Consider the following 288,358-nt stretch of genomic DNA (forward strand, 5'->3'; position numbering starts at 1 on the left):
AATGTCTCCTGAAAAAATGCAATTAGCAGTGGAAAGACATGACCTTCAGATGGCAGATACGGATATTTCACAGTATTCTTCCAAATAAAAATACTGAGTGTTGAATGGGAAACTGCGATGCTCAGATCCCTACCAAAAACTAGTGTGACCATTTCTAGACTTACTTTCAGTCCACTGCCAAACAACTGTCATATCTGTTGTACTGTATACTGTTAAATTTATATTGAAGACAGTAAACAGTAATTTTACATTTGGAATACCTTGGGTATTAGCTGACCCTTAGATTAAATGGCAGCAGCAGCAATATTTAAGGTAACATTGGAGACACAGTGCAAGCTTATTGGAGTGGCGCACCGGGAGTCTTTCCCTAGGATGCCCCCATCAGCCTGGTGCAATCATGTCTCGGAGGTCAGTCAATAAAAGCCTTAAGTCTTAATTAAAGGGATACAGGTTTTGTTTCCTTCAATTTTATAAATGTAGACTTTGATGAACTCTCTTGGAGGAATGAACACACTTCTGAGAACACTTTGCCTTCACTGTGTAAGGGAGGACATTCTGAGACACTGCATTTTGGCCTTCTTAATGGCAGGTGAGAAAGATGCAATAACTGCACTGGTGCGAGCTACATGGCATAATAATTACCCATCCGAAAAAGAGCAGCACATTCTCAGTAGCTGAGAAGACATCCACCTAATGTGCCCTACTCTAATTTTTATTGGCAAACTCTGGGAAAAAAATGTGGATATTACTTAAGTGTAGGTGGTAACTGTCTTAAGGTTTATTTTGAATCTTCCCTCAAGAGGCTTATAGGCGAAAATGAGTGTCTGGAATCACACAGGGAATACACTGCAGCACAGAAGTAAGTTAGATACCAAGTTTGGTACTACTTGAAGCTCCCAAGCTATATTTTGGAGTGTAACGTAAAACTGATAAAGCTTGACTACTGATGTTCTGTGATAGGCAACCTGTCCTTCAGTCTGCCAGATAGGCAAATAAATCCTGCAAACCCCCTTTTTTATTAGTATCTAAGATGAAAACAGGCAGAGGAAGGGAGTTCTGTCCCTCTTACACAGCTGCCTCTGTGTAGCCATTCCTCTGTTTAGCAATTAACACTGCATTTCTTTTCTCTCCCACTTTTCCTGTTACTGATCAATTCTTGTGAAGCGTTGGGGGTTGAAAATTAGGCTCTGGCAGTGGAACAGCTCCTCAACTAATTCAGATTTTCCTACTTATTCTCAGCAACTCTGAGGGATGGCTGATGGTGAATAGCGCTGACTAATCTGAACCTATACAGGCTCAATCTTAGACCATCACCAACGGTCACGTCTGTATTACAGTATTTGCTCTGCACAAGGGACGATTAGAGACTAGAATTCCTCAGCCCTGTTAAGAGACACTTGAGAGGACACATGATAAAGGTCTACAAGCCACGTGTAGTGTGATGAACATGACTAGGGAACAGTTGGTTTTTGTCCATCATAATATATGAGCTAAGTAGCCTCAAATGAAAATACCAGGCATCAGGCTCAAAACAGTCTTTTTCAGAGAAGATATAAGCTGTGGATCATTTTGTGAATTCCAGACATTGACTGAATTTAAACCAAGACATATTAACAGCGGAACAATCTATCAAGGACTATTAAATTCAACGATATCATTTCTACTTCAGAATCAGTAGATGCTAGGAGACTATATCAGTGAAGTATCACTGCATGACTGCTCTGTTTTTACTGTCTTCCCCGGACACCAAATTTGGCCGCATTCCAAGTTTTTAGTACTGTCCTGGTTTCGGCAGGGATAGAGTTAATTTCCTTCCTAGTAACTGGTACAGCGCTGTGTTTTGGATTTAGGATGAGAACAAAGTTGATAACGCACCGATGTTTTAGTTGTTGCTACGTAATGCTTACACTAGCCAAGGACTTTTCAGCTTCCCATGCTCTACTGCCTGAGAAGGCTGGAGGTGCACAAGAAGCTGGGAGGGGGCACAGCCAGGACAGCTGACCCCAACTGGCCAAAGGGACATTCCATACCATGTGACGTCATGCTCAGTACATAAACTGGGGAAAGCTGGCCAGGGGGTCCGCTGCTCGGGGACTGGCTGGGCATCGGTCAGCGGGTGGTGAGCAATTGCATTGTGCATCACTTGCTTTGTGTATTATTATTATTATCATATTATTATTATTATAATTTTATTTCAATTATTAAACTGTTTTTATCTCAACCCAAAATTTTTTCTCACTTGCGCACTTCCAATTCTCTCCCCCATCCCACAGAGGGAGGGGAGTGAGCGAGCAGCTGCGTGGTGCTCAGTTGCCGACTGAAGTTAAACCATGACAATTACTTTCATCTGTTTTCATTTCTATATGGAAATGTTTCTAAGAATAAGTTTTAAGGAAGTCATTATCAATGCCTTTAACTTTATTACAATTATTAATGAGAATTAAAATTGCAGAGCACCCTTCAAGTAAGTTCCTTAGTCACCTTTTCTTTCATTATTGGATTTATACGAGGAGCTTGTGAAATAATGCCTCTTTTAGATTGAGAAAATTATCAATTATCATGTCAATGGCAATGTTTGGTTTTTAGCAAACAATGTTATTTTTCAGTAATCTATGGAATTGTAACACGATGTTCCAGGAATATCAAAATTATTAGCTCCAAATGAAAATTCTTATTATTCCTTTGAATAAAAAAATCAGTATTTGTTTATTGTAATTGTGCAGTTATTTCTTTTTGAAGGATAATGTCCTGGCTTCTTTGAAGGATGTAACAATAAACAAAGTAGCTTTTTCCTGTAACTGTTCTCATCATTTACCTTGCAACAAAAAATCACCTTTTCAATTCTGATCTGTTATTCACGGTTTACAATCAGGCAGCAGAAGTCAGAAATTACCTTCTATTTTATTATTTTGGTCATATCACTAAACACGATGCAAAAGTCAAAAGCCAGCTTTTTTTGATTGAATGATTCAAGAATGCAAATGTTATAAGCAGAGGTTACCTTTTGCTCAAGACAAAAGGTAAAGGCCTTTTTTTAACATGTTAAGATAATGTAGACCGAATTAATGTCCTTCTGAAAGGTGGGAGTTTTATTCTCAAGTTATCCTTATATGCTACTTTGAATTGAACTGTACATTTATTTACCTTTAGGAGAATCCTACTCTGTAAGCATTTCCAGTAATGCCTGGAATTGCTTGCTCCAAAAGCACCAACTAAAATGGATAAAGGTAAAAGGCCTGGACCTTTAATAGAAAGATTTGAATTCTCTAAAGACAGCTCAATTTCAGTCTTTCTATGTTTAATAATGTTTTAGTGGCACTAGGTTGTCTAACTGGGTTAGACTTTATACAGAAGTCATCATTAATAAAGTAAAAAATGTGAGCTATTTTTCATTAATAGTATTTCCTCAAATACTATTTCTGCAGCACAGCAATATGATATGGCATTTTGTTTGCTGAATGCCAATGAATTATGCTAACATCTTTCTGCAGATGTTACACAGTTCTGTAGACCACCTCTCACACTAATGTTCAGAAAACCCATCTGGTGGTCAGAAACTTGGGGGTTGTCCATGCACCCTCTCCTCTCTTCCATCACTCTAAATGCCCTATCTGAGCTCTACCACAATCTCCAGTTGCATCTCCACCTGCAGGTAGACATCGCTTCATGTAGAAATCACTTCCATCAGCTTCTATCCACAAATAATGCCTCCTGCAGCTGCTGCATCCCGCTGTCTTCAGTGTCTCTGGTTTTGGTCTCCTTTCCTGTTCCTTCAGGCACCACTGCTGCCCAATTGTTCTTGTTCCTAGAAACCCTTTTCTTCAAAATTCTCCACAAATGGCTGTTTTACTGATCTCTGTTGCCTCCACTGTCAAGGGGTGATTTTTTTTCTCACTACCTGGATATTGGATCTGTTTGTCTTGGGCATGGTTGGATGGAGGGTTATGTACTGCCTGCTCACCAAGTCCTGTCTGAATATTCATTACATCCCTTAAATCCGATGGATTAAATCTGATGGTTTTCCTACACTGGCTGCTCTTTTTTAGTGATGCCAGCAAACACTTGATCTATAGCTGACATTATGCTCAGAATGAGCATTTCATTTGCGTTAAGCAGAGCAGAAACTGACATTCTTTTTCCCTTAGCTGCACTAAAACAGGAATGAAAATAGCTTTCTTACATCTCTATCAGGGCATAACTGTGAAAAGACAAAATGTAGGCATTAATGATATCATTATGTAGAACAGAAACATGGAAACCACATTAGCCAATTTTCAGCAACAAAGTCTACCTTCTGAGAGGAATGCTTTTTAATGCTGGATAAGCAAAGCTGTAGTTAGCAGACTAGGGAATCTTGTGGTCAACTATAAAAATATTCTTCCTATTATTTTCCCAATACAAAAAGCTAATGGAAGAGGTTAGTCTATGTAGCCTTTCTAGTTTATCTTCACTATGGACTCTTTGTCATTCAATTATGCATGAATTTTATGGCTTCAGCACCAACTGGCAGAGTAATTTCAAAAGTGTCATTGCTGTTATACTTTAGAGACACTGTTCTTTCCAAAGAGCTGATCATATTTGCATAGATGATTAATGGTGACCAATATATCCTCTACGCTATGTAACACCTAGACAGCTCTGCCGTGATACCCCCTACCCTCCGCATGAGGTGATGAGCTAGCACTTGGTTTCTCAGAGCCAAATCAAAATCACCAAAACCCAGTGTGCTTGAAGAACTCAAAGCAAGGACCTTCCAGTGTGGCTCACCACTTACAAGCTGGCCAATGACTAAAAGTCAGTCTTTTTCTTGTAAGTTTTAAGGACACAGGCCTACTTCCTAATAAAATATTTGTTGCCTTCCTACTACTTCTTGTGAAGAAAAAAAGGCCAGAAGGAATGGTTGTGGTAAATATCAGAGCATAAAAGCAAAATGTTGTTGCTCCAGGCACTGGGCAATGTTCACATTGCTCTCTGTATGGTTCGGAGGGAAGGACGCGTGAGAAAGGCTGCAAGCCGTATTTATATCTTCCGTGATTGATGGATATTGGTGGCACACTGGTCTCTGGAATAATTTAGAGCTCTTTGAGAAAAGAGTTTCAAAAAGATAAGCCTTACCTGCTGTATTCAGTTGTTTCTTTCTGTGTGATGGTACATGAAGCTTGACTGATTATTCCATACCTCAGGTGAAACAGCACACCTTTAGTAAGCAAATTAAATTTAGATATAAATTACCTTTAGTAATTTACTAACTTTTAGCAAGTAAATTAAATTTAGATATAAAGGACTGGCTTCTGCTCTCACATTTATGTAAAACATATAATTCTCACAAAGTCAGAGAAGTAACCCTGGGAAAAAAAACCCACTAAACAAATCCAGATACTAAAGAAGGAAAGGATTTGTCAAAATACTACTGAAACAGTTGCCAGAAGGCAATTATCATGTATGTTATTGAAGTGAGTAGATAGGTTTGACCCACAGTAACAATACTTCTGAATGTGATACCTAACTCATCTGAAAAAAATGAGAGGTTCCAAGTTTCACATTTTGGTATAACCTTATTTTTTGCTCTTGAAGATTCATGAGTTGTGTCTGAATTCCATCTAACTTCCTTGAATGCATGACTTACCCTAAGAATAAGTTTTAAATTAAATGATTAAAAGAAGAAAAGAGAGCAAGGGCATATTTTAGCTATCAAATATTCACTTACTTTTATTTAAAGCTCCTATTTTTATGGCTATTTTTTTCCATAAGGTGTGAGACTCTCCAGCATAAATCCAACTTTTGGTTACTCATGAACTTAACAAAAACCCCTTGACTTCAAAGATGTTGGTAATTGTTGGTTTTCTAAAGAAAAAAACACCTACAGTTTCTGTCAGTATAAGAGCAGCATGCTGTTTGCTATTTTATATAGAGAAACTGAGGCATGTCTTTTTAAGTTGTACTGTTCAGATACCTTCTTAAGTATTGTGATCTCTTTTCCAGTGTTCATTATAATATGTTGCCTGCTGACTTGAATTGTGTGAAAGTGAAAAAAAATTCTTTGAAAGGTTTCATTTTATACATCTAGTGAAACATGCATTGAGCATAATTTTGCCTTAATTGTAAGTAGGTTTTGCTCAAAAAAGCAAGTTATGTATATCACAACAAGAGGCCTCTGAAGAAATAATATTCATTGACATGCCATATACAGAAATCTGATAAATTCTCATAATCCAGAAAAGAAGAAGAGTGTTTATATAATAGTATCTGTAATTAGCATGGTGCCTATCTTAAATTTGTGACCAAGTTACAAAGGTGTTTGCTTTTCAATGTCATGAGCCAAAGTGTTCTCCAAAAACATTAAGCTTCACAGTACAGGTAGTAAAAAATTTGTCATCGGCATAACGATAGTAATAGTAAAAGTTCCATTCCTGCTGCCTTTGTTAATTATCCTTACATGACCCATGTATGACTTTCCCTGAATGGCCATTAAAACTGAATATTACATGTGGGAGCTGTTTAGTGATGTCATGCATGTCACATACGATGAGATGCCAGCAGGAGACATTTTAATAGGGCATGTGCTTCCAAATCCCACAGTTTTCCCCCTTCATTCTACACACACACAAAGAACCTTGTTCATTGTTGCTGCTTCCAATGCAAGTGAATGTTCTATTAATAAAGTGGGGTACACATGGGGTCAAGTCAGTTAGCCAGAAATCAGTGATAAGAAACTTTTACAATAAAATCTAATCTGTGTTAAATTTAATTCAACACCATTTTTGGAAATTGTATGTGACCAAAAGGAAATGCGTAACTTCACACAAATCTTCCTAACACGCCACAGAACACTAAAGATAGAAGGGGATGATTCACTCCCCGTCACAGAGCAGCCCCCTCAATGGATGAAAATCTCCTGAAGTGTCAAGTAAGGCTCTTCCTGAACCTTATTTTGATCTTCATCTTCCATCACAATCTCTCACCTCTTCAGAGCTCAGAAGCCTCAAGTCCTGCCTGATACTTTTAACAGTTGAACAGTTTTGTTATATATAATAACTAATTCCTGTTTGAACTTTACCAAGGAGACAAAGGAAAAAAAACCAGATGTATTTAGCAACTCTATAGCATACAGATAAGACTAATTACATATTCTAGTTACGTTTATTTATTTTGAGTTAAAGAGCAACAGTATTTCCCTTAATATATATGCAATCATATGCAGCACAAATGTTTAAGAGATTTACCTATCCACTCATTTGTAGTGTCTTCACAAACTATGCATCCCAGCTAATTCTAAGATGTTCCTGGATAGTTTTACAAAGTCCTGCACAAGGCATATGTGGGGTAATGGAAATGGCTGCCTAAAGACACATATGGACCTTCTGCATTGTCTGGGGGTGAAGGGAAGCGTCTGGGCAACCTCTTCCTGTAGGGTGACAAAAGCACATACCACATGTAGTGGCATTAATATGTGGGAGGGTAAAGTTGCTGTAGCTTCCCTTCCCAGCATGGGTTTCTCTCTGACATTTTTGCAAGGACAGTTTGTTCCTGGATCATGGCTGGCTGAGCTGCTCTGGCCCTGCTGCACCAATAATGGGAACATTACATACCCCTGCAGAGAGACTTCCCCAGCACGGCAGAGGGCACAGCACTGTCTCCCAGCCTCGAAACTTTAAAAGCTGCCAGGTTTTAAAACTGGCATTTCCATTTCTGTAACAGGTAGCGAACTAACAGATTGGAAAATAACTGTGTTTCCTTTAGGGGCCTGATAATATTATAGCCATAGGTTTGCATTTTAAAATTGCCTTCCAAAGCCTGGTGTCTACATCTCTTTTTGGTGCCTAAGAGGCACTTTTGCAGAGGTATTGAGCACAAAGAAGTCCCAGTGAATGACTGAGTACAGGGATAGGAACCTTGTCAGTATGGATGTGCCAGCACTATTCTTTTATCTGCATTAATAGGCAGAACAAAGCAGCCTAATCTTATTTTCTAGACTTAAAGACAAATGTCTCTTTTTAAACAAACCTCTTAACAATTTGGGAGAGACTGACTATAATGATACTAAATATTTCAGAAACTACCTTAAAATATGTAGTAAAAAAAAAATACACTGAGGTTGTACTTTGTGTGAGGCAGCAAAATTTAACATTTTAAAAGTAAACTGTGAATGTCTTAAGCCATTCTTTCTTCCCTGGGCATGAAAGAGTAACACAAGCTTGGTGTAGAGGTTAGTGCTCTGAGTTTTGACCTGCCTTTGGTAAACAAATATCAGATTAGATTTAAAAGCACAAATGGCATTAAATTCTCCAGTGTGCAGACATGTGTTGCACATATCTGTCTACAGTAAATTCTTTTTAAAATTAACTTTCATTTTAAAATATGACAAGATATTTCACGGTTTTAGCACATGTTCTGCTCAGTACAACTAAATATTGCACATGGGAACCATTTTCCAAAGGAAATTCTGAACTGTAAAGGTTCAAAATGTCAAATCAAATTACTCATAATAATTGGTGTTGTCATTTCTCAGTTTACACACCTGTTAATCTGTTGCATATTCTCCCTAAGTTTCTTGGGGAGTAGCTAGCCAGACTTTTCTTTGTGATGGATTTGATACATTACTAATTTTTCAGGATAATAGTAATTTGATTCTTTATGGATTAGTGAAGGCTACCTTGATATTATGAAGTGGCAAATGTGCAAATAAAATTGCAAATTAGCGTACAAATTATTCTCTGATACCAAAGCCTGCAGAACAGCCTGTAGACGAATTGACTGCAAATAGTTGACTGCAGACTAGCCATACTAATATTTACAATTTTTCTGAAGCAAATCACTGCTTTTAGCAAGGTGCATTAAGATGTAATTTGTTAAATATTTTGTATTCTGAAATCACTGTACATTAACTGCTACAGTCATCCATTCAGTTAGTCATTCAGAATTTGCTAATAAGCATGTACTAGTCTGTTGATTCAATTCAATAGTACTCTATTGATCTAATTCAGGTGTCCTGGGAGCTGTTCCCTGCTTTACAAATGTCAAGAAATATTTCCTAATTTGATCTTTAATCTGATACTTGCTGAATTTCTCCATAATGTAACTCTTTCATTGTTTCTATCTAGAAAAATGAAAGGGAGTGATAATGAGAAGGGACAGTCAATTATAATGATGACGTGAAATGGTCTTTTGCCTTCTGTCTTTCCTCTGCAATGGAATGGAAGAACAGTAGTTTGGTGTGCAGAAAAGCAGCAGGATTTCACTTATGAACTCCAGGTAAATTAGAAGAAGCTTGTTAAATACCTGGCTCAGGTATCATAACTTAGTGTGTTTTTCACAAGAATCTAGCTTTACAGTCATATTTTCTTTTTTATACCATGCCAATTTTTTTTTCTTTTTCACTTTAAATTTGGACCTTAAACCTACTTAAAAAAATGTCATGAGCATGCACAGACTGTAACTACCACAGACCACTATTAAGCTCCATCATTTTGCTGAATAGGTGTTTAGAGCACTCATACACTTATAGCAGAGTTTGTGAGGTATGCTGGGATAAGTGTGACTCTTCTCTAGACTGATTTGGCATGCTAATTACCGTGTAGGTCTGCATTACCACATCTTCATCATTATGCCAGTGGTGGACGATAACTGGGATATATTGTTGTAAATATTCTGTTGTAAATATGTTAATGTCTATTATTGTAAATTTCTTTTTATTGCTCTCACTTCACAACTTCTTTGTAGGTATCCTCAATATCACATGCTTCAGTGACATCATTTTATCCTCTCTATACATGACTGTGTATGTACTGTCATGTGTGTGTAATTTTTTTCTTGATGCCCTGATGTTTAAATAACTATATCCAGCATCAAAAGAATTGTTGCAAGGGAAGTCCAAGATCTTGCATTTAGTGACTTTGGATTTAAATAACTTGATGGTGTTTGTTTTCTAATAACCACAAAAGTTGTGTGTGAAGAAAACAAAAAAGTTATGAGGGAAAATAAACTGTATATTTAAAGAATATTTTGGTATGAGGAACTGGAAGAAAACGGCAGGAAGCAGCCAACCCAACAAAACCACTTTTCCAATGGTGCTGCCAAGGTCATTGAGAACGCTGGGTCTTTGCCTATAGGCTGGCCTCTTAATGCGCTTAATTTAAAAAAAAATTCCATCTTGTTTGTCTACACCATTCTCTCAGTTTTTCTGCTGTATCTTTATGTACAAAGGTCCACTAGGAGGCATTAACCAAACACTTGATGATTTAGAAAGTGTTTTCTGCTACTAGCATCTTCTGAACTTCATATATGCTTCACAATTTGTCTGCATAACTTTTATCCAAGACTCCACAGCTAAAGAAAAGTTCATCATAAATCACTTGGATATATGAAGAAAAGATAAGTTCTTTAAAGCAATCATTAATAAAAGGCTTTGCTGGACAGAACAGGTTGAGAAATTAATGAGTTTGTAATCACTGAGTCACTCCCCCGTTTTCACGTTAACTGCCAGAACTGGAAAATTTGGATTTCTTTTGGCTGGGTTTCATGCTTCCTTCCCATAAGGCAAGTGGCAGGAGGGCACTGTGTCCCTCTGCCTGCTCCCTCCACCCCATCCTTCTCAGCGATATCCCATAGCTCCAGAGCATGGAGCCATGAAGCCCACACCAAATAGCCAGTGGGATTTCTGATGATGGCAGGGTCTAAACTTGTCACCAAATCTTAATAATATTTTGAAAGGAATATTTTGCCCATGAAATGAATGATTTCATGATTGTTTTTCACCTTTCTTCCTAATATATCTGTGCAATTTTAGTGTGTTCCAGTGCACTGAATAGACTAAAAAAAAGGAGAGATGAATGATCCCTGTCCTCAACAACCTGTGTGGGGATGGACCTTGAGCACAGACCTGCACAGTGAGACCTCAGCTCCTTACTTACTCTGGAGTTCCCCTCACCCCCCATCACCTCCCACATTGGTGAGTGGAGCGAGCTGGGACACTGACTTTTGGCAGTTCTCCCAGGAGGTCTCAAAATTCTGGTGGAGCCTTTCTCTTCATGCTTATCCTCTTGAGCATCTAGCACTGAGCACAGCTGTCAGATGAGCTCCTCACCAGCCCAGTCTGCACTCACCGGGGATGCAGCTGCAGGGTTGCAGAGTGCAGGGTTTCCTTATAATGCTCCTCCCTCAATTTCTTTATCTCTGTTTTCTCATTGCTTCAAGGGTGTCAGACTCCAAGGCATAGTTTTCCCAGCACATTGTCTAATAAATGCTACGAAGTGTTTGAAATGTTTGAAGCCCATATGTATGAAAGACAACATGGGACTTTCTGAAAAGGGGAGAATTACATCACCTTATTCAGAATTGTAACAAGATTTTACAATAGTATAATCACTTGATCTTTGCTTTGTGCTCTTTATAGACCCTTTCTGTTTACTATATTCAGTGCATTGTAAAATGTAAAAGCTATTTACACATAAATTATGCAATGACAATATTCATACCAAACACAATACCATTATTGTTACCAAGAGACTGAATAAATCTTTGATCATTTCAGATAGCTCTGCTGGAATTTAATATTATAAAGCTACTTCATAATGGCATTAAAAGAAAGATAACTATTTGGGCAAATGCATGAAAAATTCTATTTCAGATCTGAACTGGAAATGCTATAGTAGATTTAAAGTATGTCTGGATGCTGCTCAGAGTATTCCTGGCTAATGAAAAAAATTACAAGTGCTAAAACAGGTGATGTTTTAAATATTGATAGCTAATCTCATCCCTAGGGAAAGAAAATTAGATCTATTTTTATTTCACGTCAGAAGAAATTTATGAGAAGTCTCTGAAGAAATTTATAAAGTTAATTTAATAGCAACAAAGTGAAAGGAAGCAAAATAAACTGGAATTACAAAATTGTTTTTAGTTCTCACTGACGTTTAGAACACCAGCTAACAGCTCTATTACATTTGACAGCAGTTTGGCGTTCACTTGATTCCTATCTCAAGGACTGATACTTTCAGAGGGAAATGGCTGTGTGCATCTTTGTGGTAGGGTGTGTGCAGGGCTATCCTATCACCAATGGGAAGGCTTGGCTTGCTCAAGCTTTTCGGTGGAGCTCTGCGGTGACTGCATAGGGAGACCTTTCCTGTTTTGATTAGACAACCCTACTCACACCTCACCTGAAAGATGCACAGAGATGTTCTACACTTACAATAAAAACCTCGGGGACAAAAATCAAGTCTCAAACAAGTAAGAATAAATTTGTGAATTTTGATAGCATGTATACAAAATTGAGGGGACACAGAAAGGTTTTGTCTCTCAACTCATTTTTTAGAGGGATTGACTGACCCAAAGCATAGACATGGCCAGTAGCAACCAACAGGTACTGTCTTTCAACTACAAGGAGCCAGTCTTTTTACATAGTCTAGATAAGGTTGGGCATGCCCAACTCTCTTCTATTTCCTACTCTGTTCAATTCAGTTCCTATTCTATTTTCTGTTCCCAGTCTTGCCCCCAGCAAGACCACACAATTATGAAAAATGAAGCAGTGTTGTAGAAATCCTGACTCACTTAGGTGTTAAGCTTTAGGATCAGGTCAGGGAATACTTAAGCAAATTGGACATCCGTAGGTCCATGAGCCCTGATGGGAGGCACCCACGAGTGCTGAGGGAGCTGGCAGATGTCATTGCAAAGCCACTCTTGAAAATCTTTGATCGATTGTGGTGACTGGGAGAAGTGCCTGAAGACTAGAGGAAAGCAAATGTCACTCCTATCTTCAAAAAGGGCAAGAAAGAGGACCCAAGGAACTACAGGCTGGTCAGCCTCACCTTGATCCCTGGGAAGGTGATGGAGCAGCTAATCCTGGAAACCATTTCCAGGCATATGAACAACAAGAAAATCATCAGGAGTAGTCAGCATGGCTTCATCAAGGGGAGGTCATGTTTGACCATCCTGATAACCTCCTATGATGAAATGACTGGCCTGGTAGATGAGGGGAGAGCAGTGGATATTGTTTACCCGGTCTTCAGTAAGGCCTTTGGCACTGTCTCCTGTAAGATCCTCTTAGAGAAGTTGTTGAAGTATGGGCTGGATGAGCAGATCATGAGGTAGATTGAAAACTGGCTGAATGGCTGAGCCCAGAGGGTGGTGATCAGTGACACAAAGTCTAGTTGGATGCCAATAACTAGTGGTGTACCCCAGGGGTCAATACTACGTCCAATCCTGTTCAACTACTTTATCAATGATCTTGATGAGGGGCAGAGTGTGCCCCTTAGCAAGTCTGTGGATGACACAAATCTGGGAGGAGTGGCTGATACGCCAGAGGTCATGCTGCCATCCAGAGGGACCTTGACAGCCTGGAGAAATGGGTGGCAGGAACCTCATGAAGTTCAGCAGTGGGAAATGCAGTCCTGCTCCTGGGGAGAAACAACGCCATGCGCCAGTATATGCTAGGGGCTGCCTGTCTGGAAAGTGGCTTTGCAGAAGAGGACCTAGGGGTCTTGGTGAATACAAAGCTGAACATGAGCCACCAATGTGCCCTTGTAGCAAGGATGGCTAATGGTATCCTGGGCTGCATTAGGAGGAGTGTTGCCAAGCAGGTTGAGGGAGGTGATCCTTCCTCTTTACTCAGCACTGGTGAGGCCACACCTGGAGTACTCGTTCCTGTTCTGGGCTCCCCAGTACAAGAGAGACATGGACATACTGGAGAGAGTCCAACAAAGGTCCACAAAGATGATTATGGGACTGGAGCATCTCTCCTATGAGGAAAGGCTGAGGGAGCTGGGACTGTTTAGCCTAGAGAAAAGAAGGCTCAGGGGGGATCTTATTAATGTATATAAATACCTGAAGGGAGCGTGCAAAGAAGACAGAGCCAGGCTCTTTTCAGTGGTGCCCAGTGACAGGACAAGAGGTAATGGGCACAAACTGAAACACAGGAGGTTCCCTCTGAACATCAGGAAACACTTTTACTGTGAGGGTGATGGAGCACTGGCACAGGTTGCCCAGAGAGGTTTTGGAGTCTCCATCCTTGGAGATACTCAAAAAACATCTGGACATGGTCCTGCGCAACTGGCTCTAGGTGGCCCTTCTTGAGCAGGGGGGTTGGACCAGATGACCTCCACAAGTCCCTTCCAACCTCAACCATTCTGTGGTTCTGTGATTCTGTGGTCTTTCCATTTAAATTACTGGATAATGACAGGGGTTTTTTCCTCCTCAGGAGTTCACTATCAGTACCCTAACAGGCTGCTACAGCAACTTCAGAAGCTTCCTTTGCTTCGAGGATGTTCATCTCCCAGCTCCTGTGCTGAGGTTGGAATCACTATGAAGCACTGGCATAAAACAAAGTAGCTACATCACCATGTATGAAAACACACTGCACCAAGATCGGTGCTTAATATTTGCTCCTTTTAATCGTGGAAAACATGCTGCTTATAATCTGGCTTTAGGCATATGTTCTGTGATTTCAGGTGAAGTAGGAATAAAGGTAGACTTCTGTTCTAAGTCACTGTATACCTCCTGGTACTGCTGTGAAATGTAGCTGATTAAGCTGGGAATAAAAATAATTGCAGAAAACGTGAGAAAATAACATTACTATGATTTGTGTTATCCCTATTTCAATTTCTCTGTTGGTAATGGCTGTCACTCTGCTATGTGAAAGAAAGCTTCAGGCCATTTCTTCCAAATGAGCTGAAGCTCCATTCCAGGCACTGGAATGCATTTTAAACTAATTCTTTTGACTGAATGAAGCTGTTTTAGAATGGATAGGTAATAAAGCGCCCTTTGGCAGTAACTGAAATAAATATCTTTATCTAGTCTCCGTAGAGTATTTTTACTCTAGGTTTCTCTTCTTTTGCCACCTACTCGTTAAGGTTTTAGCTATCTGCCTTCCATCTATTAGAGAAATTTTACCAATAATTGACACTGTTTAATTCTGCAGTCTCTCAGCACTTAGGAACAGGTTTTTTTCTGTCAGGGACTCCATTCTTCATGAGATAGCCATTTGGTCTAGCCAGAACAGAGATAAATGCCTCTACTGCCTACCTACTAAAGACAGTCCACTTACCCCATGAATCTCTTGATTTATGACTGAAAGGATTTATTACTGATTTCACTGCTAACTGGCTTTAAGGTTTGTACTGCAAGCTTTACTGAAATACGGTAATTAAGAGTTAGAAAGTTATTTACCTCCAGTACTCGCTTGTGCTCTGGAGGTCTCATGGTCACCAGGCCTTCTGGATCACAAAGGAACAGAAATCTTTCCTTGTGTTGCTATTCCAAGGTTAAACATAAATCAGAAATACAGCAATATGTCATAGTACTGCTTTCTCTCATCAATCATAGTATAGGAAATTTACAGAATTGTGCCAAAATACTAGAAGGTAAGACCATGACAATCAGATTCTGCCAGTAAAAGCAAAAAGCTACAAGGTCTTTGTATGTCCTAGCTCATTGAAATGGACCTTTTTCTCTGCCCATCTTCAACAGACTTTGGCTCTCATTTGTCTGCTATGGTCACAAAAAGTCTCTGGCAAAGCCAGGTCTCCAAAGAACCCATCTAGTGCTTCAGGTGCAAAACCTCTCTTTAAGGTAGTTTAGATCAGAACAACGCTGTGTGCAGTGATGTTAAGCGCTTTAAGGACAACAACAATAGAACAATGAAAGCTGCTTCCTTTTCTAAAAGATAAAGCTTTGTTTTTCTTGTGCTCTGATGAAACAGTCAGTTCAAACTGCATTTGCCTACAGGGAGAGGTAATTACTCAAACCAGTAACAAATTGTTTTATACAGTAGGATTATGATTTATCAAGGATTTGTATTTCTTTGCCTCCTAGAGCAGAGGCCAGACAACCATATCACTGAAATGAGCCAGATGGTTTCTGCTTGATTAGTGATTATATCTCCATGGCAAAATACCAAGAGGCAAATACATCAGTTTTTCTTCAAGCAAGCTCTCATTAATGCCAATGGCAGGTTTACCACATGAAGTATCATCTTTTGGCTATGCGTGCACACACACACACACACAAACTTCTATACATAATCTGACTGAAAGCCCACTCAGATGAGAAAAATTTTTACTGGTGTCACTGGCCTTTGTTCCCAGCTCTCCAAGAACATTCTTTTCTTATATTTTGTATTTAATCACTATGAACTAAAAGACTTCAGTTAAGCATTTGATTTCATCCATCGCCAAGCAAAAATAGTCAATAAACTTATTGTTGCTTGTAAACACTGTACTTGATATTTTCTATGAAATTCTATAGGAAATTTAATGCACATAATGAGACTTTGTAAGTAATTGATATCACTTATGAGGCCAAAACTCTAGGAATAGAGTAGTTTTCAATTCATTTCAATCTCTGCTGCACTTTTCAATTTGATATCATTAATTTAGTTTGGAATTGGTGAAACGAGATGCTTCAACAGCTTCTGAAAGTCAATCATGACCAAACAGTCCTTAGTCTCTCTGTTCAAACAGGCAATATGTCAGGTAGCAAAAAGTTTGTTTTTAAAGTTAAATAAAGCCACCAACTCATCTTATGGATGGCTATTGCCTTCTAATTGTGTTAGCCTTAACCTCCATTTAAGCTGTGACCTAAAGGATAGTCTCTTTAGCACCATGTATATTCCTGAACTGCTGCTGTTATGTGCTTTAAACAGGCTGAACATTTAGTCAATGCTACTGCATAATGACCTTCACTCTTCTGCAGTCAAAATAGCAAAATCTTCTGCAAATCTCCAGCTGCTAGAGAACAGAATCCCACATCAAACTTTTCTGGCAGTTGCTGATAATAACAGTGCTCTGGATATGCTATATTTCAGAGAGATGGCACTTTGCAGGCTCTTGTCAGTAGTACCACTTCTAAGATTTCAATTGTTTGTGCATCCTGGTGACTCAGCTTTCGTAGTCACAGTGCTAACCAAACTGCTTACACTGAATATATTTGTACACCATGATCCCAATGCCCTTTTCACAGCCACTTCTCTCTGCAAGTGTAATCTACGTTATTTCATTGTAGTGGCATGACATTGTATATAAAATGTGGATGATAGCAAAAGTAGGTCTTTATGTGCTAAGCTCAGGCTATGTTCTGTGTCTGTGCAGTGCAAGTCTCTCAGCACTCAGAGAGTGCGATGAGCTTCTCATCAACCAACACCCCCAAGTCCTTCTCCTCAGGGCTGCTCTCAATCCATTCTCCGCCCAGTCTATATTTGTGCTTGGGATTGCCCCGACCCAGGTGCAGGACCTTGCACTTGGCCTTGTTGACCTTCATGAGGTTCACACAGGCCCACCTCTCAAGCCTGTCAAGGTCCCTCTGGATGGCATCCATTCCCTCCAGCATGTCGACCGCACCACACAGCTTGGTGTCGTCGGCAAACCTGCTCAGGGTGCACTCAATCCCACTGTCCATGCCGCCGACAAAGATGTTAAACAGCACTGGTCCCAATACCGACCCTTGAGGAACGCCACTCGTGACTGGTCTCCATTTGGACATCGAGCTGTTGACCGCAACTCTTTGAGTGCAACCATCCAGCCAATTCCTTATCAACCGAGTGGTCCATCCATCAAATCCACGTGTCTCCAATTTAGAGACAAGGATGTTGTGTGGGACAGTGTCAAATGCTTTGTACAAGTCCAGAACTTACAGAAACATTTTTCAGTGAATAATTATATATTGGAGTTTTCCTTGAAAAGCAGGAGATTTGAAGTCAATGATTGTTACTGCACTCCTCAATAGAGTCATTTTATCATGGCAAGATTCTAATGTTATGATCTTAAAAGATTAGCTATCTCTAACAGGACCAAGACAATAATTGCTTTTTCAGTTCACAGCAGCTGAAATCAAAACAATTTTGGCTTAGCCTGAACTAAGTTTGAATATTTTGGTCTCTCACCCTAATAAAATTTGCCAAAAATGATCTCTGTGTTGTGAAATAAATCTTTCCTTTCAACCCAGAACAAAATATTACATTTTGAAGGACAGGAATGAAATGCAACTGGATTTGAAGTCTAGGCTCACAAAATCTGAATACATGGGATGATAAGACGCAGTTATTTCTCACCCTTTTTAGAACAATTCTGTGGGGAAGATATTCACCCAGAGTGTAACATGTGAGAAAGAGGTCACAAGTTACACAAAATACAGCACTCCTAAGGCACTGTAGCCATATTTCTAAATGGAAATACTTGGGTTTTTTGCCAAAATGAAGACATATTTTATTTTTTAATTATTTATTTGTTGAAACAATTGTTAGGACTGAAGAGCACAAGTACTATTCCCAAGATTATACTAATTTCAAGGTGCCCTCCTGTCCCTTCTCTAGAGGCAACAAAGCCAGAGCCTGTTTCAGTCTTGCCTGCAGTTTGAGGACAGGGATAATGTCATGCCCACCACCACACTGCTTTCAGCTCTGATGACAGAGCAACCTTCAAGTATGCCTTCATCTTCCCATGACGTAAGGCCATTGTCTGCCCACGTATTTCCATAACAGCTGATTAATCTTTTTTCTACTTGGGGACTGCTATGTCTTACATAGACAGGTTGTTTGCATTTCAGTGTGTCCACATCTCCTAGATATTTCACACATATTTAAGCAGGATTTCCCATAGATAATAAATGTTAAAGTAGGCTCTTTTAGTCTTTTGCAGTTTTTTTATCATCCAACTGCAAGAGCTTGGTGTCCCATTCATTATATCAGTGGGAAAAATTGTGTTGCTTTATTCCTCAGCCTACTGCCTACTGCTTTGTCCCAGTGTTGCAATATTAGTGCAGGATGTGCATTTGTTCTTGAATACATGCTCATGGAAGCAAGAACATCAGAGGCAGCAATGCCTGTAGAGCTTCTGTGTCCTTTTAGCAATTATTGCTGGCTGTTAATATTTGAAATTAAAATTGTGTATAAAAATTCTTTTTTATTACAATTAGTGATGCACCTGCTGAGGAGGCATTTATAAACTGTGAGTAACTGGATTGGCTTTTACCCTGTGCTTCCTCTCCACAGATGTCCAAAGCTGTAGCAACCAAGATGGAACAAGTTAGATTCGAAAAGTCTGATTTTCCCCCACTGATAGTTTTGACTTCTGTTATAATCTAAGAGATTGTAATATCTACCCAGATCATTTCTCATTAATAGGTGAATGAAGTTAAAGCCCAAGGCAAACTACCAATTAGCCTTGTCCATATCCATCATTTTTATTGAAATTAGTCCTCCAAAGATATTTTTATGCCACATTTTCTGTTATACACCTCTTGTCAAGGGAACAGCACAGAAATTATTTCCATGTCCAAACAATTTATTCTGGAGGTGACCTAATCACTAACAACTTGTCATTAGTCTACATGTTATCATCTGCTTTTAATGCAATACATTTCAGAAGCCAAATTTTTATTTCCGTAGGGCCAAATGCCAGTTTGTACTGTGCATAGCCATAGATGGGAAGCATGTATCCACTAGATGAGAAGCATGTATCCACTCTTAAGCTTTTCAAGGCAAATCAGCTTTAAGAGTCAATTGACAGAAAGTTGGTTAAACTGTCCAGGATAAATAAACCTGAGGACTTTATTAATTTGATATAATGTAATGGTTTTGCTATATTTAAAGGTCTTTTTATTTTTACATAGTTCCTTTCATTAGCCTGATGAATTGGGATCTTTTGGGATCTATACATCGTCATGGAGTAAGAGCGCTCTAAGTAAGCCAAAGCCTCACTGGAGAACAATCAAATCTCTCTTCACAAAAATCTACTTACTTTTGATAGAGGAGTCTTTTGTTTGAAAAAAACTGCCATGAGATGACCTTTCAGCACCTTTTCCTCTCTTTCCTCCTTTATTTTGTTTTTGATTCATTGTTAGCATTTCCTTTGTGGTTTCTGGACAGGAAGGGTAGAAAAAGGAATAAAGGAAACTCAATTTCATAGAATCATAGAATCACAGAATAGTTTGGGTTGGAAGGGACCTCTAAAGGTCATCTAGTCCAACCCCCCTGCCGTGAGCAGGGACATCTTCAACTAGATCAGGTTGCTCAGAGCCCCGTCCAGTCTGACCTTGAATGTTTCCAGGGGTGGGGCATCCACCACCTCTCTGGGCAACCTGTGCCAGTGTTTCACCACCCTCAGCGTAAAACATTTCTTCCTTCTATCTAGTCTAAATCTGCCCCCCTTTAATTTAAAACCATTCTCCCTTGTCCTGTCGCAACAGGCCCTGCTAAAAAGTTTGCCGCCATCTTTCTTATAAGCCCCCTTTAAGTATTGAAAGGCTGCAATAAGGTCTCCCCAAAGCCTTCTCTTCTCTAGGCTGAACAACTCTCTCAGCCTTTCTTCACAGGAGAGGTGTTCCATTCCCCTGATCATTTCTGTGGCCCTCCTCTGGACCTGCTCCAACAGGTCCGTGTCTTTCCTGGGCTGAGGGCTCCAGAGCTGGACGCAGTACTCCAGGTGGGGTCTCAGCAGAGCAGAGTAGAGGGGCAGAATCACCTCCCTTGACCTGCTGGCCACGCTTCTTTGGATGCAGCCCAGGATACAACTGGCCTTCTGGGCTGCGAGCGCACATTGCTGGCTCATGTCCAGCTTTTCATCCACCAGTACCCCCAAGTCCTTCTCGGCAGGGCTGCTCTCAATCCCTTCATCCCCCAGACTGTATTGATACTGGGGGTTGCCTCGACCCAGGTGCAGGACCTTGCACTTGGCCTTGTTGAACCTCATGAGGTTCACATAGGCCCACTTCTTGAGCTTGTCCAGGTCCCTCTGGATGGCATCCTGTCCCTCTGGTGTGTCGACCGCACCACTCAGCTTGGTGTCATCTGCAAACTTGCTGAGGGTGCACTCGATCCCACTGTCTATGTCATTGATGAAGATATTAAACAGTACTGGTCCCAATACGGACCCCTGCGGGACACCACTCGTCACCAGTCTCCATCTGGACATTGAGCCGTTGACCACTGCCCTCTGGATGTGACCACCTAACCAATTCCACACCCACTGGACAGTCCACCCATCAAATCCATACCTCTCCAGTTTAGAGAGAAGGATGTTGTGGGGGACCGTGTCAAAGGCCTTACAGAGGTCCAGATGGATGACATCTGTAGCCCTTCCCATGTCCACTGATGTAGTCACTCCATCACAGAAGGCCACTAGGTTAGTCAGGCAGGACTTGCCCTTGGTGAAGCCATGCTGGCTGTCTCGAATCACCTCCCTGTCCTCCATGTGCCTTAGCAGAGCTTCCAGGAGGACCTGTTCCATGATCTTCCCAGGCACAGAGGTGAGACTGACTGGCCTGTAGTTCCCCGGGTCTTCCTTTTTTCCCTTTTGAAAAATGGGGGTTATGTTTCCCCTTTTCCAGTCAGTGGGAACTTCACCAGACTGCCACGACTTCTCAAATACGATGGATAGTGGCTTAGCAACCTCATCCGCCAGTTCCTTCAGGACCTGCGATGGATCTCATCCGGTCCCATGGACTTGTGCACCTTCAGGTGCCTTCGATGGTCTCGAACCTGATCGTCTCCCACAGTGGGAGGCTCTTCATTCTCCCAGTCCCTGCCTTTGCCTTCTGCAGCTTGGGCGGTAAGGCTCGAGCACTTGCCGGTGGAGACCGAGGCAAAAAAGTCATTGGGTACCTCTGCCTTCTCCGTACCCCGGGTAACCAGGTCTCCTGTTTTGTTCCCGAGAGGGCCCACATTTTCCCTCATCTTCCTTTTATCCCCGAGGTACCTATAGAAGCTTTTCTTGTTGCCCTTGACGTCCCTGGCCAGATTTAATTCTATCAGGGCTTTAGTGTTCCTAACCTGATCCCTGGCTGCTCGGACAATTTCTCTGTATTCCTCCCAGGCTACCTGTCCTTGCTTCCACCCTCTGCAGGCTCCTTTTGTGTTTGAGTTTGTCCAGGAGCTCCTTGTTCATCCATGCAGGCCTCATGGCGTTTTTGCCTGACTTCCTCTTTGTTGGGATGCATCACTCCTGAGCTTGAAGGAGGTGATCCTTGAATATTACCCAGCTTTCTTGGGTCCCTCTTCCCTCCAGGGCTTTGTCCCATGGTACTCTACCAAGCAGATCCCTGAAGAGGCCAAAGTCTGCTCTCCTGAAGTCCAGGGTAGTGAGCTTGCTGTGTGCCCTCATCGATGCCCTAAGGATGCTGAACTCCACCATTTCATGGTCGCTGCAGCCAAGGCTGCCCTTGAGCTTCACATTCCCCACCAGCCCCTCGTCGGTGAGAACACGGTCCAGCATAGCACCTCTCCTCATTGGTTCCTCTGCCACTTGGAGAAGGAAGTTATCATCGACGCATTCCAGGAACCTCCCGGATTGCTTATGCCCTGCCGTGTTGTCCCTCCAACAGATATCAGGGTGGTTGAAGTCCCCCATGAGGACCAGGGCTTGTGAGCATGAGGCTGCTCCTATCTGTCTATAGAGAGCCTCGTCCGCTCAGTCTTCCTGGTCAGGTGGCCTGTAGCAGACCCCCACTGTAATGTCACCTGTCCCTGCCTTCCCTTTAATTCTGACCCACAACCTCTCGGTCAGCTCCTCATCCATCCCCAGGCAGAACTCCATGCACTCCAGCTGGTCATTGACATAGAGGGTGACACCCCCTCCTTGTCTCCCCTGCCTGTCTTTCCTAAAGAGCCTGTATCCTTCCATCCCAACACTCCAATCATAGGAGCCATCCCACCACGTCTCCGTGATGCCAATAAGGTTGTAGCCCTGCAGGCGTGCGCACGTCTCTAACTCCTCTTGTTTATTCCCCATGCTACGTGTGTTTGCATAGAGGCATTTAAGTTGGGCCCCCGATGAAGCTGTCTTACTGGCTGGAGTTCCTTTGTGCTGCTCTTCAGGTGATCTCCTGCTGACCTGCGTTCCTTCTTCAGGCTCTGGGCATCTATTGCTGGCCGTGACATCAAACTGGTAGGAGTGGGATGGATTGAGATTCCCCTCCCCCAGCATCTCTAGTTTAAAGCCCTCTTCACCAGCTTGGCAAGCCTATGACTGAAGATGCTCTTCCCCTTTTCTGACAGATGGACCCCGTCAGCCCCCATTAGACCAGGTTTCTCAAAGCGAGTCTCATGGTCTAAGTAGCCGAACCCCTGGCTGTGGCACCAGTCCTGTAACCATTTGTCGACTCGCCAGATTCGACTGGCCCTTTCAAAGCCCTTCCCTTTGACCGGCAGGATTGATGAAAAAACTACCTGTGCTCCTGAGTCCCTTACCGCCACTCCCAGGGCTCCGTAGTCCTTCTTGATAGTCCTCAGACTGCTCCTGGCTGTCACTGGTGCCCACAATTTACATAATTTACAATTTACATAATTTACAATGTACATAAATTTACAATTTATGTAAACCTATGGGGAATGCTTGGCAAAGTGGGCAAGGACACCTGGTCCTTGGGAAGTGTGTACAGGGCAGAGCAGAAGAGATATGCACACCATTCTATGACTTGTATTTATTTGAGGTTAAATATTTGAGGTTTCATTTTGTAACATTCTCACCTTGCATTCCCTCATTCCTTCCCTCACACGAGCACCATGGCTTTCCAGCATGCTCAGCCTCCATCTCTTCTTTGTGCCCTACCATTACTCCACTACTCTTTTGCCTCCAGGATTTTAGCAATAGTTTCCAACAAGGTCAAATGACGTGGTGACATAGAGTTTGGGATGTCTACATGGGTAGCACCTTTGCAATCTCAGAGAGATTTGGTGTGGAGACCTGTGTAGTGTGCCTGCAGTGGTCCCCACACACCTAGAATTATCTCATTTCCCAGATAGCTGCTTGCCTGGTCTGTAGGAGCAATAGTGGTGGTTGGTTTAGCTCAACTTTCCCTGCAGGTCATGCAGCCTGGAAGTGGTTCCAAGAGGGTCACAGCAAGCATTAAACAAGCAAATCAGGTATCCTACCCAAACCACATATTTTAAATAAAAATAACAAATTTCAAGGTTAAAAATATGTAAGTACTAGATGATACTTTTAAAATCATTCAATATTCTTGCTTTACACATTTTTTGTAAAGCTTATCTCTGGCCTATTGGGGTAAGGAGGAAAGTTACTTATAGTCGTGACTTTCTGAGGTTGGAAACACTTCAATAGTACAGGAAAAAAGTTAGAAAAACAGTGAGGGAGATAGACAAGGTAATGGTGGAAAGTCTGAATGTAAGAATGAAACAAGGGTAAAAGATCACTGTTCTGAAGTAGTTGCAGTTTGTAAATGGAAGTGTTGCCTCTCAAACTGGCATCCACAACAGAGAGAACTAAGAATGAACATCCTGTCACAGACCCACCAGAAGACTCTCAGGTCCATATCTTAAAAGATAATTAGGTCAGGAGCTTCCATTGATTTCCTATTTATACCCCTAAAAACCTCTGTGCCTAATTTGCTACAAGGAAAGCTCAGCATGCTGAGGAGTCTGCAGGAAATGACTCTAATTAGAGTTCTGAAGAAATGGTAGAGCAATGCTAAGATGCTGCTTTTGTGCAGCAAGCACAACAGCATATTAAAAAAAACATATTTGCTTTGGCAAATATTTCTAAGCAATTAAAAATACCAATGCTAATACCTTCTTTAAATATATCAGTTGAATCTAAATGTAAACATTGCAGTAACAGGTAAATACTCAATATGAGCAATCATATAACAAATATAATGGATAAATTTTTTTTGAAGTTTGTTTGCAGATTTTTTACCTAATTTTTATGATGTAGGAGTAGTTTGTATGTGATTTCTAGTATAAATTATCTTTCTCATAGAGATTCACAAGGGTAGATTTGGAAATGCTTTTCTGTATTTGGATTATGAAGAAAGCATAATGGATCTGCAACATTCATAGCTCTGCTGAATCAGTTGTATGGCATCAAAAAGGATACAGTCTTCATGGTAGAAACCGTTTCTATTATAAAGTGTTCAGTACTATTGTCTAACAAGTTACTATCCAAGTCTAAGATTTTAAATTTAAAAAATCCTTCCAATGTCTTATACTTTTGGTTTAAACAAATATTGATATCATTCTTTCATAATTTTCTAATTAAAAAAATAAATAATTTAAAAAATCTAATAAATTTTTCCAGGATCCCTAATGTTGCCATAAGAAAAGAAGGATTGTTTTATGAAAAATACACTTATTTACACTACTGCTTATCAATTTGTAATGGCACTCTCTAGACTTTATACACTTTAGCTACCTGCTGTGGTTTAGCTCGGCAGGCAGCTAAACACCACACAGCCATTCGCTCACTCCCCCTGCAGTGGGATGGGGGAGACAATCGGGAAAAAAAAGTAAAATTCATGGGTTGAGATAAAGACAGTTTAATAGGACAGAAAAGGAAGGGAAAATATTATTATTATTATTATTATTATTATTATTATTATTATTATTAATAATAATAATAATAATAATAATAATGATAAAAGAATACACAAAATAAGTGATGCACAATGCAATTGCTCACCACCTGCTGACCGATGCCCGACCAGTTCCCAAGCAGTGGTCGCCACCCCCTAGCCAACTCCCCCCAGTTTCTATACTGAGCATGACGTCACTTGGTATGGAATATCCCTTTGGCCAGTTTGGGTCAGCTGTCCTGGCTGTGCCCCCTCCCAGCTTCTCGCTGGCAGGGCATAAGAGGCTGAAAAAGCCCTTGACTAGTGTAAGCACTACTTAGCAACAGCTAAAACATGGGTGTGTTATCAACATTATTCTCATACTAAATCCAAACCACAGCACTGTACCAGCTACTAGGAAGAAAATTAACTCTATCCCAGCCGAAACCAGGACACTTCCACAAACCAATGAATTTTCTGACAGTTATTTTCATGTCTTAATGACAAAACTATGAAAAAGAGCCCCCAAAATATCAAATACCTTTACTGGAATTAATACCTTTAGAATATTTATGCCTTAGAACAGTAAAGACTTGCAAAGCTGCTGAATTAATATGTCCATGTATATCTACACATCTGTGTCTGCATCTGGAATTCCTTTTTTAAATGAAAACTTCTTAATTTGGATCCTTGGTCTTACTGACTGGAACTGTGTTAAACTAGCAGGAAATAGAGTCCCGAATATTGTTCCTTCCACATTATCCTGTCTAAATGATCTTTTCAGCCATCTGTTTGGCCATACGAACAATTCAAACCATCTGGAAAGCACCAGTTTGCAGGCCTTGAGATGGCTTCTAGATCATATTAACTTGACATGATTCATGAAAGCATCTTTTCAGTCCCTCATACCCTGGCATAAAATTAACTTCATCTCTGACGGTGAGACTGAGCTCATGGGTAGCAAAGTGCATTCACAGCCCCTGTGAGCAGCAAAGATTAGGGAAGGGGGCTGTAGTGTGACACAAACAAAGCACACGGGTGTGATGGATACCCAAGTTCCCAGAGTCAAGCCTCAAGGGACATGGATCCCTCCCCTTCTGGCCTGCAAGTTCTTTTTCTCCCTGAGGAGAGAAGCTACAGACAGCAGATGCCTCATCAACTCTTGGATGTTTTACTGAACTCTGAATTTGTTCTCAACTTTTCTGTCTAAACAATCCCACTCAGATCTTCTGTTCCACATCCAAACCCCTTATCTGAAGGAATTTTCCCTTTTGGCATTTTTCATGCAGTGAGGGAAAGCATCTTTGTCAGCTATAGCTCTCCTCCACCAGTACACAGATCTCTGTGGTCTCAGCCTCCTGTGTCCATATGGTGGGTGCCTCCAAGTGTTCCTTCCCTGGGACACTCCTCGATCAGCCTCCACCAGCTGAACTCTCAGCTGACAGTTTTTAATGTGGCATCTCAGCATACCCCAAGGCAAAAGTGTTCCCAGGAAGTTGCCCTCTGGCTCTAATCAAGATGAAGGCTTTGGAAGATAAATTCTCTGATACAATTCCAAAGTAGAAAGGTCACAGTACTTGCCTCATTTCCCAGAAGGCTAGATATTTGGAGATGCTGAAACAGAGAATAAATCTAATCTTTAGTTTTAATAGTAAAAACTGCCAAGTGGCTGATGTTGTTCCTTCCCCTCCCCCCCCCCCCCTCCCCCCGCCCCCCCTGCCCCAGATAGCTACAGTGGTTTTATTTTGAACTTTCCACAGCCGGAGGTACAACACCAAATTAAGACTTTCAGATCTTTCCCATATGTTCAGATTGGGTGCATGGAATATCTGGGACTGATACACCACAGCCTCTGCAGTACCTAAAACACTGCAAATTTTACAACTTTATTAAGCTTATATATTTATAAACTTTAAAAATTTATAAACTTTCTTATGTTCAGGGTTTTTTTCACTTTTATTTAAATACAGATTTCCCAGATTGACACTTGCACCCTTGACCATGAACAGATCACAGTGAATGCCTTTGAGAAAGACTTTGGTTTCACTCAAGACTTTGTAAGGAAGAGCTGCACAGTAAAACTGCCTGCAAACCCTATATGAATGTAGAGTATAAGAGTAAGAAGTGTTCAACAAACCATCTAAAGGGAAGTAACCTTTCTAGAATTTGTCAAGCTAACTCTCATCAAAAGAGGAAGAAATAACAACAACAGAGAGATCAGTCCAGTTTTGATCAATCTCTCATTGCATCCAAAGAATATGTGATTGGGAAAACCATTGCACTGAATAGAAAACTACTCAACTTTTTTTATTTTTAGAGCATGCTAAGTAATGTGATTCTGTAAAACCATCTATAAAATTCCTCTAAGAAATATGCCTGAAGGAAATGCTCTTCAGTTTTAAATGCACCTAAAATCTGTCCTACAAAGAAAAAAAATTAAATCCATGGAGTGAAGAGCAACATGGAAAGATTGCAACATGGGAAATGTGGGAGGAAAGATCAGAAGTCAGGCTATGCACATTGTTGTAAAGGTAGCTTCAGCAGCAGAAATTCTGTCTTTTATAAATGGTCAGGTTACCTCAAAATATGTGTGATCATCTTATGTTCCTTCCAACCCAGGAAGAGTTTTGTTCTCTATTTCATATTAGAATGTTGACAATCCTTAGATTTTCACCTGCAGTTCCTGGTTCATAAATGCTGAGAAGCAGAAATTTAAAAAGAGCTTTCTGTTCCTGTCCATGGCTTAATTGCTTTGTGGAGGGCAAAGAAGGAGCACAAGAGGAGCTTATTACGTGGAGCACAAGAGGCACTTGTCTACAGGCAGGATTATGCTGAAGATGTGGGTCTTGGCAGAGACCCATGTGGCAGAAGCAGCTAGTTGGCCTCACTTGCTATTTTTACCCAAAGGAGCTCTTTGGAATGGGACGTGTCCCTGCTGTAGCCCCTCACCATCCGCACAGCTCCAGCCAGACATGTAAAGATGCTTTGATGGGAAGTCATTTTAAAAGTCTTCATTTTGAAATTTAGCTTCAAGGAGGAAGCTTTAGGTTAGATAGCTCTAAGGTTAGATAATGATTAAGTCTTGAGAGCTAAGCTACTTCATTTTCTTCCAATTTAGGATGCAGTTGATGTTGATAAAGTTGAAATTTATAATGAAATAGGTGGTGATATTTTTAGAATATATCAGCTGATTGTTCTAATGATTACTGAATGATTCAACTACAGTTGATACTTAAATTGCAGGACCAAGACTAATTGTTTGATCTGATGGTCTCAAATGGATATTAAATCAGTCATCTAAAATCTTCAGCAACTCCTTCTAATATTGTTACCTGGATCTGCAGACCTTTACACATATTACTTATAGGAAGTAAGATAAATTCTCTGTGGAATAGCCAAACGTTCTCAACCCACGAAGTGGGCAATGGCATACAGATATAGTTGTTATTTACAGGGCACTGAACAAAAAATTCTGGAAATAAAGATTTTCTGTTGTTTTTACTGCCAGTTCTGCTATTGATTCCTCCTGTGTCTATCTCATTAATACCGTTACCACTTTTCTGCCAGAAGGCTTAGAGAGGCTCATTTAAACTAGGAATGAGAGTTGCAATTAGCCTGCTGTTTATATTGAGCAGAGACCTGACCAAACCAGGAGTAGCTCTACCTTAAGCTCTTCCCTTTGCTGATCGCCTCCCTGCTCTCCTACAGCCAAAAACTTCCAGCAGTATTTCCATGGTTGTCCTGCCAGTGGATTCTTTCTGCCCTTATAAATACCTGTTGAAACAATGTTTTTTCCCTTTTTAGTTTTGTTTTAAATTACTGCACCATATGGCCTGCTTGGCTTTGCTTGAAGTCTTATTTCTTTCTTTTGGTATGTTCTGTTTTTGCTGTTTAACTGGGAGATTGGGTTTCTGTGCCTCGTTTTTCCTGTAATCTTTACCCAATATACACACAACAGCTTTCGTTCATGACCACAGCAACATTCTTAACAAAAGCACTAGCATCTTCACTGAGGTATCCATGGATCTTTATAATGGAAAACCCTCCCTGTACACTGAAATTTTAAAATTCATTCTTTTCTGTAGAAACTTTCATCTCTTTTAAGGTGTTTTGCCTGGATTACTTTGTTATCTTACATTATTTGCTGGCTACCCAGTTATCCCACCACAAAAACAGACTAAATTTATTTTTCACTGCAATGGTTTAAAGACACTTTTGATAGAACAGCATTATCAAATCATGTCTGAAAGCAAGCCTAACATCGCATAAACATTTCAAAATAAATTAATTTTTGCTAAATGACTTTCTTGTGAGGAGATAAGTATTCTCCCAGTGTTAAGGACAGAAAATTGAAAAACATTATCTAAGACCACACATTGTACCTGTGGTAGAGACTCAAAATGTTTTCCCCTCGTGTTCATATAGCCATAGGACATCACAACTCCTACTGCTGATTAATTATATCTTAAAAGCAGTGGTTTATACTTAAACAGCCTGCAGAAACAAGAACAAGAATATTTAACTGAGCTAAGTCCCAAAGTATTTCTGAGAGCAAGAAGTGGCTAGTTTACATGTATGGCAATGAATGCATGTCTACACTTAACTTTTTACTTGGAAAAGGAGCAGAATTTTCCAAATGTTGCAACACAAGCACAGCTAATGGACTGCTTCCTTTTGCTTGTTGAAGCAGTTTACTCATGGGAGTGCAGTCTTTATAATAATTAATTAACCACTGTAACATTCCCTGGATATTATCAGTGACCTGCCTTCCAAGGGCAAAATGGCCCTTGTGAACTACCAGTTATACAAGCTTGTAAAGCTTACAAAACCACTGATTTCAGCTTTAAAAATCTTTAGACAAAATTCAAAACTATCCTGAAAGCGCAGCTAAAAATCTAAGCTTTTCTGTTCTCTGCTTTGTGCTCTAACTAGAGTTAAGGTCCTTTTTCTGGCCTCATGAACCTGTTCTTTACCAGCCATAAAACAAATCTCCAGTAAAGGTCTCATCTTCAGGTTCTGTTAACTTCAAAAGCTGACCTGCACTGCAGAAGCTAGCTGTGGGAGGCCACCAGAAATCACATAACTGAAGAAAAATCTAGCAGCAGATCTTTATTGGAGGCATGCTGTCAGGAAACAGGAGATGGCAGGGTACCTCAGAACCAAAGCAAGGAACCAGTCTTTCTTTCACTAGCTTTTTTGTTTATCAGGCTCCTTAGATGCCTTGACAGGATTGTAGGGTATGAAGAAAACAGACTGTTGTTTCCTCTGTGTGTATGTGGGCATAAATCCTGTCCCTTGCAATGATAACACCAACAGAAGTTTTGTAGGATTCTGGAAAAAAATCAGGATGAAGCTTGTACAGGAAACATGAATAATTGCATGGCCCTCGTGTGAGCTTTCTTTCAGGCAGTGACTGGGCCCTGGCTATTAATCTGTACTAATGCAGAAACAAGTTTCATCGGATATCTACACACTTCTAACCCATGCGTACAATGTTTTAAAGCTGCTGAAAGTATAAATGTCAGTCTTTCATCAAGCACACAGAGTCCCACTTCATTTGTGTACAACTGCTTACACTCTCCCCAAGGCACAACAGAAATCCATAAGACAAGTAATTTAGTTCTTTTTTTATTGTATTCAATGAAAATTCACACAAATCAATGCCATGTTTTGTACTGTCCCCTACTGTAGGGACCATGGTATTTTGCAAATGCTTAACCAAATGTTTCTGTGAGGAAGCTCTTGAGTTAATCATATGCAGGCTTTACTGTCACTACACTTTTATAATTTCAGTGTGACCTAGGGTGGGACACCTATAAAAGTAGTGCCTGAGCTGTATTTTTATCAGTTTTAATTCATAGTTTTGTAATGTATTTCCAAGGTCTATGGGGTTTTTCTCTACAGGTGACAGCCACAGGCCTGGTTGGCTCTGCCCCGCTGAGGGCCCTGTCCTTGGGGCACAGGGTTCTCCTTGCCCTGCCCTGCCCAGCCATTGGTCCCACACAGCTCGCAGGGCCCTTGCTGCCCTGGAGACATTTCGGCCCTGTCTCAAATTTGTTACAAAATTGTTCCATGGAGTCCAAAGTGAGCTTGTTCTATGGAATTTTTTGGTAATGTGCTGTCAGGGCCCTGAGCGCATCCCCCATTGGGGCTGGCTGCAGGGCAGGGCCTGCTCAGCACTGACACAGCCCAGGGTGGCCCTGTTCTTCTGTGATGTGAGTAGAGGCTCCTGGACGTGTGGTGGGGAGGATTCGACCAGGGCCAACCCCTGGCCCATGGGGGCTGCTCTCGGCTGAGGCCCCACTGGCGGCATCCCTGAGCTCCCGCCCCACCACGTTGCAGTCAGGCCTGGGTCCGCCATGGGCCCTGTTGAGCCAGACCCAGGCGCACCCATGGGCTGATGTCCTGGCCTGGTCTCGGCCCATCCCCAGGGAGGTGCCCGATGCCCAGGGCTGTGGCAGTCCTGGCTGCCTTCCTGCCTCCTTGCTCCTCAGCTGGGGCAGTGGGACAGGCCCTGCCGTGCCCTCCCAGGGAAGCCCCATGGAGCCATCAGCCCACGAAGCCATCAGCCCATGCGAAGCCCTGACGTGTTCATTCAAAGGAATAAGTACAAATGCATGTGGAGAGAAAAACTGTTGGTGTGTGAGACTTCCTGGCCTTAGAAAAATAAGCTGTAAGCATGCCCCCATGGATCCTGTCATTGACTTTTCCTCCAGGGTTCCATAGAAGAGATGGGGATTTCTCTGTTAGGTTCATAAATTCTGCTCATCTACAGCAAATCTGGGCAATTTTAACAGCTTCTCTCTGCTTCAGCTGCATTTTCTAAGACCTTAATCACAAGCTGGGATCAAAATGCTAGAAGTCAGGAAACCTGCATGCTGTTCCAGGGCCTGCTACTTCAGCATCTCATTTCTGCCATATAAAAATGGGATACTTCTACAAACCTCATTTGTAAAGCATATTAGGCTGTGCAAAAGCAAAGAGCTATATAAGAGTTTAGTATTAGCATTAAAACCCTATGCTGCTCTGTTCTAAATCTCAGGGGAGAGAGGATGCTCAGTCCCCTGTGCTTAGTTCTTTGGATCCTAGTAAATGCTGGATCCAGCTTATGGGCTAATGAAAGCCACATGCATCTCAAATGTGCAGGTCCAGAGCACATTTCCCCCTAGCCAAGCCCTACACAGTTCTTTTCTCTCCTGCTCAGGTATTTCCAGACTCCTGGAGTCTTGGAAGCTATTGAGAAATTCCCTTTGCGCTCTGTAAAATAGAGTGAGAAAAGTACCCTTCTACCTTTTACACAAAAAAGAAGGAAACAAAGGTGTCATTAACCAATTTTATTTATAAACTAAATGGTGATATGCCAACATTGCCTACAGTCCTTCTTGGTAATGTCTTTCTTCTCTCCTAGAACCCACAGGACTATAGCAGGACCCCTGCTATAAACTAAGACAAATGTGCTTAGAAAGAGAAAGTGTGTTCTCTTTCATGAGGCTCGAAAAGGAAAAGAATAATGACTTAGGATGAATTGAGATAAATTCTCAATTGTGTTTCTCCAAGTCAATCATGGAGAAAATTAAGAAGAAAAAAATACTCAAAGCAATAGAAGGGACTGTGTAGACAAATATTCTTGAATATGATGGCTCTTGTATCCAAAGGATGAATGCTGATAGCAGACTATCTCCTATGATCAGTAAATGTTCAGGAATGAACTAACTTACAGGTTTTGTTGACAGAAACCTTCCCTTCAGAGCTGTTTGTGTGGGAAGAAGTAAAATGAGATTTTTATACTCAGTTTCCTTCTTTTTTCAGTTTGAAGCTCAGTTTGTGAACAGGTGAAAGCCAAGCACAGCTAAGGCAAGAAGGACTCTTGTATCCCTTTTTCCTTTCCCCCCGTGGTATCTATGATTAATAAACTTTAAAGTGTACAAAACTCTCCCTAGAGAAAAGGTTTACATAGAAGTAGGTTTGAAATTTTCCTGATGAGAAGTTAGGGAAAGTTCATATAATGACACTTAGCTTAATTTTTAAAAAAAGATAAAATATGTAAATCTTTTTTTTTTTTTTAAATTCATGGCAAGGAAAGGAAATAGTCTATTTCAGAAGTTGCTTATTTCCAATTCTAATATGTTTACTAGGAAAACATTAGAATATGGAAGTATTCAGTTGGTAAAACAGCACTTTTTGTATTTATAACTTTAGTTTTCTAACATTCTCACTAATCTAGCGGAAAATAAATAGGTGAAGAAAATTGAACTGGATGAATGGACAGAAACTCATCTACTTTACAGATTATATGCCTTAGAAGCATACACAGAGTGCTTTAACATGTGCCTGATAAACTGTAGAGGGATAATTAGTGTTCCATATTTTCAGTAGTTCTTTGGCCATTATTAGCTCAAATGTGCTTCAGAATTAAGGCTTCCCAATTTTAATCAAAGATGAACTGATTCAAGTCTTTTCTTTGTCAGTGTGCAAGCAGAATGTCTGAAACAACTCTAAGAGTTCCTGTTTCCCTTAGGAGTCTGTTAACTCTGGAAACTAGTGGTATGCCACAGGAACATTAGCCTTGGGATCATTTTTTGTTTTTAAAGATAGAAGTGGAGAGTGATCTCATAATGATGACTACAGTCACGTAACATCCCTAAAAACATATCAAGAGGAGTGAACAGAGGACTTATGCCACTTCCCAGTGACAAAAATCTCTAGTGTGCCAAATCTTGAAATGTCTCCTTTTTCTGTCAGGATGCTAAAATCCTGAGTGTGAACACAGTTAGAAATCTCCCTTAATGACACTTCTAATAGGAAACCTACTTGTTTTTAATAGGAACAATATCTGTGGTGCATGGAAAATTTAGGAGGAGTATAATATGCAGGACAATTGAAATTTAGCTATATTTGTTTAATTGATTTTTTGTGCCACACACTTCTCAAAAAAATAACCAGTTACCTTTTAAGAAATTATTTAATGGTGCTGGATATTAATTTTGGTACCACCATCAAAATACAAGAGAAATCAGGAGACTTTTCTTAGAGTGAAGTTTAGTTTGTATTGAATACGTTATATCAGCTTTCTTTCTTTCTGCTGTGCTCTAACACTGACTGAGTCAGATACCAAAACAAATTAAAACATCAGAGAAAATATTGGTCTTTGTGAAGAATATAGGAACAGTATCTGTCATGGAAGGAAGTAAAAAAACCTCTCCAAATAACAGTGCTGCAGAATGGAATTAGAGTGAAGATGGAGGAGAAATGTTCGAATCACCTTATTATTACAGACAGCTAGTGATTCTGTCCTCATCCCCCCATAGATATCCAAAAAGCTGTTACTTTGAAGATAATGTCTGTATTTCAATAACATACTGACCTCTAAGAATCTGGCTTATCACAAGCTCGAGATAAAAGTCTGCTGACTTCTAAACCAGTTTAAGAGATTTGACATGAATTAACAAATAACAGTACTTTCTTCATGTGCTATAACCCTTCAGTGTAAAATTGTGTAAAATTCTCCATTGGCTGTAATTTATGTGGCCTCAGGTGTGATCATTCTTTCTGTGGAACAGCAATATAAAGAGACCAGTTCTGAGTATTTTTTCAGGAGATGTTTAAATAACAGGAAGCAGAAAAAGATACTGAAGAGTGATCAATTTGTGAGGGCATTTCTGTATGTAGAAAATTAGTCGAAAATTGGACTTTTCCTGCCCCCACTACTACTGTTTATAGAAATGAACAGGCTGTACCTGTATCACATGCAGAAATAATGTCAATGATATTTTTAATAAGGAGGCTAACCAGAATGTCAACATTCAGCTTAATTAATGTCAGTTAATTACAGTTATATAGTTCTTCATTCAGTAGTATTTGAGCACTCAGGTGACCCCATCAAAACTCATGTCATTCAATGACAGCTTAATATTTCCTTCAATTTGGAGCCTGAGTAGAGGTTCTGAGAAGACGTAAGGAAAGGGAAAATAATTATGGGTACAATACAGCGGTGTGATATTCAACTTCTACTGAACATGATGGCTCTATTTGGTCACCTGAATGTAGGTGACTACTTCTTACTTTGAGACATGCCAGGGAATCTGAGACATGAGCACAGGGCTGGCAGATATGACAGAGGACTTACAGGATGCCTTCAGGGGCAGTAGCTGATAGGTGGGAGCATTTCAAACATGTCTAGACCCCTCCTTTTGTATAAACAATTGATTCTTACCCTGTCTCTCTCCTTTCCATTATCTCAATTCTGCCTGCTGATGCCCAAGTATCATGGGAGACCGTGCTCGAACCTGGAACTGAACTAAACCCAGAACTGCCTCTCCATGAGTTCTTTGGCATTTGGAAAAAATAAAAAAAAATTGAAGAGCATAAATTTTGAAAAAAAAATCAATTTGAAAGTTATGAAACCTCGAAAGGTATTTTCAAAATTGTTCTTGTGTGTACTCTGCATTCTTTTCTTCTGATTTTTGGTTTACTATTTTTAATCTGGTTTCATAAGGAAGTGAGGCTTCTATGATCATATGGACTTCCCATCTGTCTGACTCCCCAGTTGTCAAATAAGTAAAATTTCCATGACATCTGAAAAGTTTCACTAGAATCAGTGGCTTTGCAAAGAATTAATTGGTGCCCTCTCTGAGGGACCAGGAAGAGGTATGCACTGTTATCCCTTCTGCCGGGCATTAACCCACAGTCAGTTACTGCGTACAAACAGTACAAAGGTACTTCCAGACTCTCCGCAGACCGTACTGGCTCTTGGCCAGCCAGCAGGCTAGAAAAGGCAGCTACAGAACACAAAAGGAGCCAGAGCATCAAGAGGTGCTATAGACCAAAGAACTGAGGGAACTGGGGAAGAAGCAGAGGTACAGAAGAGACAGATATGGGAAACACTGGGACTGGCACAAAGGGCCATCATGTGGGAAGAACCACAGTTATTCCAACAAAGTGGTGGGGACATAAGGGCTTTATCAGTTTTGTTGTTCATAGTATCTGTCAGTAGTAACAGTACAACCTAACATGAAATCTCTATGCTATTCTGTTCTAACTAACTATGGCGTGCTATTATTCACAAACTAAAAGACTAAGATGTTGTGAACTAATGTTACACACATCAAGGCAAATGACACTAATCACCAGATACCCACTTGAGTAGATCAAGGGTAATTACGCGTTTTGGCACAAATATACTTACGGACACTCTGCTCATGAATTAATGCTGTAAGAGATCTGCGGATATTCGCACATGCGGAGGCATTCACAAGAAGAGCTCAGTGGGCTGACTCCACCTGATTAGGAAGAATATTTTTCTGAACTCAAGGCTGACACAACTGACCTAATGAGTTTTAAACTAGGACAAGAGGAATATGAAAGACAGATGATCTCTGAGCCCATTTTTACAATACAGAAAAAAATCCCCAGTGAAAGGAGATGAAGGAAAAATAGATAAAGGAACTCTACAAGATGAAAGGATGAGAAAGACACTAATAGCAGAAGAAACAGTCAGATAAACTATACTTACAGAGATGGGACTGTACCACAATCTGGCTGGGAAGCTGAATGAGATCAGTAAGAATCAGCTGAGAAATTCATACATAAATTTGAAGAACATAGATAAGAGCTGAAGGATTGAAGAACATGAAAATGGATATTGTAAAGGATAAAAGAGACATGGAAGAAGAATAATAATGAAAGGAATAGTTATTACAGAGAGCAAACTTCAGAAAATAAAGGTAAAGGTGGATTAGCATTGTATATTACTGCTATGATAGACCATATTTAGCAAAAGGTATTACACAGATAAAACAATGTTTTTGTGTGCAAAAATCAATTTAGGGAAGGGTTATTAAGAAAGAATCTCCTGGGGACATATGAGGTATCTGGTTCTGAATATAGATAGATCCAGCTATAATGCTAATAGAAAGATAACTGCCACTGAAAAATATTTAATTATAGGAAGCTCTAAATTTTCAGACACAAATTGGAGAAAAAAGTAGTACTAACAACATAAAGTTCTGGATATATCCTGAACATTATAGCCAACAGATTTCATTTTCAGTTACTGAGTCAATGTTCAGTGGTATTATTTTAAACTATGTTTTATTAAGTAAGGAAGATAATAAACAGTCATAGAAGTATATGGATACAGGGAAAGCTGCCAAACATCAAGCTATACTAGATTTGTGAATGGAATTAGAACAAGTAGCAAGAGGTTATTTAGCAATCTAGATTAAAAAGGAGTGAAAGAAAAGAGGAATTCTCTGCATTTAGGATGCTTTAGGATAAACAGTAGCCTAAATATGAACCCAGAATAAGTGAATGCTTTGCCTCAGTCTCAGTGAGCAGAAGGGCAAAGGATGGGATGCAAGCTAGGAGTAAGAAAGGGAACGAGCACTTACAGGATGGAAGAACAAGTCCTGGAATCCACTGTGCCTATGCCGGTGTGACTGGATGAACTCCAGCCTAGAATTTGGAAGACTACAGTAAAAACATAGCTTTGACAGCAAAGATTTTAAAGAAATCTACCAAGTCAGAGCTGTAGCACATATCTGGTGAAGAACATATGCAGTAGCTGTTTTTAAGAGGAGGATAAAGTGATTTAGGCACCTTTATCTAGTCCCAATATCATACATTGCTTTAAAACACAGTTTGGAAGCAAGGTTAATTGAAGACATGGAATTAAAGTGAAAAAGCATTAAAATCCGAGATAATGATGTCACTGCTATAGTAACTTACCTTATAGATACATATTGGCATCTTATCTGTCTGAGGGAAGTTTTTGCTAAGGTGTTCAGATGGAACACCGTGGGTAAACGCGAGAAGATAGGTGTTAGTACAAGAAATGGGAGATGGGAAGGAATTGGCTTTCTAGGGGCTTTTAGATGGCAAACTGATTGCATCAGAATGACATTTTTCCCATGGAAAATTCTCTCCATTAAGGATTTTCATCCAGCTCTGTACTTAATGGCAGATTTGTTGCCAACTTAATGGGAGTAGAACTGAATGCTCCAGGCATAATTTTATCCAGGATGATGAACTGAAAAAGTCAAAGCTCAGAGAGCAGTGGCAGCAATAAACAACAACAAGCCATTTCCTCACTGTATTTTTCATGTATTTCTTTTAAGTATATACATGCTTCATACTTTGTTCAGCTCAGCCAGACCAATTGCAGCAGATTACTACAGCCGCATTAGCAAATTAACCTCTGTTATAAAAATGATTGTATTACAGATACAGGAGGTCAGGACTATCTGCTGCAGATGGTCATGTCCTGGCTCTGCCTGCATGCCCAGATGCTTAAGAATCAGCCAGACGCAGGTCTCAAAGCTAGCCAGACATGTTTGCACATGGTTGTAGTCATCTACTAAGTTGTGTCTTTCAGATGGACTTGATCACACAGACACAGTCTGACATGTGTGTGGCCACGTGGTTTCCAGACCAAGACTTCCTCATGCCCCATGGCTGTCCATGCCTGAGCATGTGAATAGGCCCAAGACTGGTGACTGATCGCAGGGATATTCCTTTGGCTTCTGGAGTGGCCATGCTGAAAGTTGCAGGTGAGGAATGCCAGCTTTAAACCTGCTGTGGGTATTCAGCATTTCTCCTTCTAATTAATAGAGAAAGGAGCAAGAAAATTGTCATAAGTGGGAGCTTAATGCTTTAACTTAGCTGTTATCTTTGTTTATGATTACAGATAAACTTCATTTTTCTGAAGCTGATGAATGATGTATAGGAGAAGTTTCAGCTTCCCAAGCAAGCTCCCACCACCATTTTGGCTGTTTGTAGTCAGTAAGTTTGTGACTCATTACCAGAGGCACATGATTTTATTTTGTCTCAGGCTGAATAATTTTTCCTACTCCCCCAACCTCCCAAGAACTTTCAAGATAGAGGCATATACACACATGAATATTCATGACCCCTTTGGGAAACATTTATGCAAATAGATATCCACTGGTATGAATGCTTTTGAAAATGAGAACAAAGAGTTCTAAGTGCGAAAGAAAATTTGCATTTTGGTTTCAATAAATAGGTGTGGATTCTTTTTCTGAGTATTCAATCAATTTGACAAACTGAGACTGAGTAGAGACCTATTGCCTAAATACTGTGTAGGTAGAGATTTGCATATTCTGGTTCATGGTTTGCTGGTAGACCATAATGAAGGTAAATGGTAATCGTGAAATCATCATTGCGTTTAGTAACTTCAGTCAAAAGGGCTGAAAAGGGTTTATAGAGGTTAGTGAGGAAATTTGGAAGGTTAACAGCCATCCACTGATGCAAAATGGCTAGAATCCCCCGGTGTGATAGAAACTGGGAAAAGGAGAAACCTGGAGTATTTGAAAGGAAAAAACCCTCTAGTATCCACCTTGCGATTCCTGAGACCCAAAGACAATAACTGAGGTTAGACAATGCAGATTTCCTGCCTGCCCCTCACAGGTCAACTCTGCTTTTTGTATAGCAGCCTTTTTGAAAAGTCATTAGACTTTCTCCTTTGAGGCTCTTCATATCCAAGCTTCAGTGACAGTGACACATTGTCCTGGTTTCAGCTGGGATAGAGTTAATTTTCTTCCTAGTAGCTGTTATAGTGCTGTGCTTTGGATTTAGTATGAGAATAATGTTGATAACACACCCATGTTTTAGTTGTTGCTAAGTAGTGCTTACACTAATCAAGGCCTTTCCAGCCTCTCATGCCCTGCCAGCGAGAAGCTGGGAGGGGGCACAGCCAGGACAGCTGACCCAAACTGGCCAAAGGGATATTCCATACCAAGTGACGTCATGCTCAGTATAGAAACTGGGGGGAGTTGGCTGGGGGGCGGTGACCACTGCTCAGGAGCTGTCTGGCCATCGGTCGGCGGGTGGTGAGCAATTGCATTGTGCATCACTTATTTTGTGTATTCTTTTATCATTATTATTATTATTATTATTATTATTATTATTATTATTATTATTATTATTTTCCCTTCCTTTTCTGTCCTATTAAACTGTCTTTATCTCAACCCATGAATTTTACTTTTTTTTCCCGATTGTCTCCCCCATCCCACTGTGGGGGGAGTGAGCGAACAGCTGTGTGGTATTTAGCTGCCTGCCGGATTAAACCATAACACACACATAACCCTGGTGTCTGTTGCCCCTTATCCTCCTGCTGGGCACTTGCCAGGGAAATCTGGCTTCAGCTTCTCTATCATCTCCAGTAGGTAGTTAAGGACATCAATAAGATCCTCTTGTAGACTCCTCCTTTTAAGGCTGAAGGAAACTAGTTCTCTCAGCCTCTTCTCGTATGTCACATCCTCCAGCTAATAATCTTGGTGGCCCTCCCTTGGACTTACTAAAATATGTCCATGTCTCTCTTGTATTGGGGAGCCCAAAACTGGACACAACACTCCAGATGTGGTCTCATCTGTGCTGAAGAGATGTGAAAATCAACTCCTTCAACTTGCTTGTTACAGCCTTGCCTATGCAGTCATGCAGTATGCAGTTATTCTTCAGTGCCTACTCTAATCTACACTTTAAATCATCATTGGTATCACTGTGTATAAAAGGTAAACTTTCAAAATTACCAGGTATCCCACAAAGCAGAGATATGCCTGCTAAATATCTCTGAAGTAACTCATTAACACAAAACTCATGAAGTATTTGCACAGCAATGGACCTATAATGTCTTTTATTTACAAAGAAAAATCCATGGATTTGAAAGAAAAATTATTTCATCTAATCAAATCTTTTCATAACTGTTTCTTGACTGAAACTATTCCCCTCTCCCAAGGAAAAAAAAAAAAAGAAAAAACAAAAAACTTTTTATTGAAATGCATTTCCATGAAAAAAATCATTTTTAGGAAAAAATAGGTAAAAAATCTTTCTATCTATCTCCATGGTTTTTTTTTTTTGACATTCTGCTTTTTCACACTTTGGACCACTGAAAAAAGAAGAAGAATGGTATTTAAAAACTCTGAACAGACCAAAATACATTCATTCATTTTCTAACTGAAAAAGAATTGGGAAAGCATTTCAATTAAAGGGATTTTTAACAACTGCTTTACAGTTCACATAATTGATTTTGTTTGCTACTGTGCCATGAGAACACTGATTAAAATTTTACTTTTCCTTTTTATTGTGTTTTAATTAAAGCTCATCTGCTATTTGCATACTTCTTCATTAGTTCTTCCAGCATAAACATATTCAGGCATAGTCAGTCTTCAGAAGCATAACCTCAAAGGTACCTCTGGAAATAGCATTGCTAACTAGTTGGTGGTTTTGCCCACAGTGATAAAAAAACCCAAGTCAAATCTTTGGTAAGCTGCGAGCGCATATACTGTTCTGAGCTTCCTTCTTCTGAGCCTAGGCAGCTGTAGAATGCAGGAAAGATTTATGCCAGTTGACCATGCTTCTATTATCTGGAAAAAAAAAAGGCAATAGTTAAATTGTGGCCTTCAATCAGTAAAATGTCTTCTATCCATACACCTTAATGAATTCAATTATTAAAAATTGTTTAAAAAGCACTTATATTAAGTATTCATGACTAGTAGTTAATGCGTAACTTTTGACTATTCTGCTGTAAATACCACTCTAGAGCCTAGGCTGTCCTGGAAATCTCATTAATTTGACAGAGGGGGATAAAATTACTGTGAAGATGTCAGATCTTCTAAAACGTGACAGAACTTAAGCAATACTCGGCACTTAATATCTAATAAAAGTCAGCAGAAATACAAGCTATTGTGGGAGGGGGTTAACACCATACTAGTGTGAGAATTATCTCTTTTCTTTATGGTGATGAAGGGGACCATATTAGTTTCCTCTGATTGACTGACTTACATGAAAATGTTTGCTTCAGTCTTATAGAATTGATCTCATATGCTTTGCGAAGCTGACAGTTCTCTTTACATTATAGCTAGGAGGTTTTTTATCTCACGGTTGTGCCATCCTTCATTTTACTCCTTTGCATTTTAGCAATTTAATCTATTTTGTTAGAAAACTAGGATAACGAATATACATCTCTGCATTGGATATAAATGAAAAAAAACCTTACTGATTTGTTCAGGGGTTTTGTTTTTTGGAATACACAAGTGTGAATTCACTGAGGTTAGGGAAGCTGCAGTTCCCTATTAACATCGTCTCATATAGCAAAAGTAGGATTCAGTATGATTCAGTCAGTATATTGTGACTTCACACCCTCCATTTAAACTGGATCAAATCTTTGATTTAATTTAAATCAAATCTTTGTTTTAAATAGAGACTAAGCCACACGGATGCAGCAGGGATGCTAAGATGTTCTATTTTGGAAGAAATATGTCTTTACATGTGAATTTTCAAACAGAAGTGGATGAGGCAAGAGCTCTTATCTTGACATAAGATGCCAGGATGTGAAGACATGTCTATGCTGCAGAACAGGCCACAGGTATATGATCTAATTTTGAACGTGTTCATGGCAGAACCAGAAAGCTCTTTCAGGAAGAAATAACTCAGACATGATTCCATAAAAACAAGGCTAAACTGCTTTGAATACTGAAGCCAGTTTTTCTAGCTTCACTAAGCCATAAGAATATGAGACACTGGATCACGCTAATTCAGCAAATGCTGGTACTCTCCATCACAGACCTCAAGAGTTTGGCCAGAAGAGCTTCTACTTTGGAATATGTGGTCTTCAAAAAAGAACACTATTAGATATGCTCTGAATAATTCTATATTTAATGATACCAATTTTATAACATAGTTAATCTTGATCTACATCAGTGAAAGACAAAAGATAATTAATGATGGCGCATTACAAATCAAAATACTATATTCATATATTTTACATTGGAATAGGAACAGATTTGCTTCTTTGGTAAGAGCTGTACATGTGTTTGAGGCACTTGACCAAATGGACAAATCCATTCCCACGCAGTTCATATCTGTTGTGTCCTGCAGAGCTTTAGCTCATCTGATCTTTGCCATGATGATATTTTCTGCTAGGTTACCATAAAAAATTTAAGGGGACAGATCAAAGATTGTTATTAGCAATAAGTACAGAAAGCCACAGCTGACTTATCTAGTTTTCAGCAGTCTCTCTTCAAGTTGGAGGTTGGATTATAGACCTCCAGAGGTCATTTCTATGATTCACACTGCTTTTTCACTTTGAATAAAAAATGCAATGATTCTTCTTGGATTTTTGCATTATTAAAGCCTTTACTATCTAATCATTAATTATTGACTCATTAAAATGGACTTATATGCATAGGAAAGATTGGTGCATAGGAAGTTTGTCAAACATTATTTTCAGGACCCTGTGTTTTCAAGAATATAACAACTACAGCCAGTTTCCTTTCTGATATTATTTCCTCAGATTCAGGACATTTTGAAAAGAATCTTGTCAGCCCTTGTCAGCCCTTTTTCCATTTCAGTACCACTTGGGAAGAACTGGGCTGTTCTGATACTGTTAATCCTTCCCAAGATCTTTCTTGCTAACTGCAACAGTTTCAAAAACCTACATTTTTATAATCAAGAGTGACAGATAAAGTCACAAAGCATGTGTTTTAAAATAGATTTAAGCAAGATATTGTTTACTAATATATTGCAGTTTTAAGATCAGTAAATGCTAACTGATGTATTTTGATTGGATGGAATAAATTTAGTAATAATCCAGTTTGCCACTAAGACATAAAAAGAAAGAGGTGGTCAGGCTGCATTACATTAATCTCTTTTGGTGATCAGTTATAAACAGGCAAGTAGAGTCGTGTTCTCTGATACCTATTTGCAGCAATATGTTCAGCCTTATTTACCATACTATTACTTTGGTTTCAGGAAAATCAAATACCACCAAAATGAGGCCTTAAACAGTCACCATAAGTAGTGTAAATATTTGTGCTAAAGCAGTGTATTCAAACACAGGTGTTGATACACATAGGTAAAGAAATAGAATAATTTCCTGTTGGTATTATTGATCTGCTCCATAGTTTTTGCAGCATTCCTCAAAACCAGAGTGGTGTGATGATCACTTGTACTTTAAACATAGTGCCTGTTATTTTGTACACAACCTGTCACATTGCCAGTAAGTTCAGAAGGACAATATTGCTTTCTACGTTTACACACTCAACAGTAGCCCTTTATTTCTCATTAATATGGCTCCTGAACTTGCTCTTATTTATAGTTCTTCCATGGCAGCTGACAGTTTCTTCAGCTTCTTCATTTGAAACGCTGCTGTAATGAATGTGGATGATACCTGTCAGTAAAAGCTGCCAATGTTTTAAATAAACCTGATCAATTGCATCACCTCATAGAGGGCTTGTGCAAATATTTCCTTTGGATTTATTTCAGAAGGGTTAGGTCCTTCCCCTGACTCCTGCCATCAAAAGTGTTGGAACGTCCATAAGCCCTAAATCAAAATGCTGTCTGAGTGGAACTTCAAAAAAATCACTCTGAGGCACCAGCATCTTCTGCAACTACAGGAAACTGCTTGTACACCTTTTGTAGAAGCTGTCCTCAGCTTAGCTCCAGGGCTTATGTAGACGTAAGAAGTTGCAATATTTATTGCTGTACTTGATCCTCGCTCGGAAACCACTGCTGCCTTTATCCTGGGATAGAGATAATAAAGACTTGTCTGAATAAAAGATTATAATTGAGACCTGTCAGGTTGTTTAGTACCTGTCTAGCTGTCTATCCGTGTGGAAAGCTTCTTACAGATAATTTCTTGTTTCTTTTTCTATGTAAAAAGCTTTTAGAGATCCTTCAGAACTGTAGTCCTATCCAAAAGATCTTTTTCCATATTCAAAACATAAGGCCAGCACTTCTTTTTTGCCCAAACAGCTATATTTTGAATTTTGCAGTCCCACAGTCTTCTTTTTGGCTTTGGCATAAAACAACTCTTTCTCATATGAAAACTTTCAGACTGTTGCTGCAAAAATCAAACTGATTGCTTGAATTACATGGCTACTTCTTTGACTTCCTGCAGCGGTCTCCTGTTTTCCATTCCTCTCTTGGAGACTTAGTCCCATCTGGCCTGTCATCTCTTAGAAACTGAGTAAGTAATGTCCCCTCCAAACCACTTCCACCTTCATTTTGCCAAAGATTCTGAACTTAATTGTCTTGTATTCAAGTTTTACCACAAAAAAAATTAGAGCTTTTTTCTGTGTTGTCTTTTATGTACAGGAAGGCTCTTCCACAAAATTTCGTGAGCGCTCTTCATTTTTTTACCTTTAAATCTCTCCTTCAATTCTAACAAAATGCCTGGGGGGAAAAAAAAAAAAGAAAGAAGACATTTTGACCCCAATTCGTCCTGACTACCTTTGGATAATTATCATTTAAATTAGGAGACTAGTCACACTGGGCTGTCTTTATCTGTCAGTGAAGAGAAATAGTCACCACCATAGAAGGGTATTTGCTTTAATATTGCCATAGACAATAATAACATGAGCCTAGGGCAATAAAAGTGGGTATTTCACTTCAGTTCCTTGATAATTCCAGACCTTGGTAGGCAGCTGGCACATGGTGGCTACTTCATATTCGTTACCATGACCATTCCACTCCAGCTTGTCCTAACTCCATCTGTCTGAATCACATTTGGTGATTGTCCTTATTAAATTGGGTCTTGTTTGGGCTTGTCTTTGGGACTCTTCTGCAGAAGGGGATGGGATCTGCTCTTGAAGTAGTCCGAGTGCCGGAGATCTTCAGCAGAGTTTTGGCCCAGGATGTACATCTTAAATGGCTTTTATTTTCTTGTTTCCAAACTTAATGCCTTTAAACATGTTGAAACACTCATGAAGTTTAAGTCCTCCCCATGTTATATGAAAACATTGCAAAAAGCTAACAAATGCATGTTTTGTAGTCTTGCATAACTCAGAAATGACTGACCCTATGAAAGACGTGATGTTGAAGGAATTATTTTTCATCTCATGTGGAAATATCAAATTTTTGCTCAATTGCAGAAAGAAAAAGGATATGAAGATGGATTCAAGTCTTCACTGTGCTTTCAAGTTTCTATTAGTTCCAGATCCTTTATGCCCTGGACATTTGTATGAGATTTTTGCCTGGAATTTATACTGACTAGACAGAAGAACAAGACTAAATTATTATTCCTTTCTGTTTGATGCATTATATGGAAATGTAGTTAAATCTTTCATATTATTCTGCTGAGATATAGAAGAAAAAATGTGGTTGGTGCTTCAGACAAAGACATTAAATATGTGTCTCTGTGAGAATTTTATCATGCCTGGAATTTGGGAAGGAGCAGATAGGAATGGGACAAATACCATGGAAACACCTGGGTTACTTACATGTTACAAACTACTTACATGTGTAACTACACCATCACTCTACTGGAAAAAGCCTTTCTGATTGGTTTATTAAATCCTCATGCTCTACATTTATCCACTGTCCTTATTTTTCAATTTGTTACTAACAGATTAATTCAAGGCACAATTACAATCTACAGAAAAGTTGGGGCTGGGTTTTGGCTGTAGACCTCGCTAGCTAGGTTTCTCATTATTACTTCTCTGTGTTTTCTACCCTTTTCAGTCTTTTTGGATGAAATTTGCTTGATGACTAAATATCACAATAACTTGAAGATCAAACCTCAAAATTCAGAAATCATTGCACGCTGGGAGGTTTAATACAGATAGATGGTGTTCTGGAGAAGACCAGGCTTGGATTTTCCACTAAGTCAAGGATTTTTTTTTTTTTTTGTGGCCATGTGAATCAGGATTTCTCATCAAGTTCATAGTAAAATATCACAGCAGATAAGGGTTTCCCCCATTAGCCAGACATTAAAGTATTTAGCCAAACTCTGAAGCTGCAGTGGCATAAGAATAATACCTGCTGTCAGTAAGTTTTTGAGATGTGCTGCACACACTGCATTCGAAATGCCTATGCTTGTGCATAATTTTATGTTCCTGATGAGGCACTTGGCAACCCAACAAATGGAAGGGTTGTGGTGTTGGTCGGTTCTTTCACTAGACGGCACTATGTGCCAGGGGCCTTTAGTCAGTATTTGTTGTGCTTTCCACAGTACAGAAGTCACTTGCTTTCCGATATATCCACTTGCTGCAGCTTTACAACAACTTTTGCTTTTTTGGGCATTTTTCAGGTCTCTGTTCCTATCTCCCTAAAATTGTCTGAGCTCAGTCAGCCAAAGGGAAAGTCCAAAACTGGGAAAACGACCTATTAGTTTTAAATCTACTTGTTTTTTCTAGATGGCCAACAAGTTACATGCAGATAGGGGTAATGCAGACATCAATTGCTCTTATACCTAAGACTGGCAGTATTTTAATTTTTGGCAGTAACCTTTAAAGCTAGGCGAGTTACACAAACAGCTTCAAATTCTACCAGTGTCTTTTTCCTATTGTTTTTGCTTTGTGATCTGGTGTCTGAGTGAGGTGTCTTTCAGTGAGGCTTTTGCCTGTTTCTTCTGTGTGTTGTTTATGAGGTTGTTGCTGGTGAGATGCATTACTCCAGGGGTTTGCTCTGTTTTGATGACCACAGCCTCCTGTTCTGAGGGTGAGAACAAGACAAACAGTGTCTGAACGTGCATAAAAATCATGACATCCCTGTAAGCATAACAGCCACTATACCTCACAAGATGGATGCCAACTCCTCCTGGTCAGTGACAGGAAAGCTAGGAAACTGGCTTATCTGATGTAATTTAAACTATGTAATGCAAGTGGCTTTCATGATAGAGCTAAAGTTCTGCAAGCCATGACCATGTGTTGCTGTGGTAAGGTACCATTTTATGTATGTGTACTCTAAGCAAATGGCTATGTGGAGAATAAACTTTAAACATGCAAATCAACAACCTGTTCACCAATCTGAAATTAGAAAGAAAGGAGGATGTGAAAGAGACTTATGAAGTTGGACTAAAAAAGCCTGACAACTCACAGTCCAAAAATAATTGATTTATCAGACTGCATTCTTTCCTCTATGCTGAGGGAAAATCTCCAGGAAATATAGTTCTTGAGAGATCTTCCCTGTTTCTGTCTGTGTCAGAAAAACAACAGAAATAACCTTTCTGGTGGCTTCCTCCCAGTCTCAAACTGTGCAGACAAAATTATTTAATGATGTCTACACTCATTGTCCCCTTTGTACTTAAAGAAATTCTACTGTTGTTTTTTCACTCTTTTTAAACTTCGTAGAGTGCAGTGTCCAGAACCATTTACTATATGTGAAGATGTGCACAGATTTTTTTTTAGCTAATCTGTTTCCTGTCTTTCTGAACATATAATGAACTTTTTATACCTTCTGGGTGAAGACGAAAATATTGCAGAAACATTTGAGCCTTGATATTGCATCCTGCCTTTACCCAAAGGAAACACAAATGGTAGGATTCCAAGAAAGATAATTTTAATTATTTTTCCTTCGTGGAGCCTGATTCATAAGTATGTGACACTGGTGATCTTATTGCTATTATTTTAGACCTCTTGCTTTCCCATTAAAAATGTCTCTTTGCAATTTGTTTCAGTACATTTATTTCATGGTGCTGGTAATGATGTTCATCAGACCCCAGAAGGGAGTGGGAGAATAGCTGGTCCTACATCAAATGGTTACAGGCAAGAATACAGCTTCCGTCTACTAAGAAATCAGTCCCATTTCCAGGACAAAGGTAGCTTCATCTTATCCTTCTATTCTTCTCTTCTTAGCCAACTGTAATTACAGTGAACATTTCCATAGCTTCCAGAACATGGAAGAGGCAATTACAAATACTAAAGTTTGAGCTCAATAAGCTTTGAATAACCAAAGTTCATGAAGTAAACTGGCATAAATCTCAAAGGATTCAGCACTCACTTTGAGTGTTTCCAAAATTAAATCCATTAATTAATTTAACTTGAATTAGGAAGTTGTGCTGCAGCAATACAATTTCCAAAACGAACACAATTTAGTGGGATTACTTGATTTAATTAGATGCCACTCTGTGGCATTATAGTAATGATGTTAGGTAGCTTGGTTGAAACAACCGTTTGTTTATATGAAGGACAAGACATTTATTCCTTTCAGAATGATCATTTTCCAGAAAAGTTCCTAAAATAAATTGCCCTTGCCCCTTTTAATGTATGAAATGACACAGCCCCACTAGACTTCTCTCTCCTTGAGTTTAGGTCCTCTAATGCACCAAAAAAGGTTGCAATAACCTTTTATTGCATCTTATTGATATAGCATGTAATTTTTAAAATGGTAATTACAGATGAATGAAAAAGCATGAACAATTTTAAACGGTGATTAGCAGCATTTATATGCCAGTGAAAAAACACAATATGCCAAAGAAAATGAAGCTTATCTGGCCTTTCCACTTGTCTTACAAATCATCTACAAATTAATAACCACTGACAATTTTATGAAATAGTGTCAATCTTCATGATGACTGGCTGCTGTTCAAAGAAAAATTAGGAATGAGGGGATAAAAAGGTTTTATAGGAATTATCTATTAAAAAACAAGCACAGAAGGAGGGGGAGGTGAGACAAAACAATGGCAAACACTTACACCAGCTTTTAGTTAATCAACAGAACTATTATTTAGCTTATAGCACCAAAGGAATTTGGCTATGCCAAAATCAAAATCAACATAATAGGTAGCAATTTACCATACAAAATGGGAACTGGTTAATATAAAATATGGTGGGTTTCCTTAACAGGATCACTGAATCCCAGAGGTCATAAAAAACTACTGTGGTTTAAAAGTTTCTGTGAAATCAAATTAAATATTTCCTTCCCATGACTTTCTGTCCAGTGAACATTGAAGCTTTGGGAGCTATCATATTCTCTAAGTCTTAAGGTTTACTAATACTAAAGGCTTTTTAAAGTTTCAGTGTTTATAAATCAAGGTGATGACTCAAGATTTTTTGGCTAGAATAAACATTAGAAAGACTGTTCACTTTTCATCAATGCATCAACAGGTTATCAATTACAATGGGGAGGCAACTTCTAGCATTTGATACAGATTTTAGGAGAGGGCTACTTATGTGGACAACACAATAATTATCTGAGTGCAGAAATGTTGTCCCTTCCACCATGTTGACTTCTATATCTTTATCTTTCTATTCCCAGCTACTTATTCCTTTCACTCAATTTCATTCTAATAGGTCATGAGTACACTTAACCAAATGTCTGAGACTATTGGGAACCATTTCCAGTACAGTCACCATTATCTTAATGGAGACCTAGAAAAAAGCACTCACTGTTGAAAAGGGAATGCTTGACAACAAACAGGTCCTTCATGTATAATGATTTGTTATGCTAAACTTAATCACTGCCTCAGAGCATTACTATTTCAAATAGCTCTGTGACAGAACTGTAGCAAGTATTAAAATTTTGAAATTGCACTATAGTTATATATTGCATGTTACTGTGATAAAGACTAGAGTTTCCTAGCAATTCCAGTCAGCACAGCACATACGAAAACGTTGATTTAGATATCACCTACCAAAATGATGCAGTGCCCTTCTTGATAGTGTCTTTATAGTGATGTGTCTGTGTTGGCTTGTAAGTTTATGTGTAGGAACCATATTTAATGATTCTAAATCATTTTCATTAAAAACTCGCTCCATTTATGACTAAATATCCTACTGGTTAACCCTGAAAATTCCAGCTGAGTTCTGATTCTTTCACAGATAACCCGGGTCTGCCTGGGTAAGATTCATCTCCACCTAGCCTCAAGTATCTACATCTGAACTACCCACCTTGGAATCCCTTTAAAGCCAACACAGACCAAACTGGTCTCACTGGAGTCAAGTGTACAGTGCTCTTCATCCTAGAGTGCATATCCAAATTAGTTCAGATAAATCAAATCCTCAGCTTTTTCCTAGTTCAGCCAGAAGCACCCACATGCTGAGCCCCTAAAGGAGGCGAAATTAATTCAGGCTCTGAAACCTTCGATTGTACTTATACTTGGTTGAACTTGTGTAATCCTAATGCTCCCAGTAGGTACTGTGCCTGTGGAAATGCTTGGCACTTGGGAAACACTTCTGTTGATATATAAGAAGTAACAAGTTCTGCTCATTCACCATCATAAGAAGTGACTAAGAAGGAAGTAACTTTGAACTAATTGAAGGAAGTAAGATTTTTGCTAATGATCAAATCTGTTGAGTAACAAATTTCAGCATTTACATAATCACTTTTCATGAGACCTTGAACTGAAGGAACAGCAATAGAAAAAATCACTGGAAAAAGGATTGTGAATATTTTTTTTTTAATTCTTTTTCTTCCCTTTTTTTTTTTCTTTGCAGCAATTATCAGGCTGATAAAGTGAGTAAGAATTGCCATTCCAACAACTATAGCAAAAAGAAATTAGCACCAGATGAGATTTTTGACTTAGATTCTCACACAGACTGTCAAAACTGAGCTAACAAAATATTGGAAGGATATCTAAACACAGGCTATGACCTCATTCTTCACAGAGAACGACCATTTTACTGTCGCTTCCTTCATCTGGAGGTATACCAAATGCTGTACACACATATGTGTCCAATAATTCAAGCATCAGCCTCTTTTAACACTGGCCAGCACTTAGCCAGTCTCTGTAGCCAGCCAAGCAGGTTACTTGGGCAGAATTTTCCTGATTTCAGAGGACCAGCATAGATCCATGCATCTGGTTCTAACATTTGCTGATTTTCATTAGCATTTTGTTTCTCAGTGCAGTACTTTACATATATGTTCACTGAATTTCATCTAGCTGCTTTTGAGCCACGTCTCGTCATGTGAATTTTGAGCCTGTTCTCCAAGCCATTCTTGGGGCTTAGGGTCAGCTAAAATCTTTATAAATCATACTCTGCATTCCGTTATCCAAGTTGCTGATGAAAATATCAACCAGTTGTGACTCCAGTTTGGACCTTTGTGGAGCCTCACATGAGACAGTCTTCCGGTTTGACATCAAATTCAGCTACAAACTGTTCTCTGCGCATCTGTTTTATAACTGTTCAATTCAGACCACTTTACTGCATCGCCAGCACCTCTTCTTAGGTCCAAATATGTAATGTCTGTTATTGCCACCTTTCCTGCTAAGCTATTTACCCTATAAAGAAAGAAACTGGTTTGACAGTGTTTGTTTTTGACAAACACATTTAAGCTCTTGATTTATCACCTTATTATCCTCTAAGTACTCGTAACTTGATTGTTTAACAATTCCATTTAATCAGATGACTCACTGGCAAAGAATATTTTGCTCTCAAAGGTTTTCAAGATGGCATCTAATTACACCAGCAAAATGCTACCGTAAGTACATCAGTGTCTGCATGGGTTGAAACACAAGGGTCCTCCAGGTCATGCTGGAACTAGACCAACTACTACTGAATAAGCTGCTCTGGAAGTGGCCCTGATACAGAGCCACACAATAACACGGCAATTCTGACCTCAGGACAGCTGCTGGTGGCTCTGACGGATGCCCTGCTGCATCATGCAGATATACCCATTTTCTGGAAGTTAGTTCAGGGATCTCCAACATGGCTGTCACGTACTGGAGAATCTGCTGCCCTGAGTCCAGCAAGAGCACTGGCCCACAGCCCTGATCAGGCAAGGAGGCCACGTCAAGAAGCACACACAAAACAGAAAATGAAAAATGCGACAGAATAGTGTAGTGACAGGAGCCAGCCAAGGCAAGAGCAGTCACAGCAGCTGCTCCTTAGACATGGTCTCTGTGAGCAGAACAGTTTCAAGCAGCTGAACACCACACAAAGCTTGAATCCACTCCTAGACTTTTTTTCTAAAGGATGCACTCACAGTTCAGCACAGATTCCAGCACACCACACGCTATGCAGAAGACAAGTTTGGTGACAAAAGTATTCTCCTGTGGTCAAGAAATCTACAGAACCCAGAGGAAGCCAGACAAATAACCAAATTAACTCAGAAACATTTTCAAGTCATTCAGTTTCCTTAGGTGATGGTAGTATTGATAGCTGACAGTATACCACACCAAACACAAACATCTGAAAATTACCCTGGTTATCTGCTATGGCCTGAAAGTAGTCTCTTAGGCGTCATGACACATTTCCCAGCAAGGTTAACAAGGGAAATAGCCAGGGCTGACAGATTTTTAATGGAAAGCATCTGTCTCTGAATACAGCTAATTTCTGCATCCCAGAAAAAGGTTACAAAAGATCCGGTTTTTTTCCCTGCAGACAGAGTATTCTTGCTAGTATTTTATTACAAGCCTTCCTTTCCATATGCTAAAATATGATCTATGTCTTAAAGAGGATTTTCTGTTTTTCTTGCTGCCAAAGAGCTTATATAGCTTTGCAGGTATGCAACAGGAAGGTAAAGTACTAATAGCTTGTTTAGCATGCACATAGTAGACACCTAAGGTTTCCTTTTGCACATATGTTTTGCTTGTATTTCTGAATGCTATTTGAATACAAAGGACGTGGTTTCATACATTTTAGAGGAGAAACACATTTTAAAGACATTTGTAGAATCCATAAAATATTGATTGTTGTGTATCGCAGACCTGCATGCTACTATGACAGTCTACAGAATGGATCTCATGTGAACCTCTCTGTGTCATTAGGTGGCACTGTAGAGCAATTCTGACAGTTTTAAGACTTCCTACAGCTCAAAGGGACCTTTTTTATTATCTAATCTGACTTCCTACATACTGTAGGTTATAGAAATCCAACAAGGTGTTCATGCCTCACTCCAAAGCTGTGCTTCAACAAAAGCATATTTTTAGATATAGGTTTTGGCCTCAAGGAAAATGAAAACAAACATATAATACTGCAAGTCCCTAATTTCCCTTTCTGATAACATAGACCAGTTTGTGTCCCAGATCTTAATCTCTCTGTTAAATAATTTTGGCCATTTAAACATAACTAAGACAAAATACCTGTTTAAATGCAGAGTAAGCAAAAGGATGCATGTTCCTACGCGGCAGTAAACCAGACCAGCAGTGAATTCAGCATGACGGTGAATTCTCATTAAGTGTCTCCTTATGGCAGCACTAGTCTCAGAAAGAAGCATTTGCCTTTTATGAATGCTGGTACTCTGATGCCCCTATGCTTCAATTCCATTTAAACCACTTTTACTTTTGACTGACTTTATCATCTCCTGCCTGTCCTTTCTGCTAACAGCCTATTTTCTACTGGCTGCATAGAAGGTTGCAGCATGTCAATTTTTTAATTTAATTCCTCCAAGTGTGACTGTACACAATTTCCACTGCTCACAGTGGCCTCAGGCAGTGACTTTGTGCTTTCCACTGAGAGCACTGAAGCTTCGTACTAAAGAGCAGACGAAGTTGTGTATATGCTTTTATCAATCACTGTTTAGTAACAGGGTGTGGACTGCATTACAAGAGGGAAAGGTGTGTGCTAAACCCTCTTCAGTTTTGTGATAAATTCAGACCTTCCTGTCTTTACTGCCACTCACCAACAAACACTTCTTGTGGAACCAGGTTAGAAGTGCTTATGGATACAGTTACAGTAGGAGATCTGAAGAGTTGGTTCCTTGGGTAGCAGATGACAAGCCAGTGGGAGTCCACAGGCTCCAAAGCTCAGTAGCAGCCAAAACTACCTCCAGCCCCAGCCTCAGGTGACTGCCTGAGCCAGCCGTGGTGTCCAGACCTCAGAAACACTTCAGGAAATGGCTTTTGGGTGGAATGATGACCAAAAGACATTTGCTGGGGTGAGCAGAAAAAAAGACTCTACTTTATCAGTTCCTCCTGTACACAAGAAAGAGAGATTTGGTATGTATCTATAGATAAACAAGATCAATCAGTGAAATCTGACTCTGTCATAAATCAGTTCTTCCTGAATTGAGATAAGCTGTAAAACCAGTCAAAATGAGTAGTCACTATTTTACAATATACATGTTTTTAAAAAGTTTTTAAAAGCTGTTTCAAAGTGGAAAGATTAAGATACTCCATTCTGGAATGGTAAAACACAGAACATTTCAAGAGTATTTTTTCTTTTTTCAACAAGAAATTAATTTTGTCAAAACTGACATGTTTCAAAATATAATTATATTTTCCATTTTGAAATGCTTTGTTAAGTTTCTCACCCAGTCTTATTTTTTTTCCTGAATATTTTAGAGCTTTCAGGCTGGGTTAATCAGATTTTATGACCTTCTCACATACAAAGTGAAGAATTGTCTTTGATTCTCTATCCAGAAGAGATGAGAGGGATTTCTCCCCCTGGAGATTAGCAAGTGAAATCAAAACACCTTGAGTTAGAATTTTCATTTCTTCCTGTGCAATTTCCAGAGCCACAGTCTATTTTTGTATGAAGTCCCTGTGGGTATCTATGAGCTAAGCAAATACACATTCAGAGCTTGCTTATCATCAGTAATGAAGTAAAGGTCAATCTTTATATGAAGCCAATGCTTGTGACTGTCAGAAAGAAAAAAGGCTTGTATCATTTAGCATCAAAAGTAAGGGACGGCAAATAACCAGATATGCTAGGAACAAGCACACTTTCTTTCACTTGAATTAAAAATGCAGAACTCGTGAGAGCAAATCAGACTCTCTGTTTTGTCTCTGTGATATCTAGTTCTGGTGAGGCACCCCGACCAAGACTCTGGTACCTTCTGGCCAGTTCCACTCACAAAAAGAAAATGCAGCTGGTGGACTGGGGGAAGTAGCTGTCAGGATTTCTCAACGAATTAAGGCTGACAGCATAGCAGGAGAAAAATCAAGACTGGCAAAAAAAAAAAGAGCTCATCTAGAGCATCCTTGTAATACAGAATCCCATAGTGACCCAGCACATTTACTGTTTTCATTAAGACCCTGGCCCCATTAGAAACGAGGGAATAAAATTGGCTGGTGACACAAGGTGGAAGATACTAGGAATATAGATGAACGTCAGAGTTTCCTGCTGCAAGAACTAGATGACCCAGAGGGCAAAAACAATAGAAATTAAATGGAATGTAACAATGCTACTTGCAATGCCATGAATTTAAGAATAAACATTTTTGCTGTAAGTGGGAGAAGCTCGTTAGTTGGAAACAGCAAACAGAAAAAGATCAAGATGTATGAGTTATCACAAGATAATCAACAGTCATTAATTTGATGTGGTATGAAAAAAGCAAACATGATATTAGGATGTTTCAAGAGAGAGCTTTCTCGTAGAGCCAGAGAAGTGATGGCACATACAATTTCAAAAGCAGAAGGCTGGATGGGAAAAAAGGCAGAGAAAATGTGAATATTGAAAGTTATAAGCTCACAATAAAGAAATCAGGTCTGCAAGGAATATAGAGTCAAAACCCACTGATATAGATGGGACGCATTATATTGAACTCAGTGGAGGATGGGTGGATCTCCAGACTCATGGATGTGGCCTGGAAAGAAAAAAACTCTCTCTCATGTGTTTTAACCAAAACCACCTCTTTGTGTTATTTTAATCCAAAGGCCACTTAAGTCACAGTATTCCAACAGGACATATAGGCTGTTTGCTTAGTCTTTCTATTAATCTGATTCAAAAGTTTATGAAAATGATGTCCTGGAATGCGCCATAATATTTATAATGGCTCCTGTTCTTTGTTTTAGCACCTGTAATTCGTCAAGCAGTAGAAAAGGGTAGAACAAAAGATCACTGATACTTCCCCAGCATATTGACCGACCTTTATGCCTACTTTTGCTATTTATATTGGCAGTGAAGTATGCAGAACAAAAGCAGGCAGGAAAACTTCCGATTTTTAGGAAAACACTTTTAAAAATTGTGATTCTGTTGAAGTCACCTCTTACCTTAGCTCTTCAACTTAAAATTTACCTGGCAATTTTCCATTTGTAAATGTAGAAGTTTTTTGTTTGTTGTGTGGGATTTACTTTGCTACATATTGCTGTGTCGGTCAGGTAAACAGTTGCTAGGATGAAATAGAAAATTATTGGCAGTCTTACTTTCCTGGGCCAAACCAGAGCACAGTACATTCTTTTCAAGTGAAGAGTAATGGAGTAATCTATGAAAGTGTAAAGAAATTCATAATCATTACTCCATATTGCTATGCTCTACTTGCCCTCTACAAAGATATAAAGCAGAAAGTAAAAAATCAGAAAAATCAGAAAGTCAGAAAGTTCATTATTCCACTCATGCTAATTACCAGTTACTAGTACCACTAAAACTTTTAATTAATTTCTAGGTGACTAAGGCCATCATGACTTTTATCTAAATAATTTGTATTTCAGTGTAAGTTTCAGCCAGTGATGCTAAGTAGCAACCATGGCTTCACTGAAGAGAAATATCAGAGTGAACATCACCGTAAGTTTCATTTCCCCTTTTTTGCTATTTTAGTACACATCCCATCATTTTTGAGCTGTTGGTATTTGCTTTTGAAAAATGAGTTAGGTGGGACATATCTTTTCTTATTTCCAACTTCTTCCACAGCTGGTCAGGCTCTTCATCGCAGTGAGCAATCTGAGCACTGCAGTTGTGAAACTGAGCCCTCTTAACTGCTACTGCACGTTATTACTTTGGCTATATAGACAATAAGGGAAAAGAGGTGCCTCCAGAGTCTGGAGACTGTAATTAAGAGGTGGGTGTCAAAGGCAGACAGGAAAGCAGGTAAGCAGGGCAAAGGCTTACTGAAAAGCAGGGCAAAGGCTGACTGAATTACTTTGAGGAACATCTAGGCCAATAGGGAGTAATACGATAGGCTATAAGGACGGATGAGGAGGAGAGGAAGAACAAAAGGAAATTATATCTCTTTATATCTAGCTTTAAGAAATGTCTCAGTCCTGTCTTGAAGTTACCTAGCCTTACGTAGAACTATTGTAGATTTAACAGGGGTGGATAAAGAAAAGGCCCCTACCTAGTCACACGGGAGAGGATGTTATACACAGAACAGTCAGCTTCAGGCTGTAGCCTATGTGATGTACAAACTAAGAAACTCTGAAGTAAAACTTGTTGCACTCTCAGGAAGCCAGTCTGTTCTTATTCCTACAGGGTGTTAACATTTAGCCTTGAAATGTGTCTGAGTGGCTTATAGTTTAATTGCTCTAATTTGCACATTTAATTCTGAAAGAATTATTCATTGCAAATCTCTCTCTCTCTAGGGCTGTCAGTCCTTTCCTTCCATTTAATGAATATACAATATTAATATAGCTGCAACTTTCTCTGCTCTCACGAGGTTTCAATAGATTATGTAAGTATTTATGTGTGAATTTCCTTTCATAAGCAGTTCTAAACCACTGTTTAGATCTGGGTGAATAAAACACAATAAGTCATTTATTGTAGAATTTAATCTCCTATACAAATGGGTATTTGGCTGCAATTTTCTCAAGCATTCACTTTCAAAAATAGTCATGCAGTAGTTGATATGGATGTATATATTCTGGGCCTCTATCAGATAGCCACAATGCTGGTTTGTGTCTAAGCTACAAGCCATTCAAGCTTCTATTTTGTTCTGGATATATGTCAAGTTTCCGGTATGAATGTTTATAGGTTTGAAGCTCATTTTCCTTGTACGTGCTCCAGCCAGACCTTGTCAGTCGAATCCTTAAGTAATATTGCAGACAGGAGGTTATATTGCTAAGCATGTTCAGAGAGAGTGCATAAAAGTAGTCAGAGCACAACAGAAAGCGCAGTCACTAACCCACCCACCGGCACTCTCGCAGCTCCTCCTTTTACCTCTGTTGCTTTGATCAATGGCCAAACCATACACTGAGTGAAAGTTTGGAGGCTTAAGGCTTTCATTTTTTTCTTTCCTCAATTCTTCTCTAATTTACAGCACTGGAAGTCCAAAAGAATTTCAAAAGTTTCAGCACAGTTTTTTCACACCCACATCTGCGTAATACATAAAAGCCAGAGATTCTTGTCTCTATGTGATTAAAAGTTATGAGCTCGCACATAATGAAGGGAACCCCAAAAGCTATTGTAACCATTAATAAATATGACCTTACTTAAAAATAACTTATTCTTCAAAATGTCAATGCACATTGTTGCTAAAGCTGAATATTTAGAAAGGATTCTTTTTAAAAAACAGCATTCACTTCATAATGAATATATTATTCAAGTTTTTTCTACATGCTGATTTGTCTGTCCTAATAAGACATTTTTGTTAGGATTCATGTGCTAAGACCACCATCTTCTACAAATTTACAGTATACTGATTTTGTATGAGACAGCCTATGAAGGAGCTGAAGACCCTCATTCAGATGCTGAATATCTGATTCCAGGATTGTGTTTTAGCAGTCTTTTAAACATTCTTTGTCACTTCAAAACAGGCTCTTTCCATCTTGTATCTATAGATCTAGGCAGCTAGTGAAAAACTCAATGTGTATGAAAAAGAAGCACTTAGAATAAGCCAGATTTAAAACTATACACATTGTATTGTTGTGATGTTCAGTGTGTCCCCAGCTCCTTTGTTAATAGAAATATTTTTAATAACTAGGTGAATATGTACAATCTGGCAATTTTGTTACCTAAATGAAAAAACAGAGCTGAAATCCCTTTTCAGTTGTTCTTGAGATGAAACACAACATTTAACCAACATTGTTGACACCGTGTGGAAGGTTTCCATTCTTGCTCCAAGATCCCAGGTGGAAATGTAGAAAACCCAGCCTGGCTGCCTTGTATCTGTCTAATTCCCTGTATCTTGTCATGTAATTGTTTAAGGGCCTGGACATTTCCTGGCTGACTTAGCGTGGTGTTTACAAGGCAGCTGCATATAACAACAGCCCTCTCTTGGGGCTACATCTAAGCTGCCGCAGAGATCCCTTTTCATGACACTATTAAAATAGTGCTTTGGCTACTTCGATGGCAAGAAATTTTGCAAGCTCTCTCCTTTGCAATATACTTGTTCAAATTTTTGTGCTGCTGTTCTGAAACTTAACATCATTCATATTAGGCATCTTATAGAATTTATTTTATACTTTTTCTTTGTTTAAAATGATCTTTTTCTGGGACTCTGATGTCAAAATATATCAGTATAACTAAAAATCAGTACTTTAAATGTAGAGGGAAGGCAGAGGTGTTTTCGGGTTAAGTGACTGCTGCAATTTCTTGTACTGAGTCCTCAGTCATCTTGTATCAACACAGATATACCACAGAAATGCTTTATAAATTGAGTCTTCTGTATTCTTCCAAAAACATTATTTTGCTACAGCAGACCCAGTAATATCTGCCAGAGGGTATGGTGTGATTCATGTTGGCTGAACTGAATACTGAGGAGGTGGATTTTTAGTGATAAATGAGAATGAAATAGAGGCAGCATATAAACACATTCACAGGTGATACTGTAAGGACCGAATGAGATAGATTGGATTAGCAGAGATAGTAAAGGACAACAAACTTCTCAAAATGTGAAAGGAGGCATAAATTATTGTTCTCTAACAAATCTGTTCTACAGCATCCCACTACAGTACCAGAGAAATGCTTCAGCAGTAGGCTGGGCTGGCTCTCTGGGTTCGGCCCCAGCTCCCATGCTCCCTTCCAGCTCACCTTGTGGGGTCCCTGGGCTTCGGGACTCTGCCAAGGGCACTTCTCACCTCTTTAGCCTCCTCCACGCTGCAAGCTAGACACTGGCACGTGGCCTTGTTCTGGGGATACCTTCACTCATGTTTGCTCCCCTTTCTACCTCTTACTGTTCACTCCTAATATCTAGAAGCTACCAGTGAGACTGTAAGTGTTTAGGCAGCACCCAAATTCTTCCAGCCCACTCCATTTTCCATCCAGCTAAACCCCCCCAGAGCTAGCAGTGGTTATTTCAGCGTGCCGTGCCACGGCTGGGCAGTGCCAGAGCAGTGCCCGGGGAGGTGTATGCAAAGCCGTGGTCTGAACTGAAGCCAGTTAAGGAAGGTGGTGGAAGTAGGGATAAAGCTAGGGGAGCACATGGAATATCTTGGGACAAAAGTATTTCCAGTAAGGCAAAACTACACAGCAAAGCTGAAGAAAGTGACCTCTACCATTGCTGTAGTGGGGCAGGGGTCAGGATGGGGCAGATGAGCATAAGAGGGAGGATTTCTGGTTCAGATTATTCAGCTGCAGGCAGACAGCTAATACCACTTCATGTCCTTGCAAGTGCCATCCAAAGCCTGGAACATGAGTGGAGGAAGACTAAGTGAACAAGAATGAGTTGCATTTTTAAACTTGAACTGATGACTGAGGAAAAGAAGAAAGAGTCAGTCAGGATTATAGCTTAGCAAACAGGCATGCATGTCTTGGAAAATGCTGTGCTTTGCAGCTGTTGCACTGAAGGGCAATGAGGAAGGGTACAAATATTTGCATTTTGGCATTTTCCCCAGAAGCTTCTCCAAAAAGTCCTGTAGCTGAATGAAAGGAAAGACTTCCAGGAGGGTGGTGATATTCAGCATCTTGACAGCACATTCTTGGCATTAAGGTGCAGGTGGCACTCTTTGCTGTGGGAAAGCTTGGTTTCCCTGAAACCTCGTTTGCTGAGGACCTTTTAACAGTTCCCCTGTTCCTGGCTGCTGGGGCTTCAACAACAAGCATGCTGGTGAGGTTCCTGGGAAGAGCTACCACCCCCCCAGCTCACAGCCAGGCATTACAGCCAAGCTGCTCCCTGCAGGTCTATGTTTTGATTGTTTTAAGGTGTACTGAACCCCAAAGCCTTTATTTATTTATTTATTTTCAACAAGCTAAATAAGAGATCCCTCCTGTGCTGGATGGCTGTGACAAGTGGGCTAATACTAGTAGCTTCTCCGCAGGCCGATGGTCAGAAATGAAACTGAAGTACACCAAATGTCACCTGGTGACCTTGTTATGACAGGAAGATGTGGAATGGAAAGTTGGTTTTTTCTTCACGCAAACTGTAATATGCTTTTTCTTTCTCTGAGCAGTTCTTTTGCTGGACTTAGATCTTAAAGGGCTGTGACCCAGCAAGGGGGCTGTGAGAAAAGGAAAAATTCGAGAAGAAATTAATGTTTGAAGTTCACTCACTTTAGATTTAGAAGCTAAGGGTACTACAAAAAATAGGAGAAAAGGAATAGGGAGAAAGCTATGGAATACAAAGGAATTGTAATTCCACAAATGAAAAACTTAATTTAAAGTCTCCATTTCTACTCCAAATTGAATTCATATGGTGACAAAGCTTGTTCTTAATAGTAAAAATAATCTGATATGACAAGAAGATAAATTCTCCACTGCTGAATAAAGCATCCTTTTTATCAGTTGTCATCACAGCCTCCTGAACAAAACACTAAGAAAACATTTGCATTTGAGACCTAATGTTTAAAAGCTACATTAGTGTGCTATTGGTATCAATGAAGAAAAAGAAATGTATATACATTATTTTTGTCACTTTCTCCTCCCCAGTCACCCTGTCCACAATTGCAATGCACCCCTCCAAAATTCAGGTTCCTCTGAAGCAACCAGGGGTTTTCTGCCCCGGTTCTTGTTCAGCTGCTGTTGACGGATGTGAGTGCCATTCATAAACTGCTGGCAACGCCTATATGAATGAAGAATATAAAGCTTTTGTCAGATGCTGCATTTCCAGATCAGCTGAGTATTCCAGTATTTCACTAAGACCAACTTGTCTGCATAGCATCATCCATAGAAAAGGAAGTCTGAGCACATTCCAAGACTCAGCTCTGCAATGTGTTGGGGCTTGAAAAGTTATGTTCTAAAAGGCAAAACCTGTAAGTGCCATGGTGCAGAGCCTGGACAGAAGAGGCAAGGACCAAGCTGTAGGCACAGCAGTGCACCAAGAGGCTGCCTCCTGCGCCTGTGCTGCCAGGAGCCCAGCTAAGCAGTGACAGAGGCGGCAGCAGCTTTGCCATCTCTTGGGTTTGCTCCTATGCCAGGGGTGGCAGGAGCCATGTGGGGAAGGAGCTGGGTACCCCTGGGGCAGTAATTCCCTGTGGGTTCAGGATGGCATATTGCATGCACCATGTGCTCTTAGCCCCAGGCCTGCATTTGGCAAAGTCTGTAGCAGGCAGAACCGCAACTACTACTGATTCATTCACCAGATTTATACTACAGACATGACATCTGCCATCCTGGGCACTTTTTAACTGTTGGAGATCATATCGGAGTTTTTAAAACAGTTTCTCTAAAGAGTTTTCCGGTTCTTTATACAGCGCCTGCTAAAAAGAACTGTGGGTACAACATCTTTCATACGATTTTTGTTGAACGTTCATTTTCTGTTTGCAGTAAAGGTATGCCTACCTGTTGTGCTGAACTGCATGGCATCCCCTAAATGAGCTGTCAGCTTGAGTACTACAAGCATTGAAGTCAACTTAGCTATTTATGTTATCCAAATATTGAGCGCAGCACCATACTCCTTGTAATACTTAAGGTGTCTCACTTAAAAGCAAATTAGGCACATCTACACTGTTATGCCACATAGACAATATGTCAGTGCTAACAAAGCTTTGGAAAGTCTCAAATAATTTTATCTATGAAATACAGGCACTTTCTATATTTGTCTCTCGTTAGGGGTGACAAGGGCCCACAGCTAACGCTGTGTCATTAAATATAGAGATAGGAAGGTAGTTATTTTGTCATTCAGAATAATATTTATGTTACTCACTGCTGCTCCGTAGAAGCCAGGCTGGCTGCACACTCACTGTGCTGTGATGATAGCTGGTTGCATGTGGCAGGCCGGAATAATGAAAGCTGTAAGGCAGAAATACTAATTGATAATGTAAATGGGAACTGCACTCAGCTCTTCCGAAAGTGAAATTAATTATAGCTGTGAGAATTCTGGCAGAAGATGACAATTCTTTGTAACCAAATTTTTTGTTATAAAAATAGATTTAGTTCACTGACATTTACCTTACAAAGGTTTCTCAGTTCTAGGGTAAGGTTTGTGATATAAACCAAATACATACACATAAAAATAGGCAGGATGCTGAGGCTCCTCTGCCCACAACACACACTCTGGTCCAAAGGAGCAATTTGAAATGGGGCCTCTTCCAGACGAGCACACCGACCATTGCTGAGTTGGATAGGCTTGCTCCAAGTCTTGCAATTTCTGAAAGATCCGAATTGAAATCGAATGTGAAGAGAGTTTGGGTTTCTGTGTTTTAAATCTTGATGTTTTTCATCAAAAGGAATTTCTTATCCAGACAATGTATATGAAATTTGATATTAAATATTTTTAAAGATTCTCTGAGGTTTTCCTGCCATCAAAGGTTCAGAAGTGTGCATGATGATTGTGTAATATCATCAGAAAGTCCTTTCAGGATCTCAGGTTCATTTCAGGAGATTAGATCAGGTCCCTAGGTCTTAACTTTTGTATAAGACTATATTTATTTTCAACAAAAGCATTCCCAGGAACTGTTTTTTCACAACAGCTTTTTTTTCCTGCACTTTCATTCCTTCTGGTATCTGACTTTGTGCAGCCTATCTCCAAAAAACCAAAACTAAAACCCTCAGTTTGATTGTTAAGCTCTGGTAATCAGAGATGGCAGATGACAAATTTAATTGTGTTGCAGTATTACTAGCATGGTTTTCTGTGCGAGGGATTGTACATAGTGAAGCGTACAAAGGAAGAAGGACGCTAAGCAAAATGAGATTAAGTATTTTATTGTTCAGCACAGCTAAGAGCTAATCTTGCCCCACTGAAATTAATAGAATTGGTGTTACAGACTAACAGATGTGAAGAGTCTGTCCTGATCTAAATAAAAGGAAGTAAAATCATAGAATCATAGAATCACAGAATGGTTTGGGTTGGAAGGGACCTCTAAAGGTCATCTAGTCCAACCCCCCTGCCGTGGGCAGGGACATCTTCAACTAGATCAGGTTGCTCAGAGCCCCGTCCAACCTGACCTGGAATGTTTCCAGGGATGGGGCATCCACCACCTCTCTGGGCAACCTGTGCCAGTGTTTCACCATCCTCAGCGTAAAACATTTCTTCCTTCTACCTAGTCTAAATCTACCCCCCTTTAGTTTAAAGCCATTCCCCCTTGTCCTGTCACAACAGGCCCTGCTAAAAAGTTTGCCGCCATCTTTCTTATAAGCCCCCTTTAAGTACTGATAGGCTGCAATAAGGTCTCCCCAAAGCCTTCTCTTCTCCAGGCTGAACAACCCCAACTCTCTCAGCCTTTCTTCATAGGAGAGGTGTTCCATTCCTCTGATCATTTTTGTGACCCTCTTCTGGACCCGCTCCAACAGGTCCGTGTCTTTCCTGTGCTGAGGGCTCCAGAGCTGGACGCAGTACTCCAGGTGGGGTCTCACCAGAGCAGAGGGGCAGAAAAATCATCTTTCCTAAGAGCGCTTGAGACTCTCACAGAATTTCTTCCATCCATGCTGGTGATCATATGGACCCTCTCTTAATACACTGACATGCTGTGATTTTTTCTTTTTAATCTGAAAGAGATTAAGAAATGCATAAACATTTGCATTAAGGGAAAAAAAGCAAAACCAGGTGGTAGCAGAATAATAGGAGTCAGAAGACAGCTAGCTTTACAGGCATATCAGTGTGTTGAAAGAGCCTGGTCATCATAGTGACAATGACTTCTCTTGGCAAAAGCTTTACTTTTACTTTCCACTTCATCTTGTCTCTTGTCCTTCTTATGCAATTATGCGTCAAAGAAAACGCAGCATTTTTAATACTGTTTGTTGATGCTATTTATACCTGAAGTCTTTGCAGTTCCCAGTCCTTGTACGGAAGAATGGGTGTTCCCTTTCTGTCCTTGCAGTACAGCCACAGGCTTAATCAGCAGCAAAGCTCCCAATCCAAACATGTGTCTCACTGCTGGAGGCCCAGCCAGTCCCACTGATGTCTGCCAGACTGTCCGCTTTGCTGACAACAGGCCTACAACCATATAGTCCACTGTCCCCAACAGACAGGGCAAGGCATATGTGCAAATGGTATTTATTTTCACCTCAGATCTGAACATACATCATCTCCAAGAGCAACCTGTGATGCAGAAAGAAAAAGAAGTGAGGTTTTTCATTCAAGGCGTTGCGCAAAATGAATTTTAAGGGAGCCCTAAATCCTAGCTCCTGGAGAGATACATGGCTATATTGATTAATGTATAGCTACCCATCTGTCCAAAACCCAGCATTTATCTAGTCATTCAGCAAAGAACTCCTCCTATCACGGGAGGCTATTACTCCTGGTAGCTCTCAGGACCATATCAGCACTTCTATAATCACATTTGCACTCATTGTTATGGAAGAAATGAACTATTTATTCTTGAAAAGGAGAAATATGTTTGGGCATGTCCAGTGAAAATTGAAGTTATGTAATCTGTTACAATGCAGAAGTGGGACTGCCTTCAGGCACAGTGAAACACGACTGGTAAATATGCAGCAAACATGCTGATAAGACTATCTGTCATGGTCAGGTATGCAAAGCTGAAGAGACAGTACAGACCATATTTACTTCTGTTTTATTTTACTGTAGCCAGGTAAAAGCCAGAATCTTAATATTCTGTAGCATCTTTTAAAAAAATAGATAAATATTTCGTTGAGCTTGTTGGCCAGTTTTAATCAGAAGGGTAGAGGTCTCAACGATAACTAATTACCTACGAAGATTATAAAGGGAGCAGAGGAAAGGTCATCGTGTGAACACTTGCAAATTCACTCCTTTTAGATATTAACACTGTTATTCTCCTGGCCAGTCTCTAGTGACTGCAGCAGCCTGTGCTCCAGGGGAAGATGCCACAGGAATACAGGGCTCAACAGAGAGCCTCTGACCAATGTTCCCACTGGATTTTACGTCAAGGGACAAGCCATAGCCAGGCTCCGCCAGGCTCCACCAGGCTTCTGGTGCTTGTGGAGCTAGTTGTTTCCAGACACATTTCTTCTTACTTCAGAGCTCTAGGAGCAAGAAAGGGCTGTAAGTAAACTTTGACAAAAAGGTCCAGCTACAGGATAAAGGGTCCCCATAACTGCTGGCCTTGCCCTCGCTGTCCCACAGAGATCCTTTGGACTACCTCAAAATGTATTTTATCTGACATCACTATCCTATTTATCCCCAAAGTGCCCTTTCCTAATAACTACTTTCCATGTCCCTATAGATCTTTTCCTATGTTGGTAGTATGGTCCTTTTAATAACCAGGTTTTAGTACTTTGCATGGACTTGAAACATTTGGTAAACCAATCTTGCAAATAATGGGCCACTGTACAGTTACTGAAGGTCTTCTATTAAAAATATTTAAGTAACTAGGAAGAGCAAAAAAGATCTTTGTAAATGTTCACCATCTTCAAGTGAAAATAAAATGTATTTATTATTATTGCATCTATGAAAAGACAGCCCTTCCTAGAAGCAGGACAAACGCCTTGACTAGTTTATAGTGAGAGCGCACTGTGTCATTTTTTAACTTAAATACATATTTCTAATTATTATCCTTGCCTATTCTCTTCTCTGGGCTTAATTTTCCCCTCTTCCCCCCCCCCCCCCCTTTTTTGTAATTCCTTAATTATTTGGATATTTCTATCATTGAGTGAATAAGGAAGTGCAGCTTGCTAAGAAACTGGTACTTGCTTGGAATCATAGATGCAAAACGAATGACTTTTTTTTTGCAGTTAAGAGAACTTCAGTATTTCCAGAACACCTGAGGTTTTAGTGTCCTCCTCAAAGTTTACTGAATTCATGGAGATCATTGTGATCTCTTCAGACACTACCTGCAACGGATATAAAAGTTTAATGATGTTCATGAAACTGCATAAAGAAAAAGGAAGAAAAATCTGATGACTACACAACAATTCATTTTTTTTGGAAAGGGTTTCAGCTGGTCCTAGAATTACCCTGTCATACTTTTTGTTCTTGTTTTTTTAAAGGAAAAAAAAAGTTGAATTATTAAAGTCTTTCCATAGAAAGATGGATATCAGTTTTGACTATTTAAATATTCAGAATATTAATTTTTGCATAACTAACACAAGAGATTATAAGAAACTGAGTGGGGAGACAATCCACCCCTCCCTCACACCCTAGTTTTAGGAGGAGGGAGAAAAGCAGGATCAAGAGATTCTATAATGTATGGTTATCAACTGTGACGTCTGAGCAAAATAAAACCCACAGAAAATAAGAGCTTGACGAAACACTTAAAAACTTCAAATATTAACAAATTTGTCATAATTGATTTTAGTTAATCTCTCGTGTTTAAGAGTGACCAATGAACCATATTGTCCTTGCACCATGACTAATACTGTTTGGCATTATCTCACTAGGACAAATGATTGATGGGCTTCTTTGATGTCTCTCTATACAGTCACAGCTTAATTGTTCTGTCTCACCTACTGAAACATTTTTGGGTCCGTTCCCTTCTGCCAGTCTGAGCACCTCAGAGGAAGCTGAAGAGAAATGGATTGCTGAGAAGAGAAGCAGAATTCTCGGTAACAGGAATTCCCTACAGAGAACTCGGGGCAGCCTGCAGCCCTGCCACTTGCCTCACAGACAGCTTGATAGACATAAAAATGATAAAACTCATTTGAAGGATGACTGTAGTCAGCCACCCACAGATAAAATAGAGTACAAAAAGCAGCCAAAACCAAGCCCAAAACAGTGTATGTAGGTAGGTCCTTGACATGGCATCTTAATACATTATGTGTCTTTATACGAAAAATAGACTTGCTTCTTGCATTTTAACTAAGAACCAAGCAAAGTATCATTTTTTCTCAAGGTATTAAGAGTAGGGTCTAATTAATTATTAGCTATGGATATTTTATACACTCCTTTTTGGTCCTTTTCCCATTGACAGACAGATCCAGATTTTTCCCAACCTGTAACAGGTCTCTGAATGGTATATGCAGGCAATTTAAACCACTGGGTGGCTTTTGAACCTCACCCACCTATTATTTCTATGAGCATGGCATAGTTTTTCCTCTGACAGAACTATAAACTTCAATAAGCTGGAGGATAGCTATTGCCTAAATGGGAATATAGAGGATTTTCTACAGTCTGTTTATGACTTATCAGACGAAAATCCAAAGTTCATCACATATCTAGGATAGGTTTTCTTTTTTAAAATCTGAACATTCATGCACATTTTTGTTCTTATAAATATTACAGAAGCAGACTGAGCTTCGGGCAAGACTATCATGAAATTTCTCTCTGTTCTGTCTAATCTGCTCTAGAGAGCAACAACAAAAAACCAGTGGGCTCAAGGAGAAACAGGAAGTAACATTTCTCCATGCTAAGGGACCAAATGCTCTACATAGGTGATGTAAAGGGCTTTCCTAAGGATGAAAGAAGTCTTTACAAGATAATCTGAGAATTCTGTAAGGTATTTTATGTACGCTTTTTACTTGCTTTTTGGGAACCGTTCTACAGTTAGCCTTTTTTTTTAGTTCATCACTGACGTTTTCACCCATGCCTAAAATTTATTTAGTGACAAAAGACAAAAAAATGCTAGACAATGAATCATCACACAGAGGCAAAGATTAGCGATGACAACCTGTACATATAGCACTATGAACCTTCTGTAATGAGAGGCTGCTGAATGATAGCATCATAGAAAAAAGAAACTGGTTGATTTATTCCTTACATTACGGTGACACCTGCGAGCTGTAAAACCACGGCCCCACTGTGTTCAGCAAGTAGTAAAGACTACCACCTCTGTCCTAGAGTGCTTTGTATTAGTGAGATCTTACAAGGGCTATGATGCTGTCAATAAACGTGGCTTGCGTGACCCCAGGAGTGTTACTGGAAAGGACACCTGCTAAGGAGACCTTTCTCTCCTTCGCAGGCTAGTACCACCATGGGCAATACTCTCCCCCTGTCAGAACAGCACTGCATCTGCCTGTGGACTCATCTGCACAGAAGGAAGCAGTATAACACGTGCGCAATGAGCAGCTATCTGCTTAACTTAGGCTGGACAGAGACTTGTCAGATGCAGTGAAGCGGATGCCTAGTTGCACCTTGGACTTCACCCAGTGCAGTGATCACGTACCATACGGGTGCTCTGTGCCACTGCACCGTGGGCCAGAGAAGCTTGTGAGCAGGGAAAGGGTCTAGTCCCACCGCCCATTCCCTTTCTGCGGCCCCACAGACTGCCCTGGTCAGAGGCACAGCAGAACCATCCTGGTTTTTTGCGCCCAGCAGCCAGGGTGCACGGAAAGGCATCTTCCCAAAGGTGCTTCCCTCCCTCATCTGGCCACTACTGTTCTCTCATCTTTAGCTTTTCCTTTAGCAATCATGCTGAAAGGGTTCAGTAGTAGGTATCAGGTATCAATAATGCCCTAGGTATTACCTATACTTAAATTACCTACAATATACGTAAATCACCTATAATAGGTATTATAGGTATGAATAACGCTCTAAAGAACATGCATGTGACATGCGTCCTCACTCCATCAGTAATTTGCCATTAAAAAGTCAACATAATGGAATGCATAAATATATGAACATCCTCACGTATGTAATATCCCTTCTGGATTCTGCCACTGCAGGGAACTGTAGAGTTGTGGACTAAGATGGGTATTTACAATTGAGCTCTGAAGAGACAGCAAAAGCCCATCAGCTCTGACCCTATGACACTCCACAGGAAAAAGAAAAAAAAAAAAGCAGAGCACTGTGTTAATGAGCAACGGCTCTCAAATTAAAAGGTAAATACTGATTCTCAAAATCTCACCTAAGGGGCTGTTTTAGCTTGCTCTGAACAGAGGCCTCTCAGCCCAAATGGAGACAAACAGGAAGGGCACTGGGAAATACAAAATTAACTGGCCTGAAGCAGGCACTAGGGACCAGCTGCTATTTATTATTTGAGGAACAATCTGACATTCAGGATTCTTGTAGTAAGAAGTAAAGTTACTGACCTGCAAGACTTAACTACTGTGCCTGAAGCTATCCATGGAGAAGTGAGGGAATGAGAAGCAGACAGCTAGAGAGTTGCAGTCACAGCCAGAGCACAAAGGGGCATTCAGCTTAAAATCAGATGTCAGGAAAAATAAAGCAAGGAGTACAACTTCAGAATGGAAAGACTTCCAAGAAAAGCTGAAAGAGAAAATATAATCTGGCATTAAAAGCGTTACTGCAAAATTGCTAAAGTTGAGCTGTCTGCAAGAGAGACTTCACACGTTCAAGTGATGCAGTCAGTGTGAAATGCAGTATGTTATGTCACCATTTCTCACCTCTTGGGCTCCATCATAAGGCTAGCAGCCTGATGGAGAAATTGCATAATTTTAAAAATAAGGTTTAATTATTAAAGAAAGTGAAAGAGATTACCTAGAGGGATGTTATGGTATAACCCAGCAGGCAGCTAAACACCACACAGCCGTTTGCTCACTCCCCCTCCTCCCCAGTGGGATGGGAGAGAGAATTGGGGAAAAAAGTAAAATTCATGGGTTGAGATAAAGACAGTTTAATAGGACAGAAAAGGAAGGGAAAATAATAATAATAATAATGATAAAAGAATACACAAAATAAGTGATGCACAATGCAATTGCTCACCACCCGCCGACCGATGGCCAGACAGCTCCTGAGCAGTGGTCACCGCCCCCCGGCCAACTCCCCCCAGTTTATATACCGAGCATGACGTCACTTGGTATGGAATATCCCTTTGGCCAGTTTGGGTCAGCTGTCCTGGCTGTGCCCCCTCCCAGCTTCTCGCTGGCAGGGCATGAGAGGCTGGAAAGGCCTTGACTAGTGTAAGCACTACTTAGCAACAGCTAAAACATGGGTGTGTTATCAACATTATTCTCATACTAAATCCAAAACACAGCGCTGTACCAGCTACTAGGAAGAAAATTAACTCTATCCCAGCCGAAACCAGGACAAGGGACATTGATATTATTTTTTTTTAATTTTTCCCATAATAAAAAATGAACAAGTGGAGCAGCAGTCAGGAAAACACAAATCTGCTACAGCTGGAAAAATCCCCATTTAGAGTTTTTATATAGTATCAATTCTAGAAGATGAGGCTATTTTCAAGTCACTCAAGACACAAATCCAGATCTCAGGCAATCAAGAGAATACTAGTGATAAGCTATTTAAAAATTCCCAGCAGAAGACAAAAGCAACAAGAAGGAAAATGCAAGGGAAAAGAATACTCAACACATTGGCAAGGGAAGAATTGCAAAGACTAGCAATGAATATGGGTTTATTTGAGAAAAGCATACTATTCAAGGTGGAATACATGAGACTTATTTTCCTCTCTAGAGAAACAGAAGAAAAATAAGCAGGAGACCAATGTCAGGGCTAACAGAGATGGAAATAAATGGAAGAGAAAAGCAGCAGTTCTTCCCAAGGCAACACTATTTACCAGAACTGTCCATGAGGGGAAGAATTAGATCTCCAAGACAGAGAATATACTTGTCTTGGACTGCAATATAATCAGCCCAAGCACTGACAGTGACAAATGTATAAAAAAAAATGTGCTATGGGAATTTACAAGGAGAAATCAAACTACATTCAATTGTGAATATAACACAATTGGAACCAAAAGGCATTTGTCACTGCAGTCAAACAAACCTGCTTCCAGACTGCCAAGGCCCTTCGTGACTTCCAACTCTTTGATTAAACTGAAAAGTTATCATCTACGACTTTTGCCTTCAAAGTAGAGTTTACAGAACTAAAGGTGTGGTTCTCTCCAGCAATCAGAGAGTGAGTGGTTGGTAATCTGAGGACATGTAGCACTTGCTTCCCTACTTACTTTGTCTTTTAATTCAAATCTTCTCAAGAAATCTGCCCCAAGTTTTCCCGAACAGAAGTTTTTCTGCCAGCAAGCACTGACACATACAACAGAAATTCTGAAAATATGTCCTGCTGTTGACTGAAACATACCTTAAACTCACTGTTATCAATAACCCAGAAACTGTACTCTCTAAAGATGAGGAGTTAGGCTACTAATCTGATAAAGTATGGCTGGTACTTCTCTTAGCTTATTCCTAAATGGATGCTTAAAATGTCTGTCAAAACCATTTTTTAAAGACGTGTCATCTGCACGCCCTTTAAGTTCTTTGACATAAGGTAATCAGAGTGGCATTGTCCTCCCATCCTTCCTTAATCCTTACAGGGGTTTTCTCTTTCAAGTAACAAAATTTAGCCCCGATAAACAAAAATGTTACTTCTTTTACATTCCATATAGGTTCTTATGCACTCATATCAATATGTCTTGACATCCTGCAGTACTTAAATCACCCTATATCAGGTGTTTGCCTTTTCATTCTCTTCTCAGAGGCACAAGCATTCGTTTTTCTTTTTTATTCTCAACTAATTATTCATGGTTTTATTTTGATAGAGAAGGGAATGAAAAGTCTGTAATGGCCCGAAGTTGCCTGGGTACATCATTCAATCTTAAATGCGATCAACTCTGTTAGACATTTTTCCAGCAGATGTGCTAGTATAATAAGGAGTTAATGCTGATTAGTCCTATGACTGACATTACACAGAAGGCTGTGATCTTATAATAAAACAAAGCTTTAAAGTGCCACACCAAGATTGCCAGACAAAATAAAGACCATCATACACCTCATCATGTTCTATTCCAAGTTTTCTTCATTGTCTCCTTGAACGCCCAACAATTTTCTGTTTAAAACAAGCAAAAACTGTCTTCCTAATGAAAAGTAGATGAAATAGAAGTTCTTATCAGATATAGGTGATGACAAAGGAGCCACAACAATACACCAAGAACAGCTATGTAATAAACTAAGGCCTTAATAGGCAGCAAAGTAAAATAAAACTGAATTACATAATAATCAACACGTCAAAGCTGCGTAAGATGTCTCAGAGAAGGTGGAAGGAAGCATTTCAGAGCTTAAACATTTCAGTCAAGGGCACAGAAATACACTGATAGTATGCATTTGACTGTTGTCAGAGCCTTCATCCAATGAACCTCCTGACATCCTGTTGACGTGCTCAGAATATGACCTGCACATACGGCTCAGAAAGCTGGCAGAGTGCTATCTGCGTGTAGCTCATCAGTCTCACGGCAAACACCAGGGAGATCCAGACTGTCCCTCTCCCTCCTCACCCCTCTCGCAGCAGGGTAGGCTCTTTGCTGATATCCTGTCCTCAAGACGTCAGATTTTTCAGGCATAGTCTTACAAGACGATGGAGGGCACCAGCCTGAGACAGGAGAGTCAACTATTTCAATGACTCATTAATTAGAGCTTTAACTTGGACTTGAAGACAGGCCTAACTGTACTTGGTGGCACAAATGAGGCTGTGATTCATTGGACTACATGCATCTGAGCCAAACAGCCAACAGACATCAAGAAGCAGAGTACAGAGCGCAACCTCCTCACTACAGTGGAAGGCTCAGCTTTTCTCATTCCACAGTAGGTGCCAAAAGAGTTCAGCTGAAACATGGCCCAGTTGTGCCTAATTGTCCTCCTTGACTATAAACTGAGCTTAGCACGACTAGCTTAGATGGCAAGTGCTAATATCTGAAGTTAAGCAAGATGAAAGCCACTGCTAGTTTCAGAGCTCAAGGAGCTTCGCAGCTGATCCTATGCTTAAGACAATACTGTTTGATTCAAGCCCATGTGCCTTCCTCTTCTCTACAGCCACGCGCTGTAGAGAAGTTACATGATTTACTGGGAGGAGATCCTCAGCTCTACCTGAGTTCTCATAAACCTATAAACTAGCTTCCTGAGAGATCTCCAAACTACTCTGGGTACCTTTCATAATAAAAAACAACCAAAGACAAGACAGGGTGAAAATTCTGATCTCAGCGGCTCAAGAAGTGGAAAAAAAACCCTTGAATGGTTCTAACAGCTATTAGAAATGTTAAAAGCAAAATAGACAAGGAGGTGCTTTCAGTTGTAAGAACAAACCCAAGATTTTGCAGTTCTGCACATTGCACAAATAAAAGAAAGTATCAAAGACCCTACAGCCTGATAAAGTGATGACTTCCAAACATCTAAACTGAAGAAACTGTTACTCAAAAGAATTCCCTCCTGAACGCTTGTCAGTGAATAAACTGCAATTTACCTTGTTACATTGTATAAGTGTCTCTTTGCATAAGCTTCCGTTTAAAACGACTGAGAACGTCATTCTGGCAATTTACTACTCCTTCCTCTTATGTATCTTGCTCTTTAACAGCCAATCATATTTTTTTAAGTTCATTTCACCTTTAAATCATCAGTCTAATGCTAATATATTCCTGTAGCAATGCTGCAGTCATTACTGCAAAGTATATTTTGATAAGAAAACTGGTTCACTAAATGCATGATGACATACTCCACCACCTTTTAAATTATTTATACCACTAAGCATGCTTTGCCCTTATGATTTCTTTCATTCACCATTCTTCGCTTCCACTGCAACTTCTGGAGCAGTTTCCAGAGCTTTGTGGAAACCTAAAACGAATGTGTATTCCATATCCCTACTGGTGGAGAACTAACATTTTGTGCCATGTAATGATCAAAGCACAAAGTTCTGCCAGTGTTTCCTTTTCCATGTCTGGTTTTTGGAGAACTGGACTATGACTTTCCCTTACAGTACAAAGAGTATGAAGAGGTTAGGAATTCCTTTGTTCATTCCAAACTAACTCCATCCGTCACCTTTCATTCTGATCCAATTAATCTAACTGCTTAAAATTCAGCATATATTTAAGCATGATTGCTACACTGGGATGACTTTGGCTATTGCCCCTATACTTCTGTATCACACTACCCACACTTGTAAAGTCTTTTCAATTTTTTTTGCAAATTTTTTCTCAGATACAAGACAGTAAAAATTTTCTTATGATGGCATAAAAATCTTTAAAGAAAAGACAGTGAAAAAGAGGATTCAGTCACAAACATTTTCGTTCCTAAGTTATAAAAAAATTAAAGAAAATGTTGCCTGTTTTAAAGATTGTTCAGACAACTTCTCTTTCCAAAAGTAGCATTTTTTAAAAAACATAATGATTTCCAAGTACTGATTTTAGCTCAGCCATATAGCATGCAATATATTCATGAGTCTACCATATCATTTCAGCAGTAGGTTATCCTTCCATAGCTAGTTTTAAAAGCAGCAGTTCTCAAAGTCATAATTCTTTCTTATTCTCTGTTTATTTTGAATTGATGTCTATAAATAGGGCTTGCTGCTCTGGTTCTTTATAATTATTAGAGCTGCTTCCAGACACCTGAAAATAGTCAACTATAACTTTGGCTTGCTGTAGGTCTTAAATACAAGTATGATGATTAGTATTTTTAAACTGACACATTAGTGAGATGCTGATGTTGAAAAATACGAATATAGAGCATAATTAAACTATGTCCAAGCACAGTGGTTTTCAAATGCATGAATGTTCCTTGCTTCTAGTAGAAATTAGTGGGTTTATGGGTCATAATTAGTACTAATGCTATTAGTTACAGCAGAGTAGCACAACATACTCTGAGAGTTGATGTAAGGTGATGAGTGACCCTACTGAAGCTGAAGAAAGCAAGGATTACATGATGTCTCTTTGAAGAAGGAGCACAATATGATCCCATACACTCAGACTCTAGAGTTCTAAAAAAATTGCATTTTTAGTCACCTATTAGCAAATTAAAAGTCCCCATTCCTACAATAAAGCCCAGTAGAAAAGAGTAAGTGGTTTGCTAGTCCAAAGGCAATTCAGTTCAAGAATTATTACTGACTAATCTCATCCATTTATTAAAAGAAGCTTCCTAAGCACATCACGGAAGGGAGGTAGCCTTTTAAAAATGGGGGTTGTATTCTTATCATAACAGAAAGCAGTAACAGCTGCTGGTCTTTATTGCTAGCTATATCCTATGTTTCCCAGGAGACTTAAGAAAAGCTAAAGACATTGGTAATGCCTCCACTCCTCTGTGTATGAGGAGAGGAGGAGGGTAGGCTGGAATAAACAAGTCTGAAATTGCAGAAGAAGAAAAAAAAGAAGAGTTGTTCTTCATCAGAAAGACTGTTGCAACCTGTCATGACAGAATGAGAATTGCAGAAGATTTATTTCAGCCTTTCAAAATGACAGTGATCTCTCTTTCCTGGAGACTCTGCTTTCAGGTTTCCTTCCATGCAGCCAAGAACACTTGCAGCCTTGGCAGTCCTCTTCAAGTCCTCTTGGGCTGCCATTTAAGACTTTCTGCTTTGGAGAAGGGGCTATGTCTTGAATATGCAAGGTTGGCTCTACACCATGTGGCAGCCTTCTCCCCCAATGCTCCCTGGGCGAAATAAGAGGAAACATTGTAATGCTGCGGAGTATACATAATCCAATAGAAAATAATTTCATTGGAACATTTTTAATCATCTTTAATTATGATAAATCCCTAGCACACATGACCGCAAGATCATAGAGCTAATTTTATGAAACCCTTTGGTATTTCTGGGTAAAATGTGCTATTACAGGGCTATACTAATTGAAGCTTGGGCAAAAGGTCCTGGTACTGCTACAGAAACATCTAGAGGAACATGTAATTCTTCTGTATGAGAGGGGTTTTAACCAGACTCCTACCTAATCCCTTGTTGGCTTTTACTACTGAACCAAATCCACCTGCAAAAATAGAGGACAGTGACACATGAGACATATTAGGAAGCCAGGTCCTCCCCAAAGCAGAGGGAATTCAGCCCTCTGAGCATCTGGCCCAGCAAGAACAGAGGATCTATATTCTCCCTTCACCTCCAGTCACAAGCCCAGTTAGTATTCACACCTCTCACGCTTGTAGAGGCTCCCTGTTTTTGAGGAAATGCTAATTTGTTCACTCTTGATAATTGCTTTGTTCCTGGGGAGCTTCATTCACAGTGATCCCCTTCTCCTGCAACATGCCCAGCAGTGAAACCTGAAGACATACTTTGCCATTCAAGACTCTTTTGTTGTAGGGGCTGTGTATGGAGGCAGTAAAAATAGGCAAACAGGAGCTGGTGCTGCTCTAAAAAAGCAGATATGGAGAGGTGGGTGCAAACTTCCACGGCATCAGACTCTGTCAGTTTTGCTCCTCACGCTGTTTTCCTCTGTCTTCAGCTCAAACCAGTTGCTCTCAGCCCTTTGCACCCTACCTGTTAGCAATCGGCAATACTTCTTTTGCTGAAAGAGGCATCTCTGGGCTTCTGTGAAAAGTATCCTAGGAAACAGCAGGATAGCCCCCAGGGCATGAAAGCTACTTTTTCTCATATGGGACATGGAGCCACAGCAACGGTGGTAAACGTAGGAACCCATTGGCAATGGTGGAATTCCACTTGAGCTGGAGAATGGAAAGAAAACTGACACTTCTAGTAAGTATTGTTAGGAAATTAACAATTACAGCACATAAATGTGGAAATGAGACTTAACTGAACACCCACATGCTCTGCAGAGGTGCTCAGTATCATCTCCCACAGATGTTTCAAATAAAATGAAAGTCTTCAGCTAAAATAATCATTTGAATGTAGAAAGACCAGGCAGGAAGAAATGGTGCAAAGGAAAGTAAAACAGCTAAACCAGATACCAGACTAGGTTATTAGCTGTACAGAGAGAAAGAATCCTTTCTTCATATTAAATTGGGTTGGTTTCCTGCTGCCAGGTTAGGGGGTCATGCAGCGCTATGGAGAGATGGGGAACTAATCAGTAGATGCAATACATGTTTTAAGCCTGGTTCTTCCAGACCTACCTGAGAACACGGGGTCTGAGAACAGCCCTCTCTGTTGATTTTGAGTCTTTGGCTGCAGGCTTATTTGGCCTCTGGGGAAACAAAGAGATTGCATTAAATATAATTAAATGAAGCATAGCAGAGAGAGTACTGCCCCAAGGTCCTGATCCAGAGCTAATGATAAACTAATTAAATTAAACCAATTAAGGTTAGAAACAATACTCATAATCTGATTATTGCACTTCAAACCTGAAAGGGAAGACTGCATCATGGGGAAGGGAATATAGCATCAGTAATGAATGCAGTAAGATTCAAGGCAAACCCACCATCTAGCCACATTACATCCAAACCTACCACCTGAGAGTACCTGCTAAATTGTTGTATCTTGGATAACTCCGTACACAACACCTATATTTTCAATACTATCACAAGGCAATATTTGACAAGACAGGCCAAGATCCAAGGGGCAGTGTTTGCAGGCAGCCTGAACACATGGAGAAAGTGTACATAGCCATTTTACTAATAAGAGAAAGAAGAAAAAGGGCAGGGTGATCTTCTGCTCATACCATGAATTAGCATGGGCTACCTCCTCTCTGGACTTGATGGCATCTCAGCCTACAGCCTTGAGAATGACAAAGCTGGGATTTTTTCCCCACCTGCAGTACTTTATTGGTGGGATTCTCTATTTAGCCACTTTTAGCTGGAACAGGCATACGCTGCTGATCAGCTGTGCACTGAATCAAGTTAGTCCATGTTCTTGACCTTGACTTTACTTTGCAGCTGATTTACACGTGTTTTGTTTCAGTGTTGAAGGGGTGGTAGTGTTTGCAAGGGGAGCAGTAACCTCACTGTGAGACCTGTCTGGTGGGGTCTGGTTTCATCCTGCCCTTCGTATGGCTGATTAGACTGGGGTAGGAGGTTAATTCACCGCTGATTGAGTTTCCGCAAGTATACCCCAGAAACTATTCTTAAAGCACACATTTATAACCTATGTAAAGGACAAGCTGATTGATGTTGTATAACCAGATTCAAAGCTGATGGAATCGGGTCTAGCTATTTATTAATTTTGAGTCATCATCTCCTGGGTCAGCAGTGACAGTAAGAAGTTGCTTTCTCTCACTCAGACTGACAGTAGCAGGCAACTCTTTCTACACTCAAGTGCCTGAGAGGAAATCAGAGAAAGCCAGGTTGATGGCAAGATGGTGACTCTTTTGCTGGGAAAACAGTAGCAAAACTTATATTCCTAGCTGGGTCCCAGCTGGTGAAAAAGTAAGTGGAGAGCTAGTAATTGTTGTGTACAGCATTGCATCACATCTAACAAGGTGTCACCACAGCATGTTGGTATTTAATAACAATTAGGTAATAGATTGCTGTTGTAGCAGCTAGCATTCCAATTTTCATTACAGAAAGATTTTTGCAATGTCATTTGCCTAGTTTAACAAAACTCTGAGATTAAACAGATGACTTGAACATGAAAGCATCATCTGCCAGCTACTCGAGAAGTCAAAACTTTACTATATAAAGACTAGACTAACAGTTTGTGGTGCTATTAACAGCAAGGAAAAAAATCAGATGCTACCTTCAGTTTTCACTAGGAAGTAGATTGTTCTCCTCTGTTAAACTTCAAATAAAAGCTGATGTCACTAGTCACACTTTGCAAAGGCCTAAGTGGGAGGTTTTGCTTGCAGTCAAGGTTACCAGTAGTAGAATCCTATTTTAAATGAAACTGAGTACTCAAACGAAACTGAGAACTGGAGGAAAAAGAAGATAAAAATAATCAGAAAACCAGCACAGTTATTTACTGTACAATTTATCACATAGTGCAAGTTTCGATGTTGAGGAAAACAAATAATTAAATTCCAGTGTAGACAAATTCCTAAATTCAACTGTGTTCAAATTAAATCAGTAGCAGATGTATCCCTGGCCAAAATATTAGAAGACATTTCAGTCTGCCTCCTCCCATTCTCCAGCTAATTCTTTCTTTAATAAAATGAAACAAGGAATGTAACAAGGTAGAAGGAAGTTATATTGGGGTGGGGAAGTTGTTACTGGTTTGTTTGGGATGGTTCAACTCAAAGAACACCCAAGGAAATTAAGGAAAAGTCTAATATTCAAGATATGTTTTACTACTGTTACAACAAACTTATTTTAACACAGTATTTGTAAATATTTCTTAAACTACGAAACTGAATTTTTTTTGAAAGGTGCTGCTGTGACATGTCAAAATGTGTTTTTTGTTTTCTGTCAAAACAGTGGCAACAGTGGCTTGTTGCAAGGCCTTCTCCGCCCACATAAACCCCTTTTTTCCCCTTATGTGGTAAGCACTATCAATTTTTTCTTGTGCTGCTTAGGAGTAAGGAGTCAAGAAAATTAAGTCAAGCACAGGAACAATTCATTTTACTAGGATGCAAAAAATGAAGTGCCAGTTTCCGGTATTTAAGAAGTATTAAAGTGGTTTGTTAAAGCCAAGTGTTTGAGAGAGAGAGGGATTCAAGTCTCCCATTATTTACTTTGTCTCAAGTGCTCATACCTTTGCAAGCAGAAAATTCAGAGAGCAGCCCCCAGGTTTCTGGTATGCCTAGATCGCACTGGATGCAAAGTGGGCTGCTGAGAAGCCAGCAACAGCCTCCTGGCTCGCTCTTCCACCCCCGTACGTTTCAGCATATGGCAGTGATGCTCACATTCCAGCTGTGCACTGATTCTAGGCCTGCTATAATGATTTAGGATTTGATCTTGAATTGTTATAAGCAAATGTTTTCCACTGGATGGTGGCTTTCACCTGGCAGCAATGAAACATTAACATAAAGGTTAAAAATGATCCTTAGAATTTTTTGTGCTGTTAACTTCATTTCAGGCTGAATAAACTTCACTGGCAAGTGCAAACATCACTTATGAAACATGTTTAAAATAAGCCACAGTAACAAATCAAGTGCAGAGTCTAAAATATGGACAAGTTCAACTCAGATATTTTTCTCCATTAAATCCATGTTATTTCATCTTCCCAGTTTGTCACTTTTATATCTTGGCATTGTAGAAAGGCCAACATTTTTGTACTCCCTAGAGTTGCACAGAATCTGGCTGGGTAAAGCAGAAGCTATACAGTTCAAAATGACAAACTCATGCTTCCTAAGACGAATAGTATGAGGCCTCTGCGGGAACATAAGCATTCATTTCTCTGAGATTTATTGTAAGCTGTCAGAAATAGTATCTCAAAGGCAAAGAAAACTTTCACTTACTCCAAGTCTTTACATAAATAACTGCTACCAAGATATAGTAGTAGTTTTCTTATCATTGTGAATGGACAAAAATCACATTTCAGAGATCCCGGCATTTTAGAATCATGAGGTAAATTAGGCAAAAAGAAGAATCTGTCCTGTGAAAGGCAGGTAGGTATCTGGAAGTTACTCTGCTTCAGAGCAAACAAGAGCTCCTTTCAGAGTGTTCCTCCTCTCCCCCATGCAAAGTGACATCAAATATTCCTCAGCCTCAGGTCCCCAAAACAACCTTTCCATGTACCTCCTAAATAGCCCAGAAATCGGGTCACTTACCTAGGACTGATTCAAGTCACCAAGGCCCTTCAGATAAGGAATTAAACCTGGATCTACTACATGCCTACAAATGCCAAGCTGCTGGCTGTTACAGGAAGTGGTTTTTCAATCAAGCCTTTTAGAGGCGAGGTAGCATCTTATATAAAGCGAAAAAAACTGTAATTTAATGATTACTGCACTCACTTTGAAACATGAAGTTAAGAGATGCCTAACTAAAATATAGCTGACAATTACAATTGTAGGCATTACACAATTGATCACTCAATATAGCAGTTCTTTCAGATAAATACTCCTAAAACTATTCCTGAGAACGTAAAGATATAACTGCTCCAGTTAAACATGTACAACATGCATACCACCGTGAGGTTTCTCTGGATAGCTAAAATGATAGGCGTTGTAAAGTACTCTTTATTCTGAGGCTGTTTGCTCTGCTGGCTGTACTATGAAGCACCTGGGAAGATAAAACATTGCAACAGAACCAAGTGCGTGGGCCTGAGTTACCTTTCTCTGCAGACATCTGCTGGAAGGAAATGGTTCCTCCAGTGGAAGCAGCTATCCCCTACTCAGAGAAGCACATCTTGAAACGCTCTAACAGATCAGAGAAGCCACCCTCCAATATTTCATTGAACCAAATAGTTTCCCTCCACATTCAGTTTTCTGGGGGAGGAAGAGGCCAGAGCAATTTCACACAGCTATGGTCTTATGTTATACTTCACTGCATTGCAACACAGCTTCATGTACTGGCACCAAGCCACTGTCAACATTCAAATTAAAGAGAATTTCTCTGCAAGACAGAAGAATCCCTTTTATGCAGACTCATTTCCTTCAGTTCAACTTCTACAGAAACACTGTGACTCAAGATGGATATGGAAACATTAATACTCCAGTATAATTTCTGCATAAAATATCTTGCATACATGCTTTATAATGCTGTCTTCCTCGAAGTTATGCTGAACCACATAAGTGTTGTGACAACATAGCAATACATGACTAGAAAGCACACTTGGTTCAGAGCTTTCTTAGAAAGCTTACAAGCACAGGACTTAACAAAGACTTCCAAAAATAACACATCAAGAAAGTTGCTAATATCACTAAGACAAAAAGAGAGGAGGGAGGAAGAGAGAGAGAGATTGAAAGAGACTCTCTACAGGTAAAAACCAAGATACACCACTGAAGAGTCTCAGGACCTTCCTGGCTTGTTAGTGTCTAAAGTTAGACCCTTCATTAATTTGCAATAGTTCAAGGTGAGATGCAGTTTTCAAACTAAAGCAGACCTTCCCCTAAGGATGCAAAAGAAGAGTCCGTTACCCATTACAGTACAACTACATAAAACCACACTTAATTCTACTCTTTGAATGAAGGTTACGGATTTGGCCCGTTATGAAAGAAAAGGTTTTAAAGGGGGAAAATTAGCACCTACTGCTCACCATTAGATGTTCCTTTATTGAACAGCAGAGTAACCCCCTCCTACTCTCCCACTTCTCACCTGCTCTGTATGTGTTACTGCATCTTTGAAGGCTTGTTACCTGATTATACTGCATTTGAAACTACATGTGTTAAGAACATTAATTCTAATGTTTCTCAAAGTTTTGCCCTGAAGGGAGAAACCTGCAGTACAGATTATAACTTTTGATCTGTTTCATGACTAACGCCTGTGTTTTATTTTGTGCAAGAGATACACTGCATGGACTAGTATTTTCCAGAGCAATGAGGCAGTCCATGTGTAATGTTATGCTAGAGCAAGAGCTCTTTAAGCAAAATATACATTAAAGTTTTCAGTGCCCAGAAACAATAGATAGGTTGGAGAATCGTATTTAATAAAGCACTAACACAATGTAGATGCAAACCTGGGAGGGTAATGCTGTTTTGAGTGGAGACAGGAGGTCCTTACAGAAAGCCCTGACTCCTCAGTGCTTTGTACAACCTGCACCTCCGATTCTTCCTTCTCCGTTTTCTCTAGTTCCTAATAAAACTGAAAATTAGCCTCTTTAAAAAACTGCTACAGAAAGTATTAAAAAAAAGGAACTTCATTACATAATTCATAAAATGCTGTTGAAAATCTAGTCTTTCAAGAACAGGCAAATTGAATCAAATGGGCAAAAGCTGCACTGAGCACCCAATGACATGAGCTGAATTAACCTCCCACGAGCTGAGAGAAAGCAGAGAAAAAGGCCCTAGGCAGAGGTTACACAAATATGTTCCTACACAAAATGCACTTACACATGCAAGATACATGATTTGCTAGGTAATTATATATGGTAATGTCTTGTTCTTATCACTTGCATACTTAAGTGCCTATTTGTTTAGGCAGTCATTACATGCATGGAAATCATTTGCTTACATGCAACTGAAATCATGTAATACCTGCTCTTATTTTTAGAGCATTTCAGTTATTTATTTGCTTAAATTTATGTGGGGAAACTTTAAATAAACATTAATTATTTTGTAAGAAGTTGAAGATTGAAATACAGATTTTCTTCTGAATGGATGATTTTCCTTATGACACAGAAATTTCTTTTTTGGCTTAGAAATTATAAGATGCCTCAGTTGGTACATGTCAAAGATTCAAACAAGATCACAAAAATCCGCTATCCTGACACCTGTAGCACATAACTGAAGAGCTGAATGAGCAAGACCTTATGATTAACTTATCAGTCAAGAAACAACATCTCCAGGATGTGACTGAAACAGAGTATATGGGATTTTGGACTACAGCTGTCTATTTAATGTGTTCTGTTGAATTTACAAATATGATATGAACAGTATAAACAAGCCACTTTGCTTATTCTTTCAAGTTGGCATCACACCTATTTCGTTGTTTCACAGTGCAGCTAGGAAGAAAGTAGCTGTTCAGATTCAAGAAAAAGAGTTGAACCAGTAAAGCAAGATGGGAATTAGACATGTTTTTTAGCCGCTAGCGGAATGACACCGGCTATCCTTCTAGTTCCTGATGAGGACAAAGCTCCCACCCACCCACGAGAGAACCCACTGCATTTGTATGTGGTCCACAGTTCATGCTGCTCTTGGTTGCATTACGATGGGAATCAGTGTGTATTTATATCTATAGCCGCTACAGAAAAAAACTGCTCTTTTTAAATGGCCTCTGCTAGCCTCGCTTACCTTGCTAACATCCATATAAAGCAGTTGTAGAATTAGAAAGAAATACTGTACTGTGTAGAGACAGGGCCATTATAATATTACTTTCGTGGGTGGTGAACATACAGTTAAAGAATTTGGTGAGGAAACTGAGCACTGCTTTTGTAAACACAAGTCTGCAGTATAAGTCCTCTTTAAGGGGTATTTCTCTTGCTGAATGACTGCACTGATCTTTCCTGTTGCCCATCCTCTTTTCATCTGTTGATTGATTTACTGGACTTGGAGTTTTTCAAATTTTTTTGAAGATTCAAGTTTTGTAACTACCAAGACCTTCTCTTCAAGTCCCATACTTTGCAACCACAATAGAACACATTTACATCTAGTTAATGTTTACTGAAAAAAGTAATTTCACTAAAAAATGGTGTTTGGTGACTCAAAATAAGCCAGTAATGATCCTGTACACTTTCGATGGGCCTGGCTTGCCAAGATGCTGAGCACCCAGCTCTTTTAGTTATGCTGTTGGTGCTTTGCCTTTAAAAAAAAAAGTCAGCCCAGGTGTTTGTACTCTAAATAGACAGCTTTGTCAGCCAGCAAAGAATCTCAAGGGTGCTTTAACATGATGTTATTGGATTTTCCTCAAATGGCAGTGAAGTTGAAGGCTTTCTGGCATCTGAAATAGAGACTTGGGCAATTGTTTTGAAAGCTCATTAAAACAGACAGCCACAAAGGACTGTTTCCCAGAGACATTCAGATTGCTATCTGGTACAGTATGGAGGAAACTATTAACCTCAGTAGCTTTTTTTTATACTGCTGGCCACAGTGTGATCATGAACTCTGCAAATAATCAGTTTTAATTGCCTTTCAAAAATATGTTTTGACATTTGAACTGCTTCATTGCTTGAACTTCTCTCTTCTTTATTTCACAGCTGCTAGAATCAACCTGAGAGTGATCTCTGGGAAAGTGCAGTTCATATGAAACAGCTGCTGAGAGCACAATCAACCCAACGCTTTTGGTCAAGGATTACATGTATTACGGAATAGCAAGCACAATGAAAAAATCTTTCCTTCACACAGGTTTCAAGGAAGGCACCTTTAGAAAGCTAGAAAACCCTGATGATGACTTACAGCAATCCATGCTTCAGAATAGAAGGGGGAAGGCTAGGAAAAAACAGGTTACATGACAACCCATGCTGATGACCAAGCAAGAAGAAATTATTTGCCCAAGTAGAGAGTTGTCTCCACTAGAGGTAATAAAGAATAGACAAGTACAAACTGATGAAGCTCTGCTCTCACAAGAGCCCATGAGAGGTCTTGAATTAGGATTCGTAGTTTGGTTTTTGACCTGTTCAACTTACATTCAGAAAAAAATCACTATCTTCCATGCCCCAAAAGCACACCTTCTCAAAGCAAACTAGTGCTATTATTTCCCCATTGTTTTGAGCTGGTACTGCATCTGAAAGAAGCTCTCCTGCCTGTTCCTGAGCAATCATTTCTGGCCCAGCACAAGTTTTCAGTGAGTTACTTTTAAGCAGACTAGTTAAAAGACAATAGCTAAAATCAAAAGGAAGATGGTTTTAGCTTAGATCCATTTGCCTGCCAGGTTCATTGCACAGCCAACATGAAGGTACGTATTACCACTAAGAAAGCAGTAACAGGCTGAGAGTCGGCCTAACTACTTTGAAACAGTGGGGAGGGGGAAGCAGGAATGATGGCTTAACAGTCATGAAGCTATGCTGTGAAGGTAATTTCATTTAGGTAAAGGTAACCTGGACAAATGTAGACAAGCAGGTGGATCTTTAAGAGAGACACAGATGTGCTCTAGAGACTGTAGACCAAACCCAAACAAGATCAGACTGGAAATAATGCATGACTAGCAGTGTCAAAAACATACTGAAATGACTTAGACATGAGGATCCTCCATTACTTACAGACATTAAATACAAATGGGTTCACTTTCTAGAAGATAGGCTCTAGTTCAAAAAAAGAAGTCATAGACTTAACACGTGTATATTCCTGAACCATGTTTCACAAACTACACCAGCCCAGGTCACCAAACCAGTCCCTGGCAGGGTGGCTAAGTTAGAGCTTCGCTTGTGAAGAGACATCAGAGGTCACCCTGAAAGGGCCATGCATACACAGTACATGCTGCAATTACATGTAGCTTACAGAGCTTCACAGAAAAAAAAACCTTCTTACCCTTGAAGATAAAGACGTTCCTCTTCAGTTTGATTCTAGTGCAAGGAAAACATTTCTTTACGCTGAGCAGGTTGTATTTGCATTAATATAGCATTGAAATTGATATCTAAATATGTTATTATTTATCTGATACAGGTTGGACTGAATTGTAAATTGCAGATAAAACTGTCTTAACTGTAAAAGTCTTCACGGTGAGACTTTTCCATTTTTGAAAGAACACCAAATATTATGAAAATTAATATCTTTTGCAGTAGGAAGTCTTAAATTATAATTTTCAGTTGATGCTTGCTGAGAAGAAATTACAACAGAAGAAAGAGCAAAATCTTTTGTATTTACAGTTGAGATAAATACTATTAAAGACTGACTACGGAGATGCAGAAAATTACTTCCTTTATATAAGCACAGTAGGCTAGTACATACCATTCTTCAGTCAAATAAAAACATTCCAGTTACCAGCTCTGCAAGGCCATTGACAGGCCATAGCATCCAATACTGGTACACAAACCAGCTTTGTACCTACAAAAAAAATTATAGTGAGGTTGCTAAAACACAGTTAATGATCTAAATGCATGCTGATTTCAAGCAGTGTGATTTGAATGCTAGCATCTGTGTACCACCTCTTGATTTAAAAATAACATCTGTGTTCTGTTATTATCTCTATAACAAAAAAGAGACACATGGTCCTTCACATGTGGAACATGCTCTGACATACTTAGAGATCTTTAAAAAAAAATCTGTATTTCTAATTTTAAGTATTTTTATAGTGGTAAATGTATCCAAAGCTGATGCACTTTGCAGAAAAGTAATTGAATTCCAGTAAAATAACAAAAACATTGAAGAAAAGGTTTTGAGGTCATCAAACATATCATTTTTGACATTTCCAAACCCCAAAATTCAGCTCTTTTCTGTTTCAAGGAGTTCTTTGTTTATAAGTCAGACTATAATTACAACTTAATGGCTACTTCGAAACAAGGTAGAAAGGTCAAGCATTACATAAGGAAACAGTTGTTTGATCCCAACTCATTTTTTTCCTGCCTCTCAGTTCTGGAAAGCCTTATGCATTTCTGCCCCCAAAATGAGAAAACAGATAAAAAAATATCCCTCTCGATGACGAACTCTGTTCTGCTTCCTTAAATGTCACTGTGGGAATGCCTGCCCTACACTGGTTAGTATTCAAGGACAGCTTAAGAACCATTTTCTGCCTGGAGTGGTGGTTCTGCTCCCCTAACCCATCCCTTCCTCCATCCAGGTTCCCAGTCAAAACAAGCTTTTATCACACGTGCCGGACCTCCCCTAGCCTTGTTACCTTTCATTTGGTTCCTTCTGCCTTGCCAAATTATCCAATGCATTATAATTGCTCTCTGCTTTAACAAGTCAGAGCCTATGCATTTTCTAGCTCATGTCTGGCTGATGCAATGAGCACAGAACAGGTGTTGAAGAAAGTGAGAGGTCAGTGAAAAACCTGCAGTCCACCAGTGACACCAAATCAAAGTAAGAGCACATTTATTGCTCTGTCTTGACTAGTGACAGAGGAAATCACTTTCCCTCTGAGTTCTCTCCAGAATAATTCATCAGCTTCTTGCTTTGCTAATGGGTTGAAGGATATTACATAGAGCTGAGTCAGCCATGGTCCCCCTGCTGATCTTGAGGATTACTCATGGTTTTTGAGATCAGCAACAGAAACTTCTCTTATGTATCAGTAACTTTTCCTTAACACATTGAGCAATTAACAATCACCTAATTAGGCCCCACACCACAGTGGATTCACAGCTACTGTTGACCAAAACAAATGAGATCAGATCTCTTCAACAGCATCTCCTTGCTTGCTGAAGACATGTCTGACTACAGGCATGGCTCTGCGCGCTTGAAATTTCATGGGGTGTATTTTTCAAAGCCACATTTTCTTTTTTATTAATATCTAGTCAAGGATATTAAAGGAAGATTCTCAGCTAAGCAGTAAAAAGAATAGAGGAAGACTTTGGGAAAAGCCAGGTAGTAGAATACCCCGAGTTAAGCCTCATTAACAAGACTTCAGTTGAACTACTCACCCTATATTTAGTATTCACCTCTACTGGTTTTACTGAAATCTTAAGATATGAAGGCACACACAGTTAGCATCTTTCAGTTTAATTAAAGACAGCACACATGATGCTCAAGCAATCCAGAAAAAATCTGTCTGTTTTGAGGGTCCTCTTTCTTCCCTAATCACAGACAATTCAGTTTATTTGATACAAGATGGGACTTTGTATTTCTGGATTTGATTCTGTTTTTCCCTGTGACATTTTAAATGGGCCTGAACAAGTAATTTGAACACTATGTGCTTTAGCTTACTGCATCCATAGAACACATACCAGATACTGCCAATAATATTCCACCAACACACTACTTGGACATACTATAGACATTAATCAGGTTATGAAAACATAAACCAACCCTTCAGTTCAGGCTACAACAGAACTTCATGAGCACTAAAAATGTGGGTTCATATTTTGTATGAGTTGTTTACAACGGACTCTAGAGCCAAAACTGACAACAGCTAGTATTCAGCTGAATCTAGTCCAGACAGCAAGTTATGAAATTTGGCAATAACTCATTTGCTCTATACTGTTTTCTGCTAGCCCAGAGGGAAGCAGTACTCTCAGGGAAAAAAAAAAGAAGGAAGGAAAAAAAAAGGGGGGTGGGGGAGAGGAAAAGAGAAGGCTGTATATGGCTTTCCCCTCAACCCTGAAAACCCCCACCTACAATGAGCTGTATCAGCCCTAGACACTAGGAAATGGTCTGGAGACTAACCACTTAACTTTGCACGTACTCCTGTCGCAAAAGAAATGCAATCATAGCACAGTCACCAGATAATCACAACATAGCTACCTATGATACACCACTATTCAGAGCTATTGAGGAAGCAAACAGAAGTTTAGCAACATAACAAACTTAGTACTTCCAGCATTACGCAAAATTACTTCTTGTCAGTGCTTCTTCAAGCCTTGCACCTTTCCCCTGCAGAGCTACTGTTCTAAGCAAATTAGGAACCATGTGGCTCTTTATATCTACCTAGTTTACTTGCTGCTAGCTCATAATGACTTGCTAATAGCCCCCACCTTGGAAGTGATTAGCACATTGATTAGAAAGTAAATAAGCTCAGTAATCATAAACATAGACCATCATTCTCAAAGGAAAAAGCACAGGCTATTTTATAGAATCATAAAACATACACACACACACAAAAATCCCAACTCCCAACAGCTAGAACATATTTTAATGGTTTCTCGTTTGAATTACATGAAAAAACATTTTTTTCCTTTAAAGATAAAAATCAGCTCCTATTCCCGCCTGGTATTTCTACAACATTTTAGATCTACAGGAAGATGTTTCTATAATAGTATCATCCATTTAGAGTCAGTCATCTGACAGAAAACAAAACCACTGTCTCTAAAAGGTTCTCCAACATCTTTTCTCCTCTGTTTCTGAAACTTAAAGACATCTGTTCTGAAAATGAAGGCTACCCATATGGTAGCCTAAACAGCAGATATTTTTAACATACAGCTACTGTAAATAGCCATGAAGAATGATTTTTAGTAGCTATTTTCCCTATTTTTTCTTCACAAATGTCAAACCTTCAGAACTTCTCTTACCCAGAGATACAAACATTTATCAGAGAAAAAAACCTTCTGAGCCAGACTTGACTTAAAATTTATTGTCTGCCAACAATTTTTGGAGGGTGTTCAAGACCATAATATAGAGAGCTGTCAAATTTGAAATAAATTATTTGGTTAGAAGGAAGTGGAAAGAACTGGAAAATGGGCAGATTCAGCCAAATTAGTGAAACATTACTCTCCTTCAGTGTCTGAAATATGTATTAATTTTGTGGAGTACAATATTTCTGACTTTGTGAGAAGATATATTGTCCTTGATTCTAATGAGGAATTTTTTTTTTCATTAAAACTTTGGGGTATCATTATGTATACACTTCATAGCATCTATTTTTTAAAAAAATGAACTCTTAAGCCTTTAGACATTCAGGACAGAAAGCCCAATTTTTTATCACAGTGAGTTATTGGTATATACCCCAAATTGGAATGAGGTCTATATATGAGGGGACTTCTACATCTAGGGACTTCTTCAGTGTGGCTAAGATTTCACCCTTCTAGCAACTCAGTTCTTCATCACTGAAATCTGCTGTCTCCGTAACGATTGGTCCAGATTTTTTATTCAGCTTACTGAAAGTCAGAATACCAAAAGTTATGCCTATAGTCCACAAGCAAAAACTTGGTACTTATTAGCAAGAATTGCTTAGAACAAAGTGGGAGGAAGGAACCTTTTCACAAGCTCATATATTAGCTAAAATTTTCAAACTACTGAAGAAGCAATGATATTTTAGTAAAGAAATCAGAGTTACCAGTAAATACCTCCAGAAATCATTCCAATGCAAAAAACACACAAAGGAGGAAAAAAAATCAGTAATTAAATTAGATTTGCTATAAGAGGTATGAGTGGCAATATGAGATTAAGTATTCCATACAGCAATCAGCAGAACTAGCCAGGTCAGGGTATTGGCTGTTAGTCACCAGCATAAATAGGAAAACATGTATGAAACAAAAAACAAATCCCATTGTGGAATGACAGTAACAAGAGACTACCAAATAATTGAGCTCGCTCTGCTGCTTCACTGAAGGAAGAACCAAATTCATTATTCAGTGTCCGTTCCACCTTTCAGAAGTCAGGATTTTGCAGGCCTTAGTATGTATCCGTCATCAAAGCATGCACACACATGTGCTAACTCATGTACAGCTCCTGCATACAAATCTCACAGCCCATAACCGGACGTGCTTTTTTCCTCCATTTTTTTCATGGCCTTCGACCAACGGAAAATAAATGATGGTGAGGCACGAGAAGTTCAGCTGCATTTGAGTTAACCTCCTGAAGCTTGAAAAAGTATCAGAAAACTTATTGATGCTGGCCACAGCAGTGCTGATTTGTTCAAAGTGGATTTGGAAAGAAGGGTCCAGAACTGCGAAGCCAGGCTAGTGAAATTTATACCAGACGCATTATCCCAGCCACATTTTTTTTCTGCTTTTATTTGGCAAGAGCTCTCACTTGTTGGATCTTGTTTAAAAAAAAAAAAAAAAAGCAAGCCACTTATTTACAAGAAAGAAGCACTACTTCTGCATTCGTCTACAGCCTTTGTGCACAGCCCGGGCACTACTTCTGCATTGGTCTACAGCCTTTGTGCACAGCCCGGGCAGGGCTGTGTATCTGCATGCACCAAAAGTCTTACATGTCTGATCTCTGGTATTGAAAGGTATTGATTGAAAGATGCTGAGCTGGTCAGCCTTGTCCAAGCAGAAATGCTTCTGGGTATGTGTAGGAGGACTTAAGAGTCTGGAGGACTGAGGGGCTTATGAGTTTAGGTGTGTGCATGACGAGACAGCAGCTGTGGAGAGGTTCTTAGGATTGCAGTTTGGGATTTGAAGGCTAAAGGTTGCCTAAAGCCCTCTTTCAGAGATACACGTACTTTTTTTTTTTTAAATGCCCCTAATTAAACTTTAAGTTCTTTATTTTCCACCCACAGAGCAGAGATACCAGTGTTTCTTGCATCACTCAGACACTGTGAATGAAAACGTTAAGGACTGCAAGATGATCCAGACACAGCTGCAACCTGGCCTATGGAAGTACTGAAGATGAACCGATTCACCCCATAGCAGCTCCAGCCTTCCAAGCATCTGAAGACTTGGACACTCACTTAGTGTGTGATAATATATAAGCAATCCTGTGCGGAGTAAACCTGATGATCACTCTGAACAGACATTTAACACTTTACAAAATATTTGAAAAAGGCCTCAAAAGTGGTGAACCCTAGAGAAATAAGATATAATTACGTTTTCTGTTGCGAAAAGCAGTGGCCTTTCTGACAAAATAATTCCTAAAGATTTATTTAGATATTCAAATATATATGAAATAGGTGTTTTCTTCTAGATTGTCTCAGGACAGATTAATTGCCCTTGCATATGGAAGACTGACGCTATGAAGCATAATGCAATGGTTCTGTAAACTACAGGAGAGAGATTTGCAGCCTGGGCCTTAAACAGAAACAAGAAATAAACCAGCTATGATTCCTGAATCTACTGGACAGACACTGAACGGACATTTAAAAGCCAGACAACGGAAATGAACACAGAAAACCAATATTTAGCTGACTCCAATAAGGCATGTATTCATATCTCCGATATGTACAATAGTAAAATATTAAATATTAACAGAGAAAATAATATCTTTACTTTTTGATCAGGTAGCAGTAAAAAAATGTTTATTTAGCATAGATGGAGAGATTAACTTTTTCTTTCCTCTGTCTAGGCTACTTCTTCCATCTAGGTTTCTAATTCTGTAGTGAAACATCTAGGTTTCTTCTGTCTGTAGTTTTTTAGCACTCTGTAGTACTTTTGTATTTCCACATCCTTTCAACTGTCCAGTTTGGATTTGTCTCCATAGGCAAATGTATCTTCTTTGAGGTGCTCATTTTCGTAAACACAATTATTATTGCCTTGTTCTTATGGAATACTGCCCTCAAAGACATTTTTCATAGTTTTTGTTAATTCTCTTTTAATCATTTATAAAACTACAGCAGAATATTAGTAATAGAATCTAACCACTACTTCTGCAACTACCAGTTTGGGTTTTTTCCTTTCTTTAAATGTAATTGCAAAACTAAATTATATCCGTTACTTTGTTGTGAGTGACCTGACAATAGCCCCAGAAATACTTTCAAATTGCTGGACGTAAAGGCATGCATATGCCGGCTTGCATACCGCTGAATATGTAGGGCACAGCTATGGGAATATAAGCAGCCCTATTATTCTATGCACATAAATTGCTCCCAGAGCCTCCTTTGCGGGAACTGTGAAGTTGTTGTTGCGCTCCCATTGCTGATGCTGGCTCCGGTATTGCTATCTTCTACTTTCTGTAAGTCCGACTGCAGTGCTTAGCTATCCATTTCTAATTGTGTGTGATAATACAAGGGAACACAGCATTACACTTGTGCAAATTCAAAGACCTGCATACTCATAACTTACTGAGAATGTAGCCCTTACTGAATGTGATTAGATGGTCAGTGCCAACACCACCACTGGATACTCCGCCTCATCCCTTGACCTTTGGTCTGGAGTAGCGCACCAGTTCCGCCAGTTTATTTAATAGGAGGCACATGAAAAAATGTCATTGTTAGTTTTCAGCATGTTTTTCACTCCTAACACTTCCACTGACCACATGGAACTTTGTAGTTAGCAAATGGCAATTAAACAATTGTTTACGTGAGGTATAAAAAGACATGTCCCTGCTAGGATACCATACACACAGTATAAAGGGTCCAAATCTGTCAACTGAAAGAAAAGGTGCTCTAGTTTTGTGCTGTATAACAAGTGAACAGCCTAAGAGTCTGATTTTCCCTATTAATGTACCATTATTCAATGATAAACCCAACTGACATAGTTCAATAAAAGCATAAAAGAGAATTAACTATATATGATAGAATTGTATATTAAGGGTTATTTATTTATTCACTTCGAAGAAATCCTCTGCCCTAAAATCAGTGTTATTTTCTGATGCTATAAGAAATTGCTGCTAAATAAGTTTTTCATTTGCAGATTTGTCTGGTGTAATAGATGTGTGCAAGCTTTTTATTTGTCACCATGTTGACTAATATATGCTCAGCACTAAGAAAGCTGCCTGGTATCTCAGATTAAGCTTTTTGTAAAAGACAGGGAAAGCATCCAGCAGAAACCAGGTAATAAGTGGAGTGTTTGAAATGAAGCAGTGAATGCTGTCAGCAAACCGCTGTGTGTTTGATAAAGAGACTGGACTGGAAATATAATTTGAAAACTCATCAAAACCTGTAACTGCTCATGAAACTCCTCAGCAGATTCCTCCCAGTGACACAAATGAAACACAGTAGGAGGCAAATATTAAACTTAAGACATAACTGGACCATTCCAGTGTGTTCAGGAAAACACGATTCTCAACCCAGACTCTCAGGTAACCCCTCTATATAGCGGGAGGTGTAATCATTGCGTATTTCACAGCTCTTAAGTAGTCAAATTGTCTTGGGGGCTTTCTCAAAAACAGTAAGCCTCCTTCAGAATATTTTTAAGAAACAACGAGAGACACAAGGAATCGATTCACAATCTCCATCCTTGGAGATATTCAAAAGCTGTCTGGACATTGTCCTGGGCAGCTTGCTGGTGGTGACTCAGCTTGAGGAGGGGGTTGGACCAGTTGACCTCCAGAGGCCCCTTCCAACCTCCACCCTTCTGTGATTCTGCGAATAATTTTTATAAGGAACTTAAAACTTCAAGCTGAACTGATGCACTTTTATCAGCTCTACAAAAGTCTGTTTTTTCAGATGCATAGAGGCAAGCACAAAGGGAATTAAATGGTCATCACACTGAAGCTATAGTAGCTACTTCATTAAGGCCCTAAGTTCTATTTAAACTGTCAAGTAAAGCTATCTAATTCTGACTTTCAAGTCTCAACTAACTTAATCCATGCTGCTAAGTAAGTTGTGGTATTGAATGTCCTTTCCACTAACAGTTGTACCTTGTCTAGCTTACATGGGTGCAGCTTCAGTTTCCAGTCTGCTATTTGCCACATCTGCTAAAGGCCTACCAATCTCTAAAATCTTTTCCCACAAAGTAAATGTAGACCACAGTCTGAAACACAGCTGGCACATCCCTTACTGCAGTGGAATGATTTCACCGTAGTTGAAATCATTAGTTGTTTCTGTCTCCAGCAACGTAGAACAGGATAGCCGTTGCTATAAAGCATGAAACACAAATAAAAATGTTACATTTTCTGTTGTCTCAATTCTGCTCAGGATCGTGGCTTGTGTACCAGCTGGACTTTATAAACCTTATGTTATTAACTTTGAGTCTTAGATCACTCAGAAAGGCTCTCTGATTTTGTGGTATCAGTAGAAAATAAAATACGAAGATCTCATCTTCAGGAATTTAACAGATGGTTTTGTATGTTAAAACAAAAATCAGAAATATTTCAGTATCATGTGGAGACTGAAATTTTCCCAGACTCTTAGAACTAAAAGTCAATAGTTCAGAGGTGGTCTGATTTCCAGGGAAAGAAAAAATTATTCTGGGAAGGAAAAGTAGGTTTGAGCAGAAACTGAGGTATCTGATAAAGCTAGATGCCAAAGGATTAAAAAAAAAAAAAAAGGACTGTTCCTTTCTCCTCTGTTTCCTAAATGCCATCTTTCCTCATAGCTGTCCACCATACACTGTGTTAGCACTTTGCCTCCACAAGTCACCCCCTCCCGTTACTCCACTCTGAACAGCACACTCATCCTATGCAGCACAGCCTCCCGTGTGGGCTACTTGTGTACGGTACGTGGTGACTGAGAGGATATGGGACTTTTAGGCATCATCAGAAACAGTACCTTTAATTATGACCAGCCCTGGATATGGAGAACAGCTATCTCAGAAGCTTCTAGTGATTATTATAGTTGTGTTATGCTCTGTCAGACTCAAATGTGTAAATATTATCCACTGTCTTATTGTCAGTCTTCTAGTTTAGCTGCTTTGCTGGTCCCTCCTGCTGTTTTGTCCTTGTTGGGGTTTTTTTAACTGAGAGACAAGGCAACAAGATGAAGATTAAAGAAAATAAAATCCCCATGCTTATCACAGTACATGTATTCCTATTACAGACCATAAATAGCAACTCTGCTTCACACAGCTGTTAGAAGTCAAGGTTCACATCAGAGTGGAGCGTGTCACACTATATCACCCCCACAAGCCTTAATCTACAAGCCTTGTAGATTAACTGTGATGTTGATTTCTTCTGTGAAGCTGTCAGTCTTTATCTTTACTTTATCAGTAAGTGGTCTGTATTTTAGTTGCACAGATGAGCTTTCAAGCCCCTTCACCTGGAGAATTTTTAATCAATTCTTCATATAGATTTTTGATACTTAGGGAAATTTTAACATTACAAATAAATTGTGGTACTTGGTGCAATATCTCAGTTTATCTGAGAGCTTTCAAGGCTGAAGGTAAAGAATGCATCAACATGACATATATTTGTAACAGTGAACTGGCAATTTTGTTAAAATGCAAAGAATAAAGTTAGAAGAGAAACATATTTGTACAAATAATAATAGCTTATTAAGTGGCACTGGCCTTACATTCTTTTGGGGAAGCCACTATAATTGCCAACTTCTAAAATCACCATGGTTTGCTATTTTCATTTATCTTGACAGAAACTATAATTCGTTTAACAAAAGGTTATCAGCATTTTTGAATCAATAAATTTAAAAGAATCAGTAAAACCCTCAAGAAAGCATCAAGGACAGGGTTCCTATTTTTTACAGAAGAAAAACATGGCTCTTAGAATTGAGGAAGGTATATTTTTTAATCTATACTATTACATATGTACAAGCTAAAACTTAACACCTGAATCTGTTTCACATCAGACAGCTTTCTGGTCCTCTTTCAGATCCTCTTTCAGCTATTCATTTTGATTTCAGGATTGAAATTCTATCGTCTTTAAAGTCAATACTGACACTTCCCTTAATACCTCTAGGGTCAGAAATTCCAACTGAGTTGTATGAACACAGGCAAAATAAAGACTGTCCAAGGAGCAGCAACTGCAGATTTTACTGAGTTAAACCTACTAAAGACATTGAGTAATAATGTCTCACATGACAGTATGTGAGACATTAATAATCAATGACTAAAGCAAATTCAGAGCAGGAGCTCATGATGAGTCTTTAATATAATGGATAAAATACCAAATATTAGCAAATATTTGGGACTTGTGAAGGAAGAAAAAAGATTTCTATTTCTTTTTGTCAGGCTGCCAGCTCTCAAATAATTCAAAGTGGATGATTTCAAGGATTCTTACATTTCTTTCCAAGCCTCTTTAAGAGCCAGCTACCAGTAAGGAGTGTGAAACATTAATCTCTTAATTGTAAATCTATTTCCATTTGTAGTAGGGTTTTTCCAGGTGGTCAGCGTATATTTAAAATTATGCTTTTTTTTTACATGAGAGGAAACACTCTGAGAATGAAAAAATACTTTTACAAGGGAAAGGGGTGAGCGGGATAGATGTCCTCCACCTACCCTAGCGCTTCTGAAAACGTTAGCTAGGTCTCCTTTCCCCCTTCTGGTGGAACTCAGTTGATTCTCCAAGTGATGCATTCCATTCAGGTGGAGTCCAATGATGCTTCCCAACACCACTGAGTTAATTCCATCATTTCTTATACTTCTCATCTTGCACCTGTGGTTTAGGTTAATTTGCATAAACCATTTCCATTTTCAGGACACATTTATGAAGTCATTTACATAGCTGACAACTGCATTTCAGTGAAAGATTCATAGCGTGGCTTCTGGTCTCCTGCTAATTGAGGTTAGAAAGGCATTACTGATGTAAAAATAATAATGATATCCTGCAACTCAGTACAAACCTACTAATAATTCAGCGATGGAAAGAAAACAATCTTTTTATATACTCTTTTTAAATGTCATTTTAAATCCTCATTAGTATTCCATGAAATAAAATCTTAACTGTCAGCATGTTATGGTCTCCCAGTAAGAGTTTCAACTGTTTTGCTGATTGTTCACAGAATATGTAAACAATTTTATTTTACTTTAAGTTTATATTCTCCAGAGTTTTAGGAAAAATAAGCTTTTAAAAGACTGAAGATGAACAGTTGCACTATTTCTAAAATCTTGGCTAGAATTTATTGCTATCAAAGTTCACATGGGATATTCCTGAAAACCAGTTTTATACAATACAGTTCACTGAAGAACCTCAAAGTTAAGCTGTAACAACTCATCTAATTAACCTCTTAGCTAATAGGTGGCAAAACTGAACCACAAAGGATCATATTCTCATTTTCAGGTGCCTATGATATTCACAGCCCTTATGCCATGTGTGAGCATTCAGCAAGGATTCAATGCCTTTTGAGAATTCTGCCAGGTAGGGATGGTTGAATATCTCAGCTCCCTTAGCACATCTCCTACACAGCATAACCTCCTTGCTTTTGTAATTGTACTAACCATACGCAAGGTTTTAAGTTATTTCTGCCTCCCCACGTATCTTCTTCCAACCTAAGGGGGTCTCTCTCCCTTTTTTCCCCTCACTTCCCCAGTGGAGGAGTCTTGCCCAGCTATTGGGAGGATATCTGTCTGCCAGTCAGACTGCCTCCAGTCCCCTGAATCCATTTGAACACAAGCACTAGCTAATTGCTATCGAATTTGAGAAGGGTTATGGCCTTAAAGATGTTAAATTCCCACAAGTATCCTGAAAATACCTGACTAGTTAAAAAAACCCTAATAACATGCCGGTGGAGGGAAAGCTGTTATGCAAGTTCTTAAGCTTTTTGGGCAACAGAGAAAAAACAGAGGAGAAAGATTTCATTACCTTCATTGTTCACGGTAAAGCTTGGAGCTGACTACACCCCAGGCAGCTCTCAAGGTCCCTCTCTTGCCCCTTCCTTCCCTCTCTGCTCCTGGTTTCTCTTGGGACCAGCACCAAGGCTGCTGGCCAACAGAAGGGGCAGTGCGTGCACTCATCTTGGGCACCGTGTTTTATCCTGGGCACCTGAGGAGCAGCAGACGTGAATTGCCCAGGCTGATGCTGGAGAAGGTCAGCCTGAGACAGCAGTGAAACATGCATCTCTTCTGCCTTCAATTCTCCACTCACGGAAACCACCGCACTTGCTGGCATATCGGGGTGCAGGGATCCTTCTGGGTGTTACCAACTGCTTCATTCCCCGCTGGAAGTCCAGCCACTCAGGGCCATAAGGGAGAGATGAATTTCCCCTTTCTGACAATCACTGTGTTCAGGGGATGCAGGGAAGGTCAGGAGAAAGCCTCGATGAAATCAATTGGTAGAATACAATACAGCACATCTGCCTATTTTTAACCCAAACTGCCTTTGTCTAAATTTTAAAAAGTTCTTATTATGAACCTGTTAAAGGATGATAGGTATCGAATATTTCTTAGTAATTCTTAAAATGGCCTTCTGCTCCGTAAGTTATGTGATTCCTAGAATAGAATCTCATTACCAGCAGTGTAAATGCTTACACAGAACATGTATTTAGCCCATAATGAATCATGACCTCGAACAGCCTCACATGAAAGCTCTTTACATAGAGCTGTTTGGTGGTATGGGTGAACACAATTTTGCAAACTTGTCTGCACATTCTGTATTTTTTTCATAAAACTGGAAAATCCAGTGCAGCACCATCAAAACATATAGCTTCTTTTACCAAGATGTACATTATTTCTAACAAAAAGTTTTTCCACTTTATTCTAAAAACTTACATATATTAAAATATTTTATATATTATATTATTTTTATTGAGTTTGTGCTCCTATTTATTTTTCCTTCAAATGACCTCTTCATTGCTAAAATGTGGCAGAAAATGTAATACTCGCAATAACATAATAGATACTACAGGAGTCATAAGGGTTATAAAGGTATCCGGGAGAGGCGTCATGCCTTTGTACATGACTTACAAGATGGACCATATCATCTGACTCTATTGTAATGCAAAAAATGATCATTCCTCTCCCCGGACTCTGAGGGAGGAATCATGTCTTCCTGTATAATCTACATGATGGATTGGGTCATTTGATTCTACTGTAATGCAAATAGTGGACATTCTTCTTCCACTGACTTTGAATAATACTTTTCTTTCCTAAGCCACATTTCAAGGTGTTAGAACATATTAGTAAAAATGATTAAATAAGCCTTTTAACATCCTTGGCAAGAAATTAACATTTTAGTGACAGGGAAACAGAGGAACAGAAATGTCAAAGATTTGGCTCCATCCCAGAATTTATTTTGCAAGTTTAGAATCCAACTATCCTCACTCTCCATCCTGTGTATCACTTTCTAGCCACACTTTCTGAGCCGGCATCTTCACTGTGTGCTGCAGGAGATATGAGGAAATACTGCCCTTTCTCCAGGCAGTAGCACGTGAGCCTACACTGAATCTCACCTCTCATGTGCCACCATGTTAGGAGGCACCAATCTAGAATTAGAGCTAGACCTGCTCTTCTGGCAGGTCACCAAGATTTTTCTCTGGGACTTGGCCCAGGATCTTTTGTGTTTCCTATGATTCATAAAGATCATGAGTTAGATCCGAGAGTGGTAGATCCAGTGTCACATGCACGAGCATATTGAACTTGCACACACACGGCACATGCTGGATATGTTCGACTTACATCAGATCAAGTGCACACCTGCAGTGGCTCCACTGCCTCTCCAGTCTGAGCTTTGGCACAGGATGAGCTGATCTGTATGTGCCAAGCAAATGCCAGGCACGGGAGCCAGGTGCCTCAGACCTACCTTGTTTGCTGTCTGGTTTTGCTGTCCTTTCCAGACTTCTTTCTATTACTAATTTCTTAAGAACTGTAATCTCTGGAAAAAAGGCTGAAGCAATATGCAGGCAGTCTCATTGTAGTTGGTCATGATTTGTCCAGATACAGAAAACTGCATTTCCTAAAACAGAACCATGTGGCCAGAATCATCATCCTTTACTGTGATCAATGCTGATCCATGAAGGAGGAATGTGGTTTGAAGTTTATACCGCTAACTCTACTGTTGGTCTACACTGTTCAGCAGGAAGCCAACAGAGGAACTCTTGAAACCAGATCCATGACCACGTATCCTGTCAGGAAATACGGATGCTGACGGGGGCACTAGGAGAATACTTCATTTAGTAATTACTAAAGCATAGCCTTTAAATATATATGGAATACATAACTTCAAAGACAGTCTTATTGAATAACAGTTTTTATTTTTAATAAATGAGGTTATCCTAGTAATCTCATTTAAAGAAAAATTATCTTTATAAATGAAGATTCATGAATATGAAATTCAGATATGCTGTCTACATTTTCTTTTACATCAGTGGGGTATATGGACACTCAGCATTGCTGTAGTAAACTAACATTTGCATTTTAACTTTATGAGTTTCCAACTAAAGTATAATCAATTAGAATGATCATGTAGCATGTGGATTCAACTCAGGAGCATCACTGTGAGTAGAGTTTGCTTGTGGATAGTGTCCTCTCCATCCTTCCTGAACCCTTCTGGGGAAAGTTCTGGGGAAAGAAACCATCAACCTGACCTTTTCCCCTCATTCAGGATCTCAGGAAAGAGATTCGGACAAGAGGGTTCAGTTGAATAACTGGATTTCCTGGGTAAAAGGATTCAAAAATACCACCCATCTTTACTCGGCTATAGAACTAAAGATGGCAATTATTCAAGGAGATGGTGGTCATCTGAGCAGCAGGGATATAAAATGGTGTTTTCTAGAATGGATAAGCTGAATAAGGGCTCCTTAGCAAAGCATAAAAGGGAAGGAAAATGTGTTGGGTAAGATAGCTGCTTAGTTTGTCACAAGTCAAACAGCGGAGTACAGAGTTCCAGCAGGCCAAGGCCAGCATTCAGAGATAACAGGTGTAAGAGCAGTCTGGCAGACTTTGAGCTGTAAGCCAGGATCCGATCCATAACAAAGCACTAGCTGGTGGACCTTGAACCAAGGAGCAACCCACCGCTGGACATGGACTGGTGGACCGACCCCAAGACATCCACAACAGGATGCAGGTTTGGTGGACTTGAACTGGGGTTAAATGGGGTAGAAACCTTCTTATCCTGTAGGCAGTTCTCCAGGCCTTTTGCCTAACATGATCCTTAAAGGGACCAAGGATTCTGGTTATTGTCAAATTATGGGTTTACGAGTACGGCTTGTATCCATACAGTAGATGTTTGTATGTGGTGGCATAAATGTGTAGACTGTCATTTAATTCTAACTCATATATCATGTCCTTTTTGACCGTACAAGTGACAATGACTTTTAATGTTATTTTCAAGCAAAGATTACTTCTGTTGGTGAATGGGCTGTGGGAGATGAAATCTTTCTTCATGGTATACCATAAAACATAACCTAAGTTTGTTTTTATCTACATTTACAGAAAACCATGAAAAGAACCTACGACACTATAATTAATGATCCTTTCCACATTGTAATTACTTCAGTCTTCAATCCCATGCCATAAAAATTCATGAAATTTTGTTACTGACTTCATTAAAAGCTAGATAAGGTGCTCAGATTTTCAGTAAGTTAAAAGAGCCTTTTCTTAGAAGTGCATTGAGGCATCTTTATGGAGAACAATGTTACACTTTCTTACCAGTTGCTACACTGCATCTGGCAACTAATACGAATACAGAAATTAAATATATATTCTTGTGGCATAATGTAGTGCTATGCAGAAACACACAAGTAACCTCTGAATGAGCCACCACAGTACAGGAAGCCATGTCGTCCTATTAGCACCATGCTCCATCCAGTACGGGTAATTAGCCCTGCTGCTGCAGTCCACGCAACAGCCTAAGAAAATGATCTTTACAAAGGCGCTTTGAATGGGTAATTTATTTGTAATGGTCTTTCTGGAAAACAAGGGACTTGCAAGAGCTTTTGCAGATTTATGTTCAGGCATTAGCTTCTCTAATTAGTCATCAAACAAATGGTTTTGTGCATGATTTGTTGACTTATGAGAAAACTAAAGAGAATTAAAGAAGTACATGATGTTTTTATCTTTTTTTAAGTAACTCTCCAGTGGTCAAGCACAAAGCTAGCACAACGCTAGTTCCAGCACCCAGGAATCTTGATTCACATTCTCAGTTTTGCCTTGCTGGACAAGGAAACAAGGATCGTGTCTGCCCCATTTGTCTTGAGAAATGTGCTGTAAGAAAATGCTCTGCCTAGATACAGGTCTGCAAAATAGCTCTCCCCTCACTGGAATTCATTGTGCTTAAAGTCTCTGTTTTTATTGAATTCTGTATTTTGACTGGTGAAAGCCTTTCCCACATGTCTGAAAGGTCAAAATAAACAGAACGCAAATCATCAAATTACTGTTTAATTGCATCTTACAAAGCATTGGAACTGTATGCTCCACTCATCCCATACATTTGTTTTACTGAAATGAAAAATTACTTTGACTTCCACTTTTTATTTTAAATGTATTAGTCCTCCTCTTTAGACATTACAGTTATTAATGCTCAGGCTGCTGCAATGGCTCTGAATTCTTATCACTCATTCAGCTGATATTATTACCTCGTCAAAGATGACATCAGAAATGGTACCTTAATATTAGAGAAAGAAATCATGACTGGAATTATTCATAGATTATACAGCATACACTACTTGGAAGACAAAGAATCAGCAGAGCTGTTTTTTTAATAAAAATTTATAGCCTGATCCAAAGTCAATATAAAAATTCTCCATGACTTCAGTAAATTTTGATTCTAGCCCTACATAATGAAATTTAGGAGGGAGACCAGCAGTTGTGTCCATAGCCTTCCTTCTCTATTTTGATGTAATTTAACAGCACTGACAAGAAATCTATAAAAATACCGCAGAGATTTCTGGGTGTGTTCCCTGCAGAATCAAACAAGAGATGGAACAGCTTATGCTACTAAAAAGTAACTAAACGAAAGAATAAGCAGAATCACAGTATTTAGCAACAACAAGTAAATAATAATTATATTTAAATTATATTATCCATGAGCTAATACAAAGCTCAATACTTTCCAGACATAGCTTATATTAAAGTGAGAAGAAAGATGCCTTCACTGTTAATAAATTAAAAAAAGTGTTGTAAAGGTGAAGAAGGCTGTACTTTCTTACTAGATACTTTCTGCGGATGCAACCATACATATTGCTTCTCCTTCCCTCAGCTGGTCCTCTGCTGCTGATGCGTGTCTCACCAACCAAGCTTCCTGAGGCCTCCCTCAGGGTAACATTTACTATGACTGGAAAAAGTGAGATGATACTGAAATCAGGAACAAGAAATTAACATGGAATGCATTACAGCCACAACTTTATAGAAATACACACTGTAAGTTTTGTTCTAAGCCTATTTACTGAGCTGTAAAATCTTATTATGAGTTTATGTGATTTTTAAGCCTGTAATCATATACACATGCGAAGCTATGAGATAGGAAGCCTTTATACAAGTACAAAGTGCTAATGATCCTTTGAACCTGTGTATGGAAAGGCCTAGGATGACTAGGCATGGATGAATACAATTGCATACGTTCAAGGAAGCTCCCCTGATTCCCAGCAACACGGTTTTATTAAAGATAACAGGAGTTCCCAGAATCTTGTTCAAGTATCTTCTTGGTTATCTTCTAAAAACAATAAAAGGCTATTTTGTCAGATACCTGGTAGGGGTTTTATTAAAAGAATATAATAAAAAAATGCATATAGTTTGAATACACGATGAGACGAGATGTCTCCAAACCTTATCCCAGAAAGAAGTCACCATCTATGATGGAAGTGCGTTAAGACCAGAAACAGCCACGGTTCTCTTTGACAGTATTTAATAAAGTTTTGAATCATTGTGATGGGTGAAACTGATAGGTTTGTCGGTACTTGCAGTGATTTACGTATGTTCTCATCATTAAAGAACCTGAATAACGACTGCACATACTATTCCACTTGTGACTTGCATGATTAATTCTTTGCTTGACAGTCTAGGTGGCAATGAGCAGCAGCTGTGATCAACCCCCTTCAGCCACTTAAAGTCTTACAGAAGGTGTGGTTTTGCATCCCACCTTCTGTTTTTCATGACGGCACTATTTGGAGAATACAACCAGGAAGAACAAGGCTGATGGCATCCTAAGTCCGGTGTCAGTTTTGTCAGCTTTCAGAATATGGGAGGAAACACCTGAGTGATCTGACTGAGTTTGTTGGAATAGAAGCATTTTGAAGGCTCTCATTTGCTAAATAGCATTAGAATAAACCAGGATATTAAGTGACAAGAATACTGATGAAAGATGCTGACATTATTCCTTTTTGAAGATACCGAATCCTAATTAAAAATATTCTGTGATCTAGCTCTGCTTCTATGTGGTTAATGTATTAGTTTTCTATCGAAATGTCTCATTAGCTGTTACTTAATTGCACAATGGATCAAGACTTAACTAGCAAATATTTTTTTTAATAATTGAAGCTTACTGCTTAACAAAACAGTGATTGAAATATTTGATACTAACATAGTATCATGCAATATCAGCTTTTCAACTCTCTAATTATGCCTGTGACTTGTTAGGCTCTTTTCACAGCCTATAATTGTTGAAAGTAGCAAGTTAATCATGACGACTGTGAAAACCTGTTTATGTAAGAACATGTAAGAACACTGACATTGTGGGTACTTATTTAATAATTCAATGATAATCATATCATTATTATTATCATGTTAATAAGATTCCTGGGCTTTCAGTTGCGTAGTGGAAGTTTGATTATACAGGATCTTTTCAGGCAGCTTCCCTGTTTTATTTTCCTTTTTATTGCTTTTGCAGTGGAGTTATGGAGTTACCAACTAATAAAATCTATGGGCTGTTTGCTATGTAAATGTATTCATCTAGTTTAGCTGGAGACAGTGAAGAGAATCAAAAAATGGAAGCAGCGGTAGGACAGTTGGTAGGACATGTGGAACACCCCTTTTATAAAAGATGTCTTTTTTTTTTTTTTTTTTAAAGAAGGAGTAGTTGTTCATTAATATTTTGGGGAAAGGAGACTGACATACCCATTGCCTAAGCAGGGTGTCTGACAATGACACACCTGTGTAGGCTACTATTAAAAGATTATAAAAACACGGTCAAGACAGATAAGCTTGCAGACTGCATACACCTTTCTGTATTGTTTTTATGTGCTTTTTCTTCCTGTATGTTGTCACCGATAAACAAAATGTTGACGAGTCAGCCATCTTAAAACCACTTGCTGACTACTGGTTTAGGCTTCCTGGCAGGAAGAACTGCAGATGCTAAGGAAGAGCTGCAGCCACAGCTGCTAACCACGCACAGCTGGTTTACAAAGCCGGGGAGCCTAGGGCACGGCCTCCGTGTGGGAGGGCTGCCAGGGAACGGGCCAGAGAGCCAACACGAGTACAATTAATCACGTCAACAGAAAAATTGTATGTGTTTCACAGATCCATTTTGTGAAATGATTAATATGAATAAAACCAATCAATGGAAATATAACATAAACATAGTGAATACTAATGATACCCAGTCGACCTCTGTGTCCAGCCTCTGTTGTGAGGCGGAATCGCAATTTCATTGTTGTAATGTCAGGAGAACTATAAAATTAACTTTTCTACGAGGCACTTGCAGTGTATGAAAAAAACATAAATTCAATATGATAAAAATGGATTTGAAACATTAATCATGCCAGTATTATTTCCACGCTTTGCTGTAAGAAACTGTGAAGAATCAAATGAACTATTTATAAATTGCCTATAGACTCAATATGTTATTTCAAAACATGATAAGCAGATTATAAACACCATGAGTTGTGGACACCTTACATGTGGCTAATTGGGATTTTATTTTACAGAAAATTTAAGTAAAAATGAAAAATGAGCCCCTTAACAACGAATTATAACTACAATCCTAGTGGGGAGGTGTACTTTTTTTACCTAGTTATGTATGAATCTGTATTTATTGAAAAATGGAAGAAGAGTCATGGGGGGGAAAAAAGAAGGGTGACATAGAATATGTAACTACTGTAAAGAAAGATCTTTTCATATAGCAATGCCACCAAATGTAATCATTTTCTTGGATGGTATATGAAGAAAAAAATGTAAATAAAATTATACATAACAATGAGAGACTCAGCCAGCTGTTACTAAAAGACATTTTCCTAGTGCCTCCTGGAGCCTCAATTTTACTCTCTGGTTATTTAGTTACTGCATAGACCGTCACCCTAATCCTCCTTCAAAAATTGTGTTTGATGAGGTTATTGCTCCTAACAGAGCCCTAGTTCAAATCTGAAGCACTCATGACGAAAGTTTTCTCAGAATCTGTTAATTTTCTGTAAATTTTACAGCATCTAAATTTTGCAGTTTTAAGCATGTAGTCCTTTAAGAGACGTCTTTGCCCTGGCAAGGTAAGAAATGGGCCCATCTGTGAACTTCAGCTGGTTTTAGCATGAACAGCATCTTTAATCTGGTGATAATACTTTTCCCTCCTTTGAAACAACTGATGTATTTCCCTGAACTGATGTAAATCAAGTCTTAGGTCATCAGTGATGGCAGCTTGCAAACACCTGTAAGAACTGCTGAGTTCCAGACAAAATCCCATGGAGGTGAGCTTCACGCTGCGCGGTATGGGTGACAGTTCTGCAGTTCATTTCTTCTCCTTGGCCTTCTCTTCTGTTTTGTATGTGCAACTAATGCCTTAGTTGAAATTTTGGATGAACTGCTTAAATTATCAAATATTAAATAAACTAAAGGGCCAGTTTCTACATGATACTCATTTTACTCTTCATAACGCTGTTTGCGATGTAGGCATCCAGATGTAACTGAGAAGTAAATAAATGAACAACAGCTTCTCAATGTCTGTCCTGAAGTTGGGCTGATACAAGACTGATGTCTCAATTAAACTTTGACAAGTGGAGAGAAAAGAAATGCTGCAATTATTCATGGTTTTATGCACTGCAAAAAGATACATGGGGTGTCTTACAGCAATTACACAGGATGTCAGCAGGAGGGCATAGGCCTTCTTCTTGACAAGAGTTATTTTATTCTTCCTTCTACAACTTTACCTGCCTAGATGAAGACTCCCGTTATACTGCAAGCTCATTGCAGTAGGAGCTTTGGTCTGCATTTATATAGCTTGTACAATACAAGTGGATCTTGGTCCAATACCGGGTGTCTTAGTTCCTACCAGAACACAAATACCAAAGCAATTAATGATATGGCAGCATGTTGTAATTGGAAAAGCCAATGCAATTTCTTTAGGCCAGTGCATGCCACATCTGAAATAGCAAACTCTGAATGGACTCCGTGATGTTGTTTGCTTTACGCTGGAGTACTGATACATCATTCTGGTATCATCCTGGGAAATAAATTCAATCCACTGGTATACAGAGTGAGTCACATCTTTAACAAAAGCAGGTAAAATCCATTTCTGATAAAGCATTGCAAGAGGTTAAAGAATGAAGGAGAAATTATCTTTGCAAATGAAATTTAAATCATTCACAGAACTGAAGATTCAATAATAATGAAATCTGCAGGTTTCCAGTTGGAGTAGCTGTATGCTGCAGTAGTGTGCCTGTTACTTCTAAATAAACAGGGGGGAAAAGCAAAGGTGGCAAATCTCCACTCAGCACTTAGTTTTAATGTTTTGACTACCTGTTACAAGGCAACCCCTGAGAATCTTCCATTTCCAAACAATAAAATGGCCTCCTGAAACGAAGGTTGAGATTTTTTTTTTCCTTTCAGGATCAATTCTAAACAGTTTAATGCAAGCTGAAATAGGTAATGTATTGAGTAAATTCATGACTGGTTGTATTTAATAGAATTTGCTCTTCTCCTGAAGCCGCGGGGAGGTGGCCACGCACGGAGGAAGCTGCTCTGCCAGTGCCTGCTCCAGCTGGTGGCCAGGCTCCCTCACGATGCTACCCTGTCACCTTCTTTTGCCCCCTGAAACCACTGCCTCACAGTCCAACTCCCTGAAATGTACACTTTTAGTAAATCACGCCATTTTCAGGGCCCATTGGGCACATAGACAGTGCGCGGGCCGAACGGTCTGTTACACTATCCCCTGAGAAACGCCACGCTAGTTCAATGCCTTGGGGTGCTGCGGGGAGGCCCTGCAGACACCGTGCTCCCGACCGGGGGAACCGTGCCCCCCGGGACAGGAGGCTCTGGACGGGACCGCTCTGTCAGGGACCCAGCCCCAACCCCCCCGCCGCGCACAGGCGCCGGGGCCGGGTCTCCCGAGCGGCGCCGTCGCCCCGCCTTTGGCGCGGAACTACAGCACCCATCAGCCCCCGCGCGGACCGCGCAGCCCCCGCCTCTGCCGAAGTCCCGCCGTACCCAGCAGGCCGCGCGGCGCGGAGCGCTGTCGTGGCGCTCGCCGGGTGAATGAGCCGGGCGGCCGAGCCGGAGCTGGGCCGCGGCCGCCGCGCCGAGCCCCTCTTCCCTCAGGCGCTGTGGGCGCGGGAGTCGCTCTCGTCCTCCTCCTCCCCCCTCGGCAGCTCCGGGCACGGCGATGAGGCGCGCGGGGCTGGGTAGGCGCAGCGGTCCTCGGCGGCGGGGCCTGCAGCCCCGGTCTGGCGGGGCAGCGGTTGCGTGGCGCACCCTCGCCTGGTGCTGGAGGGTTAAACGGAGGGGGAGAGGGAGTGAAAAGCTCGGCGGGCCAGGCCGGGGCAGCCCGTGCTCTCGTGTGGGCCGCGCTGTGCCCGAGCCTGTGAGAGCCGGAGCCGGCTAGGCAGGGCCCGACCCGTCCCCGGGTAGGGGCTTCGGTGGGGGTCTCTGCGTGAGAGGGGCTGTGTCGAGGGGTGTAGGCTTGCAGCAGAGCTCGGGAGCTTTGGGTGGGAAAAGTATTGTGTCTGTTACACGTGCTTCCGTCTGTCTTCTCTTTCTAGCTCAGCTGGACTTATGGAGCAGCAGTGGGATTTGTATTTAATTGTGTTCATGAATGGTTCTAACACAGCGTTAGTTTGAGCCATGTTTCCATGGATGGACAGATTTGTCACTCTTCAGTCAAGTCCTTTCCAAATTCTCAGCTGTTTTTTAATTTTAGTACTTCTGTATGTTTTCCTGCTATGTTTGGGGGGAAAAAACCCAACTGTTGTCAATTTATCACAAATATAATCGGATGCAAAGGCAGAAATCTTTGCAGAGTTCCTGCTGAGTGTTTTGAGAAGCTTAGGCCCCATTTTTCAACCAGCAGCCATGTTGATGACTGTAAACTTTGAACTCCCACGTCATGTTCTAGAACCATGTAGGTGCTGTGACCTCACTGTAAAGCTTAGGTAATGTTTATGCCTCGGAAGTTTATGACTGAATTGTGGTACTTCTTCCTAGAAAGTGAATATTTAGGGGCTGATAAATGCCATCTGGCTAAACCAGGTGTGTCTGTAACACCACCCTAGATTTACTTCTACACTTCTCGATGTGTGTTGTGTAATAGTATTTTCACAAGATAAAACAAGTCTTGGATATGGTTCTTAATAGATCAAGAGAGGTGTTGGGATGTTATCATAAAAGGTGGGCATTTGATGGGTCTTCAGTCCTTTTCTTTGTCAGACTAACAGCTCGTTCTTGGGTATGAACTGAGAGGGGTTAGACTGAAGGCCATCCAGCTCGGTATGTTTCTGAAAAAGTAAAGCGATGGATGTTTATGGAAGGAGTGCAGGGGAAAGAGCGTGCCTTCTTTTAGCATGTCTCTGGCAAACAATGCCTTAAGGAACTTCCTGAAACTAATTCTTTGAAAATCTGCTGGAAGGTCAAGCAGAAGACTTAAATGTCTATTATGACTGTTATCAGCTGCAGTAGAATTTGCCGCTTTCCCTTGACATTTCAACTGTCAGTCTAAAATTCCTTTTTATTTAGTAGGCTGGAAATAGAAGCTGGGCACCAGTACTTCTGCTGTGAGCACCAGCTACCTGGTACCTCTTTTTTAGTCCGTGATTATGTTATGGTCATGTCCGTATTACATGTCCTGTCAATGAACAGTTGCAAGACAGGCTGTAGAACTGCCATGCTGAAGTTTCTGTTCTTCCTGTAAACAGTAGTAGCCAGGCTTCTACATAGTGCTTTCTATTACATATACAGAAGTGGCTGTGCCTATTTAAAAGCTTTGGGGCAGTTGTTCACATCTGTTATGACACGGTCTATGTAATAATCATAGTTATGGTATTTTGGCCTGAAGCTATATAGTATATTAACTTATAAACATATTCAAAATTGCGTGTCACTTGGTAGGAAGTACTGTACTTAGATGCATTTGTAAAACAAGATAAAGGGAACAACCCTGATTCTCTAACTGATATAATTTTAGTCAACTTTCTATACTTGGCATTGGTACTTTTGACTGGGGGGAGGGGGAACTTCTTGACTCTCACTGCGATGAAATGGAAACATACATTTCACCCAGTCTTGTTGAGAATTTGTTGTTAGCTTAATTTATAGAATAACATTAAAACAGTTTACAAGTACAAACTAAAAAATTGTCATGTCACTTAAAGAACAGCTTTATGGGTTAATATAAAATTATATCTATTATGAAAGTAGCATCATAATTCTCTCTTTTAAAATCTTAACGTTATGTATGCCAAGCACACAGTGAAACTGTTTGAGATGGGGCTTTATCTGTGAATGTGGTTGGTGTCTCTCTTCTCTCCCTTTTTCCTCAAGAAGAAAAAAGGCACCTAAACACAAAAATCTCTAAATTAACCAAAGGCATTCAGACAATTTTAGTGTGGCATTCTGACTAGCCATATAAATACTGATTAACATTATAGCTGGATTACTAGTTGAATTAATCTAGCAGGATCTTTATCATAAAGCTTATAATAGTTCCTTTGTGTTTGCCTTTCTCAGTCTTGGTCTCTCTTCTTTGGTTTCAGATCTTTGATTTGAGGCCTAAGACTGATTTTTGTCTAGACAGGACACGGCTTTAATTCTCCTGTGCTTGTGCTGCTGTCCAACTGTTGTCTGTAGGAGATCTTTATTAGAGGTTGGAGGAAGCAAATGTGTGGAGCTGAGGAGCTTTCATTCTCTTCTGCTCTGCTGAGTCAGTTGTCTGGAACAGTCCTGAAGCTCCATCACCTGAAAAGCAAAGGCAGGAGTGGGAATAGAACTGCAGAATGGTGACAGAAATGGCAGTGTTCTGCTCAGAGGCCTGGCTTCTTGTCTGAGGTCTTGTTTGTAGAGAAATACATGTAAGGATCAGAGTATGCTCTCTCCTTTAAATGCGGGTGTGATCAAATGGTATTTGTCTTTGTTAGAGAATGATCTCAACTTTCCTGCCTTGAGTTAGGTTTACCACTCTATGTAGAGGCCTCAATGCTCCCTTCACATCTCCATGTAATGCCTAGGTTGATTTCCATAGAAGTAATCTGAAAACATTATGTGAGGAAAAATTTTATAGTATTAAATTACAACCATTCCCCAGTTTTCCGTCTTTGATTTGCATATTGAAAGATAACTTGCACATTTGAAAAAGGTTGAATCTCTATCTCAGGAACATGTGGTACCTCTTCCTGATTGCCGAGGGTGACATTAAGGAAATGCATTTTTAAATGGAAAGAGTGCTTTTCCACATTTGAAGAGCACTTGCTCCAATGGTGTTTTCTGTCTAACTACTGACTCTTGTGTTCATAGGCGATGGTGCACCTACTGGTAACTATGGCTATACCAATAGTGGATATAGTGTTTATGAAGAAGAAAATGAAAGGTTAACAGAAAGTCTGCGTACAAAAGTCAGTGCCATTAAATCAGTAAGTATTTAATTATAGCGGTATCGTCACATTTATTGAGTTAAATTATATGGACCAGTGAAGCAGTAGACTTAGTTTAAAACATAGATTTAACACAAGAAAGAATTATTGTCAACCAACATGCATAATCATTCATTGTATAACTGATTCTTCCTTTAATTAGATTTTTAGCTAGACTTGTCTTTTTTTGCCAATCTTGAGGACACCTGTGGTGTTACTTATGGCTTATTGTCCTACAGAATGAATTACTGTCCCTGCAGAAACTAGAAAATTTTAGTTTAGGTCAGTAAACTGGCTCAGGTTCATTTAAGAAAAAGGACTACTTGTTTTTGGTGTTATCATTGTAGCTCATCAGCTTCTGCTGTATCTGCTGATAAATCCGTAATGTGAAAACAGCTGTTAGAAATAGCATGCTAATATACTCTGAAAGAGAAATTTGTTGGTTTAATGATTCTGATTCCTTCCAGAGATTGAGGACTTCTTTCAATCAAGTCTAACTGAAAGACAGCTCTGATTAAAATTGTGTGGTTTTTTTTTTTCTTAACAATTTAAGACTTTTTAAAATACATTCTTAGCAATAGGTGCTGTTTCTATGTATGTCATACAAGCCAATGAATTCTTAGCCCTAAACTCATTCAAATTCCTATTGCTAATAATATTGTGTTGCTTAAAAGTAATTTGGTTAGTCTCAAATAGAAAATAAAACCTTAGGTTTAAGTTAAGAAATTATCCACCTAAATAATTTAGAGTAAGTTAAAGAGGTAAAAAGAAAAGCTTTGACCTTTGTTACAGAATTCCATTTCTTGTCTCCTTCTCTGGGATGTTATATTTCAAATCAGTGTCCCAGGGTATGTCTACAGTGTGGTTGGTAGTGCCCCAGGGAGTAGCATGTGTGCTTTTTCTGCAGTTGCATCTTTTAGTGCAATGTAATGACCTTGGAGTATGGAATAATCTTCAGATAATCTTCCTAGAAGCCTCATGTTTCACTCTTGACTTGATGATAGATTGTGGTGAAACGCAGCAGTAAGAAATAATGAGATTTAGGTTGTGTCACAAAAAACATACGGGTTTTGGCTAATCCAAAGCATCGGGGCCTGGAGCACATTTCTCTCCCTTTTAGGAGTTGAGCTGGTTGTTCAAGGCCAGTGTACTGATTACAACTGTTACGGAGAAAGAGCTGCTAAGAAGCCTCAGTGGGGGTTCTCCCCTATTTCACTTGGGAGCTGCTTTTAAGCCAAGATTCTCCTGGCTAGCCTCTGCCTTTGCTATGTTGCAGCTGTGTTGCAGCTCTGTGCCTGGTCTCATACCTCCCTGATTCCAAGCCTAACCTGCAGACTTGACTTTCTGGCTTGACCTTGGACCTGTCTCATAGCTGTGGATGTGCTGGGTGATCACCAGGCTGTTGCTGACCCTGGTTACTACCTCTGGACTGATTCTCGCTTGCATACTCAGCTTGCGTCCTTGTCCTGCTGCGCCCTTCCTGTTTCATGACACAAAGCAGAGGAGGCACGGACAAGTTCACAAAAGAAATTCCCATTTATAGCATAGCAGCAACTTGTCAAAAGAGATGTGTTAGCAGGTTACAGTGTCAGCTCCAGCAACACTTGAGTCAAAAAGAGTGCTCATGGTCCTCTGTGCTGCGTGCCAGTAGTTTTAACAGTTGTTCCAGGAAATGGATAATTGCTACTTAGACTTGACTAGATCTTGAATTTTTGGAAGTCCACGCAATAATTCTAATAAGGAATTCTCTGTTCAAGGAGAAAAGGGGAGGAGGAGCATTGAGTACCTTCTGTGACTCTCTAGACTCACCTAGTCAAATGACAAATAATTTACTTTCCTAACTGTTATTGACAGAATACTGTGCATGTTACTTTGTTTTTTGAAAATACCAGGTACTGTTTTCACATTTTACGTGGGGAAATGCTAGTCATGTCACATATTTTAGACTGGTTTCACTAATTGATGTATAACGGATTACTCATATTTAATACTTTTTGTTTGGTTTTTTTTAACAGCTTTCCATTGAAATTGGAACAGAAGTTAAAAACCAAAATAAAATGTTATCAGAAATGGTAAGTGTTTAGACACTAACCTTCCTTAAATATGGGGCAGGATTAAGAAGTTAGTAATGTAAAGCATGCCTTCTTTTAGTATGAACATTTGTATTAAAATGTTGACAGCTTATCGTTGACTGTAAAATGTGACTAATTCAGCAGCTGTATTTCTGTTCAAAAAGATAGATGTGCGAATGCATGACTTCCAAAGCACAACCAAGGTCTTTACACTTCAGATACAACTATTTGTTTTCAATTAGCAAATGTATAGTATTATTAAAAAGGCAGTTTTATATTTAAATTTATTTAAGAATAGAAGAGGGAAGCAAAAAATAAGTCAGTAATTCCTTTTTTGCTTGCATCCATCTGGATAAATGGGTGAAAGTTTTTCCTGGTTAATTTTCAGAAACTGCCTCCGAAATAATTTTAGTTTTGGAAAATTGGAAAAAAAACAGGAAAAACTACACTTAGCAAGCTTTAGGGGTAATCTTTTTTCTCAGAGTAACATGTTTGTTGTTGTTTTGTTTGTTTGGTTTTAAATGTAGGATAATGATTTTGACTCTACGGGTGGAATTCTAGGTGCAACGATGGGCAGATTGAGGACACTCTCCAGGGGAAGCCAGACAAAGCTATTATGCTACATGATGCTCTTTGCATTGTTTGTTTTTTTTGTAATATACTGGATTATTAAACTGAGGTGATGTATGTTACCTTCGGTTTAAATTGTGTAATTTCAACTATAAAGCAGTCTTAATTAATGAAGACATTGATCTGAAGTGGCATATTCTGTTGATAAAACACAGTGAAATTGTTGTAAATTGCATTAACTGTTAATGCAATGTTATATATAGCTTTCTTAATGTATCAGAATTTTTCCCATCATCCCCTGTTTTGGGGGCATTATTTGTAAATATGCAGAAACTGCTAGCATAGCAGGTTGCTTTTTTAGGGGAATATAGTTTTTAGAATTGATTTAAAAAAATACAGCAAACAACGGTTGTTCAGATATGAAGTAATTGCAGAATTACAAGGCTTTCTCTTTCATTCTGCATTTCATTCTGGGCCATGCTCTAAATTAGAGCTCCAGTTTCAGGCATACAGTAATTTCTAGGTTGCAAAAGCACAAAGAATACTTGGATCTTTCTAAATTGGTTTTATCTGTGGATTTTTAAAAGGCTGGCCTGAAGCTAACAAATGTAATAGTGGTACCCCCAAAAATTCTTCTTGTGGATAGGTCTGATAGTGTATGTGTTTAAGTAGCTTAAACTGTGTATTTTGGGGAGAAGTTACTTAAAACTGGATTATTTTTGTTTAAATGTGACAAATCATGCTTACACATCTACTCTTTTAAGCAAATGCCTTGGATCATTGGGATCAACCAACATGGACACAGTACAAATGTTTTCTTTATATTTAAAGTATCTTAAAACTTAATGATTCCATTGAATCACTAGAACTTTTACCATTAGTATGTTTACTTTTCAATCTGTGATGATCCCTAAATCTACACTGCATGATGTCTGAAATATGAGGACAGATATTTTGAATTTTATATTAAAGTATATAATGATGCACCTGTTGGAGGTGCTGTCATATTAAGGTTTTTTATTTTGAAGGCTTAGCTTTGGCTTACCAAATAGTTTCTAATAGTTGAAGCTATTACATTGCTGAGTTTAACATTAAAAAAATTAAGTTTCCTAGATATTGAAATTGTATCTACAATTTTTGAAAAACTTTTCTAGAAATACTGTCTAGCATGTTGCCATTAATAACTAATTACAAACTGAAAAATAAAGTGTTCTGTAGTATTCTAGCTAGTGTTGTTTATATACATTCTTTTCTACTGTAGAATACCAATGTATTTTTTGGAAATGGTGCTGTGTTCAAGGGGCTATATTTGTGTGGGCAGCACTATTAAATAAGAAATGGAGGTGTATGTTACATTACTTTCATGTTAGATTTCATATATAATGGAAGTGTGATGTGTAAATCACTTCTCTAATACAAAACACACAGACTGTGCAAAAGTAATTAAAGCTCAAATATTTCTAGCCTATTTAATCTTTGACTGTTAAAAGGTCTACAATACTTCCACAAATAACAGAACACCTAAGTGCTAACACCAGGATACTGCATCATCTTTATATGAGAATTGCTAGGCTTGTTAAACAAGTATAGCATTCCCAAAGCTAGTCAATAGGATATAGTTTGCCATCCAAAATTGACGCACTTGTATAATTTTAATGAGACAGTGGAGTGCAAGGTACCTCACAAGTGAGATAATTACTGACACACCTGTTTGACAACCACACTCCCCTGATAGTTGATCATCTTCTAGAATATATCTCTGGCTATATCTCTGGCTCTTAAACATGGTGTCTAACAGTTTCTAGACATTTTTTTAGCAATCGATCTGTCATACCAATAAATGGAAAAAGTTTTAGCTACCTAATACGAAGTAGAAAAATGGGTGGATGCAGCTAATTATATGGTGGATACATTTCCTGTCTTTGTTCTGAAAAACACGCTAGCGTGTCCCTTAAGTCTTGACAGAGCACGTACTGGCAAAAGATTTTTTACCAGTCCTTCAGCTCATGTATAAAACCAACAGGATTTTCTTTTTAAATGTCAAACCAGATTAAAAGGTAATTAATGCAGAATAGGAACTAGGTGGTGGTCTTTCCCTCCCCTCCCCCTGCCTCGCGTTCTTTAGTGATGCAGAGGAGTGAGGGGAAATGAATTTGGGGGGGGCGGAATCTTAAGCCTATGTCTTCCTTTCTGTGTTTCTTCATTTAAGGAGGGTTGTGGGGTTTTTTGTAGTTTTTTGTAGTTGTCTAGATAGAGCGGGGAAATAGGGCAAAAGCTTAAACACAAGGAATATATGAAGCCTCCAAACAACTTTCTACATCTCTAGGTTTATTAGAAAACACACAAGGGCTATTTTAATTAAGTGCTAAAACACAACTCTGTTAGGCTCATTTAACGTGAACTTTCTGAACTGAAAGGTAACTGAAAGCTACATAGTCAAAACTGTGACATATTTCTGTATGTTTTTGTTATTTTAATTTTGGAGCAAGTACAGGATGTAGCACATTTCCCTTTCTTCACTTCCAGTAAAAGGTTGATTTTCAGTTTAAAACCTGAACTGAAATCCTGCAAGTTTGCTTAGAACGGTTATAGTGACTTACGTAAAGGTGAAACTGCTTTGAGAATATTTCACTTGGGAAGGGGAATGGCAATTGGTGGGAACCATGCACTGTAGCCTTAGAATTTTCCTCAGCATCTGCACTTGCTTTACTGCTTATTTTCTGGTAGAAAAATATTACTCTGACGGTCCTTAAAATTCACAAATAGCAAGATTTCAGGATGCTGTAGTATGATCTTGTAGAGTAAAATACACTATACAGTCGATAAGATAGAAAAATACTAGTAGCATTTAATTGTACTTTTACAAAGTTGCAGTTAATAGCAGCTGCATGGGAATAGTGCAGTTATGTTTATTCTTGGTTTTGAAATCTTGTATGTAATTTTTACACAATATTTATATATTGTGTTTCTCAGTGTAACTTGGACTCTACCTGGCAACGATACAGATAGTTTCTTCCACCTGGAAATAATAATCTTTTAACTATCAAACTGCTAACCTTACAGTATCATGGAGATTCCTTAGAAAATGCTTAACACATCCACTTGGTTAGAAGGAAAATTCCACTGAAGATTTTGTTTGCAGTAAGGCAGGTTGTGTCTTCTGACTTAAATGGCTGCTTTAGGAAGAGTTGCTGATGTTGGTTTTGAAGGAATGGCTGATACGCAAGTAAACGTAAAAAATAAGATTTAAAGAAGATCAAATTAAGAATTTATGCTTATCATAGCAGATATATATTTCAGTGAGACTTTGTGTGTAACAAATCACAGTAATTTTGAAAATACTTAGTATACATTTCGGCTTTAAGGTGACTGGCATATAACATAAATTGTACCATCTCATTTAAGTAATAACACACAATTTTCATATTAACATGGGTTTTTAAAATATTTTTCTTTAATAGTTACACACACACAAAACATGATACCTCAGTTCAGGCCTCCAAAAGCTTCAGATACAATTAAACAGTTGTTTGTAAAATTCTACAAATAAAAATCAACCCCCACTCCCAGCACCAAACATCCATGACAGAGTGTAGTACAAGTCGATGTGAATTTGGCAAAGATGACAGAGCTCATTTTGATGATTACTTGCTAAAACTGAAAGATAGGGCAAGTACCTGTAATTGAGAGCAAAATCACTGTTCCAGTATTTGAATAAAGCAGGGAATAATTTGTGCCATAATTACTGATCTTGAAAGCAAAGTTGCACTGAAATTAGATTAGGCTACTAGTGAAATCACAGCTGTATCCATAAGGAAGTTAAGTTTCTTAATTGGTGGCTTAGATGCCCTAAAATGTAGATATACCTTGATTAAAGAAGACATTTTCCCTGGGTGCTTAGTGTGGATCGCTAGACCCCCCCAAAAAGTAACCCATTGAGAAAAAGGAAAAAAAATTGCAGGAGGCCACATGCTTTCAGACTGCTTTGTATCAACAGAAATTTGATATTGGAGAACACGTAGAATGGTAATGGACAAAGACCCTGATAAGCGGTTCATTGGCAAAATTACTGTTACGTTTTCTACTTATTTTACCCTTGAAACACGTACTGGCTGTTACCTTCAGTGTGCAGTACAAGCCATGCTCTTGCTTACTTTCCAAGGAAGGGTGGCGATGTGTCGCTTGCTTGGAAGTGTTTCCATGTATTTGCATATGATGGAAAGCATGGTTTCATCTGTGCCACCTCCTATTGACAGTAATCGCAAGTCTCTGTAGAAATAGAAAGAGTAGATTTAAACGTTTGCATGCTATACTGATGGAACAAGTACAGAACTGTACATACCCATTTATTCTTTGCGTTTATTATGAAGCTGCTTTTATGACATTGAAACCTCCTTGTTTACAGAAGTACATACATGGTGTGGACAACTGTGTTGTCAGCACCGTAAATACTCTTTTGTGTACAGGGATGTTGCCAATTCAAAATCAAAAGGCTTAAGATATAATTTGGCACGTCCAGTTTTCAGATTCTTAAAATAACCAAAAATAACCTTAACTTGGCATAATACCGTATTTTCATCTTGAAATAAGCTAAAACCTCTCCTACCATACAACTGCCCCTGCTTAAGCCCAGCCAGACCTGCAGCTGAACTCCATACAGACTTCTGTTTAGGTCTTACCACTTTGGACTGGCATATAAAGCATCACAGGCTCTTCCCAGGGTTTTCTACTGGACTGCCTACTCAAATTACCTACACGTTACATACTAATGCCAGTTGTCCACAGAACACCTCATCCACTGCCTCCTCCTGGTGAGATGGTCTGCAATACTTGCCACAACATCCCCGCTCTTCCTTTGCCAAAGCTGTAGGTGCCTAAGCCTGCAGCTGAATTTTAGGAGGGGAGGGAGCTTTTGGAGGGCCAATAGCAAAAAGTGTTGCAGGACTTAACTTTGCTTAACTGTGCGGTAAAAAGAGTATTAGTCAATCAGTATCTGAGCGTCGTGGCTTAACCTCAGCTGGCAACTGAGCACCACACAGCCACTCGCTCACTCCCCCCTGGTGGGATGGGGGAGAGAATCGGAAGAGTAAAAGTGAGTAAAATCATGGGTTGAGATAAGAACAGTTTAATAATTGAAATAAAGTAAAATAGTAATAGTAGTAGTAATAACAATAATAATAATAGAAAATACAAAGCAAAGCAAGTGATGCACGATGCAATTGCTCACCACCCACCAACCAATGCCCAGCCAGTCCTGGAGCAGCAGCCCTCCCCGGCCAGCTTTCCCCAGTTTATATACTGAGCATGATGTCATATGGTATGGAATATGCCTTTTGCCAGTTCGGGTCAGCTGTCCTGGCTGTGCCCCCTCCAGCCTTCTCGGTCGGTAGAGCATGGGAAGCTGAGCAGTCCATGACTAGTGTAAGCACTACCTAGCAACAACTAAAACATCGGTGTGTTATCAACATTGTTCTCATCCTAAATCCAAAACACAGCGCTGTACCAGCTACTAGGAAGGAAATCAACTCTATCCCAGCCAAAACCAGGACAATGAGGTATTGGAGAATTGTACAGAGAAGGTACAATTTTCATTCAAGTTTTTTAACCAACAAGCATCCTGGTCTCCCTAATGGCTATGTGAGATCTGGCATAATCCGTATTAGTATATATAGTATTATAGTATAGTATTAGTATTAGATAGTATTATAGTATAGTATTATATAGTATATAAAGCTTCTCTGCTTTAAAAATGAATGGCTGCTCCAAGCTTATTTACTTTTGATTTGATATTTCTAATCGCACTCATTTAAAAACTGCCATTAATATCGCTGAGTCATCCCTCACAGCATTGCCTAAGTTCCCTGTGCTAGCCAGATTGCAAACTACTGCACGCTTAAGCAATTTTCTTCACAAATTTCTTTTCTCCTTTGGGGAGAAGAAAAAAAAAAAAGCCCAACACACTGAAACAGTGCTGCTAAACTACCTCTACTTAATTGAATAACCTGAAGATTCCCTACCTTCCTATGGGCCTTGTTGAAGGCAGCAGAGCTGGAACAATGGTAGGCTTCTTGTTCTTTGTGCTGCGGTGCTTGTCTGCTTTTTCAAGCTGCCGAAAGCCCCTGCCAATGCTTAGCATCTTGCATCCTCACAGCACTGTAGCAACAGTAAGTAATTAATCCTCAGAACTCCTCTGTGATGCCAATAAAAATCCTCCATTTGCAGCAGGAATCCTGGACACATGTGGCTTGTTTATATGAAGTTATAAATAGGCAGTGGTTAAGATCTGGCTTTGTGGTGTGTGACAGACATGTCAGGTTATCACACATAAATACATGTTTTAAAAAAACAAAACACCTTTCACATACGGTTTTGTGTGTGTCTATATGCGTGTGTGCGTGTCTTTACAAAATTGCTGGTGATTATATTTTTGTCTCTATGGATGAGATGATAAGGAATATTTCCTACAGAATCTACAGGCAGGCAACTAATGCCGATCTCTCCCCTGGGGAGACAGGATAGAAGGTTTCACCTCATTTAAGAGGATTGAGATGACAAAGGACTCGAATGGTTTTAATCTAGCAGCCCTCTTCTGGGAAAGAGACTTGCTTTCAGCGTGAGAAAACAAAACCATGGGACTAACTATCCTGCCAGGAACTCTGTGAGGAAGCTGGGGAAGATGACGTAGTAAAGTAAGCTTGTATATCAGCTATTTATTGTAAGTTTATGGTTTGATAGTTTATATTATATCAATAATGCATTATTAATACAGCATATAAATACTTTAATATAGAAATATTAGAATTTTATTGCTTTACGTAGGCTACCTCCAAAACGCTTTTGATCTGGCACAGCAACACTTTGCTTTCTGATTTCTCCATCGCCTTGTCGCTGCCCCCATGACATAGCAGCACGTCCTGCACTACCTGCAGCCCTGCTGAGGTGAGCACCGACCTGTGATGGCTTCACCCTGACCAAGGATAGTGAGGAACCAGCCTGCAATGCACCATACAGTTACGTAAAGGTGTCATTTTGAGGGACCGAACCTCTAGCTGCTTGTTGAATGCTGTTTTCCTTAGAGAGTGGGAGTTTGCCTGAGGAAAGAGATAAATCCTGACCATTGTGTTCTGCCCCCCTAAAACACTCCCTGCAAAGAGTTTCCTCTCATTCAGGAAATCCCATGCACCTGAAACATCCACTGTAGATGATAAGACTTACTCTACTCAACCAAATCAAGAGATGTAAATGTTAAAAAGCAATCCACTTTTTGAGGGGGAAAAAATATATAAATAATTTCTTCAATGCTGAGTTAAAAAACTGCATTTACGAGGGAGGGTGAGGAGCCCTTCCCACCCACCAAACACAATCCAGGTTATCAATAATTTCTAGTTAGGCAGCTAAAGGAACAAAAAGGACTTCGTCAAATGAAGTTTCCCATCTCCATGGGTACCATGGCATATAACCTCCTTCAGAAATGTATCAAGCACTGCTTTAAGGAGACAAAACAATCTCCCTTTAATCTTGGACTATCCTAATTTGAAGGCTGTCACATAACAAAGTTGTTCTAATGATTTGGAACTCTCTAATTTACAGCCTGAATGTGTTCCTGAGTAGTGTAATCCAGTATAGTCCTGAAGTTTAACGTTCCTCTTTTGGCTGGTGTTGACCCCTCTGCATCCAGAGTGCCATTCAGCCCTTGTTTTGCACAAGCCAAGCCGTGTCCATCACCCTGCCTGTAAACTTTTGGTCCCAGTTATCCTGAAAATCAGGGCTGGTCCTTGCTCCAGTCTGAGCTCTCCCTTGCGTGTGATTTCACTAGCCATAGGGACAGGTACCTATCTCATAGCGCAAGGAAAGCTTTTGACCTTGTAACGTGCTATACAGGCACTAAGGCCACAGCTAATGGCACACTAAATCTGTCTCTAGCCTCAAGCTGATAAAATGTGATGGTGTTTGCAGTTGTGCATCCCACTACCGTTTACTACCTGCAGCCGAGAAGCCGTGCCTGCTTAGGGAGCCACTCTACGCTACATTTTCCTCTTGAAAGCCATACGGCTATGGGATCTAAAAAGCTGTTTCTGTTCACAAACACCCTGAGAGGAGCCTGCTGCACTATCTATCTTCAATGCAGATGTCTTCACATAACTTTAAAGTCCTGAGAAAATAAACTAAGTCATTTTCTTTCCCTTTTCCGGCAGCGATCAGTGCTGGTCAGACGTGGGGAAGAAAGCAAGTTTTGGTGACTCCAGCTCTGGTTTTCCCTAGCAGCCTGGCTTCATGGCAGTGGTCCTCAGAGATGCTGCTCCCTGCTTCCCTCGTTAGGAGGCCATTGGTAAATCCTTCCCAAGGTTTATGTGGCTGTCCTGGTTTCAGCAGGGATAGAGTTAATTTTCTTCCTAGTAGCTGGTACAGCGCTGTGTTTTGGATTTAGGATGAGAATAATGTTGATAACACACCGATGTTTTAGTTGTTGCTAGGTAATGTTTACACTAGTCAAGGACTTTTCAGCTTCCCATGCTCTACCGACTGAGAAGGCTGGAGGTGCACAAGAAGCTGGGAGGGGGCACAGCCAAACTGGCCAAAAGGACATTCCAGACTGTGTGATGTCATGCTCAGTACATAAACTGGGGGAAAGCTGGCCGGGGGGGCCGCTGCTCAGGGACTGGCTGGGCATCGGTCGGCAGATGGTGAGCAACTGCATTGTGCATCACTTATTTTGTATATTCTTTTATCATCATCATCATTATTATTATTTTCCCTTCCTTTTCCGTTCTATTAAACTGTCTTTATCTCAACCCACAAATTTTACTTTTTTTTTTTCCCCCCAATTCTCTCCCCCATCCCACTGAGGAGGCGTGGGGAGTGAGCGAACAGCTGTGTGGTGTTTAGCTGCCTGCCGGGTTAAACAACAACGCTGGCTCAGAGTACCACTGCTTCCCAGAAGGCCGTTTACACGCTGCTTCCTTTCAGCACAAATTCCACTTGATTACAAAACATTTACCCTTTTTTCTCTCACAACTATTATTTTAAAGTTGTATTACTGGCAAGATTTTTCTCCACAAAATATATTGATATACCCTCAAGTTTAATATTTTGTGACTTCTTCCATCTTCTGACTCAGCTAGATTGCTTATGGCCTGTCCAGATTAAGCAGCACTGAAAGGAGACTTTGATCCAGAGGAAGAACCAGCGGCTGTGCCTGCCGGTTCACATGGCCCTGCCCGTTTCCCCAAAGGGGCATTTTGAAGGGACAGCTGAGCAGGAGCGGGCATCGCCTTGGCCTGCTCTGGAGCATAGCTCCGCTTTAAAGTCATCACTGTACAGTTGCCTACTTTGATTTGCCATATTAGAGCTAGATGTCATGTGCTTCACCTCCTAAATTCCCTCTCAAGGTACTCATAAAAGTCAACCAAAGTGGTAGACAGGCATCTGTCTCAAAATCTCTGCAGAAAAAGGTTGAAACTACGGATTTGTTTTCACAGATGACTGGGGAATCGTTATTAAGTCTTGTCCCAACAGTTAGCTACTGACTTCAAAGCAAATTGTTTTTGTCAGCAGAAATTGATAGGTTTTGTTTCCTTTGGTACAGCCGTAAATTGTGATAATGACAAAGACTGATTAAAAAAACCACAATTGTCTAGACTCATTCTAGTTTAGACATGCTTTGTAAAGAATGAAAGGATATAAAAAATGAAATAAAGAATGAAACTGAATAAAGTATTTCAACTGACTTTTTAAACATCTGAGGAATAAAAAAAATAATTTAGAAGGAAATGCATTACTTATTAAAAAAAATTCCAGTTAAAACTATATAGAAGTTTGATTTTTAACTAACCTGAATTACAAATAAAACTTCATATTGCAATACCTAGGTGACAGTTGAGGGAAAAAAAGAAATCTGTTTTTCTTCTGCAGCTATGTGCATTTGCAATGCTATTTAGACTTTATCTATTTCACACGAGTAGTCAATCAGTATTTTTCACTACTGCTTTCTCGAGTCTTTCACAATGCAGCGAGTAAAGAAATGATCAACATTCTCCTCATCACACCCCACAAGAGTAAAATTGTAAGAACTGGCAGCAGTCAGACACAGTGTTTAGTACTTAGAAACAATCTTAATTTTAAAAACAACAAACTTTTTTAAGAAGGCCAGACAAGTTCTTCCTATAACAATTGAAATGTACATAATTACTGTCAAAATATATAGATCACTACCTGAAATTTTTTAAAACTCATGTTATGAAGTCTGAAAAATTGCAATATACTTGCTACAAAATCTTTCCTCCCTCTGATCTCTCGCAACCTGGGGTTTTCATATAGATTGTGGGTTTGTTCAATAATTGATTTTTCCCAAGTCATGATGTCTTTGAGGCATTTCATACAGGGGAGAGAAAAATAAACAAACGCCAGTCTGGTGCTCTCCTTCTCCAGAATCCTGCTAGTAGGGTAAAGTCTGGAAAGTCCACTCTTATTGTTTTTTATATTGGCTTGTATTTTTCTATTAAACCCTTTGATATTTGGGCTCAAAACTTTTTTTCAAACACATTCTCCTTCTCAGAGTCCCTACAACTGAAAACGAGACATTTACGTCTCTAAAGTCAGCGCAGTATAGGCACCTACATGGTGAAACAGCTATCTTTACGCCTTCTAGACAATACTGCACTTTAGAAAAGTCAGTTGTTCTATAAAGTTTAAAAGACTAATGATTAAAATGACAGATGTGAATAAAGTCATTTGGCAGACAGTTTTGTGCCAGGTCTGTTTATTATCTCCCCACCAACACTAATAACTAAAATTCAAAGACTTCACGCGCTAACCATGCATTATGCTGGGTGCTCTTTGAGGAGTAACAGCCCGACATGTGTCAAAGACTAACATTTCCTTGGAAACTTGGTAAGGATTATGCTACAAAAATCTTTGTACATTATCATTAGATGTCATGCTGTGCAGTTATGCTGCCTGCTACTTGACAAATATCACAGTGACGTGAATGGTTACTCAGACTGCTGTACAAAAAAAGAACGGCTTTAGGAAAGTTGCTGCTTTGCTTATCGTTACAGATTAACAAGATTCTTACTTGAAGCTGTAATTGTTTATTTAGATAATACTCTACTTCTCCCTTCCTGGAGCTTATGGTTAGTCAATGATGGAATTTTACTAATTCACAGAAAATTTTAGAGTATAGATATCACACCACCTTCAGCCTCATTTATAACAGTGTTTGTTTTAGAGGCAGAAAGGTATGTTTCTTTAGCCAGTTGACACAGTTTATACCAATAGGAAATACTCTGGATTTCTTCTCAGGAAAAATGTAACTGTGCTGGTGTACTTAGAAACCACTCTGCAATCCACACAGAAAAGCCCTGCCCCACAGTTAGGAATAATACACTGGGCTAGGAAATCTAAAGACAAATCAAAGCTATATAAAAGCACATACACATTAATCTGTACACATTACTACATTGACAGTAAGCGCTTCAAGACAAGGATTCATTTTATTCAGAGTGCCTACTGCAGTAGCTTTTAACATCTGCATTACCAGGGACCATTAGCTGCTAATAAAGGGGCTGTGAAAAAAATAACTAAGAAAAACCATCATATTGACAGCTGGCTTAAAACCACCACCATGCAGCAGTCTGTACCTTCACCAGAAAATTTCAGGAATCCACAAGTCAAAAAAGGTTGAGGATCTCTCTGACTTACCACAATGGCATTCTTGTTCATAAAATGTTATTAAAAGTAGAAAAAGTAACTCAGCCTAGTAAAAAGAAACTACCTTTTTACAGTTTGTTGGGGTTTTTTTAAGTGTTCTGCTCTCACTTTACACAGATTCATTTACCAAAACTTTCAACTAACTGAACCACTAACTAATTTTGCTAACCTTTGATTAGGTATCATATATGTAAGGGCTGAACTGAAATCTGTTACTGCAAGAAAACGCAAGTTCCATTTTGGTCCTTCTACAGAATATAAGACACCGGGGCCAGAATTTTCCTAACAGCTGCCAAGAAAACTGTTTGCTTAGAGAGAATTTTGCTCTAAGTAGATAGAGTAAAATCTGAAGGGACTTTAATTAATTTGCAAAAAGGCCTCTGTACCATTTTAATGATCTAACAACTTGCCAGAAGCAGCTACATCTCTCATACGTCTCACATGGTATCTCGTGTGAGTAATCAGGTGGAGACTGCTATCACAAAAGACTACTGCAGGAGCCTAACGGTGAACTCCAGTTTCACACATATATTTGGGGAAAAAGACAAATCTGATTTTCATTGGTTTTGGAAGAAAGCTTCTGTTTTGTTTTAGTTCTGTTCTTGTAATCAAGACTACAAGCAAACAAAGAGCAAAGAGAAAAAAATCACTTGTTAGTAGGCTTCCCCTTTTTTTCCTTGTCCTATTGTCTGGCAGGTACCAGAGGACCATCAGGGAAAACATGGAGTTTACTTCTTTCACCTGACATTCAAGCTAACCTGTAGGCAGTTCAAACTACACAGCTATAATGCAAAGCCAAGATTTGGCGAAGGAATAGTCTGCCTACGTCCTGACACTCACACGTCACTCCAAAGTCAATGGGAGTGTGGATGCCCTTGCATCCACAATGTACATCAGTGACATGCCACTCAGTGGAACAATACCATTCACACCAGCTAGGAGCTGGTGCCCTTTTCAAGCGGGTGATCTTTCAGCGGGATATTTAAGAGGCCAAACTTCAGTAAAGCCATTTCTTATTTTCACCACTCACTTGCTTACCTGTAAAACCTGCTCACCAGAACCTCGCTGGTGAATCCCATTCCTCCCCAAAACTGGAGACAGCTATCAGTCACTTCACGGGCCAGACGACCTGCCTTTAGCTTAGCCATGGAAGCAAACTTTGTCACATCGTTGCCTTCCACATAGAGAGCTAAAAAAAAAAGAAGAAATAAAAAAGCAGTTATACACACACAGTCACTGATCACAGCCTGCCTCTCTGGCAATCACCTCCCCATGTTCCTTTAGCCTGACAACGTTCTTTGCATGAAGAGAAGCACATCTGAGAAGGCAGATGTGGGAGCTCACCAACGGTGCGGTACAGCAGCGAGCGAAGGAGCTCCACTTCGGTTGCCAGCTCGGCCAGGCGGAAGTGCACGGCTTGGTTGTGCAGGACGGACCGGTCAAACACTTTCCGCTGGCGAGTGTAGTCAATAGTTTCTTGTATTATAGTTTCCAGCGGCGTCAGGACTTGAAGAAGCAAAGCACAGAACAAGACATCATTTTAGCCAGATCTGTTGTTTTTCTTCTTGTTGAAAAAGATTTTTTTTTTACACTGTACAAACAATACATTAGGTTTTCTAAAGTAAATTATTCCATACTCTCAGTTTGGGGTGCAGTTTCGATTCTGAAAAAAGTCTGGTATTTCCTTGTACCTTGAAGACCTCTTTATCTTTATCTTTTCACCTGAGCCCCAAACTGTCAAAACTCAGAGGAGAGTGAAGGGGGTAGAGAGGAGGGAAGGAAGGTCATAGAGAGCAGTATGTAATGACAAGTATGTGACTTTATCCTTAATGCCTCATTTGGGGCCCTAGCAAAAGCTTGTGGGAACTCCTGCTTTCCATGCTACCTGTGTCCTGAAGGTCTGTTACAATCCCGAAAGAAAATCTGAAGGCAGACAGTGTGCTCACTGAGGAATGTTGTAGAGATGTAAATTCAAGGAAGCTTTCAGGGAGAAGGCAGAAACCTATTCAGAGATCAAGGAACACGAACAGGCTGCTTACTACATCTGCATTCTGTGATCAGATCCCAGTATAGAAAGGAAGGGAAAAACATTAAGATTCACAGCCACTTTTAGTAAATGCTAAACAGTGCTTCTAATGGGAACAGAATCAAAATAGGATACTGCTGGAAGACAGGTGAGAGAGATGGCAGACACTGCTTTAAAGCAAGAGAACTAGTTCACTGCTACTTTTTGAGCAAACTTAGAGATACCCTGTTTTAAACGAGAAGAAAAGGGAAAAGTTTCTTTTCCAAGGCAAACCAGACTTGAAGTGAAGGGCTAGGCTATCAGTCTCTTGCAGCTTAGCTAGGATAACAGCAGGTGCTGAATTTGTGGAGAATTTTGTTTGGCAAATGTGGACTTATGTCACTATGGCAAGCAGTAGGAAGAGGGAGAGAGTTCACAAATCCATCTGTACGAGAAGGGTCACATTTTCTCTTTTCAAAACATGCATATCCACATTCATTCACATTTAGAATCTAAACCACAAAACTCTGAATCTGAAATGCAAAATACAACCAAGCACTGGACTACTACAAAATCCCTTTTCCCACCTGCCAGTTACTCGCATGACAGTTCCTTACAGGAACCTGGTGTGCTTCCATATTCCTTTTTGCATCGCTTTCAAGATCACCTCTATTTAAACTTCATCCCTATACTGCTCTCATATGCAGACTCTGCATGCCACCAATTGCCCCCTGCCATGATCATTCACCAGCTCTTCCACAGAGCGCTATTTTTCACATGCCGTAAGGTGATCAGCTTTTCTCATTCCTTAAATATTTTCCCCTCCTTTCTCAAACAGCTAGCCTCAATGCTTATTTTTCAAAAAAGCATACACACTAATGGCCTCATTTCTTCTGTGTTAATACACCATGCTGCCACCCTAATGCTGGTTTTCTGGACAGGAAAATAAATTGCTGTTTTCAGGGACATCTCTTGTACAGAGGAACATCCCTGTTCTTCCGAAGGACCATGTAACACAACACTGCAGCATGTATAACACTAATAGCTTTTTCACTTGTATGTCTATGGTCTCCAGCTTTAGAGATGCTAAAGAAAGAGCAAGAATTGTCTAGGCATCTCTTGTCCCTTGCCCCCAAACTGATACCTGGGAAGCATACAGCCGAGTCTGAGCTGCTGGGAGGGAAACTAAACCGTACATGCCAGTGCTAGGACAGCAGAAGGGAGATGGAAGGCATAAGGACAAGAGAGTAGTCTTGTGTTGGTCTGTCAGAGCAAGGTGCTCCAGCATGGCTCATGTGGTTCCCAGCAACCAGCACCAGGGAAAGAAGAGATGGGAAACAGCAAAGAGAAGGACCGGGTGGGAAGGAACAGGACAGCACCTATTTAGGTCCTGCTTGCAAAAGGGCTGAAGATCATGAAGGGGTTTTGGCCCATCTCTGCTCAGGCTGTCACCATGCATCAGGGCTGGGAGTGGGGGGCCTGAGAAAACTGCTCTCACAGTGTCTGCCTCTCTGCTTCACTGCCTCCTTCCTGCCCCAGCTGATCCATCCTCTTGTTTCCTTAGCTGCCATCACCACTCTTCTGCTTATTCCTGGAACTGCCATTTGCACACAGAAATAAACAGAGGAAATCTTCTAAGGACAGTCCTGGGCTGCATCAAAAGAAGCGTGGCTAGCAGGTCGAGGGAGGTGATTCTCCCCCGTCTACTCTGCTCTGGTAGGACCCCACCTGGAGTACTGCATCCAGCCCTGGAACCCACAGTACAAAAAAAGACATGGACCTGTTGGAGAGGGTCCAGAGGAGGGCCACAAAAATGGTCAGAGGACTGGAACACCTCTCCTGTGAAGACAGGCTGAAAGAGTTGGGTTTGTTCAGCCTGGAGAAGAGAAGGCTCCAGGGACACCTTGTTGCAGTCTTTCAATATATAAAGGGGGCTTATAAGAAAGATGGAGAGAGACTTTTTACCAGAGCCTGTAGTGACAGGACAAGGGGCACTGGTTTTAAACGGAAAGAGGGTAGATTTAGATTGAACATATGGAAGAATGTTTTGGGGCTGGAATTAGATGATCTTTAAGGTCCCTTCCAACCCAAACCATTCTATGATTCTAAGAAATTCTTTATGATGAGGGTGCTGAGACACTGGAACAAGTTGCCCAGAAAAGTTGTGGATGCCCCATCATTGGAAGTGTTCAAGGTCAGGTTGGATGGGGCTTTGAGCAACCTGATCTAGTGAAAGATGTCCCTGCCCATGGCAGGGGGATTGCATGCGATGATCTTTAAAGGTCCCTTCCAACCCAAACCATTCTGTGATGCTATGACCACAGGTATTTAGAGCTATGAGCATAGTTTTAACATGGCAAAGCTTAGCTGTGCAGCAAACAGCAACAAAATGCAGCACGTCATGAATACCATGACTGCCAACAGCCTTGTACAACAATACTTTGCCAGTCATATAAGTACAGAGAAATACCATTCTTAACAGTGAAACTCATTTTCTCTCTAAACTTTTTTCTTCCCCCTGTATATTTGTTTCCTCTTTTGTCATACAATGTTCTCCACATCCTCAGACAAACTTGGCCCCATGGGTTTCAACCGACAGCACACGCAGAAAATATCACTCCAGGGCAGTCTAAGGAACGCATGGTCTACCACACAGCTGAGAATTGTGAAAGCACTTGAAGTTGCCAGATGCAGAATAATCTTTTCCTCGTACCTCCATCCAACTTATATTTTTCCACTTGAAACTTCTGCTCACTGTAAACACCCTTTGCTTTGCTATGTCTCCTCTCAAAACAAAAGAATAATAATGTATTTTTCTTAGGCCGTGGCTGATCACTCTCTAGTGAGATGTACAGTGAGCTCCAAGCTGAGCAATCTGTCTCTTAAGGACGTGCACTGCCCATGCAAAAGGATCTGTCATCCTGCTTACTGGCCATGACTCAATGGTGCTCATAAAACTGAGACTACAGGAGCAGATAGAATTAATTAGAAAAGTACCATTCTGCTCTCTCACACACACTGAACTCCCTCTTTGCCTCCAAGTTAAGCAATTCACAAAAAAACCTGTTTGCTTTCTTGCCATAGCAACATTCTTTTCCTGTGATCAGTGCAACAGCTCCACAAATGGACGGTGTTTAGCGAGTGTCACAACATGGGAGAGATACGTGGCAGCTCTTCTCCTCCAGTGAAGCAAGAAACACAGCGGCTTTTACCAATGCCTTTGATAACGTGTCACTCGGAAGAAATGACCACACCTGTGACCAAGTTTTGCAACTCCAGGAAATTAGTTTTCCATTTATATTTTAAATCTGTTTGAAAATTCATTTTAAAAGGAAAAAAAAAAAGGTGAAGAAGGAAGCTCCCCACACGTTCTGAAATCTGGCCACAAAGAAGATAATAAACAAAGAGAAGGCTGGAGCACACGATACTTGATAGTAAAAATACATAAAACCAAAAGCCAAAATAAAACCCCCCAAACACAACAAAACAAAACAATGCCCAAAAAGGAAAGAAAGAAAAGAATGGCAGTCAACTGCCTCTTCCAAGTGTTAGAAAGCAGTGAAAGCAAGGATGCCAGGACTGGTCCCTAAAGTGTTTAAAAGCAGACTGATGATTTTCAACGTCACATGAATAGTCATGAACTGGGAAGGAACAGAAATGTCCTTCTGAGGGCCAGAAGTGAGGACTAGGATTACACTAGGATTACATAGTTTTGCACATCTGAGCCTTCAGCAAAACACTTGTGGTTGAACATATGTAAAACCATTTGCAGGACTGGAAGTTAACAGCTAGACATCATGGTGTAACAAACCGTATCCATCAAGCACCTGGCTCCCTTCTGAACATCAGTTACTCTTTTTTCCTGTTTACCACAACTGGTTACATCTGAAGTTTGCAACTTGGCCCAAACCATGGGTCTTGTCCCTGCTCCCAGTGCTTTCATGCATTTTATTTCAGACAGTGGATAAAAGCAAAACCAGGGGGCCCAGCAACGTGTAACACACTGGCCACCATGCTGCAGGAAGCAGCTCCCTCTCCCTTAGTGAGCTCCAAGGCTCTTCCCCGATAGCCCCTGCCTGGCCATGGCAGGGGGAGCGAAGATGCCCTTCCCAGACTGCTCATCCAGGGCGAGGGTTCACCTGCTCCTGCTGTGTTGTTCTGGGCAAAAAGAAGAATTGAAATCTGGTGTCCCACTTCTTGTCAGAGCATGGTGACTGCCAGGCAGTTGTGCAAGGCTGGACAGTACCAAGCTGCCAGTGGTTTTAACAGGAGTGATCTAACCTGCCAGGCTTTGTTTTCGATGCTGTCAGTGCGCGTCACTTTTGCACCAGCATGACTAATGCCGCGGGCTACTCAGCTGCCTGGGGAGTATCACTGCAACCCAGAATTTCTGATTGTTTTGTTTAACTTAGACTTCAAACTGAGCATAAAAATGCACAATGCACATCCTTGCAGTCTGTGTATGTCTCGATTAAAGCAGGACCAGCAGTAGGACCATGTCTCCTCCTTGCCTGAGTCTGCAGTGGCATCCGTTGCAAGTCTAACCTCCTGTTCTTTGCTAAAACTACTCTCACATTTACTATTTATCTCAGGCTGAACTAAGAATTTTGGCCCAAACCAAAGATTTTTTTAAAGCATTTGAACTCTAAAATATTTGGTCTGGGATCAACCCACAACAGGGAGTGATTTTTCATTTGGTCACTGAATCAGAAAATCACTTCTTAGAGTTCCCGATTCCCCAGCCACACGCAGACAGTAACAGACAGGGTATGCACAGGAGCATGAACACGGTGAAATTATTTATACAACCCTGAAATTTAAAGAGGACCAATCTTCTTACAGTGAACCACATTATATTTAAGTTGAAGAAGCAAACACTGTGGGGTAAGGGGGGAAGATTGGGAGGCTGAAAATGGACAATCCAGACTTCGATCTGGTTACCTGGAATATCCAGAATCCGTGTAACTCAAATATGCGGATTCAAGTACGGCCTGAGTTCAGAGTAACAGGAACTCTGTGACAGCATAACTTCAGGGAAAGGAATTTGGTGCTGTACCACTTATGCCCAAAGTGTACAGAGGTAAAACAGATCCGCAAAACAAAACTCTTACGTTCTGTATGAGCCACTTCTTTACACAGCCACTAAGTTAATTTTCTAAAATCCAGGCTAAACATCATAGCTTACTGTCCTACAGAAAAAGTCACCGTCCTTCTATTTCATGCCAGTATTTTGATAGCCTTTGTACTATATTTGTAGCAGACATAACATGATGCCGTATTTTCTTATCAGCAGAAAAGCACCAAGAAAAAGAAACAAGGCAAAACCAGCCTCTGTGATGCCTCACAAAATACTTTCTATTTCAAGTTTTGCTACAGAAAGGGAAGGTTGCCTGTATCCAGGCTATGAGAGATTTCAAAAACAGATCGTAAGAGGTCAGTGCAATTTACAACAAAAGGAAAGTGCCGTTAGTCATGCGAAGGGTGACCCGTGTGTCCCCTGCCCATCCCCAGAAGCACAAACGATGACTTACCAGTGGCTACTGCCCACAGCCGCTCTTCTTGGAATTGCAACATCTGATACGTAAAACCCTTTCCTTCCTCACCAATGAGGTTTTTGCTGGGGACCCTTACATCTTCAAAAAAGATCTGAGCTGTGTCCGATGACCTCATGCCCAGTTTGTCTATCTTTTTAGCAACATGAATGCCTGAAGAAAAAGAGATATTAGAAAGGCCACAAAAAATAGAAGCACTATGTACAAGTACAGCATTTTAAGAAAGCGAAGTTTGCAGATGTGAAGGTATGTGCCAAGACTACAGTGAAACCTACCTTTAGGAAAAACATAACAGTATTCTGGAATTTAAGAGTAAAATGGCCCACATCCTATTTTTAAGAGTTTTTCCATTTTATTTAACTAGCAAATCAGAAACTGCAATTGTAAAGGCCCCACTTTTTATTATGTCCCCAAATAATAATTGTTCACTAGTAGTAATAATCTTACTTCATGCACGTCTTGAAACAATGCAATATTTATTTGCTTATGTTTGATTTTTAGTGCATTATAATAAAATGCAGGAATTCAATTTAGCAGTATTCGCTGAGTGCCTGCACTGCTGTGACACAGTAGAGAAATATTTAATAATGACAAAAACAGAGCTATGTTTGAAGCTGCAACTAGAGAATTTCTCCTCCTGGAAATCCTCTTCCTCCCCTCTCTTCCACATTTCTCCTCCCCTTTGTAGCCTATCCTGATTTTTTATGGTACTTCTAGAAGAGAGAGTTTATAATCACACCACACCACTTTTTCCTAATAATAAAAAGTTAGACTCAAATTCATAACTGCTACAGACATCCAACAATTCCATATCAACTCTAAACTTTGTTAAAACTATGTGTTTTATGATGGCCTACAAAATACTGTTTAGTTCATCTAAGTAGTCATAGAAGGGTTCATAATGATCACAATTCATTCCTCTGAGTTTTCATGTGGACATGCTTGTGAAGAGGGTTTGCTTTCCCACAGCACTGACTCTGACCCCACGTGCAATGGTCTGTTGGAGATGAACCCGGTTCCTTCAGGTTTGGCCACGTAAGACTTCAGCTACCTAGTCACACCAGGTAGGACTCCTTCCTGTTGTTTGTTTTTTCCTAGCTCCAAGTTCTTTCTTGCTTGGCTTACCACTGTGCCATGAGAGTTTAACAGACATCCACTGATTTTTTGTGGGAATTCCCTTGTCTTCAGTTTTTACCTCCTTGTTGCTCTGGGGCTAATGCGAATATTTGGGATGGAAGTCAAGAATGTTTCAGAGGTAAACTGAGGCCAACAACCAGGTATGAGGATTTGTGCAAAACACGCTGATTACATCTGCCAAGTCAATATATGTAGAAAAACAGTCCTCAAAATCAGCATAGATGTTTTTCCAGAAAACCAAACATTTTACTACCCACACACATGGTATTCTAACCAGTTTTGTGATGAGGGGGTATTCTGGTAATATTTTCCTCTTTATTCTATTTTTTTTTTTCAATCCTCTACTACTCTCTAATGCGGCTTAGTAGGAGTCGGTCACCGCACAGATTGTTGTGGTCCCTCTAGGTACTTGTTTGTACGTTGCTATCCTTCATGGCTTTCAGTGAACATCTCTTTCTGAACTAACATAGACATCTCAACTTCTACTGACAGGAGGCCTTCAGCCATGTGAAAGTTACTTAGGTTTTGCAGGCAGAAGAAGTTGGCAGTCATTCCCTTCAAATTCACTCTCGCTGGCTGCATTGAATAAGGTTATGGAAAGTTTCATCTCTCCGCAGCGATGAAATACTGACACTATTTCCAAATGCCAAGACTGCTCTCAGAATAAGGTCCACATAGACTTCCACACCTTCCACTCAAGATTTTTCTCCACCAGCCAATCTATAAACAGGTTATGTGTTAGAAATATTTGCTTTGATATGTGTTCAACGCAGGAAGAAAATCAGGACACCTGTATACAAATTTTTGACTCTTGGATTGAAAATTATCCAGCAATTTGCACCCAGTCATGCCAAAAAAGCATTTATGGTTTGTATCTGTATTAAAATCAGAGCTAAACAAACACACACTGAACCATTTACAGGCCCAAATGATTTCTGGAACATCTTTTCCCATTGGAATGCTACTGCTTGGTTTCTTTGAGAGTCTCAGTGATCACGTCTTCGGTCTACTTCCAGCTGGTTTTATGCAATCACTGCTCCTCACCCATATGAAGATGCACTTACTGCTCTTGTTAGTGGGTGGTTTACTAAGGACTCCGCTGGAAAAAGTACAACTGCTGCCAGTTCCTTATATTGCTAAATCAATCCTGTTGTGTACTTCCCCAGATCCACATACAACAACAACTACTGAAGAAAGCTCTCAGAGGTTTGGTTAGAGGAGCTAAATGTGTTAATGATATCTATCCATACTTCTTCCCGATTGGGTTGTGTGTTCAAGTTTCCTGAATCCAGCAGCATCCCCCCTTTGTTGTACCTTACCAGTTTCACTTGCTCTTAGATTAATTCATGTTTCTCATTCAGAAGGAGGCCAAACTGCATCAGCCTCATGTAGTGCCCCCTCTGTGGCTAGCACATGCTTTCCATTTTCTCTTTTTTGAAGACAATGATACATAATCATCTCTTTGGCTACCACATGGGCATCAAAATCTTCCTTTACCTGGTTTAATTATCTTCATTCTCTTCAAAAGGGGTACTATATACTAAAAATTACCAACAGCAGTAGAAATCATCTGCCCAGATAACTCCTGGAGTTTGTCTGCATTAAATAAGCCATCCAATAACACACAGATCTCAATCTAGCAAGGCCAAGTGCCTGACTTACTAAAATCACTCTAACAGAGCCATTTGTGCTACTTGCACCAGTATCACTGAGATGGATTGCTATTATCTCTTCCTGGGCAGTTCTTCCCAGGCATCTTTGGTTTTTCATCTTCTCCCACTCCTCCAGCCTTCTGACAATGTCTTTTATTTCCTATATTCTGTCTTGAGAGAAAGGCAGTCACTCTCTCCTGACACCATTTAGTGCCATTACAAATGGAAAGAGGCACATATTAAATTGCAACCTGAGAAACGTGCTCTTTCCCCTTTCCTGGATGCTCTTCTCCATTATCTCCTCCTTGCAATCTACCCTAGCACTATTGGAGGACTCAGAGAACAAACCAGCTCACAAATAGTTACCAGATTAGAGCTGCAAGCCATTTGTCCGTATATCTTACACACAGACATTTTACAACTTGTTAGATTCTCTTTCATCATATGAGAAACTCAGCTTTTATTTTAAGACATCATTAGTATGAGGAGTGTCCACCTAATTTGGACATTTACTGTGAATCCACACTCCCATTATCCAAATTTCCTTTATAAGAAATGTATTCAGCAGTGTCTGTCAAATCTAGACCATGATTTGCTTCACCCCATAACAGACACTGTACACAGCTAAAATTAGAAGAAGCAAATCCTACTTCATATCTTCAATAAACTACCAGTTGTTGAAGTTAATTATTCACTTTCAGACTTGGAACTTTTTTTTCTTTTTTTTAATCACCACATTATACAAGTGTGAAACAATTAAGATTTTCGCAAAAAATGCTGGACTAGTCTCCCATGTCCTTCCAGCTGCTAGCAAGGAATGAGCTACCGCTGCACCACTGATCCCTTCCTTACCCTGCCATATAGGCTGGTGACTGCAGCAGTTAGTCAGACATAACACACTTGTTCTCGAGCTTTGACACACATACATCTACAGACGCTTGACAGTGCATCATTCGGTGACGTCCTCCAGACACTTCCCGTACAGTCTTGGTCTGCTGCCCTCCAAGGAGCACAATCTTTGGCAGACAGACATCCTTAGGATGTATCAAAACAGCTGGAGCTTCCTCCTCACATCTGTGTCAAATGGCAGCCTTTTTCATACTTTTCCTCTTTGTCTTCCTGAAAAATCTCACTTCTGAGATGACCCACCCACTGAGCACAAATAACCATCTTAATACTTCACTTCAGAAGGTCACCAACCTTGGTACAGTGACCCTTTTGGAGGTCAGTATCTGTATCACACAGAAGAATGAAAGCACATACACTTTGAGGAGTGCAATTTTTGTTTCTAGGAAGACTTCTACACTTCTGCAGATCAGCTTCAGGTGACTCAGGCAATTTTTCTACTCAAAATCTATTTACCACAGGTAAAGAATGTCTGTGTATAAGCTGTGTGACCTAACAATGTCCCCCCCCGCTAAAGCTACGATGACTCATGTGTCTTTTTGGAATAAGCAAAGTAGCTAAAAACCTCCAAGTCAATTTTTGTATATTTGATTTGCCTCTAACAGTGGGTTGGCTGCTTTGTTGTTTTTGGAAAACTGATCTCAGAGTAGTATTGCATTTGCACTCTGACCCTTTCATGAAGAATCACAAGGAGGACTTCATGCAGATGGCTGATAAGTGAGTTTACCTGGAAATTCAGGGAGATTCTGGCTCTGAGTCACATGTTTGCTCATCAATTATCAATAAGGACAAAGTCAACAACTAGCGAAGCAGCTCGGGTCAGTCTTCTGCGAGCTCCCATTCAAAGCCTGTCTTGCATGAGCAGAAGTTGTAGAAACTCACAGCCCACTCAGAACTTGCTTAATTCCCAAGGCAACTGACTGACTTCCTTGACTTACTCCATATTGAAACTCACTTGCAAGACATTCCCTTAAGTAGCTCTCATCACCTTCTTTTGCAACATTGGAGACCCCGGTTTTGTTCTCAGTCTGATCAATTAAGTGAACATATGGACCTTCACTTCACTGCCATGGTGGTGTCCCTACATGCCCTACATGAAATGCTGATAATGACATATATTTTGTATGTACAATACTCTGAATTGAATGAACAAAAATGCTATAGGATTTAGTATTTTATATTAATATATAAATACATTAATATACATTCTTGTTATTAAATAGATATTATATATTTAAAATATGTGTTGAAACATATTATACATTGCATATTAAATAAATTAATATATTACATAATTTTTTAAATATTAAAATGAGTGAAAACCAAAAAGGTTTAAAAACTTTTGAACAGGTGTTAAAACTGCAAAAGCTCCCCGCCAACATAACCTTAACTGTATCCTCTCTGAATTATGTCCTTTATGCATACAGCACATTATTGCTGCAAGGTCTGCAGACTACTCGGGAACAGACACCGTGTGGACTGTACCACTGAAACTTGTACCCTTAGATCAGGATGTATTTCTTCAGTGCCTTCACCCAAATTACTAGTCTTCTTCAAAACCAAATCCCTATTTCCAAGATCTTCGAAGCTTTCACTCCAGCCCACATTTAACTCACAGACTGTTTTTGTAATTTAAACTGATAATGATAGTAGCGCCCTGGCAAAAAGATCCCTTTGCAGAGCACAGCCATGAAGCACCCTGGGTATGCCTGCACTTCTCTTCAGCAAGCCCACCAGGTTGGGTGGTGCAGGATGGTTATCGGAGGAAGGTCAGGACCATCTACACGATACAATCACAGCACAGCACTGCATCCTTCTAGTATTCCGATACAGCTGGTCAGTAAACCCACCCTAACGGAGTCAGATACTGCCCATGGGGTCCTGGGAGCCAGGTATTGGCATGTGGGATAAGACTGTTTTGGGAGGTATTTCCCAAGTTTGAAATCTCTAAACTCTTCATCCTTTTAATTTCACATGTTTGAGAATCACTTTCAATATTTTCTGAAGAAATAAGACAGCAAGCTTAAAAATACTTCCCCATTGATTGAAAAAAGAAGTATATATTCTATTCACCCGTCCTCATACAAAACAGGAAGGAGTTTAATGCTATTTTGGAAAGATAATTTAAGAACATTTTACATATAGTTCATATGTAGCAAAGATCTATGTAAACAGAGTAATATGTTATTTATTTTGCAGACTGTTTGCATCTTCATGCCTTTTGGGAACAGAAAACCAAGATAAAAGTTTTGTGGAACTTCTCCAAAACTAAAAGACAATGGATGTTATAACTTTCAAAAAAAAACATTGGCTCTATTTTTAATGATTTCTTTGAGGCATTAATTTTGTCCTTGGCATTGCCTTGTCTATTCATTCTCACAGAAGGTTATGAAATATTCACATGCAAATGTATCTGAACAACTTTTACACATTTATTTTTGGCAAAAAGGACTCTCCATATAAAATTATTTGGGAGTCACAAGCTGAAGTCTGCAAAATATTTAACTTCCTTCTTGTTTCCTCTTGTCCTCTAGTTTTTTGTGGAAGTGTACAAATGCATTTCAGAACCAACTCTGTATGACAGTGACTAACTTAGAAGAGCATTTATGGGTGCGGTCCTTTCTGTCAAACACCTTTCCCTCTTCTATTGGGCATACACAAAAAAAACAATAAAATCAAATTAGAAGAGAAAGAGTTCTGTGTTATTACCAGGTAGATTCATTGGCAGACATAAGAGAGATTTATTTTGATGGAGAGGTCCTTCACTGGTGTTTGCCAGCAGGCACATCCAGTCCGCTTGGCACCCGGATGTAGTCCACATCTTACCACCATTTATGACATATTCATCACCTTTTCTCACAGCTGTTGTCTTGATATCTATTCAAAACATAGGAAATGAAAGGTTATTCTTGTGAAGGAGGGAGAAGCTGGTCCCTGTACGACTGGCAGAGTCACTCCCTTGCTCTCAGACAGACAACTACTACTTGGTTCTCCCTTCATACCCCCCCCAAGTCCTCTACCCTTCCAGGCTGCACCAGGCAGACCCGTCTGGACAACTCTTGGAAGGCAAGCCAGGGAAACCAGACCACTTCTCTCACCCTCCTTTAGGTGGAGTCTTCATCCCAGTGGATGAAAGCAGAAAACTCCCTAAGTAAATTTGGTCCTCAAAAACTCAGGCCAGTAACATTTCAGTCTGAGGTGATCTAGTACATGTTTCTGTTACTGTGCACGTTAGTCACTGAGGAGGCCATTAATTTCAGAGTCCTGACTTAAACAAACATAAGCCTTAATATCTGTTTATGCATAAAGATATACGTACACGCACTTCCTGCATGTTCTTGGTCAGAATGGCATAATAAATTCAAAGCTAGTAAACTTTCAAAAGGCCAAGTCTAAATGCTAAGAATGTCTGTACATGAAAGAGTTCTAAACATCTGCTATTTATACCCCCTGGCAAAAATCAATCTTATTTTCATCTGTGAGTGTTCACATCATGCTGCAAGCAGCCCTAGTTGCAATAGACAGCCAGAGTGAATCATTAGCTATTATTTACGCTTCAGCAGAATTGCCAAAGAGCTGGCTTCTTTCCCCTGCAGTTGAACTTCTTCAACTAAAACCCCAACTGAGGAAGACTCTCCAACAGATATCTAGCTATAAGTAGGTGGTGGTATAAGAGAACCCTACCACACCCCTAATAGCACCTGTAAATCTAGTGAGACTGTGAAGTCCGTAAGAGCCCACCTACTGAGGGAGGCAGTAGACTTGGAGGGTAGGAGTCAGACACCAAGTGGTGTGGGCAGGCACATTTAAGTCAGCTGGTTATACCTTCATACACACCCACCTCAATCTGCACAGGAACTTTCTTTCCAAAGGCTCTAAACATAAAACAAATCAAAACCAAAGATCTGATCTTCATTTACAGGATAAACTGGGACTGAGGTCAGCATGGCTGAAAAGAAGTCTTGTTAATGAAGGAACTGGGGAAAAACGATGGGAGAAAATTGTGTAAGGTATAAGACGAGGGAATATCAGATACAGCTATGGCTAAAGGAACTTACAAGCAGATAATGATGAACAGCAAGGGAAAGAGATAGTACTAATGTGGATAAAAACAGTAGCCGTATAGCTATTCAGTCAATGAAAGGACTATGCCAAATCTGTCCAAGGGACTTGATAGGAAATCTGTATAATAATGAAGGCCAACAAACTGAAGGAATGTGAAGTCCTGATACTCATAATACATGGACACAGACACTGGACAATCATATACATAGAGACTAAACAATAAATGAAGGACACACGAGCTGGAATAAGAAATACGTCACTGTACTGAAGTAGTGTGAAAAGGATGGCAGCATACACAGTGATTTACATCACACATCCCTTTGTTGTGGAAAAGCTATCAAAAAGATTAGATAGAGGTCCCATGGAAGGTCTGCAGAGGAACAACGAGCACTGTGATGTTATCACAAATGTAAACAGTTCTTGCAAGCATGGCGTTATGGGGGCTAACCAACCAAATACAGATTAAAGAACAAATTCCCCTTACTAATGAGAATGTTCAAGTACTTCCAGATGTGATGGCTGACAGTTTGCTTCAAACACTTGAGAAACAACTATTTAAAATCAACTTATGAAAAGTTGATTCTCTAACTTTAAGTAGAAGAAAGATGATCATGTCAATAAGTAAGTTTTATGTTTAAAATACAGCAGGCTTTGAAAACCTACTTAAAAATTTACTAAAGTCAAGTGGACTCAGTCTCAGGGATATGGCTATGAAGATGATTTGGAATATTTGACTGTAATTATTCTCCCTGACAGAGCATAGCTCTGGGAAAAGGCTACTTCAGTGGGTGCTCCATAACTAATTTTTGGCAGGTCCACACCACTAGCCCTGTAAGTGCCTATAACTCAACAACTTACAGAGCATGCTGTGAGGGCCCCTTCAGAAAAGACCACAAGGCATCATCGAAAGGCATATGATACAGCTAGTGCCATATAAGCAACCAGGGCTGGTCACTTCACCATTCAAATCACAGCATACTTGAGCCTCAAGTTTTCTTCTCCACTGTGCTCTTGAGTCCAGCCATGCACCTAAATAGATTCGACAAAAGGCAAGGTTGGCTTCAACTTTTAAGGTCAATATTACGATCAAAGATAGGCAACGCATATCCTTAAAGTAAAAAATGAAGAACACGTATCTGGATTTTACATCATCAGCACAGGGAAAAAACCCCAAAACTTGCATGAAATAGCTTCGAGTCTAACCGAATGAATAATCATTTCAAAAAACAGGAGATGGCCTACAGGAAAGGAAAGAGATTAATCATCAAAGTAAGCTACAGTCTGGAGGTCAGAAGGTAAGAACTGCCACAGGTCAAACTAAGTTAAATCTTGCAGATGAAAACCAACAAAATCGAAGAAGATTGAGGCAGCAAACGAAAATGTTTCAGCCACAGAAATGAAAAGAGAATGAGAAAAACCATGAAGTATGTAGAGGACGCCTCAAAACTAAAGAAATATTTCACGAGATTACAAAAAGTTTCACAATATAGCTGACAAAGCAAGACATCTACAGGAAGGACTGTACAGAAATTAAAATTAGTGAAAACAGAGATTGTTGGTTTTGACAATCTGCACAGCCTCAGAACACATTCAGAAAGAAAAGAGAATTCAATTTACCGGTGGTATCTTATTTAAAACCAACCTGATTTGTTTATTATAAAAATGGATTTTCTAGAGAAAAGCAGAACAGGAAAAATCCTGCTGGACCCAAGCAAACTAAAATTGATGCTACTAATGAGTTAAAATTTTGAAAAGATAAGAATTATGACAAAAGTGGAAACGTGGGTAAGGAACTTGGCAAAGGGGAAATTGCATCAGGTTGCATTAAAAGAGGAAGTGCTGATGTGCAGGGAGGATACTATTGGAGCTCCTCCTTGGATATCAGCCTTTGGACAAAACCTATTGAATATTTCCATTAATGATCTTTAAAAGAAGAATAGGAATACACTAATGAAATTTGCTGGTGACACAAACTTGGGAGACATCACCAACACATACAACTGAGGTATCGCCCAGCAAGAATGGAATGATCTTGAGTTTTCAAATTCAACATGGCAAGTACAAGTACTCAGGCACAAAGTAGTAAGAATGATTGCTGTATCTTACAATGCGTCAATAGCAAACCGCTAATGAAGATGATCTGCATAGTTAATCACAAGATTCACAAGCCAGCAAACTGTTGTGTAACATTACATATTGGAGGGTAGTATTTCTATTAGGGTTGGAGAAGTATTTGTGCCATTATAGACATCATGTGCCATTTTGGTTTTTCATGCTCAAAAAAGATCACCTAAACCCAAAAAAGGCAGAAAGATTGGATTCCACTAAGACAAAACACGGCAAGATATCTATGTTGAAGAGGTAGACATGAACAGGGTTACTTGGTGCAGTTGCCTGGAAGACATAACTTGAAGAAAGAGGAAGTGTCTTCCATGATGTGTTCTTACATATCCCCCACAGACTACCAGCAAAACATTATATAAATTGCGGAATAGTAGTGAGATAGAATGAGACAAAATCATTAAAACCGACACAAACGTGTATGCTTTGTGGTACCAAGAATCCTGAAAGTAAAGAAAGACACTTTCTATACCACCTGTTCTGTGCTGTTCTGCTTCTCAAGTCACCTCTGTGCTAGTTTTGTTGTACATGGTCAATACTATGTACAATATACAACAACTACATTTGAAAGCAGACAGGTGCTCCTTCAAATTGACTTGAAATTTATATTAGACTAATATACACAGTCCTTTTTTTTCTGTCGAATTTTGAATAAATTAATTCCAGGCACCTTTCACTTCTCATGTAGAGAATCACTTTTTTTTCTTCTGTGTTCACATCATCTTCAGTAATTTTGGAACTGCCAGAAGAAAATGCTAGAGATACCTTACTCTGTGGCATTCTTCGGTTTAAAATATACTGGCTCACATGGAAGAACCACGTCCCCAACCTTCACAGGGGAACAGTTGCTACGCTTTACTACCCCTTCACTTATCTAAGGGAGACAAACATCCCAATGGCATGAGAAACCAAAGGAAGTATCAAGTGCAGTTTCACACAGTTCAGTCTACACTAAAGCTGGGCCACCTGGAGATTATATGCTCTCTCTGCCTCGTACAAACCAGTGCTACTCAGAACATAAGCTAGTGCTGCTCATGCCTAAGTTGTCCATTTAATTACCCTTTAGAAGCATTGTAAGCTGGTTTCAGGATTTATACCAGGGATCAGATCTTCCATGACAAGTGAAAAAGTATCGTCATTTCATCCTGCAGTCTGCCTCCATCAGATAATCCTAGCTGATTCCAAATTTCTCTTTAACTGTATTAATCCAAGTGTATCATGCCAATTAAACTAGATGATAAACAACATGCAGCTAAAAGAATATTTATGTTACTTATTATCTGGAATACTGCATCAAAAAATTAAAATCATATTTAGAAAGTTCTGATAATCATCTAATTAGAGAGTCATTAATTAAAATAAATGATGATGTATTTCCTACATTAGCAAAATTCAAATTTCAAATTATTTTAATGAAAAACAAGTCTATAAAAACCATGGAATTTTTCTTACGAACAAAATCAATTAAGTAGAAAGGAAAACAGCAATGGATCATGAGGAAGATTTAGACCCATTATTTCATTATTCCCTTTAACTCTCTTGAAAACTACCTGCTGCACCCTTGCTCTAACACTGGATAATTATCTATTTGTCTTGAGAAAACAACATGAGTTTGGTCAAGGACAGGGACATAGGATTCTGCCGATCAAAAAACTTCTGTCAAACTCGGCAATTTTGTCTGCAGGAAGACATTGTCTCAGTAATTTGTCAGAGCACAATGTGTTCAGCTTAGCCATCCTGTGTCCAACAACAAAACCTCTAGAAGTGGTTCTTGTCATTCCCTTTTCCTTGAAGTCCACGATTGACAGTCAGATGAGGTATCTTTTACTTCTTCTACAATATCTGTTTTAATTTAATTGTTCAAATTATCTACTGCCTCAGGCACTTCAGAATAATAGTTTCCTTCGTCCATGTTTTTAAACATATTCTTGCACTAAAACAAGAAAAGTAGTTGCATGCAAAGTAACTAAATCACAAAGCTAATAGATTTGACGTGGCAAATTCTTCATTAGCTCTAAATAAAACAATCACCAGTTCAGACATTTTTGCTGCACAGGAACGATGGAAGGGGCTGAGGTGAGGTAAGAATGAGCGAGAGGAACCCATTGTGAAAGCGATGCCATCATTTTCAGAATGGACTAGCTCTGCAATTTGCCCATGTTCAGTGGAGGTCTGTTTTAAGGAAGTGCAAGTTTTAGTACAGCGGAACAGGCTACACCCCCATCACATACGTCTGCAGGTTTGCACAACTGGCGGTGGCTGTGCAACTACGGGAGGTGCTGGAGTGCTCCCTGCCAGTGGTGAGCTCGGACAGAACAGGGGAGGCAGCAGCAGCAGCAGCAGGACAAACACTAGGAGAAATCCAGGGTCAGCATGACAGCTGCTTCTTAATCTGTTGTGCTCAGCCTATACAGGGTTATAGCTATTGATTCACTGGCAAATACATTCAATTTGATTGCTTTTGGATGCATCAGAGGCATGTGTTACTGCTCCTGGAATATTACTTTTTGCCCTCACCATAGCAGACTTTCCTTCCTTTGTATTTCTTACAAATGATAGTGGCAAAGGGAAGGGTCAGGGAAACCAGATTCTTTCCATTAAAATACCAGGCTGTCTAAAATTGGCAATTTGCTAGGTTAACTTACTTGCGACATCTGACCCAGCTCCAGCTTCACTGATTCCCAAGCAAGCCACAACATCTCCAGCTATAGTTGGTACGAGGAACTGTTTTTTCAACTCATCAGAACCAAACCTGCAACAATATAATGAAAAAGATAGGATATTAAAAGCTTTTGAAGGTAAACTTTACTTACAAGTTAGTTATAAATTCTGTTCTACCCACACAGCGATCAATTTTTCTATGACTAGGTAAAACCTGTCCCAGAGCCAAAAGACAGAACAGATACCCCCCAAAGCTATGATTCAGAGCCTTCAACAGAAGTGCAGCCACAATCATTTTAAACAAGGTTTTTACAAGCATTCAGGCTCTTACTCCCACAGAAACGTGTGGTCTAGATGCCCCAAATCTGATCTTTATGACTGCTGTTTTGAGCACTATCATATCTAAATAAACATAGTCCCTGGGGTTTCCCCTCGATGCTCCTGCACCAGTCTGCGGTCAGCCAGGATGGAGGACCTGCTCTCTGCATTATCTTCTGACTTTTGCACCAGCTCTTTGCCAGGTTTTAGTGGTGACTGAAAAGTTACAGCTTGTGATGGCCACCCTCTGCAAATATCTGTATTTACATTATTAACATTTCACATTTGCATTTAAATCACACAGTGAAATCTGTTAGTGCTTCTTGCCAGCTGTTCTTTTAGTCCCCACAAAAATAAAAAGGGAAACAGCAAACTGTTGATGGCATTTTAATACAAAAAAATCACTTGGCCATATTTCAATTGCCTCTTCAATTCAGTGAAGAGGCACACTCTTTTTTTCCAATGTTTAGCTGCTTTCACTGATTCAAAACGTGGTCCATCTCATTTCACGGTTGATTTTGTCCTAATTAACATTCACTGATTTGGTCTTGCAGTGTGAATGGTGAGCTTGTGGTCTAGTTCTTGAACCTTTCTTGTGCTAGACTGAAAAATTCCTCGGGTCATGAGATGTCTCTTCTGTGAGCAGAAATCCATAAAAGTCAAGTTCCTCCTCAGCCTCCTCTCTGGTATGAGGCTTCTCAGGTCAGCATCTCCACTCATCTCCCTAGGCTCGCTGGCTGGCTAAGCAGGCTGCAGTTACCTGGGCCCTCCTTCTAAAACAGCATCTCAGTACTTCCAAAGGAGTGATGCCATTTTAGCTAAGACTCTGACCCTTCCTCTACACCCCAACCCTGACTCAGAACAGTCAAAGGACACGGGACGGACAGAGAACAGACTGGGAGCTGGCAGACACTTTCACTTTGTGCACACAGGGAGCTCAATTCCTAGTCCTGTTCCTGCTGATAATCACGGCAGCAATCCCAAATAAATACAAGAAGCGAGCTTGGAGTGTTTACTCCTTCCTCCAGCATACTGGGACAAAGTCCCCTGGTCTGTTATGCAGTGTATTTTTTTTTTTCTTTTCTTTTCCTTGGGACATGATCAAGTATAGCCAGCTGAACATTCATTAGACAAAATAACCGCAACAACATGAAAAATCAGATTATGAAAGGAGCTAGCAGGGATTTTTGGCAATGCTTTCTGACGCTTAAAACTTTGCCAACCTTTAGTTATTTCAACAGAGGATTTCCATGACAAGAACTTTTCTCAGAATAATGTTTTCTGTTTGATATCTTTGGTTGGTTGGTTGAAGTTCCAGAAAACAGTTCAGCTCTTCCTAAAAATGAGGCTACAGAAGAAGTTATTTTGCAAATAAAAAAAAAATCTGGCAACACTATCTTCAGAAGATCATGGGTTTCTACACCTTGCAGGAAGGACATGCAGCTCAGCAAGCAGCTAGCTATTGCGTTAGAGATATGTTGTTTCTGTAAAATTCTACCCATCTTAAATGCATTCCAGAAAAATCTCAGGTTTGCATAAATGCAATACCCACTTCTTCCCGGTTTAACAGCTGCAGAATTAGAAAATTGTTCGCAATGAGATCGTGCTCTGGCTCAAGACAGACCAGACTGTCTGCTTTCTGGGCCGGGGCCATACCCCAAGAGCATAGTTTCCCATGTGATTAACTGTGCAGCCTTAGCATCGCTCTGAAATATATTTTCATACATGTGTGTATGTACACACACACACACGAGTCTACAGTCAATAAACCGGAGCTCCTTGTTGATGCTGGATAACCCAGAAGTCCCAAATGCAAGATTCTGATACATTAAGAGTTCCATGAAAGTGGCCCATCCTTTCTTGCTCCACACTTTATAAGTAACATTGGTGGAATGTCATGAATACAAACACAAAAATTACAATGGTATACAATCTTGTAAATGGTGGGTAAATAAAACCATGGCAAAATACAGGTGTAAGAACACTTCCTTGATCCACACATAGTTCTGTTTATATGCTCTGCCGATTAGAAATTTAAGTCACCTTTCTTCATCTCAAATACATATAAAAATCTGGTTTCTGACAGGTTAGATTGCTACATTGCATGAAAATATGTCTATTGCACATCACTATTCTGACTCAATTGGGCTGATAAACATCTTGGTAGAACCGCAGATCTTATGCACTTTTGTTTCTTCTGCTTCTGGGGAAAAAAGCTGAGCTGAAGTGAATTAATTAAATTAGTAAGGAAAGTTCTGAGTAGAACTGACAGATACACTAGTATGATACACTATTAAGTGCAAATTGAAATTCTGAATATGAACAGCTGCAGGCAGTTCTAACCTCAGCATTTGATCAACTCAAGCTTTCTTGCACTGGAGCTCACACATTCGAGCACTATTCACCACCAAAGCAAAAATAAAGGGGGAAAAAAAAAAAAAGATAAGTTTTCAGATGATCTGTGCATTATTCTACAGTATCTCAATGATGACACGATAGTTTACTCATGGACTTCCTAGGAATATAAAGAACATTTCCTTTAGGCAAAGAAGAGGGCAACTCTGACCTACTGTCACTTTCCTTCTTACATACTAGCAAGAGGTGAATTTCTCCCCAATTCTCTTCCTCTTCTGCTCTTAGACTCAAACTATTAACAGTGCAGTAGCCACGTGCCATGCTTTTGCTTCAATGTAGTCCTGCACAGGTGTGCTACCATCTGATGTCCAGGTCCAGCTTAGCAGTACTCCTTGGATCTTCAAGATACAGGAAAAGAAGCAAGAAAAAACAAAAGGGAAGAGATGCTCTTTACAGGCACAGAAATGCATGGCGAACAGCAGCAAGCACCCTTGGGCAGCATGGAAGCCTCATTAAGTTCAGTAATTTACATAACCTGGATTTAAAAGAATCCACACTGCAATCAGCTTTCTCTCCTTGCGTCCCTATTTCAGTCAAGATAAGAACACATGTGAGTTTAAAAAACCCTCATTTAGAAAACTTATTTACTTTTTGTGAAAGATCGCAGAAGTAAAAAAGCAGTAAGGAAAGTGCTCTGGCTCCCAGTTTTTATCAAGCCTTTAAGCTTCAGTTATTTGAAGATTTTATGAAATAAATTGCTCAGTTCGAGCTACTGCTACGTTCTGAAAAGAATACAGATGAGAAGCCTGCATGAGAATACCTGATGGGTATGACGACCTCATGCAGATGAGACTACCTGAAGGGTTTTGGTTAAGAATAATCACATCAATCTTCTATTTATTTAGGAATGCATTTTATACTAAAATGCAGGTATTGTAAAAGAGGAGTCATATTAAAGGTTACCCTCTTCAGACCATGCAGTTTTTAAGAGCTACTCATGTGGCTGGTGTCCTGCTGCTACCACAGCAGCTGTGGAGGCCTGAAGGCTGCCCACCAGACAAGCTGCCACTGTAGCGTGGCCAGGCTGTCACCAGGAGCTGGAGAAACCTCAAAGGTATAGGAACAGTGTGAAGCTGTTTTGAGGAAAGCTAGTTCAGAAGCAGCTGCTTGACTTCATATTGCCCCACCGTATTGCTCTGGCTACTTTTTTTAATGATACTTTTTTAATGATATGTTGAAAGCTGCACCTGTAACAGCTTCTGCTCTGGCTCAGGGCAAATCCCGGCCTACTTTATGCACACTATACAAATTACGTACCAAATATGAGAGCAAGAGAACTCCGTATGTCTGTTCTTGAAGAAGCACAAAACCAAGCTTCCCTTATGCTATGCCAGTGGGAAAGCCACTTGGCTCTTGAACGACCTCTTCCCATTTTCACCCTTTTCCCAGCTGATCAAGAGGATGATCCTGCTTTTCAAAACTGCTGTTCTGATTGTCAGCTGCAGCTTCTCTCCTTTACAGCAAACAGGAAATGAGACCGTAAAACTAACTTTTTGGACATTAATTCTCAGGTGTGCTGCTGTTCAGGGTGGAGAAAGAATCAGTGACGAGTAAGCTGACGAAATAGAAAAGCACTCTCTTCCCACTAAATAATCATCATTATCCTTACTGTTTTCCTATAAATAATGTGGGGGGGGGGGGGAAGGGTAGAAAAGGAAAGTTTACTGCCTACTGCTGAGATAAAGGAGCTCTACGCTGACCTGGTATCACTATGGATGTGTCGCCCTATAGGCTTGTTTACAAGCCCAAGGAAATGTATCTCATTCGCTGTGTCAGGTGAGAGCTGCTTTCTCCACTCTACCTCTAAGCATGAAAGCAAGTGAAGTATTATATCTGAATGCATTTGAAAGACCTGACAAGAGAGTTATGTTCAGAACCAGGTACATCAAAGGTCAGATCACTGCTGACAAAACATTTTGCATTTAGTTCTCAAATTTAGAAAGTGCTACTGCTTCACTTAGAGGAATCTGGGGGAAAAAAAATGGAGCAGTGTGGGCATCTTCAAGTGAAACAAAACTGTTTTCTCCTATATTTGTCTACACAATAGAAATGCATACAAATCAAAATCTGCAGGGTTGCTTCCAAATATGACCATGAATATAGCTTTCTGAAGGTTGTCAAAAAAAATCATAAACAATGAAGTAAAAAGGGGCAGGAACAGTGAACAGGCAAACAAATACAGGTAACATTTTCAAAATTTATTATTTCTATAATTAAAACTGCTACTACAATGTACTTCCCATTTAACTGAATATCTCAAAGACCTTCACAAACTAAGCCTCGCAACAGCTTGTCACCGAAGCAAGAAATCCATGGAAGTTGCAGAAACAGCATCAGGAGGCATCCTGACTCTAGATCTTTCAAGACTTTATTTTTCCAAAGTATGAAAACTTAAAAAGCTCTGTGTGTGTGTGTCCGTATGTGTATCCATCTGTTCAAACTACTGTGCTGTCTATATATCTAATTGAGGGAACATCTCTAATTTACAGTGGCAGAACATCTTCATGACATATCACATTCACTGAGTTGGTTTGCAGGTGCACTCAAATACGTGCTTGATGAATGGTGAATAAAGCCCAAAGTTAGGAAAGCCAACAAAGGGCTCCAGATTTCTTTTTAAAAGTTTTTTAGGGGATGATGGTTGATTCCCATATTACTGTTTACTTTGTGCGTCGCTGATGCATCATGTGTAACAATGCATAGTTAAGACGCAAAATTTGGATTATCTCTTTGAACTTGTTTAGGATCACCACAGTACACAGACACCTTTAAAGAAACCATCCAGGCTGTGAATGCAATTTGAAACCATGACCCAGGACAAGCAGTTAGCCCTCTCACTATACTGCATGAAGTAAAGCTGCACACGTGCAGAATTTCCTGTAGCAACCAGCTTTCTCTTTTCATTACCAAGTTTCACTTTTACATCTTAACAGTGGGACACTGTACTGTATAACTAGTCAGTGGAATTGACTTAACAGTGGAGGAACAGTTCACTAATACAGATGCAAATTCAATTACAGATTTCATCATGTTAACGACATTTTCACATTTACTTTCCAAGAACATCCACTTTAGGATTTCACTAGCACAAATGTATGTAGCTTCGCTGCTTTACTACAGCAGAACAGAGTAACAGAAGGCCAAAAAACTGCAATGGAACAAAATCCCATCTTCTTTTACCCACAGATTTTATTTAAACAGCTGGGAATAAAAGGCTATGATGGGGGCAATGTACTATTTTCTGAAGTCTTTTAAAATACTACTTTTATTCTCATTTGGACTATAACTAAGCTATTGTTGCAACAGACATACTGAACTCCATGCTTTCAGCAAGCTTTTGGTGTATTACACAAAGGAGAAGAAAACTTTTAGAAAGATTTCCCGTGGCTGAGACCTCTGAAGTCACACATACCTAGCAGAAGGATAAATGGATGTCAGGGGAAGAGAGCCTACATTCCAGACTCTACAATGGATTTACAGGCATTTTCATTCGGGGGGGGGGGAGGAAGCACCAACAAAAACAACCCAACCCTAAAATGCTCTTCTGTGCAAAAATTCCCCTTTTGTATATCTGTTTTGTGCAAAGAAATTCCTCACTTCATCATCATTATTTGAATTTAATCCCCACCACCACCTTCCAGAATTTTAGGTGTGTATCCATATTCCAGGGGCAAACTGCTGGACCAGCCTGTTGCCTCCCTCTAGTTTTGCAAACTGATGTTTTGATGCAGAATGTTTGTGAAACTACTACATGAAGAAGTTGGTAACTGCCACTTTTATTGAGGGAGGAAAAAAAAAAGAACCAAAACAGATTCAGAAAGTGCAGGAGCCTAAATGATAGCAAGTGATAAAAGGGGAACACTGACACAAGCAGATGAGAAAAAGCAAAGTGAGTAATTGCCTGGAATGGACATATTTAGGAAGCACGATACATGTGCTACAACTTTAGGAGTTAGACCAACATTGATCATTATTTCTGAAAAGTCACAGTCAGAGAGGAGCACCTTGTAAAGCTGAAGAAAAGCAAGTAAATTATAAAATAGAATTAGACTGATCCTAATCATTACAACTAAATACATCCTTAGTATGACTGCACTGGGATATCTGGCTAAGAACAAACACAAACGTGAATAGGGATCTTCTGGAATTAAAATTGTTTTACTGGTTGTGGCACCAAAGTTCTCAGTTTGTAAACATATCATCTACTATTAAACAAGGCCTATGTTTTAATATATAATATTCTAGCATTTAAAAAAAAAACAGTATTTTCTCTCCTAAACCAAACTGTCTGAGAGAGGTAGAGAGTAGGTTCCTTCCTCCAGTGTTACTGAAGAGCAACTAGACAGTAAATCTGCACAGTAATGTTTTTTCCTACTCTTATACAGATTGGGTTTTAGGCCTAAACACATGATGATTTGGCTAAACTAAACTTTCTGAAAATTACCTTGTAAGAGCAGGAGTAGCCATGCTAGCTTGCACTCCAATAGCCATAGGAATACCTCCACAGTGGATATTTCCCAGCTCTTCTGCCACTGCAATGTTATAGGAGAAGTCCAAGCCCATGCCGCCATATTCTGAGGAAAAAACAAATGTATGATGCTTATGTTCTACACTGGCATAAGCAACAAGAAAAAAAAAAAATATTGCTACTGCAAGGACTTGCCAACTGCAATTTCACTGCTAATTTTTAAATATTTGACAATTATCAGCTTTCCTTTCAGAAAAGCGATGCCACACTATTCTTTACAAAACCTGAATTTAAAACTACACCTGCTCTAATTACCCGTGTGCACATCAGGTCACCTCTGAATATCCTAGGTAGCATCATTACTTTTACTAGAAACAGCAGGAAAAAGTGATTTGCTGCTAAAAATGACATCAGAAGGCAAAATTATTCTTTCTAACAGCAAGGTTGTATGAACAAATCACCACAAGGTAAGAAGTGCTTTTATTTCTCCGTAACAATGCCTGACACCCACTCTCACCCCCCAATGCACTCAAGCAGAGCTCATCCTCCTCGCGTGCAGCACTCAAGTCAGCACAGAGCAAGACCACGTGCAGGTTGTGTCCCTGTGTTAAATTACTGCCGTAGCTCAAAATCCACCTTAGACACAAGTACAATACCGAACACACGTATTTAATATCCTGGCACCTGGTCGGTGCACACATTAAAGCATTTTTCATTAGCAGGAGGCTGACGACCCGGGGCGCTGGCCGGGCTCCAGCACAGGCCGTTCCTCCTCCCCACATTCCAATCTGCAAAGTCAATTAAAAAGGATATTATTCTTCACCTCCTTCCCATGCCCAGTGCTGATAAACCCACCATGTAGAGAAACACAGAAAAGGGCTACACTGCTATGATGGATGAAGTAATTTCTAGCTGCATTAAATAGTTTATAGTCCAAAGGAAATATGGTGAAAAAGAGAAGGTTACTGCTTGACGTCATTAGTTGACTGAGAAGTTTTGATTAGATAATGTTTTCCTCCTTTTTTGTTTTGTTTTTTAATTGGTTGGTTGCTTTTTTTTTAAACTCATTTGAAGACCAACTAAGAAAATTTCAAATAAATAGATACAATCCCCCACCCCTCACACACACACACACAAAAAATAAGGGGCAGGCGACCCTCTTTCATTTTCACTTGCTGACATCAAACACTATCTGAGCTCACCCCTCTACTAACCTGCTTTGAAGTTTTCAAAAAACACCATTAATTAAAAATCAAAACACCACAGTGCATATAAACGCAGGGCTTTGTGTGCTATCATCTGTTTCCTAAACCCACAGAAACTATCTTTGTGCATCCTTTCTCTGCAGACAGAAGGGAAACCACAAATGGAAAAGGCTAAGCGTGGAGTTTAATTTTCAAATAATGTTTCTCCTTAGGTCATCCTGAGCAATCTGGATTGTCAGAATTACAAAATAGCCACTTTTCCAAACTTGTACCTGAAAATAAAGCATGTTTCTAAAAAATATACACAAAATTGAAATTCCTACTGAAAGCTTAAGCAATACAGTGAAGCGATAGAATTATGAGAATGTCTTTAGCATAATATATAATCCAATTCTCTTGCCTTAACAAAGGCCCCATCAATAAGTAAGTGCTCTGAGGAACAGTAAGGAACGTATGCACACGTAAAGGGAAGGCTATCTAAAGATGCGTGGTATGAGAGGTTTTTTGCTAATTTTATATGAATCTGTATCAGAGTTATAATAGATAACCTCAGTTTTGGCACCACACAAATGCTTTCCATTTGATTTTATTTTTTTAAATCGGTCAATCATTTTATTGCCAAACTACAGTTATTACTAATTTTGTCTTTGGTTCTGTCTACCAAGCAGTTATATTCCTGTCTTTCACTTAATTTCACAAATCAAAACCTTAGTTTCTTGATTTACCCAAAGCAACTTCACAAGAGGAATGCTATGCACAAAACTGACCCAAAGAAGGACCGTTTTATGCAAGTGTACGGCTTACATACATTCTTTGTTCATACCACAATTCATTATGTATTACTATATAACAGACTTGCCTTGCTCTCATTTGAGATTAGTTACCAAGTGGTACATTTTAAAAACAAAATGCTGCAAAAGGCCAGCTCTCAAAGCGATGACACTGAAGGAATTTCCTACCAAAGGGAGCAAACGAATCAGAACAAAGCCGCAGGACCTGAGAAGGTGGAGGGGGGAAGCCCTGCCAGGCAAAGAGATGATGCATCCTCTGAAGATTTTATAGTCTGGGGATAGACAATGCAAGAGACAACCACAGATGCAGACGGGCAGGAAGGGCAGAAGCAAATGGTAAAAACATTAATCAGACAACACCTAACTTTCCATCAGTTCTGTTCCAGGAGCCAAGGAGAAAGAGTTTCATGGAGAAATGTGAGTGGTTTTACGGATGATTATAGGAATGCCTCTTTTGAACCCAAAGTACTTGCTCGAGACAGAGATTCACTTGTCAGTGAAGTCTGTGCAGCTATATCCCCAAGTAATTTGGGTAACTTATGCCATGGCTAAAGACAGTTGTGTCCCATCTGTTTGGGGAACCGGATCTCTGCACTGAGACGCGCTGCCAGCCATGTCACACACAGCAATAGCAGGCAGCGCTGGCTCCGAGCACCCATGCAACTTTCTTTTTTCCCCAGCACATGGTGGCAGCCTGGCTTCCGCAGCCCCGCTGCCGGTGCCCCAGCCAGCTATTTTGGGACTGGTCCGAGCACATAACCCTGCGTGCCACGGGACTCAGCTCTTAAACTGAGCCAAACCCACCAGATCATTCTTACTTCTACCTGCAATGACGGTGAACATTTTATGGAATGAATGTTTAATTTTTATTTGTAATAAGATTTACCCTTTTTGGAATAACTCTCATTTGGAATAAGGGAATAAGCTGGTGGTAGGAGGGTTGTGTTCGCCAGTCTCATCAACAAACACCACCTCCTGGAAGTATCTGTAATGTAATGCTAACAGGTCAATTTAATTTTCATTCATAAAAGCAAACACCATGCCTAATATAACTTTTGGTGAAAAATCCATAATGAAAAGGAACGAAATAAATCTCAGATTTGATTGTTTTTTAAAAAAAAGAGTAACAAGCTATATGTAAATATTCACATGTAGAACATTTCTAGAGTAAATATTTCATTTAACTTTAAAACGAGATGAGTGACCTTTAGAGAATTGTTTGGCTACATTTCCATTTTTAATTTGCAAGAAATATTAAAAGAACAAAGCAAAGCAAAACTAGGCAGAAAGTCTAATGCACTAATATTTTATAATTCAAAACAGGTAGAAAAAGGCAACTCTGCTATATTCAAATCGTTACTGTTTCGCTGACAATAGCACAACTTACAGCTGTTAAACAGCTTAATTTGATATCTTATCCATTGTTTGATTTCACGTTCTTTTACAAAGAAATTAAATTATAAAGCCCACAGCAAGAACACATGAACATGCAGATAAATAAAGATTCTGCACTGCAGACCATGGGCAGGACCCACGCTGGAGCAGGGGAAGAATGTGAGGAGGAAGGAGCAGCAGAGAGGAGCTGCTATGAACTGACTGCAATCCCCCATCCCTCTGCACCACTTGGGGTGGGGAGGGAGGTAGATGACTCGGGAATGAAGGACTGAAGCTGAGCCTGGGAAGAAGGGGGAGAGGATGGTGGGGAACATGTTGTTTTAATTTGCCTTTGTTTCTCGCTACACAAATCTATTTTAATTGGCAGCAAATTAAATTAATTTTCCCCAAGCCAAGTCTGCTTTGCCCATGATGGCAACTGGTGAGCCATCTCCCTGACTTTATCTCGACCAGCTGAGCCTTGCCATTGTATTTTCTCCCCTGTCCTGCTGAGAAGGAGTGAGTGAGCGGCTGGGTGGGTGTCTGGCTGCTGGCCACGGTGAACCCACCACACCACGGTGAGTATATTAACCTATTATTCTTTTAAACTGGCTCTGTGCTTTTCTATTAATCACCACCACCACATTATTTTAACACCCTCCTCCCCTCCAAAAAGCTCCTTATTTTATATAGACCAGCTTATTTCTTTATTTCTACATGTTAAGTTTGTGATACTGCCAGTAGAGTGGGAGTCCAAGAGAAAACAGCAAGCTTTAAAAAACATAGTTTTTAAAAGATGCAGATGTACATTCTACTAAGTCTGATAATTTAGGGTATCAGGACTTATATATATGAATATAGGCAGACAGCAAAGGTGATGCCCAAAAATACAAATAAAAGAGCAAGACTATCTGATCTTCAGCTGCAACATGTCAAAACAGAAACACTGCTGAGAAGATCGGTTGGGAAAACAAAGGCAAAGAATGTCTATGAAAAAGGACTTATAAAGGCAAAGGAGAAGCTGAGATCTTTCATACAATCGTTTTATTTTTGTGAAGACCAACATGTTTCTTGTCACTTGTTCAGCTACAGGCTCCCTGTTCAAATATGACTCTGTTCAATGATGAGACAGGCTCAAAGTGTCTAGTCCAAGTTTTGTAAGAGTTTATTCTATTTGGAATTTGCTTCTGAACCCCATCTAGTATCTGTCAGTGGGAATGACAACATCTGTGGTGAAAAGGGTCTGTAAGTGAGTTAAGCAAGGAGAAACAAGGCGTCTTCAGAGTGTTTTAAGAATGTGAGTGAGCCTGGAAAAAGGAATTGTGAAAACACAATACAGCCGTATCAGTAACTCAATCTTAAATGCTTATATAATTTATCTTGTTTGTTTACAGAGCTTTCAAAGTTCACATAAAGTGTATCTACACCAAAGGAAATCACGCAGTATTACTTCTACTATTGGCACCTAACTCAGTGCAAGAAAAAACAAATGTGTGCTCTTATTTCTAGTGACTAGAAAGACAAATAAAACATGAATCAACTCCCATTTTTAAGATAGGTCTGAGAGATTCCTACATCTGACACCAAGATGACAGAGCTAATTGCCAGTTTTCATCATAGCCTACAATTTTAAATCAACAAAAGGAAAATTTAAGTGTTCAAACCTTACTCACCTGTCATAAATATAGTTCAAGAATTTCAATTCCAGAGGACTACAAAGAACCTTGAAGTTACATAATTGCAAATTTCACCAGATAGGACAGTATAGAAATCCTACCATAATTCCTCTCCTATTCTTTACATAAAAGGAATTTAAAGAATTACCAACCAAATGGTTACTCTCTGTGTTGTGCAATTTCCCATGAACTGATTCTGAAAAGTCTTGGCTGATCAAGCTCAGAAAATACCTACTGCCTTCTTGGTTATTTGCTTCTTGCTGGATGCAGTGGAAAAACTCTTTATTTCACGTCAGAGAAACTCTGTGCATCCACTTCAGCCTTGTTGAGATGAACACATATTTTTTGGCTATTTCACCTGGATCAGTTCACCAAAAAAAACCCAACAACCCACAAAAAAAAACCCAACCACAAAACAAAAAAGAAACAAAAACCCCTTGTACCAGATGCAGAGTTCCCCTTAACAGATTATCTTAGCCAGACAGATCAAATTCCCTCAGTTTGTCCCAAAGTAGGACGAATTATAGTGCTTTATATTTGTGTTTGGTTGATCCTGGAAAGATCACCACCACATGCAGTACTTGATCTCTCACAGATACTCACTAGTTCATCCAAAAAACCCAAGGCAGATAAGAACCTCTTCTGTTAACTGAAGTTTTACTCAGTAATATTACTCTTGGGATCCAGAATTCTTCGGAAAGGGAAAAATATGGATTGGCGGCTCATTCCTTTTCAGACATATACAGTTAGCGGCATAAGTACAATCCCTGAACAATTAACAGTGCAAATTGTGTGTTCCTGCAATACTCATTGCTATAGAAGTCATCACAGCTGCTGCTTCAGAAACAAAATTTACTGAGATGAGTAAGGCGATCGGATCTGTCTAGCACCGTTTTAGATTAAGACAGAGCTACACTGGAAAATACAGGAGAAACTTCCCCCACAGTGTAAGGATAAAAAAATCCCCTATAAAAACAACACAAAATGCCAAGTAGGAACTCGGCAGTGCCTGCCACTGAGCAGACAAATGCACCACACAGACCTGCTCCTAGCTGGGGGGCAGCATGGACACATTTAAAGAGGGTTCAAAAGCTGTGTAGGACACTGCTTTAGAAAGCCAAAGCAGTATATTCTAAATCACTGGTTGAAAACAGCCGCACTTGTTACCCTCTGACTTCCAAAAACCTCCCTCACAAATTTGTAAGTTTTCTTTATTTTCTAAATGGTTATACAGTGTCACCAATTGCCATCTGAGTCAGCAATCACATCTGCATAAATCTTCAAACTCAGAAGGATATCAGACCTCTTAAACAAAAAACAAAAAAACCCCAACAACAACAACAACAACAACAAAATCACACAAACCCCCAAAATTGTATACAAACAACATTACAGGGAAGGAAAAGCTAAGCTGCACAGTACAAGAGAATAAAATGTCCACATGGCAACACAAGAAACATTATCAGTGTAAAAAGACGCAGTAGCCAAAAAAAAAAGAAAGAAAAAAGAAAATCCAAGATTACACACAGTCCCAAGCACTAGCTATTGCATCAGCTCCAACTCAGAGAAAAACTTTACGCAATCACTGGTCAGAGATTCCTCAGTCGCCTTCTGCCTGCTTTTAAACTGAGATTATTTTTCCCCCTCAGCTTTGACCCAACATCAATCCCACAGAAGCCTAGTTAAACCATCTTACAATTTTTTTTCTTTAAGGTTAAAAAGTACAGCTTGCAATTATTGTACATTTGATATTTAACGCTAGTCAAACTAAGTGTCACAGCATGAAGAAAACAAGAAAAACAAGAAAAAAAAACACATGGAAAAATGAAATCAAGAAGTGTATAGCTTCAGTGGCAAAGCCATGCTACTTCTCACGGGGTTTCTCTTTGGGCAAGCTCATAAACAAACCATAGCCTAGGTTTCAAGAATATCACCTCTGCAACCTCCCTGCTGCTTGAGGTCAGTCAATCAGCAACAACTGTCAACCTCCTTACGTACATTAAACATATACATTCCTACAACCTGTTGCACGTTCACCTGCTTTAAACTTTGCCTGTGGATGCTCAGTTTAATTCTCTGAGTCAGCCTTATCCAGCAGGGAATACTGCTTCTCTCCAGCTTGGAGGTTGCCACCCTTCTGACGAACAGGCAAACGTTGCATCAACATCCTTCGACACGATGCGTGTCCACTGCAGTCCTACTGACACCACTGTAAATCAGCCCTCAGAGGCACCAAAACCTGCCTTCGGACTCGATGAAGGCATCTGTCAGCGCCATGTAAAATGTGCTCTTCCTCCCAAGAAAACAACTGCACAGCTGCTCAGCTAGCTTCTTTTAAATGTGCTCATTCATTTTGAACAGGTAATAAATCGATTAATCTCACACCTGTACAATAATGAAGCAGGTACATCATCTTTATGTGCTGCTGGTGCTCCTATTCAGGACTCTTCCTCTCACATGAACTACTACAAACTACTATGAAAAGTTCATGTTACTCTGCATCACGGCAAATTTTCCTCCAACAGGATCTGAAGTGTGAATACAGAAATAGATACTATAAGGAATCTACAGTAACGTACAGACATTCAACATCCCATAGGTGAACAGGGAAAGAAAATGGGAATAGACCTATCAATAGGTAACGGAGAGGGAGAGACCAAAGAACATTCTCCAGTTTAAGCACAACAGGGAAAAAAATGAGTAACAGGACTGAATACAAGTATGTACGTTTGTAAGGATTTTTTAAAAGCTGGATGAAAAGGGGCCAAAATCTGAAATCAGAAGAAATTGTGCTCAGTTTTGTAGCAAACCCTATGAGCAAAAAGCAGACTAATTACTTTCATTTCTTAAAGGCATCAGGATATAAAGTCAGTATTCAAAAGATCCAGAGCTCATTCTGGCTCTTCTGAATTCCACATAAATAAATAAGTAAACTGAAAAGCAATACTACGTGATTCAGGGATTAAACAGATTTACTACATTTGCTACTTATTAAAAATTCTACGCTAAGATTTATACAAAGGCTGACTATTTTTCAGCTGAAAGCTGTGTTTAACTTTCTTTCCTACAAGATCTTTTATTCCAGTCCAAGCTGATAAATAGCTTGTTGGAAATCCAGATTTGTCTGACATGGACAACTTTAGCCACTTAGCTCAAGATGTCACACCCAAAGGCACAAATTTTACTAGACCACAAGTTCCAAAACTTGCAATCTCCAAATGGAGTTACAAACTGAGAATTAAAATTGCGGGCACAGGGGGAGAAATTTGACAAATGCTGGTTTTGATTAAATTCCAGAAAAAACTATTTCAGAATGTGTGCCGTGAATAATTAAATGACTTTGGATGTGCTCTGGAGCTAGCCTGGCTAGCACAGGGGTTTTAGTTCAGTAGCACAGAACTCTGAACAGAAACACACCACAGGAGGCTTGCACAGGAATTTCTGATCAGCGCAGGCTTACAGGACCAAATTATTTTCCAGTGGCTGACCCCTTACGTCCTCGAGAAGCTGTGCCAGATACTGAAAAAAACATGCCATGCCATCCCCAAAATACCTGTCACATTGCAGATCAACATATTCTTACCATGGTCACAGTGAACAAATTGTTGAAGAGACATCTATCAACTAATGCCACAGCTAGAAGCACACCCCTCTGTCATTAAGTAATTTCCTTGTTTGTAAGGATTAACAGGCAAAAGACTCTTCAGCTGGCAACGTCTGCATCCGCAGGCTGATGCAGACATCAGCATGGGCAGGGCTGGGACCACCGTGGGCAGCTCCTCGTCCCCAGCAACTCCCAAGCCCTTGCCCCATGGGACAGCCTGTTGTGCTGCTGGAGCATCTCCAGATATTTCACTTCTCAAGTGCAACAGAGACCGAAGGAGAGCATCTTCTGTGTTTTGTGATTGTTTGTGAAATCTGATTGGTTTTGAAACTCCTTTGAGTTAGCAAAAGCAAAGCAATAAAAGAGCATCCCTATTTCTGAGCAATAGAGTGTGGTTAGCTGTTTAAGACAAAACCCAAATTTTCTGTTTTCCAGGAAGGGTCATAAGTTTGATCTTGAACTGGGGAAAAAAGTCAAATAAAAATGCAAAAATCTGTAATACTTTTATGACACAAAATTGCATTCTTCTTTCAGGTTTGTTTGTTTTTTTTTCCAAAAGACATACAAAGGAAATGTCACAATAAAACACCCTTCTGGAATGAAAATTGAAGGTTTTTTACACAATGCCAAAACAATGCATTTCCCCTTACTTTTCTCCAACAAAACAGACATTTCAGTAAAACTGACATGTTCTCATGCTTTCTCTACTCTTGATAATTTTAATGGAAAAACATTTCATTGATAACTTTTATTTGGTTTAAGGAGTGTGAACAAACACTTTAAGCACTATTCTAGAGCTGACAATACCTGGTTTAGTTCTCATTTTTGCCTATGATTTTGTGTGCATCCTTGCCCTTCAGATTTGTCAACCACAGCGTATCATAAAACAGATTATCCCTCTCTGTAAAAAAAGCTAACACAACACGACTCTAATCTGAACTGCAATCTCCAATGTAAAATAATGCTACATCACTATTTTTATTTACGTTGAAGTTGGAAGGTGTGCCTTATATGTGGTACTGGCCACAAACGAAAGGATTTTCAGTATAGTGCAAAGCATGCCAGAAAGCAAACTCCCCATCCAAGACTGTTTTCTTCAAAAGAACTGTCTACTCAAAATATTATATTATTTCAGTGAGCATTTCATCATCCCCCGTGCTATGCTCCAAGAAATTGTAATTTATCGGGTTATCTGTTTCTTCTTATTGATTTGGTTCTGAAATCAGTAACAAATCAGCACTGAAAACCGTGAAAAGCAAGTTATTCCAAGGGGGAATGACAGCACCTGGCTGCAGAGCAGATAAAATTATAATACAGTTTACAACTAAAAACCACATCAAACTGCCTAATACACAATTATCTGACTGACACAATGAGGTTGTAACATACATAGAGAATAACCTAGGACAAAAGGGAACAATGCCATCATTAAAGGTATCCGTTGAAGAGTGAGATGAGTTAAGAAAAAAACCCACAAAACCCCCCAGAAAATCCTTTCCACCTTCCCTGACTCCCAGTCCTACCTGAATTATAACTAATGACCCTAAGCATTCATGCACCCAGTAGTATAACTACCCTTTTACTATACAGGTTAACTGTAATTTTTTACAACAGAAACAGAAGATATATTTAGCCATAGCAAATTTAAGTCTATAGTAAAAGTACATTTGCAGTACTGACTGTATAAACACTTGCAGCTAAAGTCAGACCTCTCTCGATCGTGAATACTATCTCTGCTATTTACAAACCATTCAGGAACACGAGCAGGGACATTCATGCATTCAGCTACCACTCAGGAGCTCCAAGAAAGTCAGAGGCTGGCTATTCATCTCCATCATTTGCTTTTTTATAAGTAGCTATACAACAAATTATATCCTAAATTCTTGTTCTTAAACTATCATACTAGAGCTACATAGCAATAAATGTATTTGTCGGGAAAAGAATACCTTGAATACGTGGTCACATAGTAAATTTGCAAAGGTATTAAATTTTATTGCATGTGCTGAGTAATTCTGAAAGGGAAAGTATATTAAATCAACATATATATTGTATATATTCATACTTACGGGATGGCTCTGAAACTGAGATTTAAATATTCACATTTGAAAATAAAAGCAGTAAAACAAGTTCATATATTTGGGGATGGAGGTGGGGAAATCCTTCTTCCCAGAACTTAGGAAATTATTCCAGGAGATGTTTGAAAAATAATCTTAGAAGTACTGCCAAATACCTGAGTTATTATCTTCATGGCTCAATAATCTAGCCAATAACATACCTTTCTTTCAAATCAGAAGAAAAATACCAGTGAGGCTGGAGTCCTCTCCACCTCCCGAGGAGACAAATGTTCCAGAGCCATCGTGCTTCCCCCATCTCTCCCACACACCTACAAGTAGAGGGGACTGGGGAGAATGGGTGAGGGAACGGTAGATTTTTCATGAAGGAAAAAGCACTTGTCAAAACTACATATTATTACTATTTTTTTTAAGTTGGTCTTGTACTATGTACTTTCCATTAGATCCGTCTAATCGCAACGATTTTAAAAACGATAGGCTTGGCAACCATCCATCAGATACCAGGGATTTATTGTAGTGTTGTGTGTACTATTTCTAAATGAGTAACTGAAACATCCAAAATAAAAAAAAAGAAAATCCCAGTCAATTTATTGGTGCGTAGGTGTAAGAATCTCCAGAAACAGAACACACAATTATAAAATTATGTTAATATATTAAGGCTTTTTGGCATGTGTTTTGAGAGTTACATTCCTTTCCATCTCATAAAAGGCACTCTTTTAGAAACATATCCAATAGTCAGAAAAATATTTGCCTGATTTTCACGTGCCTCCATCCCCATCCAGCTGTAACACAACAGGCTTCTGTGGCCATGAGACCCTGCTGAGTAGCACAGGGCTGTAAGAAAGGGAAGTGAACAGGATTTCATTACCACAGGCACCTTTTATCATGGGTAGATAGCTCACTGTGTAGCCACTCCACTAAGGCTGCTGATGCATCCTTTGTTTTCCCACAGTCTCCTAGACACTCCTTCTGTTCAGAGAGATAAGTATTTTCCACCACCTTCCTGTTACTCTTAAGCCAGATCACCAAAGAGCTGGCTGATAAGCTTTCCAGTATTTCAGAGACACCCTAAATAGGTGCTGGGCTGAACTTGTTTGCTCATTTACTGGCAGTGCATGACACAGGAGGTGGCTGGGCATGCAGGGATCATCCCTCCGAACTACACGAGGAGCCCATCACTGCTGGACCTTTGGAGTTCGCCTGCAGTTGAGGTGCTGCAGGCTTTCCACATTGCTCAGCAGAGGCAGCAGATGAGCAGATGTCTGCCCTGGAATGGCTCTGGCTTAAAGATGCGTTTCCAGTACAAAGCTTGTATCTCACACCCATGGAAAAACATAGCAAGTTCAATGTCTCTGCATACCCTTAGTCTGGTGGAGACACCAATCCCACACGGACTCCAGACTGTCTTCAGAAACTGCCCAAGAGCCAGATCAGTTGTTCAAGTTTGTGATGCAGCTTTTTCAGCAACGTTAGCATGATCAAAGTCCAGAGCTAGATGCAAAAGAAGCAGTGATATATAAGCAGCCACAGATTTTAATCAGTGCCCCGTTCTGAAGCTTCTGCAAAGTCTCACATGAAATTATAATAAATGTATTAAAACTCATAAGCTTCACAATGTTGAGCATACTGCCTATCCTTTCAGTGCTGCATTATTTTGATGTTTTCTCTCCTTATTTTAAGGACTACAACTATTTGCTAACTCATTATGCTTAAGGAAAAGCCAGCTTATAGCATGTCTCAGCATTAGGTAGTCCCAAATTGAGCGAATCTGGCAACTCTAAATTAACAATGAGCAAAGCAGCAGTGACTGTGCCTCCTTTCTCCCAACTACATCATTATACTGAACCATGAAGAATGAGAAAGCCCACACCAAAGACATCAATTTATGCTCAACTCTCACTCTATGTTTAAAATAGTTGAGGAAAGAACAAAAACGTTCATTGAATACTGAATGGCCTCAAAATTAGCAATAAGGTTTAAGACCATGCTAACCTTCACTGAAACAATGAAAAGTTACATGAACTATTCCTCAAATGTAAAGCTGAAATTCTCTTTCCATTAAAAGGAAAAAGAAAAAAAAAAGGGGGGGGGGAGAAATAAGTTTTTCTATCTGGAAAAGATCACGGCATCTCCTAGGCTACAGCCTCATCATTCAAGTCAAGGGACATAAAACAAGTCAAACATGAATCAATGTATATCTTCTTCCTCAAAAAAAACCCCAACAAACCACACCCATCCCAGAAACAAAGGAAAAAAAAATGGCTCATTTATTTTGCTCACATGTATGTAAACATGGTAACTGTAATGACCGAGCTACAGATTTTCTGGTTTTCTTACAACACCAAGTACTGGTGAAGAGTCTTTTCTTGTTTGAAATCCTTCTCACATTGTGACTGTGGCTAATGCTGTTTTCTAAATTTTAGAGTAGCACTGATAAAGTATGGACTAAACTGAGAGTGATTAATTAAAGCAAGACATGAAAAATGCACCAAATACAAACTCACCTAAATAGCATGCTAAAACACAGACCTTAGCAGTAATACTTTCAAACCAAACCAAGTCACTATTCTCTGCATTTTAAGGAGGTTTACACAAAAGAATCAGATACATTTCCTTATTGCACAGATTCTTCTTACATGTTAGAAGTATTGCCATGAAGAGGAAAAAAAAGAAAACAAACCACAAAAGAAACCCCAACCTATTACCATTTTAGGGAAAGTCCTGTGTTTGGGAGCTCTGCTGCTGCAGACTGAGGTTACCCTGGCTAATGTTTTACCACTAGAAAATGTCTCCCACTTACAATTTAATTGCAATTCACTCTGCAAGATTTGGCTTGCTTATGATTTTGTGTTGGAATGGTTAGTGCTGTCGGAGTCCTGTTTAATCCAGCTCTGCAAGTTGAAAAGCTGTGTGCAGCCTGTCAGCTTCCAGAAAAATTAGTCTTAAGGCTAAATAACTTTCAGCAAAATAGAAAAAAACCTACCAAACTTTATTATATTTGAATGAAGAGCTTTCAGAAACTGGTTACTCTTATTCGAAGACGAGTATGGATAAATCAAACAACACATCTTTATATGATTTTTAGTTTTCTTCCAGTTGTTTTCCATCTCTCAGTGTGTCTTCCCATGCTGACTTTCCAGAGCTAGGATGAGTCTTCAGACAAATCCTGTCCTCTGGTTTGTGTTTCCCATCCTGACCTGGGATGAAACCGCTTCCTAATTTCTCCCTTGCTGAAAGGTCTTCACCAGTGTAAACCCAGCTTTGGGCACCATGCATCACCCAGCCCTGTTCCTTATGCTAGTGAAGTTTTATCTTATTTTTTGCCACATTCAGGATGCTTCTGGAATATCCTAGAGAGATGAATGGCCACTACTGATCTGATTGTTTTGTTGATTACAAGCACAGAAAAGATGGAAAAAACCAAAACAAATTCGTACAGATTTTACAGACAGATCAGGAGACCTCTCTGTTTAGCCTGCCAGCAATGGAGAATGTGCGACAACAAGGTTATATAAAAACTAATCATATTGGAATTTCATTATCCCTAATGTTTTCCTGTTGACCCACTTTTTCTTTTTTTCTTCTTTTTTTTTTTTAATCTGACCTCTAGCTAAGTTTCTCAACTGCAGTCACCAACAGCCACAGTGGTGTGCTCTGCCGATCGCTGAGCAAAAAGCCCTCACCTCCCCACACTGCCTCACTGCTGTCCCCATTTCTTGACGGTCAGGTTTCACTTTGGAGATAACAGGGCACTACCTGCTATCAGGTCTTTCCTGCTGAGAAAACATCATATGAAAGAGAGGGGACAAACACCTGCACCTCTTATCCCTCATTTACCCACCCATCTACCTTCATTTTCTCATCTCCTTGCATAAGCACAGAAGCATTTTGTATGCCTTGAAAATGGCCAAGGAGGCAACAAAGCTGTTGTATTATACCACGGACTTTCTTTTAAAATGCCTTACTACTTAGTAAAAAGACAAAAATTCTTTCCCTTAATGATGACAGCAGGATCCACAAAACTGGTAAAAGGCATGTAACAGGATGGCGTGGAAGGACAAAGTAATTTAGAAAAAGATGTATTGCCTGCAATTTAATATTGTGTTGTTTATGGTCTCTATGGCAAAGTAGGTGCTGCAAGATACCTAACAGAGGTATAATGAGCAAGCCTCTTGATATACAAATTACGGGATTTTGCCACAATCTTGAAGAAGTCAAAGGAGAAAAAAAGCCTGAAGCTGGGAAGAGTGTAATTAAGGAACACAACACAGGAGTAATTTCAGGGAAGTGCGTGGGGAAGGAAGGCAGACAGATGGGGAGAGTGATGTTCTCCATTGCACAAAACAAAGGAGAAGGAAGTTTAAGTATTTTATTTTTAAACCTAATTCAATGAAGCAAGGGGTGGAAGGAAATATGAATCCTCACAACCAACTTGGTATGTGCTCTAACTGGAGATTCCTCTTGGTAAAAGCAAACAGTAAGAGCAGGCTGCTTGACAGGCAGGTGGAGACCCTGGAGAAACACAACCCAGCTCCACCGCTCGGAGTAACTCGGAGGCACTCCTCAAACACCAGCAGGGCAAGATGCAAGCTGGAGGCCTCCAGAGCAAACCAGCCCTCGTGTGGAGAGAAGAAGTTGCCAGTGTCCGCTGTCCAGAGTGGTGATACGGACACCACTGAGATCTTCTTGCTAAGTTAAAACCAGAATTTAGAAAAATAAAAATATTTTCTGCATTTCCAAATTTGCAGCCAGGTGTCTAATTGCATGCTTTAATAGATTAAGCTTTTTTATTGCCATCCCATAACCTTGTCCGGTATAAGAGCAGCCTCCATGGAAACGGGCAGACACAGGACAAACCTAACCACAGTGTGAGGGCACGCAGCCCTGCAGGGACTGCCACCCCAAACACAGATTTGGGACTTTTACCAGCTGGGACTGTCATTTTCCTCATCCCACCGTGAAGACTGGTTGGGAGATAACAGATTATCCCTAAGTAAGTATGAACCACTGCCCCTTCTGCAAGCAGAAGTCAGCAGGAGTAGAATTTTTGGCTCCTGGAGCAGTGGTGACCGGCACACCATCCTGCTGTCAGCAGCACTGCTGTTATTTCGGCCTAAGCATAATTTGCCTCCGCCTGTTTCCCCATCCCTCAGCCACACAATCACAACTGCCTGCATGCAACGGAAAGAGTTAGGAAATAACTGGTACTAAAAAGTGGCAGATTGGTTAAAATTACACTACAGTATACTTCAGTGGTTACTCTGTCTCCCTGCACAACACAGTGGGTCCCTACTTTTAATTCTTAGAAGGATACTTTTTTTTTTTTAAAAATGAACTTGTAATATTTACATCAGCTTTCAAAGAACATTTGTGGCAAGAAGGTATGCTTCCACTTAAAAACTCCCTTTTTCTAATGCTAATAGCCATGCTACACACTCTTTAATGAGTGTCACTAACCACAACAGTAGGACTGTCTGAATAATGCAAAATCAAACTAGATGTATATGAAAAACCTCTTGTCCCATACCCAAACTCTATATAGGAATTTTCAGGTTTGTCTGTTTAATACCCTACTTGGGTCTTTTAGATGACAGAATAGCAAAAGACATGAACAAAATCACACCGATTTTGGTGGTTTGTTCCACAAAATTTACTTTAAAAGTCTTTCCATTGCATATACTCTCTAACTTCAATGTGACTTAACAAGCTGTCTAAAGGGAATAACAAGAAAACTGAAGACTGATGTTTTTCTTGTTTATCTTTTTCTGTTTACAGCTGAGATTATTTCCTCATTAGTTCCATGATAAATGACTTCACATTTTTCACTACTTTCAATGATACCGTGAGCCAGGCTTTCTTTTCACAGAAACAGCAAAACTTTCAAGAAAATAAAAAAAAAAAAATAAAAAAAATTCACAAGAGAATTCACTACTGAGAATTATATATGTGATTGAAATGTTCATAGCAAATAATTTGCAGTCAAAAATGGATGGTCTTTCTGCCTGTTAGCTAATAGAAAACAAACTTATAAACATGTATTTGAAATTGTTTAATAAACACTTTCTCTGAACAAATTTATGAAGATTCTGAAGACAAACTGCCTGTTGTCAATACCAACTTGATTCCCTTTTCATTATTCATACTGCGACACTGTTCACTGAAAAGAGATGTATTTATATCTGTATTTTATCTATAAAGATGCTCTTACTCATGATTAAACAATACAGACTTGAGGACATGAGAAATAAAGCCGAGTAACTCTACAGAAATATTAAATGTAAAAGTATATAAATATATATAGTCTGTATATAAATAAAAATATTCATTTCTTGAATTCCCACTTATATATGAAATATGTAAGTATTAATATTGACCATAGGACCTCCTCCGTTTTTATCTTGACTTACTGACATTCCTACACTAAGTTATGAAAACTAGATTTGAAATGACTCATTGCACTGTCATTTCATTATTATTTCAAATGCAAACATCTTTAAAGCATTTCCTGAATTTAATGGAAAAAAAATACATGTAGAGAATTAATTTAAGCCAAATGTGTTTAAAAAAATCTGAAAAAAAAAAAATCATAAAAAATTAGATAGCATCGTAACACAGAAAGCATCATAGATAGCTGCACCACTGAAGACTGGTAGAAGCCAGGACTCCCCAGTCACTGATATTAGGCCAGTGCTTTAGCAGCTCCATCACAGTAAAAATTCAGCCTGGATCGGGCACAAGCATGTTTCTGTCACGTTATCCGGAGCACACAGTATGAGGTTACCCGACTCCAACAATGAAAGATGCTAGCTGATCTGGCCTGAAATCTGCTGGAGATGTTACCCCTTCAAACATTTGTTAGCAAACTTAGATTGCTATGTTACTTTTTGATACCTCTATGGTAGTTTTTGGTCTCCCTGCTGTTACCTTGACTCCATGACCAAAGTAACGATCCAGGAGAAGGTAGGTAATACATGATCCAATGGCCAGACGCTGAAAATCGCAAAATTAGGTCTTGAAACAAGACACAGATTTTCATCAGTGAGTATAGCTAACTGCTATAACAATCTTGCCAAATAGCGCGCTGACCATTCCTCTACAAAAAATTAAAATCTTATGTCTTTTAAAGCATATACAGACATATGCAATACCTTTACTGCTTTCCTTTGTTTTGTTGGGGTTTTTTCCCCTCCTTCAAGGACATAATTTTTTACAGTAAATATTTGAGCCTACTAACAAGTTTGCTGTCCTCATTAACTTTTTGTGTTCATCTTGGAAGTAATCTGCAGCGACCCATAGGCCACAGGCTGAAACCTACTTCTCCAATTTATCCACAAGTACTGCATTTGATCAGCTGATTACTGCATGGAACTTAATTACCCATATTAAGCCTGAAGTCAGATGACATGCTCAAGCAGTCCCCTGCTTGCCACTAAATCAGAATTAAAGAATCAAAGAAATTAAAGAATCCCATGAGTTCCAGAAGAGTGAGTCCCAGCTGCATATCTTCTCCTACCCATTTAAGACAACTGGTATGTCTCCAGCCAGTAAGGTTTCCAACTTTTGGCGATAAGTGATAATCTCACCGTTTTATTTGCTGGCAGTTTTTCAGGCTATATTTCTCCTTTTCTTCCACTGTCCTGAACAGCTCCTCCTTTCCTTGTTTATGTCGGACACACACATTGTAATCACACGCCTTTAATCACTCCCTAGCTCAACTACTGAGCTCTTTAATTGCTCCTACAAATCAATGATTTGAGCTTGCTTCATTTCTTCCCTGAACTCATTAGTTTGCCAAAAACTTTCAGGCCAAGACATGCCCAGCTAAGAGCTCCCTTTCCAGCTCTGTCTCAGTGTTGGTAAAATATGCAGTTAATTTTGGGTTTGGGCAAAGAGTTGTAGATGAAAATTTGCTGAAAAAGAGAAAAGGTTGATTCCCTCTTTTTTGAGCTTTCACTAGTAATTATGATGATGACCTTTGCAACGTGTGGTAAACAGATACAGAAAGCAGCCTTGTAGCAAAGAGAAAAAAGAAATCAACTTCTTAAAATAAAGAGGGGATCAAATTCTGCTTGCACTTACATAAAGGATAACTACAAACTTCTGACAGCAGAAAGCAGTTTGGTGCTACTTGCTGAACTTTGGTCTTTTCCTGGCAGAAGCAGTCCAGCACCACAGCAAAGTTATCCCAACAGTCAAACACGAACAGCTTTCAAAAATGTTTCTCTTGCTGATGGAAAGATGTTTTATAGAAAAAGGTTGAAATCAAGATCACAGATCAAATAAGGCTATAAAAAAATATATAAACTTGTCTCTGGCAGCATGTAAAAAAAAAAAAAGGTCGTTTTTCAGTATTTTTTATTTGGGAAAAACAAGAGCAGTATAAGAAATTAAGCTGACTGAGCTGAAAACAGATCTAAGTTCTTTTTATTGCCAATAGACATGGCACATGCCAGGAAAAGGGCTCTAAGCTCTTTCTAAGCTCTTAATCAAATAAAACACAGCTTTTTGTCAATAATGTATACTGCATTAACTACAGATAATTGACTAAAAGACACCTCACTTACGAATATCCTCAATTGCTACTTAGGATTTGGAGCAGCTGATGCATGGAGGTCCAATACACAATTTTACTGCAAGTAAGCAATCTTACTGTTCCTTTTTCTAAATATGAAGGGTGACAGAAACTGCAGTCACTCTTCCTACTACAGACTCAAGTCGTTCAGCCTCCAGCTCCTCCAAGAAACATGAAAATAGCTACACTTGATCTCCTACATATTTCAGGAGACAGCTCTGCTTCCTTCAGTCCCTCCTGAGATGGGAGGTTGGGAGACCAATGTGAAAGCAGCCACAGTTTTGATGTCAGTGCGACGAACAACCCCCTCATGCTGCGTCGCTGCGATTTACAGCAGCTGAGGGTCTCCGAAATGCAGGGCACCCCTCCAAATAGCAGTTCATTTGGAAATACATGTTGCCATCACACCAGGAACAGTTGTAAACTTGCAGAAAAAAGACTTGCTAATGTTTTCCTATCGTAGTTACTACTGTATGGTTTTTAATTGGACGGAAGGTGGGTTCATGCTGCCATTCTAACAAAACGATGCACAGAAAAGCCTAATCCCCATATCACTATGTGACGAGACCCCACAGCAGTGGAGCAATTTCTCAGACGGCAGGCTCTCTGCTCTGCCATCCATACCTTTTGCTGCCTGGCAGGGTTGTAGGTATGTGGAAGAATGGCTAGCCGGGCGGGATTTGCACAGCACACCGCAGCAATGCTTCCATGCCTGCAAATCCACTGCTAATAAGTCATGTCTGAATACTCAGCAAGATATAAGACCTCGGACTAACGACACAGGCGAGAATCAAGTTATCAGCAGAAAAAATGGACAGCATTGTTTTGGAAAACGTAAAAAAAAAAAAAATCCAAACAAAAACATTCACAATTTTACTTTTTATTCTTCTAAAACTGAGAGATCTGAGCCTCCACTTCACATCGTTTCTGATCTAACAAGGAGACTCAGGTCTATGCTCTTCATGATCAATTGCGGTTGCTTAAGAAATGCTTACACAAAACTTACACAAGCTTCCTCACTTGAATCGAACTGGCAAGTTCTCAGACTTCAATATGACACATTTACTGCAATTTTACAGTAATGTCCATCTACCCCGTAGTGAGAACGCAAAACTTAAGAGTTTGTAATGCTTCACTGAAATGTCACTTGCTGATTAACAAGACAAGCATCTCCAACTAGAAGTATGTCTACTAGCCAAAGAAAAAGCACCCTGACCCTGTAAGAAATAAGGCTTCCCCCACAGACCACTCATACCTGTAAACCCAATCAGGAAGGGGCCTCAGAAAAAAGATGATGTTCCACAAGCAACACAGTTGTCTCACCCTTTAAAATTCATGGCAAAATAAAAATTGTTCATTAATACTTCTTTAAAGCCTGGAAAATATATGTACGTCTGGATGACACTCTTAGTCACATGGTGTAGTTTTAGGTAGTCCTGCGAGGGGCAGGGAGTTGGGCTCGACGATCCTTACAGGTCCCTTCCAACTTGAGACATTCTCTGATTCTATGATGTGTCTTAACATGCATACACACATACACACATATGTAGAATAAGACATGTGTCTATACAAAGTGTATGCACATACGCATGCCAGCAACACGTCTTGCCATGATTGTTCACGTTACAGACAACGTGACTGAAGACCACTGCTTAGGGCTTACTTGGTTCTGCTTGTTGGACAAACGCCAAGCACAGCATCAAGGCTGTTATGCCACTCACCTCTTCCCCCTCTACAGATGACAAAAAGGGGTAGAGAGAAAGCTGGAGAGATTTCCCTAAGTCTACTCAGCCACACCTGAGCTTTAGTCTTGACCTAGAACTACATCCAGTGTCTTCACAGAGACCGATTTCCTACCATTCCTACATCTGCAGGTCTGGGTAATTAATAGTCAGTGCATTAATCCAATTAGTTTCAAATTAAATCTTTTAAAAACTCACTGAGAATTACAGCAGCTAAGCCATGCTAATTAAATATTGAAGCAATAAGTGGAAATAAGTATCAGGAGAGGTTTTTTTCGTGCCCCGCTCCCAAGGCACAAATATGTATAAATGTATGAATATGTAAACCACAGCTACTGAAAATGGCTTTATAAAGATTTCCTTAGAAAAAACCAAACCAGTGAAACATTTTCTAAAATATCAAAAAAGCTTTATTGCTGTGTAACTAATGTACAAAAAAAAACCCCAAACACCCAAACACTTGACAATAGTAACATACCATCTCAAAGCAATACAGAAACACTCTATTACCAGTGTGCACAATATATAGTAAAAAAGCACTCCTCCAAAAATAGCACAATAATTCTTCTCACAATAACGTGAATATATGCAATGCTACAGTAGCCCACAAGTGTAGAGTGAGGAGTATATATGATGAAAAATGAATCAGATGGGTAATTTGACAATAAGCAGAGAAACAGTGAGGATAAAAAACATCAGTGAAAGCGGAAGATGGGATGGAAATTTTATTTCCATAAATATTTATGGCATCAGCGATGATCATTACTCTGCCTGGAGACCCAGCAAAGGAAAAAGAATTAGACTGTGGTATCTTTTGCCATCACATCAAGAGAAATCCTGTCTGAAAAGCAGAGCTCCAGGTGCTCTGCTCCCACTGTCCTGTGCTCCTCAGGGCTCTGCACCACCAGCTGCCCCCTCCAGGCCCTCAGACAGCGGCCAGGCAAGAGGCAGTGCACGGGGTAAGCAGCTCCATGTGAAGGTGCCTGAGCCGGTGTCAAGGGAGGAGACAAGACAGGTATCAGGCCAAGAGAGCGGACGACTTCAGCTCCCACACCACCGTGTTTCTCTCCTTGGTGACGTTCATTCCTGTCTCACTCCTCTCACCCATTAATGACTTTCTCAGACACGCAGGACCCAGTTACCTTTGGGACCTCGAATTATGCTGGCTAACCTTGGTAACATCCAGAAGTATTAAAGGAAACTAAGCACTTAATAACATAAGAGCCTTTTTTTTTTTTTTTTTTTTTTTGGGAAATCAAGCTAAAACACACCACAGCTTCATAACAACAGCTTTCAGTGCCCCGCTCCCTCCCAACGACCACCGCTGCAGCCCAGGTAGCATCAGTGCTATTTCATCACAGGTAAACCTCTGCCCCAACTTTAAAAGCTGTTCTGGATAAGAAAGGGGGTATGGTGATATTTGCCCGTCCCCAGAGCTGGCACATCCACAGGTGGCTCAGGGAGCTTCCCTCGGTTACAGAGAAGTTGCAGAGACGTTTCCTGCCCTTTAATCCAGGGCTTATTAAAGTCAGTGAGGATGCTGCCTTTAAAATCACTGCGAGCAGGACTTGCCACCTGTCTTCCTTCCCCTTACTCTGCATTGTGCCAGTGTAACTGTTCTGGGAGAGAGGAAAGAGCTGCAGCAGTTAAACACTTAGGGCAGACTGACTGATCTGGTTATGTGGTTCAAGGCAGCTTGAAGGCTTTGTTAGAAACCAACAAGGAAAGATGTGCTAAGGAAGTAAATAAAGAGGAAGCATAATATTCATCACATCGCTTCCTTTTTCTCATTATGAGCTCAATTTTCAAAAAAGCTAGAATTGCAAATACATGCCCAACTCTCATTGATGTTCAATAGGAAAAAGACAGTAAGCAACACTCAGGCCTTTGAAAGTTTATCTTGCACAGAGGTTATTTAAACAAAGGTGATATTCGGCCCTAAGCAGATAAAAAGGCCCAGGTAAGCAACAGGGATGCTATATTCCATTATCTGAGAGTCTCAGCCAGCAGTCTGAGTGTTTAAAGCACTGCTGCAAGAACAAGATACAATGCTGACATACAGTCTTCACAGAGTACCGTCTTGAAAACAAGCTTAACTATAACCCCTCGAGTTTGTGTCCTTTGCAGAGCAGGTTGCGACACGCATCTCACACAAAAAATAAAGCAATGCTTTGATTCTGCTTTTTATTGCCCATCTTCACAAACACGATGAGGTCAAAGCCTATGTTGAACATGGATATTTTCATCTGGCCCTGCACTTTAGAATGACTTCATATCGTTGAGCTATTTTTCGCCCTAAATGATGCTTTGATTGGTTGCAATTTATTACTTATGAGTAAAATTGCAGCTGACCATTAAAACTGCATTTGTGGTATCCTTCAGATTCTCCAAGGTCAGCTGAAATAAAAACACCCCTGCCAAGTGATTTCACAGCCTGCTGTCTGAGCAGCAAGAAGGTTTTTTAATGTTTTAAAAACATTCTCCATACTTCTGAAATTAACCACTCTCACAACAAAAATAACTTGACTGAAAAACATCACAGACAAAAAAGGGGAGGGAGAGGGGAAGCTGAGCGGGTATGTAAGGAGATGCTGCAGGTAAGCACTTCTCTGCATGGTTCATCTGCTGGGGTCTTTCAAGTCTTGGACTACAGTAATTCCCCCAAGATTTTCTGAAAGCAAACACAAACCATCCAGATCAGGAATTGCCCGTCTCCCATGTTCATCACAGCTACCCAGCCTCCTAAAATTAGGGTCCAGTTTCTGGCTCTGCTCCAGACTGCCTTTGCCACCTCTGCATTTCAGCTTCCAGCTGTGAAGCCTCCTCCTGGCAGCTGGCTCAGGCCAGCTACGAGCTCCGCGTGGACATCTACCACCCACCCAGCCTCATGGGCCCTGCTTACAGTGGTGGCCTCCAGACACAAGCAAAAATAATTACGACCATATGAGAGTTTCAATCCCACTTTTGTAACTCTGCAAGTGTAGCTCTTGGGGATTTTTTGTCTTTTAAAATAAGCCAGTATTTCTCTGGCATAAATAGAGATAAAAGGGAATCATGTAAGGGCTTGTGCAGCTCCAAAGCCAGGGATAATGCAAAACAGGAGCCTTACCTCACCAGCGTTTGCTTTACTGCACATTTTGCAACTGTGGCCCCAGACAAAGCGGTTCCTGCTATCTACATTGTTTTGATTTCTCCTCTTATTTGCTGTATTAATTTTCCTCTTTCTTTTTAAACAATACATCAACTAAATGTCAACCCTTTTTTTTTTCCCAAAAAACTTTTATGTTTACATTTCCATGTCCATGACATTAACTACTTCACAGCTAGTAGATATTTGGGACTCTGAGAAGAATTTGGGTATTGTTCCATTTCACCTTTTCTCACCGAGCTATGTTATAACTAAAAATTACTGATTTCAGTTAAGCCCTTCTTCATTATTATTCAGCAGAACTTATATTTAAATTCCTTTTCCCCAAGAAAACTGTTAGTATGCTTCAATAACTACCTTTCAGGATACTCCTTTGCCAGAAATTAAACTGCAGAGCTTTGTGGTTATTTCTGAGTGTTGTCAGATTAAACTTAATATTAAATTAAAAGCTGTTTCACAATGTCAAAAAGAATGTTCTGTATAATAATCTGACTTCTGATGGTAATTTTGTATAATTAATGCCACCTTTTCATGCAGTCTTTTGTGTTCTGAAGTTTATTCTGTACTCCCACACGGAAAATGAGATCATTCAGCATGTGGAGGCATTTACAGAATACAGTTCACTACTACCCATTGAATCAATAAAATAAAGGAAGGGCAAATTATTTTAACATATCAACTCATTTTTCCCTTTAAGCACTATTAGTGTTTTCATTCAAAAGACAGCAAAGGGTATGATCTAGTGTCAGAGATCACCACCCTTCACATGTGCTGCTCCATCTCCACATCAGGACACCACAAGTTTCTGCTGGAGGTTTTCTCCATCTTTCATTACAGACGAGCTTGTTGCAGCGCTCACTGGAGTGGCAGGCAAGGGGGCAGGTTCACCCCCCCAAAACTACCAGCCATGTCAACGTATCCACTCTCTATCAAGTTTCTCCTCACTGAATCCATCAGTGGAAGATGATCCACGCCAAGGGACAAACACAAATCTACCCAAATCCAGACAAAACATTTTAAAGCCATACAGGGCAGCCGTATCCACAGTACTCTGCATGAGCCCCAGACAGCTTGGAAGTAGGACAGAAGACCTGATGCTATCTCCTGATTCCCCATCATGCAGGCACAAGCTACAACATAGCATGTCCCCCCTCTCCACCCTCCCCACTTTGCTCCACATTTTTCCTTGCAGAAACCACACCATGCTATAGATCTAGATAATGGGGACTGCAATGGTAAAAATCTCCAATGTTAATAATCTCATATTTTTAGTTTTGGAATCTTAGATTGTTTTAAAGTCACTGACCTTAAACCTGGGAGCAATTAAAACCTGTTAAATCTTTAGCAAGATCAGAGTTGGAAGATTTTGGAATTCTCTACATTTACATGTTTTATGTTTCAGACACATAGCTAAACTCCTCGAAAAATACCCTCAGAGAAAGCCCGATTCATTTTGTTCCATTCTATTTCTCGTTTCCAAACAGAAAACTGTCATTTTCCCTCCTTTCCCTAATTTAGCGGGCAGCACCATACAAACTGTGCAATGGCCAGATTCTGATCTATCACAGACAGGTGCAACTCTGAAATCCCTGGAGTTGCTTAGGGGTTACACAGTGCAGTGAGTCTATGGGCCAGATCAATTCTTGTGCGCATCGGTTTGCACAAGCATGTTCAGTGGGCATCTCCAAAACTGAGGGTTCCTTCAGTTTTAAAAGTACCACCCAGCAGAACTCATAACACCTTTTTTGTACATTAAAGATCTGCTGGTGACTCAAAGTTGATGATCAGTAATAAAGACAAAGTTTTCAAAGACCAAAATACACATCTCTTTTCTAGGAGAGAAGAAACTGGATTCTCAGTAGCAAGAAATAAATGCAAAACTAGAATAAAAATAAAATTAGCATCTTGAAAATAGTTACAAATCAAATTTGCCAAAAGGAGCAGAACATTTCCTGTTGAAATGATTCCTACTTAAAGAATTTTACTCCTGGTATTTGTTTGCTCCTCTCTTCACATCCTCCTCTGGGACTATGGGACTTGATGACATCCAGCTACGACTTGGGCAGAGACAGAGGATGGGATTCTGAACACTGTGTTTGGAAGGAGATAAGGAGAAAGCATAGGAAACTGCTTTTACTCTTGAGAGAATCTGGTTTATCCAGACGTCTCATTAGCGTGGTGACTGGGAGAGACCTGTCCAGAGGTAGCAAATGCATCATACTTTCTTTTACAGGTCCACCAGCCCACAGGTTTTACAAGCACAAACCAGGACATACGGTTTACACAACTTTTCCCATGCAGAGGCATGTAAAGAGAACAATACAATCTACAAAGGGGTCAGAGGATGTATTGTGGTCAGCTAAAATCCCCCACAGGGTGCAAAGACACCAACATCATCTCCTCCCCCTTTGAAACGGAGCACAAGCATCAGCTGCCATAACTATTTTTTTAGCAATGCAGAACCTGACACGTGCAGAATAGGAATTAGTCTATTACTTCAAGGAGAACAGCATACAAGTGACATGGAGAAGAAAGCCAAAGGAGGCTTTCAACAGCTAAAAAAAGTAATTGCATTTTACATGGTTCCTTTTTGTTCTTCTAAACGACCCCAAGCACAGTGACACTGTCCAACCAGCAAGGCTATCCTCCCTCCATGGTGCCAAAGGACCTGGCTAAATGCAAACTAAAAAGGAGTCTGAGTGTGATTTTATTTTTTTTTTTAAATCACGTGCCAAGTATGACACCAGCCTTGTGCAGAGGAAGCATCTGGATACACTGGAAAGAATTTCCTGACTCGCTGTGAGTGACAAGTTCAGCGAACAGCTTCTTTCCATCAGCTACAGAAGAGCAAATTGCTCCCGTGCTGCTTCCCTCAGAAGGGGAAAAACCTCTCAGTAGTCTACCTAAAACAAACAAAGCCCAAAAAGCTAGTAAAAGGGATTCAGAGGTTTTTTTTGTTTTGGTTTGTAAACATGGATTTCCACAATACCAGGGTTTAGCCTGAATTGCTCAGCTATGAGAAGAGAGACTTGGAAAGCAAATCCCTATTAGAATGCCAAAGGAGTAAGAGACTCTATTTGTCTTCCAAAATAAAACTCCTGAAAAGGTTATTGAGCAAGAACAAACAAAAGACCAGGTAAAGGAAACACAGCATGTTACTAGCTCGAGGAAAAAATATGCAATTTAATCTTTAATAAGCTTTCCCCACAAAGCAAAGTCCATCTGTCTAAATTTCTCTTAAATGGCACTGGCTTTGAAGAATAAATCCACAGCAAGATAAAAAAAGCCTCAATTTTCTTAGCCTTCAGGACCTTAAGTTCTTTAGTAATGCCAAGGATATCTGACCATAAAAGATGATTTTTCCCCCCCTTACACCCAGAATTTAATTAGTTTTTTGCAAAATATTTTTATTACCCTCAGTCCTTCCAAAGTGAGTTAAAAAAGAAGAGCAAATAGCAGTTGTTAGAGAAGTAATGTGAGGACCCACCTGAATACTCTTAAGAGGGGAAAAAAATGCAAGAAGAGAGAGATAAGAGGCTCAGTGGAAAAACACAAGTAGACAGAGGTGGCTGAAGACAACTGGTAAGGTTTAGAAAAAAAAAATATGGATAGTAATGACCTGTAAAAAATGTGATCATAACCATTCTAATATATGAAGAAGGAAGGAAGTGCAAAGATTAAAAGCTTCCTCTCTTGGGCTGGGGGAAGATCCTGAAAAGCTAAAATATCCATTGTGGTTTTTTTTTTTTTAATTACTTGAGCTTTTCATTCCTGGCAAAACTGAGCCTGGAGCGAATCTTCTCCTGCTAGAAGTAGTTCCCCAGGAGATTATTTTCTTTCCACACGAGCCCTGGCTCTGCCATGCTCCACCTGAACCCCTAGCTGCTTTGGACCAGCTGGCTGCAGCCTAGTGTCATCTTCCCTCTGGTGCTCCACCAGCATGTGGAGAGGGCTCTGAAGGGCTGTCCACGTGAGCCCAGCCTCCGATGGGGCTCTCCACATAGCTCTCAAGTGGGTAAGAGCACTCAGCTCTTTCTATCGTAGTCCTGCAGCTGCACAGCTCCCCATGTGTCAACAGGTAGAGAGAAATGTTTCAGTCAAGAAAATTGGACCTTCCTCCAGAGCTCTTCAGGGCCATGTGCCATCCTCCCCAACTACACAGTGGTACCCACGCTGTCCAACAGAAGCACCAGGGCTGCACCTTGTATCTCAGTGAAGCACTAAACTCCATCCAGAGGAGCACAAACCACCCCTGAGCAGCGTCTGCCATAACCAAAGGCTGAACTCTGCTCTCAAGCAGGTTGACGTGACCAACATCCTATACCACATCTCAGCCCAGGGGGTTACTAACATCATGAGATAAAGTCCAGATTTCTGGCATAAAACTACAACCTCTTGCTGGGACTAAAGCTGCAATCCACCTACTTGCTACTTTACCCATGACAGACTTAGACCCCAGCACACAGAGCAGTGCTAGATGTGCTATTCGGGGAGGTATTAGTGAACCAGTAGAGGCCACAGAGTATAAGAAGCTGTGAAATGGCATATCCACCAGCTGAGGACATGAGTAGCTGATGATCAGAAACACAATTACCCTCCCTGAAGTAACTGTGGATGGTCCCACCATCTATAAAAGTATGTAATAGCTCTGGGTTCCTATTAAACTTTGCTCTTTGTGATTTCTGTGGGATGATGTAAAAAGAAAAAAAAAAAAATTTCCTTTCAGCAGGCTTATTACTCACTGATCTTCCACTCTGCCAAGAGACCCCAGTTCTTGAATAATAAAGCAAGGGTGGGCATAACAGTCTCATTCATTTCCTCTGATGTACAGAATAGGAAGCAGAAGAAATGCTGACTAAAGTCACTTTCACAGATTTTTAAACCATTTAATGATGCCATAAAAAACTCAAATACCTGCCCCTGTGATACTCATTCAAGGAAATTTTCCGTTAATTCTGCCCTTTGTTTCCCCATTCAGCTGTATAAGTGAAGCTAATTTGTAAATGTTTGAGGTTCTGGGCAAACACACTTTTTCTGCCAGCTTCACAGGCTCAAGGAAAGTACACATACACAGGTTGTGGTGTTTCCAAGGTCCTTTGCAAAAAGAGTCCCTGCCCTCCGCCAGAGCCATGCTGTGTTCCTGGCTCCTGCTTCCCAGCACTGAAGACACTTCCCAGAGCAGACAAAACCACAGAGTGGGTTTGTGGTCTTATGGGAAACAATAGCTATTGCACTAGAGATGACTGAGAAACAAGCTCTTCTAGGCTACCCCAGGAAAGGCAGAAAGGTAACAAACAGGCATGTTCTTCAGGAAATACCACTGTCCTGCAAGAAATACTTTGTCTGTCCCAAATGGTCTCCCATGCATCTGCTTGAGAAACAAAACAAAACAACAAAAAAAAAGAAAAACCTGACACTGAAGTCTGATTTCAAAGCTGATTCTGTAAAACAGAAAAGCGGTATTAAATTTCAGTGTATGTACAATTCTGGTGTTTAGAAGAACATTTTCCGTATCACATTGTCCTTCACAGTTGGCCAACATTTCAAATACTTAAACAGATACTTTTTAACAACTCTCTGCATTCCAAAAAGGCTCCAAGCTCTTTATGTTACTGAAAAAACCCTAGAAGATTAAGGTATGTAAAGGGTTTCTCAAGTGGACAGAAGGAGAATAATAAAAAAAAAAGTTTTAATTCAGCCTTCCTTTTCATGATTTTTTTTTTAGCTGACACGCACTTTTTCTATTTTTTGTTTTCTTCTCTTCAAACAAGGTGAAGCTGTATTGCCTCCAGATGATCATGACTTTGAAATGACAGCACAAAGCCAAACGCACCTGGAATAAAAGTGTTAAATCTTCACGCCGTCTTGTGGCTTCTTCCCTGTTTCCTCCTGAAACCCGTTATCCCATGCCCACTCCCCAACCTCTGCCCCAACACACTTCTGACGTGTCTCCTCCCAAGGTCCCCGTCAACAAGGTCAGCTGCAAAATAACTGAGACAGCTACTCAGATTTCACTGGCACCACACCACAGAGGCAGGACCGCAACAAACTCTGCCCAGCACACCTAATCCACCAGTCCTGCTCAGTGCTCCTTCTGCCCCTAAAGACTGATACTGCACAGAGCCCTGGGGTTATAATATTTTCCCATCCTTCGTTTTTACATTGCATTGTGCACCCACTCCCCACGAAGACTGCAGTGACACCTGATCCAGTTTGCCCTGAACGTTAACTGTGCACGTTTAAAGATGATCTCTATTTGAGACCAAATATACAAAACCCACTAAGACTACTACATTAAACTTCCAGCCTGTTGACGCTAGTCTGCAGAGAGAGCATCTTACCTAAGCAGGCCTTAAAAAAAACCAAACCAAAAAACCCCAAATAAATAAATAAATAAAACCCAAAACCAAACAAACCAATCCCTCAGCAGCTTCAAAAAGGCACATTTGCTTGTGTTCTTTTTTGGTCCTATGAGTACACAAAAAAGGAAAATCTGAAAAACTTGAGCACAAATCAAATAATTTCCTTTGCTTTCATTCAAAATTCTAAGAAAAATAGCTATCAATTCATCGTATCTTATCAATGTCCTCTCTATATTGGATTACAGTTTGTAGGAAGCAACGTTTGTATTGTTCTCCTTGGACATAGATGACATCAGAAAAAACAGCTGAAGTGTGAGTACCTGATATCAAGAGGCAACCAGTTCACAGCCATGTCCCTCAGGAACCAAAGCAATCAGATCAGACATTTAACGCATTTAAGCATACATTGAAATAAAAGGGCTAAAGGTATCTTGTGGTGTGTGGTCAAAGGTTTGAGGAGTAGCTGACAGGCCAAGGAGCACCAGCTTTTCTGGTTGACTCTGTCAACTGCCAGGAATATGCTGTCCATGAGAAAAAGTCCAAACATTTATTTTATGATAGTTCTAAAAAGACTGGATAAACTTGCATTCTAGACTTATTTCTTCTTTTAGCAAAGGGCACTCTCAAATCTTATTTTCTTAAAGCACAACATTTAAGCATATATGCTAAGTGCTTTGCTGAGAAGTGGTCTGCTTGGCAGACCATTTATGGTTTCTAGGAACAGGGAGATGACGTAATTGTAAAAGCTCTCTGACCCCTGAATAATCCTTATTTGTGTGAAAATAAGCCAAAATAATGATTACTCATTTAGTGGTGCACAGAAGACTCCATATTAAATAATATTATGTGTCAGGCAAGAACCCTGAGCACTGGCTGGGACAGAAAACTTGTAAGTCAGACAGACAGACAACTTCCTTCTGGTAGGTCCAAGCTCCAGGCACACGCCCTGGGAGACTGCCAGCCCCGAGGCATCGCGGAACCCCTCACCTCCTGGAAAATGTTTCTGCGAAAATTTCTTCCTGGGAAATGTTGCAGAACTGAGTAATTTCCAACAAATTTCAGAGCTATGCCGGGGAATGGGACGCTGCTTCTTGTAACAGCAGCGCAGGAGAAGCAGAGCCCACCCTTCTCCTCTGCTGTACATATGTATGGCTGGCTGAGGCTATAGGGAGATGGTATGGATAACAATCACAGTGGTGTGGTTTTGAACACTAATTTACAGCTCCTTTTTCATCCAACAGTGGCACAATGTGACACAATTCCCCTGGAGAGAATAAAAAATGAAGAAAAAAATGAATCCGGGAAAGAATAAAAAAAGTTGATCAGAACTGGTGAGTATCTGTGAATAATCAGCCCATACTTTCTTAAGCACTTAAATTATTACATTTATCACTTTTGTTTATCCCTGTGAATGAAACGGCAAGAGTCCCAAAAGAAGCCTGTTCAGCTGAAGAGTGAAGTGCCCTAAAAGACAACCAGGACAAGCAGTCTGTGACCACCAAAGCTTTGGGGTCAGGAAGGTGCACCGGCAGGCATGATGCTCCCCAGACCGAGCTTCATGGCTGGGTCGCAAACTGATGGCTGTCCTCTGCTCAAGGGAACCACACATGCAGGGGCACTAACGCGAATCTCTTACTGACTCCAGATCTGGGTGCGGGTTTCCAAATATTCAGACGTTTGAGGCATATACCTCTGAGCGCCTCAAAGCAGCTTTCCCACCAGCAAACCGCAGCAGTGGCAATTACTTGACAGAAAAAGAAGCGAACTCTTCACTGCAGAAAGCCTCCCTATTGCAGCAAGGCTCCTGAGTAGTGCTTATGGTATCTCAGCACTGGGCTACAGCGATGTTATTTTAAAGAGTAAGATTTGAAATATGATTTGAACTTTGCACAGAAAACGGGGACAGGCCTTTGAAATATGTTAAAACCAAACAACTGGGCAGCATTTGGCCAAACTGACTAGATGAGTATTTCTTTCTTTAAAGTTTTATAGAGGTTTAAAAGAACAAAAATAATCAAAAATTCCTTCTCTCTATATATAAAAATATATGTATAAAATGAAACATACTTTATTCCTATATATATATACACATTTATAATGTATATACAATCATGCTTATCACTATAAAGTACTATGCAGGACAAAATACTACTTTTCCATATGGGGTATGCATTACATCTGGACAGAGCAGTCGCACACACCTGAGCCTCCAGCTCAGTTTGCACACCCGACTTGAGAATTTACATAATCTTCAGAGTTGCAAAGCACACAGTAAATAATGCAAGTTACGATGGCACCAAATACCTGCTTGCCTCCCCACAAATGAGGCAGACAGTTGTCTTGCACTGGTCAGATTGTCCAGTCAAAAGAACAAGTTTTGAAGTTTTAAAGCATCACTCACTCCTGCCTCCAACATATCTTCACTTCAAAAACAATTCACATGTTTTTAACATTTACTAATCAACTGAGAAACTGAGGGCACATGGATTGATTGTTTGGGCTGATCACAAATCTACAAATCAGTGCATTATTTAGACTAAGCCTATAAAAGACTTTCAACATGGTTGTGCCAACACACTAGAGTGTAGGCTCCAAATACTTCTCAGACCAGTTTAATAGACTTTAGAAGTATTTCGGAATAAAACCAACTTTTTCCACTTCCTACTTCACTTACTAGAGGATATCACACAGTCTCCGAAGTGCGTACCAGTATCACATCAGGGTAAACAGCGAAATCAAAGTAGACCTAAAAGCAGTATAAACATGAGCCCCATGCCGCATAACTAGATGTGGTTAACTTCCAGGTTTGTTGTGAAATGGTGGTATCTATTCCACACAATACAGCATGATTAAAAACACTGCAATTTCAGTTCTCTGCACCTTTACCTCAAAACTCCCTTGTTCCAGTCCATCAAACGAGAAAGCCACAAATGGCCAGCTCTAATCTTATTTAGGTATTAAGCCCCAAGAAGCTAAATTCCTTATATTGCTATCCTTCCCTGACATCTTTTTTTACTGCCGTGTAGCATACGAAGTTACTAAGCGTTGTGTGCATTACTTATCCTGTAAGCAAGTTGCCTGTCACACGCAGATTCACAAATACTGGGTCCACGCCTTTGCCTGTCCTCCTTTCTGGGATAAATGCCAAAAAGGATTAGCTCTATCCCCAGGAGTCCAGTTTACAGCGGGGGATGCCCTACAGTTGTGTTGCAAGGGTAACAACAAGATTCACAAAGGCGGCTGCAATGTTAGCCACCTGTCAGAAAGGGAGAAAGATACTGCCAAGACCTGTTTTTCACTTGTATGAAAAGGCACTTCACTGGTATGGGGACCTCTGAACTTCCTTACAGATGCTGGAGTGACTAAGGGCTTACACAAAATTTCCAGGGATTGGATTATTAATGATGCTTATGATTTTCCATGAAATGGGTCACTAGGGATTAGAAATGTTATATCAGACTAGGAGAACCAAAACTAAACACATTTCTTTTTTTTTTTTCCTTTCATTTCTTCTTATTCAGCTACACATGTTCAGGTTTGCACAGCCTGGACACCAGCTTCTTATCTTGCTCAAATGTTGGGGATAGAAACACTTAGGAACGACACAGTTTTACTGCAATCTTGTTAATCCTCTCTTCAAGCCAGATGTCATTCAGTTTGTGATTTGGTTATTGACCTATAGGATCTGCAAGCGTTGACAAGTCAACAGCTCTTCAGAGATTTTCCATGTCAACCTCAGAATTACTGTTTCACAATATTTTTCTCCATTTCAGCCCCAGGAAAGAAATCAGTCTTCACTCCTGGCAGTTAATAATGCAAAAGTGAGTGGGTAAAAGCGAATCAAGCCTACGTTTCACAAAGATAATTTTCCCACGCTCACCACACTCGGCATACTGACATGTCTCAAAGCATAAAAGGTACATTTATACCTTTCAGAAAGCTTTCCGATTATGCCATCTGGGTATATGACAGATGTCAAGAATCTAGCATCAAACTTTTGAGACTGGGAAAAGACAGTTATGTGTAAATTAGAGAGACTTATAATACCAAAGGTATTTTAGTATAAGCTCATTCATTGGCCCACACTTTGTCAAGAGAGAGTCTTGCCATTCGATCCACAGAAGTAAAGGATAAACTCAACTCCTCTAATGGTAACTCCCAAACAGTATGTCCTACTTGATAATGTCTCAACCCCTATATTCTTTTCAGGTGTTATAATATTTCATATTTCTTTAATCTATTCAACTGCTCTCTTTAGTGTGCACTCTTTTCCTATTCACAATTATAAAATTAAGAACACCAGATTTTTAGCAGATTTGCCTCTTCAAAAACCCCCAAACCCAACAATTTTCTACAAAACTGAAGGAAAACTCTCCCAAGTAACAAGCGATAGGACGAGAAGAAATGGCCTCAAGTTGCACCAGGGGAGGTTTAGATTGGACGTGAGGAAAAATTTCTTTACTGAAAGAGTGGTTAAACATTGGAAGAGGCTGCCCAGGGAAGTGGTGGAGTCCCCATCCCTGGAGGTATTTAAAAGACGTGTAGATGAGGCGCTTAGGGACATGGTTTAGTGGGCGTGGTGGTGTTGGGTTGACGGTTGGACTCGATGATCTTAGAGGTCCTTTCCAACCTTAATGATTCTATGATTCTATGAAATTGAAACCAAAGTTATATGCAGAGACCTTCAGAAGCATAGGAACAGGAAGAAAACAAAAGCAAGAACACCCCACACAAGGATAAAACAAAGAATGGATGTTTCTACAAAACTGCTGTTGATAGCTGAACAAGCTATTCCCAGAGGTACTGCTGCACCTCCCAACCAGCCACAAAGAATGAAGCACTTGTGTTCCCAAGTCATGTACAGAGTCACGAAAAACCAAAGATGAACTCAAGCGCTCATTTCCTTGCCTGATCAGAAATATCTGATGATCTGTGAAGTGCAGCAAACAAACTGTCTCCCCCTTACCACTTTCAATTGCATTTCATCCTGCATTTGCAAGATGCTAGATGGGACTTGAATTGTCAGCATTTCACAAGAGGAAAGGGGAAAAAAAAGTCTCACCCGCACAGAACTTGTATCTAAATGTACAAAAACCTGTTTTCCTGACGTTTCAATCCAATCCACCAAATTAAGAAGGTCAGATAAGTACCTGAAATTTCTTATACTTATCTGATCGAGGCCTCCAAACCACTGCCATCCATTACTAACATTGTCATCAATTTGATTCAAATAAAGCAGTGACTAATTTTGGTCTATTGTTTTTTAGAGGCTTATCGAGATTATTTCTTGATTGCAAACCAGGTATATCTCATAGCTGGTAAACATTTCAGAGTGCTGATTTACCGGCTCATTGGTACCTGAAAACATGGCACAATGGCTTCTCTCTCCAACTTACAGAGCGCAACTATTATTAACTAACTACGCCTGCACTCCTTTGTAAGCGAGAAAGAGATCAAGCAATTAGTTCAGCTGGCTGTGCTTAAATCTACTAAACCAAGCACAGGCATTGCAGCTGGTCCACTCCTGCCATACAGAAATGGTTTGGGGCAAATGAATTCTCTTCTGACAAATATATACCTTTTAGCTTCTATCCACAGATACACCTGAAAAAGTTTGTTTCAGTTACTCTCTTAGAGGCCATAAAACTCTGTTTCACCTGAACTACTAAGTCCCTTTCTAGTGACAGAATCCACTGCTCCTCCCAGGTCTTTCTTTTGCTCATTCCATATAATAATAAGACTTAGTATTACAGAAAGGGAAAAAGAAAAAAAGAAAGAGAAAGAACCCCACACTCTCTTTTCAAGTGACTCTCCACTACCAAACTCTCATGAGGTCTCATCTTACCAGAAAAATGTATACTTGTGAAGAAAGTAACAAAGTTAACCTTAGAGGATAGCCTAGATCTATATTCCCACATTCAACACACAGACACTTGGAATAAACAGGCTTTCTTAAGGAAAGATATCACATAATTTTGCAAATGCAGTGCAATCAATCATTCGAAACATCTGTTTTGTTTCATCAGATGCTTATCTGTCTTGAGTAACAACATACTGCTTACTACTTTCTCCAGTCCCGTAACCAGCGTAAATCCCAGCAGTAGGGGAAGGAGATAGTGTAAAACTATACTTTCCCATCCACATACAAGTCTTACCACACAGTTTCCTGATTTTACTGATATATTTAAGAACATATTTCTGCAAGTGCACTGCTAAGTGTTTGACAGGAATAAATGAAGGCTACTATTTGGACATACCTGTCATAATTATTTCTACGTGCTAATGCATTCTTGCATTCTGCTAAATATTCCTACAGGACTGCCATTGAAAACACTAATGAAATACCCAGAGCGGGCATCATTATCGCTCATGTCTCACAGTGATGCTATGTGAATATGCAGGACAGCAGACACTGCCCTCTTAAAAACCTTTCTCTCCCCCCTTCTTCGCTTTCCCTGAGCCTTTACAGGATTCCTGTGCTTTTGCATCAGCTGATAAAAACAACTTTTAATCATCTGCGTCAGCATACGCAGGCACGTAACTACGTTTTGAGCCTGTGTCTTTGGCAACACACCCTAAAATTTAGCAACAGCCAAGGCTTTGATTCATAAACCATAAGATCACAAATGACGGCATAGATCCTGTCTATGCCGTATACTTTACTCCAGTATCTCATCTAATCTGCACATAAAACACTCAAAGGAATATGTCTTGCCCAATTCCCTTAGCAAAACAGACAATGGCCAACTACCAAGACTGTTTAAAATATTTTTGTTGCCTACCCTAATATTTTCTTCTCTTAGTTTTGGGACTGTTAGTGCCTCAATACCCCAGAAACTTTATAATTTGAGGAAAAACACACAGTAAACATAAATGAAGTTATACTTAATAAGTATATAGAGATGTTGGGTATTTTTTCCCCTCAAACTAAATACTTCAGGCTGAACTGAGTGATTCTGTAAAACACATTTTGCATAGAGCAAAAAGACACTTTTTATGCATAAATAATGTTCACTTTTTCAGCATGTATTTTACTAGTAGGAAGAATTTCCTAATATAACAGAACACCACACACTTTTTCCCAAGGAAAACCAGTGTATGCACTATTTTTGAGTCATGTAAAGACTACCAGTGCAGAGAAATGGTTCAAAAAGAAAAATCCTTCTCTGGCAGAGGACTGACCAGACAGTTAAATCCACTGATCATCTTCAGGATTCCCCAATTACAGTGGTAATTGGCCATGTGGTCATGGCTGGGCCTTGACCACAGTGTTTACATGGCCCCTCCAACTAACATCCTGAACTACTGTACTACAGCCAATATTCACTACAAGTGTAAACAACTGTGAAAAAATATACAGGAAAAACCACGACAAGTTTGTAGCCCACAACTGCATATGGTGGGAATTGATGGAGCCTTTGCAATACAAACAGTGCCCCAAATCAGTTCTCCACACAGAGAAAGTTTCCAATGATAAGGGACATATTTAAGGCACGTTCTTTTGAAAACCTGACTCCCATTAAGCAGCTCATTGTTCATAAAGGGAACGGTGTTTACACAGGAAAAAGTCCAGTTTCAACAAATCTGAAATCCAACAGATGTTTCCTTCTATCTAAGCAAAACAAGTTTGTGACCCATTTCTGCCCAATCAGAAAGCTTCAAAATTAATTCTACAGGGGAAAAAAAAAAACAAACCTGTACTCAACAGAATGACCCTGGAAAACAAAATCGGAAAAACTTTTATTTCAAAATTGCAGTTGCTACTAAAGCGAATTCACTCGAAAAATTTAGACTTCTTTAAACAGAATGCTTTATGACCTGGGTTTGAAGGGATACATTGATACATACACAATGATAATTATAATTTTGGTTTGTGCTGGAAAGAGAAAGTAGGGCAGGTTGTAACTCGCATGGCTCCGCGTCCTGAATGCTCTCCTCAAATCAATTAACCTCTCTTCTCCAGACCTCTCCCAACATCCCCCCAAAACTCGCGGCTGCTCTTGGCTTCCTCAAATCTCTTCAGATCTCTCTTCCTCTGCACACAGCAGTTAAATAATAGAAGTGGCTAAGCAGAGTATAAAAAGGTGTTTTTTGGTTTGTTTTTTTTATTTATTACTACTACCAGTACACACTAATCACAATCACAGCAAGCATAAGCACTTTGTAGAAGGATGAAGAATTTCAGGCTTTGCCAAAGTCCTGCTGTTGAGACTGCGCTGTTACACACCTGACTCTCTCACTTACCATCACGAGAAAGCTTCAGCACTTTCAGGATGTGCCTGGTGGTACTATACCATTACACAGCAAAGCTGGATCCAGTGACATTCTGTTGCACAACTGAATGCTGCAAAGGCAGCGTCTTACAGGGAGTTGGTGCATTTTCTGTACCCAGCAATACCATACTCCAGAAGATGAACTGAGACGGACCATGTGTCACTGAGAATTTTACCCAGTTTTTTACAGCTTTTATGAAATGCAGCTGCAGAGGCCCAACAAATTAGATTAACAGCTAGATACAAGTGTCAAAGCCAAGGCTAAAATATTATTAATCATGAGTATAACAAGCATAGTCAAAGCATGCAACCTTCTGTGCCCATCTTCGCCTCTGCAAGTCCCTTCTTCACTAGATTTCACTCACGTTAGTTCTTGTCCTAGCTATTTTGTGAGCGTTATACAAAGTTCCCACCTCCACAGTATTTTATGACAGCACGCTCAGCACTGGGGTTCCTTACCCCAGCCAAGGCCTCTGCATGCCCTGAGATGCATATAACAACGAGACAGGGCTGTAATCGGGCAGCAGTGCAACACACCATTACAGCCAACATGAACGTTAGCAGCGTGAAGGAGACCCTGCTGAGACAGATTTCAAATCTGCCTATCAAACAATTACAACAGAAGGTAGAGGTGGTTTTCTCCCTCCCCCAGTAGTCCTATTTGTCCTTTAAATAGATCTTAAGTATAATCTCAAACTGTCAGCATTTTTGTAAAAAAATACCAGCTCAGACCTAATTGGATTTGTCAGACAATCACAGCTAAACAGTTCTGTGAGCTCCAACAGCTGAACAGCTAGAGAAGAAACCTTCCACATCAGAATGTGTAACAATACGAAAGTTCATTTCAAGAGGAAATATTTCCTCTGAAAGTAAGTGGTAAAAAGACATAATTTGTTCCACAGTTCAAACCCTGTCCCTTAGCAACATAATGATGTGGTGTGGCATAGCTAAGGATATGTGAGCTGCTCCATATAGATGATTATCTGCAGTTAACTGTCCAAACATTGTCACTTGGGGCTCCTCTGAATTCACCACGACTGCCAAAGTTTTGTCTATGCAATCTTGCTTTTGTTTAAACTTTTTAACCACAACTAAGAAAATGGGGGAAAAAAACCCAGAGAATTCTGACAGGAACATGTAACAGTATCATCTGAAAAGAAAACAAGTATATATTACATCATATACAAACAAAAAAACTAGGGGAATATGTATTTTAGCTGAAGAGCAGAAATACCTCCTATTCCTCTGGACTTCTTGACTTTTTTCCTCACCAATATATATATGTACACATGAAACTTGCTCTGTCCTTGCTGTGTGTATCATCAGCTGCTTGTTCTGTACATGCTTCTGTGGGCTGGAATTGTGCATTTTAAAGACAGTCTAGGATATAAAGGTCTAAAACTCACACAAACCTCATCCTCTGAATGGCGAGACAGAATACATTACAATGATCTAGAGGTTACAGGTTAAGGAAGTGTAACAGGCCAAATCTTACAACACTTTCAATGCCTTCAAACTGTGGTTTCTTTAATGAAGACTGAAATTATTCCACGTATGTCCGGATCCAGAAGAAAAGTCATTATACAGATTGCATGTTGAAAATTTAAGTGATGTTCATTTCACTGACTTTCAAATAACAGTCACGCAGGTTTTTAACATTTTCTGTATTTGCACAGTTGGTAACCAGCACACCTGTGACTGAGGAATATAAGTAAACTTTGCATTGAATTCCGAACCATGTTTTGATCTGGGACAAAAGCGATCTGAGATAATGTAATGAGTCTATCACCATCAGCATCAACACTCAGGAGTTATACACTCTCCTACCTGTTGGCTTATCCACACCAAGGAATCCCGCCTGTCCCAGGGTTTTAAATACTTTATGTGCTGGGAACTGTCCTTCTTCTTCCCACTTGTCCACAAAGGGATTAATCTCCTTGTCGATGATCTAGATTTGGAAAATAAATTTTAGAAGTTATTAACACAGACATTCCTACAGAAACACCTTTGACTACTTTTGTCTAAAACCTTCAATTTAAAAAGCAAAAAAAACCATACAGGGAAAATGTTGAAAGCACTTGTAATTTTCTGACTTCCTGTTGGATGTCCTTATTCTCCAGCCACCCACAACTATTACATCAGATGCAATGAGACAAATATAACTAATTCTTTTAGCAATTACAACTACTACAAGAGGAAGTCATCAGGGCTGGTTTAAGCCTCTCCAAGACCTATGAAAGTGGCAGTTCCCCCTCACCATTTGTTACCTTTCTGGGTACAGTTTCTAGAAAGTGACAGGAAGGGAAACCTGGATTGTCCTCAGAGGGAGCTTGCCAAAGAAGGTTGATGATCTGTGCATGATGACCACACACAGTACGCAAGACAGGCAAGTAGAAGAGACGTCATTTCCCTTCCCTTTGCCTGAAACGCTCTCAAGGATGTTAGCGCTGTTCAGGGCATTTGTGTCCAGTCTGCATTTAGACCTCCCTAGGGTCTGACAACACACGTACTGGAAAAATCTGGTCTTCTTCCACATTTTATAGCATTTCCAAGTCTAGTCCCTGGGCAACGCTGCACACCTTCCAAAAGTCAATGTCCTGAGCTGCCTGGCTACTGCCCTTGCTCTAATCAGGTTGCTGTCTTCCCTTCCAGCTGTTGCGAGCAAAACACATTTGGAGCACAGCCACTGCATTCAGTAACACTTTCAGGTTTCAGAGCACGGGGGTTGGACATCTCACCCCACAAAGTCCCAGATTTCCATGGCCATGGGAAGGGAGCAAAATGGGCAACCTGCAGTGTTGCAGCCAACCTCTAAGCCTGGGAGTAATTCCCGAACAGAGCCAGCTCTGTGCCAAACAGCCCCACACCGCGGGGTGCACCGGGCGTTCGTGCTTCTGTCACCTCGTTCTTGCTCCCCATGCCTACCAACCTGGCACGACGCAGACGCGGTTTCAATGGCTCTCAAAAGGAGTCAGTTGTATAGTGCCCACCCCTGCCCACCTCCACAAGCCAAACCAGGGGTTGGCACAGGCTGCTTCTGCCGTGCTGCCAAGTGCGCCGTGCACCTGGGCCAGCACGTACAAGAGGGTCCAAATGCAAAACAGAAAAGCCACCCTCCTTCCCCCAAACCAAACCTCACCAAAACAAACACCAATTCCCAAATAGAAAGTTAATGCCTTTAATCTGCCACCACAATTTTACTGCTACACTGTTTCACGAAGAGAGAATTTATTAAGAACTTATTCCTCTTAGTCTTTTCTCCACACTAAATAAAAGAGTCCTGTGGTGCTAACTATTTCTGGAGCTGGAAATAGATAGTTCGGAAGAAGGTTCCGCAGGGTCTCATGAGCACAGCAGTTTGGGAGGGAGAGGAGTCTATTTATTGCACATTCTTCAGAGAATTTCAGCCCAAGTATGGCTGCTTTCTGCTTCCCAGTCAGCCACAGAAATAAGGATACTCCACTGTTGGTAACAGAAAAATCACTTTTTCACTTCTCTCACCAAATTCTGAGAAATGTTTATACTGAATATTCAACTCATTCAGTAATTATCATCTCTCTCCCTGTCTTATACTGAATAACGTAGGGCTCATGATCAATAGTAACAAAATACTCACCAGGACACTATCTAGGAGAGCCCCCACTTAACTTCTATACTGCCATATCCTAGATACTCAGATTCTAGGACACTGACCCTCAATGTTGTTCCAGGTGGTGAAACACCTTTTTGATTGTTTGTAATAATATCTGGTAATGCTCATCAGATAACATCCAGGGAAATGCCTGAAAGAGGTTATGAAATACGTACAGAAAGTTATCCCAGTGCTTTGATGGATCTTGGCAAAAGTATGAAGTGAATGTACTAACAGAATTTTGTGCCTCTTATGGCTGGTACTAGGCCAAATACAAAGCTACCTTTGAAGTTAAATGGAGTCAGAAGAATGACTAAGGCATTAGAGAAGTGGTTTTACATCTTTTCTGCAGGTTATGACCTGCTTGCTCCTGTGCCTTTGAGTAAAATTCAAAACTGTTTAACAGAGCCAAAGTTTAATTATTACTAGGTGAAGTTTGCCATGTTGAGTAAAACAAGATCTTCCTTGCACGACACAACAACAACAACAAAAAAAAATGAAGACAGCCTTGCTGCACAAACCACAAACAGTGCATGCCTCTAAATTCAAGAAAAAAAAAAATTAATATCACAGTCCAGATACTGATATCCACAGTTGTTTCTTAGCCACTGGACCATCCACTTTAAACTGTATTTTTGCAAAGAAATGAAACAGGTTCTGTCAAAAGCTTTTTACACTTTAGACACAAATTGTTTGCAAAAAAATCACACATGCCTTTTACAACCATAAATAAGACTCTAAACAAGCTAACCTACTTTCAGGCATGCAATCTCATTCCTTTAAAAGTATCATTCCTTAAATAAACCTTCAGAAAACATACATCCTCAGATAATTTGCAGAGAGTCAGAGGGGAGGAGCAGGCTGTGGGGCAGTGAAAGGGCAGACTGCTTGGATGGTGGAGGGGATTTGGGGAAACAGCTCCCCTTATACTATCACATACAAACATAACCCACATTGCCAGAGAACTGCAGTGCTGGTCAACTGGCTGATGCTTCAGTACTGATTATTGGATATTATCATCCCTTCATATAAAAGCAAACTGAAACAGAGATATTTTCAAAGGGCCAAGCCAGCAATGGCTGAAGGAACACGTGCAATTACAGAATGTGTGCTTAAAACATTGCTAAAGACAAGCTTATGTGGATGCAGGTCAAATAATGCTGCATACCTAGCCATTCAATTTGCCCCTTCTCTTGGCTTTGGCCACTTCCTCACAGCGGTGCCCCCAGAGAAATATTTCACACCTGAATTAATTTAAATCTTGACTAATTAACTTTGCATTAATTTTTTTTTAATGCACACAGCTTTTAGAAGCAAACACTAAGAGCTGCAGGCACAAATTATGCAGGCACCTTAACCTAAATCATAAGGTATGCATGCAGTGTTTGACAAATATACAGAAGCAAGCTTTCGGCAGTAGGTGAGCAGCTGGTCTGCTTATTTTTATATGCTTTATCATGAGAAACGTGGAAATCATGGGTGATAGCATTTCGACTTGCATCACTAGGATACCGACTATAACAAGACCTAAAACTCCCCTCAGTAGAAATATTTTAACACGGCATGCTACAGATGCTATCTGACAGATCTTCCCAGCCACGAAGGAAATCTTTTCATCTGATCTAGCTGGCCAAATCTCAATGGCATTCAGGATGTAAAGTTGATTTAGGAGCCATATATCTTTCCCACCTGGTGATAAAGTACCAGTAAACCACAACAGAAGCTCTGTTATCTTCCTGACAAAGAGGGCACAGTAAATCTCATGTATGGGATCGGTGTTTTTCTCGGGCTGCTTCATCCTAACCGTGAAGATGCAAACCTAAAGGACTCAGCTCTGGAGGCAGCCTTGGTTTAGCCTGCATCCCAGTGAGAGCTCGAGCTGCTCTCCAGGGAGCCTCCAAAAGAACGGCTTCAGGGCTGATATCAGCCATGAATTAGATCAGAAAACACTGTGGAAATTTGCCCAGTCAGAAACTGATTGAGCCAACAAACTCACTTTGTGTTGAATGAGGGTAAGAAAAATAAAAGTGTTTTTATTTAAAATAGTCTTGACAAAGTTTTGTGAAAACAGCACCTGTAGCTTCCTGCCCAGGAACTGGGAAATGCGGTGGCAGGGTTGGGGAGGGGACAGAGACAGAAATTCAGATTTTTTTTTTTGTTATAGATTATTCTAATTTCTCTCTAAAACAGAGTAATGAAAACATCTCCCCAGAACATCGCCAGATAGTTGCATGTTTTGATTATTTTCCACTGGAAGTTAGTACACTATTTAATGACAATAGAAACGAAAACACACATTTGGGGATTTTCCTTCACATGATGCTCAGTATTTTGTGCTGATATTGTACCAGCACCTACCCAGAAACATTGGCAACTGCCATTTAGTTCTCACTGTATTCTAAAATAAATACACTATTTCTACAAAAGCAGAAACTGTAATTGAATTAATTTGGGTACTGAGAGTGTATACGGATGTCCTTTACAGCAATTAAGGATTTCTTTCCATTATTCACCAGCAAGTTTACCTTCTATCAAGCAATTCAAATCAGAAATTAAAGCCATACCACTTCTACACACAATACCTCTTATATCTATCCCTTATAATATTGTACAGTGGTAGTATATTTCAGCACACAATTAGCAAGATGATGAATCTTGAAAAGAAAACAATAAACTAAATTGTTACAAAATGACAGAAATTTTTACTAAAGTTTCCTGTGAGTTATACCTAAGCTGAGATTAGACTGACTTACTAGAAAAGCAAGAGGCAATGTCTGAGAAAAAGGTATTTTGTATTAAGAAGATTAAATGGCTTTAGTAGTGCCACATAACTGTACCATATTATGTTAGGAGGAGCATTTTTTTTTCCTTTAAATCAAGTTACAGTAATTGATCTTAGCTCTATTAATATAATAACCAAAGATGACACAATTAAGATCTTTAATGTAACAAAAAAGCAAATAAATAAGCAACAAACCACTAATGACAGTTCTTCAGTGGTTATATCTAGACATTAGCGTAACACTGACTTGAAAGGAAGGAGGTAACAGACCAGAGAGCCCTTTGCCTTCGACATCAGCAATAACTAAAGAAAATAATTAACAGCCCGCAAAACAACATTTCTTCTTGTAGTTTTATTCACAACCACCAGCAGCAATGACTGCACTGCGAGACAACTCGGCATTGTAGGGATGCCGGTGCTGAGGACGAGGTAACGCTTTAGCAAGACGTAAGGCAGAGTTGAGGTGGTCAAACCCATGGGCCACCTGTGGGTGCTACCAAACCTGGAGGCCAAAACCCACCCCATGGGTGCAAGGCAGCCAGGACCCCACGGGCGAGCTCCTCGCCTGCTGCCACGCCGCAGCCTGTGCAGGTCCTCTCAGCTGCTCCTCAGGGGGGCCTTAGACATCCAAAGAGCAGCTGTTCATTTCCCACACGTTGGTCTCCATTTGGGTCCCACCGAGGCACGCATCCCAAGCACACCAGAATGAGTTTTCCAGTGTATATGCCCTGTTTCTTCTCGCTCCTGGGCTTGGAGGCCATGGCCCTCCTCGACTCCCCTGCAACTCCTCCGAAGCCCTAAACAAAGTTTGGTGGCCAATCCTTTCCCAGTAATACTCTTCAGAAAGGCAGGGAAAGGGTGCAGGGAAGGAGACTGGGATGTGGAAACACATTCAGGACAGAACCGGGGTGAATCCAGGCAGGTAGGAGAAGGAGGTCAGCTCCTCGTAGCTGCTACCTACTAGAGAGGCTGTGGAGAGACTAATGGTTCTGCCATGCCACCTTGCTGATGAGGACATCTGCCAGCAAGTGGTGGGCAAAGCAGGGTCCTGCTGTCCCTCCTGCAGTCGTGAGGTCCCTCCAGCGCTGGCAGGATGGCAGCTGCTCCTGTGCTTCCAGACCCCATGACACATGCTAGGAGACCCTAGCAGAAGCCAGGAGCTGCCCGAGTGCCCGGATCACCCAGCCTGCTGGTGGCGAGCCTGGACCTGCAGCGGTCGGTGCTCCAGTGGAAGAGGCAATCATTCCGTCTCCAATGACATCACATGCAGAAGCAAAGGCAGTATGTGACTTAGAAGACCACAGCAGTTTAAAAATAAGCCCATCACACAAAGATGATTTAACCACACAGCAGGCAGAAAATGTTCCCTGCAGCCCTAACCTTGCCTGCTCATACAAAATTATTTAGTACACTTTCTTCTGGCAATCAAAATCCAGTATTACCAGCTTGCCTGAGGTCTGAAGTGATCTAGAGAGCAAAGCTGCAACCTATCGCTTCCTCTTTCAGGATGCATCACCACCACAGGGTGAAGATTTCCAGGAAGTTTTGCAGGACCATTTTCTGGGGATTGTTTGTTTGTTTGAATACTAATTGAAACAAGGGGGATAGCCCCCACTCCTTCTCTTACAAAAACATACACACTCTTATTAGTTAGGACTCACCTAGGAGGTGTATGTAAAAAAATGACTCACCGCTACTCAAGGTGTCCTGTCACCGATAGGTAGCAGATGTCCTAGATGCTGCCAAAACACTTCTCTCCTTTGCATGAGGAAAGCAAGTCTTCCTCTTGCCCACAATGTGGAAGATTTGGCATTCGGATACAATCTGCACCTCTTATTGTATGTTCACACTTGACTACCCAGCCAAACGTACAATGCAACACCTGGGCAAATGACTGTCTACAGGAGTTGTCACTGAAGGATTTGCCCTATTTGAGTACAGGATTTAGGACTGGGCCTCAATGATGATATGGAAACTTCTGTACTCTGAGCTGTCATCAGACCATTGCTGGAAGCAAGCCAAGAAAACGTTGTCCACAATGATACAGGGTTGAACTGAAAAAGTTCAATTTAAGTGTAGACATCCATTTCATGACCCTGTGAAAAACACTTGGCAGGAAAAAAAAAAGTCCTAAAGGCAGAATCTCCAGATAATTAAAATAAAGAACAAAAATGAAGTAATTTTGACTTAAGCTTCTTAAAGCAGCATGATTCATTTTACAAATCCCAAACCAACAAGTTATAAAATTGATGGCAGTTCCTTGTAAAGCCTCAGTATTTTCAAGCCGTCATCAAGATACTAAATAATAATGTGAGTGCAGCACATGGAAACAGCAGGAGAAAACACAGTATTTAAGGATCCATCTAACTTAAAACTTTACAGCTAGTAGCAATGAATCTAGAGAGTGTGGTCTAAACTTTCACATAAAGGTTTGAAATAAAACAGCTTTGACTTCTTTACTTATTTTTCTACAGTTACTGGAAACATTTTTTCCAAAACATTTTGTTACTCTACTTAGAATTTTCAATCTTGTTGATTGCCCCCTGTGAAAACCTAAAATGAATGAAGAATTACCTCACATATCCACATCTTTTTTAGAAGACTTTACTGCATTTGAAGGAAAAATGCCCCCCCAAGTTGTATCGTTGGTTTACTTTCCATCTCTTTTTATTACATTTTTCCCCATTATAACTGAGGACTAACAGGTCTAATCTGAAATGTGATTGATTTAGCCTGTATAAACCACCTCACTGATATCACCCCAAGCACATCCCATAAAGGAGAGATGCACAGACTGAAATTCATGGACTAAAAAGCAATCGCACAGAAGCCCTGGGTAAATAAATGGCATTAAACAGTGGGATGGGCTGTTCTTATCAGTATCTTTTTGAACACTAAACAAACACTTCCGAGCAAAAAATGAGTGGTTGTGGGATTACTTAAAAAGAGAAGGTAGAAAAATCGCTCGCAAAAACTTTGTCCTTCATTCATGAACTTTGAAGAATGTGCCAGAGACATACACCAGGGAGGACGGCTGCCAACGCCCACCCCTTGAAAAGGTTCAGAAGACCATGCTCTGCTGTCTTTGCCCTTCAGTTCATTTTGGACTCACCAACTTTTCATGCATTTCATGTGCAGAACCCAACCACTCTATATGGCACCTGCAGGACAAGATGTGACCAGCCCAGTGGAAAAAAAACTGCTGGATGAAAAGGACAGTTCAAGCCAGACAGAAGATATCACTGAGAAGAAAAAAAGAAAGCCAAGGCAAATACAACTGTATTTTTCTCCTTTTTTTTTTTTTTTTAATTCCATACCTAAAAACCTTAAACAGATGTTGAAAAGCAAAATAATGGTTCCACCTACCCTATTTAAACTCATTGCCAGTCCCCTTGCCTTGGTGGGATTACACAGTTACACAGAGTGGGTTGGGACCACACTGAAGTACCTGGCTGAGCAGGGGCTCCATGACAGGCACTTATGCTCACCACCCTCTTTTTCCATGGACTGCATTTCTGATCTTTTATTTTGCTTGTAAATGTACTAAGCACTTGACAGAATAAAGAAACAAACACATCAACCATGTCAGGTATGTTACATATAACCACTCCTGAATCTACTCTGTAAATACACACAGATTTCAGGTTGTTTAGCTTTCCCCTTTTCCCTTTCCCAATGGGCGGCACGTAAGCTTGAGACATTAAGAATTAATGAAAAAAAGTCATTCCAGCTTAGCACTACAACGCCGGTTCAAAGGGGCAGATAACACATCATCGCTAGCACCCCAGGTATCTTTAGGATACTTCTACTTCTCTGTTCATGAACAGGCCTGGCTCACGTCTGGGTTTCTCCACTGCCATTGCACATAGCTGTGGCCAGAGCTGAGCTTCCAGAGAAGCCTCCAGTGGATTTAAAACCAATATTCAGTAGGCTCATAGAAGAGTAAACCAGAAAAATTTCCTCAGTGCTGGAAAATATATGGCTGAAGTGGGAAGACATGTATTTAAAATTGATTAATTAGAGCACCAAAAGTCTTTTTTGTACCTTCAATTAAGCCGTGCCACAGGCAACAAAGGAATATTGTGATCTGCTACAGCACTGGGTATGGGTACCAAAGACTGCAGTGATCAGCAAATACAGGAACAAACTGTTACTAAATGAAATTTACCCTTTCTCAAAGGGAAAAAAAAGAAATTAACAGAGCAAAAAAACCCTATAAAGTAAGAGTTGGCAGCATCTCATTATATAATAAAACATACCTGTCCTCATCTATTTTTACAAAAACTGATTTTCAGAAAAAAAAGCACGTACTTTGAGTATTCTGCAATTTTGCCTGGTCTATTCATTTGGCAGTAACTGGACACGCTTCTGCTTAAATCATTGCGTTTCTTCCCTTTCACAGCAACACAGTTCCTTGCAACATACATAATACATAAATCAAAGCTGATTATTGGTTCAGAAATGTGAATACTGCAAATCTTTTGGTCCCATACATCTGGCTACAGTTTTTGCTTCAGGAGACAAAAAAACACTGAACCTTGAATCAACCACAAAGTTTTTGCCAACACTTACCTAAAACTTAAAAACCTACAAGTCTGCCAGGGAGTGCAGAAGCACATGCTGCTGCTCCTCCACCCTGTGCAGCTGCAGGCGCATCTGGGAGCCCCACCGCTGAAGCAGAGGGCACACATCATCACCATACTAAGAAAAATAAAAGATGCAGTCCAGGACCTGGGAGCTGAGCTCAGCTTAACCTCTTCCTGACGAACGAGATGCTGGAAGACGAGCTCCAGCTGGGGAGGGACCCACATGATCCTAGCCAACCCCTCCTGCCTCCCTGGATCCTTCTTCCCAGGACAGTTGCATAGGCAAATCCCTCCTGCACAGACCTGAGTGTCTTGGCAATCCCTGCACACTCCCAACCACAACTCCTTCAACTGCCCTATCCAAGAATATGGCAGAAAGGGGAGGATCCCAAAATTGCTTCCCACTCTGGACTCTAAGAACTGCAGCTTCCATACTGAAACCAGTTCTCCAGCAAAGGACAGGAACACATTTGCAAAGCTTCCCGAGATCAGACAATCAGTTCTGTGTTTAGTTCCACGGAATTTCTCACCTTCTCTCCTTTGAGCACATGCGGATTGTATTTTATTTAAGCTACCTCTCTTTGGTAATATCTACTGCATCTTCCATTCAACCACACCACAAGGGGCAAAGCAAGATGCCATCAAAAGAGCATTTCTCACTCGATACTCAACACCATGGGTTTTAAGCCATGTGGGGCCCCGTGTTCTTCTTGGACAAGAACCATGTGTGCACGTGGTGTCATTGTGGGGGAAAAAAATAGATCAAAGAAATCCCCTTTTCCACCTCCAACCAGCCATCAATTGAGTCGGTTCAGACTCATCCACAGCAACTACAAATTCTGCTCATAAGAAGTGTGATTCTTTGTATTTGGTAATGAAGCAACCTCTCCATGTGCCCTGTGAGGCTGTCCACAGCACCAACTCCCAGAACACCTCATTTCACAGTTTTAATCTTACCATTAATCTTCCCACACACACAAATTACAACATATCTAAGAATTCCCACATGGGACTGTCCCAATCAACTTGACCTTCAACTGGAGGGCTCAGCCCAGAAGGAACCAGAATGAGCACAAACCACGCACTTTCACAACATAATAGGCAAAGACTTTTTTTTTTTTCTGGCTGGGCATACAGGGAACCCAGAATTAGTGAGAACAAGTGACTGCCGCAGGCGTGGCTATTCCTAGCATCTGAGGCCTGATGCATTCAAACCAGGGTAGTCCTACAAGAGCAAAAATGCGTGCCATGTCAATCTAGCTGCGGATCTCGGACAAGCCTTTAGGAAGACTGGGAGCTCTGGCTCTTACACAACTTGTATCCAGTTGTGAAAGTAATGCAGAACTGAGCAAGTGAAGCTTTTTTTTTTTTCACCCCTGCAACTCATACTTTCCAACACAGAGATGCTGAGCTGAGGTACAGTGTAATGCTCACAAGAGTTTGGGATGTTGGGTTTGGATGCTGCTTTTGACTCTGGGTTACATCTCTGCAGGAACAAAACAAGTTATCTCACTGTGGCCCACGCCGTCCCAGGCCACCTCTCCGCTGCAAGGTCCTAGGACATCATGGAATTATACAATAGGATCCAACTTGAAAGGCATGTGCCTCTGGAGTTTATCCATCTTTGCCACCCGCACACTGCTCCCCATCAAAGAGCTTAGCACTTAAATAAGTAGAAGCGCAAACCGAAAATTGTGTTAACAGTTGGAGCGACTGCCTATGTTAAGCAATGTTGTATCCAGTGCTGGCTGGGCTATACCATTTGCCTGGACTGATGGATTTCCTTCATCAAGAGATCTCCATTAGCAGAGCTTCCACATGTTCATGATGCTTTTTCCACCAACCAGAACCACAAGTGGTAACCAGGGTCTTCTGTCTTACTTCTAGGACCTCCCAGTGCATCAGTGGGCCATGTTCAGACAGGGATATCTGTGCTATCACTCCTGTACCCAGAGAAGTCGTCCTGGACGTAAAACATTGTTTACTGACTACATCCAAGAGGCCCACATTGTGACTGAATCCTTAAGATAAAACAGAAAATAGTCCTAGGAACTGATCCTAACTCTATTGTTGCCCTCACCTTTTCCTTGTCTTGTGTCACTGAAAGAGGAAAAATATTCTCTAGAGCTATTCATAGAATGGCTCTGCACATGCCAAACTGTAGATGGAGACCCACCACAGACCCACAGCTTATGCCATTTTATATAAGTGCTGGCACTTAAAGTATGCTCATCACCTATCAGCCAAGTATCTAATAAGTTTGGGGTATCCTCATAGATTAAAACAACTGACCTCACTGAAGGTCTGCTAGTTCATAATACTGAATCATCAGCTAACGATTTGGTGTGTTATCTGAATCGCAAGAAGCTTACACAGGATCCACTTACTGCATTGCTCCAGATCATGCAAAACATTTTTATTCAGCATGCTCTAGTTAGTTCCTTCTATTTTCCATTTATCTTTTTGTGTGTATGTGTGTGTGCATGGCTGGCAGAAAGCTAAGCTGAAATAAAATGTTCCACATTTCTCTCCAAACAAGGTGATTTTCCTCCAGGATTTTATCAGTTTCCCCTGGGAAAGGTTGGTTTCTTCTCAAGAATAAGAGAGGAGTTCCTAATTTCCTTTTCTGCCTTTGAAAATGCAGTCATGACATACACCGTTGTGCCTATCCCACTGCACGCTTTTAACAGCAATACTTGTGACAATGCATCTGAGAGGACCCGCTCCCCAAGACAGCCTCCCAAATCTGCCTGAAGAGTAGCTCCACTCTCAAACACTGTAGTGCTTCTCCAACCCAAGCTTCCTGTCCGCAGCAGGTTTGGGGGACACCGACAAAGGAGAAAGAGGGCTCCTGATGACAGACAAAAATCCTGCCAGTTCTGCAGCGGTACTGGAGACCAGACACCAGCAGGCACAGCCAAGAGCACATCAGAGCACGCTCCATACTCCAGCCTTTCAGTCCTTTAGCTTCCGCAGAGCACATACTCCCCAGGTGCCCCGGTAGGGAGCAGAACATCCACCACCAAAGAGCAGCTTCAGGTGTGACGATTTGGCTACCCCACTACTCCCTTCTCCTTAGGATCTCTGCACCTCACTACCTCAGACACTTCTGGCACTTTCAGCAATGCAGCATGCCACCCATACCAGTTTGCCCAACCTCAAGCTTACATGGCATATTTTGAAGGCTGCTGTATATAAAATGGCAGATTGCAGATATAATGGCACTTCTGGAAATACTTCAAATTATTAAGTTTGCCCTGACTTACTCCTACAGAGAAACTAATGCTCTAGGTTTTTTTATGAGAAGTTAAAAACTAGTCAGTGAAATCCATCTGAGGGAACATACAGCTTAGGTGGTGCTACCAGGACTAGTGACCATGGGTCTTTGGTTCTTAAAGGACACTGAAAATACAACAATTGCTGTCTAGATGCACAAGCCTGGCTGCACGACAGAAAATAATTTTAAGAAGCACACCGAGTATCCTGGAGGTCTCCTCATGTAATTTATCAGTGTTCATCTATCAGATTTCATCTTCAAGGACTGGAGCTGGATGTAGGCTTTCATGCTCCCCCTGAGCCCAAACAGGGAAAAAAAAAAAATCTCTCAGAAAGTCAAAGTCCAGAGCAAGGCGAGCTGAAACACAAGACCAGCTTTCAGAGCACCCTGACACATAGCTGGGAGATGTCACGTTCATTAGTACGGGTACACGGGCAGGGGGAGAGATTTAGTTGCATGTTTCCAAGCAAATGTGACCTAAAAAGATTTAAGCAAAGTCACATTTTCTGAACAGCCATGGCAAAACCTATATAAACCCCAGATGTTTGCTCAGTCAAGCTGGTTATTAAGACACTATTTTAGTTGTCAGAAGTGCATAACTGTATTGCCTAACCCATTCAGGTGTTGCAATGATAAATATCACACGAGCCACAAAAATATCCCTTAGGCCCAGTTCTCCTACTAGAAGATGCTCATTGAGAAGTCTAACTAGATGCAGTGGCAATTTGTTCTAACATGAATATGGGGTAGGAAAAAAATCCAGTGTTCGGACACAGCAACTGCAATCTCAGATGTATGCACTACTCTTGACACTGAGTAACAAACAAGAGCATTGCTCATAAAATTGCCTTTACTGCATTTTTGCTACACAATGAAGCATTTGTACATTAAGTGACATTTTTCTGATCATCAGAAAAAGCTTTTTACAGAGCTTGCTTGACAGTGCTGAAGCTCATTTTTTTCCTCTCCTACTCTGCTAAACTGATTTAAAAGCAACTCTTGGTAGGGCACTAATGAATGTATTGGATGATTCCTCTTCTTATAGTGGTATATCCCAGCTGCCCCTTCCAATACCAACAAAAATCCATTATGAAAATTTCCCCTCTATTAAATTACCACCAAAAATTCTTGGCAGTAGTAAAGGATATTGCTATGTTTACCTATACCAGCAAGAGAACTAGCCCCTAAATGTTTATATAATGTTTCTGTCAGACACAAGATGACAAAAGCTATTGCAAATACCCCAGAATCTGGGAATACATTTTGCTTCCCTTAGACAGAAGGGCACTCAGTGCAAAATCTGAGCGCCTTACTAACGTCACATTTTTTAACTGTCTCCTTCCTGACACTTTTACCTCGGGTGCATGATAAATAAGGTTTTAAAATTACAGATGCAAGTCATGTATTTTGCAGATTCAGCTGTGTCTTTTCTCCCTCACAATTTAATGAGAAACTAACTTTAAAGTGATTTATTTGTAATACCAGCAACCTACTGCTTTGCTGTTCTGTTACTGGTTTTTATGATTCGCTCTAAAAATAAATAAACCAACTCCATCCAAGGTGCTCCAGTGGCAATGGTGGTCACCCTTCAGTATTTTGCAGAAGGTCAAAAAGAACCATATTCTTTTGACAGAGAATTTACAGTAATTTTACCAGAAAGTTAAGGTGAATGTCAATATTTAATTCAGATCCTGCATGCTCTAATATGAAGGGGCTTTAATTCTTGTAAAAATATATATATTAATAAACAGAAACTCATGACATGCAACCCAAGAGTGGCAAATAAGGTAGTGGTGTCCTTTGGTGGAGTCTCACTGTCACAGGGGAAATCCTACAGAGATGTAACACAGCGTAACTAGACCAAGTCACCACTGGATATAAAATGAAATCTCATTTATATTACATGCAACTCCAGCAAAATATATGCTAATCCTTTTCAAACCTATTTCCCAAAGCTTCTTACTACTAATGCCAGAGGAAAATAAAAATGAACAGCATGTATATATCCTATATGTATATGCATACTGTTATGCATACACACATGCAGAGTAGGTTAAATCTTTTTCCTTCAAGCCAGTTATACTATAATTTAATTACTGCAGGAAGCTGTAGGATACCACTGCACTGCAAGCATTGTTCAACAAGTTATGGAAAAGTTACGTTTTTGATTTCCAAGAGGAAGGGTGGTGACCTATAAAGTTGTAAAGGAAACCACTCACAAGCTTATTTCAATACCCTTGCTAAAAACAGCCACCTGGAATTATAGGAGTCTCCTCCTCATCCTGCTCAGAACAATTGGAAAATTACAGACCATTTAAAACACATTAATAGATTAAAAAATAAAAAGAGTGGAGACAAGTTGTCACTCGTGGAATTGCACTGCTCATTTCTCCGATTTCTCTGGTAGTTGCAGCTGGATTTAGCTAGAGGAAAGAGTGCCCCAAATTACATAACAGGTACACTTAGAATGTGTTACAGAACCTGAGTTGGTCATTCTCTCCCAAAGACTTTACTTTTCAGTTTATCCTGAAGTCACTGGGGACAGGTTTAACTTAAGCCAAAATAAACACTGATTGCTAGAAGCTTTGGGGTGAACAACATCAGACTGGATTTAATATAAACTGGTGGGTTTTTTTCTATATGACCAGATAAAATCTAAAATAAATGATATATAAGCATTTTGTAAAATACAGGACAATGATAAAATGGGGTTTATGTTGCTTACTGTAATTTCTACAATATATTCATCACAGGGATTTATGTGATAAATGTAGCATCACATTCCCTCTTAGCCCATGATGCAATTATCTGCACTAAACCCAGCAAGGTAGGGCATACTGTTAGCTGCACTTCAACAGGCATGGCGAAAATAAAAAGACGGGGGGGGGAGGGGGTGTAAGTATTTGTAAAAAAATTGTGTCACACAGCAAACGCTGCACCAGCAGGCACTAATACAGCCACTTCCCCCGCCCCTCCCTTTTCATCTGATCCCTCAGCAAATACACAGCTGCAAACACCTCAGATACAAGACAATGTGTGTCTTAACCTATCCCTGACCAAGCAGGACTTTTAAAATCTTCCAGATCCAGATTACTGGCTTCACAAGGTCTGGCCTTATCCTCTGTATTTCAGAAGGACGCTGATTTTTCACTAATGCAGTTGTAGTGCCCGGGCAGGTAACGGGGAGACGTGTGCCAGGGTACAAGTTCATCGGGCAAATGACTCTGCAGATACCCAGAGCGAAGCCTCGCTCCAGATGGGATCAGCACAAATTTGACACTATGGTACTAGCTACAAAGTCCTGCACTATTAATCCAGGTGAAAGAAGAGGATTCATTTCCAACTTCTTCTACTGATTCTTTCTCTGGCAGCTTATTTTTGCTTTGCAGAAGGTCCAGGAATTTAGACTAAAGAAACTAATTTCTTAGAAACAGACTGGTCATGCATCTCTTTTCCTTATTGCTCAGGTTTCTTTTTTTATAACACAGAAGATGAACCCACAACTGCTAAAGCTCAATGATAACAGGCCTCATCTTAGTGATATAAAACTTGATTAATTAAATGGCCTTTGGGATATCTTCTTTTAATACTGGAAGTATTAAAGTTAATTCCTAAAAAAAAAACCTGAAGGAAAGTAAAAGTCACATGAATCAAAAGTAGCTCAACTATCTTTTGCCTACAGTGAACTGGGAAAGAGGTGAAACTTGGAAAAGGTTAGGTTTATTCATGAAAATACAAGATTCCTCAAGTAATTTTAAAATGCATCTATAAAAGATATGACAGCACAGCTCCGAAGTCACACAAATGAGTTAATATCTGGCAATCCAGTGCATACTGTTTTTAAAAAGCTACAGTGAAGCACTGCAGCACCAGCTAGGATTTGTAAACTTATCTCTAGGGAAATGAGGAACAAGCCCCTCCACTTCACAGTGCCTACCTCTGAATGCACATCCTGCCTGTTCATAAGTGGCTGCACGATAATCATAGAATCATAGAATCACTGAGGTTGGAAAAGACCTCTAAGATCATCGAGTCCAACCGTCAACCCAACACCACCATGCCCACTAAACCATGTCCCTAAGTGCCTCATCTACTCGTCTTTTAAATACCTCCAGGGATGGGGACTCCACCACTTCCCTGGGCAGCCTGTTCCAATGTTTCACCACTCTTTCAGTAAAGACATTTTTCCTTACATCCAATCTAAACCTCCCCTGCCGCAACTTGAGGCCATTTCCTCTTGTCCTATCGCTTGTTACTTGGGAGAAGAGACCGACACCCACCTCGCTACAACCTCCTTTCAGGGAGTTGTAGAGCGCGATGAGGTCTCCCCTCAGCCTCCTTTTCTCCAGGCTAAACAACCCCAGTTCCCTCAGCCGCTCCTCATAAGACTTGTTCTCCAGACCCCTCACCAGCCTCGTTGCCCTTCTCTGGACACGCTTCAGCACCTCAGCGTCCTTCTTGTAGTGAGGGGCCCAAAACTGAACACAGGATTCGAGGTGCGGCCTCACCAGGGCCGAGTACAGGGGCACGATCACTTCCCTACTCCTGCTGGCCACACTATTGCTGATACAGGCCAGGATGCCATTGGCCTTCTTGGCCGCCTGGGCACACTGCCGGCTCATGTTCAGCCGGCTGTCAACCAGCACCCCCAGGTCCTTTTCCGCCAGGCAGCTTTCCAGCCACTCTTCCCCAAGCCTGTAGCGCTGCATGGGGTTGTATAGCGCTGCATGGGGTTGTAAATAATGATAATTATAGTGATAATGCTGTTTACTCCTTGCAGCAGGTACCAAACTTCAGCACTTTTCTCTTCAGGCCATAGTTAGAGGTGGACTTCTCTCACACACAGCTGGCCCTGGCCCTGGCCCCACAGCGTACACCACTCCAGGGCTTTCTACCGCCAAACCATCTAACTCTGACAGGTGTGCTTGATTATACCACAGCCTTCCACAGGTGACACTGACCTCACTGTTGGGAATATACAGAGTTCACCAATGCCACCATTACTTGCAGATTGGCATTTGGCATTCAATTTACATGTTACCTTACCAGAGGTGCCTTCTTTCCTCTTGATTTATGACTCAGTTTTACAGGAACCTCCCATTACTCCCCTTCTAGAAATAGTGCAATGACAAATAGGCTCTGTTCTGCCTTTTCTTGTGCTCTGCATCCACAAACAGACCTTAACCTTGCATTTTGCAGCCGCTGGGAGGGAGCTCCGGACTCCCGCGTACGCCCAGAGCAGCAGCACGGCTCCGGTTGCGGCCCAGAGCGCCCGCCCGCCGCCGGTCGCCCCGCAGGGCTAAACCCACTCGCTCAGCCCGCGGCAGCACACGGCAAGGAAGTGTTTTGTTCTTCCGCGTGTTGTGCGCAGGGGACACGTGGCTTCGTTCCTGACACTGGCAGGGGGAAATTTACTTATTTAAACACATCCCGAGCTGTTCCGGCCGGCGCGGTGACCTTGCCCCGGTTGCTCTCCCCGCATGCGGCGGCGCGGCCGGGTTCCCACCGTCCCGCCGCGCTCCGGGGCCCGCCCCCCGCCCCCCCCGTACCTTCCTGAGGGCCGCCCGGAGGTCGCGGTGCTGCGGCGTGTCACCGACGCACCCTCCGTCCCGCTGCCCCGAGCTGCTGCCGCGCCCCGGGGCCGCGCCGCCGCGCAGCGCCGAGGCCAAGAGCGCCCAGCGCCTGCCGCCGCGCAGCGCCATGACCGCCACCGCCTGCCCCTCTCCGCTCCGCCCCGCGAGGGCAAAGGCGAGGGCAAGGGCCGCGGCGCGGCCCGGCGAGCTTTAACGGCTGGTCCGGGTCGCCGCGGTGACCCCTGCACCGCCCCGTCCCGTCCCGTCCCTCCTCCAGCTCCTCTCCCCCGCAGCAAGCCACGGCAGGCTCTCGGGTTACAGGCAAGTTTTCTTTAATGCCAACGAACAGCCATGAAGCAACCGATAAACGGGTGGCGAAAGCGGGCGCCGCGAAGCGAAAGGAGCCGTCCCAGCCGCGGGAGGAGGGACGGCCACGCCGGGGAGCGGGGGACAGCCGTCCCTGCCGAGCGACCGACGCGGGTCTCGGCTGCTTTCGGTTTGGTTTCTTTATTTTTGTAAGGAGAAAAAAGAAAAAAAAAAAAAGAAATCCGCTCCTGTGCTCGTTCAACAAGGACCGGCGGCGGTGGGGACACGCTAGTGACTCCCTACAGGTACAACAAGAGCGTCTGCTCCGGTGGCAGGCGCTGGGTTCGTTTTCCTAAGCGATGACACAGCCTCCCTTCTCCTTGAAGGGGTTCTTTTCCTCGGGAACCCCCTTCACCAGCGGGTCCTCGCCCGACCGCTCCTCGATGTAGTTCTTGATCTCCTCGGAGCACTTGGACACCTCGAGTGAAAGAACAGAGAAGTGGCTGTGTTACGGCCGGAGCTCACCGTGCACATCAGAACAGCAAACTAGTGAATTCACATCCTTCTTTCTCTTATTTACCTTCCCATCAAATATAAAAGATCTTTATATAAACAGAGCCAGCACTAAGCAGGTGCGGACTTGGCTTCCTTCCACTTTTTCACAGCCCGATATTCGCAGAACATGTGAGTATCACTGGGAATGTATATGCCACTCGGAACAGCAGGTGCTGCATAGTTAAACTTGCATTTTTTTAATTAGCCAATATAGTTTTACTAAGCTGCAGATCACACTCTCCCTCGGCATCAGCACAACTTACGGTCAATGAGTTCAGGATCAGTAACTTTCAATTCAATTTCAAAGTATTTATGACTTTAGGTGGTTTTCCCAAACAAAACATTCAGTAACCATTTTCAGTGGTAATACAAACTCTCACCTTGCGGTTCTACAACAGCAACCATGCGTCTTGAATGGGAGTAAAGACCTGACTAGGAAAGACAATTTACTTACAGGTTACCTGGGGTTATTTTGAACAACGGTTAATAAAACAGCCTATTGTGTTATGAGAGAACATAATATGCGTGACACTTTGCACGACATTCATAGCAAAGCAGTACTGATGTAGGTAAGCCTGCACAGAACCCGCCTGTGAAGAAGAAACGGGTTTAATTTGTGTTCACTGAGACGAGCACATGCAGCACTTGTAGTAATGGTGTCTGCGGAGCCTGAAGGTGCACAAGCAAATCCCACCAACTCCAGAGGATCCTTGTCCACGCACATCTCTCATGTCCCTTCCCTATGTCAGCAGAAACTCTCCTTAGGTGCTCGAATACCTGATGTGAGGACACGCTCCCGGCTCTGTCCCCACCTCCTCCCTTCCTACCTGCAATCCCTGCGGAGGCACAGCAGTGCAGAGTCAGCAGCAGGAAACAGCTGTTGGCCAGGCCGCTACATGACTAGTATTTCTAATTTAAGGCCCCTTGCCTTCTTTGTTAATTATATTTTACTCCAGAGGTAAAATTATGACAAGAGAACCAATTAATTTACCTGCTGTATCACAGACCAACAGAGCATGGCCTGTGCAAAACTAAGCTTTAAGCCATCAGAAAGAACTCAGAGTTAATTCCCAATTAAACAGCACATAAAATGAGGTCTAACTACCTCTAGCTGCCTTACATCAAGTAAGAATTTGGACCTACAAATCCCATTACACGTGCCTTGCTCTTCTGTGCCTTGCAAGCCCTATTCATTCAAATTGGGGCACCTTATGCCATAGTAAAGTGTGCTCCAAAGTATGTGCAGGACCAGGGTTTTTTTACTTCAGTCAGCATGACCAGGATCTTTTTCACATATAAGAAAAATATGTCTGCTTAAATACACATTCAGACATTTTTATTCATTGAAAAAATTATTCAGTTTTTTGAATGAATATACAACCTCTTTGTGCTGTAAAGGTATAGGAAGGGGTCAAGAAAACTTTGGCTAAATGTTTTTACTTTTGGTGACAACAGAAGCGTGGCTTCTGCATTTCCCTGTCACACCCATACAGGTACCAGGGGACCGTGGCAACTACGACACAGATTTCATTCTCACAGTGAAACTTCTGCTGTAATGCACTGGGAAAACTGAGGATGTTGTCTGTGCTTTACTACAGGTGATTTGAAAATATCCTTCTCCCTAAAGTGATCAGGCTTTTGGTTTATTCCGAAAATTTAGGCAAGAATTTTAAATTATTATTATTATTACTATGAAAATCAAAATCTGTACATCCTACAGAGTATATTTCAGTTGCTTGGGAACTCTCTGAGGGATAATATAGATATCTATAGTACTTGGATGTGGAGCCCTTGATACTGCTGGAGCTTTAGACTATACCATAACATCTACAATCACCGATACCTAACTGACAGCTAAAACGTAACTGTGGCTTTCTTATTTTCTGGGCTAAACACCTAGACCTGCAATGTAATTAGCGTGACTAATGCCACTGATTCCCACATATAAATGTATTTTTAGTCCTAACGAGAAGCGTTTATTTAGATGTAGTTTGCTTCTGCTGGCATGCAGAATAAAAAAGAAGAGAGTAGTAGTTTTATCATGGAGCAAGATCAGTTCTGCGTGTCTTTCAACTACAGAAAATGTGCAAAAATACGAAAATTTCACTGGAAACTACTTCACCTGTGGAAAGGAACAATCAGTGTAGATGACTAAAAGTGCAGTGTTTCTACCGGACAAGGCTGGATGGATCATGGCTCTGCACCGGCAGTCCTTTGGCCCCCGCCCTCTGCCCGAGCGCTGCACAGCAAGTGAAGCGGGGGAGCGGGGCCGGGGGGAGAGGGCGGCCGCGGCCGCGCGGCTCCTCCCGCAGCCCGGCCGGGTGCGGTGCGGTCCCGACCGGGACGGGACAGGGAGCGGCGCCGCAGCGAGCCTTCCCGCCGGCACACCACCCTCTCAGCTGGCACTGGCAGATCCCAACGCGTTTTACAGAGGAGGGGAACTGAGCTCGACGCGCTCCTCCCTCGCCAGGCAAGGCTGCCTTGTGCTGGCACTGGGCTCCAGGGACCCGCGAGGGAGGGGAGCGCCAAATGCAACGGGAACAGCCGCAGCCGGCGGGCCCGTGCCGGCCCCATCGGGGCGCCTTATCCCGGGGGCGGTGCGCCCCTTCCCCCCTCGCTCCACAGCCACCCCCGTGAAGGACCGGCGCTCCTACACGGTGCTAGCGGTGGTATGTGGCCAGCGCCGTCACCGGTCCCTGCCCCAAAGGGGGTGGCTGGACTCGTCGCTGCGAACTGCTGTCGTCCCGAAACAGCCGGGGCTCTCCCGGAGAGCGGCTCCCGAAGCCCCGCTGCCTCTGCCTTCGCCGGGCTCGCCGCGGCGGGACGGGGCGCTCCCGCTCCGCGCTGGGCTGCCGCGCCCGGCCCCGCCGCCCGCCCGACGTGCCCCCGGGCGCCGCATGAGCCCCCGCACCCCCGCCCGGGGAGTAACGGGCTTCTCCCGGCCCCGGCCCCGCCGTCCGCCCCGGCGGCCGGGCAGCGTCCGGCCCCTTCGCGGCCGCTCACCGGCTGCCTCTCCAGCTTCACTTCTTTCCGGAGCTGCTCCACTTCCATTTTCAGTTTGTCCTTCTCGCTCAGGTCCTCAATGTTGATGGCTGGCATCGTCTACACTGCCAAAGCGCGGAGGGAGGGAGGACAAAAGGTTACCTCTGGGCAGCGAAGGCGCCGGGGCCGCAGCCCCCGGGCGGGCGCGGGGCGGCGGGGCGGCGGGGCGGTGGGACGGCCGCCCCCGGCCCGCCCCCGGGCTCACTCACACGGTGCCGTCCGGGCTGCCCCGCTGCTCGGCGGCGGCGGCCGGTTCCTCTCCGGCGCGCCTGGCACCCCTTCCCCGCGCCGTTCCGGCCTTTAAACCGCCACGCTAATCCCCCCTAACCGGATTAAAGCCCGCCGCCCGACCCGGCCTCCGCTGCCGGGGCGTTGACACGGGCCCTGCCGGCACAGGGAGGGTCGTCCCGAAACAGCCGGGCAGGGCGCTCGGCAGGAGCGGGAAGCTGCACCGACCCTCCTGTGCTGGCCTCCCCCCTCCCCTCCCTCTCTGCCGCCGCTGTGGGGCAAACACAGCGAGGTCGGCCGGGTGTTTTGGCCCAGTGGTGAGGTCTTTCTCCCCTGTCACCTCCTTCTGCTCCTCCTGGCCCTTGCAATGAGTCTTATTTGCCTGCTCCATCAGTGTCCCTGGGTTCTGTGCTCCTCTGCCCAGCAGCTAAGGCAGCAGCAGGTGGTTTGCATGGGCACATTCCTCGATACTTGTGCATTGAAATTACAAATGGACTGGACTAAAGGTAGGGGAAGGAACCGCTCTTAGGTCAAGTGTCCCGGCAGGCGGCAAGGCCGTCAATGGCAGACACAGCAACTTTTGTTGGTAGGTATGTCTGTAAAGCAGAGTTGCAGCTCTGTGTGAGCGGGATGTCATGCCCGACCTGCACAGAGCATCTCTGGAGTCATGGAGTCATGACGGGTGTTGAGGATGGGGCACTGTCTGTAAGAGAAATGATAGGTTAAAAGAAGGAGCTAGGCCATTCTTCTCCTGTGGTTGCATATACTTTCGAGGTCTAGATTCCAAACAGGGCGCTGTTGGAACAGGGTGGTCCCTCCATGTGTGTTTGTACAGCACCTAGCATCTCTGATCCCAGAGAAAGCAGCTGCTTTCCTACAAAACCAGTAGAGGCAGAATCCACGACCTGTTACACTGAACAAAACTGCAGGCCATTAAAATGGGCCTGTATGAGTCCGTCTGTTATCCGGCACTTCAAAGGTCCCTATAGGCAGTTGCTCCTTCCTCTTTCCACCACTGGTTTTTCCCCTTAAAGACACTCCTTTCTCCTCCCCTCTCCACTCACCAGATGTAAGCAGCTGTCAGCAGTATGTAAGATTTACATCTTTCTTCTCCAGTGCTGCTCCTATAGTGCTCTTGGGGTTTGTATTCATTTTATTTTAGCCAGTTCACTAAAATCAGTTCCTCTTCCTCTCCCTCTGGCTATTACCCCCCCTTCCCAGCTGCTGGTATGCAATTTCTATACACCCATAATCTACACTGGCAGCTGCATCCCCAAATCCCACCAGCTGCTGGTCCCTGGGCCAGTCAAAACAGGTGGAAGGAGCTGGCTGGCCAGTGTCTTAGGGGAGCCAGGGCTGTTGGTGAGAGCAGAAACATTGCGGTGCAGATAGGTGGAGAGCGTGTGGTGTGGTGGTGGCAGGCGTAGGGTGTGGGAGTGATCTGAGGGTGGGCTCTGGCACATGGTTAACAAGTTTAGGGTGGGAAGGACAGTTGCAGCTTGGTTGATAACCCTGTAATGGAAAGCCTGCAGTGAGCTGTCTGCTGACATGACTAGCTCTGCTAATTGCAGTTAGTAAAGGACTTTGTACCACTTGATACGTTAACTTTTACTCTAATTCATATATTTTTAAAGATACTTACCCAATCTAAGTGAATTTCTTTGCTGTTACAGCAAAGGAGCAGCTGAATAAATACTGCACTGTGCTGCAGCATTGATGGATAGGTGGGTTTAGCTCAAAATTTGATTTGTATGTGTGCGTGCACAGAGGAAGTGGAAAATATGGAAAATATTTGCATGACAGCATTCATTTTGCTGCTATTGTTTAAAGTGGTATTTCAATGACTTTCTTTGCAATTCCTACAAAATCCAATGAAAACTAAAGGACATCAGTCTAGTCATATTAAAATCACTTGAGAGTTTCCTAATGTTAGAAAGATGGCCTTTTGATTTTTTCTGGAAATAGAAAATGTATGTTAGTTTGCTTCCGCCGTCCCCGAGGGACCTAAGCTTTATTATAGTGCTGTGCTTAATAAGCTTAAAAAAACCCCCTAAAAATAAGGACACCTGTTACTAACAGTTGTAGCTATAAGATTCCAAAACATGACAGATGTGTCCCATGGTGATGTCTCAAACTGTATCAGGTTTATGTTCTGTTTTTGTCACTAAAGCACCCACTTGTCCTTTGGCAACTGGAGATTCTGAAAAAAAGGAACAGTGCTGAAAAAGGAGGGAGAGAGGTGCCATGCATATCCTCCCAGAAGCCACCTAGGTAGGGTGGGGGTGGAATTTGCTCCTCTTTTTTGTCTTTATGAAAAATAAAATTATGTCAGAAAACTAGGTTGTAATCCTCCATGAGATAAGAAGAGCAGAGAAGCCATGAAGAGAAAGCCAGTTGCTGAAATAATCAGGATGCTATGAAGTTCCTCCACCTTAGCCCGTACAGACTGTGGCTTCTTTCCTGCAGGCCACAGATTTCCAGGGCCCTGTATCGCAATCCCATCGACAGCAGCGCCTGCCTAAAGGACTGAGGCCCAACACCGTTGCTGTAAAGGCAGTGGAGAAGAACAATAGGAGATCAGATTAGTTTATTGTTATCTATAGAGAGCACGCCTAATTTGCAGCCACTCATCTCTCTTACTGTATTAAATCTGGAGTAAACACTAATTAATGTAATGGCTCTAATAGATTAGCGAGGGAAAGTATGCTGTTCGCTGCTCACCCCCTCCTCCCCCAGATCACACCGGATTGCCTGGTGAGGTTAAAATCTACAGAATAAGCCAAGCCATGGTATTTTCTGAAATCCATCTCTCTTTGAACTAGCCAGAGGTTTCATCCATTCAGCCCCTCGGGTTTCCCAGGAGTCCAAGCCCGCCGACGGTGCCTCGGTTTTCTCAAGTTCATTAGCGTTATACATAACGGTATTAAACTAGTAACCCGGGTTTATTGGCGTTATCTCTAGTGGCACTCGCTAAGCGGCCGGTGCTTGACCCGGCTGGATCAGGACCCGCCGGAGGCTCCCGTGTTTGATTTCCAGCGTCCTGCCGCCCTCTGCCCGGAGCCTCCAAATGGGGAGCGGCCGCCACGGGGGCGAGGGCGAGGGGGGAGAGGACTTTCACTAAGTGACCCGTCCCGGATTTCGCCGTGATTAACAGGAAACGCTCCCTGAGCATCATCCCCTAATGTGCGGGGGGCGGGGGGGACGGGACGGGACGGGACGGGACAGCCGTGGACCCCGGCCAGCTCCCCGCAGCCCCGCGACCGACGCCCCTCCGCCGCGGGCGGCGCAGCCAGTCCCGGCGGCGCCCCCCACCTGGCCGCGGCTGCTCCCCCTGGCCGCAGGCTCCCCGGCGGCGGCTGGGCGGGGGTTGGCCCGCGCCCCCCGGCGCTCGGGCTCACGCAGGCGCGCAGCCTGCCGCGCCCCGGTGACGGCCGGGTCGGCGGGGACCTGCTGCCCCGCTGAATCAGACCTTCCCCTCCCACCACATGCGCAAGGAGGGAGGCGGCCCGGGGAAGCCGTCTCGGCGCATATAAAGCGCTGCCGTCGGGCCGGGCAGCGCCGCTCGCTCCCGAGACCCCGCTGCCACCCGCCCGCCCTCGCTCCCTTTCGCTGCCGCCGCGACATGGCCGCCGGCCACCGCTTCCCGCTGCACGCGCTGCTGCTGCCGCTGGCCTGCGCGGCCCTGGCCCCGCGCACCCTCACAGGTAGGAGCGGCCGCTCGGCGGGACCCCGCGGGCGGCTACGGGGGGCCGGGGCCGCCCGCGCCGCTGAGGTGGCTTCATCCCCGGTCGCTGGTGTCTCCCGCAGAGAAGCAGCGCGCCTGCCTGCTGCCCCGCGACGACGGCCCCTGCCGCGCCCTGGTGCCGCGCTGGTACTACGACAGGTACACGCAGAGCTGCCAGGAGTTCACCTACGGGGGCTGCCACGGCAACGCCAACAACTTCCTCACCCTCGACGACTGCGAGAAGAGCTGCTGGACCATCAAGAGTGAGTCCGGGGACCGGCCCGCCGCCCTCCTCAGCCCCGGGGGTCGACCCGACGGGGCCCAGTTCCCCGGAGTGCCCCCGGGGTGGCGGGGGGGTGGAAGGGGCCTGTGGGAGCACCCGGGAGGCTGTGCTGCTCGCGGGATGCTTTGTACCCACCCCGTCTGTCCCTCCTGCTTGTTGCAACTGCCTCACTGATGTCCGTTTTACGCGGGGAAACCGGGGCGAGTCGCCTCAGAGGCGACATGCGGAATTTAACTATTAATATTTTAAATGTAATTTAATATTATAACTAGTTGCTAATTAATGCATCAGATTCCTCCTGTAAAGCTTATCCCACTTTATTAAAGAATGCAGGTAGTGGGACACGCTGTGACTTGCCTGCGACCGGAGTAATAGCGTTTTGTCTACACTACCATGTTGTTCAGTACGGGGAGCATGAAGGGTTGATTTTACAGAGGGTGAAATTATTTTTATTGCAGAAGTGCCCAAATTATGCCGGATGGAGGCTGATGGAGGACATTGCAGGAGTTATCTAAAAAGATACGCCTTTAACTTGAGCTCGATGAGGTGTGAGGAGTTCATCTATGGTGGCTGTTACGGAAATGGCAACAACTTCAGAGATTTGCAGTCTTGTGTGGACCACTGTCTGCCAGAGAAAAGTAACGGTTGTTCCAAATTTTTAATAAAATAGATGGTTTGAAAGCGATATGAAGATGATATTTTATTTGATGTTTTCCTCTGGATACCCATACAGTGGTATTTTTGAAGACTTCTGTGAAGCAGATGTTTATATTGTCTGCAGACTTTCATGTGTCACTTGTCTCAGCTGTTACCAAAAGAGCAAAATTGCTGTGTTAGTCTAATATTGTGACCTTAAATATGCCCACAGCTACACCCAACCGATCTCTTGCCTTCTAGAGAGCTGTACGTGTGTAATCTGAAGGGAACTAACGTTGGAGATCTGTGTTGAGGCAGATGTATGAGGCGTTATGGCAGTCACGTTCAGGGCAATGATATCCTATTATAAAGTGGAAGTGCCTTTCTAAAATTCAGGCCTGAGAGATGGCGTTAGGTGACCTGGGTTTTTCGCACTCGCCAGCTCAACTGATAAAAGCTTTTTGCCTGTCGTGACTCTTCATTGTTTCTCCATACAAGCTCTAAAGAGGAGAGGTGGTAATTATGAGCAAGAGACTATAGCTAAGTGTTGTCATAAACACTGGGTTAATATCCAGTGCAAGATAGGATCTTTGAAGAAGAGAGATCTATCAGAATGTATAAAAGCTGTCACTGCCTAAGCTTTATTAGTGCTTGATGAGACAGTTATTTTTGGCTGATGACAGATTGTCAGCGTTTTCTTAGGTGAATGCTGAATTATTTGTAATTTCTCTGTTGCACGTCCAATAAATTGATAAAAGGTCTCCAGCAAAAAAAAGTAAAATTTTGTTGAGGCAAAATGAAACATGAGTCTTTTGAGGGAAGTGGTGGGTTTTGTACTTTTTGCTGCAAGCAGGCAGGATTTGCTGGCAAAGTCATAGCAAAGATAAACAAAATAGTGCCTTTTTTCTCTACAGAGGTAGTCCCACTGGAATTACTGTTATATTCCTATATATATGGAATAAGACTTCCAGCCAAACTAAATATCTCAGCTGTCATATGTATGGCACCACAAATGGGGAAAACTGATGAATTTCACTTGTGGGATAGTAAACCTATTTTCTGGGACTGTCTGTTGCTTTCTCAAATTCATAACTCACAGGAATAAGATGTAGTCAGTCTCTGAAGTCATCGGTAACAGTCATGTCAGTTCAATGGGAACAAGAGCTGTTTAGCCATGAAATTTACTGCAGGGTAAATTTTAAGAAGCCAGGCGTAGAGATTACATTTATGTAATTTTTCTTTGTCTTTTTTTTCCCTTCTGTTTTGTTTCAAGCTGGTCCCTTGCTATGCTATAGCCCAAAGGATGAAGGATTGTGTTCTTCTTCTGTACCTCGCTATTACTATGACGCCAAGACTAAATCATGTAAGGTGTTCAAATATACTGGCTGTGGTGGAAACACCAATAACTTCGTTACTGAAACAGATTGCTACAATGTCTGCAGAAAAGGTAAGATTTTTTTGTATTTTATCAGTCACACGCAGATAAAGCAATCCAAATACTCACCTTGGCTTGTTACAAGTATATGCTTTTTGCATTTTGGACTCAGTGTTTTCAAAGGCAGGGAAAACTGAGATGCAACACTGAATCCTTCTGACAAGAACAGTGCGATGCGAGGTGGTTACACCATTTCTGAATGAAATGTAGAGAAGAGCACACAAAAAGACTAATTAACTTACTAGAGCCCACAAGGAATCAGTCTTTAAACTGTTCAGTACCAGCATGAACACTAATTAAGGTCTCATTTTCTTACAGGTATTTTAAAGTAGGATTAAAGTAAGTTGTGAAATCAATTTACTTTTTTCCTTCGCATTTTCAGCAGTTACCATCCTCCCCTGATTCCCTGCTGCCTGTTCCCACTTTCCATTCCCATTACTAAAGATTTCTGCCTCATCAGTTGTGCCGAGTCAACTGTTTCTGTGGCCGTGGGGGGAAGGGTTGGGAATGATAATCGATTTTTCTCAATGGTTTTATTCCAATCAGCTACTGGCTGTGCTTGTAAGTCAAAACAGTTGTGCTTTTACCTGCAGTCCTATGTTCATACCAGCTATTGCAAGTTTTAATACTCTAGTTTAATTCATTTAATATGTAAATCAATGAGAGAGAGAAAAACATAATTACATGTTGATCCCTAGAGCACTCAAGAAGCAGACACAGCACAATATTTAAAAAATTGATACTAACGGGAAAAAAATTTAAGGCTGTATCTAACAAGTACATTGACTTTGGGAATAAAGAAAGCCAAAAAGTAGCTCTGTTTTAAACATGAGATATGCACAAGATCCAAGTGCTTCAGTATTTAAGGTGTGTGGTCAGAAGGCTTAAGTCAGGAGATGATTCTTCAGTTCTGGGCTGGAAATCCAGGGCTGGGGCAGGGATTGCACCTCAAGAACAGTCCTCAGAAGTAAAAATATTGTCTGCCAGTTAGTCATGGCAGTAGTATTTCTGTGGGTGACAAGTCTGAGTGTGTCTCTGCCATTCTAGTATTAGAAGAGAGCCTTTAATAGCATGCTAAATCTATCTGAGATGCTTGTGATTATCTAATTTGCATCTATTACTACCTGGGAAATGGTAGGGCCAGGCTCCAGCCTAAGTGTGCAAAGAGAGAGGAGGAAGGAAACTGCCTCTTCAGCATCTTGCCTCCGTGCTCTGCCCCTGCCCACACCCAGCCAGAGCCACCTGGGGGTTCTCCCTTCCTCGCTCTTTTTGTGGAAGAAAGAAGCAAGGAAATGCTGTCTGTCTTGTAACTAGAGCACCAAATAGCCAAACATAAAAGATCGGTTTTAAGCTTTTTCACTAACTTGTAGATTTCACAATTCAGTAAGGCTTGGTACAAACAAAGCCCATAGTTAAGGGCATAATTAGTGCTAATTAATGTTGTGCTATACATATTCATTTCTATAGCTTGGGAGTGTACTGCAACATTAAACAAATCTTTAAGGCAACTTAAGCCACTCCTTCTCTCCTGCTCCCATAATTCCCTTCCCAGCATCTTTCCTGTTACCTTTTGGAGTCTCAAGCTGAATTCAGTTGACCTTCCCTGTGCAAATATGCAACTGCTGTTTGAATTGATCTATAGCTTTTGGAGTGAAAAGGTTTCTGATTCATTTCATTAAAGAAGCTTATATTGGAAAAGAAAATATGTTGGGGTGACAGCGAAAGGATTGGGAACGGGCCACAGGGGCTCTGCGTGCAGGTAAACAGGTAGCATAAAGACAAAAGATTTTCAATCAGATTTGCAAAGTACTTGTTTTCTGAACTGCATTCACATATTTCATGCGGCCTTCGTAAACATTCCTGGAGATAACCCCGACTGTCTTTGGCCACTCAGCAGCTTCTCTGTGAAACCCAGTTCTGTGCAGAAACCCAAATCATTTTACCTTTTCATCTCCCACAAGCACTAGTTATATATTAGACTTTGCCCCAGTGTTGTTCAGAGACATGTAGTAATAGTTCTTTTTATTTCTGTAGATAGAGCAGCGTGTTTACTTCCATTCTGCTGTCACTGCAGGACAGCTAGAAAAGACTTTGATGCTTGCTCAGGAAAAGAGCAGCAAAGTAGGACTCCAGTGCCAAAGGTGGACACATTGGAGACCTTACAGTGTGTGAGAATAGGGTGTCCAGAACACATTTTGCAGTTTCTGATATGTTTGTTATTATTGGATCAACTGCTTAAACAGCATAACATGGAAAAAAAAAACCCAAACAATAAAGAGTAGCAACAGTTTTGTCATACTGTTTCTCTAACTGCTTCCTTTGTTTTCTTAGCAGGGACTCAGAAACCAAGGATCAACAAGCCAACGAATGTATTCCGCAGAAAAGTGATGAGAAAACTGATTAAAAAACCTCAGACATATAACCTGAAGTCATAAAGCTGATGTACACTTGGATGTTTGAAACACCTTCTTTTGATTCCACTTTCTTCTTCTGTAAGATAGTTTCCACACAGTTTTATACACCGATGTAGTTCTGTCTTTCAGAACTGCTTTTTATTTCCAACTTACTTTTTATAAAGAACTGCATTTAATAGAAGAAGAATGAACCTAAGTTTGGTTCTTCTGCTCTGTTGTCTTTGCAGTAATACTTCGGCAAAGCCAGGTATTTAGATTTCCACGTTTTATGGGGCAATGTTGCTACTGCCTTGGGAGAATATTTCAGCTGTTACAAATCAATCAATTAAGATTTGAAAAATCAATCATCTCTCAGTATAACTACGGAGAGTACAAAGCTAAATCTCCACCATGGATTTTTTTGGCATCCTCTGCTTGCTAAAGAAAAGGAACCTTTCAAAAGTGTGTTCAGAGGTTTATTGCCCTGCCATTTTACATACTTTGGTACTATCATTTAAGTAGACTGTCCTTTACAGTTACGTTCGTAGCCAAGGCTTTCAGAAGCCTTCATAACAGTAAAAGAAGTATAAACTTAAATCTGGCTCATCCCACAGGAGGAAATTGGGAATAGGGATACTTTGATAAACACTCTGACAAAGGCAATGAATAAGCTACTTGAGTATTAAAATGAAAATGTAGCCATTACTTTTTCATGACATTTGAAATTTCAGCTAAGTTACAGTCCAGATCCTTGTATGGCATAAATCAGCATATTTTTATTGATTTTAATGGAGCTACAAGGATTATATCAGCTGAGGATCTTGATATTTGTGTTTATGTGCTGGCTGTTAAAGCAGAAAAGCAGAAGCTTCTGCAAATCTTGTGTAATCCCTCTTTTGAGGCACTATTGTATTTCTTATGGTAGATTATGCCTACAGTGATATTATTGCACCTTCTTTTATGTTTGGTATTTGAGCCATGTCTGAATTTCAGTTAATTTCACCTACGATATTTTCTAAGTATGAATTCATAAGTAATGTTAATAAAATGTTTTTGGGAAAAAAAGGAGAGCTTGTTCTGTGATATGCCTCTGTTAATTATCCTGAGTTAGTTGTATACACCAATATGTGTAATGGAACCTATTATTTACTAATTATGACTCTAGCAGAGTTTAGTTGTCTCTTAAATCGTTTCCTTACGCTGAGGTCTTTGTTTGAAGAAAGCCAGTAAATTGCGTTGATGTCATTCATCCCCAGCAGTTTTTATGGCTCAGCTGGCTCTCCCTAAAGAGCTGCTCTCAAAGGGGTGCTTAGTTAAGCTGATTGTCTGCTGCTGGGTCTCCTGTTTGATGTTCCACTATCTGAAGAGCTTTTGCGTGGGTAGCGGGCTATTTGCTTGAAATGACATTGGCTTTCAGTTAGAAAATTTCAGGTGTGTGCTTTATCCCCATTTCAGAGAGGCAACATGATAGGAAAACTAGTCAAGATTTGTTTTTCTTACAGATTTTTCTCTCACTGCTGGATAAACCTCCAGGGGAGGTTTAGATTGGATGTAAGGAAAAATTTCTTTACTGAAAGAGTGGTGAAACATTGGAACAGGCTGCCCAGGGAAGTGGTGGAGTCCCCATCCCTGGAAGTATTTAAAAGACGAGTAGATGAGGCGCTTAGGGACATGGTTTAGTGGGCATGGTGGTGTTGGGTTGACGGTTGGACTCGATGATCTTAGAGGTCTTTTCCAACCTCAATGATTCTATGATTCTATGATTCTATGATTTTCAATTAAAGCAGTCGGCTGTGCTTGGCCGTAGTCTTTCTACCACTCCACTTCTGGTTCTTGATCTCAAAAAACCTTATTTCAGTTAGTCTATCTCTTAGTGCAGACGAATGAGCACTCTTTGTGACAGAAAATTGCAGGTAACTAGTGACACAGTTTTGAATGTTTGCCCCATACCAAACCTCTTCTCTGGTAACCAGCCTTCAAGCAGAAACGGGGCCAGTCTAACCTCCCTGGGGGAGGCAGGGCACGCTACCCGTGGACGCTGCCCGTGTCCCTTCCCTTGGGCTGCAAATTTTGGCCATGCTGCTTAGAGCAGCAGCCCAGACTGTCCCTCTGAATATTTTTTTCATACCAAGCACTATCATTTGGGGCACCCCAGCTGCATTTGTTGCAGATTTCTCACCATGGCTTAAAAACCCACAAGCCTGTTTTGGAAGTCAAAGGTCAATTTAAACACTGTTCTTAACCATAGAGAATGGCCATCTTTTAACAGCATCGCTGTGGGGTATAATCTCTGGTAACATGTTTGAGAAATGGACTATTGCTCCTTACCTCTCTCGGTCTTTGACTTTTATAAGAGTATCTTGGGGTGGGATGCAGAAGTGGACCTGGGGTTTAAAGGGAGCCCAAAATCTGAGAGCAGCTCCATCTCACTTTACTTTTTGGTCTCAGAATTGGGTGCCTGGTCACACATCACTACATATCCTGAGCAAAGCAATACCCATATAGTGTCCTGGAAGGGATCCAAGAGTTTGATAATTTGCTCATGCCCCCTCAGGGGCTCAGCGAGAGCTTTCTTGATGGACCAGGCTCCATCCAGGAGGCAGGAGTGGCCACTGCGGCCCTTTGTAATGTGGCTGCTCCACATGCTCTTTCTTTTCTTGCATAAAAACATAATTCAAAGTCCAAGGGCTTACTGCTAGGGTACTCAGTGAAATATCAGAGGCTTGGGGTTTAATCCCTTATCTACCTGATATCACACAGAAATTTAACCTAAACCATACATAATTCTTGCAGGGTTTCCTAGTGAGCTGGCTGCAGAGTATTCTGGAAGACTTGGGGGGGAAGAGGAAGTGGGGAGACCATGGAAGTTTCTTTCAGTCCCTTAGTGAAGCTATTCTAGTTTGTACAAATTGTACCTTCTTTCCAGGTAAATGCCTTAATGTCTTTTTTTTTTGCCACGAAGAATTTCAGCTGCCACTGTGCTGCTTTGCTGCATGTTCTTACGTTACTCTAATATCCTTCCAGACTCCTGTGGCTTTGACTAATCTAAATAATTCTCTATCATCTTCAGCACTTTATATGACTCATGACTTACTTCCTCTTTCAGTTTGCTGATGAAACAACACTGGCCCAAGGTTGGGTCAACTGTTAGCATTTTGCCACATTGAAAATTAACGCAGGCCATAGCATCATGCAAATTAACTTTTATTATAGTAGCCAGTGTCCAGCAGCTGGTATCGTGTGTCACAGCGCCAATTTCTACTGCAGAGGAGGGAAGCAGTGATTATAATCAGTTGGGTTGATCTTGTCTTGCATAGGCAAAGTGCCACTGAAACTCGTGACTGGTGATTTGCATGGGACACTCATACCTGCCGCTGAACAGTGGTTGCTGAAATAAGCAGATTTGACTAAACTCCATTGCAAATAGTATCACTGCTCTTTAACTTTCCATTGCAACCCATAATTCCAGTTCTTTTCTTAGTGGTATCTTGTGAAGAACTATATCAAAGATTATAAAAATGAAAATCTGCACTGATTCTTCATCCTTAGTCTGTGGCAACACTCAAGGAATTGCTCTGTAAGGTATTTCAAGAGTTGGAGAGTGGTTTCATCTTTATATTTCAGTGGAATTTGAACTATCAAAAAGAGAAAAGAAAAAAATCCATGTGGAAACACATCATTTTCTTTATTGATAATCTAAATGATGGCAAGCAAAATTTAACCACATCTATTTTAACAGTGATTGGCCCCAATAAAAGACTTTCTCACCATTCCATACTTTAGGAGCAAAATGGCAATGAGATCGGCTTGTATCCCTAGAGTCGGATTTCTGACTGCCAGAAGCGTCCCTGGTCCTCTATTGATTCTTGTCATCTGAGGAGATGGAAAACATTTATTAGACACAATGGGAAACAAGCAAACAAAAAAAATCACTAAAGCTGTGTCTCAGCTCACAGGTGAAAGATTGTGTCCCCAAGCTTGAAGTCAGCTACGCTGCTGAGGGCAGCAGTTCTGGATCCAGGCAGTGACAAGAAATCTGTTCTACTGGATAAACGCAGTCCAGCTATGGTTATGTAAATCTGGAAGAACCACATTGCGGATGTGCCAGAATTATTATGCATTTACATTAGTGTTATTGAAAGCAAAATCTGCCTCATTATCTTTCTAGAAAGCTTTTTATTATTATGCATAACTACCACTGGTGATAATTGGTGCGGAGATACTTGCTTCTCTTGAAGTGAGCCTAATTTTTCAGTGTGTGGTGGTCCTGTACAGTAATGTCTGTCATCTGATAAATTACTTAATTGCTGAGGACAAGGGATGTTAATCATAGTATATAAAGCCTAATGAAGAGCAATGATATTAAAAAAAAAATCTATGTAAACAAGATGCATAAAAGCATGCTGTTTGAGGTATTAGCAACTGATGGTATCATGAGCTGTGATTTCCAAATAAATGCCAGAGAAATGAGCATTCCCAGCTCATGTCTGAACTATTCATAAAAGAGAGAGAGTTCAGGCAAGTTAAAGATTAATTTATGAAATTTAAAATATTGTATCTATTATGTGGGAATAAAACAAGTCCCTTTTAATGGAGGTTCCCTTTGTACTGGCAGCACTGACCATAATTTCAGATTAATATGAACAAAATGGGTGCTCTTCCAGACACAGCTGATTAGGTGCCTAACTGCTTTTGTGTGAAGGGTTTTAAATGCAGTTTGAACTCAAAGTACATCACATTGTCTCACTTGGTGGGGCCGAACTTCAAGCTGGCGAGCATACAGTAATATTAAGCCTCATTTTTTCTCATGCTAGGTCCTCATTAAAGGCCTTAATATATTAACTACACATTAAATTATTTTATATAACTGCCAGCTGAATTCCAATGTTTTTGCTCAGTGAGCTTTCTTGGAGGCTTACTACTCACTAAGCAAGTAAGCAGCATCTTTTCTAAGAGGACAATGCATGATTAAAATTTTTAAAGCTTAGTATGAAATGCAGTAACGAAGCTCATAGTAACTAATAAATGCATATGAACACTATTCTCTATGGGATATTTTTCTCTGTGTGTGGGAAGCAAGATAAAGAGGATAGATTATACTAATAAAAGCTATTTAAAGAGTCAAGAGAGTAAAGAGTGAAAAATACACCTCATTATCAAAACAGGAAAAAGCTTTCCATCATCACAGTAGTTTTCAACAATGAGAAATCTTGAGTTTTACTGATGTTAAAAAAGAATACTTTATAAAAATTCCTCCAGTAGAAAGTAGCGAGACTAGCAAGATTTTTTTTCCCTTTTTTTTCTCTCTAAAAGTGGGAGGGAAGTCTGCTGAGAAAAACAGTGATGCCAAATGGTATTTACTGCTCTCTCATGGATCCGGGCTGCTGCACTGGAGCACAAGGAGCCTGTACAGTTCCCTCTGTGCCAGCTGGAGGGACTCTACCATGAGTCCAGCAAAAGCTGGAGTGGGTCCAAACACTTTGATAACCTCCTTTAAGTGCAGAAATGTGATCTTGCAGAGAGCAGCATTCTCCCGCAGCAGTACCTGAAGAGCTTTACCTGAGCTCTTCTTTGTCAATTTTCATCAGTGGGTGCAAGCAAATAAACAAAGGCTAAGCAAAAAAATTCCAACCTTTATTTCAGCGCCCACACAGTTGCTGGATATATGACGTGAATGATTGTGTGCTCTGGTGGAGCAATAGGTTCCTTTCAGGTGGGAAAGGAAACTAACTCATTTCTTTACTCCAATATGTCTTCAAATAGGATTAGGACCAAAACTGTTATGAAGCCTATTATATAAAAACACTGGAAAATATCTGTTTTAATAATAAAGGCATTTCCTTGATTAGGTTTTATCAGGATTTGTTCCTTCTAACTTTTTCAAGACTCTTCTTCTAAAATCTAAAGCAATATTCAGATAAATAGAGATCGGTTTATATTGAAGGAGGATTTTTTAAATCTCCTTAGTTTGGTTTAAAGTCATCAGATAGCTTGGATATTCTTCCTTCCAATATATTATACATTAGTAGACACCTATTCTAAGCATCACTTTTATACTGGCGATTAAACTGGGTTCCTTAACTGATCTCGTAATAGCAATTTTGCATCCTTCTAGTGTGAGTGAATCTCAGCAGTACTAAAACAAAACTGTATAGTATGAATCACAATAAGTTCTAATTCTCATAGAACTATTTAAAGCTACAAACACTTGAAAAAAGTAAATGTGTCACTGAAGTAGAGCTCACCTCATTTTGTTTTTCAATTTTGTATTTTCTTTTTAAAACCGAGACTGAAAAAAGATTACAGACTGTACTCTTCAGTTATGCTGATGGAAAGCTGCTCTTGATCTCCAGATATACAATAAAGAAGCTCTTTCCAAACCTATTGCAATGGAGCTGACAGAGAATCATCCAACTCTTTATTGCCTCATTTTTGAACAGACACCTGTAGATATTTCTGTCTGCAACAGACAGAATTATGCCTTTGAATATGATAGTGAGCACTCAGTAGCATTTAGGATTGAGGATTTTCTTCTTTAAAAAGCTCATTTTATTTTACTTTTTCTCAGTTTATCACTGACGTGTCCTGAAGGCTTTCTCATTTCAGCCTGAAAGGCATTGGGGACAACCGTGCTGAGTCTCGGCTGCAGAGGGTGAGGCTCTGGACCTCAGAGCCACAAAACGCCCTTGAACTATTCATTGCTGAAACCCTCAGCCCCGTGAAGAAACCAGTGAGAAACAGCTCAGATGGCTCCCTGGAGAGAAAAGAGGTAGGACATCTCTTAAGCACTTGAGAAAGCTAAAGCAGGGGAAAATAAAATAGTCACAGCTCTTGCAGGCTCCCTCCTGGTCACGACAGACATTTTTTTGCAAGTTGTATAGCGATGTTCATTCCCTGGCTAGGGAAGCCTAGGCTGGAAGGATGAGGGGAGAGCCTTCTCTGACTCACTGCACTTCCTTCTGCTTTGCCCTTGTGAACAGCCTCTGCCCGCACCGTGTTTGTGCAACAGCCAAGAAATGTCGGACCTAACCGTTCTTTTGGTGTTTATTTACCAGGGCTGGACCAGATGACCTCCGAGCTCCTTTCAGCCCAAATTTTCCTATGAGTATGAGTGACTGTCTTAAGTGAAGAGTAATGTAATGTTGGAAATGCAAATAAGTTTTCTGAGGACATCACAGAAAAACTTCCCATTGCCATTACCTGGGGAAATCCCTGTTCCCAGTGCAAGTCACAGGTTGTGCTAGGAGCTTCGCTTTGATTTGGGGAGGACGTCTGTTCCAGTCCTGTGCAGAGCTATGGGCAGCTCAGTGATGGGGACACTGGCTGAGAGTTACAGAGCAAGAGGAGCAGGGCTTGGGGAGGGACACAGCGCTGGGTGCATCACTCTGGGTGGGAATGGGGAGGTGGCTATGGGGAGAGGGAGAGCAGGAGTGAGCGGGGGGCTCCCGCCATGTGACCTGGCCTGCTGGCGTGCTGAGGCTGGTGACAGAGCCCTCCTTCCCTGTCCCTTCCAGCAAATCCATCCCACTGCCTTTTCTGTGCACTACGCTCTGTGGTCAAAGCAGCATATTTTATTCTAAAGAACGATATTGATTTACATCCTTTGAGCACTACATGATAAACTTGTTGGCCACATGTCATATGACAGCACTGTCATACACCAGCTAATGTACAAAAAGTGAAAGAAATAAAAAATTCAGCTATCTGGCCTCTCAGGTGGGAGCATACAGTATTAATAGAACTTTGAAATGCATCACTGTACTCGGCAAAAGCCTAAAAGTAATATTTTTCTCCGTCAGACATCCAAAACCATAAAATAATGACTATTTTGTTTTCCAGCTGATGCAATAAATCTCAGCGCTGGAGTGAATGCTCCATAAAGCACACCAAAACACGACTTCGAGATTTTTGCAACTGCTGAATGACTGTGACAGCTCTTCCTCTATTTTATTGCGTTGAAACTAAGCAGATGTGAAGAGAAATTGCGATACATATAACTAATTGCATACCCAGCAATGGTATGCATTATTGGTAGCATTCATTCACTGTTGTCAAACCTATTCCTATTATCTTACAGACACTTGTATAGTCACATTCCGAAACATGATTAGGACTCACTCTTTGTGTTTTGTCTGCTAATTTCCATTTAACAGTCAGTCAATGTTCAAGAAAAATGGTTATTTTCCTAATCAACAGGTATGGAAACTCTGTCTTGTCTCAGAGAGACCTTATTGGATACGTTTGGTCTGTACAATGTCCCTTTTAGAAGTAATGCAGATTTTGCAGTCTGTACTTGGGTCTCTGTCATTTCCTCAGTTTTAGTAACGAAGGAGAACCAAAAGGAGATTGTTGGGGAAGGAACTGCACATCCTGTATGAGTACATTCAGCTACATGTACAGCTGAATGTGCATATGTACAGTATGCACATTCAGCTGAGTACAGCTGAAGGTGAAAACAGAAGGGGTCAGGAAACAAAGACCCCATTTACAAAGGTGTTTGATTCATGGGATTTTAATAAGTGTCTAGCTGCCGAACTCCTATTGATAGAGTGGGAATTTCCCAGGCACGTTTTAAAAGTGTCTAGGGCACCTTATCTCTGTCCTTGGACATTTATCTCTATCTATTTATGGGGTAAATATCTTTGAAAATCTGGCTCCACCTCTCATTTTCAAAATGATTGAAGACCAGATGGTTCATGGTTCATGCAAATTGTTCTGCTCAGAATCACACACTTCGGCGTTGCCTAACATTGAGACTCTTTCCCTTCTTGGGTGTCAAGTGCCAGGATCCCAGCATGCAGCACTCAGTGGGCTAGGTGACCAAGAAAAGGATGTGCAGAATTTGGCCCATTAGGTGGGCAGCTGTCTAAAACAGGAAAACTGAAAAACAGGAAAATAAGTGAAAAGGTGTGTGCACATACAAATGCCTGACTTGGTGCAGCTGCTGAATTGGCCGGAAATTAGTGTCTCCTTCTATGCAGAATCCAGGGCCAGAACCCAGTCCATGCTGCCTTCTGCCATTGAGTCAAGAAATCTGTGTCGGTGCATTTTGTAATATTAGGAGTTGTCCCCAAAATTTAATTAATTTGAATAAAGGCAAAAAAATAGTAGAATTTCCGTAAATGCTGCAGTATAAGAAGATACCATGATGTGAACCACCCCTGGTTGCAGTTTTGCAAACCAGAAACCTGTCTGGCATTTTGCACAATCAAAACCACACCCTTTTCCATTCGGCTCTGATTTATTAACTAGAAAGCTCTCATATCATTCCCTCTTTCCACGGTTGCTGGTACTATCTACAGTTTCAGATAACATAAAAGAAAGCTTGCTGTGCCAAAGATGGCAGTGATTATCATTTTTGGTTTTTAACAGTTATCATTTTCACATTTGTACTTCCTGTATTTTCCAGTTCTGAAATGAATCATACATATAAAAAAATAAAAACCTTCATATTAAATGGGTATCAGAACATTAAGAAAAAACATGCACCGCACCCTGTGATTAATTCATTAATCCATCTTTCAAAACAAGTAATCTAATTAGCTTGCAAACAAGAACATGACGCACATGTGGCTCTTCAAATCGTGTTGACATACTGAATAGTTCAGATTCCTGTGATACCCAGCCTTTCACTTGCTGCTTCCAGTTCCAGTAAGACCCAAGACCAGAACGTTTTTGCTCTCGAAGGTTACTTGGTGTACAATATGGAATGAGCTCGTGGTCCAAGGCTGGGATGCAAAGAACAGTTCTCCTTGAAGAAAGTTGAAATTTCAAGTGCCTCTAACTGACAGCACAGTTAACTAAAAAATATGCAGATTTTAGAATACCTGAGAGTTGTCATTTGACCTCTTCATGAGCACTAAAACTCAATCAAAAGTTCAATAGCTCATGCCATATGTATGTATTTGTATACAAGAAAGAGAAGGAGAATGGAGGGAAGCAGACTGCCTGCTGAAGAATGCAAGGAGAGAGAGGTCTGTCAACTCAGTTAAGAGAGCTACACCATGTCAAGAGGCCACAAAGCAGTGTAAAGTAAGGGTGATAGTTTTGGAGGGGCAGGACTGAAGCTGAATTTCATATACACCTATCATCCAGTTGAAAGACAATCCAGAAAAAGTACCAAATAAAAACATTACCATTCTATAATGACACAATCAGCTTTAAATATTTCAGAAAGATCAACCAGGATAAACTGGCTGGTTTCAATCTGTTATTGTAATATATTTTTGTCCTTAGGTGTTTTTTTTTCCCTTTTTATGTCAGACTCTGCTGTCATGTCACGAAATCTCAGAAATGGGGCTGAGGTGAGTGTTTGGTAACCGTCAAGGTCTCTGTCATTGCACCCACATTCTGAGTCCTTTCAGCTAATGGAGGTGCTGCTACACAGAATTAATCCTTGTCATCATCCAACAGAGAGGATTTTATTTTCTGGTATTGACTTCTTGGCTTTTTGCTAACATTTTTTGGCACAGATTGTGATATAACTGGAAATTATTTCTCAATGTTTTTTTCAAAGTTCAACCCAAAAGAGAATTTAGGTGCTAGCTATGTTGTTCATTACCTTCTTTATTTTGGAAATCTGTAGGGAACACAATCAGTTTCTGAGAAGTAAATTATCCCATTGGCTGCTGAAAAAAGAGGACAGATATAAATGCTACAGCGAAGACAAGGAAGCTGAATGATCTATCAGATTTACCCATGTCTGACAAGATGTCTTCTGTCACACCTAATATTTGGTTAGTGTCTGGGATGGGTGGAGATTAGCGTGGGAAAATACATATACACCTTATATGTTGTGTAATGGTTCTTACATTGGTTGCCTGCACATGAGCTGAATCAAAAAGCTCTTATGGGGTGGCCTTGTAGCAGATTATGGGAAAGGCCAGAGATTTGGGTTCATGTGGATCCAGTCACGCTAATAAAACAGCAGGGAGGTTCACGAGTGCATTGATGGTTGAGAACAACCAACACAAGAGTAACAACTGACTGATGGAATTTGTCCTATAGAAGCTGCCCAGTAAGGAACTTCCTGAACTTCCAAGCACACGGTCTGGAAGCTATCAGACCACTCAGTACGTGTGAAATGCAGGCCTGGTAAGCAGTGCTGCTTGTCAAAAAGCAAAATTCCTGCCCTTTGGGTAATCCTGAAGTTCCAAATATTTTCTTCCACTGCTGGACTGGAACAACAACAACAAAAAAAGTAGAAATACCAGGTTTTTAATGAAAGACTCATTTTGTAAGATTGAATTGCATTTCAGATGTATCATTTTCACTAAAAGACGTACAAGAGTAACCAAGTCCAACCAAAATGTATTGAATGTAAGGAAGCAGAATGCTTTGTTCTTTTCTCCCCTATGAAGTGCAGGGAGAAGTATGTTCTCACTAGACAGTCTCACTCAGACTGATATTTCTCAACAGAAAGGTTGTTCCTTTTGTAATGGTGTGACGAAGCCTTGTCAGGTATTTCATGTAAACCCTGTTTGTATATACTTCCCATATCAATGAGAAATATTGGAAGCCTAGCAGATGAAAATTCAGTATGATCTGAGGATACCATGAAGAAATACGGGCAAAACCCAGTGTTACATAATTTGAAGATCTACAAGGACTAGGACTCCTTTCAGGGTGCTTATATGTCCACCATTAGTGCAGTTATTAGGGATGTTTAATCCACAGACGGGTTCCCTGTATCTGGGGCGTTGGGGCTGAGGTTGAGTGGATAAGTGAACATAAAGAAAGTGTTTCAGCTTCTGCAGGCACACAAATTCCTGCAGAGCCAGCACATCTGTCTCTGCATTGTGCCCCCAGGGCTTTCAGCCTGGAGTCAGCAGTTACCAGCCCAGTCTCAGCCTTGCATGAAAGCACCAAGGCTGCTGCTGGCCTGAACTGACTTTGAAAATGTAGTAAAGCTGCATTTGTTTGGCATTGCACATGAGCTAAGAAATCCTATCAACAGGAAAACTGGAGACATCTCCACACTCAGAACATGGCTAAGCCTCAAGGTGATGTGTTGTTGGTTCTACTTATGCTCCCCTGTGAATGAGGGAGGTCCTTTCACGATCATTTTGCAGAGCCATCTCCTGAAGGACAGTTAGACATGTAGCCTTCACAAAGTTAATGAAAATTATTTACAAGTTAGATCATAGAAGAGCTAACTGATTTGCCTAAAACAGCACAGAAAGGCTGTGGTAGAAGACAAACTTCACTTTGGGTAATTCTGGTACCTAATGCCAAGAAAACCAGCCTCTCAAATAGGTTATTGGTTTTAGCACTAATGCAGTCAGGTCCAGCCAGATCACAGCGCAAGCAAGGCAAAGTTTGTCTGCCTGCAGAAAGCAAGATGGACATACTCTTAGTTTATTTAGCCAAGTGTTTTCTATTTCCAGTTTCTATGTTAATGCAATTTTATTTTATATTTAGTCTTCTTACACACTTTTTTCTGCTCTACACTGAACATTTGGATTCTTTTCCTTTAAAAACGTAGGTTTGGAATCTGGTATAATTGAAAGAGCAGATACTGCAGCAATATTTGCCATAGGCAGACGTAAGTGGGAGTCTCCTCACATATCGTTGACCCATTCCCATACCTCAAAAGTGTTTAAAAAAAAAAATCCCACCAATTTTTACAAGCTGCAGAAATAGCCATACAATTTTTCCAAAGTTAAATCTGCTCAGCAGTTCCTCTTTTTGCACAAGTCTATCCTTTTTTACTTAGATTAACAACTTATTTGATGTTTTGCAAAAGACCTGATCCCTAAACATTTGTCATCTAAAAGACAGATGTATAGAACACAAATTATACTGAGAAATGTATAAGTATAGTGAGCTCACTTGGATTCCTTTTTCTAATCATAAAAGTGAGCCCAGAAAACTAAATGTGGGTAATAGGCTATTCCTGTAAAGTCATAATCTTAGGAGCAAGCATTTATTTTTTTGAACTAAGGGTTATTAATATACTGAAGCGTGAAAGAGGCTATTGTCTCCCATTTAGTTTACTCCATAAAATACTGGCTAGTTAGAAGTATTTGGAAGAAACATAGATGGTTCCTTTACTTCCTAAGTCACATTTTCCCCCAAAGTTAAAATAGAAAGGTTGGTTTATAGAGTGTTTGCAGTTTGCTTTTATTATGCACCTCTGGTTTTATAGCCCGCTATTTTATGATGTTCCATGAAACTAACCCAGAAGCATCCCACCATGTTCTTATTATCTTCTTAGCTAATTTGACTTTTCCATTTGCTTCAGCAGTTTTGATTTCAGGCATGCCCTACTGAAACCAAATATGAGGACAACATCTTTCAGAAAATCATACTAGCTTTGCTCCATTAGTTTGCTTCCCCTAAATTCTTGCTTTACACTGTTGTACCCCATGTAACTCGGCTCATATTTTACTGGCTTTTACTATTGATAGACATTACTTAACAACTCTTCCCACACATGTTTGGTAAAAAATGAAAACCAGTTAGCAATGCCAACCAAACCAGGAAATGTTCTTAAAAAAAAAACAACCATGAAAAATGCTAAAATAACTCTTTTGGTATTGTAACAAGGTTTTCTTTCCAAGTTCAAAAAGTCCTTTGAATTGTCCTGAGGACTGTCCATTTTCTTTTTTTCTTTTGATTGTTATGACTCAAAAAGCTGTAATGTGTGGTCTCCAAAATATAACTTTTCCATCTGTAAAATAGTTCTTTTTCATTAATGTTTTTGAGAAACCATTTTTTATGGTTCAGAAAGGGGTTAAATTCACTTTTAGAAACAGATCTCCCTCAGATTTCCCAGGCCATGTTGTCACAGTGCCATGAAGCTCAGCCCTTGTGGTACCATTTTAGTTCCGCTGGGGTTTGGCAGCAGGCTGGGCTGAGGAAGTGATCACCTTATGTGTTATTAGAAGCAAGGTTTGGATCATGCTGGGCTGGATTTGGATAGGCCAGTCACATGGCACTGTGGGACAACCACACAATCTGAATTTCCACTATGGAGCAGACCTTACCCTGTCCCTGATATAATTCCTCCTTTTATTCCACTCTGGTTCCAATGCCACACAGAGCTGACATATTCCACAATGAAATGAGATACCATTTCACTAATGACTAGAAAACAGAATGGGAAATTACATTCAATAAGCTTGACTGAGAAGTTTCTAAAAAAATGAAATTGAACCCAATTGGAAAATCATTAAAAAAGCACATTTATCTCATTGTTCATTACAATCAGAAATGATTCTTGATAAATGCTGAACTACTGCAAAGCACAAATTCCCTCATCTTTCAGGAAAGCCAGTTTTCTGTGAGACCCAACCTGCACATTAGAATACAGCAAGAACCTCAGAAGTATTTAGCTGTCCAGTTCCCCGTGATATACACACAGCTTCTTGTGTTGTGCCTCCCTATCAGCGTGCAGGGACTTGGAAACCTTCCAGAAGTCCTGTGCTGGGCTGCTTTCTTCTTCTCCAGAGCAGGAACTCCATGAGACATGCTGCTTCCCAAACAAGCGTGGTGGGCACTGGCCCCAGCCCCTGCAGTGTCCCCCGCATCCTGATCCTGCTTTGCACTCTTCAAAATCTGACGAGAAGACGCCTTCCCTGCCTGCTCTGCAGGCTCCCTCCTTGCACACAGGCGTGTGCACATTTGGTGGGTCCTGAGGCACAGCAGCTTGAAAAGGGGCTTCAAAAAGACAAGATTTGAATTATACCAAGGCAGATTTTTTTTCCTCCTCTCCTTCCAGCCTGTTAGAAATACCAGGGAGTTTATTTTCAGTGCTCCCAGAGCCTTTGAGGTTATTTTTGTATAGACAAATGAAATCCCTCTTTTCATGTGAGGGACATTTGGCTCATATGCAGGTAATCTGAAGAAATTAATATTTCATACCCATGAAAATTTATTATAAGCCTTGATCATGACCTGTTAATGCCATATAGTGGGTGACTAATTTTACCTATCATTTAGCAAGGTAGAGCACTGTTAGGCTGTAATGAATGCACGCAACAAGGCTTAGTTGCTTAACAATCACAGTGAAGTGTTCATGACATCTCACATCGACTGCTATCATGTTATTGCTCTGAAAAGATCCTTACCTGTTACAGATTGGCCCTGGTCAGCTGGATGGGTCAGCTGAAGACCTGTACCATATCTTTAGTGAAACAGTAGTACTGATCTATCTTTCAGCAAATTTTCTGAGTTCATTGCTGTCTTTTACATAGGAGCTGCTTTCCTGCTGACAGGGAAATTAGTGACTCAGTGGCTTAACGACACCAGGAACTGTTTAATAAGGTGAGGAACTGTTTTAAACCATTTTGATCTCTTCCGAATAGGGTGGCTTAAATGTTTGGAATAGTACTTGAGCTTCTGTCTGAGTCTTTTCCCAGATGTAAAATACATTTTCTTTGTTTCATGACCTGTTGATTTTCTGAGTAACTGCATCTAGTATCTCAAGAAATACCCCAAGGATGGACAGGTAACAGGACTTTTCCTTGCTCCCCCTTCACTTCAACCTCCTGCATGCTTGTTTCAGATAAATTACAAGGAAAGGGAGAGAAATGCTTCAGTAAAGTAAGCTAAAATTGTTCTTTTATCTAATTTTATCTGTAAACAGCCTACCTGAAGAAATTCTGCCGAGGATATGCCTGCACATTGAAAAGCCTCTGCCTAGCTACAGAGTCACTAAGAGCAAGAATGAGAAGATAGGAAGAATATTGGGTTAGAAAGGAACAGTGAATGATTGGGAAGACACGAGAGAAATTACAATCTTCTGGTTAATGCCATTTCACCCAGAGTGGCATTTACTTAGAGGTATTAGCTGCACCTCTGTGCACGTTAGTTCAATCTCCTTTTTATCTGTAGCATTTAACCCCAGATCTCTTTGTTGTACTGAACAGATAAATAAACATTTAAAAGGATGTTCTACCTGAACTGGTAGAAAACATTATTTCAAGCTGCAAAAAGCCCACATAAAGCCTTAAGACAAACAAGCAAGAAATATTCCTGGCTGAAGGGCCCTGTGGCATGCTGACATACAGCATCCTGTGGGAGGCTTGCCTTTCAGAGCCACTGTCAGATTTCTGCTCCCCAGGCAAAATAATTTGGCAACATTTAGAAGCTGATTTAGATAGTTTCCAGAGAGATGACACAAACACATTACAACCACTGGCCAAGCAAGTGATGGAACACTCTGAATATTGCTGTTGGGGAAGTCTGCATGTCCCAACCTCCTGACTTGGGGGGCAGATACCATGATGTATGCTTGTCTGTGTGCCAGCAGAAGCTTTGAAGTGTGCAGGAAAGATTCAGCTATGTTCAAAATCCTCATTATTAGTTAAAAGATGATTCACCAAACAAAAGAAAAAATAAATTCAAACATACTTATTCAGCCTCATCACAGTCCAAATGTAGAAACCCGTAACCTCCAATGACATTCTTAAGGCCCCTAAATTGTACATAGGGAAGGTTAGCTGCCAGCAAATAGGATCCATCAAAGCTAATATTTAAGGTAGGCAGTAAAAAGTGGGCTGCAAGTGGGCAGGTGGGACTCGATTCAGTCTCATCAGAGTGAGAGTCCCCACCCTGAACCCTTCCTTGGAGGGAAGTCTGTACTAAATAATAGTCCTCCTACTGTTTAATCCATCAGCAAAATGGTTACAGCCCTTACCTAGATGTGAAGACCCACAGTCAGTTCCCACCTCTGTTAAGAGATTATGAATCCACACATTCTTCATAAATACTCTAGCCTCACAATATAGCCTATTTGTAGCTGAGTTTCTCCCAATCTCTCTTGTTGAAATTATTCCATAATTCAGTATTCATTGAAAGAGAAAGTTGTTATTAAACATAACTATATTCCAATGGAATATACAAGAGAGACCTGGGATTCCAGAAACATGCTTCAGGGAACATTTCATGTGAAAAACTTAAGTATCTACCATCTGAATCTCTGCCTCTCCAGAAAAAGCAGCTTTACAGTCAGATTCTAGCACCTAGTTCATCTCCCATGGGCCCTGTGTGTGCAAGGCTTTTCTCATGAATGTGCGCTAAGAATGCCAATGTCTAGGTGATTATGAGACATGAAAGAATGACAACTTGGTAAATCTCACCAGGGTGGTCATGAGTGAGATGTTGGTTTACTTCCAACCATGACTGAATGATCTTTATTCAGTTGTAGTCTTTGGAGAAAAAAATGTGGATACCTACAGAATTCAGGATCTCCAATGTTAGCTGGAAATCTGAGGACCTAAATTTTGAATGCAGACAGCTGTAGAGCAGCTACTGACAAATACACAAAGTTTCTTGTATGCGTGCTTTAATCTTGCCCTTAATAACAATTTTCTGGGCTGGTTCTTCACTCTACTCCTCTGAAGCCAGTGCTGTTATACGAGCATGCTCTGCCGGTAGGGTCTGTCATGCTGCTTGCATGTTTCAGATGTGCTTCTGCAGTGAATGCCTTCAGGACCAGCCTCTTTTCAGCACCAGCCTCTTTTTAACATTTTCAGTTTTTATTCTATATTGCTAATCAAATAAAATGATCCCTAAAAGTGCCCATGAAAGTGCAGATCAAGGACTAAATAACAGAGGTGAACTGTTCCCCATGCCAGATGAATTACTTCACCCTAAATATTTCACATGTATTTCTAAGTAACTGCATGCTCCCTCCAGAGAGTATCATCTGACTGACTTCAGTTTTCAAATGCAATACATCCTGTAGATTAAATAATTGCAGCTGCTGAACAATCCTGTTCTATCTGTTCTAACAAAACGTTGCACAATGCAGAGAAATAGCCAAGGACGCTGTTCAGCTAATCAGTTCCCAGTGGTAAGGACACCTAGGCTAACTTGAGGACTCCTCATCATGCTTTAAAGACCTGGTTTTTGCGGCAATATGTCCAAAACAATTGCTAGACCAATTCCCTGTCCCATGGAAAGTAAAGCATTATCTTGTGTTGTGATTTCAATTACCTTGTGCTGTCACAGCGAACTCCCCCTTAGGCTGTGCCTCCGCCTGCTCTGAGAAGTGGAGGAGCTTTAAATGGATCAGTTTAGAAGACAGTAAGGTTAGATGAGTACAGATCCCTATATGGAGATACTTAATTTAGCCATTGAACACAATATCTTTGAAAAAAAGGTTCTTGGTTTTGGGGGGTAAAATAATTTGATTACATGTAAAATGCTGCTTTCTCAGCGATTTCTTAAAATATACTTAAGTCCCAGCTGTATTCCCTGGACAAATCATCTTTGAGCTGGGCAGAGAAATTATAAAATACCTAAGAAAAGAATTCTGGCAAACAAAATACTGCCATGATGAGTTCATTCCAGAGTACCTCCACAAAAGTAGCACAAATAATGTCCCGGTTAAATTTTTCTCAGATGACTTTTTAAATAAAGCTTAGTAAAGTAATGAATACATTTATTGCTACAGAAATAAGGTCATGGATGAAATGCTGTTCCTATTGAAATCAGTGGATGGATATAATCTACCCAGTCTGGGTCTAGTGTTTCACCTTATTTCTTCATGCTTCTAGGAAAGCTGACCACCTCACCTGCCCAAGTAGGCTCCAGATACCTTCTTCTAAACTAAATCAATTTTCATGTTGCAATGATTAACTGAACACAACATGAATAAAATCCCCAGTGATGATTGATCTACATTAAAATACTGATTGATTCCTACATTTAGTCTCAAAAGCAGGTGATCATGAATGTATGTAGTAAAATGGTTGTGAATTTGATAGACAAATGGTGGTTCAGTGCTTATCTCGGAAGCTGAGGAGTGTCAGAAATTGAAATATCTTGCTAATCACAGGCATAGTGACTTTTTTGCACCTCCAAATCCTGCTCTGTTTTGCTCCATACCTTAAGCACCACAAGTTGCCTGAAACAGAGAGTGTGCAGGACTCTCAGTAATAACCTGCCATTGCTGTGTACATTACTATGGACTACCCCAGAGAGGTGAAGGAAAACCTCTTCTCTACCCTTTCCTGCTTGTTTTATACACATTTATGCTATTATGTTTTTACTCCAGCTGGGACATCTGTCAAAGATTGAGGAGACAGAAATGGAAGAGGAAATGGCTTGCTAACTCTAGATTTGTGTCTACCAACTAGACAGTCTTAAATATCTAATGAGAGTTAACATATGGATGCAAACCTTTTGTGTAGTTTGCTCCTTCAAGAAAACTTCCACTCAACCACTAACAGACTTGCGCATGTAGAAAACCTTTCTCAACTTTTCTTTTCCACAGGAAAAAACTAAGTAGAGTGGAGCATCCTCATTTATACAAACAGGTAAAAAAACAGGCTAAAAAAAGGCTAAGAAAGTTGCTGTTTCTACTGAAAACTTCCTCTAACTCTAAATGGAGAGGAACTTCTCTCTTTTGCTGGACAAGAAAGCTCTTCACATCCACTTCTAGCTCTGGGTATCAAGGAAATAAGTGGCAATCCACACCAAACCAGACCAAGCTGTTTAAATACATGACTTTGTACCTCATCTGGAACCTCTAATATTGTCTGCCAAATATAAGCAGCATTCATTTCCCACCGTTATTACTGCTGGGTAGATAGGAAACCACAGCCTCCAACAGTCGTAGCTGCTAGCCAGGGTATCACATTTGTCCTGTAAGGAGACTGGTCTCCCGATGGCAATGTCCACATCGAAGCAGAGTTATTTTTTATTGCCACTCTTACGTCTGTTTCCACAGCAGTGCTGCCCTTCTATCCCACTTATGTTCTTGCAGTTGGTGTTTTTTTGGTAATGTCATCTTGATAGCAATTGCAAAAATGCAAACAGAAATTGTTGAGTTTCACAGTTCAGGCTGGACTATGAGGAGCCAGATATTTTATCTATTGAATTAGTGCCCAGTACTATGACAGACTATGCGTCTCTGGTGTGGGGCTTCTGTATCAGCTTGCCTTTTATTTTGACAAAATCAGACAAAACAATGAGTGTTGATACTCCAGCAATTATATCTATGCAGATTGCAAGTGGTTTATTGTGTGACTTGGCTTTTGGGGTGTTGTTTTTTTCTTTGCCCTTTGCTTGTACGGTGCCTCCCACAGCAGTGCCCTGCTCTGGTAAAAGCTCCCAGGCACTCCAGAGTCTTGGCAAACAAAACCAGTCACAGTAATGTTGAATGTTGAATTAATTCCCATTTGGTAGCAAATGGTGATGCATCCTTAGGCAGTTCTTTCTCACACTTACTAGATCTGGGATCACTTTTCTACTTCAGTTTCATAGGTCTCCTGAAAAAATGCTTCCAGCAAACTGAGTTAAATGTAGAGCATGTTCAATGTGTTGTTTGATGATGTCCTAACAGTGTAAGGAATGACTAAGAGGAAAATAGTAGTATGAAATTTAAGCACTTTGCAAAAGAAAAAGAAAGAAATTGTTGATATCGACAGAGCAGGTGTAAAAAATGTGTTTCCTTCTGTTTTATAAACCCGAATAAACTTCATGGCCACTATCGAAATAGTAGGGAATGACATTTTACAGACTGGCTGGATATTATAGCAATACAGAGTGTAGGAAGAAGAGTACAGAAAGGAGCTTTGGTACAAGCCCAGTTGTTTTGCAGAAGCATATTTATCAGTCAGGTCACCTGGAGAGCACTCAAAGAAGCCAGAAGAGCAACATGGTTTGCTAAGGTCAGCAAGAATTATTATTTGGAGAGCACACGTGCTACAAGGAGCCAGCGATCAGGGGAGTTATGAGGGGGAATTATGTATTTAGATGTGGGGAACGGCTAGCAGAGATAAGAGAAATATCTGTTCTGTTGAGGAACCCAAGAGGGAGAGGGAAACAGTTGGCAAAGGAAGAAGAGGAGAGGGAGTGGGAGCCACTACTGCAAAGCTGACCCAGAGGATGCTGACATTATTCACAGCAAGGTTAAGAGTGAAGATGATCCTATTTTAATGCATTTTCTCAGAGGAAATTTAGAAATTTGTTTTTATTTTTTCCCTTTCATTCTGCAAAAATAATTTTTTTTTCTGATATGTCAAACTTACCTTTATTGCATAGTTTCATTTTAACTTTTATTCTATGCTTATTTCAGTATCACATTTACATCATATGTCTAAATAGTTAATACTGAGTTATGTAGGATGTTTTAAAGTTGGAAAAAAGGGAATTTTATGTTTCAAAAATAGCATTTTATCTTTGATGAGGGCATTTCAGTGGGAATTCCCTTCAGGCTCCTTAAAAAGATTTGAACTGATACAAGTAAAGTAAAGCCTAAACTGGGAATTTTATACAAAGATTAGCCAGTTGAGTCTCTACTACCACTGTCAGGTTATAGAGACTGTGAATTATGTTAAATACAGATAAATGATTTTCAGAATTAAATGAGATTAAATGAGGCAGAAGTAAACCTTCAGGCAACCTCTGAAAATAAGCACAAGGAGAAGGAGAGCTGCAGAGTTGAAGCGGGAAGCTGTCAGTGTACCTGCACCAGCCAGCAAACTCTTGGCAGCGATTTCTGCTCTGGGCGGCGCTTACCTTCCAGATCTGTACTCCATTTCCATAACCCAAGAGCAGGGAAAACTACTCCCCTGCTTTAACCCCATAAAGTTGAGGAGAATTTCATCAAGTGATCTAAGATAGAGGTGACGGAAGTCCATGCTCAGCTTTCTCTTTAAAAGAAAAAAAGAAAGAAACAAAAAGCTCTAAACCTTTGAAATTGCAGGATATTGTCACTAGTCCTGATCACAGCTTCACCCTTTTGGGTCACTGACACACTATCCATGCCATATGCTCTCTGCGTGTAGAGGAAGCGGCATTGACCTACTGCATGTGTTACCAACAAACTGCTGGAAAGATTGGCTGGTTGGGTTGAGTACTGTACCTCTCGCCTTCTGGAGCAGAGGATGCTGTGTTACGGACCTTGGAAGAGAGCAAGCTCCCATCTGTGTGAGCAGGACCTGCAGTACTGGTCCTGAACTCATTTAAAAGGGTTTGTTGGAGTGGAGGATCAATGCTGTTTCCCTGGATTTGCAAGCAGAGGGTTGTGAGCCAGCACTAGCGATGCAGACAAACAGGGTCTGCAGGGCAAGAACCACCAACAGAGCAACTTCAGATGTTAAGCCCGTTATAGTAAAGGGATTATGTCGCAGAATGCAGACTTTGCAGATGTACAGGAAACCCGAGAAAAACATCACAGATGAAATTATAACCAATGCAAGGAAAATCTGTGAAGAAACACACTTCAAAACTTTTGAGTAAGAAAAAACAGGACATTTTAAAAGCACTCAATTTCTAGAAAGTTCTGAATTCCAGCCCTTTTGGAAATCAAGCCTTTTTATTGTGTAGCACATTTTCAAAATCAGACAAAATGGTTCTTTAACCTCAGCTTGTTTGGATGCTGCAGCAAACTGAGCAAAAGCAGAATTTATTAAGCAACTTCAGTTTTTCTGCATAGTTATGGGGGAAATACGTATCTGCCCAGCTTCATAAACGTTTCATCAAGCTAAGATGGGGCTTATCAGTCGTAATTTCAATTTGTTCTTGAAATGACAGACTAGAGATTAAAAGATTGCTTCCCATTGCATAAATGCGATGCCTAACAGCCTCCTGCTAGGAAATGGTAGGTCAATGATAGGTTGAGAAGCCTTAGTAGTTTCAAAATAAAACAAAAATAAGTTCATGAAGTGAGCGATACGATGCAGTTGGCTGGAACAGCCAAGGTCCAGAACATGGGTTATATCCTTAACTTGAGTTTTGACTGTCAGATATAACGGTGTTATCACTGCTCCTCTCATGGCAACATTTTAGGTTTTCAGAGGAGGGATCAGAGTTAGAAGAGACTCATCATGTAAACCAGTCGTGTGGCAATAAGTGGGGTGTCACCTTCGAGAATGAAAAATCCAATGTCGGGGAAAAGTGCTGCTGCTACAAAATACATCTGTCCTGGGAGCCACGAGTGCTGAACTCGCTCCTTCTGCGTGGGAAAGCAGGCAAGGAGAGAAAGAAATTGTAGCATTGTTATGGTGATTCATTATTTCTCCAGCTCTGACCCCCCTCAGGGCATCTCCTGGTGATTCTTCTCCCTCCGTGATTCTTCCCACGCAAGACCTTCTGAAATATCCCTTCTAACAGTTTATAGTGCTGACACCAACACAGCTTTTATGTTTGGCAGCTGCTCGGAGTCTTCTCCATTAACTGGGGCCCATAAGGGACCACTGGTTCATATTAAATTAGGAGAGAGAGAACTGGACTGCATGAGCATTTTACACCATCAGCTTGAACTACATCATCAGTCCCACTAGTTATTTAGGAAAGGTTCTTCTAATGAGCGAAGGTGTCTGGGTTTGTTTTGGCTGTTGAAATTCTATTATAGGTACAGAACAAGAGATTCGTGAGTGGAGAGTGAGAGGCTCCCTGGCAAAAACACTCTGAAAAGAAAAAAAAACCTTTTGACCTTAAAGAAAATGTAAAGCTGGAGCAATTCTGTCATCTAACAAAAAAGCCGTGACAAGGCTAGGGGTCAAGGGGTGATCGGGAAGACTCATTCACCTCCTTAGATGCAGTTAAACCTGTTAACAATATAGTAGATCTGTTGAAGGACAAGCCTGGATGATACATATAGGACACAGAATAACATAATGCAAATCTTTTACATGATGGCATAAGCGCATTAAAAAAAAAAAATCTTTCATGAAGAAAAAAATATTTGCACCAAACCAGTAGCATATCCTGGTATTTACTAGCCGTACCAACAGGAGCTGCTGCCGGCCAGGTGGACGACACTTTGGCAGAGCTTCTGCACACCATGGTCAGTCAACTCCCCATGAGGTGCTGCAGCTGCCTGGAGAGACTTGGAAGAATGCATTGACTTATGTGGCAGGGGGCAATCATGAGTTTCGTGGTTGGGAGGAAACACAGAGCCGGTAACCTCACAGGGATGTTTTAGACTCTCTTCCCCGTGCCTATGATGTTTATGCACTTAAGCTTAGCAGTTATCAGTCAGCACATGAGAATGCATAAATAAAATATAACCTGTTCTTCATCCCCACCTCAAAACTTAATTTTTCATTCTGCACACAGTATTATCCATGCCCACAGGTCTGTGGGTCTTTCTCTGCTTAGCAGATGACTGACAGCACATGCTTTTTTCTCTACACATATATTTTTCATGCCATTTCAGCTGTAGAAAAGTCACTTTCTGCTGCAAACATAGAGGATTATACTGTTAACTTGAAAGATTGTCCTAGGTAGTTTTTCATCTGTACAACAGTGGGATAAAATGTTTTCAAGAATCCAATCAAACCATGGCAGAAAACCAGGTCCAAATGTTGTTTAAAAGGAGATCAAATGTTTTATTTTAACTATAGCAGGAGCAGAACGGAAATGAGAAATTCAGAGGTGTTCCCCTGGGCGCATGATATTCATGTGAGCAAGTTTTCATTATATTAGTGATTTCAGGAGAAGACAGGGAAGATATATAAATGACTTTTCAGTTTGCTATGAAGGGAAAGTAATTTTACTGGGCCAGGCCTATACTATGCTATTTAAAAAAGAGGGTCAAGGACTCTGAGAAAGACCTGCTACATTCAACCACAGCAACGTATATAAACTGTGCCCACACAGCCGGTGAAGGAGCTGCATGGCCCAGCATCCCTGAATGTCCCAGCTGGAGGCTGCCTGGGGTGCACCATGGCTCCCACCTATGCAGTAAAGTTTGTGTTTCATGAAAACAGGAGATGGAGAAGGAAAGAGGGTGAAGGTCAAGATGCAGTCAGCTTGTGTACCCAGACCCAGGAGATGAGAAATTGTTTGAGAACCCATGGTTTGCATGTAGTATAAACCCACAATGTTAGTCTTGTCCTGACCAATGCTGGGACCAGTATAAAGCCAAAAAGAGTTTTGGTTTCTGATGCTGGATATAGTGCTACAAGTCTCAAAAGAGATAAATTTTTTTGTTGTTCTGCTCCAAGGACAGTGAGAGATCTGGCTTCAGTTTCTTCATCCTTTAGGAAAGCCTCAGAGCCAACAAAGTTCATTACGGAAGACATTTTCCATCCTCACTGGAGTTCTCTGTGTGGGATATGCTCTTATATTATATACAAAGATATATATATAAAAGATATATATATAAGAGCATTATATATGCTCTTATATTATACAAAAATACAGGAGAGACATCTGCACATCACATCCCGGATAAAGTCTAGAGAAATCACCTCTGATTCCTGCTAGAGACTGAACCTCTTCATTTTGAGTTAAATCCTATTGCTGAGAACCTTTTGTGGATGAGGAAGATCACACTGAGAAGTGACTTATGATTAACCTGGTCTACCCTTCAGACAAGAAAAGGTCTCACTTCTATGCCCTTTTTTCTAGGCCCAGTTATTATCATAGAATCATAGAATAGTTTGGGTTGGAAGGGACCTCTAAAGGTCATCTAGTCCAGCCCCCCTGTCGTGGACAGGGACATCTTCAACTAGATCAGGTTGCTCAGAGCCCCGTCCAACCTGACCTGGAATGTTTCCAGGGATGGGGCATCCACCACCTCTCTGGGCAACCTGTGCCAATGTTTCACCACCCTCAGCGTAAAACATTTCTTCCTTCTACCTAGTCTAAATCTACCCCCCTTTAGTTTAAAGCCATTCCCCCTTGTCCTGTCACAACAGGCCCTGCTAAAAAGTTTGCCGCCATCTTTCTTATAAGCCCCCTTTAAGTACTGACAGGCTGCAATAAGGTCTCCCCGAAGCCTTCTCTTCTCTAGGCTGAACAACCCCAACTCTCTCAGCCTTTCTTCACAGGAGAGGTGTTCCATCCCCCTGATCATTTTTGTGGCCCTCCTCTGGACCCGTTCCAACAGGTCCGTGTCTTTCCTGTGCTGAGGGCTCCAGAGCTGGACGCAGTACTCCAGGTGGGGTCTCACCAGAGCAGAGTAGAGGGGCAGAATCACCCCCCTCAACCTGCTGGCCATGCCTCTTTAAAAACAAGTCATTCTGTTTTGCTTTTCTGAGGCATTTGCGTGGGTCTCACTGTTCACTGGTAACGTCTAATTGGACGTTAGAAATGTAGTGTCACCACCTACTCAGTGATGCTGAACAGCTCTGGGACAAAGCCTGAGAATACTACTGTTCTTGGACCACAGTCCTTGACCACTGTGTCAGATATGCAAATAGGGATCAAACAGTTAACCCAGTGTGCATTTGCATTTCACACTGCAACTGGCTTAAAGGAGCAGAATCTGAAAATATTAAAACCACTCAAATTATTATCTGTGATGGCACCAGTGTAAAAGTCTCTAGAAATAATCTATACGTAAGAAAGTGTTCTATGTTAAACATGGAGACTTGGACCAAGTGCAGCATTAAGGCATTGTTGGCTGTGTCTACAGTGCTCTGAGAGTCTGAGAATGACTGAAGCATGTAGTGCACAAGAATATGCACTTTAGCAGCCCATTGCCTACAAAACGTACAGTTCCTGGCAGGAGGTGGTGCCAGACACGTTGAGGAGGAAGCTTGACTTAGTTACCTTACAGAGTTTTTGCCTGAACATCTTTATTTGTTAAAGGATGGAATGATTTTAAGTTTTGCTTCCCATCAGGATCCAGTGCTTGACCAACATCCAACCCTGTGGGCTAGAGTCCAGCTCAGACTGTATTTGCGTCCAAGCAAGGCAGACCTATGACTGAAATACAGAGAGGTACTTACATTGACTCATCAAGTAGTTATCCAAATATCTAAGTACTTCCTTGGAATATTATGGCACTTAACTGTGGCAACTCATTCTTCAGACGTCAGTCTACAAACTGCATTTTACAGGAATTGTTTGGCTGATATTTTAGCTGGAGGCAACCCAGTTCTCTCCTCTGCCTTTTCAGTTTTCCAAATCGTTGTGTTAAAAACAAATTGCTCCAAACCTCCACTTAAAGATATATTTCCTGGTGAAATAAGTTCTGTAGCAATGGACATGCATTATTTTATGAGAAATGGTAAATAAAAAAAATGCTATATTTTGTACTTTCTCACAACAGGTAAGAGTATGGCTTTGCAATTTTAGTTTGGTTTAATGTACAAATTACTTAAGAATTATTGTATTCCCCTCTCATTCACGGGGAACTGGAAGCACACAGAAAGGGTAAGAACAAGCAGTAAGGAAACAGAATTTGAGCTTTCTGACTTGCCATCCTGGACCTGAGTGACTTGCAGTGCTGGTCCTCAGCCCCTGGAGATAATCTGAATGCACCCTGCCTGTCGCCAGAGTCATGCAGGTTCAGTGTGTGACAGTTCTTGAATAATGATTTGAGAAATGATCCAAAGCTGGTTGCACAAACCTCATCATATTTCATGCAGACAGCTGCCAGTCTCTGCACTGTTTGCTGTTGTCATTTGTGTCTTCTGTCACCTAGATAAGACACCACCAAAAATAAATAGTCAAATCCATAGAACAGAAAAAATGTGATGGCTCTGCAAAGCTTGCTGTGTTTTTTTCTCTCCATGTATATATATTGTGTTATTCTTTCCCTAAGCTCTAAAGGAAAAGAACAAAACCACAGACGTACTCTCCTTTTAAACAGCCTATAAGAAAAATATTATTAGGTACCCTTAGTTCAAATACACATAGTCACGTTTTTAAGTTAAAGATTAAGCTTCAGTTTGGAGAGAGGTTTTAAAAATCCAGGATCTGTAACATCCCGTGTCTTTTAAATAATATTTTCACTGCATTAGCAATGGTCTTAGATCTATACGGCAATGTGTTCAGAGAAATCAGGCTGCTCTACGTGGGGTTCACTGCTAGAGTAAAAGTGGCCCGGTTTTCTCAGACATCGACTGACTGCAGCCCTCTCTGAAGAAGCGAGAGCTCTGTGTCTGAGCCTGTATTTATGCGGGTATCTATATCTAGATTTAGGAATGCATTTTTAGCAGCCAAGTGTGAACATTTTGGAAATGTAAAAACTGCTGCTGGCAAGAGGTAGAGAAGAGGAGAAAATCTGAGTTTTGTCAGTCATCAGTGAGATGTAATTGACAGACTGACCTTATTATTTCATGGAAAATCATGTAGTAAGGGACTGATTCTATCTAGATCTTGTAGCGATGCAGATAGTGTGAGACAGAAAAGCCCTATCCACAGGATAAGGCCAAGGGTCACGGGAATGCAGCATTTCTTCCTTGCTGATTTCTCCCTGGGTTTTACCTGTCCACAAGGGAATATGAAGCAGAGTTAGAGGCAGGGCAGAACTGCATTTTTTCTCTGTCCTAATTTGTGTTTGACAATAATGATGGCTAGTCACTGACAGGGAGCTATGCTGCATCTTTCCCAAGAATTACAGAGCTACTGCTCTGGATGTGCATATTGGATCAAATTCCTGCCAACAAGTCCTCTACTGGATTTCAGCCACAGCACAAGGACCGCTGCTGGCTCCCCTCGTCCCAGTGTCTCAGGAAAGCCCAGAATAACCACAGCCCAAATTCAGTCCTAATTTGTTATTTACCTTATGATATCCTCCAGGAAGACCTGAATGACCCCAGAAGTACTATCATCACTCTACTGCTTATCAGGGCTCTTCAACTCAGTGACATGGCTGCATCAGTTCTATTTTGTCAAGCCAGCTCCTTCAAGCATTAGCATGGGGATCGTTATGCTGTGCATAGCTCTGAAAGCATGATGGATGCTTGCCTTCCTCAGACAAAGAGCAAAACAAAGCTTGAGGCTGGATGTGACTCCTTCCTGGCCATGATAATTGAACGACAATGTTGGCACAAGAACAAATGTAATAAAAAAATAGTGGCCAATTTAGGACAGAAATTCAAAAGTGGTGTGGATCATGAGAGCAGTGAGGTTTTGGAACAGCTGCCCAGAAAAAAAGGGAGCAAAAAGTCCTTATTAGTTTTAAGAGGGACTTTATTCCTGCTTTTATAAAAGAGATTTTAAGATGTGATTTTCTGAGCAGGCAAAGACTTGGTCCCTTCCAGTCATATGTGCTGTGTTGGGAGATCTCCCTTCCCTCCCAATCCCCACATTTATGTGGCCATTTTCCAGGTGCAAGTTTGCCTCGTGCTCTGATAAACCCTGTGTTTACGTGCACAAATGACACATTCTCCAGGCAGCCAAGGCTGGCACAAGCCTGGTCACTATATATACGTGTCATGCTGCTGCTCACCTCTTGCACGGCTTCAGCATCCCTTGGAGGAACTCTACTGTTTAATTAAATGTAAATCTGCAGGCAAGGTTTAGCTATTATTTTGTGCTTGCATCTCTGTTACCTCTTTTATCTGGGTCAAAGTAAACCCATTACCCTGTATATTCTGTACATGGTAGGAATATTTACCTAACATAAACTGTAACTCTTTAATGTTTTTTAAATGATGTACTGATTTGCCTAACCTTGGGGTCAGTGTCATTTCTAGCCATGTAGATGAATCCTGCAACACTTCTTGTATATTTTGATAGCAATGTTTCAGAACCAAAAAAGAGATGCTCTGCTGTGCCAAAACTGTCCTTGGGACTTTCCCCAAGTTCAAGACTTGCACAGCAGTGCTATATGGGTGCCAGGCCATACTATCCTTCTGATGTAGGACAGGCAAGGGCTATTCTTCTGAGCAGCTTCAGGAACCCTCGCACGTTCACCTCTGTCCAGACTGTTCCCAATGGGCGTTTGTACAACTCTCAGTCTTGCCAACTCAAATGTAAGAGACATTCTCTGTGAAACATCTATTCCCATTTCAAAGTTGAGTGACGACAGACAGAGGCAACCCATGGAAGCTGGCTTTGCACAGGCAGTCAGTCTGTGGGGACTCACTCATATCTCAAAGTTCATTGCTGGGAGGTGTGAAATTAAACTTTACATAGGAAAAGGCAGCTGGTTTTCTTCCTCAGGGACTTGTCAACTGCAGATTATACAACCTATTTTGCAAATGATACTACTTAGACGTATTTATCATGTGCAAGTTTGTCCTAAAATCTAAAATGTGTCTTCTCTACTTCTATTTAAATTGATTTTTTGCCTTGCTCTACCTTCACAGGCTGCCTAGAAAACCACACCAAACTCTTTTCATATTGTTCAATTATGTCCTCATTTAGATGTCTCATTTCTATACATAATTAATCTAATTTTCTTATTTTTTAGGTTTATATTTTCTAAATTTCAAATAATTTCTGCTGTTCTTTGAATGCAATTTCTTCTAGAGTCTTTCTGGGTACCAAAACTAAGCTGCCTAAGCTGTAATTCTCTAGATCACAGTTTCTTCCACTTTTAAAAAAATTCTTTCTTTTTATAATATTTGTCCTTCTCCAGTCTTCTGGGACTTCACTGTTTTTTGAAATGCATTTTTTTGTTAAAAATCATAATTATTCAAGCACATACAGTTTGACCAGTTCCATAAGGAATCAAGGGTATGTTAATCTTGTGCTTTCAGTTTGAATATATCCCACTCACCTAAGCAGTCTTTAATCTACTCTTTCCCTCTCCTGATGTGGACTTGCCTCCTCAGTATTCAATAGCTGTTTAAATAACAATCGATATGAATATTTTTGTGAAAGCTACACCAAATAGGTCCTAAACAGTTTAATCTTCTTCCTAATGATTATTTTCTCTTCCTTTCTCGTAAAAGATATATGGGTGAAAATGTAGTGTATTACTTAACTTGTTATGCATTTAGCCAACATTAGTTTTAGTTGCAATTTTTGCTCCTTTCTCTCTGAAATTAATTTTACCCCTCTGCTTGTGGCAATCAACTATAGATATCTATAGTTACTAGCACTGTTTTCACTTTTTATTTCTCTCTGATTTTCTGGTTCTCCAGGTATGCCTCATCCAGCCCAATTAGCCGCTATGGCATTTTCCTGTTTTTGTTCCACAGGAGGACAGAATGGTGTTGTGGCCTTGATATTGCTTTGTATACGAATTGCCATCTCTCCTGAACTATTTTTTCCCCTTGGAATTCTTCTCCATGGGCACCTTTCCTCCCAGTCTGGAGGCTGTTACGTTGGTTGGCCCTTTTGAAGCACATTGCTAGCAGTCATCATTTGCTCAGATTCATTCCTTCATCTTAGAACCATGAACTCTATCAGGGCAAGATCATTTTCACTCAGATTGCTTTTTGTAGATTTTTTAAAAAGTCCCGATCAAACACAGTGAAAACCAAGCCAACCAGGGACGCTTTTAGAGCCTCTGAGCTCTAGGACAGAGAGAGTTGTGCCCCAAGCAGTCCAAGGTGTCATTGTGCTGAGTTGTGCCATATTGCTTTTTCTGTGAATATCAGGAAGAGGAAATGTGCCAAGAAAGCAACAATAGATGCTCGGGTTTTGCAGCTGTAAGTGCGACAAAGGGAACATAAAGCAAATATGCTGACTATACAGAGGAATATGTATAACATGAGTCCCACTTTCAGAAGGGCTATGAAATGCAGGACATTTGTGCTGATGAAGGGAAGGGGTGGCACAACGGTTTCAGCAGCAACAGCTTTATGAGCAACGCCATCTCCCTTGCAGAACTGACCTCCCTGTCATGTGTGAAACCTCAGCTCTCCATGGCAAAGCCAGGCAATTTTCCAATTGAATGGTGTTCAGGTCAGTTACCCTTTCTCTTCTTCCTTTGGTCCCCTTTTCTATCCCTTGACATTCTTCAAGTAAGGGGTTGCTTATTTCCCTGCTGTCTTTAAATGCACAGGGTGCTAGCAGCCCAGCTTGTTCCTTGTGGAGCTCTGGGAGAAGAAATCTTCATCAGATGCATTTTTTTTGCTCTGGTAAGCACTCATCTGTTACTGAAAGAACTATCCTTCACCTGACTAAATTGAGTCGCCAGCCATCAGCAATTGCAAAGACATAAGGAAAAACTACATTCAGGAAGTGTTGCAAGCAGCAAATAGATAAATTTGGAATAAATAGTACCAACTATTTTGCTCCCCAGATATTACCTCCTTTCTATTCTTCTTCCTCCACTTCCACCACCATATCTTACTTGTTGGTCACTGATGTGTTTCATGCCCTCAGGTAGCAGGGCAGTTCATTGATAACATGGCATGAACTCTCTCCTGTTCAAGTTTGTACACAGTGGTAATCGTGTGGTATCTGAGTATAGCCAACAACATTGAACAAAAATGCTGGTGCCCCAGAAAGTTGTATAAAGAGCATTCCCCCACAAATGTAGCAGATGAAAAAGTGTAGAAATTAGATGATTTTTTTTCTGTTTTCAATTGTAAAAACTGTCTCAGAGAAAAACTGTTCTCAGACCATCCCTATGCAGGGGTGCACAAGCAGGCCCTTAGCACCCATTGTTGGGAACAAGATGCCAGCAGGTCTCCTCTGGTTGAATTATGGCTGTTTGCAGAAATTTCAAATGTCTCTTCTCTAGCACTGGTGACAGTGCCAGCTACAGCCGATCAGAAAGTTTAATGAAAACTGCTGAAAACCTCGTGTGAGTTTTCTTTCTGGAGAGGGCTGGCTGTCAAAGGCACAAGGTCCCTAGCACCAGGGCAGACCCTTCCCACCTGCCCACAGTCTGAAGTGCTTGAAACCCTTGCATTTTTCTATTCTTTTTACTGGCAATAGATATGGGATAATTTTACATTCTTAACACAGCTATAGAAACCTACAACTTAGCTCTTTTAAAGCTTTTCTGGAAAGAAAACAGGTAGATGGAGGCCTGCCATGCCTTGCCAAGGCAGGGTGGTGCCCACACATATCATCTCAGCTTTTATTTTTATAGCTGTGTAAGATAAGCAGACTGTCCCAGTGAAACCTGCTATTGCCACGGTGTTTCTCAACATGAATACAACCCAGGTATTTTTATTTGGTCAAATAAATAATTTGTATAAGCATGTGTGTGTGTATGCCTATGATGTATTTACTGAAGTGGTTGCTGCTGGTGTTTATTCAGCTAAATACTATTTATGCTTCGGCATAAAAAATCATTTTATGCCCATTACAATCTCCAGCTCCAAACCTATTAGAATAAGCATCTTGACATTTAGAAGAATAAGCATGTCTGTGAATACAATATCGTCATAGACCTTAGAGAAAGCTGAAAATATTTAAAAGGAAGAAGAACAGCTGCTTTAAAGTGGAAAGGTGGGAATTAGTTCTTTTTTACACAATAGTTTCTGACTTTGTGTCTGCATTGTCTCAGCACTAGACTATAGATCTTAACACTCAGTGTTAGATCCCAACCGGGTCTTAAGCATTGCTTATAATTCTTGTGTACAGAATAGTTTCACAACTTGAAATGAATATTTTTGCAGCTGTAAACTTCTTTCTTTAGATATGTCTCTCTCTCTTAATGTCTATTTCTTCCTAATAAATGAAAGCAGCAGCAGAAGCACAAACGCACTGCCCTGAGACCTCTAGTAAAAACTGCTTCAAACTATTTCAGCACACACCCTGAAATAAAGCCTACAGTGGCCCAGTTTCCGACTCAGCACTCATAAGTACTTTAGCCCTGTGAGCACCGGATATATTTGGGAAAAATCTGCACTACTCCAAGTGCAGTGATGCACAGTGAGAACCCAAACCAAATTCCTTTTTGTTCCCAAGATCTCCCTTAAAGTAAAGACACAAAGGATGTGTAAATGCTGGGAACCAACAGGGTATTGCAACAAATATGCCACAGAAGAGTCCCTTTTTAGGAGGGGGGAGAGTTTAGCAAAATTTTCATACCACAGAGATAACTATTTGCATGAAGGAAAGTAAGATTCAACCATGGTAAAATGAACCACTTAAAAAAAAAAAAGAAAAAAAAGGGAAAATGTTCCAAACGCCCATACTGAATATTTACCTTTAAACAGTAAAATACATCACGAAGCATACCCTGATTCAGAGCAGAAAGAACCATGCCTCTAAAGTAAACTCTCTTTCCTGGCTACTGTAGCTGCATAAACTCTATTTTATATCCAGATGACAAGATGAAGAGCTTACCGGTTTCCAGATGGACACAGATTGGGCTCAATAGCAAAACACTGTAAACTTTGTCAAGTTTCAAAAACAAACTAGTGAATTTCAAAATCAGCTGTCTGTCTGCATCTCACTGAACTTTGAAGAGATCCGGGCTCCTCAAGGTCTTTTTCTCAATGGTGCTTACCGCAGGCTCCTGTCTCAAAGGACATCTATATGGTGGCGTTTTCAGAAGTACCTTATAGGCAGAGGTCCACACAGATTGCTGAATTCTCCCACCAGCTTGCAGGCCATACTATGATGGGTAAGCCTATTCTCTTCCAATGGCTGATATTCCCATTACAAAAGCATTGATGTTTCCAGTGTCAATATTTGCACAGGCCCTCTTGCATTTTAGAAAGTCCCCTGCTTTTCCCCTTCAGCAATGCCTTTCACATGCATATTGTTTTCACATCCTCTACTGAGTACTTTTGCTCTAGTCTGTTTTACAAATGCAAATTCTTGGCAATGATATTAGTTGACACCTGAAAGTATATTTTCCTTTGACTATGTAACATCCATTGAACCTTGGGGAAAAATAAGCAAATAATCTTATATCTTTAGCTGTCTGTATCAATTTGTGCAAAGCACAGATAACAAGGTTATTTATACATGCATTTGGCAGGACAAAGGATTCCTATTTTTGAAGCATGGGAGAGATAGGAAAAAGTGCTACTTCCTTCATTTGATGAACTATGTGCCGGTAACATGTTGTCTGCCACTTCCTCCCCACGACTGCGCATAGAGCCCGGCCCAGCAAAACCTAAAGAATTGACTCAGGATGCCTCATTCCTGCACTTTACGGCTGAGCTGTTGGTGCCAGGAGACTGACACAGTCATGTTGGGGGAGGGAAAAGCCCACCCAGAAAGCAACTACTATTACTGCGTGTTAAAAAATGAAAAGCCTGACACATTACTGTACACAAAATAGACTGTGAGATGAAACACCCAGTCTTCAGCACAGGTCCTTCACTCACTTATGTGACAACCTGTGATAGGAGAAAGTTGACATCAGAGGTATAAATTCAAGCCACAGAAACAGCAGACTTGAGACCAGGTGTCAAAAGAACTTCTTTACTTGATATGCAGCAGAGTCTAGATTCCACATTTGGGATTTATTTTGATCTTCTCACATCTAGCTGATGATTGAAGTAACTTGCATGCTTTACCAGATGAATGACTCCTGAAAGCTACATTTATTTATAAGACATTACCTAAAAAGACATCATTCTTTTTGTTGATTATTCATTTTGTAAGCTGCTTGGAGTGGACCATAGAGTAAGTGCCGTTTTTTTCCTTCCAACATCACACACATAAGAAAGGAAGTTTTTTTCCCTTCTTTTAAATAGCAGAACAAACACTGAGAAACACATCCACCTAAGGTTTTATAACAAATCTGGCATTTTGCCCAATTACACTGCAAATTTTCCCCAGACTGCAGAATTTTTAAATATACTCACACAAAAGTTGAGAAATTCAACTAATCACCTATCCAATAACCTGCACCTTGGACACAAATACTTTCTGTGGGATCCTTTTACTTCATGAGGAGGTGATACAGGCAGTCCTGGTTTGCCTGTTTTACAGTATTTCGTCTCAGTTGGGCTATTGGAGCTGCCTGTGGCTGTGCGGTCACTCCCACGGTCTTCTGCGCAACATTTACAGCTGCCAAAATAGTCCTCATACCCTTGAGCTAGCCTCTTCTCCCTCCCTACCTATTTTTTTCTGATACCCTTAGCCTGACCCAACCTCTGTGTTTTCACAGGGCTTTTAACTACCAGCCTGAGGCAAGCTGGAAGAAGCAGAGGAAGGAAGGGAGTAGACCAGGAAGCCACTAAACCAATTTCCCATTAACCAAATGAGCAGTCCTGTAAGTTTTCCACCTTCTCTGAAGCCTATCTGAGGTGACGAAGATGGAGATGTGAAAGTCTCCCATAGCTTTCTGTAGGTCACTCAGCAATTCATGGCTTATTGTGGCTTCCGGACAGTGTCCAATACTGATTTTTGTTAGCAGGGCCGTATCTCAAGCTGCTAGTTTTCAGCCCTGGACTATGTGCATAGCAGAACAGAGAGGCACAGCATGGTCCCAGCCTGAGGTGCACCGGGCTCTGCTTTCTTCCCTTCACCCATTCAAGTGATCCACGTCTGGCTGAATGTCAGGGTCCCTGTAACTCCACCATGTGCCCCGTTAAAAGCCTGGTGTGTACCACAGCACATATCCATCTGCTCGAGGCACCATGAAGTTAATTGAGTTGTGACCTATGAGTTGACTTAAATGTCCATTCCTGTTTCCACGTTGCCCTGCATGATTGAGCGGAGGGGAGTGCCTCCACTAGAAAGATCAGATGAGAAGCCCCCGTGTAATTCAAAGTTTTCGTTCCTAGCTGTACTGACTTGTATTTACTGTAGCTCTCATTTTTGAACTGATGTGATTCCTTTTTCTTTTTTAATTAGACCTTGTTCTTAAGTAGGCCACGTATATACTAGACTATCATCTGATAAAATGAACAAATTGCCTCTTTAAAAGGAAGATGATCCCCAGGATAAAGGAATTAGAGAGCTAATGAAAGAAAGCTGCAAATGTGATAAAGGCAGGCTGATATCTACTAGCTTGTTCCAATAATATCACAACATCAATGTTGCTGTCAATCTCCAGCAACATTGCTCTAAACAATGCGGTAGTGTTGTTTTTTAGGAAAAGGAAGCTAAAAGGAACATCCTCTCACTTTAAAATAAAATGCATCCATTTCCATTTGGAATTCATGCAGTACTTGAGAGTTGAACCTATTTCATAAACAGATTAAATTTATTTTAGAAAGCAAATTTTTTCTAGACTTAAGCATAGATTTGCACTTTTTTTGCAGAGACCAAGAAAATAACAGCATAAAGATATCACTTCTCAAGTTAATTTTTGCCATGTTTTGAATTTTGCATTTCACAGGAGAAAACAACAAGATTTTTGTGGGAAATGGATGCTGACTGTCAAAAACTAAATAGGATTTATTGTTCAGGATGAACACAAAGGAGCTCTGTGGAACTGCTAGGCAGACAAAGAGTTGCTCAGCAGTTTCATGTCACATAATTTATGTGTATATATACACACACATATGTATGATTCATCGCCATTTCCTAAAAAGATGAAATGACATAGTAAATCCACATTGCTGGATGAAAGGTGATACTTTTCATTAGCATGTAGTACAACCTCATAGAAAATTATCACCATTAAAAGAAAGTCATTCTAAGAAAATCTATATAAAATACTGTTTTTCTTGGACAAACAGAAACTATTCCTCACTAGAAGCTCTGGAAATCTTTCTGGGAAAAAAAGGTCACCTTATTCCCTCATGCTGAGCAAGACTTACTAAAAACTAATCCAAAATGTCTTTCCTAGTCTCTCATCCATGTCAGAAATGTTTGACTGTCGGTTATACATCCTCTGGAATTTAGCAGTTCATTCATTATATAGGCAGCTCCAGGTTCTTGCACTCCTGAAAGCAAAAACTAATTGCTCTCCATCAATCCATGCGCAAACCCCAGATTTTCCTCTTCAACTTTTGCACCTGGTGACAAAGTCAGTTTAAGAAGTTCTTGGACCTCCACTTCCTTGGGTGCTCCCATTTCTTCCCCGGTGCTTCATTCCTGCTGCCGCACCACACTGCCCCTTCATCTGCACTGGTGGGATGTGTGCTGGGAGCCAAGTTAGGCATGCAAGCTAGTTTTCTTTTTTTTTTAAATTTAGATATTTTAACCCATATCAGTCCCCAATCTGTTTCCCAGCAGGGTCCCTGGCAAAAAAGCAGCATTATAAAGGTCATATCCTACAATAGAAAGGCAGGAATGAGGGGCTAATGTGGAAAGAAATCTTGCAAGTGGCTGAGAAGCTGAATGCCTGAGTGTTGGGTTGTCCCTGGCAGAAGGTGGAGGGACACATCAGGGAATGAAGACAAAAGACAATTATGTTTTTAAAAAGTAGGGTCCCAGAGTAATACTCAATGAACCAGATTTGTTAAGTGCTATCATTTCTTTGCTATGCTTCATCATTAATGGACTGTGGGAACTATTTTTGACACCTGCCTTGTTAAAAGAATACACTCATTAAACAGGAAGGTGGCAAAGTGCAGCATTCCTAAAATAATAGCATGATGCCATTTGTATCCCAGGGGCTACAAATTATGGCTGGATTTCTATGGTGATCTTTGTAGTCAAACTTACTTGCAATGTTCAGATTTCGGGTAAAAGGGAAAAGTTTTCCTCCCATCTCCTGGGTACAAGGATGATCATCCACTGTATAACAAGTTTCAGAACTTTGTAACAGGCTCACTATGGAAATTGACTTTACTCGCTAGTCTGCTCAGCTGTGTCTGTCCGGGAGATGCATCAGAAGATGTCTTGAATTTGATTCAGGAGGCATAGCAAAAAGCATTGGCTGAACAGACTGACTCACTTTAGGGAAGTTACGGAGGTGAATTAGACCTCACATGTATTACAATAAATGCTCAGCACATGCAATGGACTAGATGGGAGAAATATTTCAAGTATAGCTTTATGTGAATCATTATATTTCACCAGGTGACTGATCAGCACATCCCCAAGGCTTTTCTGTGCCTTTAATATGTCCTACTTGTGATTAGATATAGCGCCATTCAAATAGAGAATAATTGGGTTCTTATTCTCTTTCCTCTTACATCAATGCACTCCAGGAGCCAATGGAGTCTGAGGGGTGTAAAGGTATTAGCTCTAATTCCCAGGCTTTCATATGAGTAGCCTCTTATTGAACCTTTACAGCAAAATAGATTATTTTCAAGTTTTATCCCCAGGATTATTTCCTCAGCTGCCCTCCTGGCTCTCGAAGAAATAGCTGTACCCAGCATAGATTCAAGCAGGAAAGGGTAGGCTTAAGCAGCCACCTCATGCTCTCTGAAGAGATCGCTGTCAGGATAGATATAGAAAATCCATTGTTTTTTTCAAACTGCAGTCAATAAGTTTTCACATTGAAGATGAATCTCTAGGAGCTACTGATGGGCATAGTAAAACTGGAGGTCATTAGTCTGCTTATGAGCAGGAGTCAAAGGCTAATAACTTTCTTCATGCTGGGAAGGACTTTCTGCTGCAGGAATAGACTGAGCTCTGCCTGAAGACCATGTTTTGTTTCAAAACCTACGAGTGCTCCTGTTCCTCCTGTTCCACTTCATGTCTGTTGTGTGTGTCAAGTTACACAGTTGCCACGATGAATAAGTTTGTAAAACAATCTCCTCCTGGAGGCTTCGAAAAAACATCCAAGTAATACCCTCATAAGGAGGGGGAGAGCAAGCAAGAGCAAGAGCTCTGAAAGGAAAAGCAGTTAGAGAAGTACTCACAGTGACCTGTGAGGGAGAAAACAATTGCAAGACACGTTGAGATGCACAGGAGGACGTAGGTGTCTGGAGCTTAGGCACGGTGGGGCTGGTCCTGGGGCAGAGGAGGGACATTTATCCCCCTCCAAATGGGCTGCAGGGGTCTGCACCGAGCACCTGGGTGACCCCAGGCTCAGTAGGCAAAGGTATCTCACCCAAGGAAGTGTCCACATTCCCCTGAGACCCCAGCCTCAGGGTGACAGCATTTGCCGTCATGGGCAGCGGTTCCGGTCTGACACCCTGCTCTGCCCGAGAGGGATGAATTCACCTCTAGAGCATTTGGCTCTCATGGGGGAGTGACTCGCTGGGTTTCAGCCAACCTGCTGCTCAGCTGGCTGAGCAACATGCACCCATGTGCCAGGGTCAGATCTGGTACCCTTGTGCAGGAGATGCTGGCTGAGCTGCGAGAGAGCTTCTCAATAGAGAAGAACCCATATCCCATCCCTGCTTCTGCCCAAGGGGGACCTAAACTCTGTTTTTCTGAGGAAATCTGAGAAAATGTCTCAAATCCCAGAGAAGAGTAACATGCCAGATTTAACTCTTCTGCCTGAGCTTTCTTCGTGGACAACTTCAGGTCCCATCCTCAGGAGCATCAACGTCGTGGAGCACCTCAGTGCTCTGTGTGGCACTCCAGGGGCTGCTGGCTGTACATCACTTTCAGCTCAGCAGCCTGTTTGCTGCTATTCAAGACATTGCTCAAGCAATGGGCCAAATATTCTTCTTGTACTTAGATTTACTCAACAGAAGATTCAATAACTGCACATACAGAGCTTTAACTCATCTGTTTCAGTGATCCACACAGCTATAAAGAGAATTAGAAAGCCTTCTTTTTTGGCCTAGGATTACCTGACTAATCCACAGCTGAGGTATGTCAAAACACAGATTCTTTGAGGAAAGAGAGATGTTTGCAACCGATTCAATAGGAATTTTCCATCAGCAGCATTTCCCTGTAAGAGTGAGCCCTGAGGACACATTTTAGATCCATCCTTGACACTGGGAATCTCCTAAGCTTCTGGGGACACCAGGTTTATCCTCCGGGACACAGGGACAACCCTCAGCTGGACTCATCGTTTTCGCTGCCGGTGTCAGAGAAACTGGTAGCAGCTGAGAAGTGCCTTTTTTCTCTCAGCTCATGAAATGCAGATACAGAGATGTGAAGTACAAGCCCACAAAAAGGGCTAACCAGAACTGCTTTGGAGTCATGGATCTGACAAAAATGTTCTCTTCATGCCAAAGGAAGTCTCCCTGAAGCACACTTTATTCTCAGTTTTAATAACTTATAAGTATTGTGATATTAGCCCCACTTTGTTATAAAAAGCACTGAAACACTAAACCAGAGCATAGAAGATTAGGAGATTCTCTTTATAAGAAAAATATCTATGCTAGTTCTCTGAATAATGTCTAGGGGGTTATTTTTTTAAATGACCTTGAGAATTTTTCTCTCCATTTTTGTTACATTGTGTTAATGTGTTCAGAGTTATTTCTAGAATTCAAAAAGGCAGAAAAAATGCCTCATTTTCTTATAAAAGCAGACATTTTCTCAACCATTACCATTAACTAGGTGTTAATAGGAACATTGATACTGCAGGTCTCCTGATAACACCAGTAAAAGAAACTGAATTTTGTGTACTTACAGACTCATGAAGAACATATGTATATATGTATATATGTGTGTGTATATATACACACACAGATCATATATGTTTTAAAATAGAAAATTCTTTGAAATATACAGCCAAAATTGTTGCTACTGTCCATAATAAATAGAAATTTAAAGGGAGGACAAGACTCACACTCCTGTACCAGCAGCTTTATGAAGGGCACAGCGGCACAGCACTGTGAAGGAGTCTCCTTGCAGGTACATGATGTTGAAAGATGCAGAGCACAGGAGAGAAAGAGTTAAATGCACAGAGTCTGTGTTTAAAGCCTTCTGTTGTAATAATCATGAAAAAAGAGAATAATCAGAGAACTATTATTATAAACTCTTTGCTGAATGAGTAAATGACCACTTGGTAAAGGACCGGTGCAAAACATACAAAAATGTTTACTATATGAAGTGAATAGAAAATAGATAGTCAAAAGTCTCCAGTCTTTGCTCTAATAAAACTTTTTAACTTGATGCTGGACACAACACTCTCAATGGGTTAAAAGCCTGGGCCTCAGATGTCCTACCCCCATGAGATTTGTCTGGACAAACCAATCACTTCCTTTCCTAAAGGATGTTCATACCACAACAGGAAAAGCCACAAGGCCTTGGTCATCTCCTTTTGTGTAAAATCCCACAGCAGGAGAGGGGTTGGGGGGTAGGGGAGGGCCCCTGCAGTTTTCCCCACCACCAGATAAATACTGATGCTGGAGATTGCCTCTGTGGGCCCACCTATGGAGTCCTGCTCCACGTATGGCAATCGATCAGCCAAGCCCGTCATTACAGCTCTCTATCAGCCATGGTCCTTTCAAGATACCATGTCAAAGAAATCCATGAGCTACCTTAAACCAACATTTTCTATAGCATAGGCCCCAGGGAAATCTTAATAAATTCCAGTTTTTGTAATGTTTTCTCCATAAAAGGCAAGAATGGGATTTATGGCTCCTTCCACCCCTTTCACTTTCCAGCTCCTCTTTCCCTTATATGCTATGCACCGTTTGTTGCTTTAGGTGAAGAGATGGGACTTGAACTTTAATAGCCTTCTGCAGTCATTCACTGTCTCTTTTTCCATGACCTGTTAAGATTAAGGCTTTTTTTAGTATATAACAAATTAATATGCATAGTTTTGAGTGTTGCCACTACCCTTTATTAGCTGTATTGCTTTATAGTCAATGGGCACCAATGCATGAGCTGCAGAAGTAGGTAAATTATAAAAGATACAAAGTACATCATGTAGCAAGGGTTGAATATGACAGCAAATAAGCAAGTAGTTTTTGCTGTGAAAAGCCATGTCATGAAACAGTGTTGCTGTTACGAGTGTTGTTACAAGTGTTTGTGCACTCATTGCCTCTCACAGAAAAACCTTTTCCCCACTGGGACACAATAAAATCCCCTTTCACACTCTGTGCCTCTGCAGAGGCAGGCTCTCAGCACCACAGGCACCAAGGTCAACCCTCTCCACTGACGCAGCACCGCCTCCGAGGCTGCAGAGGCTGCAGAGCCAGTTGCTGCTCCAGCTGCTCGTCTGCTTCCCCTCAGCTGTAGCATCCCTCATACCTGCAAAAATCACTGATGGAGGAAAGACACTGGGGCTTATAAATAAGAGTGAAAGAATTAGCTAGAAACCACTGCGAAGCACAGATGCAACTGAGATTATAACTGAGCTTGGTGATTCCTAATGACCGAGAAACTTGTTGCTGAATGGAGAAGACAGAATGTCAAAGCCTCAGGTAATCTGCTAAAATAACCCAAAAGAAACAAAAGACAGCACCTTCATCGACATGGCCCAAATAGGACAAGTCTGTCTTCAGACAAAATTTCTACTTACACATTCTTCTTCTCGAAGAAGTACATGGTCTCCGCCTTCGACTAATTCGAAGTAACTGTGGCCTCAGCAGATCTAAGGTATCAGCTCTTGCTCTGCTTGGTTTTTCCTTATCACTTTCAGAGCAAAGGCTCTGCTTCCCTGTTCCCTTCCTCTGCCACGCTGACTCTCAGTAGACTGCTAAACAATTCACATTTATTTAAAATTAAATCAACAAGGAAAACCAAAGATTAAAAGTCCATGAATGACCAATTCGGCTTCCTGATGCCGCTTTAGGCGCACAACACTATGAAATTCTATTATCACTTAACTTAATTGATAAACAATTTAACATGCCGGGAAAATCATTAGGTAACAAATCCAAATAAATGGGCTCCCCTATCATGAACAAGCGAGGGGCTGAAGTTATCTGGCTCACCAGATGGGTGGCTTTGCTGTTCATTCTGATTAACCTTTGTGCCTGTGCCATGGCTGAGTTGCTAGTTATGCTGTACACTTGTTTTGTGAACGGATTTAAGAGCCAAAGAGAGAGAGTTCGAAGACAGTCCAGCTGTTGCATGAATACACACAGCTCCGAGCATGGCACAGACCTCAGGACCACACCTCTTATGAGTCTCTCCTTCCAAAATATTAGGTCATCGTAGAGCTGGTTGCTGCAGCTTTCAGAAATGTAGATGTGAACGCAAAACCACCTTTGTGAGCACGGCAGGTCCCGCTGGTCGCCAAGCAAGAGAGGGAAACTTTTTGCAGCAGTCCCGAGTTCTCTTAATGGTTATAAAGGGGTTTTGTACTGGTGCTGTACTGGTTGCCTTCAGTGTACAGCTCTTTTGAGCTTGTCCCTTATCTGAACACTGTAATTAATAGCCAGTTTTGGGGCAGACTGAAGCCTTTGGGGTCAGTGAAGAAAGGGACTTCTATCAGCTTTTGGACAGCTTCTCCAGTGTTGGTGAGCTGAGTAAACACCAGCACTTGATGTTTACCTTGGAGTGACAGGTGGGAGGAAAGGCCTTTTGTGGAGTCTAGACGAACATGCTTTTCAGACTCACGGACGGGGATGAACAGGTCTGATTTGTTGCCTTTTCTTCTTGTAGCTGCTTATAATCAGAATCATGGAGAGAATAAATATGATGATTATATTTTTTCTATTAATTAAAAATGAGAAACAGCAGTGAGTCATCTTCAGTCACAGGGAATAAAAAACAAATCAATTGTTATTAAAACCAAAACCACTGTTTGTCACACTAACACCATTTGTATTTATCTCCTGCCTTCTTTCCAAAGCACTCTGCTGGTTTCCTTGAAGACTTCCTTGCAACTAAGGAGGATTTCACACTTGCAGGATTATAACCTCACTGAAAGCCAAGGAAATAGCAAGAACTGATGAACCTCTAAGCAGAAAAGATGATGTTTTCATGAAAGAGGTCAGAAAAACAAAGCAGCTTCCGAGTCAGGAGATGTAAATGTTGGTTGGCCACTGGGCGAGCCACGTTCACGTTGAGCACACAGGTACTGCCAGCTCTAAGCTGGAGTGAATACACTCATTGCCTCACCCACTCTCTCTCCGTGGCTGAGAGCCAGAGATTTGCTGAATCCAAAGGTATGTTGGGAGAGGCAGCATGGGCCCACCCTGTCCTTCGCCTGGGCACCAGGTTGCCACTCTGTACCCCATTGGTGTTTCTGGTGATAGTGCATGGCCAATGTCAAGCAGACAACGTCAGCTACCAACGGGCAACCTAGGCTTCGAGGCAGCCAGAGCTTGGGCCACACAGACAGAGCTACGGATGTCCCCGCACCCATACCTCCATGTCCAGCAGCAGCTCAGGGAGAGCAAAGGACTAGTTGTCTCCTGCCTTGCTCAACACCAGAGAAAGGGACCATTCAAGCAAGGCAGAATATGTAAGATTCACATGCATGGAAATGGGCTTAATGCTTTTTAAACCACTAGCACTCATTGTTGCAAGGTATTAGCAAAGACAAGAACTAAATCTAATTCAAACTGAAACTGAAAATCTAGAAGCCATTGGATTTTTTGGTTACATTAAACTTGGGAAACTTTGAAAATGCTGTAAATTTCATGATGTATCTCTAAGCACGGTGAAGGTAGGAGAGGGTGGAAGAGCTGGGAAAAAAATCTGTGGGCAGATGATTTGGTAATTATTGACATGAGGGTTCTTGTGCTTCCCCTCAGAAAGGAGCTAATCCTCTGCAGAAACAAGATATGAACATACACTGAATACTAAATTGTTCCAGTAGGTCAATTTTCTTGCGCCTAAGCATTCCCAATAATATAAAGGAAAGGATAATACCAAAATTGCAGTCTAGCAACAAAATTTCCCTCAAATCTTCTCAGTTTTCCACTTGGGTTTTTAATGCTTCTTTAATGCCTAAAATTGCCCTGAGAAGTAGATTGTAAAAATAGTTTTCTGGCTGGTGTATCACCAGTTTTTCATATTAGGACGGAGTAGTTTAAAAGAAAAATGCTTACTTCCCTACCTGTCTTGGTTTTTTTGGGTGTTGTGGTTATTTTTTTTCTATTTTCATTTGTTTGTTTGTTCTTTTTTTTTTTTAAAGTATGCTGGCTTCTTTACGTTTTGTGCTTCATCCACAGTAATAAAAATTCTTATGGTGAGTTTTGACCTCAGAGATATTTCTATAAATTAATTGCTCTCACGAGCATCTGAACATTTTCAGTCTCCCCAACAGACTCTCAGAAGCAGTCTTCCTTAAACAGCAAGAAGTAACAAGCACTTCTAGTTCTCATTGATTTCCACAGACCACTTCTTGCATGACAGTGATTATATTTTCTCTTTGAACTGACAATCTCCATAATCTGCTTTAGTTGTAATGACGTGAACTAGAACCTCCGTGAGTGGAATTCAGACTGGCTGTTACTATGTGCATGTGTCAGCCATGATCACTTCAAGGTATTGTGGTTATTTTTTTCCAAATGTCTCCTTAGAGTAACAGTATAAAACACCAACTACCATTTGATATCATTTTGTACAATGCCATTTGGATGGGCTAGATGGCCAGTCATGAAAGCAGAGTGGGCTCAAAAGGTTGCATTTTAACAATATCTAACAATATGTTAATAAGTCTACCAGGGGACATCATCAGCACATGGTGAGCTAAGAAAACAAAATGTTGGGTTTTTACTGTAATTAACAATAGTAATAATAATAATAACAACTATACTACTAATAATACATGGCTGTATATTCTATTTTTCCCCATGGTCTCAAAGTACTTCTACAAAGGCAGGTGAGATGTTTCAACTCCAGTAAAAGGTAGAGAGAAGGAAATGCATAACTGGCAACCAAATATCTGCTTTTCCTTGTCTAGTTAGGGTCACATCATATCTGTCTCTCATTTTATTTGGATATCTGTTGTTTTTCTCCAGTCCTACAATATGTGTAGCATTAAAAAATAAATAGGTGGTAGGGATGCTATATAAAATTTGCAACGGCTTAAACCATGAAGTCATGGGAGGAAATACCTTGCAGCAGAGCTGAACTGTATTAACAATTTTCCAATTATAATGTTGAGAGTACACGAGAGCTGAGATGCTAGGTGTGCATATTATAAGCAAAGGCAGAATCAGTACTGGAGACATTTGGCCTACCTCATCACATTAGGATTTAATGACTGGTTTTTGTATCAGACTCTGGTCTTAGGAGGTCACCACTCAGTGCTCTTGCTGACACTGCTAAGGAGACAAACACATGGCAAGCTGATGGAAATAACCTTTTTTCCCCTCAGATAGTAAGTTCAAGGGAACCTGCCAGTTTCAGGGAAATGGGAATAGGTGTGAGGAGAGGCCATATTTTGGGCAAAATTCCTGATACACTAATCTAAAAGGGGCATATATGTGCCATCCTTCTGTTTGGTCAAAGTCTTAATGACCTGAAACATGGGCTGTAAGTCCTGGGGCAGGCAGACCCTCATCTTGCTCCACTACAGGTGAGGGGAGTTGGTCACGCTGGTGGAATACAGCATGGGTTAGACACCAGCCCTGCAGTGTCAGAACCACAATCGACTGAAACTATGACATTTCTGTCCATCTCTTTCAGAGGATCCACAGACACCAGGGAGAGTCCTCGTACTGATTTAATATCCGGAAAAATAGTCATAGCGGCATTCATTATTATTGGTGTTATAGCAGCACCTAGAGACCCGTCCTGGGACTGGGAATCCTTTGCCCTGGCAATAAGCAAAGAGGGGATGAAGGCGGGTCCCCACAGTGAAGAGCTTACAGTCTAAATGGAAAAGAGAGAGAAAAGCTGGAGGGAGAAGGAGGTGAGGAGCAATACAGAGGGTTTGCACCCGCCAGCAGATAGCCTGGGCTACACTTGGATTTAATGTCGCCTAAACACAACAGGACCCTCAACCTCCTGGTGAGCTGGCTGTGTTGACATGCAGTATTTGAGCCTAAAGTTTCATAAATAGGGTTACATTTGGGCTTAACTTGTCAGGAAAGGCATTGTTAGAATTTGCCCCTACTCAGAAGTATTGTTAGTAGAGGGAACAAACCTAATGTTGTTATGAATTGTTTAATTTCTATGCACCAAAACAAGTTTCTCGTTCATTGAGATAATTCTATCATTGAAAGAACTACAGATGAGGCTTTCAGGAAAATAAACATTAAGATACCAGTGTTTATCAAAATCAGCTGGACTTTCTAAGTGTTATTACAGTGAGCTGGAAAGCTGCCATTCTGGATTTTATCCAAGCTACTGTAAGAATAAATCTCTTTTTCTGCCTGTGGCTTGAAATGAACAAACATTCATCAGAATATATCATTTTTGTTTAATTCAGGAAATGGACAGAAAACCAAACAATGCTCATTTTCTAATACTGAGGTATTTTGATTCCTGATAAAGACACGAACCATGTTTTGTTTAATGTATTTCCAATGTTAGGATCCTAAAGTCTCATGTCTGGAAAACTAAACACAAAATTAGAAGCTCAGTTACAGACATCAATGAAAATATTGGCCTTATTTCACTTCTGATCTTATGATACATTCTTGAAAATTAAGTTGTGTATCCCACCACTAACCATAAAGCTTTCTGTGTGTTTATAGAAAAGAGAGAAAGAACATTTGGCATGGTGTTTATCAATTTTCATTAGAAAGAATATTTTTCCAATTTTCACGAGTATGGCTTTATATGAGTTAGGAACCTAATGGGATTTAATGGGAAGTGGATATTTCCTGTATTCTGCAGACAATGCTTTCAGGAATCAGCATTTCTAGAGAAAATATTTTTTTAAAGTCTTTTTTTGGAACCTTTTTTATTTGTAATTAACGCTGCCTTAAGGAAAGTGTTTACTCTTTAATGCCTGTGCATGGATAGGAGTGATACACAGCAAAATATAAGCCTTATGAAAAATAAATAAATCCAGGGATGCTTCTGTGTTTATTTTCTGGTGGCTTCCTCATAGTGTAAAATTAGATAAATACGCAGAGTCTTTTCTGATGCTGTGGAGTGAAGGATATCCTCTGCTCTGGGAGAGGGGGTCTCCAGCACTCAACCTCTTTGGTACAGTCCCTTAAAAGAGCTATATTAGCACAAATTCTCAAAATCTGGTTGCCATTTTTAGACGATTTCACTAGGAGAGAAAAAAAAAAGAATATTTTGTAATTTTTCATCTCCTAAACATGAACTTTCCAATCCTCAACTTGAAGCATCACCCTAAAAGCACACTAGAATAAGATAGCTGTATGGTTTGACCACACTAACAATTCCCCAACCAAATGGTATTCCCAGGATGTTGTATCTGCTAAACCTAATGCTCAAATCACTGAGAAAAGTCCTCTGCGAAGAAATGGGCTCAACTGGTCCACAAACTGTTTTTGAGAGAGTATATCCCTCTTCTAAGCACTCTTTTTTCTGAGTCACATCAGCTGGTTCTAGTTAGGAAAACAGGAAAGGCCTTCCGGGGGAAATAAGCGCTGTTTTGAAGTTTTGCTGGGCTTTTTTCTCCATGGAGTAGTATTCGAGTCGGACACAATCGCCGCGGTAGCTCCGTCGGCTGGAAGAGCCCGCGGCCACCACCAGGTGTCAGCACAGAAGAGAGCGCCGAGGGCGATGTGCCTCCAGACGGGCGCCCCCGAGACCTTCTCGGGCTGGCTTCACTGCTCTTTGCCGAGCTGAAGGCTCAGCTTTGGGTATTTCAAAGATCCTGCAGCCAAGCTGCGTCAATGGTTCCCAAAGGGAGCTCAGAAAACTTGTGTGGCTTGCAGGATTTGGTGTACGATGCCTTAATGCAAGAGAAGACCTGTTTGGTAGGCTCGTGCCTTTGCAAATGAGTACCTCATCCTGTGCTGTTCTCTGGCCAGAAATCTGTCTGGCTTTTCATCTTTCTTTGCTGAATAGATTTCAAATGTAAGCCTTTATTTTTTTAATTGGCTATTTACTGTCATACCTTACACATTTAGAGAGCTGCTCAGAAGAGCACTCAAAGACACCATGCAGCCTCTCTTCCCATGGCATCCCACCGTCAGGACACAAAATGAGGCAGGTGAGGCAACATGCCTGTCTTTCCACAGTGCTGGTGGGAGCTGTGGAGGAATCAGCAGGACCACTCAACAGTGGTCAAACACCACATGGTCATAGGTACAGAGATCACTGACTCCCCTCTGCCATGGTCCACTGAACTGCCCTTCCTTGGGAGGCTTCCACGGAAGCCCCACTCTGTGCAAGTGTGCAGGATACTTGCTTAGATCATCACTCTGTTAGTGTTAAACATAATTTTTAATAAACTCATTACGGAAACTTCCATTAACTTCAAGACATCTAAGCTCTAGGTTCACCTTCCTAGGTGGGCATGGTTCTTTCAGTCAATGTAAATTAGTCATGGAGGTACCTTGTACTCTTTACACCGTCTGACTTTAAATATGGTCCCAAGTGATGAAGTTTCAATTAGATTTCCTTTTCACAAATTTAATAAATGCAAGGTTTTCTTATTATTTGCTTTAAATTTGTTTGCCCTTCCTCTTTCAGCTTAGTTGTTTTCCTATTAACATTTTGCTGACCTGTATATGTTTAGAATTTTAACACTTATTACGTTACAAAGTTAATTAGTTCTTCGGTTAGTAAATAGCACAAAGTACTGTGCAAAAGCATGTGCTACCCTATATTTGAAATAGTCCTTAGACTTTTGGTTACCAACACCTATTCCCCATTCTTTGTATTGCAGCAGGTATGCCCAAAGTTAGCCAGGGCAGACATGTAGAAGAATAATGATTAGTCTAAGGAAATCATTCCTGCAAATTGGCTGTTGTGCACATTGTTGGTCCCTTCACCAGTAAAAATTGAGATTGGAAAAAAAGGAAAGCTTCAGATATCCACATTATCGTCTGTACCGAATAACCTGAGCTGTGGAAATAATACTGGGGAATGGGAACATCTAGCATTTTGACTTTACATAAACCAGGAACCTCTTAACTGTTTGATTAGCACAGTCATGAAATAACCAAGAAGACTAGGAAACAAATCTCTTGAAGTTGGGAGTTTGGCACTATTTTGGAATGGAGGAGTAATTGTGGAGCATGAAACAGGACCTGGCTCACTGGTGATGCTACGCTGTCAGCAGCAACTGAGTTTGCAGTCCTCTCTGCACTCCTGACTGTGGTTTAAAGGGAGGTACCAGGAAAAGACTTTTCTCATTCTGATGAAGCTCACTAATCATAAAATAGAAGATAGGTTCTCTGAAGAACTAAAGATAAGATGATTTCAGTTGCCAGAATTTTCCTGGATGATTGATATCCTGAGGAAGGGAAGGAAGATGCATGGGATCCAGATGCGAGCATTAAAGACAATTAATAGCACTCAAATGCCACTTGCCCAGTTCAAAGATGTGGTTGTGAAGGTCACGTTGTTTGCTCATGAGAACATTCAAAAGCATATGCGAGTACCTCAAAATAGTTTGGTGTCAATCATAGAATCATAGAATCATTAAGGTTGGAAAAGACCTCTAAGATCATCAAGTCCAACCGTCGACCCAACACCACCATGCCCACTAAACCATGTCCCTAAGTGCCTCATCTACTCGTCTTTTAAATACCTCCAGGGATGGGGACTCCACCACTTCCCTGGGCAGCCTGGTCCAATGTTTAACCACTCTTTCAGTAAAGACATTTTTCCTCACGTCCAATCTAAACCTCCCCTGCCGCAACTTGAGGCCATTTCCTCTCGTCCTATCGCTTGTTACTTGGGAGAAGAGACCGACACCCACCTCGCTACAACCTCCTTTCAGGGAGTTGTAGAGAGCGATGAGGTCTCCCCTCAGCCTCCTGTTCTCCAGGCTAAACAACCCCAGTTCCCTCAGCCGCTCCTCATAAGACTTGTTCTCCAGACCCCTCACCAGCCTCGTTGCCCTTCTCTGGACACGCTCCAGCACCTCAACGTCCTTCTTGTAGTGAGGGGCCCAAAACTGAACACAGTATTCGAGGTGTGGCCTTACCAGTGCTGAGTACAGGGGCACGATCACATCCCTACTCCTGCTGGCCACACTATTTCTGATACAGGCCAGGATGCCATTGGCCTTCTTGGCCGCCTGGGCACACTGCCGGCTCATGTTCAGCCAGCTGTCGACCAACACCCCCAGGTCCTTCTCTGCTGGGCAGCTTTCCAGCCACTCTTCCCCAAGCCTGTAGCACTGCATGGGGTTGTTGTGGCCGAAGTGCAGGACCCGGCACTTGGCCTTGTTGAACCTCATACAGTTGGCCTGGGCCCATCGATCCAGCCTGTCCAGGTCCCTCTGCAGAGCCTTCCGACCCTCGAGCAGATCAACACTCCTGCCCAACTTGGTGTCATCTGCAAACTGACTGAGGGTGCACTCAATCCCCTCATCCAGATCATCGATAAAGATATTAAACAAGACCGGCCCCAGTACTGAGCCCTGGGGAACACCGCTCGTGACTGGCCGCCAACTGGATGTAACTCCATTCACCACGACTCTCTGGGCCCGGCCGTCCAGCCAGTTTTTGACCCAGCGCAGAGTACACCTGTCTAAGCCGTGAGCCGCCAGCTTCTCTAGGAGAATGCTGTGGGAGACGGTGTCAAAGGCCTTACTGAAGTCCAGGTAGACCACATCCACAGCCTTTCCCTCGTCCACTAGGCGGGTCACCTGGTCATAGAAGGAGATCAGGTTGGTCAAGCGGGACCTGCCTCTCATGAACCCGTGCTGGCTGGGCCTGATCCCCTGGTTGTCCCGCTCATGCCTTGTGAGCGCCCTCAAGATGAACCGCTCCATAATCTTCCCCGGCACCGAGGTCAGGCTGACAGGCCTGTAGTTCCCCGGATCCTCCTTCCGGCCCTTCTTGTAGATGGGTGTCACATTGGCAAGCCTCCAGCTGTCCGGGACCTCCCCCATTAACCAGGACTGCTGATAAATGATGGAGAGCGGCTTGGCGAGCTCCTCCGCCAGCTCCCTCAGCACTGTCGGGTGGATCCCATCTGGCCCCATAGACTTGTGAGCGTCCAGGTGGCGTAGCAGGTCATTGACTGCTTCCTCTTGGATTATGGGGGGTTCATCCTGCTCGCCGTCCCTGTCTTCCAGCTCGGGGGGCCGAGTACCCTGAGGATAACTGGTCTGCCTGTTAAAGACTGAGGCAAAGAAGGCACTGAATACCTCAGCCTTTTCCTCATCCTTGGTGACAATGTTCCCCCTTGCATCCAATAAAGGATGGAGATTCTCCTTGGCTCTCTTCTTGTCATTAATATATTTGTAAAAACTTTTTTTGTTGTCTTTAACGACAGCGGCCAGATTGTGTTCTAGCTGGGCTTTTGCCTTTCTCATTTCCTCTCTGCACGACCTAACGAGATCCCTGTACTCTTCTTGAGTCGCCTGCCCCTTCTTCCACAAGTGGTAGACTCTCCTTTTTTTCCTGAGTCCCAGCAAGAGCTCCCCGTTCAGCCAGGCCGGTCGTCTTCCCCGCCCGTTCTTCTTACGGCGTACAGGGACAGCCTGCTCCTGCGCCTTTAAGATTTCCTTCTTGAAGATCGTCCAGCCTTCCTGGACCCCTTTGCCCTTCAGGACTGTCTCCCAAGGGAGTCTCTCAACCAGCCTCCTGAACAGGCCAAAGTCCGCCCTCCAGAAGTCCATGGTTGCGGTTTTGCTGCCCCCTCTCCTTACTTCACCAAGAATCGAGTATATATTAATACTAGTACATATTGCACAATGTATTAGTTTATTCAAGACGTAGAAGTGACACCCAGGACAGTGGAAAGCAAAGGGGAGCTGGCTGCAGGTGAGCTCTCTGTATTGTAGGAAAATGATTTGCTACAACCAAGAACTGAGCAAAATGAAATAAAGCAGATGAGACACAGACACAATATAGAATCTTTGGGGAACCCAGAATATGGACAGGAATATTGGTCAGTAGTTAAAAGTGCTTGGAGTCTTCAAAGGATTTTGTGATGGTTATGAGAAAACTGATACCAGGTGGGACACCTGCAGAGAGATGGTAAAGAAAGCGTTAGAACAGATTGTAGGAATAAATCCAAAAATAACAGAAAAAGAATGGTTTTATAAGATTGCAGGAAAGCAACTGAGATCGACATACAGCAAGGCTGTAGCCTTCAGAATCAGAACTGAACTCTGGATGAGAAACACTCTAAAGCCAGAGGGAAAGTCATGAGGCCAGCAGTATAAGGAGAAAGGCAGTACTTTCATGGCTTGGGGAAAAAGATGAAACAGGATAGCAAGATTAGTAAAATAAACACATTTTATAAAGGTATCGATGCATGGAAGAGAGGATATTAACCACATCTATGTCTGATAAAGAACAAATAAGGAAACCTTTTCATTATAAAAAATTCAATTACAGAAGAGCAAGGAGGAGTACTTTTATGTGTCCACTACAGGGAGATGGTTAATAGTGAATGAAAAGCTGTCTCCCAGACACATGAGCTATTTGTGGAAGAATTACATTTTGAAGTGATTCAAGAGGCAATCAGGAGCTCAGGAACAACAAAACACCAGGTGCTGATAATGTTGCCACGGAATTATTAGAAATGGGAAAGAATATGACAATTCTTTTTCATGATTTAGAGGTTTGAAGAAGAATTCCAGGAGAATGAAAACAGGCAGTCAGATTGCTATTTGGAAAAAAAGGAACAAATCAGAAAGAACACCACCCTCATTTTCTCACTTGTTATGGCCAATAGTATCCTGTTGCTGGTGTTTTCTCATCATCACATTCTTTTTACTGAGGATATGTATGAAATATATGTTCTGGAAGAGTATATCTTCTATGAATCAGCTGTTTTCATTTTGTGATTACCAGAGAAGAAAAAATGTTAAGATGATTAGAATGCCTGTATAATTTTCTTATGTTTTTAAGATGGTGCCTGAGCTGAAATGGAAGCCTGTGGAAAACCTGGTGCAATTATCAGGATGGTGTAACTGTGTGTTTGGAGTGCAAAATACAGTGTAGAAAATATGGAATTGCATCTGTCCCATTTTGGAGACTTAGGGCAATACACTAACACTGCTGCTGGTTTATGTCTTTCTGGAAGGGGTAGTACAGTTACAGCACAACTCCCAAAATACCCAGTTTTTTCAAACGTAGGTGCTGCTTTGGTAATCCTGTGAAAGGGAAGTGAAGACTTAAAGAACATTATGAGAAAATTGGGACCAAAGTGCAATGAAGATAAAATCAAATGCACAGTTGCATTTGGTTCAAATAAACAGGATGGGGAAAAATATGCCTTTAACAGAAAAGAAAGTACAAAATTTGTGGGACATGCAAAGAATCCCTACAGCCTTTAATACTATGATTTTATGGCAGAAGTTTTTTAAATTTAAATCATGATACAACTTTAAATCATGCTATTCACTGGACAGAATCATAGATCATGTGTATATACCAAAAGAAGGTTTCTTCAGACATAATTTCATTTAACCATATTAAAATGCTACAAACCATGTATTTGTATAGAATTACACTGTATTTCCAGCCATGTGTAATGCCAAGAATAAACAACTTTTTGAACCATTACTCTTTGGTCTTGCATTCAGTTTTAAGTCAATGCAGAGATGTCCTTGTGTAATGTTCAAGTAGCATCAGAAAGTGTCAGCTATTTAAAACTCACCCTGCAACCAGCCTTATAGCCATCTTTAAGGATGTGAAGTTTCCCTTTTCTGCTCATATTCCTGATGGTGGTCCAAGGTCCATGTGTAATGGCACAGTACAAGGTTGGCAGCTCTGGAATAATCAAGTCAGTATTATGAGGAGTGCAAATACATTTATTTTTCCAGGCTATAGGGTTGAACCCACAAACTGCTCTGAAGATATTGTCCTGCCTTTTTTATGTGGTTACAGTGCATGCAGCATAAAACTATTAGCAAGCACCATGTGCTGGAGCACTGAGCTCCCTCCTGCACCTATGAAAAGGATGATCATTTGGATGTACTTAATAACCCCAGCTTGGCTGAGAGTTCAGAGCAGCTTTCCATTAGAGGAAACAAGGAAAGACAACAACAGACACAGAGGAGACTCTTTGATGAGCAACTGCCTAGGAAAAAAGCATAGAAAAATGGAAAATATTATGGGCACCTACTTTTCCTAAAAAAATACAACTCAGTTTCTCAAAAAGGCTGTGAAATTGGACATCATATGCCTTATTCCTCCCTGAGGAAGCAGCTGCTTTATTCTCACAACACGCACCCAGATCAATGGGGAGGCAGTCTGGTTTCTGAGACCACCCCTGCGCCTCTGCAGGACCTGGCTCTGCCTGCTGCTGACCTGGCAAAGAGGGGAGAAGCAACCACCAGCCCCAGCCATTGCCTGCGCTGCCAGCTCCTGCTCTCCGGCAGCCTAAAGGCACTGAGGAGATTTCCTACTCTTTTCTTTCTTATACCCTCCCTGGTGTTGGCTAAAGCAGCAGCGGGGTGGGCGGGAAATGAAAATGGAAAGGGACAGTAACTACCAGTGAAAGTTACCCAGCACAGGGTGCAGAGCAGAGTTTCAGTGACATGGAGGGCCTTGAGGCTGGAGTGAATTTATATTACCAGCCTCCAGACAAAATGTTCCCGTGGAGGGACCAGACCGGGATTTCTCCCAGGGCTGACGCTGGTATGAATTGCACCGAAAGGAAAGCCTGGACAAAGCACATAATCTGCCCTTGCTGTGCCAGAGAGGGAAAGTTAATTCCCAGGGTCTCACTTGGTGTTCACGCTGGGCAGTTCCTGCAGGACCTTTCTTTCCATCAAAGGGCTGTTTGTCAGTGTATTTTGCTTGTGCCACATTTGTGGCATTTTTCATTAATACGCTGGGTTTTTATTTCTTTTTTAATCCTTTCCAGAATGCTGTATCAGAGGCAGTGTGGGGTTTGCTGACTCCTGCTTTCACCGTTGCACTTTTATTTTCTCAGATGGTGTAATTACAAAATGTAGAACAGATAGCAGAGAGTATCACACTGCTTTGCAGCCCCCAGAGAGGAAATCAGAGAAGATAAGTCTCTTCAGTTAGAAAGGCCGGTTTCTGCTGGCTTTTTTCCCAAAGGCAGTTCCAGGTCGAGATCAGAGAGACGTCTTGTGTAAATCGAGGCTACTAGCACAGACAGTAGGATTTTAGACTTTTGGGGCGGGGGAGCTGGGGAGCACTTAGCTGGGGTGTGCTAGAGGAGGACCCTAGGATTGCATTTAAGACTGTAAGGATTCGTCTAGTCTGTCCTTTTCCCTGAATCAGGTTTGCACACGTCTTTCACAGATTGACTGTGTAGGAACAACATTTCTGCCCTGTTGTGGTTAGATGTTATATTTCTGTCTGACTTCCTATGTGGAAAAATGGGAGCTCTTACTGTGTTTCTCCCTTGGCTGTGTAATTAGGGGCTTGCTGCTGCCCGGAGCACTCCATGACAAGGGAGGGAAAGAAAACTTATGAAGGCATTAGGAGGTGTGGGTGGGAAAGCAGAGCTATCAAAGGATGCATCATGGGGCAGTGATGAAGTGGAAAGGGGGGAAAGGTAAGAAAAAATGCAGTAAGTATGGAAAAAGAGGATGAAATGCTTCTAAAGTATGGAAGATCTGATCTCAGCTGATCTCCCCATAGCCCTGTTGTTGAAGATCAAAACTGGTGCAGCACTCCCAGAGTGCTCTAAGCCTTGGTAACACACAGGCAAGGGCCTGGCCAGCAGCATCTGTACACCTTGCTGTCCATGGAAATCCACTCCTGCTTTGTGGATTAATAACTTCAAGCCTCCTGGGTCTCCTGATAGTAAAAAAGTCACAAATTTAAAAATAATGTATATTTAGACAGTGAGAGAGAGCAGACCAGAATCTGATCGGTTCATTTTCTATATATGGAAAAGTTTACGACAGAAAACTGCAGTCATTCTATCCAGCAACTAAATAACTTCTGAAAAGAAAAGACACAGCCTAATCCAGTTGTCTAAAGGTTAAGGGAAAATGTGAAGTGTATTACTGAGAAAAGTGTTCCAAACCTTTAGTGGTAATACGGTGGCTGGCAATATCATTGCATTTAATAGAATCTAAGGAAGAGCTTTTTCTTGCAGAATTACTGCCTTATTTGTAAGTAAGGTAAACTCTATTTCTCCTGTTTTGCATTGATTTTAATTTTGCTTATACACACCTTGAAAAGCAAAAAAAGTACTTTTTTCTTGTATAAAATAGAATACAAGTAGACAGCAAAACAAAAAATTAGCAAATGTGTCTTTTTTTTTCCTAGTGGAAAATTCATTTTTCAGTTAAAAAAAAACCAGAAAGATTTTAGGCATATTTTTGGCTGAAAATGGAAACATCTAAGTTTTTCTTTCGAGGAATAAAGAAATCAAAGCTGCCTGCAGAACACGGGCAGTACTTACAAAAATACTGTTCTGCTGAAAACTTAATTTCACATCAAAATCACTTTTGAGAGAAAGCTTTTGATCAGCCAAAGTACCTACCAGGCTGTTTCATACCCTGTGCAGGTCCTGTACTGTCCCCGTTGCTGCTCCTGCTTGGGAGTAATGTCCCAGTACTGGGGCTGCCCCATCCCCCTCCAAATCTTGTCAACTGCCCCACCGAGCTGCAGATCAATGCCCAAGCTGAAAGAACAGCTCTGCCTTTGGACTATTTACTAACAGGGGGTGGCATTTGGGGAAGGATGTTCCTCGAGGTTAAGTCTTCTGAAGACAGCTGTGGATCCACAGGATAAATTATACCTTTGGTCCTCCCCTGCACGAGGATTGCAGATGGTTGAGCATCTCACATTCCTCAATAGCTCTCCACAATTTTTTCAGCTGAATATTATTGTTCAAGCACCAACTGAAACCGCAGTGAGTCTCAGCTGATCAGCACTTCTCTCATCACTGGGCATTGGGAGGAATCAGTCCTGGTGTTTGTCTTCTCCATCCTTCAGTCATTTCACTCTATTTTGGTCTTCCAGCACCTGCATCCTGTAGACAAAGGTCAATATAATGGTTTAAAAGCTGCTTTAGAAATGTGTAAGATGATTAAGCACTATATCTTAGACTGGAAAAGTTATGAAGTTTGACATGGGATAGTCATGCCGTACAATCCTAATGGTGATAGGAAGGTTTGCTGGCAGGTAAGGTGGCTCATGTTGCTGCGTGACCAATGAACAGGTCAGAGAGGAGATAGTTGGGTAAAGTCAGGTCTATTTCTCTGTCCACATCTGACTTCACCTTTCTCATCTCCCTGTTTGCACAGAGATTTTACTACAAGATCACTAGCAGGCATTAGTCACCCTGATGTGAGAAAAATAGAAAAGAAACCAAAAGAAAAACCCCAAAAGCACAAATAAAAGGCCAGCTCAATTTTTTCCTCTCAGAAAAGGACTCCTCGCAGTCATTTACAGTACAAAACAAATGTCTCCAAGATTTATATCTATACATTGGCTTGAAAAATCCTTCACAGGTTTCTGGCAGTCTCCTTGGAAAGTGTTACATCAGAGTTTCTCAGACATTACCTCTGAATGACAGATCTGTCTGCGTCCCTCACCACCCAGTCAGGATGTTCAGGGTTTCTGAGGAGGCTTGTTTATCTGAAACCCTCTGCTTTCTTTCCAGTTTTCAGTGTTGGACAGCAATCACTTCTGGGTAGTTTTATGGCTCAGAGAAAGGATTGCTTTGGTCATGATGCAATGAATTTTGAATAAACAACCACCAAAACAAATCAGACCACTGCAGTCTGTTCCTTGGGCTCAGCTCCATGAATGAGGAAGATTTCATTCTGCTCTTCAGTGATGGTTTGTGGCTTGAAAAGTTTGTTGCAGAATTGCTTCATAAATGCGGGACTGTACCTTGGCAGAGGAATAAATGTTTTGGTAGAGACCCAATGATTTTCAAAAACTGACCTCTGAGACTGTCTTTATCAAGAACTAACATAAAAATGTTATTTTCAAGTTGTTTTTAAAGTTACAAATGACAGTGTACATGGAAAATACAAAGTACAGACTGAAGTATGTTGAAAGTAAGGAAAATTTGAAAAAAAAAGTATTTATTATCAGATGGTTAATAGAATATGGAAAAGCTTCTGTAACTTCCTTTTCCCTCGACCTTTCTCCCACTGATGCACCATCCAATTATGCATTTACCGCATCGAGTTATTGAAGAGGATCAGTTCTGAAAAGTCTTCTTATTGATGTTCGAGTACCAGAAACTTCCTGTTTCTTTTGCAACAACAAAAAAACTCTTTTGGGGCTCAGCTATAATAAGGGGATGAAATGTAGCATGGAAAATGCCCAAGCAAAACCACAGTCAAATGCACCTGCATTTTAGCCAGCAGTTTGAGAGTATATTCTTGGGAGTATGTTGGAAAGTCAGTTGTCAGCTCACTGCAGAAAAAAGCAGAAACAAATTAATCATTGAAGTTGGCAGGCAATGCTGGTTATTTAGAAGAATCAGAGACCTCTCAAACTCCTCTGTTTTGTTGGTTTACTGCTATATCATGTACCTTAATTAAAAAAATAAATGGCTGAGCTGCTTTGGGGTGGGGGGGCATTGGGGGTTCCTTCCAGACTCAGTTTTTTCTCAGAGCAATTGATGCTTTATTAGATCATAGGTTATTTGTGCCAGATGGCTACTCTACCTACTGTAAAGTTTTAAATGAAAGGAAAAAAAAAATGTGATCCACAAAATTGGCAGTTCTGTTGGTAGCGCAGATTACCAGTGCTGAAGAACAAACCCACTGAATTCTGAGATTCAGATCTGAGGTTTCCAAAACAAATGATACCCAGGCAGGTCAAAAATTTCAAAATGTTGCTGACTGAAAAGCAGAGCTCAAGACTACACTGAAGAGCCCAGGATCTCACCCGATGGACTCTGTACTCATGTGATTCCCTCTTGACCACCCCCCAAACACCCCTGCCCCTTTGACAGTCCTCATGCCCTAGGCAGTCTAAGGTGCCCATGCACCTTCTGCTGCAGGACCAGGGCCTGAAGGACTTATTTTGTGCACTGTAACAGTACTACTGAGCTCAAAAAATATGCTCATGCTAAGGTAAATATCTCTTTTTATTTCATAAAAAGCACTGAATTAGCTTCTCCCACCATAGTTGTTCGTAACAGTTACTCAGGCTTTGCGTAACATTACAGTGATTTTAGCATAGGCTCATCTGCCTGCTGGCAACAGTGAGTGAATGGCCTTGCTGAGTGCTCGACAAAGGGACACGACTTAGGACTGCCTTCAGAGGACTGACACATGCTGGTTGGCCACCCTCGTTAACCCATTTGTGGTAATGAATGAAAAAAGTAGTCCTCAAAATAAAAAAAAAGTAAAAAGCACCCATAAACCTGTGGCATACAAAAAAGGTTGATTTACTAGCTTGGGTACCTGTTTCTGAATAAGAGCTAGATTTAGGAATAAGACTCTTGGTTTCCATGCATTTATCCAAGCTTGTGAAGCCTTCCAGATATTGAACTTTCTGATGTTGTGTATATAGAAACGTGGAACAAACCTCTACTCCTGGACAGTTTGAATTTTTAAGCTTTTCCTAAATAAGGAACAAATAAGATACATTACCAGTGATGTGACTGTGCAATTTTTTTATTCATAAATCTGTATATACAATCTAAAGCATGTTTCCATGGCTGGTCTTTGTAATCTACTCATCATGAGGCCTGCAAAGCTTAAAATAAATGCTAAAAACAGATGCACTGAGTGCTCTGCAGTGAACAAAGCCATATTTGAGCCTGGGATGGTCTGGTCATGTTGGTACATGTCTTAGCTGTTGTATGGTAGGAGGCATGACACACACACACGTACCACTGCAGAACGACACTTAAAAGCCTGTTCTGTCTTTTACCTTGTTCCCCCACTGCCTTCACTCCCACTCCACATTTTTTCACAGAAAGCATAACCTTGATACATTTTCTTGACAGACAGGGAGGATTTTCCCTGTAGGAACCTGGCTGTAATATGAAATGCAGGCAGGCAGTGCAGGGAGCGTCATGTTGTGTGTGTGGTTTGAGGGCAGTGAGGGGGCACACAGCAACTATCGCTGGCTTGAAAGCAGTGTTTTAAGAGGTTAGAGGCTCCAAGGGAAGATTTTTGCACTTTTCTAAAACATATGGGAAAAGTTAGAGGAATGGAATCTGAAAACTCTTCCTTGTGACCATGCTCTACAAATACACACACAGCTGTGAGCTGAGCTAAGGAGTTACGGTCACTAGATATTGTTGTGTGGCATTCTTGTAATGGCATTTTTCAACTAATTTTACTGTTACCTTTGCTCAGAATTCATCTACATTTTTGGACAGGAGTACAGAGAAGGTAAAAGAGAAATGTTTCTCACAGCGCTCTCCATAAAGAATTCAAATATTAGCCTTCACTCTGGATGGGTAAATGTCCTTTGGCAATTGATGCCATTATCGATCTTTACTGCACAAATATAGCTAAATGGGAACCATGGGATCTATGTGTAACAAACAGAACAGGCAAACAGGCATGAAAAATAACAAGTATTTACTTTTTTTCAATTGATTTCTTAATAATCTATATGTGCTGGGGAAGGAGACAGTGGGACTATATTTAAAAGTACCAAGATGTAATTCCACTCATTTAAAAAACCTCTGACTTTAAGAAGAAATAACATGTTATGCCTACACACTATGT

General features: G+C 40.8%; 4 protein-coding genes across 12 annotated transcripts; 2 read left to right on the plus strand and 2 right to left on the minus strand.

Annotated features, from left to right (window-relative positions):
* Positions 1 to 110,244: 110,244 nt before the first annotated feature.
* On the plus strand, positions 110,245 to 117,497 carry BET1 (Bet1 golgi vesicular membrane trafficking protein). 2 transcript variants are annotated; one of them, XM_076331497.1, is made up of 4 exons: positions 110,245 to 110,414; positions 113,515 to 113,630; positions 115,646 to 115,702; positions 116,230 to 117,497. In XM_076331497.1, exons 1-4 carry the CDS (start codon positions 110,396 to 110,398, stop codon positions 116,383 to 116,385), a joined length of 348 nt encoding a protein of 115 aa, XP_076187612.1. In that variant the 5' UTR covers positions 110,245 to 110,395; the 3' UTR covers positions 116,386 to 117,497. The 2 variants fall into 2 exon arrangements, with proteins under 2 accessions (XP_076187612.1, XP_076187613.1); XM_076331498.1 differs by having other exon boundaries at positions 116,264 to 116,381.
* On the minus strand, positions 112,290 to 214,093 carry LOC143157058 (putative acyl-CoA dehydrogenase 6). 5 transcript variants are annotated; one of them, XM_076331491.1, is made up of 10 exons: positions 213,926 to 214,093; positions 195,928 to 196,048; positions 155,258 to 155,387; positions 148,065 to 148,171; positions 141,943 to 142,110; positions 135,518 to 135,691; positions 129,326 to 129,487; positions 129,020 to 129,170; positions 120,427 to 120,541; positions 112,290 to 112,959 (listed from the first exon to the last, which is right to left on the minus strand). In XM_076331491.1, exons 1-10 carry the CDS (start codon positions 214,076 to 214,078, stop codon positions 112,903 to 112,905), a joined length of 1,338 nt encoding a protein of 445 aa, XP_076187606.1. In that variant the 5' UTR covers positions 214,079 to 214,093; the 3' UTR covers positions 112,290 to 112,902. The 5 variants fall into 5 exon arrangements, with proteins under 5 accessions (XP_076187606.1, XP_076187609.1, XP_076187608.1 ...); XM_076331494.1 differs by having other exon boundaries at positions 112,916 to 112,959; positions 120,392 to 120,541; XM_076331493.1 differs by lacking the exon at positions 112,290 to 112,959 and adding an exon at positions 119,096 to 119,487 and having other exon boundaries at positions 120,392 to 120,541.
* A 171-nt stretch (positions 214,094 to 214,264) lies between these two features.
* LOC143157060 (guanine nucleotide-binding protein G(I)/G(S)/G(O) subunit gamma-11) lies at positions 214,265 to 218,189 on the minus strand. 2 transcript variants are annotated; one of them, XM_076331500.1, is made up of 3 exons: positions 218,062 to 218,189; positions 217,814 to 217,917; positions 214,265 to 214,733 (listed from the first exon to the last, which is right to left on the minus strand). In XM_076331500.1, exons 2-3 carry the CDS (start codon positions 217,907 to 217,909, stop codon positions 214,608 to 214,610), a joined length of 222 nt encoding a protein of 73 aa, XP_076187615.1. In that variant the 5' UTR covers positions 217,910 to 217,917; positions 218,062 to 218,189; the 3' UTR covers positions 214,265 to 214,607. The 2 variants fall into 2 exon arrangements, with proteins under 2 accessions (XP_076187615.1, XP_076187614.1); XM_076331499.1 differs by lacking the exon at positions 218,062 to 218,189 and having other exon boundaries at positions 217,814 to 217,998.
* A 3,413-nt stretch (positions 218,190 to 221,602) lies between these two features.
* Positions 221,603 to 227,619, plus strand: TFPI2 (tissue factor pathway inhibitor 2). Of its 3 annotated transcripts, none has more exons than XM_076331502.1 (5): positions 221,603 to 221,784; positions 221,888 to 222,067; positions 222,546 to 222,725; positions 223,997 to 224,170; positions 226,493 to 227,619. In XM_076331502.1, the coding sequence occupies exons 1-5, from the start codon at positions 221,703 to 221,705 to the stop codon at positions 226,591 to 226,593; spliced, it is 717 nt and encodes a 238-aa protein (XP_076187617.1). In that variant the 5' UTR covers positions 221,603 to 221,702; the 3' UTR covers positions 226,594 to 227,619. The 3 variants fall into 3 exon arrangements, with proteins under 3 accessions (XP_076187617.1, XP_076187618.1, XP_076187616.1); XM_076331503.1 differs by lacking the exon at positions 226,493 to 227,619 and adding an exon at positions 224,477 to 224,610; XM_076331501.1 differs by having other exon boundaries at positions 221,604 to 221,784; positions 226,490 to 227,619.
* Positions 227,620 to 288,358: the final 60,739 nt, after the last annotated feature.

The sequence above is a fragment of the Aptenodytes patagonicus genome, chromosome 2 (genome assembly GCF_965638725.1).
Source record: "Aptenodytes patagonicus chromosome 2, bAptPat1.pri.cur, whole genome shotgun sequence".
Lineage (NCBI taxonomy): Eukaryota > Metazoa > Chordata > Aves > Sphenisciformes > Spheniscidae > Aptenodytes > Aptenodytes patagonicus.

Excerpts from the sequence above, each read along its gene's own strand:
- LOC143157060 (XM_076331500.1), bottom strand. The coding sequence starts at position 217,909 with ATGCCAGCCATCAACATTGAGGACCTGAGCGAGAAGGACAAACTGAAA. Across the intron at positions 214,734-217,813 it reads TGAAGCTGGAGAGGCAGCCG|GTGTCCAAGTGCTCCGAGGA; the intron begins GTGAGCGGCCGC and ends CTTTCACTCGAG.
- BET1 (XM_076331497.1), top strand. Across the intron at positions 113,631-115,645 it reads AAGTCAGTGCCATTAAATCA|CTTTCCATTGAAATTGGAAC; the intron begins GTAAGTATTTAA and ends TTTTTTTAACAG. Across the intron at positions 115,703-116,229 it reads ATAAAATGTTATCAGAAATG|GATAATGATTTTGACTCTAC; the intron begins GTAAGTGTTTAG and ends TTTTAAATGTAG.
- LOC143157058 (XM_076331491.1), bottom strand. The coding sequence starts at position 214,078 with ATGGCGCTGCGCGGCGGCAGGCGCTGGGCGCTCTTGGCCTCGGCGCTG. Across the intron at positions 129,488-135,517 it reads GCTGTGGGCAGTAGCCACTG|TCCTGACGCCGCTGGAAACT; the intron begins GTAAGTCATCGT and ends TGCTTCTTCAAG. Across the intron at positions 112,960-120,426 it reads TCGCCACCCTTCCTTGGAAA|GTGATGGAGCTTCAGGACTG; the intron begins GTAAGCAAGAGC and ends TTTGCTTTTCAG.
- TFPI2 (XM_076331501.1), top strand. The coding sequence starts at position 221,703 with ATGGCCGCCGGCCACCGCTTCCCGCTGCACGCGCTGCTGCTGCCGCTG. Across the intron at positions 221,785-221,887 it reads GGCCCCGCGCACCCTCACAG|AGAAGCAGCGCGCCTGCCTG; the intron begins GTAGGAGCGGCC and ends TGTCTCCCGCAG. Across the intron at positions 224,171-226,489 it reads CTACAATGTCTGCAGAAAAG|CAGGGACTCAGAAACCAAGG; the intron begins GTAAGATTTTTT and ends TTGTTTTCTTAG.